Raw genomic sequence first — 202,245 nt, forward strand, 5'->3', positions numbered from 1 at the left:
GCTGCGGTCTGCCATATGTTTAACCAGAGAAAGCTGTGGTTTGTTTAGCTAGACCTGCATGAGCCACAAACAACACAACGCATACTACACAGCATATTTGGCTTATTTTGTGTAATTGCGCTGAATCAAGGTGAAATCCCTTATTAATTCAATTGTGATTCAAAGGGACTAAATGCTGCAGGTATGAAAGCGAGTCATGGACCTCTTTCTTCTGTTACAAATTCTTCCACCTACTGCTGCAGTTTGTGGTCTAAGGTATGAGCTAAGTGATTGATTGTCAGGTAGAAATCGCATTCTTTAAACAGTCAACATTACCCATCAATCATTGTCTGTCCAGCAGGGAAAGCACCACCTACGCTAAAGACATTCACTCACTATCTCTCTTTCCTCTCTCTCATGCAGAGACACAGACACACACACACACACACACACACACACACACACACACACACACACACACACACACACACCTCCCCCGTAGGTTTCCTGCTTTGAGGTATGCTGCTCACTGCTCAATCACACAAAAGTTTATCACACACACACACACATACATACACACATTTGCATACAGTGTTTTTTATGGACTAATAAAACACAGTCTTTGATGTGGAGGGAGTACAAAATAAAGCTGTGACAGGCTGTTAATAATAAGCCACAGTAAATTCAATCAAAGGGGCTCACACAGAACACAATCAGATGAAATAGGACAGATATGTGCTTGAACATGTTCTTCACATTTGTATCTTCTCCAGTCCGTCTCTCTTGCACTGGTATCATAGACAAAATTCAATATTTATATTGGCAGAAAACATTGATGAACATAGGGAATAGAAAAATGATTTAAAGTGCCGTGCGTGTGAGGACCTCCAGGTTTTATTATGGCACTATACTTTGCTATTGATTAAGTAACATTTATTTGAGCTACAGTGTAACATGCACTAAATCCTTGAGTGATATTACTCAGAGTAATGTGTCTGCTGTGATATAAAATCAATGCTCAAAGGGGGGAAAGAGCTGCTGGAGCTAATGGTGCCGTTTTTAATTTAAATGATAAATGGTCCAAAGTATTGTCTTAATTAAATTAATTTACTGCCTTTCACAACACTCACCTTTTTAATTACACTCTATGTTCCCCTTTGCAGCTATAGAAAAGATAGGCCACATAAATAGGGCAAAGGGATGCCAGGCATTTATCCATCCTAAATTATGTTTCACTGGAAGCAACAGCCATCTGTGTAAGGTGAATAAAAAACATCTGCCCTGCCTTGAAATCAATCTTCGTCAAAGGCAAGGAAGGATATTTGAGGAGAACCATGGCTGTCCAAAATAGCCCATAAACAGGACATGTACACTATTTGTAACCTTGCATTTGTGTGCGTGTCTATCTTGCTATATTCAGCAAGCTTTTAAATAATTAAAAGTGGTGAATGGGAAACAAATGGCTCTCGCATTTTACTGGGCTCTATCGTGACAAGAAAGCCAGCCATGGCTGTACTACTGTGTTTATAGATATGTGTGCTCATAATTGAGCATGCATAAATCCTGAACACATGACATTTATTCAGAGAATGAGGTTTGCACATAAGCCCTGTTGCTATCCAAGTCCAATGCAGGCCTCTTCACTTCCAATGAAAGCGCAGATCTTATCAAACCTTTCATCTTCCTTTGTGCCCGACACTGAACTTCTTATTGAAAAGTGGCACAACCATTGGTCAAGATGATTAAATCTCTGTTGTGTTTCTTTGATAAACCAAAATGCCAGCCTTGCTCTCATTGCCCTTTATTCAGTGGGCTTCTCTTTTGTGTTGCTCAAGCAGGCTTTCTTCTTGGACCCCTGGCTATCCCTTTATGGCCCCTATCAGCCTCACACACTTGCTAGTGCAATATTGACTTGGCCTGAGCCCTGATAACATCTCCATTTAATCCACAGCCACCTGGTCTGAGAGTGGGGTTTAGCAGATGAGGTAGAGAGGAAGTAGATGTTGCTTCTAGCAGCACGGTTTTCAGAGATTGTTTCAATTTTTATTTGTTAATCTACTTTACTGCTCTATACAACTGAGGTAATATTATACCCCATACCTGGTTGGCAATGGGCAAATCCAGAAGCCAGGGGGCCTGTCAGTCCTGACAGCAGCCATTATGGACCGACTCCTTTGAGAATGGGTGGAATAAAATATTAGAAACAGCTATAAAACCAATGCAGTCTCATATAACAGCACCACTAACTATGGCCACAACAGTTACAGATGAGATTAATCAACTCTTCTATGTCAACAAAACCTTTATCAGCTTTGCAAAGGTGGGAGGGTTATATTGGATTGAACAGGTTTATGTGATAAACTAGCCATTGAGTGTAGATTAGATTATGGCCTATGGAGATTATGTAGATGATGTCCTGTGTTGTGATGCCTCTTATGACCTTGTGGCCTTCTACCATGTGAATATACTGTAAATCCAGACCACTGGCACAATGCAATGCACGGATGAAGCTACTGCTGCAGAATCAAACAAGAAGAGAGATTTTAAAATGTGATGAATAATGCAACAAGCAAAAGAATGGGGGGGTGGATAAAGAATGGCATTTTGACCTTTAAACATAGAGTATTTGATATGAGTCAACATGGACTGATTCTAGATCTTTACTTTGCCAAACATATCTTCAATTTCCTGTGCTTGCGGACTTGGCAGTGAGCCAGCCATCTTAATATTGACAACACGGAGTTACCAGTTGATAAGGTACAACTATACAGTCTAATCCAATAGCACTGCAGCAAATTCTGCCTCTGCCTCACAATGGGAATTACCTCACAGTTCACAGTCGTAGCTTCTCAAATGGCACGTCTCCACACACACTACTGCTTTACCCACACCGAACTAGGTTAGCTGCAGCAACAACGTGCATTGTAGCGATGAAATATAATTTGTCCAGCTAATGACTGTGGCTGCCGCTAAGGAATTAAAATATTAAGCTGGGACACTCACCTGAAGTGTGTAATTTGTCTTGGCCTAAAATAATGTATACCTAACCCTTTGAGTCCTCCACAGCGTGCACACACAGCTCAGTTTTCCCTCAAGGTGTTTTGTTGCCAACTGGCACAGCAAACTCACTGGTGGTGATTCCACAGCTGTTACTCAGGAGCCAATTGATGGTGAGTGGCGAAGCTGGACTGCTGGGCCAACCAACTACACGTCATTTCCCCTCTTGCTCAGGAAGAAATGCACTGAACCGCTGGCTCATCTCCACCTGGAGCCATCCATGTTATCAGCAGTAAACAATAATAAAAACAATACTTTTTAATCTAGCCTGACTAAGGTGGCTGCATGGCATCATTTGTAACATTTTGTCCAGTTTGTCATTTCAACTGCCTGTAGTTGTAGTAACCACAGAAAAGCACATATCAGGAGTTATTGCTTAAATATATATTGTTGTACTACAGTAGTGTCAATCGCGTGACCCAATGAAGGAATTTGACAACAATGTGCACCTTGTCCATATTTCCTGACTTCTTCCCAGCACCTGTGTGTGCGTTATTGTAAGACTTTATCATATCTTAGTGAGCCATACTATCTGGACTGCTGTGTAGTTTTGACCATAAGCAGTGGAAGCCCCGTGGCATGTTAGATTAGGGTTCGTTTCATTTTCCTCGTAATTATGTGGAGATTTTAACTGAGCCAGCCATTCTTAATGAGGCCTTAGCCAATGCCTTAAAGCTTCCAATCTGAGCTCAGTCGCTTCCTCCTTGATAATCTATACACAACTGAACTTAATGATATTGCAGCAACCCCCCCAAAGAAAACCTTAAGTTACCTGAAACCTTACCTTACCTTTGCTCACCCAGTGGTTACAAAATTTAATTGCATTTGACATAGTCTCATTAGCAATGTGAGACTTAAATTTAACTTTAGCGTTAACTAAAATATAAAGGATGATTAAACTGTCATTTAATCTTTTTATTGTAATCATAACTGTAAAAGGATTTTCCATCAAGTTTTAAATTTCATATATAATGAATGCATGTGATGTATTGCAGACAGATCAATGCATGGATGCGCAGACTGTTAATGGACTGATTATTCTCCTTTAGAAGTTGTCAGGAATCATTCACAGCTCCCTGAATATTTTCCTTACAATTAAAAAGACAGCTGAGTGGTAGATGTTGATGTTGATGTTATAACATAAAGTAATTTGGTTTCTTACAGATCGCTCCATTGAATAACTTCTAACCCTCCACTTATCCTGTGTACGTCTGCGGGGGGCTGGAGCGTATCCCAGCATTCATTTGGGCAAGAGGTAGGGTCAGCCTTATACGGATAGTTTTCAATTCCCCTGATTTGAACCACATGGGTGTTTTAACTGGAATGCAAGTAGTTGCAGTACATTTCTTCTTTCTATCAGTGGGTTAATCTTAACAGCTTCCTAAACTTCATACATTCATGTGATGAATTTGTGATGCACTAAGCTCTGCCAACAATGAATCCCTCATAGTCACAATTATTATTGAGCTACTCGTTCTCTTCTTTTATCTGAAGCTCCTTTGCAGTGACTCAATGCCTTTAGGCTGATATTTCCTCTACACTGGCTCTCATCTATACTTCTGCAAGGTTGTCAAATAATAATAATAAGATGTTCAAAAATCACACCTATACTAATAACAATAATAGCATTATTGTACACACTCATTAGTACACGAACGCGATGCTAATGCATTCAAACACACAAGCCCACACAATTATCGAAGCCATTTCAAAGCAGGGTTGTGGTTGTGTGATGTCTGACTGGTTCTGTGTGCTTTGCTTTGAGTGTGTGGAATACACAGGGTTGACTCTGCTGAATTTCTTATGAATCTGGATACAGTCAATATTATTCATGGAAGATTCACGTCTAAAATTCAAAAAAGAACATTTGTGCAGGGGAAACCACCACATGACAGAAACTGTTGCCCCCTCACACCCCACCTGTTGCTGCTGTGAGGTTATTTCACCAGCAGGCGCCCCTCATGCTCACCCAAAGTCTTTGTTTAATTAACCTAATTTCAACACAACTGTCTGGAAAGTCTAGATTTAATAAGCATGATGCAAATTACCATCCAGGCTGCAAATTTCTGCACCGCCGCATGTTTTCAATTTAGCAGGAGTTTACTAAGACTGATGATCTAAATGAGCACAGCTGCAGCGACTTGACTTGAATGTACTGTTGGTATTTAAGGACAAACTCCCAGTGCGTCATGGTAGTAAATATGGACAAATAGTTTTTGTTTCGTTACCGTCTGCAAAAGCCTTGCACAACCCTAAATCTGGCCAATAGCTCTTTAACAAAGATAGATTTCTATCTTTTTAACTGGAAAGAAATGTCAACTGCACTCTTGTGTAAATGTCATGTTGCTCAGTTAATAATCATTTTGTATATTACCACACATACTGTCACCAATCCTTACATTTGTTTTGATCTAAATGACAATGTGACAATACGTAGAAGCTGAAATTAACTTAGAAATGCCTCGGAGAACAGTTGCCCCCCCAAGTGCTTAATTAATTATGGAGTTAGCTGGTGCAACAGGAGGTGTAGTAAGCAGCGAAGCAGCAAGAGCAATAGAAGACAGCTTTTCCACTGTCCCACAGCCCACTGCTCCCATTAGATAAAGCCACCGAGAAACAACACAGAGACAGCAGCACAAGCCATTATTCTTTCAATAAATGCAGTCGACTATGACACCGCTGTTTGTTCAAGGCTAGTAACAGATATCTTTGGAAAACAATTAGATGTAGTGATATGTGCAGCAGCAGTCCATGTTTACATGCACTCGCTACACTGATTATTCGTCCGCACTGGGATGGAGATAAAAATGCGTGTTAGATATATACTGTACATGGGTGGAATAAATAGGATTCCAAGGTTCGTCATATATTGTGTACTTGTGTAATTGTGTACTTGCCGTATAAAGAGATCTCACTAGCATTGTCTCCGTACATTATTAGTCAGAATGTTTGTTGTTTGAGCGAGTATAGCCTAGAGATGTTGTAGGCTCTAAGATCCAAAATTTTAACCCAAAGATTGCACTTACTATTTCAAGAAGTTGTTTCTGCTTCATATCTGTTCCAGATTTGTGTGTCTTAATAGATATTTTTGATATCAAGTTTTTTTAATTTAGATTTGTCGCATTAAAACCGAGCCTGAACTGAAAAATAAGTTGCTTGTCCACAAGTCATAGCTCTTCTGTAAAAGTTTGGCTGCACTGGAATCCACAGAAACACAGAACATGAGGTAGCATGTGAAGTTATGTCTTGCTGCTGTGGAAAGGTGCTGCATCAACCCCTCCCCCCACCCACTGTGCAAGCACTGCACTATTCCCCCTGTTAGGTCGTACGGTCTGTGTCGCCTGTGTGAGGCTACTGATCAAAGCTTCAGCAGAATGAAGCCCAACACAGCGGGGTCAGATCCTCTCTTCACAGCCGAAGCAAGGCTGAGAATGGAAGGAAGCACATTTGCAACAACAGTTACTGGCCAGTTGTTTACTGTATACAGTATGAAAACATTCAGGCAGGAAGAGGCTTTTGCTCGTATGGTTGTAAGTACATGAAATGACACTGATGGCACATCCTGATTGCACTTATGCTGTATGGATGTGCACAATTGCTGTGTATGATTGGAAATAGACTTAATTACAATATGTGGAATTGAAAATGCATTATTCTTAAGTGAAATATGTATGAACAGTTTTGACACGTAAACACTAAACTTGCATTAAAGCACATCAGTAAATATTACTGAATTGCTTAACCTCATTCTCCTGCCTATCTTGATTCCATTGTAAATCTTTGATGATAGATCCTGTGTTAGAATCTAATTACGTGTTGCGCGCACTGGCTTTGGTTAGGGAGTCCCAAAGCTTAATATTGAAATCACTTTGAGGCAGCAGATTGAATTTAACTCATGTAAAGACAATAAGAAGGGAAACTAATTAACATAGGCTCTAAATAGGACTCATATATATATATAAAAAAAAGAGTCATTGTATAGAACAGAATTACAGTATGTGTCTTGAGGTGGAGCCTGACAGCCTTATGAATCAATAAGGATAATTAAATTTTGGTTATAAGAGTTTTAGCATTGGATTGAAATGAGACAGCTCTTTTGAGAAGCTACTTTTATTTTAATTGATTGAGAGTCGTGGGACTATAGCCATTTAATTATTAGGGTGTTATGAAAAGCAGAGACGAATTCCAGGAAATGTGCATTTCATTTGCATCGCCTCCGTTTAGAAAGAGCATTTAAAAAAATTATCACCCTGTTGCTATGGAGTAAGATACCTCCCTACTATATTAACCATGAGAAAATCATAATCTATAAACCAATGTTTAGAACAAGTCATAAATGTGATTGGGCTGTCTCATTCTTGTCTTCTCAGGAAGCTTTTAACCCCGATGATTAGCCTCTGTCAGCTCCCTCAAGTCTTCCTGTCACACCTCTTTGGGCCTTTTATCGCCCATTTGTTGCTTTTCATTCTGGATGCGGGGAGAAAGATCATCATTAGCTCTTGTCTTATCTACTCTTTATTTTACCCTAGTGATGAGCCTTGTCGCTGGGATTTGGCTGATAATGATTTGTGCAGCCGTGTAGGCTTAATGGCTTCCCTTTATCTTCAAAGGCTTTGATTCCTCATTGTTGTTGCTTAACAGACAATTGAGGGGTAAAGGCCTTACTGGTAGTGGATTTCTGAGAGCATTTTTTAAGTACATGACTGAGGTGTTGCTGTAGAATTAATCAGTAAATGTTTCACACATTATGTTGTGATCTGCACATTTTGGAGAGGGTGCAGGCTCTCTCTATGGGAGCTGCTCCTCAGACTACACAGACATATACTCATTTTTATTTAAAAAGTGCTTTTCAGGTTTTTATAAGGCAATTTATGTATTAAGGAACAAAAACACATTTTCTCGGCAGATTATTGAATTTATTGTAGTTTTAGGGAGGGAGAGGATGGGTCACAGTCAAACAATGTCGTGGAGATGGAAGAAGGATGTAATGATGATGTGGTTGATATGTGGTTTGAAGGAGAGTTTGGAGTTTCCTCACTCACACTATGCTAGGCACCAGGGTAGGCGTGCTTAAATAACATGTAAAATCGTGTTGAGAAAATTCAGGCAACTGATCTTTATTGGGCCATTAAATGTGGTCCTAATGGCTCTTGCTGCACAATACATTCTGTGTGAAGGTGTTAATGGTGGACAACTAATGAGATTTACACACAAGCTGCTGCACCGCCATCACTTGTTTTGTTTTTTTAAATGGAAAGAAACACATTTCCTCATGACCTGTCTGCCTTTTTTGTCACAGATAACCATGCGAAATTCTGAACCATTGCTGCACATACCCGGCTTATCAATAAAGGCTACTTCAAAAAAGTACACCTGCATTTTGGAGTAGTAGTACTTCTTGAATGACTTGTAATTCCTAATGAGTGACTAAACAGACAAGCTTGTGCGGAACAAATTTGCTGAAATAATCAAGGCTCTTATTAGTAATTGTAGGCAACTTCATTTGCACTGAGCATACTTGGCAGGAGTTTGTCATGTCTAATAGACACTAATTGACTTTGACATTCTTGATCTATGATGACTGTGGCTCTTGTTTGTGTTACGTGTTGCAATTCTTCATGTTTCAATCCAACTAATTATATTTTCTCATTTCAGTGAGTTCTTGTTCTCAAAGATTGTAAGCCTTAGAAACTAACCATTTTCAGAGAATTTGTCTTAACTGTGGTTGTCTCTCATCATCATCTCTCTTCCATCTCTGTAGATGTGATGTGTGCACATGTGTGTGTCACACCGATGCAATTTATGTCACATTTGAAACTCAGCATGCAAATCAGCAAATGTTTCTAGGCAAACACAAAAAAGGCCACTAAGTGGTGTCTCTGAATATTATCCATAATAATAAAACATTTGGATGAAAAGAAATTTTTATCTGCATGTGTCAACCTCTGTATTATTATGCACTCTGCCTCGTAAATGTTCAGTTAAGGCTGTGAGTAAGGTGTGGGAAGCTTGAGCGTAGAGGCTGGAATACATTCCTGGTTTGGCTGGTGAAACCATACATCATAAAAGAGTCACTCAAGAAATCAGCAAGAAGGTTAGCATCTTCAAAAAAGAGCCCTGCGGTGACTAACAGCTGCACACTTATGCACACATGGAAAAATATTTTGATATGCAGCCTTACTCTCTATGTGTAGCGATGCCTGCGCAAGGGAGGTGAGAGAGAATCTAAAATACAAATGAGAGTCTAAAATAAAGGCAAAATGTGTTGTGCTGAATGAGAGCGGCTGCACCAAACTCCAGCTGTTTGATGTGCTTTTTGTTCTGTATGTGTGTGTTCACATGCATGGATTAACCATATTTTCATTCTGATTTCCAGATGACTGGACAGATGAATTGTGCAGTGACTGCAAAATCAGGTAAGTGTGATCTGATAATAATGCTGCTGCTGATGTTCTTGCCAACTCTCAATAGAAACGACCTGCACCAGGAAAGCTTTGCACTCCTAGAAATGCTTATGCACAATGCACATCTTTAGCCATCCTTCAATGAATTGGATTATATGTGTGAATGCAGTCATGCTGAAAATGTGTGTGCTTCACCTGAAATACCAGGCAGAATACCAGGTGGAATACAAAGCATTTAATACCAAGGTAGGCTAGAGAAAGTACTGTTCTAGGGTTCTCATAGGGCTAAAATGATGCCATTTTTTTGTTAATAGCTTACCAAACATGCAAATAAGAAAATATCATGGAAACAACTCTTATTAGGCAAGAAAACAGGAAACATGGTTGTGTTTTCAGTAAAAGAACATTTTATCTGCCTGTGCCAAGTTCTGCTGCACTGTATTTCATAAATGTTCTGTTAGGGCTGTGAGTGAGGTCTGGGAAGCTTTAGCATGGAGGCTACAATTCATTCTCAGGTTGGCTGGTCAAATCTGAGATCAGTCTGTCAGTCAAGAACTCAGCCTTGGGTTGGGGCTCACATAGGACTGGGCTGGAGACCCATAGTTTACAGTGCTTTACAAAACATTCAGTCCTCTCATCCTAGTTGAAAACAAAACCATTAAATGGATTAACATTTCTTATGAATGAAAATTAAGTTTTTGAATGGCGATCTGTGCTCTGCTGATGTGAATGCTGATGTGTAAATGTACAGTAGAATCAGAATTGTAACTGCCCTGTAATCCACATAGTCTCTCAACACAAGCCCTGCTGTGACTGGCAGCAGTGGCAAACAAGAAGAGGCAGTCTCGCCACATAGCTCGCTCTTTGATCCCCTCTTACTTCCTTCATCTTCTCTCCTACATTCCAGTCCAGTCGTCCGCCATCTCTCTCTCTCATTCATTTCTCCATTCCGCTTTCTCCCAATTATATCCGCTCTCCGTCCATCCATCCATATGTAAACCTTTGGACAACATTAACAGAAACTAAATAACTCCCTTTTATTGCACCCTCTTTTTATTTACAGTCGTAGCAAGACGTTTCCATGGCCATGCCGCTATGTTTTATTAATTGAAACCATTCAAAGGTCTTTCTTTATGCCTTATTTTGTAACGAGTAAGAAAGGTATTTTATTCTCTTCTATTTCTGCATCTTTGCCATTGCCAAGTGGAGTAACAACCCGAATGTGTCCAAATGGTCTATGTAGCACCATTTCACAGTTTGCCAAGCACCAATAAACTGCTGTTTTGGAGCAGGGTGAATCCCTGCACCAGGTGAAAGCAATCAGAAAGACCTTTACCTCTTCTGAAACCTCGTCTTTGTTATTAAACATATCCATAATGTTTGCTATGTGTGTCTATTGCATTGGCAGTAAACAGCTTGCACATGCGCCACATTGAGTCTCCCACTTGATTCAAAGTGTCCCTGGGGTGGAGAGCATTCATGGCACCATGGTGAAGGAAGACATTTAATGAAATCTGTTTTGATAGAGGTAGATATGAATAGGGTATCGGGCAATATTTGGGATATTTGTGTTCGATTTGTTTGTGACTCACCTTGGTTTGCTTGCGGAGAGCCCAGTGACTGTGTTTATGTTGTGTTTCTCACCACCCCCTCCATGGCTGAGAGATGATTGTGTCCCTCAGTCTCCTACTGAGCTGAACAGCTGTGAGATCCTGTTATCTTAAGTGGTTACCAGCTTAAGAAAAAAATTAACATCAGACAGAACCTAGAGGAGCCTCGTGGGTATGTAGACACAGGTAGTATAGATCGGTTTCTTATGGTCAGCGTCTTCTCCAGCGGTGGCTACTCAGGGGGTCCGCTAGAGTTAGAGTTTGGTGGTTTGAACAAAATTGTACGATATGAATGCAAGGGCACAACATATTCATGTTTATTATTTGCATGGTTTCATTTTTGCAACGATAACATTTAACCAAGCACAGATCCTGCAGCATCTATTCCTGCAGTATGACTCTATCATGTTAATACAAAAGGACCCTGCAGACCCCAGAGTTCACTGAGGAATAATTACTTTTCTGGTAGATGAGAAGTTGGTCAGATGCTTCAGCTTAATAATTGCTTTTCTGGTTAGTCTGGTGTCTATCACAACGAGGTGACAACACCTTGTCTGGTCTATGGATTTAAGGAGGAGCAGCAAAAAGCTCCTCAGAGTATTTTCTGTAATCAAGGCTTCCACACACACTTTAGTGTGTGTGTGTCAGTGTCTTATGAAGAATCCCGTAGCCACAAACTCTCATTTTATTGCAGATATCATATATCCAGCAACACTGTTTTTACTGTATTTTGTTCTTTTTGATAGACTTTTGTGAGGTTGGGACTGTTTGTAATGTTTTGTTGTTAATTGTAAATAAATCAATAAAGAGAATAAAGTAACACTTTTTATTAACACTCTTAACTTCTGCCTTGAAGTGTTCTGGACTGGACCAAACACAGGAGTGTGGTAAACATGTTAAAGCATTGTTTATCACTTTGTTGTTAGCGGGGATTGAGGGAGTTGGTTGCCATCAGGACCGCAAAATTTTATTTTGCCACGTCTGTAACAAAGCAGCATATTTACAACACTTACGATGACCTGTAAAATAAGTGCAGCCACAGCTGAGTTAATCCAAATGCGAGACAACTTACTTTGGGTCTGGAAAAGCAATTGTAAGTGTCTTATAGCAAACACACACTCGTTCATCATGAAGAACTGCAGTTAAGTGTTACAGGTTAAATGAAAAATAAAACCATTATTGCATCATCTACATATAAAATGATACAAAGGTATAGTGGCGTCACACTTTCAATGCTCTCTGTTGAATGTATACCTGATGGTGATGAATCTGTTTCAGCCAGTTTCCATACCTCTCCCATACTTTGTGCTCTTTCAGACAACACTGAAAATACATAGTGAACAAAAACTACTGAACTAATTCACACCTAAAAACAGTCGCAAATTCTCTCGCAAATACAAACCTGAAATTCTTCACACCTGACAAACTCAAAAACAAACAATTCTTAGGGTTCATTCTCAGGTGAACCGATCTGCTCCCTAACCAAAGACCAACAGTGGTCTTGCACGGTCACAAACTATTACCTAGTCATCTTTATCCAAACATTGCATTATTTATTACCATGTTTCATTCCTCAACTACCTTTCTTTCTTTCTCTGACATTTTAATCTAAAAGTTATCTGTGATTTGTAGGAGGTTGGCTTGCGATGTTGCTGTCCGGGAGAACGACCGTGTAAAAGCTGCAGCTGTATGATTCATGTGTCTGTAATGGCAAATACAAGACAAGATGAGCCGCTCTGTGCTTCTTCTGTGCTAATTAAAACGCAGCAGTTGAAGGAGCTGGCTTTGGAAAATTTGGTCTGACAGCTCTGGATTAAAACAACATTTCTGCTAGTGAGGTGACAGAACACCAGCGCTGCAATATTTCTACTAATGTTCACAGCCGCACACAGAACATTTATCATTCACTCTACCAGTGTACAGTAATTATCCCTGGTCACTACAGGCTGCATGCTCACAGGTACATTAGAAGAAAAATGATTGGCTCTGATGGAAATAACGAGGGGTGCAAGTAAGGAAGAGTGGCAAAAGATACTTAAATACACCCATTCAGTCATTACATAAAGTAATTCCTCTGCTGGAGCATTTATGTAAGTGATGCAGTCTATATCATATATATCATTAATTGTAATGGTGAGGGCAAGGGAACTTATTCTACACGCGCTCATACACAATTGAGCAGCAATGTACCGTATGTGCGGTATGTCCACCCCTCACTCTCCTTGCTCGCCCTGCTTTTGTACTAGGCTGTGCTGTGTTAAGCTGTATTGTCCTCTTGGAGCATCCTGAGTGCTCGTGTCAAAGAGGCAGCAGGCATTGCTTCAATCCTCTCAGCCATACAAATAATTGTGTTCCTGACTGATGTCCCATGCATTTTTCATACGGGTGCTTGAATGTGCAATGAGTAAAAAGTTTCCCCCTTTTTTCCACCTCCCCGCCCCCCGCCCACTCACCACCATGCTGTATCATTCCCCTGCTTGCACCCTCTGCCGTCCCCTCATGCTCATCCCTCCACATGCACATTTCCAGCCGCTGTCATTGAAATCAATGGGATTGATTCTCCTGGGGTTAATGGATTTTTCTGCCAAGGTGAGGAGGATGCACTTTAATCATGGCAGATCTTAAATATTTTATCAGGGGGGAGCCAAAGGTTCAGAGCTGGAGCTGACAGTGTACGGTGTGAAATCATAGGGGAGCAAGTTTCACTGTGCATCGCAGCACTCTGGCCTCACAACGGCAAAATGTTGCTCACTTTAGAACAACAGCAGAATGGAATACGAGAGTTTCCCTTTCTTTCTTTGAGAAAGAGAGCATAATGTGCTTTTCTGTTTACCAAACCACAGAGCGAGGTGCAGGGTGCTGCTCTGCACTTAATATTTTGTACAATACATCATCTGTAGAACCCGAACCTAAACAGGAATACTGATTATTAACTTTAATCAATACATCCCATGCTCTACAATTTTTAAACACTGAGAAAACACATTCATCAGTGAAGTCGTGCGAACTGGAAGCGTAATCGTTAACGCAACTCAGAGATCAATAGATACAGATGATGATACACTGCCAATCAGGAGGAAAACTGAGAGTTATTATGAGTAGGGTCACAATATGCTGTATCATACTGCATTGTTCAATACAATGCTCTTGATTCCATATGAACATAGCCCATAAACACAATCTACTGGCTGGCATTGCTGCGCTTTATGTGAGTATTGATGTGAACATTTTCTTCACTACTTAGGCCATAGCGCAGGGTGTGCAGTTTTCCACCGAGCATATCGATGGGACCCTGGACAGACACTGGTGCAGCCACTGCAGCCTTTATGAGCTGATATGAATAGAAAGATTTACAACAAGACATATTGAGAATACGTTGCTGTCGTTATGAACCTGAAAAATGTCCCACTTAGAAGCAATTCTGAATAAGTCAGCTTTCAAGTTCTCCAGTATACTGCAGTTTAGGCGGCTTTATCAAATGTAAAGGTGCATTCTTACTACAGCCTTTCTCTTGTGTTATTGTATGATGCATCATAATCATTAATAATATCAGGAATTCATTAGAAACCCAGGCCATCACTGATCTTAAGTGGGTGAGTGGGTGTACAGTAGACAGAAAGGAAAGGGACGGAAATAAAACTAGGACTTCTCTTCAATGGGGTCAAGAGGTCAATGAAGCACCTGTCGATGGATGTCGATGCAAATTTGGGATGAGAGAAAATACATAATGAAAAACAAGAGCGTTGGATAATCACTCAGGAGTTTGGCAACCCATCACTTGTGTCAGATGGAATTAGTGATCGTTAGAAATGGAAACTCAATGGAGACTTTCCTGAGTCAATGAGTCATTGCTCGTGTCAGTGAAGCTTTGTTTCCAGTAGACATAGAGAATAAATCAATGGCCAATTTGGAAAAACATACACATAAATCAACAAAAAATGTCCCTAACACAACTTTCAGCAATTAACTTTAAAAAGAATGAACTCTCTTGTCACCATTTGAATTGGAAATTATAAATATTCATGGACAAATCAAAGAATGCAACAAAACAAAAAATCTATTAAATCAAGCAGGTGGCCTGTATATCTATTTCCCATGTATATATCCCATAATAGTGGATTGGGGAGGCGATCAGGCAAAACTACTCTATAGGAAACTTTGAAAACTAACAAGCTGTCAGTCATGGAAAAAACTTCTTTCACCTGCTAATCCAAGCATAAAAAGGACTGTTTGTATTTAATTTGAAGGTTGCACTTAGATACACTGAGATACTGTAGACTGCCTTTCTTTATAAGATTGAACTCTCTTGAATTCTCTGTAGCTACGGGTTCCATATTTCATCTGCTGCAGCACCCCAGGGTGCTGTCTGGACTGACCAAAGATGCTGCAAGATTTATTCATTCTCCGTCAAGTTATGGAAATACCTGTCAAGTCTCATACTTCCCCCTTGAGATTCATGTTACTGCGGCAATTTCATGCCATCAAAGGAAGTAGACATATGTGTTAGAATCATTTTTCATTAATGGGGTGAAAAGATGTCAACATCGTAGAATTTTGCTGTAATGTGTATTTAATTTACCAATTAAACATTACGAGAGAGAGAGAGAGAGAGAGAGAGAGAGAGAGAGAGAGAGAGAGAGAGAGAGAGAGAGAGAGAGAGAGAGACAGAGAGTTTACGCAGTATACGTCCGCACTGACTTTTTACCTTTGAAATGAAGGAAATGTTTTTTTCATCTTTGGAGCTGCTTCATGTGAGCATGAAACCCTGAATAGAAATGGAAAGATTTCTTTTTTTAATAAAAGTACCTTTTGAAAAGTGAAACAAGGAGGGTAGCTATGTTCCCTTTGAGTTAATAATACAGATTAGGCTGTCAAAGGGATAACGGCACTGTGCAGCGGGTTTTATCCTTATCACTCTCCAGCATCCAGTTTACTATTTTATGGAAGAACTTTGTCCCACCCCCATCCCTCCAGCAGAATAGGTGAGCTGTGTGTGTGGAGCTGGTGATGTGTTTTTAATTCAACCACATTATCACATGACAGAATGTGAAAAGCAACATTTGTTTCAACCCAGTTTTCAGAATGCAGCAGCTATTCGTTTAACTCCAAAATCTGATTACAAAAGCTAAAAGGTGAGTAATTGAATGTAGCATCTCCTTTTAGTGGGTTACGACGTTCATCATCATCAAAGCCAAGAAATAATTAGGACATGCTTTCCACAGTCTGTGCATGTCCTAACAAGTGTCTATTATGTCTGACTATAACACACCATAATGAAAGCTGTTACATGTTCAGGCTTAATTGACGGTGGTAAAGTAGCCTCATCGTAATTGCTACACTTTTTACAAGGCAGACAGTTTGAAGAGTGAAACATCTGTACCATGACAGCAGAATGATTAAATTAGATAACGCCTCATACACAAAGTGAATGTGTCACAAAGCCAAGTTCAATGTAAATGATTCTCTATTCTAGATTCAATCATTACTTACTGAAAAATTATTTGAATTTCAAAACTGATTGTTAAGAGTCAAGAGTTAAGTCATGTCGCGCTAAAGGTTCAGGTAAAATGAATGAGTCCAGTTAGTATCACTCTGTTAAACCATGTTATGACAGATACTATATATAAAAGCACTTAACCTTGGTGTTGAGTGCTGTATCCAGCCACATGTTACATGCATGAGTAAATCCATTTACAATGACATAAACTACGTCCGTGACTCAAACTAAATGCATGCTGTCTTTGGCCAATTTCAATCTCATTACGGTTTGTGTATTTATTGCCTGAATCAGAGAATAACCCAAGACTGAACATCCGTGTAAATGTACTGACGGTGTCACCAGCTGCATCTTCACAGATTAAAAACTTGCGATTGTTAAGTAATCCCTCACAGATCATACCACCCTCTATACAGGCGCCCCAATCAATCAGTAGGATTCACCAGTGCAGCAACCGGGATAAAACCCTCTCTCTGGCTTCCCACTGTTAAAAACATCCCATTATGGTCACAGGAATCCATAACAGGACCAGCAGTGTGGGTAGCAGGATCAAACATGGGTCCCTGCAGGATTGGCAGAATTAAAGCACCAAATTTTAGTTTTGTTTGTTTATCATTTGTTTTCTCTCTCTGTTGCAGGTGTACATGAGCACCATCTTAGTATCCATAAATGAAAAACAAGTATCCAGTCCACAAGCAGCTGAGACCCCATGCTTGTACAGCAAAGCTAGAATTACTGTTGTTTCCCATTGAGGAAGTTGCTGCACTGATGGTACCTGTATTAAATCCAGGAAAAAATATGACTGTCTCACCACGGCGCAATACCCAGTGAGCCTCATTTAGGCACAGTAGCTCCAGTATCAGCAGGTACGCATGGACACACAGGCTTAATTAAGAAGAATGTGATGCCACACCGATGCACTTTAAGCCCATAAGGACAGAGCTGAGGCGACACAGACAAGCCCTCAGTGTCCGTGAGTAACCACAGAGGTTGAACTCAAGCATGTTGTGCGTTCCAGTACTGTTGAGGCGGACATAAAAATGTGGTGATGAACCGTACATGCCTGTGTTAGCCTGTGGTAAATGGCACGAATGGTTTTATTGGCTATCAAAGCAATTCATAGTAATGGGCAAACCATTGGGAGTCAACCAAACTCATTTCATAGTCAGCCTTTTGAGTCTTATGTAAAGAAAATTCCCTCTTACATTTCATACTCTGCTGACTCTTGAATTATTGCCTTAGGTTGTTGCTGTTTCTTCATTTGGAAAGAACAGCCAGATGGAGGAAAATGTTGCTATTTTGAGATCGTGTAGCCATGCAAAGCTATGCAGCGTCTTCTTGAATAGCGGTTATTTAAGCATTATGACATTATTGGTCATACATATGGAGAACACAGATGCTGTCAGTTGTAGTGCCTGCTGCTGAGGGAAAGATTTGTACATTGACTAATATAGCAGTTGAGATGATAGTGTCTTAATTTCAGAAAACAACACGGGTGAGGGAATGTGATTCACTCTAATATACGGCAGAGTTGATTCATCATTGCTGCAGCTGCGGAAACTTTGTCTGTTTTTTTAGCACCTGGGGGAAGCAGGAGTAAATTTGCGGTGCTCATTGAAAACAGTTTGATCATGCAGAGAAAGAGAGCGAGGAAGATTAGATCAGTTAATTGCTGCTTTTTTTATCATGATAGATCACACTGAAGACGCGGCAGCAGCAATATGCATTAAATCAAATAATACATATTTCACACCTCTTTTCATGCTCTCCCCCTCTCGCTCATTCATTAGTTTGCAGAATGAAAATCTCCCAGACTGACTTTTCATAATTCCACTAAGTCTTAACTCAACAATTATGCAGTAGGCCTCTATTTACAGCCATCGTTTAATTTGACGCACAAAAAACTAATGTCATGGAGCAAAGTGGGTGCAGTGCAATTAAAACTGCAAATAACAATCACACACAACCTGTGAATCTATTTAGCACATATTTGCCACATTTGAGCTGCAGTTGTGAGCGAATCCTGCTTCCCAGTGAAACAGCTTATCCTGAACCTGAACCACAGCAAACACAACACCTCATAACAATTTTCTGTACAACCCACCGCTCCACATGGTTTCTTTACACCTAGTTTGCACATATCTACACCAGACACACTGACACACGGATAATGTCCGCAATTGTTCGCCCGTCAGTAAAAAAATAAAAGCATGTGTTACCTGGTGAGTTTTGTCTGCTAGGTGCTGCTCCTTCTATATTCCTGACAGATATTAGTCCATTAGCTGCAGTGTATTCACACAAATGCACTTTGGCACGTGCACCCTCTATTGACCGGCTGCCGCTGTTGTGTATTGAATACGCAATGAATGATGATGAAAATTTGGATCACACTGAGACACTTCTGGGTTTGTTTGTCTGCATGTGTGTTCTCTTTTATCAATGTGGACAAGAGGATCCAAATACTGGCGTAAGCATCCCATCTGCCACCTGTACCATTAGCACATTTCAGTCCAGTCATCCAGTATGGGGGAAATCACCTCCATGAAGTAACAGTTTGGCACCCATTTAGGAAACTACAGCAGCCTCACGGTAAGGGGCGACCCCGCATACTGCTACTCTCTAGCTACCCATCAGCTTCCTCACTAATCTGAAAAGCGCTGTGTAATGCTTCCGTGGACGGGCTGCTGCTAAACAAATGCAAGGAGCAGTAGGAGCTGTGTATGCCTGCTGTCGATCCCTGACAGCGGGCTGCCGAATCAGGGGGCTACTCTCTCAGCTGCCTCCCTGCCCTACCCCCAGCAGCAGCCTGGATCAAGCCGAGAGCTGGCACCTCTCACGTGGATGTGTTGTGCATTTAAATGTAATTCTTTTTAAAAATTTTTATGTGAGGGAAAGCAGTGAGAGGAGATAGTAGAACTTCTTTAATTTTTGTTTATTTAAATTTGGCAGTCTTCCTCCTGGCCTGGTATGAGGCCCTTACAGGCAGATTACTTTTGTTGCAGCTTTGTCACTGTGCCTTAGATGCTGATGGCAATGATGAATTGGAATCGGTCCCTGTTCCTACCTGCAGTATCTGCACTGTATCTGTATCTCCCTCTGTATTCCCTCTGTCTCCTGCAGGAGGTCTGGCCTTTCCCCAATTTAGCTTGTTCCTTCGACGCACACTGACAAAATAACATTCATTATCTACAAATGAAATTAAGTTATGCTGTACTACAGATGCAGTCTGTAACTTTTTACAAGATGCATTTTATTGAATTAGTTGATATTAAATCCTTCCAGTGAAACAGAGAACATTTTACTGCTGGAATCCGATTGTTCTTCTCCTTCTTTTCTTCCATGCGCCAATAGTTTCGAAAGTGCCTCAACATCCGCTTCTGTGTTCCCCTGTTCAGTTGTTGTGGACATCTTCAGGAGCAAAGTTAACAAGCTTTTAAAACAATGACGTACGCTAGTGTAAATGTAAGGTACAAACGCTATTATGATACAGTCGTTGATGCTACAGCTAGCATTAGCCTAGCTTACTTTATTGGAACAATTTAGGGCCGTCATTGTCTGTATCAGTTTACTGTTCAGTCACAGTGCAAAGCAATCCAAAAACCTTCAATAGAACTTCTAAACCCTTTAAAGCAGCAATGTTAAAGCTTGGCTGTATTTTTGACTTTTATATCAATAGCTTTCCCCAGGATTCATTGAAAAACCTGGAAACAAAGCACTTGTGTTCCCATTGCTCCTGGCCTTATTACTCCACACCAAGGATTGGCCAAATGATGCAAGAAGGGTGTCAATGTAAATCTTGGAAGCTCTGCTATTGGATGAAACTGCTGTCGATCAATTCAGAGTAGGAGGATCAGAGTTAGATTCACTCAACGTGATTTGTCAGTTTGACCCTCTGTCCGCTGTATCCTTGCTGAAGATATTGCTTCCAGCTTAGATTACGTGACAGCGCCCCCAGCTTGTTGGTGATCGTCTCAGGACATTGCAAGCTTGAAAATGCTGGGGAGTTAATTAATGGAAGTTATGACTAAGAGAATGTTACGAATGTTACGATGTCACGTGAAGATTTGAAATGCGCCACTGGGCAGACAGCTGATGTCTGGGCTCTGGCTTGCTGCTCTGTGGTTGTGTGAAGCTAAAGGCTAGACAGCCTTCTGGGCTAGGTTGGCTAAGTGCGTTTCTGTTGTGAAATATCATGTTCACTTTTATGGCTGTCTTATGGAAGTTTGTTTGTGTGTTGTCATAGCATGAGAAAAAAGAGTGGTGGATTCTTGTATGTTCTTTTCCAAAAATTGAAGGCAGGTAGGATATTGAAACTTGTCTATGTCTGTGGCATCACTCTGCTGATTTAGAATGCAGTGTTTTATGCAGATGAGGGTAATTATGGTTTATTTGAAATTAATATTGATTTGGGACAGGAATGTCCCAGGCGAGTCTCAACATTACAGAACAGGGGGGCAGTATTTAAGCTTTGCAACGATTGGCAATCAAACCTCGTAAAAGCAGAGAGGACATAGGACTTTATTGTCACTGTCATGCATATTGTGTGAGCATGAAATACATATTCCAAAATATTCTGTCGTGTTTCGTCTGTGTGTAGCAGAGATTTTATTCTGATGAATTGTGTTCCTCTTCCTGTTTTGTTTTAGGGTATTTGTCATAATGGAAGGCCACATGCTGTACTGAGGTCTTCAAGCACCTGAACTTCAACTCCAGCAATAACTTAGATGTTTCTTTTTTTTTTCCATTTCTACCACATACTTGGCTATTTATGGAATAGCCAAGATTCTGAGAAAATAAATCCTCTGCAAATGTTCTCTGTATTCAGACCTGCTGCTGGGCTGGAGACTTTCCACAATCTGTAAACCAGCAAATCAATGAATCCTGCAGGCTTGTGTGAACTAAAACCACCATGTGCTCAGACCCTCAGACCCGCCCAATTAAGTTCACCTTGATTGGAAAAAACATAACAGATTAGGATCAATATACAGCAATGTTCCAATTTAGTATTTTATTTTATCTCTTTAGGTAAAATATTCAAATGTCTTCATAATTGTAGCATTTCAAGTGTATCAATTTCTATTATATTTCAGTTATTATATATATATATATTTCATATATTATATTTCTATTACTTGCTCCACTGCAGTGTGAGCAGGGCTTGTGACACTCAATGACAGCAAGAACCTGCATACCTGAAACAGTGTGAACTTAAGTATACTGTATTTAGAATCAGTTTGGGTCAAAATGCCAGAGCAAGGAGCTGGATTCCTCCCAACACTATATTTAAAAATAATAAATACACAATTTGTTTTTTTTACTATTTACACTTTTGTTTTTAGATTGTAAATTGTAAAAAAGATTGTAAGATTGTCTCGCATTTCTCCCCATCATATACTCTAGGTACCATATGAAGTACTTATGTATGTAATTGTACTACCTCTAAACCTGTACTACCTGCTGCCCCCACAACCAAATCCAAATTGTTATTGTACTGTGGATCCTCTTGAGTTATGGAATATTATGTGTCTTTTCAGTAGTTATTGTTGGTCTACATTATCTGTGTATCATCATAAGTCTTTTTTCTTGACCAGATTGCTTGTTGCGGACTGTAAACTGTAAGCTGATACTGTTAATGGTAAGGTGAAAGGCCTATTGCATTTATGAAAAGCAAAACAGCAAATTGGAAATATGATGATGCATAGTATTCATTCTAATTAGTTAGAATTACTAATTAAAATGGCAATGTTTAGTATGCACTGTAAAATGATAAGGGAAATGTAATTGTGCATAAAAATGTATTCCCTGGTATTTGTACATAATTTCTCCAGAATGTTCCACACACACAGCAGCAGCAGCTTTCACTCCATCTCATGTGTTCTCTGCTTGGAGACTCAATCCAGGCCTCTGTCGACAGCGTGTTTGTGGAAGCACCGTGTTGGACGCTCCATCAGAGCCCAAAGCGGACACAATGTTTGGTTGATGGATCAAAATGCTAATCTGCTTGGCTTGTGATAACGCAACCGTACATTACTGCAAATCTGTTTTGCATTGAAGAGGCTGAAAATTTCAAGGAGCAGGTGTGAAATGTAATTTGGAGCTGACATTGTAGGTTGTATAACATGAGTTATACTGCAGTGGTCCATTGTGGGGTTTGATAATGGCATTACTCAATGATTTATTGAGTAATGCCAATAATTCTCTTGATTCTTTTTTAATCCTGAATTCTGAGCTTCTATTCGACAACTGAATTCTTTGAACTCAATGGAATTTACTTCTTCAGTTCGTCAGGGAAGGATAGGTTGAATTTGAGGGTCAACTGTGAAATGTGAGAAGTCCCATTGTTTGGTTTGGTATTTTTAATTATTAATAATTATTATTATTGGAGGGGAATTTTATCATCATACTTTTTAAATCTATTCTTATTAAGAATCATAAGAAATCAGTATTTTTATAGTACTAATAGCAAGTGATTACCAGATTTGAGTCAACAAATAGAAGCAAAATTGTTCATTTCAAAATGTACACATCATGTTTGAACATTCCATTATTTTTCAGAAGCTGGCATCAGATGTTCTTGGAATTGTATAAGAAGTGTGTCATGACAAGAGCAGCTCTCATTTCTCTCAGGCTTTTCTCAACATCTGGATTTGGGGGGCAATTGAAGCAGCCCAATACAGAGCCTTTGCATCTGCTGCACTCTTCCAGAGAGTCTCTCGCCTCCTCTCTGGTCCAAACTGTGAGCCTGATGACTTTTCAGCCCGCTCTTCGTGTGCTGCTCTTACCCTGTGCGGCTTGGCCTAGATCTGCATTCATGGCTGCTTCCACTACCTCTGTTTGTCTGAGAGCACCCTGCCTGTCTGGATGCCAAAGTTTGAGCTCTGTGCTGCCTGAGAGACAGATGCTGACGTTCTTTGTGGTCTTAAAAGAAATCCTTCATCATAAAATACCTCTTAAAATTTCTGAATCCTTTCATTGTTCTCACTCAATCCTGTCTATTCAGATTCATTTAAATGAGTTCAGTCACAGATCACTTCCTTTGTTTTAGCAAATTTGCTTCTATCGGAAGTTGAGAAGAAGAATTGCCTTGACTCACAAAGTGAATTCAGCTGTGAGAAATTGTGAGCGTAGGTAAAACTCTTGTGATTCTTGTATGTGACTTTTAATATCAGAGATTCAAAGGAATAAAAGATTGGGCTTGAGCTCTGGAAGTCTATTTCTATATCATGTCCACTACAAAAAGGAAAAGAAATCATTGTACTTGAATGACACGGAGAACATGGGGGTTACCTCTATACTGAAGCTTTGTCACGGACAGACACCGTGTAACATGTCCACAGAGGAACAATTCTCTCATAACCCAATATCCAGACAATCAGCCTTAAGCAAAGAAATCACTCAGCAAGAATGATGCATGGGTGTCGGCACAGTAGTGTTTGTCTCGTTTTGGCAACCAGGTAACACAGACTCATAGTAGAAATTGCTAATCTGTGTGTCTCCTGTGCTTTCCCCATTACTGATCCTGTTGGGGAGATTTAGTGTGGAAAACCATTTTGTTTTCACTGTGTTGGAGGCAATGCCTGCAAAGCTGAAGTCCTATTTATCCTTTGTCAGACTATTATATGTGGAGAAAAGCCATTGCTGTTCAGCTTGTCCTGCAGCAACTATGCCATTATGGCTCATTTAGTGGAAGATAGTTCTAATCAAACCACCATTGACAGTTAGCAATTAGCCTAGATGCCAAGGAGGAGAAACGGCGGCAGATTCTAGTGACGGTGTGAAAGCAACATAAGCATACAGTATGCAAACAACATAAACCTGCATTGATCATGAATGGGTTACCTGCTAGTAAATACACATTTCACTTTATATTTCCATTTAGAAACAGTAATTGCGAGAGGCTTTGGTGGGGGAATGCAGCACTAATGTCAGTAAACATTCCAAAAGCTTTTCCAGAGAACGTAACAATTGTTAAACTTTTGAATCTAATTGAGACGGGATAATAAGACTAATAAGGCTGAATAAATTACTAAAGGTATGAGGAGGTAAAGGATCTGGCCCAACTAGAACAGTTTGGATTCTAGGTTCCTCTGAACAGACTGAACTTGTCATGAACTCTACCAGGGGGTTCAGGACCTGAGAACAAACTTGAGACCCCTACATACTTAATCAACTAATAGAAACATTTATAACCAAAACATTTTAAGTGATGTTCGTTTGAATGTTTGTGGTACAGCAGACACCATCCCTCTCTCTCTCTCTCTCTCTCTCTCTCTCTCTCTCTCTCTCTCTCTCTCTCTCTCTCTCTCTCTCTCTCTCTCTCTCTCTCTCTCTCTCTCTGCAACAATGAGATTTTGAAATGGGTTCGTTGAAAATGTCCTGTTTACTGCTTGACTACAGGAAAAACAACACATGCAGCATTTAAATTGAAGGGCAATGAGGTGTTTGTCCCTTGTGTTCATGGAATATAACTTTAAAACATTGAGGTTAAACCTGTTCAAGCTTTAAATCATAATTAATGCTTGCTTGCATAGGAGTGACAACAAGGCAGACTTAGACATTGCAGAAAAACATATTGTGATACTGCTCAAAACAAAAGCATAGACTAAAATGAAAATATATAAAATGAATAGTGGAAAGTGTGTGTGTGTGTGTGTGTGTGTGTGTGTGTGTGTGTGTGTGTGTGTGTGTGTATGTGTGTGTGTGTTTGTGTGTGTGTGTGTGTGTGTGTGTGTGTGTGTGTGAGAGAGAGTGTGAGAGAGAGTTGCCTTTGCACATTTAATGGGCTACAGCTGCTCGATCCGCTTCATTCAAATCACAAAAGTTCAACCGACCTTTTCCAACTTTTCAGGCTTCTCCGACACACTGGAAGTGAGCAGCATGGGTGTGAGTAGCAGGGCAGTATAACAGAATGCTATACCGGACATGACAACGCGTGATGAGAAATCAATAGTTGCATCTCCTCGCATCCTCCGAAAAGAGAGCGAGTGAAAAGGAAAGGGGGGTGCGATGGGTGTCACATCATTTTTAACGTGAAGAGAATCCATGTGGACCATGACAGTCATTGATTGTTGGTCCCATTCGCCCAGATGACACAGATGAATGCAGATAATGTATGGAGAGACACTCTGTGCTTTATTTTTCAATTACGACACTGTAAAGAGATATTTATTTGTTCATTGTACCCCCAATTACATCAGTGCTATAAGACATGCTAATTACTCTCATTTGTTCTAGTTCTATTAATAATTTTAACCTTTTAATTGATCGATTTGAACCAAGACGGTCATTCAGATTGCCAGTTGAGTATAATTAGTGATAATCGTTAAAATGTGACACTGTTAACATCCGTGTTGACATGTGCCATTGTGTCTAATGAGTGCATTGTCTGCTGAAAAGACTATTTGCAATGAGAAATTGAACCTGTTTCTAGAGCAAGATGGTTCCATAATTACCCAACTGAAAGTGAACAGCATTTGTGGCCACATATCGTTGAACTCATTGATTTACACGTGTTACTACTGGCTCCTCACCCAAGCAAAATCTTTTCTACATACTCTAATGTCTCAGATCTTTTCACACACAACCAATACTACTTCTTCCATTCTATATCTGTTTGTGCCACTTGCTGTTTCAGTGTTCAACACACTGGTGCGACAGAACTGAAACTTAAAAAAAACACAGACTAAATTTAACACAACAGTAATATGTGGTATTGATGTATGTAAGTACGTGGCATAAAAACAATGTGTAAGGAGGTTTTGGACACTAAATGAAGAGTGCATTGGCAGGTATGTTGCTCTGCTCTCCTTATATGTTAAAGCTATACGACTTGGAAGGCTCCTGCTGAGGCTTTTGCTGACCTGCAGCTGTGTATCACAAGTGGAGGCTACTTGCTTCCCAGTTTCAACTGTGAATCAAGCTATTGGTTCTCCTCAGTTAATACTGTGAAGGAGTGTATCACAAATTCTAATGGGCTTCTAGTGCTATCGGAATGGGTAAATGTGAGGATCTATTCACCTGGCTTTGGGGCCGAATAGCTAAAAAGGGCATGTTTATTTTCCTTTCCTCTCCTCAGTGTGCTTGTTCTATTCTCCCTCCCTAGTGCATTGTCTATTGATTTTTTCCAGCCCCCTCTATCAGTCAGGCTTTAATAAGACAACACATGTCGCCTTAAAAAGAAACGTATTAGAATGTTAATGCATCACTCCAAAGACCCTGGTGCCTCTCGGTGTTGCGTGTGCGTGTGTGTGAGCGTGCACGTGCTTGCCAATACACACAGATTTAAATTAAAGCAGAAGAAAGTAGTGTTCATCTTGATGGTTTCAGGGACTTAAAGGGGTTGGAGGAGGAAGAATATGGCAGTAAAGGGATGAAGGGAACAGGATAGAGAAAGTCGTAGAAAATGAAGAAGAAACCTTCCAGTGCAGAGTGGATTCATCTTCTGTCTTATTGCTCCTGCAGGGACCAATTTATCTTCATTTGGGTTTTTGGCACCAACCCCAATCCGGACCAACAGCCTAAAAAAAAAGCACATAATGTCAACATGGCTCACTAGCTTACACGACCAGTATCAAGGGTTCAAACAGCAGGACTGTTTAAAAACCTATTACCATTATCACCAGTGTCATTAACAAAGTGTACTAACAAAACACAAGGGATGTGCAGTGTACTTAATAAAATTTGGAATGTGTGATAAAGAATGTGGTTTTAAAATCCGACCTTTCCTGTCTTTGCAAATAAACCTCTATCTATTAAAAGTATACCTTCAAATTTGACCACTTTCATGTCAAAATATCGCAAATGTTTCTCATAAAATGGTATTTAAAGTCAATTAATTTTTCATTATCTATATGAGAACATTTATTTAAAGGTTCTCTCTCTTTACAGCAAGTGTCAGCCAAGTTACAGCCTAAAGCAAGTATCAGGTCTGATTTTGATGGAAACCCGACTCTTTAGAAAAGAGTTTGAATATTCTAAAACGATTTGGAAAATATTAGGCAGCAATTCAAAGCAGAATCTGGTGCTTTAATTATCTGAGTTGTCCTGGCTGCTATGTTGCTGTTCTGTGCTCATATGTGGAAAGTCAGACGAGAATAACGTTCTTGTCAAAGCAAGTTTAACATAGTAGTTGTAACAGAGCATATGTGGAATTTAACTGCTTAAAGGTCATTATCAGCTTTAGGGGTGGGGTAACGCGTCGACGTAAATTGACTACTCGATAACGTAAATACGTCGATTTGCATAACCGTGCGCCGACGCGTCCTAATGACGTAGGATGGCTGCGCCAGGTAGAAGCATGCACGCAACCAGGAAAAGCTGCGGCGAAACAAGCCGCTCCGGTCTTAAGCATCGCAGAGCGCGTTTTCAGGCGGCTCTTTGCCGGCTGACGTGTGGCTAGGCAAGCCGCAAGCGGGTCTTTGCCGGTCTTTGCCGGTCTTTGCCTGACGTGCGGAAACGCAAACTGACCTGCGTCTGATGTATTTTTGTTGTTGAATGCAGATTGCGCTCGATCACTTTTACTTGAATTGAATAAGCAATATGTTGGATTGTAAAACGGAGATTATCAGTCAGAAGGTGGCTAGTTTGTTACATTCGTTTGTTTTCAAGAGAAGATAATTGAAGAAAACATTGAAATATCAATGAGATAAGTTTGCTATTATTTTGGGGGAAATGATTGTTATATTGCGTATAAATATAATCTATAGATTAATCGACTAATCGAAAACAAATCTGTAGATTAATTGTGGAAAAAATAATTGTTAGCTGCAGCCGTAATCAGCTTTCATATTTTTATCAATATATTATCAGTCATTTCTCTTTCATTTTCAGTCCGATGTTACATCTCTGATGTATTTTCAAGACATTCTCTACCTCTCGGGTGTCAAGGAAGCTCCCACCGCGTCTTTATCGAGCTTCTTTTTTTCCCGCTTTGACCACGCTGTCCTCTCGATTCAGCAGGGTATAAATTAACATTGATTCTTGATACGGATCTTACTGTAGCATCGTGGCCTTGGTGGCCAAATAACGAACAATAACCTTCACAGTATGAGTGGGTGGAGAGGTGGTGAGGATAACGAATAAAGACAAAGAGGAAGCGAGGCTGAGTGGGAGAAGAACATTATTCTCCTAATGTGTCTCCACATTATACAGAGTTGCTGATAAGATATGTTTGGGATGATGTGCAATAGCCACGCATGTCCAATACTGCTGTTTTTCCTCTTAATGACTCACCATTACCTCCCTCAGTTTCTTCCCCTTAACCTGTTGATTGAACCCTTCAGTGGAGTTACCATACTGGGTTGCACTCAAGCATTATGTGGAAAATCCAGCTGTGCTCTCTCTCTCTCTCTCTCTCTCTCTCTCTCTCTCTCTCTCTCTCTCTCTGTCTCTCTCTCTCTCTCTCTCTCTCTCTCCATATGTAACTTCTATAATCACCGTACAATGCTGAATTCTCAGTGTGGAGCTCAGCAGTCAAGATGCTAGCTAATTGTTTTACTGGTAGAAAAGGAGAAGGGACAGCGTGGGGAGCTGGGGATGAGGAGGGAGCCAGATGTCAGAAATCACAGGGACCCCCGCTGCTGCCATGTCTGGATGCAGGAATGGCTGTGTGATAAAGAGAGAGCAAAGGAAAGAGAGAGAAAGCAGAGTTCTGTCTTTCAGGCTGTGTTGTGCTGTGCAGCCGGGTCTAGGTGCGCTACTGACAGCTCAAGATTGATGGATAGGACTGTGTATCGCACATAGCATCAATTCTGTCCTGCTTTCTATTTGATTCTGAGTCCCTCATCACTCCTCCCTCCCTCCCTCCCTGCCTCTCTCTCTCTCTCTCTCTCTCTCTGCCACCATACCAGGTCCCTCTCTTCTATATTAGTTTCCAAAAGGCATCTTTAATGCTGCCAGAGAGCACGCTGTGAGGCAGCAAGACAGCAAGGTTGGAGGATTGCTATCTCCGTGGCAGCAATTCCGATTGGTGTGTGATACGTGTGAACCGGGGAACTGGACTGGACTGTGGTGATCCGTGGGAGAGGAGGTGGAGGAACAGGAGGAGGGAGTACGGAGGGGCGAGCGAGACAGATGGAGGACGGCACCCAACACCTGGGACACTGCATGGTTGATATGAAGGAGCTGAGCGCCAACCCAGAAGGACTGACTGCTGCTGGTGAGCTGTCTGCGTTGTCTTTCTCTGTCTCTTAATCTGCCATTAGTTCTGATTTGTTTTCCCTTTTCAACTATTTCTCTCCATACTTGTCCTAATGATGTCTAGTTTTGTGTACTTCCCTTCTATTCATGTGTGTGAAAGAGAGGGAACATGGTGGGGCCAGCAGGGAGGGGGAAACACTCATTTCAAATGCATGTGTGGTTAATATTGTATTATCTGGATAATGCACACATCCCTGAGGGTCATAGTTTTGCAATACTTTGTAAAGAACATTAATTATGTATTACATTATCATGTTTACAGGTGTTTGTTGGAAATTAATTGAAATTTTAATGTCTGTGGCCAGGTCACGCAGGAGTTTTAGAGCAATAACACCAGGATTCTGCAGAATTAATCTGAGAGTGTAATTAGTGCCGCACTACATATTTCTAATTAAATCTTCAGTTTGTGGCGTCCTTGCATTTTGGTTGAAGGAATCTGCATTACCTTGATTTGAGTCATATGAAAACTAATTTGATGGTTGTGCAGAGAAAAGTTTAAAAATGCCTTTCAGACTTGTCTCGGTAATACATAGGGTTTGTTCATGCATGTGTGCACATGAACATGGATGCGTTTGTGTGTACATGGGTATTTTGACTGCAGTCATATTCCATACAGCCTCAAAGTGTTGTCACTAATGAGCATTGGCAGAGGCAAACTAGACGTCTCAGTGCCCATCACAACAGGAGAATGCTAATGAGTGTAGCCAAAGCATGCTCTTCAAGTTCAATAGCTTTGCTTACCTAAAGGACAGAAACTGCATGTAGCATTTGCATTGGCATGCAAGCTCAACACCCTCATCCTCCCCATGGGAAGCAGTAAATGGAGCCGCACAAAGAGGAATGAAGGTACACGATTCAATGCTTGTGCCTGTAAGCGCTCAGAAACACTCGCCAGTGTGCACGCAGACATACACACTGAAGGTATATATAATATATGCACAAGGACAACTACTGGCACACCATACACACTCGCAGTCACACACACATGCTTGCACGCTTACACATTTGGCCCAATGGTGAACCCCAGTTATTGGTTCCCTCCAGTCAACAGTTTGCTGGCGACATCTGACAGGTGTGGGAGTATAACGGTGAGACCCCTCTGTACCTCTGCTTTGTTTTCCCAAAGCGTCCGTAGAGACAAAAGCAAAGCACATAATTACCATGTTTGGCACGAAAGACAAGTTGACAACCCCACATTATCAGTCGCAAGGTGAGATAGTTTACCTCCTTCTTTTTGACAGGAGAAAAAAGTGGGAGCAAACTCCGGGCTGCTCGGTGCTGATTAGGTCGGGACTGAATTAGCATTTTACAAAGTCAATACCGTAAAGCGGGGAAATTATTGATGATTTGAAACAAAAAAATGTTTATAGGAGCATTTGTAAACAGTGCAGGTCAGATTTATGTGCCACATTGCTGAGGGATTCCGACCTCACTCACACAACTATAGCGAAGTAAGACACCTGACTCGCCCCGGTTAACCCTGTGCACCCTATATCTCATCCATGTGGCAGACGAGACTTCCTCAGCACACCCAGCTGATTCACAACACTTCATTAAATGCTGGCAACAAAACCATCTGTCCCCTCTCAATCTCCCAGGGCAGTAATGTGACAATAACTCACTCTCCCATTCAGTACCACTTTTCCTAATGGGTGTGTGCAAACATCAGTTTAGTTAGAAGTGTGTTTTTCTATGCTGGAGGATGATTGAATCACCGTAAAGGAAGCGTGGTGTTGTTTAGGGCGCTTTGAACGACGGGACATAGAGAAAGCAGTAAAAGGAATGAGACAGTGTGTTAAGTGTGGTGGCGGATAGTAGTTGTAGTAGAGAGACACGGCCAACTTAATCCCCAATATAATATCAACTCAAATGGTGAGCCAGAGACATAAGTGAATTATTAATGTCTTCTCATCATAGTCTGTGATGAATAATAGTCTGAAAATAAACAGGATTGTGTCTGAGGCTTGGGCTCTTACATGCAATATCTATTCATGAGGCGGATAAACAGGAATCATTAGGAACGCACACTATGTCCTGTGCAGGTTTTGTGTCAGAATAAGATTTTCTTCGGCCCCTTCCAGGAGAAGCGATGGGCAGCATTTTGGAGCTTTTCCACAATTATTTTTTGTGGAGTCAGGAATAAGTGGCAATCCCTTGTGAAATCTCTGGCTTCTCCTTCCTCCCCCCTTCCACGCCACTTCCACCCCCTCCCTACCCCACCGCGTCTCCTGGATACTACGAGTTAGTCAATGTACACTGGGTAAGGAGGCAGGGCAGCGAGAAGGGAAGAGGGTTAAATGATCATCTGCAAGACAGACAATTTAAGTCCCTGTACATTAATTAACTTTGTCATCCCAGAGAAATCACCTAGTCTGCTCGCTTCTTAATAAATGACCCTCCCCTCTTTCCCTTCAGCATGACTTTTCCCACCTGATACCACCCGCAGACGGAGGCTGGGGGAGGGAGATAGATTGGAGGTACAGTGGGGCTGCGCTGTTATTTCTAGAGCCAGATGAAACTGCAGTATTGCGGACGGGCACACCTCATTTGCTTTGGGCCCTGTGGGACTTATATCTGCATGTGCTGTCTGCCTGCCTGCCTGCCTGCCTGCCTTCCTGCCTGCAGCCTGCCGCCGTGCTGAGCTCATTACCATATTCATAATGCTAGCAGATATCGATTATAAAAACCACACCTGTGTCACTTTTGGCCACATACTTATCCACACGTTGGCGCTGCGTCACCAATGGCACTTCGTATGCTAAAGGAGATGTGATTGAGATGGACAGTACAGGTGGTTGACCTCTCCACCTTGTTAATGGGTAATTATTGTAATAAGACTTTCTGTATTTGTGTTCGTCAGCCTGTTTCTCCCAAGGGGATAATGACATGCCATGCTTGTAGACTTGAATACTGTCACAGTGTGCATAACAGGTGTTCTGTCCCCCAGGCTCAACCATACTTTGTCCAACTTTGCATTTACTGTATAAAATGCATAGTTTAGTTAGAGGTTGTTAAACAGGGAATAGTCAATTTTAGAATTTGTCCCAAACATGCAACCTGATTTATCCTACCTGTTTAAAGGCGCCGGCGTACTGAAACAGGCCTGTGAACTTGTCCTAGTACATTGCGTGCCACTCCCTGCTGAGTTGAGGTGGCGGTGGGTGACAGAGGCGTACAATCGACGGAGAGAGGAGCTGACAGTGGCTATACTTTATTTAGGGATATAAAAGAAGGCAAATGTACACAGAAAAGGAGACTCTGCATCCATCCTCAAAATCAAAGCGGGAAGGCAGATGGAGAATTTTCTCTGTTTATTTGAGGAGGCAGAGTTTAGATGTCTGCTCCAACAGCAGATGAAGCACACAACAACAGAGGGAATGAAGGAATGATTGAACCAAAACATGAAGTCGAGCTCTGACCGCCGCACCCTCGCCGATGATGCAACTAGTCAAATGCAATATATAGATCAGTTATGGCCAGAGGGAAGTAGAGAAGAAATAGAAAATGTAAAAGACAATCAGCTTTGCTCTGCGCAAACAACATCAAAATAGAATTGAATCAATGTATGTTGAGCCATGCAAGACATTTTTATGTCCTTAACGTTCTATTTGATACAAAGTACACAGGAGCCGATTGCCAGCTCATAGCAGACTCAGGCCAAGCTCAACACTTCAGCACTACTTATTTACTTGTGTTTTCAATGTTTTCAACTGCTCTCCAGTACAGATAAGAGCACAGATGGTGTCCTCCAAACTAACTAGGTATCTCAAGTGACGCTCCCTTATGAAAGCACAGCACCAGAGACAGAAACTGACAGTGTCTCAGGTGAGCTAACTAAAGGGCTCTCGGATGCCACCACCCAACATGCCAGCCAGGTTCATGAAAGTTTCATCAGCACTCACAGGGAAGCCTTAGTGGCAACAACACGAGGAGACAAGACCCCTGAGGAATGGGATCATGATGAGAGCTACATGAAACCCAGACAACAGACATTAAATTTAATACACACACATAATTGGCCTGGGTGTGTGTGTGTTTACATGCTCACGTGCGTCGGCATGTGTACTCCCTTAATTAGACATTTACTGTACTTGTGTGTGCGCGGCAGCTATTACACCAAGTTTGCACAAGTGTGTTTATTTAAATGTAGCCCAGCTTGACAAGTGATTACAGCTTGTGATAAATTCTCAAGAGGACACCGGGTAATGCTAATGATTTGCATGATTTACTATGTTTGTGGTTCATTAGCAATCTCTGTCTGTTGTATTAGTTTGCAATGAATGTAAACAAAAGAATACATTTAAAATAACGAAAAAAATCCACTTTGAACAAAACTCATATTATGCCTACAGGACAGTTAGACGTCAGGACAAATCTGTGGTGTTAGAGGAAAATCACTTTCTGCACCGTTACACCACCCATGGGGATTTATCATTGGTAAGGATGTTTTCTGGAGATTAAGCATTAGCATGCTATGGTAGGAAGCTCTTAACGATTTTGCTGTATTTAGGCCAATGTTTTGCCTTTGGAGAATCGCAGGTTTTGTTGTTTACCTCAGAGAATCTAATGGATCTTTTCAGTTGTAGCTTTACATTGTAGTGGGGTGGTGGTGGGGGTCTCTTTCAGATTTGTTACATCTGCGCACATTTGAGCGAGTTTGTTGTAATTACTGCTGTATGTATGTCTGTCTGTCCGGACATTTACTATAGATTTCTGTGGCGCTGATGTTGAAAATTTTGAACTATAAGTACTTTTTTTTATTCTATCTGCATCATTTCATACAGGCCACGTCCATTTTGAGCAGATTCCCTGTCAGTATAAATGTTTCCCAAACCTCCTGCAATTTAAGATCAAATCCAATTTCCCATGTAGAAATTCTTGGCCAAGCTGCATAAAAAATATCTTTGTTTCTTTATATTCTTTACCATTTTACCACCAAAAAGTGCTGGATGTCAGGAATAAATTACTCTGTTGTCACCAAATTTTGCACTCACACCTAATGTAAAAAAAGAAAGAAAAGAACCTGCAGTCGACCTGAATGGGGGCAATATGACAACAGCAGTGAATTTTTGCCCATAACTTCTGAACCGGACATTGTAGAATGTAAATTTATTGGAGAGATAATGAGGGTGTGACACACACTCAATCCTGCCCTCTATTCCTCGGGATCAGCAGGTGGAATTTGTCTGAAACTGTTCAATTACACAAGATTTACTGTATGTGTTGAAGGTCGGGTCCAAGTCGGACGGAAGATATAATCACGTCATACTAATGCAAAATGTAAAACAGACTCCACCAACTGATAGCTGAGAAATATAGCCGCCATTGTTTGCTGTCTGTATCGTGCATAAATATGTGCGCGAGTGGTCCATCTGTTGCTCATCCGTGTGTGTGTGTGTGTGTGTGTGTGTGTGTGTGTGTGTGTGTGTGTGTGTGTGTGTGTGTGTGTGTGTGTGTGTGTGTGTGTGTGTGTGTGTGTGTGTGTGTGTGTGTGGTTTCATTACGAGTGATGTTTGTGTGGGTGGGGGGGGCATCCACCATATAAGCCTCCAGCACTCCCCACCCCCATACCTGTGCCTTTGTTCTTAAAGCACTCAAGCAGAAGCATTCTTTTATTATACGAAAATAAAGACAAATGCAGCATTTCTCACAGTGCATTTCTACTTAATTAAATTTTTTCCTTGTCGTTTTTCCTTTTCTTCATTGAGCATCTGTAGATGTATCGTATAGAATTAGTCTGTATGCTATCACACGTCTTGTGATACAGGGATTTTGAGGCAGAGCTTTATGAGTAAAGCTGACGTGCCTTCAGTTAAAAGCTGTCATGGACGTAAAATAACTGGAGTAATTATATGTGTAACTTTTCATAAATAGAAGGAAATCCTTTTTAGGCTTTATGAAGGATTATTCTATTATTATAGAAAATGACTGCCTATTACCGAAAAGTTGTGTGGCCCAGTAAGCATCGAACATCCACGGCCCATTAGTGGGCTTGATGAGGCTTGGAGAGCCCAATTGTGGCCACACACCCTGGGAAGAGGAGAACCACTCAGAGGTTTAGGGCGCCTCCATCATCACTGTGGCATTTTCTATGGCTGTGTGTTGTATTAGGAAGGTGATGAGGGAGAAACAGTGCTCATGACAGATGATACAAGCAGGCAGCCCTTTGCTCATCATCAAGGCCTGGAGACAACAGATACTTAAGACTGCCATCTGAAAACTGTTGCGTTAATGAGCTGCTACATATTTAAGACCCACGTTGTATGTTGCTTTCTTTGATGCCAAAACACATGGAATTCACACAAGCTATTTTCTTTGCTTTAGTTCACTGCATTTTAGTCCCGGCACAGCATGAGTGTGGTGTGTGTTTGTGTTTGTGTTTGTGTGTGTGTGTGTGTGTGTGTGTGTGTGTGTGTGTGTGTGTGAGATCCAGAGTGCAGAGGTTGGGAATCGAGGAAGAAAATATGTGCCACTAAAATGCGAGCAAAATCAGAACAAAGTTTTTTATTTATATAAAGTGATTAATCCGCTTATTTGGCTGATCTTTCACATTTATTGAGCCAAATTCAGTCACCAGATTTTATACCGCCACACTGAAACTGCGTTTAATGAATGGCACCACTGACATGTAAATGAGGAAATGGGTGTAAAGATGCATAAAAAATCTTTTTATAATAATGTATTCACCTTAAAGCATTCTCCTAGATTGAGCACATTGTTTTTACGCCACTCAAAGTGTGTAATTAAGTTCCCATTGTCATATTTGTAAAAACAAAAGTAAAACAAATTCCCAAAGCATCTAATCAAGTGAAAATTCAAGAATTCCAATGCATTCTGAAATGTTCTGCTTCTTTCCCTTTATCCCCTCTTCCTCACTTATTTCTCAACTCTTCTTCCTCTCTTTCAGGCGTTTTTTGGACACACAAGCTTCCTCGTGTGGAGTTCAGCCTTGGTAAGTCCTGCTTTGGTTCTATTGTGCTCTTTTACTTAGCGGGGGAAATTCTACACATGAAGACGCCCACACATGACCTCCTTGCAAACACATTAAATAGATAAAACGTTCTACTGCACTAACTTGTTCACTTACAAAGCCGAAGAAGAACAAAAACAGGGTTAGTCCACAACACTTACCCAGCCCCTTGGGACGTTTCCTTCATCTAAATGTAACAACGGCAAGGAACAGGCACACAGAAAATGACTCTGGATTAGTACACATGTGCAGACATCCTTGATCTCTTCTTAGATATTAGTGACACATAAGTAAACCTCCTATTGACAGAGTTAACATCTGCAACCATGTCCTTGGAACTTGTAGACAAAATGGTAGAGGTCTTTTGAACTATTCCTCAAGATGGCCTCATTCTTTTTTTATGAGTCTAAGATACAGGAATGATTCTTTCCCAGACATTTTGCTGCCGCTCAGGTCAGCGTTCTTAGAGTCAAATTCCCCCCTGACGCAGAATCACAAATATTATCCCTCTTGCTTGAGACAGTTAAGATTGAATTTGACTCAAAAAGGTAGAAATAAGAAAGCAGAGACCAAACATATTTTGATACCGTCAAACACCAAAAATGGCTTGACTGTGCAGGTGGGCAGTAAACAGCATTTCTGGTTCCACATGATTCTTAACATGCTTGATATTTCTCTCGCAACAGCCAATAAACAGACTGTCAAGGGAAAATTACAGTAGGCCGTACAGAAATGTGATCACAGATGATTGATACAGAGATTGTGTGGGGCTCAATATGAGACTCATTATTGCATGCAAGGGTCTGACCAGAATTCTTAAGTAGGGCGGCAATATCAATTCTCCGAAGGTGTATTACCAACATATTTAGTTTTTTATATGCTGAAATGGTACGAAAATTGGCTTTTAACAGTCTGTTCTGAGGAAGGAATGGTTGTAGTATGATTGTTCCGTGCCCTCTTCAAAGCCCTTGCATGGATAAAAACCATTGCAAACATACTCAAGCATACACACTTGAGTGTATGTCTTCAAACGCAATATGTAGTGGATACAGATGATCCATATTCTGAGGAAAAAACATGCGGGATCATTTGCATTTAGATTTTAGCTTCATAGATGTATGTTCTCTTTGAGTTCAAATAGTCCTTGTAGCAGTTCTCAAATAGTAGAGTAGAAAACTATTAGAATGTAAATTCTCTGTCATGGCGACGAATACACCTGACACACAGAAATACTATGTAGGCCCATCTCTTAAAATGCAGTCTGCATGTGTTTAAATGGGCCGTTTTTTATATTTTGTAAAGAAAATGAAATTGGATTGAACGGTCTACTCCAACAATCAATGAATGACTCCATCTCCAATGTGTCTCCATTATCAAATACTCAAATATCTTAAACTGGATGTTAAAAGTGCTTTGTGGTCATTAAAAGAAGTGAGTGGATGCATGGATGGATAACAAGTTTTTACAGCAGCATTTATCTATATATTTATCTAGTGGAAGCAGCTGTTCTTTTATATCTATTATGTTTCCCTGTATATCACATTGTGTACATTGTGTTCCTTGTGGCACTTGGCACTTTGCTGCCTTTCATTGTATTTGCATTTAATTATTGCACTTGGATCTTCTTGTTTTACACATCATAGTTTCTGTATTTGTCACTGATTGTCTTTTTTGTTTATGTACCTAAACTGTAACCTTCTCATTTCCTAGAAGCGTCATTGCGTCATTGCGTCTTTTTAATTGCATATGTGACAAAATATTAAATGATAGTTAATGAATGTTCAAATGTCACTGTTAGTGAATTTGTGTGTGTGTGTGTGTGTGTGTGTGTGTGTGTGTGTGTGTGTGTGTGTGTGTGTGTGTGTGTGTGTGTGTGTGTGTGTGTGTGTGTGTGTGTGTGTGTGTGTGTGTGTGTGTATTGTCGTAATTGTCAACCATACCAATTGAATTTACAAGAAACTCATATTAAATTGTGTCTACTTTGTTGATGGTAGCTCTCTAAAGATACGTAAATGAGATGTGGGAGATGTGGAGATGAGAGATATGAGTGATGTCATCACGTGACTTGTATTACACTGAAGTAACCTGGATGTAACCTCTTGTACACAAAGTACAGTTAACACCTCTTCATACAGCAGATGTCCTGGCATAAATATGAATAGTGATATGTGTCCGCTATACACTCGCACACACACTGTCGCAGGAAGTTTGAGCACGCTGCAGTGAATTTGAATATGTCATGTATCTCTTCCCTAGTTTGGTGCAGTCAGAGTTTTTATTCTTCTTTTATCAGTTTCTCAGTGTAGTTGATGGCCGTGGCACATTGGTAGTGTGGTCGTGTCTGTGAAATAATTAGCCACACTTAAAAGACAGCTTTATACTGCTTCAAACCTGGCAGAGGTTTGTTCCTTTACAAAGAGCATACTGAGTAATAATTTAGATTTTAAAAAGTCTCTGAGCTGGAGCAGTAACAGAAAGTCATTTTGGAAAAGCGTACATTATTCAAAGCTAGAATTGCCTTTGAAAATAGAGTCTTTGCTGAAATACCCTGTAGTTCTCCTGGTGCGATGCCTGACAAAGTGACAGATGCATTCTGAAACAAATGCATTTCAAAAGCTCCCTTCACATTCGACACAGCAAATTAGGGACATTTTTAATAATCTCTTACTGATTAGACATCGTGCTTGTCAGGCGTCTCTCAGCGTCACATGAAAGACGTATTTATCACGACACGACATCCATTACTTTCTCTCCATTTTCCCCAGACCCAGTGACAAACAGGTGTGCGAAATGGCAGCACATGCAAATAACATTGTCACATTAATTGAAGCGTGGAGATAATTATCGTGATGAATAAGCATCTTCTGGAGATGAGCATATATTTGTCTCCTGTGGCAACTCCCAGGGCTCCCCTTTCGATTAAATGGAATTTAGATTCATTGGGAGGTCACACAGGCCCCATGCATTAAATCTCATTTCCAGTTAATTCATCGTGAAACAGCTTGGCATATTCTACTCAGACAAAATAAATACAGCACAGTAATTGAAGCCTCCAAGGATCGGCAAACATTATTATTTCAATTGCTCAATTGTTATGGTAATTTCAGGATCACTCTGTGTACTTTGGTAGTTGAGTTGCTTGACTAAAATGGCACGTCGTGTTATTGATGAATTAATTTTCCTCTGAGGCGTGCAATTCAGTAATAAGTGCACCGAAATCCCTGCATATATGCTGCTCTTTCAAGGTGCTCGCAATTCTGTCACTCTTTTCCAACTCCTTAACCCATTATTTGAATCTATCTCAGTTTAATGGCCCCCCACTCTTCGTTCCTCTGTGTGTGTCACTCCCTCATTATCTCTCCACTCACTCATGCTTCCTTCCTCAAACTCTAAATGTCTCTCAAAGGAACCCCCCTGTCCTTTCCTCTTTATTTCCCTTTCCTCCGAACCCCACCCAGAATCGTAATAGCTCTGACCTTAGAGGGTCAATCAAAGTGTCATATCCCTGTAAGGGAGCAAGCCGGGTGATGCATGACTGAGCACCCAGCCCTATTTCAATCACCAAGGAAGTGTCCTCTGGCCAGTCAAATATACTGTATGTCCCTCTGGAAACTAGAGGGGGCAGTCAGCAGCTTCCACACAGTTTCATAGTGGGTGGGTTTGTGTGCGAGTGCGTGCGTGCATGTGTGTGTAAAATGATCATGTCAAGAAGACTTACCCAATGTAATTAAAAGAATGAGAGAATCATAAAATGGAGAGGTGATGAAATGATGTAACAGACTGAAAGAAAAAACATGTCTGTGTCGGTGCTTGCATAGGCCCTGTTCATGCCGGTGTGCACAGGCTTACCTTACACGCTGAAAGTCACTCACACGCCGCTTTTGCATGAAGTTAACTGCACCCCGCTCCAGCCTTCCTGCTGCATAAGCGACAGTGCGGCTGCCTTTAATGTAAGTCCAAAAGATCTGGCACTCGGATGATGAAGAGCGAAAGGAAATGTGGAATTAGAATAGCTCCGAGGGGGATAATACATGCAAGAGCGTAGCTGCACTGCACAGCATTATATCTCTGTCATGGAGCATTTCCCTAAAACAACTGCTAGAATATTAGAGGCTCTGAATGTGGCAGGCTCCCATACTCTTACTGAATGTCAACGTCTTTGCTGCAGCGTGTGCGTGTGCTTTATGAAAAGTGTAAGATGTCTCATAGGGCAGACACAGTGATGTAGTCGCCTGAATAAAATCCACACCTTATGGGTTTATTTGTCTTTTACTTTGGTGCTGCGCAGCTGCTCTGTACTGTTCATGAGCTTCTCTGTTGTTGCTTGTATACTGAGATCACATACAGTCATGGATGTACTTTGGGATTGAGTGTTGGCACCTCTCAGCCCCATAGCAAAGACCTGGCGGACCAGCAAACTTAACGCTTCTCATGTGTAAGCAGCCAAATACCTCATTATGTTTAATTTATTCTCTTTCATTACTTCCCTGGTTTTGTGAGAAATTGAGATGAACATGTTTCTTGATTAGAATGTGGTACACTTAGGGTGCTGATGAATTTCCATCCTATTAAGCTTAAGTTAAGTTGAATTACAGTAATAAAATTAATGTTAAAATGATTCATTACTCATTCCTAAACTGCTGATGTGGATATACAGTTTGTGTCAAATGTGTCTTTGCGCAGTCACGATTCCTTAAAATACACAAATCTGCATTACCTAAACTCCTCAGCGCTGCTTTTTATTGGTTGCAGTATTAAGTTAGACTTGTAATGGCTGCTTGTGCCCAGGTCCATTTATCCAGCAAATTATTCCATTCATGATTTACTCTCCACTCCGCTGCTGTAGCCGTGCCCCCATTCCGAGACTCTTTTACCAAATCTGCAGAGAACTCCGACTACTATAAGTGTGTCAGCTCACAAATAGAAGCAGATTTGTTAATGCTTTCAGTGAAGACCCCTCATCACAAAAAGAGATGTTGTACTTTGAATACTTTGCACAAACCTAATGTCTAGACACACACTAGAGAGTTGCGGGAATTAGCAAATAGGATTTAGTCTAATACAATCCAAGGTCTACTTCAGAACTGATGTCACATGGTTTGAATGGATTAGTTGGGATGGAGATTTCCATGGGCCCTTCACAGCTTCACATCTCGCTTAGATCCTCTGTACAGTTTGTTTACCAGTTGGAAAAAAATCAGGCCCATGAAGTTTTTAAGCTGCATTATTATTTATTCTCTCAGACCTGTTCTATATCCACTGTTTGTTCAAGTTCAAACACAAGATCACAGAGTCTTCATCGTCAGATACAAAACAAAATAAGAACCGGGCATGAAGTTGGGACTTGCTCTCCTTCTGTACATACACACATTCATTCTGATACACAGTTGTATCATTTGCAAATAAAAAGTAAAACGTCAGCAGTAATAATAGTGAGGAAGTTTCTCATTAAGTAATTTGGAAGCTTTTAATAGACGGCCCTCTTCTTTCCCCGCGTGACATTTATATTTGCTTTATTTGCTCTATGCGATATTTGTGAAATTTATTTTATGTCCATCCACATTAACCCTTCATAGCTGCCATCTGGCTATCCAGCATGGCGTGCACCATTTTTCTGTTTCTCATTCTGTCTGTTTATCTCAAGAGACCTTCGAGTTGTTAAACGGAATGAAATAAAACACTCAATAAATTAAGTTTTTATTATTAGTTTTGTAATTTTTTGCTTTATTGGCCAGTTTACAGGGAAAGAGTTTGGAAAGGAGGGAGGATCACATGCAGTAACTGTCTCCACGCCGCGTTCAGGGCGCTTATGTGCTTTAGTCATCGGAGCAAAATCTTTACCTGAGGCGAAAGTCAAGCAGTCAGCCGATGGCTGTGAGCATTAACTCCCAGATTTAGTTCAATAAAAGATCAAATGTATATATAATATGTATGATTTAAGCTGAAAGTTTACTCGTATGGTCTCTATGTAGCATTGCTGTACATCTATTCCTCTTCTTGCATCTTTCATTCAGCTTGTGTGATGGTGATAAATGCTATTGCCTGGATACATCTGCCATGTTGATAGTAGTAAATAGAACTAAATGCACTGGCGATCCAATAAAAAGCACCGTGACTTAAAAGACTGCACCATCTTTTTATGGCCGGTAACAAAGAAAGTGAAGGGGGAAACCAATCCTGCTGCTAAAAACCCCGAGAGAAGCGTATATATACTCACTGATGCTCCAGAGTCCTAATATAAGCAAATAATGAACAAGCTGGAGAAATGCAAAGTGAGAAAGCGCCAATTGTTCATCAGGACACCACCTCGTCCATTATCCAATGATATGCAGCAACAAATGGGATGTTTTATTATCATTCTTGTAAAAGTTTTGGTTGTTTTAAGTTCATCCCATTGTTAGGTGAGTTAAGTTAATGTGCAAGATTTGTTTGTTATAGTTTGAGCATGCATTCACAGAACACAACGGAGATGAAACAGTTAAGAGCTAAGGGCACAATATTCCCTGAATCTGGTCTGAATTTATTGGATTTTATGTGAAGTTTTTATAAATAAAAGCTGGTGCTGTCAAGACGAATACGAAATTAACACACACCAAAAGTGTTGTGTTTCCGGTAGGATGTCAAATAAATACAGACAGAGACCTATTCAATTCAATAGTTAATGTGAAAAGTGAACATTTTCTCTTTCACCCTTGCATTCTTCAACGGTGAGACAAAAAAAACATATTTTTATCACAGCTTTGTTTGTGCTGCTGTTTGAAAGAATGTGAAGGTTGAGACATTCACCTTGACAGTGCAATCAGTATGCTAGAGCTGCAGTAAAATGCATTGTTCCGTCTTGATTTCACAACAGACGAACAACAGTGTGGTTGTGTGTGATTGTGTGCGCGGGCTATTGTGTATGTGTGTCTGTCCGTCTCACGAGGAAGGTCAAACTATTTGCGAAGATTCGTCTTCTACAGTTTCACGTCGGCTCTCTTCTGTGCGCCTGTAGACATTCTCCTGTGCGGCGTGGTGTCGTCTCCTCATCTCCCACATCAAAGGTTGTCAAAAAAAAAACTCTCCAAGCTAAAGAAAAAGGTCTACATGGCACACAGTGTTTGATGCCCCGATGGTCTTATCTTTTGTCAACTTCATTGTTGCTGTTCACTCTCTCGAAATACCTCCCACAGACCCTTTTCATCTCTAGTTGCTTTTTGCCAGCTTATAAAATAACAACTCATCAAGAAATGCAACTGCACATACCTGAAAAGAAATCATCTACCCTAGCTGGTTCTAAACAGCATTTTCCCACCTCGACTGTTATTAATCAGATGTTTTGCAGAGTAGAGTAACGTGTGAAACAGGCATTGCGAGCAGATCAATTGTTGCCTACTTGCCAGAATAGCGCAGGATCGATACAATGCCCCCCCTTGGACGGGACCCAAAGATGCCGCCGAGCTAAAATCTGCCATTATTGTCCTCAAGTGTTGTTCATTAGTGCTTAGAACCAGCACCATACGCCGTCCTTTAATGGATAAAGCCCTGATGTGAAACCAGACAAATCCAACATTGTGAATAATCTCACCAAAAGAAAGGATTTTTTTCCCCATTGCAAGGTTTTGTAGCTGTTAAAGAAACACTCACTCATGCTGAGAAGTTCTGCAGGCTTTGTGAGTCCAAAATCATAACTTTCGGCGAGTGTCATGCAGTGACTAACTTGGGTGAATCGAGCCTGTGCCGCCTTCTCTGCTGCGCAGGGGATTCAAACTTCAGTATTTTGTTCGTGCTGGGGTTGAAGAGAGGTTTTCCAAATCCTGCCCAAGCCTTCCTGCCAAGCTTGTTCATACTGACACACTCTCCGTGGATATTACACAAAACACTTTAGGACTCATTAAAGCCATTCTAAGTTTAGCTGTGACACGCAGTGCATTTTCTTGCTTTACAGCTTTACAGTCGCATTACAGCTTTCCAAGCTCTAAAACAGATCTAAATGTAAGTTCTTTCAATGCAGACTTAGCATTAATCTAATTTAATGTAGTGTAAATGTGGATTGTGCTAGAAAACTGTAATTAATTAGAATAAATATCAGCTGAGACGGTTTGTTCTGATTGACCACTAGTAGCGCTATAGAGCAACGCTTCAGTGAACAGGTCCACTTAAATAGTTTTTGTATTTCACACTCCATCAGCAACTCTGTCAGCCTGGGAAATGAGCTAATGCAAATGCGAAGCGGGACATATGGCAACAGAATACACAGAATACATTCATTCATTATTAATCTGTTTTTTGATATGCGGAATATTTGTTTTTTTAATATCCTTTGGGCAAGTCCAACTCCACATATTCATAGTCGGTGGCAGGAATGTGTTCTGCACCAGTAAACGCTACTAGCTGATGAAAACAATGCAGCATTATTTAAATGATAACAGGCATGAAAACACTGCAGCGTAACTTAAAGGAACACTTTGTTAGGCCCCTCCCTGTTTCTGAGGACTCATCAGTGACAGACTCAGCAGTTCAGTGTGTCGACCTGTTAACGCTTCAATCCATAATCAGGAAATGTCAGCTTCCTATAGAGGAATTGTGGGCTTTCCTGCCCTCGGAGGCCCGACAGGACAGTGTGAAGAGCTGAAAATGAGTCAAATGAGTAAAGCTGATGTGTTAGAGGCAAAAATAAAAATGTATGCATTTATTGTCGTAAAGTAGTAAAGTAAAGATTTGTGTTCCTTCTGTTCCTATGTTTATTCACCACGTGTCGAATATTTTGTAAGGATTAATCTCTTCCTTTTCTCATCACAATTTCTGCTTCTCACGCTTCTTCCCCCTCCCTGTTTCCCTCTTGTCTGGTAATCTCTCCATCCACCGCTCCTCTCTTCCCCCTCTGCAGCCTGCAGTGATCTGGTGGTCTCGGGCAGAGACAGGAAGCCCAATGCTTTGGTCCAGGTGGCTGTCATAGACCCCCACAAACAGCACCTCATCTCTCACACATCCACAGAGATAGTAGAGGTAAGGCACAACAACACACACACACACACACACACACACACACACACACACACACACACACACACACACACACACACACACACACACACACGTCTTCCCTCCCCCTATATGGCATTTGATATTTGTTGTTTTCCTGCTCTGGGTCACTGGGCTTCCATCCATGCCTGTCTTCTTTTTTTCTTCAACCTTTCTACCTGAATCAATGAGCTGGAACAGACAATGGACATTCACTTTCTGTTTCCTGTGACAGCTGAGTCATTGAATCTATACGTGTGTGTGTGTGTGTGTGTGTGTGTGTGTGTGTGTGTGTGTGTGTGTGTGTGTGTGTGTGTGTGTGTGTGTGTGTGTGTGTGTGTGTGTGTGTGTGTGTGTGTGTGTGTGTGTGTGTGCGTGCGTGCGTGCGTGCGTGCCTGCATAGCTTTCCCTTTAGTTTGTGTATGCTTGTTTGTGTATGCTTGTGTGTACAGTATGAGTGTTTAATTATGTGCAGGCTCAACAGTGAGAGTAAGTCTTTGTGCTCTTTGAACTCTTTAAATGCTTCTTTTATTACCACCACTGTGACAGTGTCATTGCCAAGGCAACAGCCACAAGTGTTTTTTGGGTGGCAACAGCTGCCCCCTATCCCAGTATGGAACACCCACTTACACACATGAACACACACCACAGACACATACACAGAGTCCCTTGAATATTTTCCCCACATGAGGGAAAATCTCATGAAATAAATAAAGTCTGGCTTATTTTCTTGCTAATACAGTACAGCTGAATTAGCATAACGGACTCATTCAGCACTCCGCATTTCAGCCCCTTTTCCTTCAGTTTTCTCAAGAGAGCAACAGTCTGTGTGTGTTTGTACGTGTGTGTGTGTGTGTGTGTGTGTGTGTGTGTGTGTGTGTGTGTGTGTGTGTGTGTGTGTGTGTGTGTGTGTGTGTGTGTGTGTGTGTGTGTGTGTGTGTGTGTGTGTGTGTGTGTGTGTGTGTGTGTGCGCGTGCGGAAACACAGGATGTGGTGGGATACTGTATGCTGGCTCAGCCAGCCGTGCAGATACTCTCAGTGCCGCTGGAGTTTTGATTTCATAGCCATAATGTTCAGGATTTGGAGCAGGATCTGAGGATATGGACTGCTTTCGGCTTCACAAAAACAGGGTACGTGCACATTCTGTGTGATTTTAAAAGAGGGATTTGCAGGCATTGACAATAAGAAGTGTTTCACATAATCTGATTTGTGTTTTCCATGCAAGATTTAAATAGTTGGTGGAGTCTAAGACTCTAAGACTTATCTGCTATTAAATAGCCACAACATATTTAATGTGTTGCATGAATGTAAATCATATTAATAAAACATGTATTATTTTTTGACTTAGAAATAGCAGCAACCTTCAGAAAGTATTTCTTTCTCATTACCTGCATCATCGCAGTTTATGAAACTGCACTTTGGGAAGAGCTCAACATTTCTGTGTTGCTTGTGGCTTTTTTTCAGTACATCAGTAACCAGTAGCTTATTGGTTACTACATTGTCTCTTTTAGAGTTGTCAGTGGCAACATGTACTGCAGCAGCTGTTCATTAACCTATCTGGCCAAAGGTGTGTGTGTGTGTGTGTGTGTGTGTGTGTGTGTGTGTGTGTGTGTGTGTGTGTGTGTGTGTGTGTGTGTGTGTGTGTGTGTGTGTGTGTGTGTGTGTGTGTGTGTGTGTGTGTGTGTGTGTGTGTGTGTGGTCTGAAAAGCCCCACTGTGTAGTCTGAACTTGAAGACAGCCTGGCTACCACTTGCGCTCTCCTGTTTGTCACATTCACAGGATGCCTGCTCTCAGCAGTTGGCACCGGCTTTGCTGGACACTGATTGGCGTTTCTGTGACTGTCTGGCCGCCTAAAAGCTTTGACAATAGCCCTATTCATGTGAAAGGTGTCTTATCTGGGCTCCATGGTATATGATATAAGGCTAAGATAAATGATGGATTATGCCAGCTGCTGCAGAGCTCTCTCTTCTCTGACAGGGGTTACTTATGGAGAATGTGAGAGCAGTGAAGTGCCTCAGTGGGATGTGTGTCTTGATTAGACTGTCACTGCTTAAGAAAAGTTATTTTTATTGTGATATATCAAATGAAATTAACATAAGAAGAAGTCATTTCTGCTTAACGCTACATGTGTTTGTTTCGGGAATCCCATTCTAAAAACATTCAGGCAGGATTGGCAGAACTCTCAAGGGGATTTGACTTCATGCCTAGCCGGGGCTTTTGATGTCATGCTAGTCGAGTGAAGTGCCCCTTGCTTGGAACAAGTCCAATAAGTCTAGTCTGTTTGCGTTTGTGCATGTAGGCAGACAGACCAGTATGCTCCTACCCTACCCTCCACCCCACCCTAACCACACACAAACACACACACCCTCTAATGGCCCAAATTGGCCAATCGACTTGAGTTTGCAACCCAAACTGACAAAAAGACAAGAGAGGGGCAGCTGTCTCCCATAGCATATGTTGACCACTCGTGTGACTGGCTTACTTCTCTGTGTAAATGGGGACAGACTTACCACTTTAGCTCATCTCAACCTGACAGTGTTGCCAAGAAGATTCAGCTGCGGCTGAGGCTGCCAAGCATGCTGGTAAGTCTGAATCAGTCCTATTCATTTTGCCAGCAAGTGAGGTGTAGTGGGTTAGTTGTGTGTGTGTGTGTGTGTGTGTGTGTGTGTGTGTGTGTGTGTGCTCATTCTTTTATATAATGGTCTGTCTGTCTTCTAGTTGGTGTACAGTTCTGATGTACATCCCTGTTTGCACTGAGGTCAAGGCAGATCATTGGTCCCACTGTGATTTCACTTAGTGTATACTGTAGAACAAGGCTATGTCTTAAGCATGTTACTATACACTCTACGGCGCTCTATAGCTGAGGGGTTGGAAAGCGCTGGGGATCAAAGATTGTGTTAGTGCTTTCTGGAGAGGCTGACACAAGAGGCTGCAGAGTTATTTTATTTGCTCTTTGTCAGCGCTTAGACAATCGCTGGAGGATCAAAGGGGTTAGTGGTGCAGCGAGGAGGAGAGGTTGTGTTCCGTACGCGTACGGTCACTGCTACATTTAATTCTGCTAGTCTTACCCTAGCTGCAGATAATCTGATTCAGCTGGTAGTTGCCACTGTTAGAGTGATCATTCAATACATTTACATGCACACATGAATCAGAACGTACAGCCATTAAATGTGTAAGTAAAGTGTGTGTAAGATGTATACATAGAGAGTAGGACAGCGGAGGAAATACATGCGAGGTGGTTTACATACCTGTGCAAATTGATTTACAGTCTCTTTTAAGAATATATATATATATATATATATTGCATTTAATTTTCAAACTTTTTACATGTATGCAAACATGTTGATTCTTCTCAGTCACAATTATCAGCATGTAACTTTGCTGCAGGGTTTTTGCGTGAAGGGTGTGACCGTAAAGGATTAACAAGCACGTCGGCCAGTCTGTCTGTATCAGTCTCATTACCACACCCAGGCCACTTGGTCCCAGGAGGCTGCGTTCCAGAGACGCCCATTCGAGACACGGGCACAGGAAGAGGATGTCTTGAATGTAAACACTTTGAGTTTTCTCACATTGGCAACACGAAATTGCAAACTAATTCATCTTACCTCTTGAATTGATTGCAGCGTATTTGTTTTATCTTTTAGCAATGAGGACAATGGCCCTGATTGGGAAACAATTTCTCCCCCCACGAGCGCTGCGACAGTTGGCTTTTAAATATAAATGCCATCGCGACAGCCTTGTTAAGGTAGAAAACGCTGCGTAATTAGAAAAATCTGTACCATTACAAGACCTGGCATTTGAAAGCTACAAAACTTTGGTCATTGGGTGCAGTGATCCCGAGGAAGGAATGAATGAGAGAATATTAAGTGAACGCCAAGCAGCCCTTTGGAATGTTTGACGTCCTCGCCCTGGTTTCTGTGACAGTTTTAATCCCACTGCCACCCAAACTCTGTGCCAAACCACCTGTCACCATTTGTTACCCCTGGCTCTTTGACTCATTTGGGAAGCTCAGTTTATGCCAAAGCTCCAGGTTGACCCACCAGGAAAAAGCACTATCTTTCCCTTCTTTGTACCCAAGAGAAGCAGCAGGGGAGGCCAGCCAGTGCCCAGCTGTTGGCTCATTCATCCACCTTCTCTGCCTCTGGCTTCCAACTTTTTTCCTGAACATCTGTGTTGCAGTTCAAATACAAATGGCGAGGATATTGCCGCACACACATGCTACACACGCTTTCACTCTCACACACACACACAAACACACCATCTCACGTTTTTTCCCCCTGGTTTTCTCTCTCTCTCTCTCTCTCTCTCTGACAGGCGAACAGAGACCCGCTGTTTCTGACGGGGGTAACCTTCCCTCCAGAGTATCCTGCTAGCCCAGAGACTCTAGTGAAGCTAACTGTATATGATGCAAAGGCCAAGAGCCAGGAATCAGTGAGTAAACAGCTTCTGCTTTGCACTGTGTGTGTGTGTGTGTGCGTGTGTGCATGTTTGTTGTATGTTCCCATGTTGAAAACCCAGAGTGAGAAAAGATCAAAGTATGGATATGAATTTTGAAAGTCAAACATGATGCTTTTCCCCCAGTAAAATGTTGGATCTGTGTAGTTCATCGAGCTGTAAACTGCTCAGGGGATGAACAAGAAAAGCTTGGAGAAATCCACAGCAGAATCTAAGTATGTATACATTGATCCGTGGGATTCCGAGGTGCCAAGATGTGTGTGGTCAATTGTAGGTGGCAGTGAATTACCACATGATCTTATTAATCATCCATGTGAATCAGTCTCAGCCCAGGATCTCTGCCCTGAGTTCTGAGGGAAAAGGGTGTGCAGCCTTCGATGAGCATCTGAGCATAGCAGCCAGGCACTTTGGCATTCATCCTTTGGGAATACCAGCAGGCACATCAGTGGGAATGGGAAAGAGAGCCAGACATAGAATCCTGAATGGGCTGAGCCCTCTGATTCAGACATTTTAGGCAGACTTTATAAGAGGCTCTCTGCACTGTGGGTGTGTGCTTGGTCTCAATCACACAGCCCACTCAACCCTGCATGCTAAGATCTTAATTTAGCATAACTTACCACCAGCTTTATGATGAGTAAGGTATCCATTATAGCACTGGTTAGTATTTTTTTCTTTGTAACATTAAGCGGCAAGATCATTCTCAATCTCAAGGCGGTTGATAATCTAAAGTATGCAGATGTAATCCACTCATCTGACACTGTCAAATGGCACATCACATTACAATAAAACTGTGTGAAATAGATAGCCATAGGTTATCTCTACTTATGTATAAAAGGGCAGACAGTGATGTTAATGCTTATTTGAGTTTGATCATATAACACACCTTCTGTCAGGACAATTGTGTCTGTATAGCAGCATTAACTTTTATGTCAAAATGAATTCTATTTTACTGCCTCGCAAGTCAGTCTTGAAATATAATCCCAGAAGAAAGGCAGTAGTGTATTCTAAGGTGTGTGCTGGATCTATAATATCCTGTAATGTACAGACGCTATCTATGCACTCACTCGAAATTGTGTTGGCCTTTTCTCAAAACACAAATTTAGACACATTTCAGAAGTAAGTAAGAAATTAAATATCTCTGTGTGTCTTTGATGATGTTCCTCACTAGCTCTAGTCAATGTGTCAAAGCTACACACTTACACACAGACACACACTACATTTGACCCTGGTTGGATTTTCGAGCTTAAAGCTGGAAGCTGAGCCAAACAGGACCGGCCCCACTGATACTTTCAGATTCTTCACTCGTACCTTTCATCTCCACTTTCCCCGCTGGCTCAGACCACAAAACATGATTTTTTAACCATTAGAAAAATGTACAAAAAATGGCTCGAATCTTGTCTTTTCTTAAGCATTTTGCGAAAATTTCCCTGCCTCTCATTAAACCCCATATAGTGGCCTTGCAATAGCCGCGGATCCTTCTTTCCTCTTTTTCCTCGGGCACCAGTGGCCTCACGCTGGGGTTAGCTTGCAGAGTTTCGGTTCCGCTCAGCTGGGCACACTGTTTGTCTGGGTCTCATTAGAGAGTCTTTAAGTGACACAGGCATGACCCTGAACACGAGCAGGCACATTGCATCAGCCCCCAGCAGCTTAAGTGGCAAATCGGGAATCGCTAAGCCAACCCCCAGTCATTTAATTTTGCATTTTTTGAGTAGGAGCATGAGGGCAGTTAGTTGTGCTTGTATGTATGTTTTACAAATTAGCAGTTTCGGGTTGTGTACCAGAAGTTGTGCTACTTGCTGATTTAATACAATAGCAGGCAAATGCACATGGTAAACCACGAGAAATAGCTTGGCAATTTGTGTCACGCTGTCTATTCACCAGAATAGTTTTGGAGAGAAAACATGAAGGGAACCAAACAGATACGACGAGGGGGAGGAAACTGGTGGAGCGAGGTTTATAGATGACTGTTTTAACATTCGAACGGGACCAGAATTTCATAGCAGTATGATTTCCCTCTGCCTTAAGCTTCCCAGTTAGATATTCTGAGATGACACTGGATGCATGGCCATGAATAATTGAGAACACGAACAGAGCTGAGAGAACGATAAGTGAGGGAGTGAAGCTGTGGAGGTGTGAGGAGGAGTATGACTGGGTTATCACTCAGGTGTAAGCGATCCCCCCTCAAGCCCGAGCACTCAAAGCAAGACAGGCTTTACTTTGTCACTGATGGCTTACCTGCAACTCTCCCATCAAAGACTCCCAGAAGCCGAACATTTACTTTCAGCTCCCATTTTGATTACTGAATCATAGATTTTTCTGCATTTAAAAGTAAAATCTTTGATCCAATGGTTCAACTCTCCAAATGCCACAAGACTGAAGCTGAAGCAGCCGAGTTGTTTGGAATGAATGTTTGGATGGATTGAGTTCATAATGCATCCATGGCATCACATGCATCATCTATTATACATTGCATTTATGAAACGTGCCATATATATTAAACAGAGACACATGATGATTTTCTTCATTTCAAAGCTATTACTTTGATCATGACACTGTGCAAAAAGCAATAAAAGTGGTGGCAATATGGTTGCATGTCATAATGCAGCAGCACTATCAAACCAGAAGCATTCCTCTCACAAATAGCTTTATAATGCATCCTTTCACCGAATCAACTTCACACCACGTTGTAAAGTTATTGCGTGTGTATTTTGATGGATAAGTAATGTATTTGCACTGCACATAATGACAGATAATGTTAATGTCACAATAACACATTTAAAAATTCAAATTGTAACATGTGAAGCTTTCCAGTTGGTTTGCGGTTCCCCCAGGACCACAACACGCCAAATTATGTCTGTGCTTTCAGCTCAAAATGATCTCTGTGTAAAATTCCTGTAAAATCTGAAAACTATATCTTATATTCAAGGAAATCATTATACATATTGATCGAAACAAAGATAAACAGACATACAGTCTAACTAATTCACTGCATCTTGTGGTCAAGAAGAAAATAATAAGATGTAGTTATAATAATATTTACAATATACACTAGAGAGGAGCACAGTAATATTCTGTCCATTAGAGAGCAGGTAGTAGTGCTTCTGTTTGGCATTAGTGTGAACAATGAGGTCAGACTATTGATGGTCCTTGGAGTGAATCTCAGTCGCCTGTCATTCTGCTCAAACTTAATCAGAAATCAAAGCTCAGAGGCAGAGTGAGGTGAGATAAGAGAGAGCCTGCAGCTAAAAGCATATGAAAGAGGTAAATAACATTATTTGTGTGCACTGGGGGCATCGTGTTTGTGCTCACTTACCTCTGTGAAGAGGTTTGAAGACACCCTGCTAATGACAGACCTGTGGTTGTTGTCAGTGCAAACCTATTACTGAGCGTTCTCGTGGTGTAAAGGAATAGGACAGCTGCCTCTGGAAGAGCTCTTCTCTCTAATCACAGCATCATTTATCCTGCCTCTGCTCACTGCAATCTAGAATGAAAGTGTAATGCACTTTTCAGTTTGCATTCCTGTTACTGGCCATGGTGAGGAATTTGGATTGGTCTCTCTGATATGCATTGTAGTGCGACAAACACAAGGCCTCATCTGACTAAAACAGGAAAATGGAGCTTGTCCAGACATTTCCATAAAGCCGCCGTAAAATGTATTCAGTCAAATAAAACACTAGCAGAGGGGTTTTTACTATAATGGCAATTTATTCCTCTGCCCATCATGAGCATGCTGATTGACATGTACACGCACACTCATACATGCATGCACACACACATTATCATCATCTGTGGTAAAAGGATAGCTTAAGAGGGCAGCGGAAAATAACCGATCAAAGTTCCATCAGAGATTTTGTGCCTATTTGCCACACACCCATACACACACACACACAGCGAGAAACTCTGATTGGGGTTGCAATGAGAAGCATTGGAAAAGGGATTTTTTCAAATTGAAACCACTTCAGATATCCGATACATTCTTCAAACATCTACCTGGAGAATAACAAGGGGAGGGTTAAGACACCACCTCACTGCTGTTTACAGTGCTGCACTAAGACTGTCCCTGAAGACAGGTACTCTCTGTAATTGAGGTCAGGGAGTCCCAGTCTTCAATTAAGTCCTCTTTTTAAGAGTGCACCACCACTGGGCTTCACTGTCTTAGTGATTATTACTGCCACGGTTTCCCACATTAATTTCAACTGAAGAATTCTTTCCGATCAACGATGTCTTCCATCAAAACCTTGGTTTAGTGATCGTTCTTTAACTTCCAAACATATTTCATTATGCCTTTTTGAATGCCTTTGATTATCTCTCAGCTGTTGCATATTGTATCTATGTCTATCATTGATATGATACAGGTTTGTCTGTAAGAGAATCACACAGATTAGTCCGTGCACCTGTCAAAGTCATCCCGCAACTATTGATTCGCTTACTTTGATCATGGATTCATATGCTCGAGAAATTTCATGTAAGATGTGTACTAGGTGATTGACAGCTTGCTCCTTCACTTGGACGTCGACGTGAATGTTTTTTAAGCCTGATTAGATGAACTCACCACTCGCTGAGCTCTGATTGGTTAAAATTTCCAGACTGCTTTGGAAAGAAAGGTCACCTTTCTCCAAAACTATCCATCAAAATCAGTGTCTACTTAGAGGTATGAAATTGACCCTGCTGTCGAAGAACAATGCTTGATTTTGTATCTACAATGCTCCAGTAATGAGCTTTGGGAGTTTGGAGACGAGGTGAATCAAGTTATCATCATCAATTATCATATTTTATCATTAATACTGACTGACTGAGAGGTAGCGTACAAGGTCATTTAAAGCTTAAAAATACTACTAAAAAATGTACTAAATTCACTAAAGCACTTTCCCAAACAAACTCCTTCTAGAATATCATTTTGTGTTGTCACTCCACAAGAGGTCACACATAGAAATGGAGGCTCAGCTTTATGACTATACAGGATGCACTTACCACCCTCCATTTCAGAAAACAGCTACGGTATAACCATTCATTCTGGAGAACACCTTGCATGCCCAGATGCTGCATTATATGATTGCTGCTTCTGAAAGTGTACAATGGATGGTGCAGGCTACAAGTACAGGTTGAAAGGACTGTACATTCTTTATAAATCCACCCACCAGCACCTATGGTGTTGTAACACATGAAGGATCTCATGCCAAAACTAAAAATAAGATTGGTATTGCGAGGATACTCCATATTCATCTGTTCTCGCTTGATATAGCTTGATATGAATTGTTTTGACATGGCAAAGAACCACGCAAGATCCCTATCATTCCACAGGCCATGTTAGACACGGGCTGATGTAGCATGGTTGGGATCACTGCCGGTTCCATTATTCTGGCTTCTCCCTGGTTTGAGGATTGTTTGACTGGCAGATATTAGCCACATCTCAGGAGGCGGTTTGAGCAGCGACTGTTCCACGGTGAATTGTCGCTCCAATTATGAACTGCTGAAGTATGGAGAATCCCGGCCTCAGTTAATCCTGCCCTGTCAATAATCATGATGTGTAAAAGGGGGTGACTTGACATATTTTTGGCATAGCCCATTGCTTTTAGCTGGATGAGTGTCAATGTGGTGGGAATTTTCTGTAAGTGTATGAGTTTACTGCCAGAGAGGGAGAAAGAGAGAGCATGGGGAGAAATAGACGCAGACAGACGGTGAGGGAAAGCTGGAGGACACACACATGCACATACGTATAACACACACACACACACATGCACAAACACACACACCCACACACACAGTAATACACATTTACAAGAACCAATCTCAAAAAGGTCTTAGTGGTGATTGGGTGGACAGCTGCGCGGCGATAACCTATGAGAGCAGCAGTCCTAAGATAAGGACTGTCTCTGGTCTGATGGCCACTTTGCTTCCCCCACTATCATTGCGCCAATGTCAGCCAATGTCACAAATGCTGAAAAGTACAAATTCAGGAGTGGCATCTCAGCTCTTAAAAGTAGTCATGAACTACTGACCCCTGTCTGTATGACCAACACCCTTACCCATCGCTCCTTCGCCTAGAACTGTTACTTTAGCACTAAGAAGTCTAAAATTCTATTCTACTGTTCTGCAGTTGTGTTTTGTCTAATGCTCTGATAGGTGCACAGCAAAGAGCTTAATGGTAGATAACATTTCTGTACTTTCCTGGAGAATCGTATAGTGACACGTCAATGTGTCATATAACTGCCACAAATATAATTAAAAAGGAAATATGGCTCTAACTTTGATCAATGGCAATGATGTTACTTCTGTGCCGATTGTACATTTTGACAGCTCTTTACTTTAGTTGATCAAACCCTACACTAAACACTGAACACAGCCACACGGTAACGCACTTGATTCGCTAGCTGTTTGAGGCAATAGGAAGCTTGTGAAATGTTTGGGAAAAGGTTGACATCTGTCATTCAAAGCTAAGCTGATTGAGCAGCATGGATGGTGAAAAAGTTTCAATTCTGTCGATGCCGACGGAACAGCGAGTGACAGCTTGAATTACCGTGAAATTTCAAAAATCCTACCTGACTGGAGTTTGAATGTGTGTGTGTTTGTGTGCTTTCTTAGGTTTTTGGTTACTGCAAATATCTGCAGAGACGTGCTGTATATCCAGTGTTGATGAAGTGATGTACTGTACATATGAGGAACACTTTTGCCACTTTCACTCTCTAACAGTCCAACCAGTCATAAATTATGCTCATTTATGTGCATATAATCCCCCACCCCACCCAGGCAGGCAACATAGAATGCATTTGATGGATTGCACAATTACACTTGTGTGAACTTCCAGTTACCCTCCCTAAACCCAGCAAGTGCATCACTTTTTAATCTACAAGCAGCACAATATGTCTTCAGAAATCTCTTTTCATAACACTTTTCTTCCGTGTTAAATTTTGTGACTTGCCAGTCTTGCTAATTATTCTCTTGATTACTGAGCCTCTGTTATTGTTTTTTATGCGGTTGTCATTACCCTGGCCAATGACTTCAGCTCTCTTATGCCTCATTACGAGCGATTGTGAGAGGATATGACAACCAGCAGGAGAGAAGGAAATAAACTCTTTCCTATTTTTGCCTTGCATCTTTCCACCTACTTGTAAAGCTCTCACTTTGACAGAAATTAAACGCGTGTTTGCTTCTAGTTGAGGATTTAATTTTAAGTGTTTGTACTCTAGCAGAACAGCCTGAGACAATATTGATCAGTAGAAACCTGTTCCATGGAAAGTTGTATTAAATAAATCAAAACAACTTTATAATCAAACTAGACTGATTTCAGGGGGGGAGGCGGTTGTTCTGTCTGGTTTGCTGGTGAGGACTGAAAATCAACCTCCTTATTAGAAACTGTGACAGCTTTTCATATTATGGATTTCAAATGGAATACTGTATATATTCGATGGCAGGCCTCCAAAACCTGAATGGGATTTGCACAGATAAATTTGACATTCTAATGAATTAAAGTGCTTCCTCAACATGAAGCGCTGTACAGATAGGGAGTGATTGCCCTCGCAGTTCTGAAAGCTCTCCTCTGTCTGCCTTTTCTTATTAAAAAGAAAATCCTGTTAACTTTCACAGACTTGTTAAAAGCGCTGGAGCCAGACAGTTGACAATTGAGGGGGAAATAAATGGTCCCCAACCCTGGAGAATAGAAAGTTTAAACACTAAAACATTTTTATTGACATCTGAGCTCTCACTCTGCCATGTCAGGTTAACACGACATATGTCTCGTACAGCATGTGAAAACCCCGATGGACAGGCTGTTAACAAGACAACATGTCATGCTGGAGTGTCGGACAGCGTTTGAGGCTGTTATCAAAGCTCTGCCTGAGCTGCTGAGGTGCTTTGTCACAGTCACCATATCACTTTTGATGGCCAAAAATGTGTCTCCCTCCTCTTTACTGTACTTAGAAAGGCACCAGATAATTACTTTGTTTCCCCACACAGTTTCTCAATGGGGTTAACATGGAATGACTCATCCTGCTGATGAATATTTACAATTTGAAATGAGGTGCACTCTAGGTTAACATGGAAAACACGTGAAAGCAGTTGTTGAAATGGAGCACGCTCATTAAAAGCAACCAGCTAAATCTAAGTGGAGGAGCTAATTACTTTTTAAAAAAGCTGCTGAGCACATACAGATGTCTGCTTCTGCTGCCATGAGGAGATGCCCTTTCTTTCCAGTGTAAAGCCACAACTTTACACAACTGAAGTGCACTAATAAACTATTTATAAGGAACTACTGCAAGGGAGGCTTACTGGGGACAAAAGAGACAGGGTATTTATTTATAGTTATAAAACTGATATAGCCTTGAGCTCGGCTACACATCAGGATCAAATTAAGTATGTTGTATTTCTAGTGCCTTGTCTATCACGCACTTATTATCCTAGACAACAAAAAAATCAAAGAGGAAAATGTCCCTTAAACAAAGGAAGGAAAGAACAAAACTGCTTGTGCTTTCTTTTTCGGAAGACCACTGGATAGAAAAATCCGCTTTACACTATTGGCGAGTTCTGTTTCACATAATCAACTTCTGTCCCTGTAAATCACAGTATGTTCCGTCAGCTTGCAGCAGACATGCATATTAATGAGTGGACGGGCAATTGCCTGGGAGTTCATGGAAGCCACTTGATGCTGAGATGCACCTATGAAGACCTGTCTCTTTGCTGTAACATCTCCCAAACCTTACCTTATACAATCGTACTCTAATCTCGTCAAGGTGGGATTTGTCTGGAACGATTTTGATTATTCATTTTCGAATTTAATCAAAGATCTCCTGTGGCAATCAACCAAAACCATTGCCATCCCCCACCTCCCTCTACCCAGCCTATCAGTAATTGTTAGCGTTACCTGCAATAGCAGATTATCAGCCAAATGAATTACAAATGAATTACTGGGTCACAGGTGAATTAGACGCTCGGCTGACTGTAATCTTTTTTCTGCCTGTGAAAGTAGCTTAGTGTAAGTTTTTCTTCTTTTTTTTTTAAAGTAAAGTGCTCCAGAAATCCCCCTTTCTGCCTGGCTTCCTGTGGGTTTCTGCAGTGTAATGGTTTCCTTTGAGAGACACTGGTGGAAAGTGCTGATGCTTGTTGGCAGGGCTGCTATTTTCCATGGCTAACCGAGCAACTGTAGCACTTGCCAGTCGAGTCTTCTGCAGAGTGTGTGTGTGTGTGTGACATGCATGTGTCAAGCCCCGGGCAAGTATTTCCTCAGCAGTTTGTGTGTGTGTATGTGTGTAAACATATAATCATGTATTTGTGGATGCATTTGCAGTAAATCTCTAAAGGTACTCAATTAAGATTTAGTATTTGCAGATCAACATTTCAGTTTTAGAAATTGGAGGATTTGTTTTTAAGCAACCACACACAGCTTTTTCATAGCAAAACCTCTGTCTGTCCAAGCATCTCTGAGTATATTTCCACTTGTAGAGCAATCTGCCATCACAGTTGGTTGATGGAGATAATGACCAGCGGTGGGTCATCATGGTCAGAAGTCCTTACTCGACAGATGGTGTACCTGCCTACGTGTCCAAATCCAGCACATTCTAACAGACAGCACACAGAGGGTAGCCTATAGTAGATACTTTAATAATCGTCATTAATCCTCAGTACAGCAGCTTACTTAAATTGGGAATTCAACCATTGTGCTAAAAACACACAAATGCAAAGCTGATGTCACATTTACAACAGCTCTCAAAAACACCACAAACGCCACACATGAGCTGGAACAGTGACAGACTAACAATGATGTTTTTTTTTAAGCACAGCAGGCAACATTCCCACTGCCTCATTCGGCCAATAGTCTCAAATAAATTAGCCTATTTTGACTTAGAAGATAATAGAAAAGAAGCAGATTACAGATTAACAGACCATTGAAAGGTTTTCTGCCCTGCTTTTTAACAGCAGAGCCTGTGATGAGGCTGGTGAAATCAATTTTGCGCAGGACGTTAACAAGCTCTCCTGGCTGCATTTTTAGCAGGTGATAATAGAAATACACAGAAAGCAATGTCAATGTTCGGAAGAAAAATCAGCTTTTTACTCCAAACACAAATTTCTTTGTGAAGAGATAGATTGAGGGAAAATACAATTTTGTCAAAGTGTCAACAAAGTATTGTACTCTTTTTTTAATGGGAGAAAGGTCTTAATATATGTTTTTGAAATTAATTGTATTTATCTTTTTTTTTACATCCTGGCCAATCAGAGTCCAAGGTCCCCCCCCCCCCACTTCTCGCATTATCCTGGAAGACTTAAAAGTATATGAGTGTGAAGCACAAGGCTTCGTGCTACTGCTTTGTTTTGTTCAGTTTGCTCAGGTGTTATTGTATGATAATCACAAAACATCTATGACCACTTCCCCTCTGCAGAGCTTAAGTGGGTGGAATCTCAGAAGCGTCTCATTTTTACCTCCCCAGTAATTACAAACACATTTATTTTGATCTTGAAAACAAAAAACATATCCATAAAAACAAAAATTTGGGAAGCTATTCATCTTCTATCTCACAAGCACCAAGGACATATTCAACTTTCACACACTCAAATTAAGTTCAAAAGGCTGTCTGGTTGGGTTGTTCCACATGAACTAACAAATATGTAATTTAGGGAACTAATTGATTCTGAGGAACAAAAATAACTACAGGCTTTTGCGCTTTAAACGCTGTATCCTGTACGTTGTTTGTTTACAGAGCCACAGCGGAACAAGCTGTCTAAAATTGTTTCTGTATAGATTCTATATGGAGCTTTAAGTTGTCCCGTGGGAAAGAAGGAGGCTGAGAGCTTGTTCTGGAACCGTCACCGTAAGAGCGAGCGTTTTACAGGAGCTCTCAAGCTACACAAGTCTCACATCCTATACAGAGAGAGAGAGAGAGAGAGAGAGAGAGAGAGAGAGAGAGAGAGAGAGAGAGAGAGAGAGAGAGAGAGAGAGAGAGAGAGAGAGAGAGAGAGAGAGAGAGAGAGAGAGAGAGAGAGAGAGAGAGAGAGAGAGAGAGAGAGAGAGAGAGAGAGAGAACTTTTTACACAATCAGGGAAATTAAGCAATAGGCTCTTATAATTGTTTAACAAAAGCATAAGACTTGTTGTATTTCTTTGAATTATCAAGACACCACATTGCTACAAATCTTTTGGCGGAATAGTGCTGAATTAACTGTCTGCCCACAAAAACCACTTGTCTGCTCGGGCTTGAAAGAATTGCGATGCACAATGCACACAATCGTTTCAAACTCTCACACAACAAGCAGTAAATGCTGCAAGGCATGTGCATTATCGCTCTAGGGCAGAACTCTTTTAGCTCAGGCGTGACCTGAAGGATCACTTTGTATACATTATACCTCACAGCTGAATCTTCCTAACAGTCGAGTCATTGAGTAGCAGACTCTCTCCATCGTACGGGGCATCAATCCCTGTCTGTCTGCCTGTCTTGGCTGTTAACCACCTCTGGGCTGCACCATTGATCTCTGTAATTGTCTCCCACTCTTCAAAGGGAGTTGAGAGTTGGTTTGATCCGAGCTGTTTACTTTCACAGCCCCTATAGCTCTGCTCTCTGCAGAAGAGAGCTATCAACCACTTCAGGCATGAGCTAGCATATTATGCTACCATTACTGTGTGTGTGTGTGTGTGTGTGTGTGTGTGTGTGTGTGTGTGTGTGTGTGTGTGTGTGTGTGTGTGTGTGTGTGTGTGTGTGTGTGTGTTTGTGTTTGAGAGCACGAGACAGAGAGGGGAATAATGCAGCATTGCCTGATAGTCTTATTGCCCTGAGGGTGAGCTACTGTTAACATCAGGGAACCGCAACCAGCTAATTCCCTGTCTCTCAAAACATTGCCGACACATGCCATCTCAAAACGTTTGTAAGTAAATAACTACACAGAGGCCCATCACTCTACTGTGTGCAAACCTACAGGCCTTGTTGAGCTATTATCTGCTTGAGAAATGCTTCCTAATGCAAACACCAAGAGATATCACTCATGCTAATGCCCCAACCAAGACAACAGCGACGTGACAAACAGGATGTAGAGCTTAGCAATGTGTTTAGTGGGAGATAAAATGATAAACTTTATTTTCTATTGCTGTGTTTTTGTTTTTGTGTTTCATGTTGAACCACGTATGTGTAGATAGAGGTTAGCACTGTTGAGCTGCGGGCTGGTCGATAGGGTAGCAGCAGCTAATGCGTGCCTGATAATAAACACTTGCATAAGAGTATTATTTGATGATATGTATCGATCCTCTCTGCTGACACAGAGAAAAGTCTATTAAAAAGCTACTCTATCAGGATGGCTTGAAGTTAGCCATCCAGTAATTTATATAGTAATCAGTGCATTTGAATAGGGCTATGCAATCTTTGGACCTGCTACCAAGTCATGTTTACAGACTGTGAGTGAAGGGAGCCTTGATTTTTATCACCTAGTCTGCAGTGAGGTTTGCTATTAAAGTTTATGGACCAAAGCTCAGAGTGAGGGGGGCTGCCTCAATCTCACCAAGGCCAGGCTGCATTTGGCACAACTCGAGTGTCTTTCTTCCTTTACCTGCAGCTGATAGGAGAATTCATTTCCTATGTTGGCGTCACGCCAGGTTGACCATTGTTATGGGCCCCGAGTGGTATTTCCAGGTTTGTCTTTGGTCGCATCGACGCCGAACAGAGCATCAGAGAGAAGCGGCCCAGACTCGTCAAAGTAAGAGAGAGCGAAGATGACGGGAGGGAGGTTTGGAAAATGACTAATAGAATGATAGGAAGGTCTTGGTGGCTGGGGGCACGCATTGACAAGCTGAAGAATGTGTGTTTGTGTGTCAACATGTGCGAACACTCTGCCTGCAGGACTGTTTTTTCGTGCTCCTCTGTGACAAAGACTCACAGATCCTCCGGCACCTTAAACTATTTGTCGAGGAAGCGGGGATTTGAACTTCTCCACCCTTATTGAAAAGCATTTTGGGCGTTTATCATATAAACATCTTCACAGGAGCAGCGATTCTAAATAAGGGTCTCTCAGGAGGAAACGGCGGCCAGTTTTCTGTGAGTATTTATTTACCTTTCAGACTGAAAAACATCCAGCCTCCTCTGACTTCTTACCCTCAAACAGAAAGCTTGCATTCTATGGCTCTGACACATTTTGCCTGGAAAATACTCCACAAAAAAAGAACATTTAACATTACAGGTCATGTTTCTCTGTTCAAAGCTAAGGTTTTTCAACTGCATCTGTGAGAGCAAGTTGTTTTCTTCTCACTCCCTCCATGCTCTTTTTGCATGGACGGTGTGTGTTTTTGTTGAATTGACTGTTTCGAGCACTTTCTGTTACAGAAAAAGAAATTTGAACAGTTACAATAAATATGCATTCTGGTTTGCTGCAGATGTACAATGGCACTGGAGATTAGCAAATACAATTCAGTGGAAAACCTCCAGCGCCAAAAATATGATGGCTTGATGTTCACTGCAGACACTCTCAAAGATGGCATTAGAGGCTGAGATAATGATTCAGTGCGTTTGTCATTGTAAAGTATTTTGGCACAACAAAGTGCATTCCTCAAGCCGTTAGCTAATTAAACAAGCAACTGCATTTAGCACTGACAAACAGTAGCTGCAGTTTTAATATCACTGGGATATTTAAGTTTTGTATGAGATCAAAGTACCTTTCCTCCAACTTTTTATGTATTCTGATGACATTTTTCCAGTTTTTAACTCAAAGGCCCAATAAGGATCAGCAGGTTGTGTGAGCACAGTAGTTACGTCATGGAAGACAATTCAGAGCCCACTTCCACAACTTTTCTACTATTTCCAATCCTAGGTGTGTAAAGGTTTTGCTTTTTTCTCTCATCAAACCCAGAAGGCATTGACATCTTCCACTTTAGTCACACCTTTTCCTTTTGTACCGACTGGAGTAACCACAGGTTAAAAAAAGGACTCAAATGCACGACTCACGGAAAGGAACTTGAATCTTTAGTTGCCAAAAAGTGTTTGGTAGACAGGTAGTCCGTCAGGGAAAAAGGCAACCAAAATCCAGCAAGGAGAAAAAGCAATGTCCAGGGAAACAAAGGACAGATTAAAACAAAACGGGAATACTAAACAGGAAAGGAAGATTGCTGGAACGCTGGCACAGAGAGAGGCTAAATACACCAGGGAGGAAAGCTTAATGGGGAACAGGTGAAGCTAATCAGGACAGGTGAAACTAATCAGGGCGGGGCAGACAATCACACAGATGGGAAACACATAAGAGCAGGAAGTAAAGTATCCGAAAGGAGAAGAGAGGCGAGTGTAGCGATGAATGAGCAACACCATAATGAAACATATGACGCCTTTCCATTCCAGTAGGTGCAGTCAGTGCCTGAGATAAGTTTTCCATTATTCCCAATGCAGCCACAAAAGTATCTCATATACTCTTTGATCCCTCAGTTTCTTTGCTTTCACAGGTCAAATAAGAACATCTCGGAAAATCAACAATAGGCCGTATAAAACTCACATCAGGATCTAATGTTCATCGTGTTTCTGGAAGTGAGGGGACATTAACCACTACCCACCCACAATTACCAATTAGTTGGCCTCATCATGTAAGACGGTGATATAATCAGAAACGGATGCAGAAGGGCGAAAAGGAAAGGAGAGGGGAAGGAGAGTGGGCGGGGGCTCGGTTAGATTTCATCCGTCTGCAGATTTTTCTTCAGATCAAAACGCCGGAGAATGAGGTCAAGGTAGAGAACATGAAAACATGTCAGGGGAGAACACAAGGACACCGTCGACAGCTAAGAATGAAATCATCAGCTCACCCAGGCAAGATACAGCCAGGTGCATTTCTCAGTGTCTTTGTCGCTCTGCGGCTGCATAGTTGTGGAAGGCTACTCATTGCCGGCAGATGCAATTTTTTTCACTATTAGTTTATATGGGAAAAAACATTCACTGTAGCACATAATATGTTTATTATATTTTGGAAATAAAAGGTGCAAGCAAGCACAAGCTCCATTCAGATTGATGTAATGTTCAATAATAGTTTGCCTGCATATGTGTTTTGCCGATACCTTCAATGAAGGATATGAAGTCCAATCCCTGTCAGTCTTAATGTGCCTGTTAAGCTTTTCAGGAACTCACAGTTTGAACGCTAAAAATCTGTCAAACATTCCAGGCTTCAAAGTACAAAACGCTCAAATGTCGGCAAACGCTTTTCCAGCTTTGATGTGGGATTTCCAGCGTGTGTCGTTATTCAAAATATATTTCTCTCTCCTGTAAGACTCGGATTGGAACAAAATCCTATTGTCCACAGAAATTAGAGTGGGGGTGCACACAAAACGGGCACAAAACACAGCAGTAATCAGCAAGCGCAAAGACAACAACAGAAAAAGAGCGGTCACAAACTAAAAATGTACAAAATGGATTTGGCAGAGGCACTGATAGAAATAGTGTGACACAGTCGGTGTAAGCGGCTGGTTGGCAGGAGTATGTTGCGTAATCTTTTGGCAGGTGTGTTTTTACTGTCTGTCTCCTTCCTCTAGGCACTCGGGTCCTCAATTCACCAACAGTTAAATCAAACGTTTCTACCCACACTCAGCAAATTCTACCTCTACCCACCCTCGTCTATTATGATCACCTTAACCTCCTTTGCTGAGCGCCTGCGTGTGTGCGTGTGTGTTTTGTTGTGATAATCCGTTTGTTTTCCATGCCTTTGCACTTGCATAACGTTTGTGTGTCTTAACCTGCTTCTTCAGCATGCGTCAGGGTGGTTGAGTGAATGTGTTTGTGTGTGGAACTCTGTGTGTGTGTGTGTGTGTGTGTGTGTGTGTGTGTCATTGTTTTTGCTCGTGTACCTGCTCCGGCTGATAAGGGGCCAATGTAGAACATGTCCTTTGTTCTGCTGGAATTACTCATTCCCCCGATTGAGCCTGGGTAAATTAAACCCTGTTTAATCCAGGGTTTGAGCCCGATACTTTAAACCTGAGCTTGGTGTCAGCTGGTGTCGCTGTGCGGGTTTGGTTGCGATTGTGTTGACGTCTCAGAACAGATTGATTTGCGTTAAGCGGCAGCTGCACGTGTCGACGGCAAATATTGGTTGAAACAGTATAATGTTGAAGTGTCTGATCATTCATGTCTGTCAACAAGCCTCTTATGGGACCCAGGAGTATCTTAATACGCGTCTAACTGCATTGCACACACACCGACACACACACACACGCACACACTCACGCTATACTCTGTGGCTGGAATTGATGTGAATTCAAGTAGCCATAATAAGTGTCTCTTTCCTGTTGGTCATCTTGAGTCATAAGCTGCACACGAGGTGTCACACACCACTCTGCCAACCCCCCCGCCCAACCTTCTCCTCCTTTGTTTTTCTCTGCACCTCTCTCTCTCCCTCTCTGCGTGTTTCCCTCTTGGGTTTTTACCCATTATTCGTCTGTCTACTCTTCTTTCTCTCTCTTCCTTTTTTGTGTGTTGTTCTTCCTCACATCCTCCTCCCTCTCCCCACTCTGCCGCTGCTGCTTGTATTTGTCTACTCCCTCTCTCTCTCCCTCCCTCCCTTCCTCTTCTGGCTCCCTCCTCCCCTTCTCTCTCGCTGGTCTTGCTTACCGTCAAGCCAGCCACAGCAGCAACAGCAGTAGTGCCAGTAGCTCACTTTAGCCAGCTCTCAGTCACAGAGGAGGCTGCAGTGTGTGCGCGCGTGTGTGTATGTGTGCGTGTGTGTGCATGCATGCGTGAGTGAGTTCTCTGCATGTCTGTGCGTTTGTATCAGGCAGAGTGCCCGCTGACCAAATACATGACTACATGGAGTTACTTTAACTGAGGACTAAAGGACGACATGAAGGAAAACCGACCTGGAGCTCTTTAAGCGGAAGAAGGCTTAACTCTCTCTCTCTCTCTCTCTATCTCTCTCTCTCTCTCTCTCTCTTCTTAACTCTATAACCCCTCTCTCACTGGCTCACACTTGCAGCTTCTAGGATTGCATGCACCATAACTGTAAGTGGACTTCTATGTGTGTGTGTGTGTGTGTGTGTGTGTGTGTGTGTGTGTGTGTGTGTACATACAGTATGTACAGTGTATGTGAGCTTACTCTGGTCTGTTGCTTTTGTTTTGTTTCTTCTCACTGCATCCATAATTTGCACACACATTTTCCCGCTGGTGCAAATGGCATGTCATGACATCTCTCGTGACTTAATTAGGCCAATTTGTAAAGCTCCATTTATAGTGCAGGAGCGGAGCAGTCATTTCCACACTGCTGACCTCCCTTTTTATGAATCTGCCCATATTCATATTATTTGCTAGATGTGTCCAAGTCAAGAGGCAATACAAAGTACAGCGCTGCCATTTATAAAAAATGTCATTCTTCCCTGTAGCATATGAATGAATGTGCTCTTCTCCAGGTGTTCTCTGCAGCTTGTTTGTGTGTGTGTGTGTGTGTGTGTGTGAGAGAGAGAGAGAGAGAGAGAGAGAGAGGGAGGGAGAGAGAAAGAAAGAGACAAAGAGGAGAGAGTTAGTGTGTATTTATGTGTGTGTGTCACCCAGGGCATGGGGAAAATCAATAGATCTACGGCTGGAGTTGGACCGTTTACCTCTGCCAAGTGATGGGCAGAAGCTGTGGCTCTCAAAGGTGCACACACACACAGACACCTGCAGTTGTTGTACAGTGTGTCAGCTCTGAATGACGCCCCAGATGTGATCCTTTTTGTGTTCTGGTCTGATTGATCCTGTGTGTGTGTGTGTGTGTGTGTGTGGGTGTGTGTGTGTGTGTGTGTGTGTGTGTGTGTGTGTGTGTGTGTGTGTGTGTGTGTGTGTGTGTGTGTGTGTGTGTCTTGCCCCAGTGTCACGGCAGCATAGTCAGGTGTGTCAGAGCTGAGCAGCTGTCACTTTTTCAAGCCAGTGAAGACGGGCATAGATCAGAAGTTTTTTTCCACTCTCGGAGCTCTCAACCGACGTACCGACACGGGAAAAGACAAGGGAATGAGTAAGAGCGGGGGGGGGGGGGGGGTAGATAGATAGATAGAAAAAAGAGAGAGCGAGTGCGTGCTAGAGGGAACAGAGCGAGACCATCATAATCAATCCTCCATGATCCTGGAAGAGCATCATTTGTCTTCTTCTTTTCTCACTCCACTCCTCCTCATGCCCCCATCTTTCTCTCATTTTCCGTGGTACGGCCGCTTTGATCTTGCGTAAGAAGTCGGTCTCCGGAGCTTCATTACTTTTAGAGCCTTCATTGTGAGGGGCCATAAAAAGATGCTAAGGAATGGATTTCTAAGACCATTTACCAGACGTTCCGTGCGGGCTTGCGAGAAATGGCTACATAGGGATATAATGTACCTCCACGCCGTGTGATGACGTCCTGTGCTTTCTGCCACATTGGCCCTGACATGTCAATGTCGGAAAATGTGACGTCGGCCCTCTCAAGTGGCGTCTGTTGGAAACCTTGCTGCTATTTAATTCATGAGCACGTAGACTACAGGCTGTGCCATGGGACACAACATGATGCTTGGGGTTGTGTGACTTCTTCCTTTTAGTGTAATCGTTGAAACTTTGGCTTCTTTATTAGCCCTCCTGACTTTCAGCAATGCACAGTGATGCCCCATGGTAGTTTAGTCATTTGAAAACAGTTTTGGAATATAATTTAAAAAAAACTTGAAAGCATTCAACCTTTTAATTTGAATTTTTACTTGAAGGCATGGTTCTTTACTTTTATTTGATTTTTGATTTGTGATTTCACAATTATCAGCATCAACTGTCGACTGTGATGACTAAAGCCTCACCAGAAAACACTTCTAATTTTCACAATTGTGTCATTTTATTTCTAACATTTATTTAATTAGGTATTTTTTAATTTGTTCTGTTTAGGAAATGTTTTTGTGATAGATGACAAACATTTTGGTCTTTGTAAACAGTCTCTCTCTCTCTCTCTGTCTGTCTCTGTCTGTGTGTGTGTGTGTGTTTATGAGTGGGTGAGGATAAGAGACTATAGGGAGTGTTTTTGTCTAACCATATGGAGATTCATACGTGGCAAGAAAAGACTTGCAGAGGAAATGATTGAGTGAAAAGGTCAGGCCACAGGATGCCCTTTTTGATCTGATACTGGGGGCTGCTGAGAGAGAAAAGGCAGAGCATTGATAGAAGGAAGGAGGAAGTGAGATTAGAAGTAAAAGTGTAGCCAAAAACACAAACAATGGAGAGAGAAGAAAGGTGAACAGAGAGTGCGTGTTAGTACAACGCACAAGAAAAATGAAGCAAAATAATTCCAGTGAGACTGATAATTATAATCATTATAGCCAGGAGGACACCCCTCATGTGGCTGGGCAGGCCTCAGGGTGCCAGCTCTCAGGGGTGCCCACTTAACCATACTGTTGCATATATATGAAGAATCGCCGTACTTCTGTGGAAGCGATCTTCTATTTTCCCTCAATAACTGAAACAAATGTCAATTCATTACATACAACAGGGAAGATCTTGTTTTCATCGTCAGAGGCACACTAAATCTTACCACAGCTATTTGAATAATAAGACAGGACAGGACACAAATCGTCATGTCTCTTTGTGTCATTTGGCTGTTCTTAAAGCCGTCAACATCCATTCATCTATTATGAAGCAAAAACAATCAGCTTTGGCACATGAAAGGACTACAAATGATGATAGCATCTCGCTATCATAGTGTTTAGAGAATGCAGGCTTCAGATGCTTTAATTAAGACGTTTTTCCCACGTGACAAAATGGGTAGAGGGGCCTTTGTACTCATTAATTACACACTGTGTTTTAGCTTTGTTCAGAGTAGCTGGTGTCCTTGGCACCGACTGAGCCTGTCCCTCCTGCAGCACGTGCTGGGTAGAAGGTTGGTGTGCCGGTGCAGGACTCTGTGTGTGAGTGAATGGTGTTTTGCATGGACCATGTGTGTGTGCATTTCCTGCAAATGCGGTTAATCTCTCTTCGTTATTGATGGGCTTGTCCTCTCTCTCTCTCTCTCTCTCTCTCTCTCTCTCTCTCTCTCTCTCTCTCTCTCTCTCTCTCTCTCTCTCTCTCTCTCTCTCTCTCTCTCTCTCTCTCTCTCTCTCTCTCTCTCTCTCTCTCTCTCTCTCTCTCTCTCTCTCTCTCTTTCCCCCCCGGCCTATAACCCAGTTCTTGCATGCTGCTGACACCCCCTGTTCACATCACACTTGCAGAGTGACCACGTGTTGTCAAACTTGGTCAGAAACGAAAAAGTGTGAACAAGCGCGGGAAGGAGAGAATGCTTCATATGTCTCGTCATCTTGCCTTGAGTCAGCGTGGCCGTACACTGCAGAGGAGACTTGTGCATGATAGGAGAACAAGAAAGAAAGAAACTGTTTGTGGATGATCTCCTCATGTGTATGTTTTCTTCTTGACTCCACAGAGCAGTTTCCTGGGTACTGCCACATTTTCTGTGGGCGATCTGCTAAAGGCTAAAGATGAACGTCTGACCTTGAGTATCAGGTGAGTGCCTGCTTCTCCAATATTGTCTCAATTTTCTCTCCATTTCCGTCTTTACAACCAGGGCTTCCACGATGTCCTTCACACCACAATAGACAACTTTAGCAGACCCTTGGAGAATTAGAATGCAGTATACAGTACTAACAGAGATTTGAGGTTTGGAATGTTGGCAAGAGGACCTTCTCTAATCTCCTTTCTTTAGTGTGCCTTGAGGAGTGAGTAAAAAGTGGATATAAGTAAACTGGAGCCTTTATTTCTATATCTGGTGAATCTAGTCTGTTCTGCTAAGCTGCTGTTGAAAAAGCATCACATCAGATTAAAAAGAAAACTTAAAAACCTAAAATTATAGAACAAATGATTGCAAATAAGAGACTAGATATGGTCGCTCTATAGGCCCATATTCTACAGGTCAACAAATGGCAATCATAGTTTGGCAGTTGGGGAATGCTTTTGGTGACATGTTTGGTGCTACACACACAGCAGCAGACCAGATCTTAATTTTCAGTCGGTGAGAATATCGCCTGCGAAACACCGCAGTGTAATTTGTGCATTAGTCGATAATGTGTGTCACACTGCTTTTAGAGGGAGGAGAAAGCTCTGACCTGTTCATTCATACCACTCTGATCGGTTGATTAGCAGCGCCGGCCGACCACCCACGCACACGATCACATTCTCAGCCATTTAAAAATCCATATTTCCGTTTCTACACAACAGATTTTACGATTTGCCCTGTTGCACAATCAGATCAGTTTATATCAGAGTGTGCCTGACTGGCCTGGTACAAGCAGCGACTCCCTGTTAGAGCAAAGGTGTGTTATCTCGGCTTGCTCCGCTGAAAATTGTTCTTGGCAAAAGACTCCTTGCGAGGGGCGGTGGGGATTGAAGACGGCCTCGCTCGCTGCTGTGGCAGACTAGTGTCGCCTCTGCGGCAACCTGACTGCAGCTCCAGCTCCTTCCTGGCATCTGCGGTGAGTGCGTCCCGCCAAAACTTCCCAGGCTCATGAAGTGCTTCCCTCAGCCGCACTGTGCTTTCACACCTGTTGCACATCGGACTAAGTCATTGTCTCTGTCGACAAGTATCACCTGCTACATATATCAAAGGAATTTCTCTTTGAGTGACCAAGGCCGTATTCAATCGAGCCATTCTACAAGCTAATTTGTTATGCGTCTTTATAGTCAACGACCAGAATGTTTCTCACTGACCTCTTCAACCGCTGTCAGTGCGTTATCAGTTGTGATTGAAAGAAGCATACAGGCATCATTTTGTCGCACATGTTGATCCAGATCTGTATGGTAGATAGAGTAAACATGCCGGCCCTGCTAGTACACACACCCTTCCCAATGTGTGTGTGTGTGTGTGTATTTTAGAGTACACTTCCAATCTGTTCAATGTGCTTTTGCAGGCTACAGTTAGAATAAAATCAGCTGTGTAAAAATGCCATATGGGCTTTTTTTTTCATCCATGTTCTGCAGGTGGCACAGCGGTCAGGATGAGCCGTGTGTTCCGTACCTGTTGACTGTATCTCCCTCTTTTTTTGTTATTGTGAGACAAAATGTCCCTTTTCCTTCCCATCCACAGTTGTGTCTGTAATATTCCCCTTTGGCCCCTCTTTATTTTCATTTTCTACTCTGTCCTGCAATGCTTTTCATTTCCTGCCTATAATCCCAGAGTGTGATTGTATCTTGCATAATTGACTGTGTGAGGTGCACTGAGAGTTTAGATTATGCAGGCCCCTTATTTTTTTTATTTCATTTTATTTTGTGTGTTGTGTCTGTGTGTATGTGCAATTGTTTGTCTTTTTAACAACAGCAGTGCAAAATTCAGTCATTTTATTCGCCTATAATCGTAAATCACCATTGTAGATCTGAGTCCATTTTTTTTGTAATATTTTCTTTATTCCTGCGGACATTCAGTCACAAACAGAATCATAAAAACGTTCCAAAATATTTACAGTGCAGCCACAATAAAACGTAATCTCCCAAAATAGCAGCAGTGACTTTGGCCTCAATCGTCGGTAGTTTCTGTGGCTAAACTGTTGTTTTCACCGCTGTTACTCTCTGCCTACACTCTCTGTGCTCAGGTGTTATTTGGGATGGTTCAAAAAGATCACAGGAAATGTGATAAGTAACAAATGACGGTAGAAGTTAAAAGGCAATTCAAGGTAAAAGCCGGTAGCTGAAATACAGTTTGATTGGAAGTTATCGGCAGTTAAAGATTTGCCACTGATGGTTGTTTCCTGTCTGAAGAAGCGCAATGATTCCGAACGGACACTCCCAGAAGGTGGGAGCGCTGCCGCCGGAGCTAGAGCGCGTAACACACACAGACACACAGAGGCGTGTGTGTCTGGATCCCATTCGCTGTTTGCCTGTTGGTTCACACATTGAAGAAACAGTCATTCTGGTTTGGTTCTGACCTGTGGATGAGCCTGTCATTCAGTTTAAACTAGAGAGGGACAGAGGGACAGAGAGACGCTACGCCCACGCCACCACTTTCATCGCAGGATACACGCTTCAGTCATGTTCATTCTAATCTCCCTTTCATCTCTAATCTCCCTTCCTCTAATCTCCCTTTAATTTAATTTCACCTATTAACCACATATTAATTTAATAAATATACAAATATCCACATACTTGTATTCAGTGTAATTACCCAAATATATGCTTACTGTGTATTCGCTGTGCATTAGTACTCACCTGACCTTAATCTGACCTTTCTCCATTAACTCCACCTTTCATCTGAAAACAAATCGATAGCGAAAGTTCTGACCTTAACCTCAACCAAACTGCCAAAGTTGAATCCAAATCCAATAAAAACCGAGTTATGGCTGTGACAAACGGCAGCGATTACAATGCGCCTGCCGCCTGCTGCCGTGGAGTGCGGGTGTAATTAGTTCTGCTGGACAAGCGGCTCGGATGCTGCGGCGCCGAACAGGAGTGGAGTTCATTCTGCTGTTAAGGGACAGATGCTTGAATTTAATACAATGTCCCAGTCTGCACTCAGTCGGCGGCCGCAGAGAGTCGGTTGATGTGAGCTGACTTCACTCAGCAGAGGGGAAATTGGGACTTTATCTCCAAAGAATGATTCCCCTCAGTGAAACTTAAAACTAACATGACTTTAACCAACTTCTTTCATGCACTCTGGATTTGCATTGGCACTTTGCATATCAATAGAAGAAATTGGTGTCTGACCAGTGCCAATGCGTGAAAGTGGAGTGCCTTTATTTTGGCCCCTCAGTAAAGTCCACTCTGCTCATTTCCTATGCCCTTGCATCTCCTCTCAAACTCTCTCAGGTCTTGGACTCACTTTCATGTGTGGCTACTTGGGATGTTTGTCACGGATTGTTTTTGTTTCCTGTGAAGCGTGGCCAGTTTGATTCGGGTCGCTTTTTTTGAAGGTTCAAGACAGAAGCGCGTTGAGTGAGTGGCAGTGGTTGATAGATTGACTCTGAGTCCGTGTGAAGATCTGTCTCTGTTGACAGCACCCGAAGCCATTGAAGTGATGATGAGGGTATCTTACCATTCCAAAACCCCAAACATTGTAAACTCTATAGTGTGTACTCGCCAGCAGGGTAATATTTTGTAACCCAGTGACCTGCCAATGTAACACACAAACACAAACTTACTTGCAACACCAGAAAGAAGAAGAAGAAGACGAAAGAGGGGTTGAGATTTGGGAGTTGTATCTTTGAAGGTTGCACATGAGTTGAGTTCACACAGAGCGGATGTTTGATTTAAGGGGAATTATTGAGTATTTGCTTGGTCATGACATAAAGGAACTCCAAGTTAGTCCACTGCAAATACCAGTGAGGGAGTCAGCGAGTAAAAATGTTGACATTGTTATTCAGGAATATTTAGTAAATTAAACACACACTTGTATCTTTAAATGTAACACACATGACATAACACATGAGTCAATGAATTTAACATGTTCCTTGAAAACATTGATCAGCACTCAAAGAAAACAAACTTGAAAGTCGTTGGTCTACGTTCATCTTGTCTGGCCTCTTTCTGTGTGATCTGGCAGAAAAGGTCATTTCTGTTTTAGAAAGCTGACATACTAAGGATGTGTACACCTGTATCTGCTCACGCCTGCCTGGCTGTATGTGGGAGCATCTAATAATAATGTGTACATGAGTCAGCGCAGTGTGTCCGCAGGCTTGTCTTGCCGGAGGTTATGCCTCTGAGAAGTCACCTAAAAACCTCACAGCTGGTGTGCTTGTTGTAACAGAGGAGCAGCATCATGGCCGGTGTGTTGCTGCGTCTGTGGCTTCACAATGCTCTGTGATGGGGAACATGGTTTATTATTAAATAATCACGTATGTATCAACGTTATACATGGAACCCTGCTCGTTTATTATGTATTCTAATACTGTATGTAAATGTAGATTTCACATGACTCACACAAGATAGTTGTAGAGAACTCATCACTCCTCTAAAGAGCTCGTCAGTGCTCAAGAAAACTGTGAATAAATGTTTTTATGATTTCAAAAAAATGTGATTGAGTTTACATTTTATTGGCGAAACAGTTAGTAGCTGTACAGGCCTGCTATGCTTACCTGCACACACTGCAGTAAATGTCCTTGTTGTGTGCTATATTGACTTGCATGTGTTGCTTATCCCGTGTGGCTGTTACACACAGAGAATGAATGATGCTGTGGCTCAGCTTTCCTAATCAATGTGCATCACATGGCCCAGAGGTGGTGTTTCAATAGCTGCTACACAACCATAATTGTGGTCTTAATTGTCTGTTGGTTATACCAATCTACATGTTTAAACGTGTCCTTTTGTGTTTGCCGTTGCATCATGCCCACTAATGATGTCGAGGTTCGACTTTGACTTTATTCATGAATTGCAATTTGTTCTGGATTTGGTTGCATCTCCTTTCAAATTCAACAGTGACATACATTTGCATGCATTTGGAGGTCGAATGCTTCTTCTCAGCATGCATCGTATTTTTTACTGAATAACTTCAGAAGGGTTGAACCTGTTTTCCACCATTTTAGACTATGGCTTGCTTCTCAGACGTGCAGATTCTAAATCTAGCATGGTTGAGGCAGGGACCGAAAACAAAAAAACACAGCCAGTGTGCTACAGTAGCTGCAGAGATGTTAGCGCTTCAGAGGTCTTTCAATAATGCATGTTATGTATACACAGGGGGGAAAAGATTATTATCTCCAAAAAGCAAGGTTAGCTTCCTTCACCCCACTGCAGCAGCAAACACTGCTGGAACAAGGAGACAGAGAAGTGTGTGTGGATTATATGAGGAAGAGCTCAAGAATATACCACGTAAGCATGCACACACACACACACTGGGGCTTGAAACACACCCTCCGAACGTGCAAATTCATATTTTTGTTTCACCCCACTGTCGTTCACTCATTCACCCTCTGACTCTCACGCATATTGTAGTTTCTTTGCCCTTAAAATTCTAAGAGGCTCTTTGTGTCCCAGTTCTGTAGTAGATTTGATTTTTGATATGAATTTGCACATTGGGGGGTGTGTGTGTGTGCATGTGTGTGCTGGAGAGATTTAACATGGTATTGTAAGGTCACATTATCACAGACCAGTAACACTGCTGCATGTTTCATAGTTTATTCATCCATTCCATTTCTATTTGCTCCCAACAGTAAGAGCTCAGCCATCTACTACCACAGAACCATTTGACCACCACAGAGCCGCACTATCCTCACCCTCATCTGTCCTGATTCTCACACTTATCCACAGACTGCCAGCTCTGTATCATCTGTGACTGATTTTTATCTTTCCACTATCTAAAAGCACACAGATCAACTATCACATCCTGTTTAACGTGAGGGAAAGTTTGTGGGTGTGTGTGGGTGTGTTTGGGTGTGTGTGTCTCCATTTGTTGTACTTTGTAGTCATTAACTGCAATATAATCAACAGGAATATGTAGCGTAATATGATTATGCAAATGTAAAAGCAGGATAACTAAAAGCCTGTATTTGTGAAAGCTTCCTTTATCGGTCTAGCAATAAATAAGCAAGCGTGCTGTATGTACACAAATGCTTAGAGGAGACTACAGTCCACATAACACTTCATTTATATGTATAGTTGATAGAACTTCTTTTTTTTTTAATCTGCAGTTTGCACATGGAGAGAAACAAGTGTAAGTGTGTGTCCACAACCAACATTGCATTTGATGCAGGTAGAAGTGGTTTGCACACGCATGCATTACACAGATGCTCGCCTATCCTATATATGCTAATACACACACACACACACACACACACTTCCCTACAGCCACACACACTGCATATGGGTGGAGAAGGGAGACTCAAATGGGCTGAAATAAATGCACATATGGCTTCCTCATTTTTCCCCTTTCAATACTAAAAATGCTTCTTCTTTTCTGCAGAGCTCTTCTGCATAATCTAAGAGATCCCCCAGGCATTAGGGCTCATGGGCAGGATATGAAAATAACTAACTCGGCCAAAGCTGCACCGTGGCATCAGAATACAACTCTGAGATAAAGTGAAAATAACGAAATATTTCTAAAACAAGCTGCTTTAATTACTTGGCATGAGGAATTACACTTCCGGCAAACCGAATGGGAACATCAGGCACAAGCCAAAACGTGGTACAGATCTGCTAACCTAACATCCATACTCAACAAGGCAATGGCTATTACACTGCGTAAATCATTCATCCGGCTTTTTTTTTTTTCTACATCTCATCTCTTTGCAAAATAACACATAAGAGATTGGAAAATGAGATATGGTGTAAGGAGCCAAAGCTGGAGGAGAAAAAAATTAATAAATCGGCCCAAATGTGGGGCTGAAGCGTGCTAGGGGCACAACTCATGCCAAGTCCTCGTCTAAGTGATGAGAGGATGATAATGAGGACAAAATGGAGGGAGGAAAAGGGGAAGGGAGAAGGTGTATGATTTCTCAAAGGCTTCTGTTTGCCTTTTCTGCCACCTTCTATTTTTTGCCTGCGATGAAATTGTGGTGTTCCATCATTCAAGCCCCCTGCTGGGGCCGTGTAACAGAGAGCAATGCAATCTCTCCTTTAGTTCCAACTCCAATATGTGCACCGCAGAAGGTGAGGTCATGCATAATATCCTGGCTGCTTCTTTGCCATTTAATATCACCCTCAATAATGCCATGCTTTGTCAATTCCTCAGCTTAAAATGGCTTTAAATATTAAAATATATATATTCCTTGCAAGGTACGTCCATGTCATCCAGATATAACAGGCTGAAAATAGCAAATAGGCTCATATAAAAATACATATTGTAGACAAAAGTGCTTCTTGTCCGTCTTTCCTACTTCAATGGTTCATTCCTCTGTTTGGGAATTAAACCAGAATGGATGAAAATGTATGAATCTAAGTTTAACACATGGAAAAATGATTCTGCATTGACTAATGACCTTGAACTTAATTGGCTTCCGCAGATTTATGATGTCACAAATTGTGCATATATGTGATGTGCCACTTCAGAAAAGTCTTTGAGCTTTTCATTTGCATAATGTGCATGTCACACCAGCATAAAGCACTCAAACCAGAAACATCAGTGCTCACACACTTTCTCTGTAAAATGTTTAAATTGGTTAACAGCCGTGTTCGCCAGAAGGCACTGAGTGCAGTATTTTCATTATATCCTTTAGAAGCGAGCATGTATGAAATACCTGTGGAAGTCACCTTCATAAATGGAGGCTCATGTGTGACTTGTTGGAAGATTCCTTTTTCATACAATATCGAAGTAGCCTTTTCTATGTAGGACACGACTCCTTTTAAGTTCTGTGGCAATGTCACTCTCTAAATATTTTTAATTTCGATTTTCATGTGACCTGTAAGAAAAGCTTCCTATTATTGAAGCAGAATCTGTATTTATGTTAATGTGCATTTCCACTAACCTCATAGAGTCACAAGCTCCTTGCAAAGCAAACCCAGCAAAGGGACTTGTGCGTGTTGGTCGTCAATCCAGGCTGTATGTCCACAGTGACGTACGTCCCCTATTAGCATTACAAGGAACTCATGTTGACTTTGAATATTAACCAGTTATATTATGTGTTGTGTATTGTGTTATGTTATGGGCGGAAGTACTGCATGCATTTCTAATAAGGCCACACAGGAAAGGGAAAAGCACGAATTGCAGCAGGTCACAGCTTTATTTCTTCTGACAAAGGCGAGCTTGGACATGCACCCCGCACATACACACGCATTCCGTACGCGTTAAAGCAGCTTGCACATGTGTTGGCAAATCCTCTATTGAATGACACCAATGGAAGTTCAGACTGAGGAAAACAGAGAGGAAGAGAGGGCAACAACTGCTGAGCACTAAAACAACATTTCCTGTCTAAAGTTGAAGTCCAGGGAAGGAAGAAGCACAGAATTGCATTTTACATCCCTGCATTGCTTCATGTTAGTCAAAGCTGATACTTTTAAAACAAAAAGAAAAACAGAGAGATACAGGTCGGTGCTGAACCCAAATCCCTGTGACTTTTTACACCTTGGGAGAGAGCCCATGCAGAATGCTAACTATCTGCTTTGTCGATACCAATGACCTGTATCAACGTCGCTCTTAAATCCTTTCCACTCTAGGAAGGAGGAGGGAGGAGTGTGCTGCCTGCTGGAAGCTGATTTGAAAGGCTAGTTGTGATAGCAAAGTTATGGCTGACCTTTCTTATCATCTGCTTATAAGTGACTTTGACTCCCTCGGGCAGACTTATTCTGTGAGCCGCCTGGTTGTTATGAGATGTTTAGGCTCCAATGAATCCGCCTGCTTCTGAGGATTAGGAGGAGGGTCCTTTTTGCAGAAAGGTAAAGACAACTTGTAATTTATTTCAGCTCCGTCCTTGTCATATTTGTTTGTCGCCGTGACAGTGGTGTTTATAGCACTTGAGCATGAGTGCTGCAGCCTTCACATTAAGATTATTTGTAAATTGAAAGAATTCTTGGAAGGGATTTTTGTCACGTTACCCCCTTTCACTATCCATGACTCCTTTTACGCCACACTGTCACCCGTCTCATTAATATGGCGTGGTGTGTGTCACATTTAATCCTAAACTGCACCTGCAGGTCAGTGAATTATTTTTTATGCAACAGACGCTTTTTCCTCACATCAGTATTTTAGAGATGCTTGTATTCACTGAGCTGCTGAACTCTAAGTCTCTTTCTAAATAACATTGAAGTTTACAGAAATCAACTGAGAAGCTGTTTTTAAGCATTTTCTTGGGATAGTGATCAACTCGCTCTTGGTTTAGTCATTGATTTCATCGTTATGTTACCTTGAACGCTACAACTTCATCTTGAATTTGACTTCTTTCTCTCCTCAAATAGAAAAAAAAAAACAACTGACAAGGTTATATGCAGAACAAACACACATAATGGAGTAGGGAGCAAGTGAAGAGACGTTAATGTGTTGATGATTATGTATGACCATTACAAAGGTGCAGCAGAGCTGAGGGTTATAGATTATTGAGGTAAATGCCACGACGAGTCTCTGCTGTGACTACTACTCATCAGTTTTCGTCTCTACTCCTTTACTCCCAGTCTCTCCATCGCTTTTTCTTCTCTCTATTCCCCCGTCCCCAGGAGGTCCCTATGGATTACGGGCCTCGCTGACTGCGTTAACCTACATCCCTACCTGCCTCTCCCAAGACACTCGCTCACCCGTGCCCATCGGTCTTAACTGTGTGCGTGTGTGCGTGTGTGCGTGTGTGCGTGTGTGGGTGAGATGCTATGGCCACTGGTGAAGGTATGTGTGTGTGTGCAGGTGTATGCACTCTGTCTTAACACCTAAAAGTCTCTGCAGAGCCACAGCGTTCCCACTGTAGCCCCATTCAATTCCCTCGCCGGGGAGAGTCAATGGAGCATGGAGCACCTATCATTTACTGCCTACCTATATGTCAACAAGCCAATACAATCACCACAAGCTACAGCACCTCTCACACTTCATCTGCTTCCCTGCAGTTTACAGAAACTCCCTCTTTCTCTTACATACACACACACACACACATCCAGTAGTTTGTATGCAGCATCCCCTTCAGTCCCCTAATGATAGCTGTATGGGGACACAGATAAAGGCTTGTTAGAGCTTCCTCCCCTGAGGTCCTTAATGAAACCTACTATTCCTTACGGCTTGCTCCTATTAGGTCTCCTAGGACCTTTACATAGATCACTCTGACACGATCCTATTGCAGCTTTTCAGGTAACAGTTTAGTAATGATGTAGCGAGGAACAATCACACAGCACATCGAGCGAGGGATTGCCCTCTTGCTCTCTGTCTACGTATCTCTGTCCATCTTCTTTCTCATTTTCTTAACACCGCTGTGTATAGTCTCAGCTGTCCTGCTATCATGTAAATGTCAAGGGCTTTGATGCCTTACCGTTGAGACTTTAGCTATCAAGGTCTTGTGGCCATGTTCTTAGTATTGCTTAGATGACTTGTTGTGTTGTGTATTTACCAAGCCAAAAAGTCCTGGTCCCGATCTGAAATAGCAATAAAATAATATAATAATAGTTTTGGTGATGCAAAAAGAAAGGATGAAAGTCAATACTCATCTCTTCACCCGTCACTGCAAACTAAAACATAAATTAGAAACCGTAGTGAATGAATGGATTCAGACACTGAGATAATGTTGTCAGCTTTATTATCTTTGCAGAAATGTTATTAGAACGTATAGAACTAACTCATTCATCAACCATACGTACTAACAAATGTGATCTCATCCTGAAGAATGGATCCACGACATTGCTGGGATTTGTTCAAAAATACTCCCAATGGAATAAGTTTGTAAGGTTGTGTGAAATTTGAAAGGGCTCGTAAACAATACGAACAAATCTGCGTTTGCGTTGGCTCAATCTCTTTGTCTTTAGTCGGTTAGACCACAGTACTCAGCTTTCTGTAGTTCTGTAGCAAAGGTCCAGCAGATGTGAGATTTCCTTTAACATTGTTAACATGTACCCTGTTGCAGATCTAATATAAGTACACTATATAGTTCTATATATAGCACAATAATGACTTTCTTTTTCTCTTAAGCTTCACCTTTGAAGTTCAACACAATTCAATCTCCTGCCAGCCGTATGTTTTCCTTTTCATTAATGTGGATCACTGACTTACTTTTATTGCTTGTGAATTCGTGTCACTAATGCACCATTATCATTTCATAAGCACTTCATAAAAAAAATACCTCTGCACAATGAAATGCCATGTGCTCTAGGCTTTAGGCTGCTTTAGCCTAAGCAGGACGCACTTTAACAATTTGCAGTCAATAAAACTTGCCATGTTGTATGTCTATTCTTATTGTATCCTACCTAATTTTGAATATAATTAAGTAACTAATGACATTTTCAAGAAGACTAAGAAGAAGGAAGCAGGAAAGAATGAAAGGACACTGCATTTAGCTTACTCTTGTGTAATTTAATTGCTGTAAAGGAAAGGAAAAAGAAGCACTTTCCTGTTTCTTCCACCTGATGTGTTTCACAAGCGTGATCCAGTTTCTGCAGGGATATACGACCACTCCAACCTTTGCATGACAGGTAGCGGTAAATCAGGCACAGAGTTGGAGACAAATGCCTGCATGTTTCCTCTCTGTTTTACACCCAAGCAACAGTGCCTGTTAAGCTTCACCGAACATTTTATCATTGGGGCAAAATTTACTACACAGCGAAACAACAACAATTCATACGGGGAAAACCTTAAATCTGCGCTCCTTTGTCTCGTAAGTTCCTGCTTGTCAGAATTAATTGTTATATATATACTTAAGTTTGGCTTCTTTTTCCAGAATAATTGCAGCACAAAAAACATCTGTTAGACGGAGATGAACGTCTGTTTTGGCACGTGGTGAGGAAAAGCTCTCAGAGTCCACCAACATGAACCAGTGCCAATTTTGCTCTGATGGTTGTGTTTTAACGCTGCATTTGAAATCACCGATTTATTGCCTTGAGCCGAGCAGAATGGAAGTTTGATGTGCGTCATTTGTTTAACTCATCCATATGCGATCATTATTCTTGGGACGTGTTTCTGTTTCAAAATGCGTCGTTAGTGATGCTGTGTTCAATACTCAGCCAAAGACTGAAGTGTGCTGCGCGGGACAGGTTGAGCTGAGCGTTGACCTCTGCTATATAAATGTTGATAATGCAGTATTCATTGAGTGAGCCATGATGGAGGTCATCGTCCGGCCATACGCTCTCACCTTCCCTCTCTCGTTCAGACGTAATTTCCCCCCACTTATTCACTTGTCATTGATCTGCACTTAGCTTTCCACTGACTCTATGCTGAATGTATGCCAGTCGTGACTTTGTGCACACAGCCGTGGATTAGAATGCATGCGCCATGTCATGTCTTTGATCCTCGCTGTGCGGTTCAGTCAGGACACGGGTGGTGAGGAAGCCAAGCATTGCAGTGTTGCTCTTCAAGGTGTTGCAATAATAATGAGAAAGCCTGTGTGAGGTGAGTGTGTACGCTTGTATGTGATCCCAGTATTTTACTCCTGTGATTTGAACCGTACAAAACTGCACTTTCTGCGCCCATTACATATGGAATTAACCTGTATGTCTTTTAATATGATTGAAATTAAAAATAATTCATTATTGCCTTGATAAAAGGAGTAATAGATTTCAATAACCTGTTTGACAGATGGTATCAAATATTCAATAATTGTGTTGTGAATTAGTAAAACCACCAATTATTTCTGTTTTCAAGTTTTTTTTTATTATTGTGCTTTGGGGTTTGAGATTGATAGTCAGACTAAATAAGCACTTTTGACATTTTTGTACAGTAAATGATTAATCAATAAATGATCAGAAAAAAAGTCAATGTTATTTTAACTATTTCTGCTAAATACTGCATGCTAGGTTTCTGCGTTGACTCATTTGCCATTGTGTGACAGCAATCGATGTCCTGCGCGCGTGTGTGTGTGTGTGTATCTGTGTGTGTGTGTGTGTGTGTGTGTGTGTATCTGTGTGTGTGTGTGTGTGTGTGTGTGTGTGTGTGTGTGTGTGTGTGTGTGTGTGTGTGTGTGTGGTTTTTCTTTGTGGGCCCGTGGTAACACTGAACAGAAGTTTCAGTTTCTGCTCTGACCTGAAACCACACCTCATTTCTAATGATGGCTGTTGGTTGTGTGTTTGTGGTATAATTATAACAATGATAGTCAATTAGAGGCATTTCTTATGACCTCTTTTCTCCAGGTTTTGTGACAGCCATATACTGTATTTGACTGAGAAGCAAGTCCAAACAGGACATAACCCTGATGACATCATAATGCTCACTTTCCCTTTCTGCAGTTGTTTTCACTTCCTGAATTGTGCTACACATAACCAGTAAATTGAATACTTGGTGGAGTCCCTCTTTAAGCGATGATTAATCAACACATTTAAACCAATATGATGTGTTATGATATAAAATAGCGTTATACAGGCAATAAGTTCACATTTTAGCAGAATAGATGAACCATAATGTGACATAAATACAGTTTCAGACGACTTTCTATAGCTATCGCTCATAGCTATGGCGGCATACTATTAAAACGTACAGTACACAATATGCTTCACATGGTGGAACATTACATTTGTCACGTAAACTCTCGGAAACATACTGTAGAGTATTTTGTCTATGTGCGCTTTCCAGATAAAGGGAAGTCACAAATATCCAAGAGAAATAGATGACCCTAGATCATGTAAAGATAGGAACAAACATAAGAGAGGGATTTCCTTAATCTTTTTCTATATCTATCCAATCATCTTACATCATACTTCATCCAACATGATTTATAGTATCTGTAACTCATTTTACTCCCTCCTGTCACATTTCTGGACATATTTTCCTCGCTGCATCAAACAGCTTATCTGAATCTCTTCCTAACATTTCTTCAGCACTAAGATAAAAATCAATGTACCCAGAAGACAGTTTTCGTCATGGAGAAACACAGCAGTTTATGTGTGCACTGGAACAAATGTGTTAAGACACACAAATCTTTTCTAAGTGTGTGCCACAACGCAACATGCCTCCGTTTCTGCATAACATATACGTAGATTATCGATGTAGATTTGTGATTTTACACTGGATGAACTTATATTTCTGTTATAGAGGTGAAACTGATGCATACGTATAGTCATAAATGATGTATTTCCTTGTTCTGCTTTCAAGATGAACATTAGACTCCCACATCTAACAAGATATGGTTAAAATATCATCAGACAAACCACATGTTCACTTGAGAGTATTTAACACATGACCTTTCAAGTGCTCTGATATTATCGGCAGCCACTTCCTCCACTAAATGATGAATAATTAATTGGGGAAAATGAGCTACTGTAGTAAGGCTTCAAAGCAACTCCAGTTCAATATCAAGAAAGGATTTTTACCACGCTGCTGTTGCAGCTTTGTGTTTAGCCTGAATTATACAACAAAGGCTAAAATACAGATAGAAAGTGTGTGAACAGTTCTTCTAGTCCTTGCCTGATTCTGGAGGGATGTATCAATAGAGCCTGTGGTGTTGAGATATTGACTGGGTCAGACCCCTCCATGAAAAATGTTCAATCACTGCTGAGTCACATGAGAATCTCATTCAGACGCTTCCACTGACTTTCCCCATTTGTACAGTCTCGTGTCTTAACATCTGTCCTCGCTGAGCACCATCCAACACTATATTTAGCCCAACCTTCCGCCTTTATTTAGGTCAAGAATCACAGCCTTCTCGTTGTCCGTTTTTGTTCGCCCACTCTTCGTCCTCATGCAGTCATCAGCGTAAATGTGTCCTGAAGGACCTTAAAACCATTTGCACATTCTCCGTAGCCGAAAATCCATATCAGAAAACAGAACACTTCTTCCAGGCCCGGCTGTGTATTTTTAGTTTCCTATGAAACTGTGGCCCCTTGTGAGAGGAAAAGCCAATGGTGTTTTTGCTCCATTTCTATGTCTGTCAGGTGTTTTCCTCTGTGAGGCCTCCCACAGAGGAAAGCGCCCGTTGGCCACACAGGTATAGCGGCTTTGAAGTATTTTTTATGAACTTTCCGTACCTACAGGCTGTTAATTTTAGACCTTTGAAAATTTGGTGCAATCGTTGCTTCTTTGCTCTCATGTTGTAAACCCTTCCCTCCCGACTTTTGATTCCCAAACGGCTGAAAGACCGTCTTTGCTGGCCTCCCTAGCTAATTCTTTGTCTTGTTCCATTTCACAGTCTTCAGCCTCCCAGAATTGTTTCTTGGCATCATCCCTGGCATCATTGCATGTAATTTGCAGTAGGTCCAACAGGGACTCTGTTGATCCTAGTTCCAGATCTTAGATCCTGTAATCCTGATCTTGGGTCATCTCAGCCCATTCTCTCCAGAGCTACAATGACCTCTACAATGTTGTATTTCCAATAAGACCTTTAAATGCAAATCCTTAGTCCTCCTAATTACCTATGTAGCGCCCACCATATTGCTGCACAGTCTGTCAGGCCACAGTGTAATCCCACACAAATGCTTCATTTTACCAAACCAAAAGAAAGCACAATTGCTCCGCAACTGTGTCTGCTTCCTTTTGTTAAATACATTTGGTTGTTAGGACTGTTGTTGTTGATGACATTAGTTAAGACACTGAGCCAAATTGTCACAGGGTACTGAGGGCCACTTAATTTGTCCAGCTGTGTTTTGGACAGCGAGGATATTAGGAAGTTTTCTTATTTGTGCAACAGATTTGCCATAAACCATGTAATGCCCATAACCAAATGTTCTGAAAATGTTTTTATAAAATGCTTGAAACACAATGTAAGGTCCGTAATATAGAGATGCTATATGGACTTGTCAATTACTGTTTCAACAATATACTGAATGTATACATGAAAAGCATTTCAGACCAACATGGTGCAAAAAGGATGCCAGGGTTGTATTGAATGTGACTGCAAACTCCATGATGCAGGATTCAAAAAGAAACTGCTCTCTGAAAAATGTAAAGCACTTCCACACTGACTAATTATTTGCAAAATTCACAGCTGTTACTTGAAGCACATTATTTTTGTCACTTTAACAAAGCTGTCTGATTAAGTGTTGTCCTAAAAGAGATCCCGGGCCAATTCGATTTACGGAAAGACGAGCTTGCAGGCAAAGAACAATCTGCAGGCTTGTTCCTCTGCCAGCTCAGACAGACGGAAAGAAGAAGATGAGGGGGGTTGAGAAAGGCAGAAAATGAAAGATGGCGGGAGACTGGCTGCTATTTTCATCCGCAGCACTTGACTGTACCATGCAATATTATGTGATCTCGGTAACCATAGATGACAAGAAAAGGTATGTCCCTGCAGATGTTTGATCTGGGACTTATTACCTCTGACCTTTCATGTTTCAATGAGCAAATGTTATACTGAAAACAGTTAGGAAATAACAGCAAATGTTGTAAAAGAGCTGCAGGATATAGTTCTAGAGCTTGTAGCAAATGATGTAACAGGCATGAAGGACAAATTGTGTAGGTTACAAATATATATTTTTTTAAACAGGCAGCTTTGAATCTCAACGAAATCTGTTATCCTAAAGCGATCCTAAACCTTTTCTATCCTCTGTTTAAATGGAGAGTTTCATTAGTGGATTGAGGCAGAGCAATCTAAAGAGTAGAGAGCCACTGTAACCCCTGTGGTTTGCCTTGGGAAGATGGCCGCTGAATGCGATGCATGTTAATCTCCATTTCCTTGATTATGTGCGGTGCTACTGTCGGTAGCCACTGTTTGCTCAAAGTCAGGGTGACTTTCTCTTACCGAAGCCTCGGCCCTCTGGTGCGGAGCGAGAGACACAGATGATGAGAAATGAGGGAAAACGAGGAGACGAGGCGAGAAGTAAATAGTGGGACAGGTGTCTAGCAAGGGACAGTGATTCGATTTATAAAACCAACCAATGTTATTTTCTCTGCCTGGGGACTGCTGGAAGACATTAAGCACTAACTCGAGCTCCCAGTATCCCTCTGCAGAGCCTCCTTTATTCCCACCTCCCTCTTTGCGATCCCAGTCTCCCTCTTCTGTATTCTCACTTTCCTCCCTTTCACTCCTCTTCATCTATTCTCCCCTCTCCTCTTCTCCCTCGGGTGTCATTAGACATTCTCCCTCATATGCGACTGAGATGGATTGGCCTTGAAAGAATGCTCTCTGCTTCTATCACCATCTTTGCCTTTTTCTCTTCGATGGGTGTTGTCCTGCTCCATCCCCTAACCCGCCCCGCCCCACCCATCTCTGCGGACTGCTGCCTGGCACGACGGCGTCTAATATTTTCCAGCTAGAGTGGAACTGAGCACATTAGGGATGGGTCTGTTAAGGTGATCAGATTGGCTCGTACGATGCCCGGGGATCATTATTCTTCATTTGAGAGTGTCTGTCTTTCTGCCAATACTATAGATTTTCTATCAGCTACTTAATCATGGCTCCATGATTGGGAAAGTGATTGGTGGGCCACCCTGATATGAAAACTCCAGTATCTATTTGGTGTCTGTCAGAGCACACGGCTTTGGTTATTAGGAGGCCATTTGAACAGTTATACTAAATGTTCCCTGAGTCCCCCTCCCCCAGCATGCCTGTACTGGAGCAGGCTGTTGCTTGTTCTGCATGCACAGTTTCTGCTATTTATTCTGAGAGAAATCACCCATACTGATTCCACTTTTTCTCAGTAACACCAACCTGTAGACCTGTAGAAATAAGATGATTATGTTTGTATTGTGTATATTTCTCACCTGTGTAGGAGCGGTTCAGCAGAATAGTTTTCCTTCAAAAGCTCAAATGAAATGAAGAGACTAATAGGTGTGTCCTCTCTTTCCTTTCTCTCTCTCTCTCTCTCTCTCTCTCTCTCTCACACTCTCTCTCTTTAGGTCACCCGATGGTGTGTGTGCAGCAGGAACAGTGGTGGTGAGTCATCTGAGGATGGGGGAGATGGAGGAGGTTGACGTGGACCACATCACCACTGACATACCAACGCAAAAGGTAAAACGACACTGTTGAGAGACGCAAACAAGTGTTCCCCAGGCTCCAGGTACCTGGTGCTAATGCTAATGCTAGGATTAGACTGGCACTGCTCAAGTCCTCCAATGAGATTAAATAAACTAACCCTCATGGGGGGTTAAGAGGATGTGTGCACCCTTGTGTGTGTCTGGTTGTGTCCGTGAGTACTGGTAATACAATGGTAAAGTCTCTAGCATGTACAGAAATTAACAGACAGACCAGGCCAAATGAGCATTCTGTGTTTGTTGTGGATTGTGTAACTAGTCTCATAACCTTCATTTGTGTGACAAAGTAGCATATGTTTTATGGATGTGGCAGCAATCCCACCCCCTTTGCACTCTAATCTTATACAATACATAGTGCTTAACTCGCCTCTGAAGTGACTCACATAATCAGGGAAGGAGAGGAAGAGGAAGAAAGAGTGTCCGTCTGGAGGATTTGACAGTAAGCCGAAGTCTGTGTCGTCCAAAAATGGGCTGCCGCCACACCAGGAGAGAGGTTGTATGTATCCTGATTTATCTTGATTCTCTGTAGATTCCTAATGGAGGCTGGGTGAGCGCTTTAATGAAGCACTTCTGATCTGTAAAGGCAAACTATTTGATTTTCTTGCACTGCTGAACAAGCTCGGTAGTCCTGCTGTTGATTTGCCTGTGTGTGTGTGCGTGTGCGCGTGCCTGTGCGTGTGCGTGTGTGTGTGTGTGTGTGTGACTCACTGTCATATAATTGACCAAGGGGTTCTACATGGCTGACTGACTCTCTGTTCTGCCCGCCCCTGTTGCTGGTGCAGGGAAGTTCCCTGCTAGGCTCCAGAGTGTCACTGACAATCTGAACATGTCCCCTTGATGAATGTGTTGTCCACCGTGTGTGTCCGTGTGTGTCCGTGTGTGTTGTTGTTGTAGCACAATTTCCCTTGTGTGTGTTCTTTCTGGTGAAGTAGATGAGGGTAAGAAAGTGGAAGGTATGTCAAACAGCAGGGAGAGCCACCTTAGAGACAGAAAACTGACTCGTGGGGAATTTCTGCATCATGCTTTAATTGTGGGCACGTCTGGCTCCCTGTGTGTGTATGTGTTTGTGTACGTGTGTGAGGGTTGGAGGCACCTTTTTGATCATTTTCCATCATCGCATGGGTGGCTGCATCTCATGAATATACCCATTGACCCCCAAAAACAGTCATCAGAAACAAGAAAAGGACCTTTGATCTGAACTCTTTACATATTTTAGTCATCAAAGACTCATCTGACACGTGCTGTCCACTGCCCTCAATTCAAATGGGACCTCTTCCACAGCTGGGGCCCTTGTCTCATCGTCATTAATTCTTATGACCAGGGACCTTCATTTTATACTTACTAAAATTTCCAGATGTCACCGTCTATTCTATTCAGCAGACCCATTTTTGAGTGTGTGTGTGTGTGTGTGTGTGTGTGTGTGTGTGCGAGCAAGAGTGTTGCTAGAGTGTGTGTCTAGGATCGGTGTCTGAGCTACGAGAGGTGATGGATTGTTCCTAGCATAGTCATTAAAGCCCTTTTTGGGGGACAGGTTTGGCTGTGCAGCGGTATTAAATGGTTCATCTGACAGTGCAGGGCTGACAGACATGGCGCCAGGGATTGTTCATTGTCATTTTTGCTTTGATGGGTTCCAGACCCAGTGAATCCAGGGGTACTGATAGTTGTATCAAAGACCTGGTGGAGACCATGGTGTTTTCATTTGCATATTTGCGCTTTACTGGCGTCAATGTGTAGCAATACAAATGTTAAAAGTTTATTTGAAGCATTACAACCTGACAATACCAAGATAACCAGGACCCCTTAGGCCTGTGTAAAATGTTTGTTCATTAGCCAATGTGTAAACATTTTATTCTCTTTGTGATTATGAAAACAAAAGGGTTTTGGGACATAAAAGAGCACGCCAAGCAGAGGAAGCTATTAATGTTTATGATTGTGGTCTTATCATCTCATTTGGTTTGTTGACCTGTTGTTGTTATGTACAAATAGCCTATGGCATTGTATTGTAATTTGATATTTACTATCAGAGCCGGTAACTGCCATGTGGTACGTCGATTAAGTGTGAAATGAAAGTGAAATAAATGAAATTACTAACAAACAACCCAATCAGTGATGTGTGGCGTATGATGCCACAGCAGGTGTTTTGTCTTTGACAGCTGATGGAAACACCTGCTGAGGGATCACTGATTGCAGTTTAGGCACCTGTGCAGTAACACACTTTTGTGCCCTGAGCGATTCAACATGGATTTGTTGTTATGAATGTAGTATTTTCATTATGCATACAGATGGATTCTTGGATACATGTCTTTGTTGGTGCAGGTTGTTTGAAATTAAATGGGATTGTTACAGTATTTGTGACGCTAAATGCACACAATGTAAACTGAAACCCAAATAGTACCTAGAAGCTGTTATGTATTGTCATCAGATTGAATTTACAAAAAATCTCTCTCTCCCCCTTGTCCTTCCTTTCCAGTGCCCCTTGGTTTGTGAGTCTGCCACCCATGCCTGTATCGACAGAGAAAATAGCCCCCTGACAGGGCCAGGTAGGTTTCACACCTTCTACACCTGTAATTTCATACATACATACATTGATAAATTACAATCAATAATTGCAGTCAATCAGAGGAAAAACATTTTTTGTCCCTCCACCCTCCAATTCAGTTGCTTTGTCTGCTGACAATGACTGTAGCTCTTTGTGCAGGAGCAAAACATTGAAACTTTACCAAGTAATGATTGCAAAAGAAGAAGAAGAATCATCCGAGCCCTTTTGTAATGCAGCATTGTGCTTCATTTAACAGTCCCCCTCACCCAAAAGTGCCTTAATGACTATATGCATCTAATTATCATTACTTTGCCCTTGAATAACCTATGCATTAATGAGATTTGAAGTCTCTCTGGGTTGTTCTATTTGATTAAAGGATTCATTTTTTCCTGTCTAAATTAAATGGGCGCTTAAGGTTTTCAGGTAGAGAAACATGGTAGGTGGTATCTCACATCGAGCTAAGCCATGTGGTTCTATGTGGACTAGCTGAAGACACGATGGCGACTGAAGAATAATTCAGTTGCAACCCAGAAAGCTTGCACACCCCTCGCCTCCTCTCGCTGGTAGAGAAAGAGGAAACGCACAGAGGGAAAATGAAAGACATATAGACAGAAAGGGAATCGACTTGACTTGAAAAGGTCACGGCTCCTGCTGTTTCGAGATTTCACAGCCCTTGTTCTTGGGAGACTTGAGGAAACTAGTTTCCAACTTTCCCTTTTTTCACCCCATGCATCCATTTGTTTCACGCATCCGCTGTATTTTCTCATTCTTCCAAGCCTCCCAACACCACCCGCAATCCCCAGCATCCCCTGCCTGTTGTCATGATGTCATTGCCACTTATTGCTTTGTTTGTGATTAGCTAGCGAGCTGCAGCCGTGTTTGCAGGTGCACATCTGCAGCCCGTCAAAACAATGCCCTCCCTGCAGACGCAGCCAGTTTGAGTAATGCAATTTAGTCCTCCACTTTTATTACCTTTCAAAATGAGCATGTAGAGAGCGAGGAGCGAGGGGAGCCCACGCACAGCACGTCTGGGCAAGTCATTTTCTTAAGAGGTGTCAGCGAGGGAGACAGAGGGCTCTGATTGGTGTTCAGATTAGTGTGGTGGTGGTGGGTCGGTTACGGGGTTAATCTCCTTCACTGACGGAGATGAAAGTCAGCAACTGTGTCTCCACAAACAAGGTTGTGCCTTTACCGCAGCCTCTCCCTTTGTCTGTGCTCTCACATTTATTTTTGTCATCTAATTCACTTGCTCCTATCTGATCCCCATGACAACAAAGTACAAACGTCTCATTTTATGCAAATGAAATTGTGAATACTCTCTGTGCTGTTTTACTGCTGAACATTTTAATGTGCTAAACAGTGATAGAAACACGTTTCATAAATGACTTGCAGTTAAATTGTCAGATTCAGCCCACAAAGTTATGTAAAATGATAAAGGAGTGCAACTAAGCCGCCTGACACCGCGTCAGAACTGTCACAACAGTTATGGCTTCATCTTTAAAAGTGGCCATTAAGTTTGAGTATTTGAATTAGGGGCTGGGAGACAGAGGACGGGTCTGTTAAACATTTATCTAGTGACGCAGCTAAATATCTTACACCCAGACAGACTTAGCTGATAGAGCGCTTTGAGCTAGTAGTTAGCTATGGAGTTAGCCATCTTGCGCCCTAACAGATTTTGTTGATGAACTGCATTTAGCTATTAGTCAACAATGGCAGCGTGCAGTTTGGACCTGAGAGCCTCATGTCACAATATGCAAATAGCAATAGTAATGGCAGTAACTCATCTCCAATGTAATCACTGTAGGTTGAGCTGATGGGGCTAACTTGGCTGCAGCTAAGCTACGTAAGTCAGTACTTAGGCAGTACTTAAAACAAGAATCGCAATACACATCAGATCAGAAACCAAATGTCATCGTAATATGGAATAAGGGGGAGCCCTGTCCGAATTTCAATATTGCCAGGTGCATTGTTTCCACATGTACAGTAAACCCTGCAGTAATGCTACATTATCTCATGCTAATTAGTGTTCAACTCGCTTAGCAACTTGCATTTTGTGATTTCCATCATTGCCCCAGATTCACCTTAAAGCTCAGATATTGAAGCCAGCTAGCCAGCACATTTCATGAAGATGTATATTCATCCTGTAAATCTCCTCTGCCCGGATTGAGCATTCCACACCACCATGCTGCTTCAAAGGGACATCGCCGAACTTTAACACTCTGCTGACTTTTGTATGAGGACAAATGACATGCCATGACCAGGATTAATGACTTGGACACTTCCGCGGACGACTTTGAAGAAAGGACGATCTGAGTTACAGTAGGATGCCGAGTGCCGCAGTGAAAAGTGGATGGACTTTGTACAGGAAGCTTTCTATGTACTTAGGAGCAGGCGTGAAAAAAGTGCTGGGCTCCCATTTTGGTGCTGAAGTGAAATCATTTTATTGGTGGCGTGCATGTCTGACTGGCCAGGGTGAGATTGTCACCGTTTCAGTTGAGGTGCTACAGCTCCGAACTCATTGAGCGACTTCCTTCTTAAGCGCACGACTGGAAACGAAAAAGAGTGGTAAACACTGTTCAAGGCACATAGCTTTGCACTCTGCTGCCAGCATGCAGATAAGAGCATTAGAGCTGTTTTCCTTTCCAGCTTTTCGATTGCCGCTATTAGCCAGCTCTCTGTAAAAAAAAAAAAAAAATGAAGAAGATGGGACTGAATTTGAATAGGTTTTAATGGGCGGATTGGATGCAGGAGTTACCAAGCAAAGATTCAAAATGACTCAGCTGTCTTTTCCCCATTGTTGTGCAATAAACAAGCAATTAAAATGGAAATGGATGCAGTAATATGTCATAGATTAACAGGACAAGGCCTCTGTATTTATGCTGCTTGGCTGCCAGTGAAGTTAAAAGAGAGAAGGAGGGCCTGTTTATAGGATGAGAAACACCTTATCTACAGCAGACACAATTATTGATTATGGAATTTCATTTGTGCTTCATACCTCACATTAAGAGTTTCTGACAGTGTTGTCCTTCAGTTTGCCAGTTGTCAAAGTTCGTTTAGAAGCTTTGAATTACCTGTTTGATATTTAGACAGTCAATTTTTTGTTGATGTTGATGTTGATGAGGAGGAGGAGGAGGATGAGGAGGAGGTGGGGGAGAAGATATGTTTTTATCTGTCAGACTGGTGCATTGTGCTTCTCTTCCCTCCGTCCATCGCTGAGCCCATCTGTTTTTTCTCTCTTCCTCTCAGTGTTCAAGAACCCAGTATGCAAGGTGTACAGATTTCAAACAATGGACTGCAAATGGATGCTAGTGCGCGAGCAAATGGAGGAGTGCACGTTGTCCTTCAGTATCCCTAAGCAGCTGCTCTCGCTGTATATACAGGAGGACATGAGCAGGTAAGCCAGTGAGGACAACAGTGTGTTGTTGATGGTGTGTGACACTGCATCGTCTGGAATCCCCAACCCTGTTTGCAGTTGTTTATTCCCTGTTTGTAGTCAGCCCTCTGCCAAAGTACAGTAAAAAGTTCAAAGTAGACTTTAATTAAGCAAGGTGATGCCTAATGAGCTCTACTGTAGGTACATTGCTCCTATAGCTTCTAGGCAACGCTCAACAACCCAGCTAGTGAAAGGATGTAAATTATTATTTATGTAAGTAACGTCTATATTTGGACAAGACTGAATTATTCAGGTCTGCTTAACACTTCAAAAGAAGCGTCTATGCCTAACAACAAACATTGTCTCTGTCAAACACACACACAAAAAAAGACACATACACTCTTTCATTTATAGTTATAGGAAAAGACCCTGGAATATCCCAACCACCATATTTAAGAAGAAGAAGAAGAACACCCTTATTATTATCCCAGCATTGAGAAATTACTCTTCCAATTACATGCTTTTTTACATTCCATGCACGTTTTATACATACATGCGTAAACATACATGTTTCACACAATGAAAATTCCACATATTCGAAAGTTTGCTCAAGGGCACTTCAGCTGCCAGTCCACGCTTTCTGGTCCACAGGGCACTCGAACCGGCCACCCTCTGGTTCCCAAGCCGAGTCCCCTATGGACTGAGACACTGCCGCCCCTTTATTTTTATAATGCATTCCGATGTGAATAAGTTATATTTAACACACTTACATGTCCATGCTAAATAAGCTCAAGGTCCTGTTAATTGCTGTGTGTGAATAAAGAGCAGTCAAGACAATGACAGAGGTTTTGTTTGTGTAGGTGTAAGGTATAGCTGAGGTTGTTTGCATTTGTCATTGTCCTTGTCCTTGAACACTGGGTGTTCCTTTATGTGATGATTTCAAATCACTACCATTATTCGCTCTGATTGCACAGTTTTCTTTTTTGTGCTTTGGTAGAGAGTGTGAGAATGTGCTGACACACACACACACACACACACACACACACACACACACACACACACACACACACACACACACACACACACACACACACGCTCTTAACGCCTAAACATTCCCAGGCCATGGTTCCCACATGCCCCCCTCTCATTATCTCTAAGCTTACTCTGGATACACACCGTTTTAATAGAAGGGGATGAAAAGATGATGATGATAAACAAGATGTTTAAAGAGGGAGAGGAAGATGATACTTTGCTGGTTAAATCTAATTTGAACTCAATTTGAAAGACAATTCTAGGTCGTTTGTTACATTCTTTGACGATGTAATGCAGTGTTTGAGCAGGAAGCAGGTAGGGGCCATACCCACCATATGGTTAGTGTATTAAGAAGCATGTGCAGCTTATCTACAGCTCGGTTGCTTAAGCACATCTTCTATAATCCTCTTTCATTGTTGCCCTTCTTTGTTTCGTACACAGGTGCTGTTAGCTTCATTATATGATTGAGTGTTGCAGTGGATTGGAGAGGTTGATGGTGGGTGACTCAGTTTGCGTCACCGTCTTATGACCATCTTTGATGTTTCTGAAGTTGCGTTTTAATCCTAACTCTGTGAAAACACACACACAATTTACTTCATTATGTGTGATGTGTGTGTGTAAGAATAATGAATGTCCTTCTTAGTAAGTGTCAGGGTGTGTGTGTCGGTCAAACATTCTAATTAATGACATCATGTTGTTTTCTTGTTAATAAAGCAGCACTTTGCTTGCATTTCATATAGGTGATATTCTGTCACCGGGCTTTATTGATTCCGGTGTTCCTTTCCATGCAGGATCAGTAGTAATGACTGAGCTTGCTTGGATGGAGCTCTTTTCAGGAGGAGCCCCATGTATTGTAAACGAAGTGCTTTGCTCTCCAGTCCTCTCACGCAGGCTTTATTGACCCTGCACACAATGTGATTAAATTGAACAGGCAGACTATAACGCACCGTGAAATAAAGCTGCCCACATGACAGATCTTTGCTCTTTGGGAACACAATCCTATACCTGCTCCCTGTCCCTTATTGTTTCATCTTCTGTTTTGCCTTAATGTGGCTAATATGTCACATTTTAGTCACAGTCAATGATAAAACCATGCAGAATAATGTATAAAGCGTGTAAATGTATAATTTTTCTTTATTAGAATTTTGACTTCTGACCATTCATTTTCTAGTTTTATTTTCCAAGTGTGCTTTTATGAAGACTTACTCTGTTCCTTAATCAGTACAATCTGTAACATTAACAATAACATGTAATATAAATAAATAAATAAATATCAATGAATTATTCTAATAAATGCAAACTGCATTTTCCAAGTCTTAACAATATTAAATGACAACATTCATTATCATCTAAAATCACTATGAGTTAAGGATAAGAAACTTTAGGATTTATTTTTCCTTACTTAATCAAAAACAACAGCAATGAAATAGTGTCTTTTGTGTTTTCAAGTGTTTCATGCCCTTGCATGCATATACTTAATCAGGCTACACACACTCAACTTTCCTCAATCATACCTTTGCCCTTTTCGAACAAAAGCAGTCTGAATATGGAGGTGATACCATATTCCTCTACACTTCTCTGCCTTATTTGCCGAGTAGATACATTAAGCACTTTACCCTGGGATCATAGACAGAGACCTCCAACCCAGACTTCCTGATACAAAATAACAGATCTCTCTGAAAACATCACTGTGATTTGACTCTCTTGCGCACAAATAACAGTGTTTGGCAGGGACTGACAGAGGGTACAGATTACTGTGAATGGTGGCAATCTGTTAAAGAGCTTTGCCACTATCTAGTATTATGTATGGCCTCCTATATAACCCAGAAAATCAGAAAACATTGCCCCTTGATTGGTTAAAATGGTCCATTTAAAGCATTAGGGGCCACTTTAACCTAAGTGGGTTTGCTGGAAACAATATATTTGATTGAAATCAGAGAGAAATGTGGAGTGGACCCTACTCAGACCCCACTAGCAGTGAAATCTATCTCAACACTGTCATCTTGACACCACTAGATCCTGGATATTATCATCCTGTTCAGCCCCAGGCTCACATTATCATGTGGCAAACGAAAAAGCGTAGATATTTTTCATTTTGGCAGTTTGTTCTTCTTTTGCACTGAGGTTAAGATGTTTTTTGTTTCATTTAAAAAAAGGATAAACATGTATTCATCTTTGAGCCGTCTTTATTGCATAATTAAGAATGCTTTCTATAAAATTGCACTCCCTGTGAATATGGTAAAAGCACGTGTAAGCCTGTGGTAAATGTTTCAAGCATGTACCTTCCTATGCCATAAACAGAATGCACTTACTTACAACCACCTGCAGAGCATCTTGTCAAAGTCACCCAGCATGCAGTGCCACTCTGCCTGAAGGTCGTTTCCAGGTGCAGGTTTGTGCACAACAAGAAAGATGTAAGACGTGACACTACAACTAGTCAGGACTGGAAACGTGTGCTATGTACTTGTAACATCATAGGTTTGACATACATAGAACCCTTGATCCTGTCTCTCGCTCTGTCGTTATTTCTTTATATAGACATACAAACTATATCCCCACCGGATACTTCCATACATCCCAAACCTGGAAAAACCCAAGAAATAGTCAGAGGCTGTTACCGTCAAATGCTTTGTTGTAGCACTTGCGCATCAAATTATGCTTCAAATCATGCGTGGTATAACAAGTCTAGCCAACTGGCATTTATGCATGCAGCCTCTCAGTCCGAGGCACATATACAAAATGTATGAGGTGTAATCACTGAAAATTGGCCTCGTTATCATGAAAGCAATGCATATGACTGTGTATTTGTTATCATGAATACTATATCGAACCCCTAATTTTTATAATATCTCCGCAATTTTCTTTTCAAAGGAAGCTGGATGGCTGGTTTCTGAATGATATCTGTCCATCTGATGTTAGCTTTCAGATGCAAATGATGAACAACTGAAAGAGGCCGTAGCAGGATATCAGCACCCCCACACTAACAGCACCACCAATCCTGCTCACACACACACACACACACACAAACAACACACACACACACACACACACACACACACACACACACACACACACACACACACACACACACACATATGGTCGCTGTAATTTCCTGAAGCAGGAGCAGGGATGATTTCACCCCAGCCACCTCTGCTTGGCTGCAGGCAAAGCTCGATGAGATGAAAAACAGGCCACTAATCCCGCCACTAAAACCAGTGCAGGCCGGATGGGTTTATTACATAAGCATAGGGAGAACACTGGTGTAAGGGAAGGATTTGATATTGCTGAGTGGTCAAATGGCCACCAGCCAATACCAGCTATTAGCCCGAAGCTATGTGTTCTCAGAGGAGAGCTAATGAGCGTTGATACCCATTCTGAAAAAATTAGGCAGTTTGACAGAGGAGCCTGGAGTAACAAGGACTCGACTCGGGTTACTGTTTTGTTTTTTTAAACCCCTTTGTTTACATCATTAGATCACAGATTGTATCTTTATTTAGTGGCTATGCTGCAGATAAAGCACCGTGCCTCAGCAAAAAACAGCATGCCAGCCTCTGGAAAACATACAAGTCCTGATAGATTTCTTTGTCCACAGGGTGCAGGAGCTGAGGGAACTGGGCGAGCTCTCTCCCCACTGGGACAACTTGCGGAAGGAGGTGATGACACGATACGGAGGAATCATCAACTCGTACCAGGAGACTTTGGCCGAACTGGACAAGATTACCGGTATGGCTGCACAAGCTCGTACTTCATGTACATCCCTGACTTTAAATTGCAACAACACAGCTACAGACACCCTTTTGTTGAGTCGTCCTTGTTCACTTATGATTCGTCCTGTTTTGTGATTCGGCACATGTAAATTACAGTCTTCCCCTTCTCATCACTGTTTGTCCTTGAATGTACAGACAAACGTTTTTAATCTGTTCACTGGGTCAGACTGAAGAACACTCACAAAGGAGGAGTGGCGAACAGCTACTGTTTGCAGATGGCAGTGCATAATTAATCACTTTTGGAATCAACAACAGTAACTCTTTGGCTTTTCAGAAATACAATTCAAATAAAAATTCAATGTTGGTGGTTTGCGGCTGTGGATGCAGCAGCCTACTCTCTCTGCGAGCGGTCAAGTTAATATATGGCCTTTCGCCATGGGCAAAAAGAAAGTAGAGAGTTACAGGGTGAATTATTGAAAGGTGTTCCTGAGTGCTAAATTTAGAAATGACCACAGCTGGACAGGCTTTCTGTTTAAAGCCAAACCAGTACAGCAGGCTTGAATCAGTTCAGTTCAAATCTGGGATCCAAGCTTTGTTCAAACTTTATGCCTAGTTCCTTCTGTGTATCTCGTCCGACTCGTGTCAGAAGATAAATATGTTTCTACGTTTCCCTGAATGTGGGAAGCAGCGCACGAATCCCTCCATCATAGAGAGGGGAAGGGGAGGCGTGTCTGTGTGTTGCTCAACTCAATGTGATTAATCATATAAACGGGGTAAGCATCACAAACTTTCACTTAAGGAGAGGGCAGGGGTTGCTAACAGGAGTTCTGTGTGTTTTTCGTCCTCTCCTAACAATTATAAACAGGCATATTAACAGCGCTTCAGCTTCAACTGCAGCTCTCTCCACGGAGCTCAAACAGAGTGTTGGAAAGAAAACAAACAGCTTGAGACAGAAATGTAGTCAGACCAAACTCCCACACCTTTGCCGCGGAAGTTCTGTCAAACACGCAGACAGACGCCTCGCCCACCCCCCTCAACTGGTGTGTCAGATATAGCATAGTGGAGGGAATGCATTCGGCTTGACTTGTGTCAATGGCAGCCTCGTTGATATGTCGTGTCATTTACCCTCTTGCTGTCTTATTAGTTTCCATAGCAACTCCAGTTTCATCCGCAGCAATTGAAACGGGTTGGTGAGCTGTTGCCATCGTCTCATTAAAGCAAGCCGACCTCTAACAATCCATCATATTAGGATATATTTGGCAAAAACCTTTAATCCGCCAGTTTAGAAAGGATGTGTTGCGTTTGTGACACTTGAAGAGAAGGAATCGCTGTAAAAAAGAAACATCCACATCTGCACACGTCCAGACATACCAGAGTATAAAGCAACAACAACTAATAAATGATGTTCCTCTGTCCTGACACGTTAAATTACTCTTAATGCAAATCGTAATGGACTAAAAAAACAACAACACCGATATGAAATGAGGTTACAGACTGACCCGAGCACCGTCAGTCTATTAGTTCCCTCACTTCTGTATATTAGCGCTCGGCGTTCATAAGAAAATGAAGGCCGGTGATTGATTTAACTCCAACTCCTCTCATCCACATAATGAGATATTTGTCTGTGTTGTTTTTTCCTGAGTGACCAGCTGATATGAGGTGACGGCTGCTGAGCCGCTCACTGGGAATTAAGGGAGGAATGTTTGTGTGTGTGCGCGATGGATAATGTGGTGCTGGTCATTATGGATCCTGACAAGTCCCTTCTGTGGCCCAGATGCTGCGGCACAGGAAGTAGCCCTCACACACCTCTGAGCTCTAATCCAGGCCCGCATTAACATCGCAGTCTGACAGACACGGCTAAACAAGGCGGGTGGGCAAGCTGCTGCACATTAATTATTGATCCCTAATATGATTAAAGAAAGGTGGCGCATATTCAACTCCTCCCACCGAGAACATGAGACGTGATCCACAAATGCGGCAGTGATTCCCCTCGGGGTAAATGCTGGTATTTTGGGGTCCCAAATGTTTTTCCCAAATCAGATTCCATTGGTTAGAGGCGCTAAGGAGACGTGATGTTTTCACAGAGCAGTCAATTTATGAATTCCTATCAGGATACAATGAGGATCTCAGCAAAGTAGACTAAAACATTGCTTTTTAAAATGAATACTTGGTCACTCAGTGTGGCTTCGAGTCTATACTTGTTTTAAATCAAACCGCCATATGCAGTTGTGAGTTGATACAGCATTGATTGTACTTATCATGCATAGATGGCATCATCACAGATTCTTCCTGTCTGTACATCTTGTACACAAATCCAAGGCTCTCTTGATCACTCCAGGCCAGACTGTACTCCCGCCTCTCTGTTACTGGATTGTGTGTGATGAAGATGCCACCGCCCACCATCTCCACTCAGACTGTTGTTGCTGTTGCCATGGGTCATGTCAGGTGTAAAGTAAGGCTTTGCATGTATGAGTTCAATGCTCACCTGCTGGCATTCCTTGGGGGGGACTCGGGTTCCTGTTTTTTTTTAATCGTTTTTAATGATGTGCTGACTTCAAAGATGCTCCAATCAGTGTGGCCCATTCATAAATTAATCACCCTCACTTTCATTGCTAACCACCCACTGAATTAACGGCCCAGGCGTAATCCCGTTAGTGCTGTGTGTTGGACCCCCCCAATAAAGCCGGCGCTTCTGTGCACAAAACTGTCCGTCACTGCTGAGCACCAGTGATGGGATAAGTGCAGCTTAAGACCCACAGCTAAATAGATAAAGGCAGTGTCATATATCTGTGTGTCTGGCAATGGAGCTGGTTATTGTGCAGATAGCAAAGACAGATGAACACGTTATCTCATGTTACCTTCTCTGGCTAATATCAGTATTGTAACCGTGCTCTCTGCTGTCTGTTGCTTCCAGGTTACATTCACCTCTGCAGTGTTGCATGATTGATGGCGTCAGTATATCATCATACCTTTTGTTATTTCCCTCATATGTACAGTGTAATATAGAGTGGTGTGTTGCTGAAAATTTCAACAAGTTAAATCCCATCGAAATGCATCCGCTCCTGAATTAGCGTGAAAGCTTAGTTTGAGATCCGTCCTTCATCTCTGTAATGCGTTGACATGCGTCAGAACATTTGCATGCTCTTTAAAAGTTTGAATCTGCTGATAAAGGCAATAAATCTGTTTTTTCAAATGTCATTTATGTTATAAATTGGGTTGACTCTGAGGTTACTCTGAGTTACAGTTCTGGATTGTTTCATTACAAATGATTGACTCAGGAGTGCAAACATCATAGTGGGAGGAAGTAATCTCTGCCAGCATTTTGACTCTCCTCACAATGTGTGTATAGAAATACATTGAGAAATTGGCAAATATATATAGCCATGCCAATCTAAAACAGATCTGTTTTATCAGGTGGAAGCCTTTGAAAAGACAGAACCTTTCACTCCGTGCTGCAGTAAGGAAGATTAGAAATGGATCAGCTCTGTTCTTTTGCTCGAGTTTTAGAATAGAACCTTTAATGACAATAAGAGCATGGAAATCTGCATAATACGTCCTCTAATGAGCACAATGTAATGTAATGCAATGGATAAAAATACATTTCTGCTGACCTATGAATGCAGTAGAGTAGCATTACATTTAAAAGGTGGTAAATACTTAAAACAGTGTGATGTAATACACATCCTGTAGTTACGATTGAAACATGATTTATGCAGAATCTTTCTGTTAGACAATATTCAGTTCTCCAATTTTCTCATGTCCGCTAACACAGCGTGTCTCCATCCTCCTCATCAATGGCTGCTACATACTGTATGGGCTGATTAAAATGAAAAGCCTGCCAACTCCCTGCACTCCAGAACCATGAAGATGGAATCCTTAACATACTTAAAGAGGTCGGCACTAAACAGACTTCTTCTACAGTAAAACCGTGTTTTTTTTCTCCCAGTGCTGGTTACAGATGTTGGTAATCGTGTTTCCCTCAGCGTGTGCTCGGGTGCCTGGGCAGGGGGTTCTAAAAGGATGTATTGGTTCCTTTACTTCGAAAGGCATGAAAGGAGTGCAGGGAAGTAAAGAAATGGGGGAAGAGGAGATGGTGGCCAGATGTTGGTCAGTCCTGCTCCCATTCAGGACCTCCTGTCACACAGCCAGCCCACCTGGGCAAACAGATGGGGATTTGATTTGGCTAATTCATCTAACCTAGAGTCAGGAGCTTGATTAGCCCGGTCCCCTGAGCTGTGCAGCTGACAGCGGGGTGACGGCTTTGCCACTGACTCAAACGTAAGCCTTTGGAGAAAGCTCGGCCTCACACAAACCGCTTTTAGCCGCACCAAGGAGGAGAATTTAAAGCTAACAGAGTCGTGTCTTTCACATTTGTGGGTGTGGAGTTTTTCAGTAAATGATCCTCTCGCAGGGCAGCGGCAGAGTAAACTGGCTGAAATCAAATGGACATCTCGCTGTGAGCAGAGCTGAAGGGCAGATGAGCTGTTAGCAGAAGGGCTCACCGCCTTTTAGTCACTACTACACAAACAGATTTGTTTTCCTGACAAGTTAAACATTTAAATATAAACGCCTTTCTGTCTGATTATTTAGAAAACACATTTTATTCAAGGGTCGGAAATGACGTTGTTTATATTTGCACTCTGATAAGTAGCAGCAGGTCTGGCTGAGGAGGCAGACATGATTGATGGTCACAGCTTGAGCATGTCGTGCCAAGTTGCTGTCAGTTGTAGCTGAGTTAAAAGTGTGTACTTCTTTTAATGACACACAGGTCAGCTTGTCCGGCTCAGCAGTTTCGTAATTTTAAACAGTAATGGAGGCACACTGGTCTCATTTTTGTCTCTGTGGTGGTTTATTCACAGGCCTGCAGACAAGCTGTCTTCTTTTCTTACTCTCCCTCTCATTAATTAGTTTGCAAGTACTTTGCTGTTCAGTATGATTCTCCGTTACATGGAAGCATTCCTCTATAAATCTGTTGTCATATTAATTTTTAATCGATTCACCGCAGGGATTTTGTCCGATTCTAAGAGTTTATCAGAATGACCTAAAATCTCCCACAGTGATCTCTCGTAATTCCATTATGTTACTGACTTTGTGTTGATTGATATGTCCTCAGTCGAGCGGACAACCTGTGAAGAGACACCGGTGCACTCCGCTGCCTTCCACACATGCGTAGTCGCATCTTTGAACCAGCAGCTGATCGTTATTACCGCTACATCACTGAAATTGCCTGCACTGCGGCTGTGCTCATTTACATCATCAGTGTTCGGAAATACCTGGAAAAACAGAAGCATTCTCAATCAACGCAGTATATAACATATATAGCAGCTACGTAATGAAGGAAACATTGTGTCAGAGTTGAGCTTAGTTCAAGCAGCATCATGAGCTGACAGAGTGGACACTTTAAGAGCCGCGTTTGTCCTTTATGTCTGCAACATGAAACGCTTATCAAACTGTCCTCTGCCTCGCTTTCACTCACACTCACACACATACACTCACACACACACACACACACACACACACACACAGACACACACACACACACACACACACACACACACACACACACACACAGTATAGCTGGCCTACAGTTCATTTGTGCTCAGCTTCGCTGTCACCGTTCAAGGTTATGCTAATTTTAGCAACACTTGTATCAGTGATGAATGAAAAGTTAATAACAGGTAATCAGTTTAGTTGAGACATTTTGGCGGTGCTATGTCTGACCTTATGTTAATTTTGCTGTCATGGATGCACTCTGTTAATGACACTCTTAAGCAATACAAAACTGAGTAATTACATGTAACATCATGATGAACAGAATGTACCTCTGCTTACATCTTAATTCAATGCACCAGCCACATTATTGAGCAGAAAATGCTGTAATTCCTTGATGCTGCCCACATCTTATTTACTCTAGTTGTTAATACACAAATGGAACAGCACATATTTTTCCTTAACAATTTCCTAATTACATTGTTTTGTGTAAAACGATCTATGTTAATGTTGTGATGAGTAACAGCCTTACTGAAACTGTACTGAAATCGGTGTGTGTGACGGAGAAAACTCTTGTCCCAATCAGACAAAAATGCAGATTACCCCTTTAAAAAGCTTAAATTAGTTCTAAAAATACAAAGTTCCACAATCCAAAAGAATGTTAGTACTATAATGTAATGACCACTACTCTAACTAGTGATCGCCATTCTTCCAAGAAAAGCGATGGCTCTCCTCAAGCACCCACGCATATTCACACATTTCCCGTTATTGTTACATTACATTATAATGAACCATGCCAGTGTGTGCTCTACGTAATTGATCAATCAATCTACTGTGCGCACCAATATGTATATGTAATCACTTCAGATATGACTTCTAACTGTAATGTTGTGTTCCGAAACACAAGATTAATTGCTCTGAAAGGTAACTCAAAGTATAAATGAGGATATAATGACAGGTTCTGGTATGAAACACTTTTGCTCTTGTGATTCATGCTACTGAATGTCTTTATTTTAAGTAAATCGCTCCTACATCTCAACGTTTATTGCACCTGTTGCATGACTGTTCTTAAAAGCTTACCTTCATCTCACAGAGGCGCCTCAGTGTGATTTATATATATATGGAGTGTCAGATTGTGATTTTTGAGTTCAACTGTAAACCACAAACTTCACTTCCCTTTAGATGTTCGGCATAAAATTTTAATTGGATATCTTGAACAAAGTCGGGGTCTTCAAAGGGCATAACATCCTGCGCTTAAAGGATTACACTGCACATTAGTGGGTGCTATAGATGGTTAAATGAAACAAGCTACTGTTGAGATTATGCTGATCTGTGATGGAATATGTCTGACAAAGACACAAGTTAAATGATTTGACACAGATACTTTAAAGTGGATACATATGCAGGCTTTAACCAATTTAGTTTGCCAATGTCCGCAAAGAATGGCTTGATGCTTGTGGTTTTAGATACTATTTGTGTAAAGCATGATACTGCAATACTTTTTGGGGTGAAATACCTGAGAGCACGCAAGTTTGATATTTAGGGTGTACTTTGTCTTTGGATATACTTAGGATGTACTTATTAGCTGACCACACCCTGGAGAGCACTTCAAGTAAAGACATTTTGTACTTTCATTACTCCCGTTTCACTTTGCAGAACATTTTGTCTGCACTCTCACAATGTATAATTGAGTTGACAGCTAAATGACTGCACAGCAGATTTAAAATAGGACTGTGTATTCACTTTTGTGACTCGATTGTTCAATCTTAAGTTATTTGTCTTTTTTTTTAATTGGAAAATCAAAGAGAGCATTTAAACAGCATTAGATATTTGCTCATCTGTTTCTGTGTCTTTACCCTTCATGACAATTAACACATTAACAAGGCCATAAAGACACAATGCCTTTTAAAGCAGTCATAGTCTACAGCAGATGGTGAGGGCTTTCCATGACACCAGAGGCTTTGAACGCAATCCGATTTTTACAGCGCTGACATATTTTTTGTCTCTTTTTATTCCAGGTCGTTCATTCAAGCCGAGCTGCTGCAAATCGCAGAAATCTCTGGAGTTCATCCCAATAAACCTGCACACCCAGAGAATGAGAGTGACGTGTCCCAGAAAAACAGGTAATACTTTATTGTCTTCTAATCTGGATCGCTCCAGACATTCTCAAGAATAACTTTGAACAAAAATGACCTGGATCTGTGTTTTGCTGGTGATGTAAAATACAGCCACCTAACAAAAATCACAAGTATTGCTGAAAGCTCAAAAGTCGTTATCATGTGACATTTTTCATCTGCCGTCGATAAAATGTGAAACTGATGTGGCTGTCACACACTGTCATCTTCCCATGGTGCACCATCTGTCAGGCAACTCAGAGGATCCAGACAGGGTTTTTTTAGATCATCACCCTGACCTCTCAGCCTTTGCCAGGCTGAAAAGGTGAACCTGACTTGAGAAGGATAGACCAAACGTTAATTAAGCCCTTTGCGTTTTTCCAGAGAGAGAGAGAATTGGCCCGGTCCTCCAGCAGTGCTCTCTGGCTGGCAGAGTGTCACGCGCGGGAACTGTCTGAGTGTGTCATTGTAACTAACTGCTGCCTCGCCAGCCCAGGATGGGCTTCGTTTCAAGTATACGCCACATGACTGATAGAAAGTACTCTGCAAACCTTGACATGTGCCGTATGCTTTCACTGAAGACATCAAGGGTGACAGATGAAATGAGGAAAATCAAGCCATCAAACAAACTTACCACCGTCTGGCTTTCCCAGTGAAAGAAAGTAGCGATAAACTGAGCTTTGGAGGAGTTTGTCGGCTGATTCATAGTAGGTGGCATAAATATCCTCTTGAGACACCAAACCCTGACGTAAATCCAGGTAAAGGTGATGAGAGGTACAAGCCTGATCCAAAAATGAACATAGGGGTTGCTTCACCAAGCGGGAGAGGAACCTGCTGCCACTCTTACACTGATTAAGGCTTCAAACACACAAATTCATCCATCAGTTTTCAGTTATGACTGCATATGTAGGTGCAATTTGTATATGTAGTTGCAAATCTGCGTATGTAGGCAAAATAATGAAGGAAAGCATGTCTACATTAACATTACAGATTCTAATTCTTATTTTAATTAATTTGAACACTCCATTGTTTATCTGATCGTGGATTTGGTGACGTCACATAGTCACAAAACTATGTTAACTTTAGTTAACTTAAAGTAATAAGTGGTATGATCAAAATCAAGTAAATGTTTAAAAACTCATATCAACCGCGGTTCACTGACTGTGTCACTGAATATTCTAGTCCTCTCCTTATTGTACACTCGCACATACACACCACCAGACATCCGCATTGTGCCAAGAAACTATTTATACAGAATGTAAATCAAACTGATGTCCCGTGCAGCCATCAGCTGTGCACTGATATAGGTTGGATTATGAAGGTGAATTTTTTCAGTAGAATGATAGCAATACACAGTGTTACCAGTTCTTTGGGTACATCTTTGCAATCTAATGCAATATACAACAGCCCTGCAATTCATCCTGTCTTTGTGGACCTTAAAATGCTCCATTTTTGTTTCTATGCGAGGTGAAGATCCAGCATTTCATAGCCAAGCATTTACTCTAAGTGAGAAGGGACAAATGTGGACATATGAGAGCACAAAGTCTTTCTTTAATGGAACACCACTATCTTCCAGACCACTGTCACCAACAATTCAGTAACTTGATTTTGAATTTGATGTCAGAAAATGTTGTACATTTTGTAATTGTACAAGCATGAATAATATCAGGCCCCCCACCCTCCCCCAGATTTACTTTAGCCTTTCTTGTCTTGCTTTTAATTTATTGTAATAACGTTGTTTGAGCGTCAATGACTATTAAAGTGCACAATTTGTCCCTTTATGAAAGGGAAAAACACTTGGAATCAATAATTGCAATCAGTCAGGTTTGGAAGTAGTTCCTCTGTGCAGCAGGTGCTCTCTTTCCAACCGAAGTCATTTCTCTTTTGTTGCGTTGAATTGCTAAAGTGATGCATTTCCTTTAGTTTGGCTCTGCAATCCACTCTGAGAAGCCAAACAATTCATTTTCATTTTGTCTACTGATCATCCAGCAATAAAGCCAACAAACAAGCCAATAAAAGCCACTTAAAACAATGTCCTTTTTTTTGTTGTTGTTGCTGAAAATGGCTGTCTTCTGTCTCCCAAAGTGACAACTACAACATATTCTCCAGGATAAAAATCTCAGCTTGTCAAAGCAGAGCTGAAAACGCCCTTCAGAACTCATTTAGACCAAGTAAAAAGATATGTAGTGATTGTTGAACTCATAGACCAGATGGGTTAAGTACGTATAGATCATAACATAACTCATCCGGAATGCCATAGTCGATATCTTCTCTAAGGACCTTACTGTCCTCTCAGAACTCAACTTGTTTGTCCTGTTGTTGTTTTATCGAGGACGGATGAGGTGAGACGAAGGAGCAGGAAGATCACCCACATACTGGTCATTGTGCTTGATGTTCTGAAACCAGCTACTGTATTTCCGTGAGCCTCTGCTGCGAAAGAACCAATTAAGGGGACTCGGATTCATGAAAACTCCAGGGGAACCTTGTGGCAAGGCACAGAGATAATTAATGGGTGGAAACAGTAGCAAAGCCCCGGCATCAAGCCCCGGTCCGGCGAGGTGTTGTTAGGGGACGGGAGGCACCTGTTGGTCACCTTTGTGTGGAAGCACTCGGAGCTGTGTTGCGTTGATTTATATGTGAACTCAAGCCATGCTGTGTTTGGTGGAGGAGTGCACAGATGTGATCTCTGGGGTCTTCATTAACTGACCTGGCACCAAATTCCCCCACCCTCCCATAATCCCTGACCCCCATCACCCCATCTCCCCTTTCCCCTTTGTTTTTCTGATGTAATTGTCAGCCTTTCCCATTATTCATTCAAAACGAGGCACGCTGTGAGCACCTCCGTGCCACCTGGACGTCTGTGAAGTGTTTATTTACTTTTGACAGGGGTGTGGGAATTGGAATTAAGTGTTTTGACATTGGCCGACCTTCTGCTTTAACATTGGACCAATGATACACTAATACCACAAGCCATGCCGTATGCCATATAAATCAACATTAAATATGAGTGCCTCATAGCACTGCCTAATAACTATACTTACATGTCTCTTTATTACTTTGACATGCATGAAAGCTGTGACTTTTTTGTGACATTGCTGCATAGGAGTCTATATTTTGCAATATTCATAATGAAATTATTGTAAGTTTATTCTAAATTGGAAGTCACACCGGCATTCATCCATTTTCCATTCCCGCTACCACTGTGAAATACGTCTTAATGTTGTAAAGAATTTTGACTTTGTTTTTTTTCCGTGTCTCCTCTCCATACAGACGCATTCTATGACATCATCACTGTAGGGGCTCCAGCAGCGCACTACCAGGGCTTCAAATGTGGCGGTCTGCAGCGTCTCCTGAGCAGATACGAAGCAGAGAAAAAGAGGTAGGAAGAACACACGGCCAACGCTTTGACGCACGACATGAGGAGACAGTTTTTAAGAGAGGCGGATGGGTGATTTAATACAAGACAAACACCAAGGTAGAAGCCGGCTCGTATTGACAAAATAATTTAACCTGGGCATAATTGGTTGTGACAGAGAAATTTGTCCCTGGCCTATGGATTTTCCAAGCTCAGTTACTTACAACCAAGCCACGCTTGGCTGTAAGTCACTGCTTCTGACAGCTCCTTTTGACTCCAGGCAACAGGCATGATGGAGAAGGTTTGTTGAGTCATAGGTTCCTCAGTCTGGTTCTTTTCTCTTGAAAGCATTTTTTTTTTTATTCCTGAAGTTATATGTTTGCTGTCAGTTGAAGCATTCTCTGAAAAAGCGCCTGGCTGGGCCGAAGCATCTGTAAAGAATGAGGGGTAATGTGTGAGGCTGACATTGTCACTGTAGGGCTGGCGAGGCGCAGAGTGAACTTTAACAATGACTGATGAGGAACGATCAGAATGAACCACTGTTAAATGAATCTGGAATTAGTGCTGGTACCATGAAAGTCATGATCTCTCCTAGATACTAACCTAAAAATCTATTTTTTTAAGACACACTCAGGTGGTTTATCAGCTATTATTAGACGTTTTGACCCATTTACAACTTGCATTGAAATGTAATCTTGGTATCCAGATCCATTATCCAGATAATGACATCATCTATTTCACCTTGTATTAAACCACGTTCTTACCTGTACTCTGCTTATACTGTTAGTCTCAGTAGGTGGTTGGTTCACTATTAAAGCTGGTGCTGCCTCCTTTCATCATTGACGAGCTTGCATCATTTTTCAGAACTTGTTTTGTTTGGGCTGTCACAGGTGCAGGTATCAATTTACAGCGAGTCGATTCAAAATATCTTTATTGACGCAGGACGAGGCAGGGTGACTTTTTCAACTCCTGGGCGGTGAATTCATTTCATGAATATGTCCCAGCTGTATAGATTGCATTTGCAGCTGGCTCGCTGTGACTGAGGTCTGATTACAATGCGAGCCACATCCATATGTTATCTGGCAGATCAGATTGCATTCTGACCACAATGCATTCTACATTGTCTTTACATTAGTGTTTTCCTTATCTGAATATCATATCTGGACATACAGATGACATTTTGGCCCTTTTTTACACCCTACCTGCTCTCAGGAGAAGTTATCTACTAAATGAGGTGGCATATGTATGTGGTCAGGCTCACATTGCGATTGGATCTCTGTCTCAAATATCTAGGTGGAAATGCTATGCAGACAGCGGGGACGCAGCCATTCATAACACCCAGCTCCTCTTCCCAGCTCCGCTCCGCCTCGCTCTCATTCATAAAGTTAACTGAGTGAGAGTTGGGACGAGACCCAAGCATAATATAATATAATATGTCTTTGTTGTTTCAAGACTGAATGATGCTCAACCATGGAGCAAGGAGGAAGGATGGGATTAAATATCGTGACAGCTGGAACTGCTGAGATCCGATTGCAATGCGGACAGCATCCAGATAACCAGGATGCATGTTCATGCAAGGTGGACATTCAAGTCCCGTGATCAGATCTAAGGAACTGGATAATGGGCCCGGATAGCAAGGACGGATGTTAATGCTGGGTGTAAATGGAGAAATTGAAACTAGCTCTCACAATTGTGCTTACGGAACTTAGTTGATCCCGAGTTTTGCACCACTAGCCACATAAGAGCTGAAGGTTGACTAAATGAATGAAACACACATGCACTCGCACACACACACGCGCACACACAGCCACACACACACACACACACATTCTTACTGACAAAATATCCTCGGGCAACAGAGTTAAATGACTTCCTCAAACCTGCGATCAGCGATGTTCTGTAAATGTTGCTGTCTTTGCCCTTCTGAAGCGAGATGGCGGCAGATGTCATCGGGGTTCAGTATGTGGTCACTTGAGTGATGCCAGGAGAAATGAAGGGTGATTTTTCCCAAAGCTCCCCACCGAGCGCAAAGTCATTACAGACCATGCCAGATCCAATTAGTTACACAGAGGTTGCAGCTCAACAAAGAGGGAAGAGAGGCGAGCTGGAGCAGGGGGGAGAAGTTTGCAGGAGTAAGTTTGCACCGGTAATAGCGGCAAGGAAACTGTTTCTTTAAGCTGAAATGCACAAGTGAATCCGGAGTGGGCCAGTTTTATCTGCTAGGGCGCGCTGTGATAAGGTTAGCATATTTTCAGAAGTGTGCTGAAGTGAAATCATTTACTTTGAGTGGGAGATTAGGCGTCTCCGGGGAGGCAGCTTTTTGTTTCTTATTTGACTTGGCTAATGACTCGCTGTAGCTTAAATTTTCCAATTTTCTGCCTGGCTAACTTACAACGGCCATCGCTGAGCCTCGTCCGTGTTTCACCTGGAATGAAGTCTCCTGACAGTCGTCGGAGATGAGGAGAAATGAAACTCTGCGCTGTTTCTCTGTGATTGCACCGAATGTGCACAGTTGCGGTTGTGAAAGTGCATATTTGCTTTAAATGATGGGTATTCATTATTTCATGGTTTAATTTGCTGTGAATTATGCACCAATTCAAAGGCAGAATAAACATTCAACCTGGAATGACCCGATGAGGTTTTATTTTATATTAATTATTGTGCAGGTCCAGGGAGTTGCTTTCTTCCTTGCTTCCCTGTGCACACTCACACAGACACACACACACACACACGCACACCATCTTTCTGCGAGTATGTGCTCCCCCGCCTCCCGTCTCTTTCTTCTCTTCCACCTCTTTTGTAATCACATTTGATTAAAAAGGGAACAATCGGCAAGATGTGAGATTGGGCCGTTCAGTGTGATATTAATTCATCAAAGAGAAAATGGAAAAGGATGGAGGAAAAAAGGAAAACCTGAGCACAGAGGTGTTACCAGGAGGGCAATAAAAGAGCTATTCGTCTTTGTTCCCTGGACACTGGAGAAGAGGGAGGGGGGTGCTTCCCAGATCCATTAAAAACCTGCACTGGCCAAACTTGGCAATGACTACAGTATGCAATGTAGTTTGTCTCTCAGGATGAGCCAGGATAGAGTTTAATCAATAGCTACACTTAGTATTCCTCCAGAAACCCTGTACATGTACACACAGGGCAAGACCATTTATCTTTCATTAATGCATGCAGTCTCACTTAAATGGCTGTTTTAAAAGTCACAGGATTTTATCCGTTTTTAATTGAACCCTGTAGACGCTGCTGTGGATTTGCTGAGGTGGTCTAATCTTTCATTAACAACTTCTTGTGAATTATTCAGCTGCTCTGCATAAACATGCAACACAATCTTAGCAGAGACAGTTTGGATGTAACACAGGCTCTCCCAGTGTGTCCTGCCCCTGGGCGTGGGTGTGTGCAGGCCTGTGTTTGCCTGTGATATGTAAGTCGGGCTGACACTGTGTGCAGTCTGCATGTCCTGCAGCATGTTCGACTGATCCTTTTGTGTGGGGTCAGGTGGTTGATGCCAAGGCCGAGCTGTGTCTTTAAATTCTGGTGACCGCGACGGACAGGAAACACTGCGCCAGGCACTGCAGTCAAGCAAAACTGTGGAATGACATATTTCTGGGATACAGAGAATAATTCAATCCTCAAAACACACACTTAATGGAGCTTCTTGGGGCTGACATTCAGATTTAATGTGACTGGCAGCATGTTGCCCAGCAAAAAACGCTGCCTCTCAGTGTCCCTGTGTGTGTTTGATGGGGCAATGGGCATTGGCAGGGGGACTACAGTGCTGACGGACAGCTTGTATTAACAAGTATTAACTTGTTCTGGAGTCAGTCTGCTCTGTGTGTGATCGAGAGAGGCACTGTAAGTAACCTTTCAGCAAATGTCATTCCAATGCAGGATTTGTAACGCTGCATTACAAACGATATCACTTCTAATTCTCGCAACTTGAGTGAGATCAGTGAGCACTCATGGATTCCACAGCAGATGTTGGTTAGAAATCACATCTCCCCAACACGTTTCAGCGACGGGGCGTTTCAGCGACGTGGCGTTTGGGCTGCGGATGTTGCAGTGGCTCGGTGTATGAACGGTGATTAGAGCTCCCTGTCTAAATGACGAAGGAGGGTTTGGCAGTCACCTGGGGTGCTGCGGGGCTCTGTGCTGACGTTGCTGCATTTTACTCCTGCTGGCTGTCAGCGGCAGGCCACAAGCTCTTCATTAATTTCCTCTCCGCTATTAATTAGCCATGCGTCGGAGATGCTGGCTTAATTAGACCACCGGGCCCACTGGTTTTCTCCCCCTCATTACTGTTATTACCAATTCCTATTGATCATTTAGGAAAACCAAATCGGTCTCTAGACCTGCTGCTAGTTTTAGTAATACCTGTTAATAGATGTGTTTATACTTTTGGCTATTCGTGGAGTCTTGCCCCACTTAAAAATCCCTGTCTGCAAGGGAAAGTTGGTCCTTGTATTTCTGGAGAAGAAAAGAAGATACTGGTAAATAAATCAAGTATTTTCAGAGCTAATGTGTGATTGTGCTGGTCACTCATAATGAGGCTTAATATATAATTAACATCTGCGACCGTGAAAGAAGGAGTCTGTCCAATTAAGCCTCTTCCTCTTGCCTCCGTTTGAAATAGTTCACTGGAAGACAATCTGTGGACACATATGAAAGTGCCACTCATGATGCTAATACGTCTCCAAGTGGCGTGGCCATTTTCCATTAACGCCTGATGTCACTGCTCCTCTTACATAAGAAATGCCGCGAAGGTGTCGGGAGAATATGTCCCCAGTTTGTTCAAATTGTGGGAAAACAAGAAAACTAACTCACTTTGTGCTGAGTATGTATGCAGATGTAAACTAATGAGTCTCCAAGGTCTGCGGACATGCTCGTGAATATTTATGAGGGAAGGCAAGGTTGAGTGTTAGCATCGCATGTGAACAAATGGTTCACATTCACAACCTGAATTAATATATATATGTACATTTATATACATGGGTTGGCCAGTGTTAAAGCAAAACAAAAGAGATGATTCATGTTTTTGCGCAAAGTTGAGAGAGAGAGAGAGAGAGAGAGAGAGAGAGAGCCCGTTCATATTATCACAGGCACAGTAGTAGTAAGAGCCCAGTGTGTTAAGTTCCCTTTCAAGGTCTTTCATCGTGTTTGCATTCGCAGAATTGGACTATTTCAACTTTGCTCAGTTTGCCATCTGGGTGGAGGCTTTTGGACTGACAGCAATGCTGATGAGGCAATTAAAGTTTGTTGCCTTAGCCAGCTGTAGAGGGGATCAATTCTGTCCTCAAGCATCAGGTGGCAGGTCCCAACATTCATTATTGCCTGCATAGGCTGCCTAATGGGATTGGATTTGTACTTATGAGTCAACAAGGCTGTTATTGAATCCCGGTGGCTGAGGCAACTGTCCTCGTCCAACACTCTCCTCTGCCCCTTCTCCAAAACGTCTGTTGTTGTTTTCCTGTAGAGTTTTTGCCCCTTTAGTCCTGCATAATGCAGTAAGCTGAGTGTAAGCTCATGGGGGATGAAAGGGTTTTTACAGACGTTCCTTTGTTGTAGTAGATAATTCAATTGCAGAGTCGTCATGTGTTTTAAATCCAAGTATTTGAAGGGAGTAGCGAAAAAGGGAATAACAGAAGTTCTAACGCTGACATGGTGTTGCTCCATACACACTGTTCACCCTGTGTTTCCTCTCACTTAGCGATTGCTTTGATTTGCTCTGAGCCAATGGGTGGTAGTCCTCCAGGGGCCTCATTAGCCGTTATGACAAGGTCAAGATTTAAAAGCATAGCCAGACAAAGATAATAGGCGCTTGCACCTAGCACGTCTTGTTTCTTAAGGCCTTGAGAGGTCCACACGTATTGATACATCAGGTAGTGTTGTTTCACATGGGGCTCCCTCGAAACATTTCTTCTTTCTTCCGTTGCAAACCAAATAAGTAGTGCTGCATGAATAATGTGTTGTACCAACCATCTCTTTCTCTCTATCTTCCTCTTCCTCATTCTCTTACTGTATGTCATTTACGCCCCAGGATCTGGCTCTGGGGTCTGGCCTACATAGAGGCACCCAGAGCTGACTCTAAACTAGCTGGGAGGGTTGCAAATGACTGCCTCTCTGCATGCTACATCAGATGGCAGGAAGTCAACGGAAACTCATTGAAAGTCACTGGAATTTACCCGAGGAGAATATTTGATTGGAGTGATTTGCCCTGAATCTAAGAACTGACAAATGGTGTTTTTGTCTGAGATTAAATAGCTCCCGAGAAATTAACGAGTGATTAATTATTCATAAAGTGAAAACAGGTTGACATTGGACTGCAGGTCCAATGTGACAGCTCAAGCTCAGAACCTGGAAAGTGCTGCTGCTCTGCATTTTGAAGGCACCGAATCGAGCTGCACATCATGAAATTCACTTTTCACAGTCAATAAAAAAACATGACTCTGCTGTGGGTATGTGTTTGAACTACACACTTTGAAGTGATGTTCAGCCGCACTACAACACACGATCCGAGTGTGAATATGAATAGGTGCTGTGGTTTGTCTCTGTCTTCCTCAGGTTAGAGATCCCTACAGACATTTTATTTAAATAATAAAATTGCAATGTCATCTGTCAAAGTAGAACTGATGCATTTCCTCTCCCCTCCTCTCCTCAACAGCTTCAGCACCACCTACCAGTGTATCTACTACTCCCCAGAGCACACAGCCAAAGCCCAGGAGGTGCTGAGTGCCATGAGCCTCCTCCAGCCGCTCATCACAACCTTAGTGGAGCAGCTCCTCCAGGCTGCCCAGGAGCACTCTTCCCCCGGGCTAAAGGAAGCACTCAAGAACCTATCTGACAAGGTGAGGCCACCCCAAGCAACGCCCAACGCACATGTCCCTTCTCTGTGAAATGATCTCTTTATTCCTCTTAGTCTGGAGCTGCTGAACATCACCAGTTTAGTTATTGGGCTTATCAGTAAATATTCCACTTCTGAGCCTGTAATTCACAGTGATTTAGCTGCGTTCTGGTGGGAATCGGGTGGAAGTTTGGCCTGAGCTGACAGCCACAGTCCAAATGTTCCATCTTGATCTTGGTCATTAGATGTAAGGAGGTAATTCTCTTGACTGGACTGAGCTGGTCGGGCCTGGACTCATGACATGACCCTGCTAGATTCATTCCAAACAGAGCTCGCGCAGCATATGGAGAATGTAGCAGCAATGCCAATACGGGCTGCAGAGTCTTTCAGCAATTCTGAAAATAACTTCAAAACCTTCAACCCAGCAGACGTGTTGACACGGACACACGCACAGACTAAATATACAACCTCAGGAAACATCCATAAGTCATTATAAAAATGCCAAACCAACAAAAGTGAATAGCAGCATGGAGGTTTATGGAGTCGCGGCGTTTTTATCAGTATAATTAATGAATTACATCTGGTGCTGTCAGATTGCAATCTGTTGTGGGAGAGATTGTTTTTGCCACAGTGGAATAGAGCCCAATCAGCCTGCTTAATTGGTACATTCGCTATGTCACCACTTCCTCTCATCCTTGATTAGACGCGCACACATTGGCCAAGTAAAACCCCTGGCCTGGTCAGCACAAGCAGGACTTCTCTCTGATTAAAATCTCAAACTGTGTGAGCATGTGTGGATGTGTGGCCCACGCGTGTGTGTGTGTGTGCGTGTGTGCGTGTGGGGGAATGTAAGGTGGGTGGGTGATTGAGGGCGTATCTGGTCTGTCTTCCTGTCTGTGTGTGATTGTTTGTGTTTTTAAAAACTGGTGCTCTTGTGAAATCATAGGCATTCTTCAAGGCCCTAAGCATCCAACCATGTCATATAAAATTATTTCACACACACACACAACTGAATTACTGTGTGTATTTCCTGCGCACATCCACCCTTATTTCATGGCTCAGACTTGCCTGCACATGCACACACACAAGCCCAGACATAAATACGCCAACAAACACGTTCCAAATATATCCACTGACAAACAAATCACACAGACACATATATGCTGTAAACATTGGCACATTTGTAAACATTTGAATCATCTATTTATGTCCATGTTAACACACACACTCACTCACACACTATGTCTGTGTAGCTCCGTAAGGTCAGAAGCCTTCATAGTGTAAGAGATGGAATAGGAAATGGGAAATGTGGTGGATGTCAGAACCTTCTTGAAAACTTCTTGATGCCTCTCACTTTTCCATTCCTGGCTCAGACTTCCTGACTCTAATCCTGTTTCAGTATTTAAATAATAGCAATATCCTTCCTTGGCCAAGTTTACGCCCGGACACCACGGATGCACTGTAGCTTCTCTGTATATATATGGTGATGATTCTGCTGATGTTAATAGCGAGAGCGGAAAAGCAGTTCCCCCCCAGCTCCTAGGAACACGTTAGGATGTTCTCGCAGCGGCGGTTTCGGGCATTGATCATCTATGCAAGTTTATGTGGGATTTGCCCATGGTCATGACCAGGTCATATTTGCAATACAGAGAAAGTGTACTCATTGGCACGTGTTGTTGGAATGTGGCCAGCTCTTATCCATCAGCCTGCCTTCACTCCTCAAGTGGAGGTACCTTGAGTGAAAAAGCTCTATTTTTAACAGTCAAACTCCCATCATTCTTCAGGGTAAAGGCTTTTGTGCTGAACAGATTCGTACAGTTTTCTGCTCTTTTAGATCAAACATTACTTCTTCTTTTCCCCCTCAGCTGGAGTCCACAGGGGCGTTTTCTGACTTCTGCACCGACAAGATCACATCAGAGCATATATGTGGAGAAAAAAAAAAAGTCTACCAACACAATCTCTCCTATGGGATTTTTAAGTTTCATACCTCTACAATAGGTAGGAGTGGGAGTTGCGAGGCTCAGGAGTAGTTTGTGCACGTGGAGGAACAGAGCTGCTTTGGTGTATCATCGGTGGGAAAATAAAAGCTTCGACACTTTCCTCTTTGGCCCAAAGGAACATGCTTATGAAATGTCCCTTTAAACACAATACTGTATATGCATATGGATCATACAGTGCAGTGTAACTAGCAAAGTATTTCAAGCGGATTTGGCTGTATTGATGGATTGATGCTTGATTTGTTTCCGTTTGGTTTAATCTGAAACGAAACCAAAAAAAAAAACGAAATTACTTTTTATGAGAAAGTAAAATAGGGCACCAGCAGGACAAGTTAATGTTGGAATTTATCTCAATATTCCAACAGCCGGAGGGGCACCGACTTACGCAAATACATCAGTCCTGTGACCTCACGGTTAAGAAGTGCAAATATGACCCAGATTGTGTTAAATACAGTGTGTGGCTTTGTTCACTCATCCCAGAGAAGATAATGAATAATACATGGTCTCAAAGATTGCAAATTAACATTGAGGTCAGATAAGCAGAGTTCAATTTGAATATGAATTTACATTTTGAATTCCCAGAGTTCAGCATTTTGCCCAGCGAAAATGAGTACGGTTCATGTTGTGTGTCTCTGCCATGATGTTTACTGTTTGTATACTATTGTGTGTATCACAGGGAAGCATTCAGCAGAAACACCGATCCTCAGGCAATTATTCCCGTCTTCTTATCCATAGATTCCAGCTGTCACATCACTGAGTCGCAGTAATGGAACTCATTTGGATCCATGCTGGGCAATTAAAATGGATATGAATTAAATTCCTTTGCAATCCCTTTCGCTTTCTCTCCTCAAACATTCATCAAATTAAATGTCCTTACATATTCCCCAATAAAGAAAAAAACCCCACCAGGCTTAGATGGAACAGTAAAAGTGTTGTTTATTGAATAACTGAAACGCACTACAGTGACATCATAGGGCGATGTAGGAATGCAAGATACGCAAAAGCAAGAGAGAGTCAACAGCTCTGTTCAACAGAGTTTGTACATTTGGCCAAACTAAGCCATATTTAACACTAAGGGGTAAAAAAACAGAAATCAGAGCTCACTAATGGGAGCAGATCGACAGCCTGAAGGCCTTCAGTTGTGCAGACTTGGGACTTTACTTCCCGGTTTGTTCTCTGCAGCATTCTTGTTGGCATGCTGTCGCTTGTTAAATGAAGACGAGCTGCCATTGTTCTTGTCCCAGACATTTCTGAACAACAGAGTGAGCAAAGAAACCGAACCAAGCGCAAAACTTAAGGAGCCGGCACCGGCGGTACGTGAACTCAGCACAACTTCGGGCAGTAACAACATGGCGCCAGGGTGCTGAAGGAGAGTGCCTCGCCAAGTCTCTTGTCATCGACTTGCCTGGCTCGTGTGTTGGGCGTTGGACTGCATTTTGCCGCGGTAATAGACTTGCTTATTTCGGCGCTAACTCAATTACTCTCGATGGCCCTTATCGCGTTGTTTGACGCAGTGGCGGCGGTGAGCGGAGAGGCTCCTCGCCGCTGCTCATCAACTTACAGTGGCAGGTGAATTCGAGATCAAAGGCGGCGCGCTCCTCGGAGGAACGGGCTGCGGGAGGAGTAATTGAATTGTTTGTTGTTTGTTGCTGTTTTTGTTTTGCTCACTGGCTGTGCTGCGGTAATGGAGAGCAGCGGCTTTACGGTGAAGGCGAGTGTTTCATTCACCCGGTAAATAGTAACCAGCTCCCGGACTCGTCGACCCTTGTTTTCTCTACTGGTGTGTCAGCCTCTCTCCGTCTGGTCTCACTTGCTTTCTCCCGCACTTTCCCAAACACTCAAAGTTTCATTTGTTGCCCCAATATGTCACAACAATCAGCCTCCGTGTCTCTTTCTCTTTGCAGACGGAACAATTTGTCCACATACTCAACGACGAATTGGTCAAGAGTGCCCTGCTTGCGCTGCACGCCGCTCGCCCCGGGTACGTGTCCAAGAGCCAGCAGCGCGCCGACATGCAGGCCGGCCAAGGCCAAGGCCAAGGCCAGCACGGCAGCGAGCACGCGCAAAGTCCCGCTCGGGGGCTTCCGGGACATAGTCCGTCCTCGGTGGTCAACGAGAGCGCCACCGTGTGCAACAACGTGGAAGCGTCGCAAATCTCGACCAGAGGAGACGGCGTGCCTTTGCCGCTAAAGCACCAGGACTCCATTCCGCACCACAAGGAGTATGACGAGGAGGAATGGGCAAGTGTGACCACATCATTGTTTAGCTTAGGATCTGTCTGTGAGATTGCGTGTCAAACATTCGTCTGCTTGCCTCCTCGCTGTCTCTGTGTCCAAGGACTTCAAAGATCCATAACAACAGAGTGTCGACGAGTTTATTACACTCCTCACATCCAGCCTGAAACTTTCTGGGGATTTTGTTAGCCTGACTCTTTAAGTCAGTTAATTGAAGTGTGTGTGTGTGTGTGTGTGTGTGTGTGTGTGTGTGTGTGTGTGTGTGTGTGTGTGTGTGTGTGTGTGTGTGTGTGTGTGTGTTGTGTGTTCATTTGTTTGCTTGCGTGTGTTAGTAGTGTGTGTAGCGGGAGAGCCTCACTGACAGCAGGAATTTGTCAGGATTTCCACAGAACGATACCTAATTATCTCTCCAAAGCTTCTTGGACCTTATACAAAATTCAACAAAGCCCAAACTCCTCTCCCAACACACACACACACACACACACGTTAACGCATCCATCCAGTGGGTAAAATAAGAGCTTTGGCAGATGATGGGGAAAGATGCAAAACATAAAAAATGGAAGGTAAACTCCATCATGATAAACCAGCAACCTCAGGCAAGTTTAGAGTGTAATAGAAACACCTTTCAGCACAGGTGGTTTATTGTTATTGTCCCTAGTTTTGTTGTCATCTCAGATATGCAAACAATCCAGAGCTCATCGATGTGCCGATCTGATGTGCTGATGTTGTTCATGGCTCCTTCAGGATAGGGTGTGGGCCAGCGTGGCCAAAAGTCTCAACTGCGTCATCGCCATGGTGGACAAACTGCGGGAAGAAGACAACAGCAAGCAAGAGACGGTCCCCGAGCGGCAGCTGGCCGATGTCATCACCTCCCACAACCCCGGTAAATCCTCCAAACATCTCTAATGACTTCCTTCGGCTTAACCGTTCCTTCCAGTTCCACACAAACGCCGCCGCCGTTTATGCTTATGTGTGAAGGCTGAAATGCTATGCAGCTTCATCTCAGCTGCTAATATACTGCAAAACTGAAAGCAATATATTGTCCGTCAATATATTGCATTTTTCTTTTTCTTTATCACAGTGATGTATATTGAGTTTTCCTTTAATTTCCTTCCCAGTATGGAGCTCAGTAAGAGTTTACATTCAGGCATCTTTTGATCAAAATCTTATTTCATTTTTTTCTCCCTGTGAGGAAAACTCTATTGAACATTACATCAGTAAATTCCAGCAAATATTCCCTCCACTGAAAGGAGCGAGAGAAAAATCGCAACAACTTTCCACCGCCACCCCCTGTTGTTCCCGCAACGGCAGAGGAGAGACTTTAATTGTTGGCAGGAGAAGGAGATGAGAGCTATGTTTGATATGCAGAGCCATTCACTGTTGACCGCAACCTTCCTCTACGTCCAATGCAATCCTGCCTCCAGCTTAGGCCCAGACAAGTGCCCGGCCTGACACAGCTGCCAACTGGCACGCAAAGCAGCAGCTTTAATCTGACCAGGAGACGAGGAGAGGCAGTGTGTGTGTTTGTGTGGGGGTTTGCGTGGCAGGTAGTCTAAGGGCGTACAGACGGTGTACAAACAGGCTGAAAGATAAGCCAGACCCCTGAGCGCCTTTATTAAGACACTGAACAGGCTCCGAGCAAGTGGCCGCCTGCTTGTCTAAATACAAACAGGGACGGGATAATGACAGAGAGGTTTTATCTGCTTGCTGGAATTGTTGAAGCCAAGACTTTTGATGGCAAGGCATTGTGGATGCATTGTGGGGGTTTGGATGTTTGGACAGGTGGGCTGTTGAAGAGATGACAGTTGGAGTTCTGTTTCTCCATTCTCTGTGCAGAGGCGGTATTTGCGGAACGAGATAAGACGTGATTTCTCTGACAAGGCAAGGGCAAGTCTGATACGTGCTATACATTCCGCGTGTGTGTACGTGCTTGTGTGTGCCTGCGTGCGTGTGAGCGTGTGAGCTTTTCCCAAGAACTTTTTGGTGTGATTCTCAGCAGAATGCATAGTGGGAAACCTAATTGTGGAGATTGCTGAGGTAACACTGCCCCCTGTTGGCCAGATGAATGTATGTTTGAAGAGCGAAATGCACTGATAACATTCTGCACAGTTGTTATCTTTTGGGTGGAGTTATTATAGGGGCTCACCCTTAAGGAAAAGATAAGTGCTTAGAATGAGATTTATAACTCTGATGAAATAATAGCAGAGCTCCTGCTATTTATTAAACCGCTTTATTGTTTGTTCCCCACATCATAAAAATCTTTCCCTGCTGAACCGGTTAAGTGAAACATTAGCTGTCATTTCCCGTGCAAGTGAAAGTGAATGCCTGACATAGTTTCCTCTTTAACTGGATTGTATGGTTCACACACCTCTGTATGCCCCGTCCCCATCCTTTGGTCCCCATCCCATTTCTCCCCCAGGTGACTGGAAGGGGCAGCTGTGCCCTCTGGTGACCAGGTTAAAGGAGTGTGTGATGGAGGTGGTGGAGCGGGCTAAGAGGGCCATGACCTTCGTGCTCCTACAGGAGGCAGCCTGCAGCATTCCACAGGGCTTCCTGCTGCAGCAGAGGAGAGACGTGGTCTTCAGTCAGGCGGTAGGTGGCCACACTGGAATATAAACAACTCCTCAGATGTCCTTCTGGGGACGTGGACGTCTCTCCAACTCTTGTCATTGTTAATTACAATATTACAAATATTATTTTGTTATTGTGCAGGTAACAGTTCACCACATTTGCTCAGTCGACTAAAGTAACAATGCTCACTAAAACTGCTGATGTCAACATATGTCCAATGGTACTGTGTGCCTAAAGGCAACTATGTAAGGTTTATGAAATGCCTTTTGTACACCAAAATGTCATGTACCAAAAATGATTTTCTCTGATCAGAGAATTATGAGTAGTTTGTGCCAAGAGCAATGAATGACTGATGTTGAACAGTTCACTTGTTAAATAGTGTGTGTGTGTGTGTGTGTGTGTGTGTGTGTGTGTGTGTGTGTGTGTGTGTGTGTGTGTGTGTGTGTGTGTGTGTGTGTGTGTGTGTGTGTGTGCGTGTGCCTGTACACTTGTGTGTGTACACGTGTGTACCTGCCCGTCTGTGTGTAGTTGGCAGCATTAGCCTGTGGTTTTGTCATGAGGCTGTACGCAGGAATGCAAGACAAAGCCTTCCTGAGGCAGCTCCACCTGGTTGGCTTGGTGGCCCAGTTTGAGAGCCTGCTCAGCACTTACAGTAAGTGAACACATAAATGCAAATTAATAACTGGAAACCTCTAAGCACTCTGTAGGCAACTATTTGTTTCCTTTCCTTTAGATGAGTCATTGTCAGGGTGTAACAGGGTGTTTTTTTGGCTGGATACTTTTATTACAGGCTTTTTATACCTGGCCTATGAGCCTGTTAATGGTTAAACTGCGCAGAATAGCAGAATATGAACAAACATCACCTCCAGTAACTACAGTAACAGTGTAAGTAAAGCTGACTTTCTCATGTTGGCGCTTTTTAAGGTGAAGAAATCGGAATGCTGGAGGACATGGAGATCGGAATCTCAGACCTGCAGAGAGTAACCTTCAAGATCACCGAGGCCAAGACAGATGACCTCAGTGACCTTCAGCCCTTAGTGTGTGGCCGAAGGTGAGAGATCGATCCAGTCTCCGTGTTTGTTTTTTGTTTTTTTTCACAATCCAATATAATAATGTGTATGTAGAGGAGGATGATACGGCACCGCATCACAGCCTGATACCAGTACCAGACGAAGATTTCAACTGCAATCCTATAAACTCTAGTTGTTTACTCTTTGTTTGGCAATCTTGCTATTGCGGCTCGTTGGCTCCTTGTGTGAATCTCCACGCCGACAAAGAAGCTTATTTCCAGAGCAGACAGTTTTCACAACAGGGCGATTCAGATCAATACCGAAGCGTTACTATTAACTTAAGGAGAGGAGACCAGCAGCACTATGTGCATTTATGTTCCGAGTCTTTATTGTAACAAAAAAATATATATCTTTGTTTTATTTTCTATATAAATGAGCCCTTTACAAGCATATATTTGTAATCGGTAAGATCTGCGCACACACACAGAAATGTTAAAACCATAATATGTGCGCATGTAATATGTGCACATAAACGATAACAAATAAAGTTTAAACACGTCGTGAAATGCGTACAGTACACGGATAAGTACATGTTATCTTGTTGTATTAATTATAATGCTGTAATGCTGTATTATAATTGCTGTTGTGAAAGTAAATGGAGGGAATCGAAAGAAGCAATAAATCAAGCCGCAGCCTGCAGGTTTAAGATCATGCAACAGGTCACTGTGACAGAGAATTTTACAGATTTACAGGTACTTGTGATTTATGAGGCCTTTGGGAGGAACAGGATATCCAGCGAGGCCACGGCGTGTTTCTGTACGGCCACATTATTGGGCAGTGGCTCTGTTGGTGAAATACACACGTCATAGCACATATTTTGTTTAGTCCTTTCTGTCAGAAACACTTTCTATCATACCTCCACCCCTAGTCTCTGTAATATAGAGACATTCACCATGAGGGCAGTGTGTTTGAGCTGTTGTGATAAGATAATACACACACTATTTATCTCAAACACACATAAGTTTACTCTCTCACACACACTCACACCATCACTCTGTCTTATCACTGCTTGCGCTGACTTATTTTTCGTCATAAAAATGTTTGGGGAAAAAAAACAACTTTTCCAAGCATATCAAATTCTGCGGCGCTGCAAATCCTATCACATTTCTGTTTACCAATTTCATGCCTTTCACCTTCCCTTTCTCTCTCTCTCTCTCTCTCTCTCTCTCTCTCTCTCTCTCTCTCTTGTTGGCCTACTCATTCAGAGACCACTTCACCGTTGAAGTGCCATTACCGCGACTGGTGTTTCAGACTTTGCCAGAGGAAATCAAGGAGGGCAAGCCCTTACAAGTGTTCCCGGTGCTGTTCAACGTGGGCATCAACGAGCAACAGACAATAGCAGAGAGGTACAGCCGCACACTCAAGCACTTCTCCTCTGCACGCATGCAAGCAAGCAAGCAACCGCAGCAGGCTCAGTGTCAGACAAAGCACTGCTGCTGTGCATGAGTGTTCACTGTCAATATAAGGTTTTACAGCTTTTCTGAGGTCCCGCTGTGTCCTAACTACCCTTCCTCTCTTTGTCACGCCGTCAGGTTTGGAGATATCTCCCTCCAAGAGAGAATAAACCAGAGGAACTTTGAAATGTTAGAAGCCTATTACAAATCACTAAGCGAGAAGGTTCCCCTTGAATGTAAGTGCTCAGAGTGATCCTCACTTCAGCAAATTGTCAGCACACTTCATTGTTGATCTATTGAAGGGTTAAATGTTGTTTGTGCCGGTGCTGCGGCAGGAACACACTCGGTCGCCCTCAGTCGCATAGAAATGCCAATTTTGTCCTTTCTCCTGTACAGGTCTACCGTGTTTTCAGACACAAACCGACTTAAAGGAATTACTTGAAACCCTGGGCCAGAATGTAGTAACGAAAAAGAGGAAGAACGTGGAGATACTGTGGATTGCAGGAGCGGTGAGCGATTTATGCTGTGTGTGTGTGTGTCGTTTTGCCGTGCCTTTCCACTCCTCAATGGTGCAGAGCGACTTAACTGAAAGCTGTAAATGAGTCACTGTTTCACATTTTGCAAAACCAGTGCAGTGTAATGTTTTTGACATGTTGATATCCCATGAGCTTTGATGGGAGCACTGAAGGGAAGATAAAGTAACTGAGCGTGATGGATTGATCGAAAGTTATATGGAAGCTGCAGCCTTTTCACTTGAAAGCCAATATTCCTTTGTTTGTGCATGTTAATGCCTTTTTTTATTTCAACGTTGCAGCACTGGCCTTCAGATTTATTAGTTGCTTGCCGTTTCCTTTTCCCTCGCAGATCTGCCGAAGGTTAAATGGCATCAGGTTCACCAGCTGTAAAAGTGCCAAAGATCGGACGTCCATGTCTGTCACCTTAGAGCAGTGTGCGCTCCTCCGCGACGAACACCAGCTCAACAAGGATTTCTTCATCCGAGCCTTGGACTGTATGCGGAGGTAAGACAAAGACGAGATGGCACATGGCGCTGGTATGGGTGCAAGTTATTGTTCTGGCCAGAATCCAAAAGAATTCTACTCTTGTAGCTAAGTGAAATCTCATTATCAAAGCCTGGTTAGAGTAAAAACCTGCACCCACTATAAATGTGACCTGCTCCTCCCAGCTTATCACCATTGGTGCTGCCATTGTGAATCTCCTCATTCTACCACGGTCATGCTCCTGCACACGGCCAAAGCCACTCATGCATGCAAACATCCATCAGCGATGAAGAGACAAACAGCGAAAGGTCTCCTTCACTGTGCGCTTCCTCTCATCCGACGGTGCTCTCATGTAAAATCTGTGGTGGAATATCGCCTGATGTGATGAGGGATCAACGCCGGAGAACAAAAGGCAGAAAAATAAGAGCGCTTCTGCCGCGGCGTCCCTCAGGCGTAGCGAAAGCGATCCGTCTGTGCGCGCTCGCTTCAGTCTGTGATGACTGACTGTTAAATGAACTTCTTAAAACAACATAAAGAGGCCCATTTGGTGCTGTGGAAATGAAACCAGGAAAAGTTACTATTCATTCACAGTTTAAGGGATGAATGGGGAAATGCAGCAACGGGCGTTGTCGCAAAACTACGTTCCTCATTCATTGACGTCAGATTTCCGCTTCTTTTGTCATTTGCATGTTGTCATCTCGCTCAGTCTCGATAGTAACCTGTTGTTGTCTTTGGCTCACTTGGGTTTGTGATCAGAACGTTTATGATCTAAGCCTACACAGTTGATTCAGTTCAAATCACTGTTGAGCTGATCTCACACTTTCTCGTTCTGGCCTCTCTCCCTTTCTGTCATCTTCCCTGCAGCGGGGCAAAGCTACGGACAGATTGTGCAACATATCTGTCCGTAGCTATTTGCAAGATACTGATAGACTGAACAAACTGGTTGATTGTTTGGCAGCTATGAGGTAATGCAGAATAATGTGTTTCCTGGTAAGACGGCCGTACTATGAATTAACCTTTCAATTCAAAACAATATCACAGTTGTAAAGCGTTGAAATCATAACAATGAAACGACAGAATCAAAAGAAGGGAACAATCTGTATCCCGTTTCATTTGTCTCCTGTACTTCTAATGGTGCAACAAGTTGAGTTAGCTGGTTCTCTCTGTCGTGTTGTAAAAGTGGAAGGAGCAAACGTTTGTACGAGACCAAAGGTGTCGATGATCAAATGGGAAGCGGTTGCCAGGGCGCTCGAGTGCTCTTGCCTGAACTCTCAAGCGATCGGTGTGAACGTGATGAATTGATACTGAAAAGGTGCTGGGGGAGAAAACAACACTAAAAACAAGTGTCACATTCCTCAAAATCCTGTTTAACCACCACGTGTGATGACAGGGCCTCTGCTTCAGATACTTTAGCTCAGCAAACACACGTCGGCTCGGATCAGATTGAACGGGAAAACCGATTCTAGGTAACATCTTTATCTGAAATGTTTGCATTGCAGTGCATGTCTCCTTGCTCCGCCCTCTCCTCGGACCACATGGCTCTCTGCACTTTTTCCGCCGAGTCTATTTCTCACATTTTTGCCTCGTGTCCATTAACCGCATCTCCATCTATCACCGCCTGCTGGTCTGTGGCTGCTTTTTGGAAGCAAACTACTGTACTAATGGCCGTGTCTAAGTGGGCTTTCTGGCTCTGGAGTGATTAGCTGATGCTCAGAGTCCCACTTAGGCAGCGTCTAACTGTGTACTAACACCACAGTGTTTTGATCTGTCTCTGTTCATGTGTTTCGCTTTGACGGGCGCCCCTGCAGTCGGCTGACCCAGGGAGACTTTGGGCAGTGGGACGACCCTGAGGCTGGCACCGTGGCAGAGAACAAACCAGCGTCACGACACTTTTACCCCATTGCCCTGCTGCTCGTTAGCTCCCACTTACTGGTTGTGTGGCTCATTTTAAGTCTTGTTTTTCTGCTTGCAAAATATCAATAAATTGCTGACAATGCTATCTAAACACCCTCCTTTTCTGTGTTTGCTGATTCTTCCTTTATGAATGGTGGTAGTGTGAATTGATTGGCTTTGCTGGGTTGGGCTAATTAGGGTGTGTGTGCTTTGATTCGCCTATTGACTTCAAGCTTTCACGTGCTAATCCCTTTGAAACAGTTGAGGATTGGGGGAAATTGATTTGATCAGACGGCGCTAAGTAGCATAAGTGGCAACTAATTCTTTAGTCGTTCCTATCTGACTATGAGCAGTTTGTAAAAAACTCTCCTTAATTTCCGTCAAGAACTAACTTTCCTAAGTAGATAAAGTAGCTGACGGAAGTTAAAACTGATGAGTCGACGCCAAGTGTGTTTTATTTCACACAATAACACTGCGGCACCAAACGGATATAAACTTACAGTATACATTTATAATTAGGAGTTCAGTTCTACGTTTCTATACTATAACAGTAGCTGCAAATGGGAATCCTTGAAATGAATGATCCAATGCAGCATCTCATTCTATCTAATCTAACATTCAGAGTCACAGGTTGATCTTGGTACATTTTGTGTTAAATTCCTGAATGCCCCTTGATTAGAATGCTCTTATCGTGATGAAACCACTGAAGATGCCTCACTGTGGACTAAACATTTGAATCCTTTCATGCTTTTCTTCAGCCAACAACGAAACTGGCTTTAAAAGAGTTAGCATATTTTGGCACCAAGCTATGCTATCAATCACTTCTAGGATCATTTTTCTTATTTCCTCCTTTGCGAAGTAAATCAAAGTGAAGAAGTAGGAATGGGGAAGTAGGACAGCATAGCTCAGATGTATCCTTTTACGTTCTGTGGCTGACCTTATCCTTCCCAAGGCCCAAGGCATTGTTTTTCAGGGCCCGATTTACAGCTTTAAGCAGAGTTGAATTGTGGCTCCTCCAGGGATGACCTCTTCCTCAAACTGGAAGTGCATGAATTACTTTGGTCCTGCGTGTTTGCATGGGTGGACATTAATCTCAGAGATACATTCTGCAAAAAAAGTGAGGTTGAAATTGTGTCGCTGGCAGAAACAGGGAAAGTGGGTTAAAACTATCACACAATATCCTTTAAATCATCAAACACATAGACTAAATTATATATCTGTATTATATAATATATTTATAATATGTGCTTTAAAAAAATGTCTTTAGTACTTGCATATATACTGAAATTGATCTGCACACTTAAGTTTGGATCAACTGAGTCGCTGAATGTTTTTGTAGGACAGAGAATATTGTTCTTGAACCATTTTTCACCTTACATTGATTTAAAGAAAGACACGAATCACACAAACTCTGTCATATAAAGGTTGGTTATGAAAGTGGTTGTCCGAGCCATGAAGTTACCACACTTGCTACGTGGTATTACATTGTGTATACCTCCAATATTATACTAACAGTACGTTCATATTTACACAGTAAGGAGGCGGACACAAATAGACACTTCTACCTACAACATCTAATGAAAGCCCCACAACGAATGGGGCCATGGTAAAGCTTATAATCAAGATTTGTTGACACTTGTACCTATGCCTCTGTTGCCATGGACACCCAGAGGCGTGTACTAGAATGCTGAGGTTCAGTTACTTTTCAAGGACAAATCAATTCCAGTTATCTATTTGCTGCAGGGCAACACTTGTTCACTGTCTCATGGCTAGAAACTGAACACTCTGGCTTCTTTCCCATAATGCATTATGCTCTCAAACAGAAACATAATCTTTGATATATGGCGGAAGCATTAGCAAGACTGCGTGACTTAATACTGTGTCAGCGCTGCCATGTCAAGCTATTAAACTTCAATAAATAAGAAAAAGGTGGCTGACAAATATATAAATGTCTTTTTGTCATAGACACTGGAGATTGGCAAATGATACCATTACAGCACCAAAGTGTTCTGGTAATAAATACAACAATAACGGTGCATTCTCATCTACAAAATTCCCAGAGGCTCTCTTTCATTACATTCTCAGATGGGAAGAAACAAATGAGGGCATGCTTCTCCAGTGCTCTGCTCCTCCACTCTCACGTTGACATGCAGCTTTTTCCCAGCCCATTATGAAGAGTGTTTTCCTGTTGAAGGAAGAAGATTATATCAGTGTAAAGAAGTCTTTGGGAACATACAAGCCCTGCCACCCCACCCAAACCCCCCAATAAGTCTGCAACTGAAGCTTTGGACCCATGTACATTACACAGAGGTGCACCTCTGCTCTATGCTGGCAGGAGCATTCATCAAATCGGTCGTTCTCTCCACTCGTCTTCCACTTCTTGCAAGTGCGTCAATCATCACTTTTGAACAAGCTGCTTTATAATTGGTCCATACAGTATCATATATACCTAACATAAGTATACAGTATATAATGTCTTTTAGTCCTTATCAGCCTGACCTCGAACTTATGCTGTATTGATTATTGGAGTCAGTGAAAGACCCAATCAGAGTTGCAATAGTGTTCAGTTGTGTTTGATTTGTTCCTTTGTGTCCATAATCACCCATGCATCAGAAAACATGTCTCATATTTACTTTTTGTTTTCCCTCCTCCTGTTCCTTTATTCCTCTATATCCCTCTATAATTGATCACCAGAGAAGGATGTCGGATTGAGAACGTACAAAAGAACATTAAATGCAGGAAATATGCCTTCAACATGTTGCAGCTGATGGCCTTTCCCAAGTGCTACAGACCACCGGAGGGGACTTACGGAAAAGTTGACTCGTGAGAACGAAACAGAAATAGATAGGAATGCTTATCCTAAGTGTAAACTGAGGTTTTGTTTGTTTTGCTTAAGTGGTTTGGAAGTTTACTTTGTGTGTTTATTTTGGGTATTTGTGCTAATTGGCACTTAAGCTGGATTTGCCAAGCATGCAACTTGTAAGATGAATGTACTTTCCATTTGTCATGACCTGTATAATAACTGTAAACATGTAAATGATATATTATAGTTTGGTAAATATGTATGTATGTATGTATGTATGTATGTATATTGTTATGCCTCAGGTGCTCAATGGAGAAATTCAGTCAGAAATTGGATAGCTGGTGATAACTTAACCACCTTTCATTGCATCATTACATATCTTACATGTACAGTATAAACAGGAAATCAGATTGTTATTGCTGGATGGAGCACATATACATCAGGACATTACCTACTCTTTACTATATTTAGCTGCTGGAGTGTATTTTTACCCATATAGACCAAACTGTCCGCAGGCGTATGAGAAACCAATTCCAGTGCTGATGTTGAACAGTTTCCACCACATTCTGTCTCATTGGTGCAACTGAGTTAGTATTTTTCCAGAATTGTATATCTCATGGTACAGCCTAGTGAAATCACCTGATGCGTCACTTGTGATTAGAATACGGAAGTGATTGGAACATCATCTGTAACAAATACATTATTTATTTTTGTAATCTAAAAGTATTATTTTATAACTTAGGGTTTGAGACCTTGCACTTTGATGCATGTTTAAAGTGTATTTGATGTCTTCTACACTGCATATTTACTATTGTTTATTTAAAATATAATAAAGTAATGAAATAAAAATGATGTCTGATGTGTGATATTGTTACATGGAAATTTAGATGATTTGACTGAATATTTTTAAGTATTCCATTTTAATTTGAATAATTTTGTACATATTCTTTACATATTTATTTTTGTAATTTCCCCTCATGTTTATGATAGAATATATTTCGGTGGAAAAGTGTTGGAATGCAACCAATAGGACAAACCTGGACTTCCCAAGAGAAAGTACCTCAAATCGCCTCTTTGTCAAAACATAAAAACACAAACATAAAAAAACAGACATTGACTCATATCTGATGAAATCTCGGTTCATGCACAATTGTGAGCTCACACAGGCGACTGCAGCACCGGATACAGTTTCTGGGTGTATTTTCCTGTTCAAAGAATTTAAGAGCAATTTGTCGCCGAGCATTGGTGGGTGGTGTCTGAACTTGAGGCCATGTGCATAGTTGGTGTGGACCATTTGAGCATTCAAGGTTCTGAATACTACAGCTCACTGTCCCAACTGTGGGGAGTGGCAGGACCCAGTGGTAATGAATGTTTATATTTCTGATATTTCATTGTCTTGCTTTTTATTTCACACAAAACAAACATCCTGTATCTTGAATATTTGGCAAGCAATAAACAAGGACTGCATATCTGAGACAGGAAAGTAGAAATTGCAGTTCAGTGAACTCTCATAATAGCTTCTGTATTCAGTAGTGTTTACCATGGAGATTGATAAAACTGTAGTAGTACACAGTACATGTTGCTATGCAACTCCAAAAGGAAGGCAGCGATGCACAGTGACTGTATCTAACCACAACAATAACATTTTTAAAAAAAGCCTGAGATTATAGTGTAGTTTACATTACACTTGACATCACATTCATCAGAGTAATACACATGATAGAATGCAATCATAAGACATCTGCCATAAAGCACAATGTCCTCTGGTTTGACAGAATATATTTACAAAACGCACCAAAGGCAAAAATACTTACAACATGTATACAGTTTATAAAAATAATTAGTATATTACTTATTTACATTGTCGTCACAAATCCAGGGACTGGTGCAAAAGGTCTTTTAGTCTGCTCAGGAATACGGTTGTGTTCTTACGAGCGTAGGCCTCACACGGTGGACAGTCGACCTAATAATTTCAAAGAAAACATTTTCACATATAAACAAAATGTTGTGGAGAAATAAAGTCAATTCAACATGTTCAACTCTCTGTGTGAAACATTTGCATTGGTGTGCCAAGGCTTTCGTGACAGCAAACCTGAGACTACTTACTGGATGAGAGCCATGTAAACAGGACTTACTGAGGCGTCTATAGGAGGCAGAGTTTCCTCAAAGTTCCATTTACAATCCACTACTTTATCCTCAACGTCCTCTTCAAAAAAGATCACCTCCAGCTCCAACATGTAACATCTGAGGGACATCATTCTGCAGCTCTACGACAGAAAGACATAAGATGGACGCTTAAACTCAGAGTCAGTGCAGTTAAAAACCTTCCTGTCATTGTTGGCATCCCAAACTGTGGACCTGTGAACTGGGAGAACTCAAGTCGAAACTGTTCCAGTGACAAAGTCAGATTTTAACACTGAGACTTTACTGTGAATAACAGGAAGTCCCTATTGTATTGTAGGGAGGCAGTGGCTCAGTGGGTAGAGCTGGTTCGAGCCCCTGCCGAGGTGCCCCTGAGCAAGGCACCGAACCCTCAATTGCTCCCCCCTCTGCGAAGGGTGGTAACTGTAATGTAAGTCGCTTTGGATAAAAGCGTCTGCCAAATGATCGTAATGTAAATGGTAAATGTAATGTAAATGTATTGTGTCATTTACTTGAGCAAATATTGATATTATCGTCAAATGTGTCATTCATTTGTTCCAAACACAGTTTCTCGTGCTGGATTAAATTATTAACCAGAGACAAACTTCTCCAACTCTACAATGGGAATTTCTGTTCAGTGCATATTTGTCTGCTGCCCTGTTTTGCCAAGACAGGTGAGGGCACACATCCAGCTCATTTAGTTAAAATCAAAACAGGAGAGACGGAGGGAGAGAAGAAGAGAGCAACGTGGAAAGTCTCTCCTCTCTCTCTCTCTCTTTCTCTCTCGCCACAACTCCATGGTAAACAAATGTGTGTCTAAATCTGAATATTTGTTTAAATGCACGTCCAAAATGCAAAATCAGCTCATCAACACAAGCTCACGTGAATAATAAAGCATTAATACACAACATTGTGAGAGACACTGCATGCCCACAATGCATTGCAAAACAAACTGCGTCACTGAATACCGACACAAACGTATAAAATGTTTGATGATGAAGATCAACTGGACCTATTTGTTCTCATTAAGGAGGATCACTGAACTGATTCTGAATCCATAAAGCTACATATTAGATATATTTTGTTGATGTTGATTTTGTTGAAAAGGTGATTCAACAGATTTTTTTTGTTTTCGCCTTAAAGGATTTTCCTGAAATGGTAGTGGACTTTGACTTTCCCAGAACTTTGGTAGCTACAGATTTGTATGGTTGCCTTTCAGATGGAATTATGGGAGTTGTTGTTCTTCGCCAACCTGTTGTTATTACTTACAAACGCAACACAAAACTAAGCGTTATCACTATAAGCATGCAATATAATTTACCATTTAAAATGAAAACCAAAACCTTGAAGTGTACTTATAACTTTCAACTTACAGCTTTAATGTCATCGGTTGATGGTGAATACAATAAAGCATCAGATCTCTGAGAAGGAGTACAAATAAAGAAAAAGAAAAACACAATTAGACAAATCAGTGTTCCCGTGAAAGTTCTCAAACACCTTTAAAAAAGAATTTCTGAGGTAATACCTTCTCTCACCTCAATGGTGTGTTTAATCCCATCCAAGCACGTCTGTAGGCTCGCTGTAATAGCCAGAGAAGCAGCACATGCAGATGTACTCAGGACGCTTTAAAGGAAGAAACAGCTCGTGTTGATAATGCATACAGATGTGTGTGAAACATGGCAGCTGCTGGTTCTGTTGTCATTTATCTATTAAATCTCTCATTGGGTCTCATTGTGTTGAGCCCTGCTGATTCCTTGCTGCATTATTGATTGATACAAGCTCTCCTTCAGTCATTCTATGGGTGATAGCCAATAATCAACTTCAAATGAACAAACACTGTATGCCTACCTCAGAATTAAGAAAGAAAGCCAGACCTGAGTTGTGTGGCTCCCTGGACAGATGTTATAGCACTGACGCAACCGGACGCCTTTCTGTAAATAAAGTGAATGGGAATGTTACAAACCACTGAGAGAAGAAATACGGCAATGGTATGAAATTTGTCCTTTTGACTTTTTTCGTTTAACTGTATCGATCTTGTGCAATGAGTGGGAAAACTCCTTCTTGGGATGTTTCTACCAGCATCATCCTGCAGTTTGAGTCCCTACATTCATCATTTAGGATGAGGTGTCAGATTCATTATCTATCAAACATCATGTAGCCTTATTCCTCCATCCTCCCTCCCTTGTCTGTAAAGTTGTGACTCACGTGTAGTGTGTCATATGTGTGACTCATTTTTGTAATATTCTCACTCAAACCGACTCAAATCATCTTCTCTTCCTAGACCAATGAGAATCCCTCAATCTATAAAGATGCATTCTGACATGGCTGCACTTTGTTCGGATCACAATAACACAACCACAACCTCCACATGTATCTTTGAGAATGAAGGCTCGAGAAAGGGAGAGAGAGAGTGAGAGAGAGAGAGATGGAAAGAGAGAGGGGGGGGAGAGGGAGAGAGGGAAAGATTGAGAGAGATGGAAAGAGAGAGCAGGAGGGAGAGCGAGAGAGGGAGAGAGGGAAAGAGAGAGAGAGTGAGGGAGACAGAGAGAGGGAGAGAGAGAGAGAGAATAAATACAACAGGTATTCCTCCCTGTATAGGCACTGACACACACACACACACACACACACCAACAATGTGATTTACTACTGTGCTCCGCTGTGCGACCTGTTGATTTACTGTTAACCTTTGCACAGCTGAGTGAGGAATTAATATTCGCCCGTAAATTGCATCTGGGTCTTGCATTAATGAACGACTCTATTCCGGTTTGCTCTATTTTTTGCCGAGCAGAGAGAGACGGCGAGCTTGTTTGTAGACGCAGACCAGATGTTTGGGATGATGCACGATGGCTTTCACAGAGGCGTGTAGCTCCTCTAACCATCCTTCGTCCCCTGATCTGCTTCTTTCCACTGTATTCAGAGGAGTTTTGCTCCTGGAACATTTACACTGGGAGGAATCAATGTGACTCCATTTGATTGATTGATTTCAGTTCAGGATCAAGTTGAGGATTTGGGATGTGAGCAGGTGGAGCGCATGGGCAATGGATTTGAGAGTTGTTTTCCAGTGTGGGTGGCTTTTTCACTGTGTATGTGCAGTCGCTTTAATACAAGTCGATTGATAAGTTCTGAGCCTGATGCTGATCGACAAGGGTTGCGATATTTTGCAATATTTTTTTGTTGTGGAATTAAAGACTTAATAAGGGTGTCTCTCTATCCAAATATCAAAAAGCCGGGGCCTTTCATCAAAGCAAGGAAGGGTGAAATCCCTCTTGCGCCAAGTTAGACGGATGCCAGGTTGTAAGGAGATCAACTAAGAATTCATTAGTCACCACTTGTGCGTACTGACATTTGAAATGACACACTCGTGCAGCCTATTTAATATAGCACAGTGTCACAAAGTTCAAAATGCATTCAATTGGGTCTGAAAAAGTTGATTTTGATTTCTATAGTGGTGTTTTGCATGATTTGGTATATATTTGTGACTGTTGCCGTATATAATCTATAGCATGCATATTCAAAATAAAGTGTGCATTTAATATTAGCTTGCATGAGATGCCTTAGTTGTGATTGTACAAATGAGTGAAAGTCAAATTTTGAGTGTTTTGCAAAAGTTAAATACAAGTGTCATGCATCAGGTGTTTAAAAAATGAGACTGGAGGTGGAGAGTTCATTTCAGGCAACTGAACTTGTTAGTAAAGGCTTTAAGACGTTTGACATCTCATCCGAAAGGCTTCTTCAGTTCATACTTCCCTTAGAGGTTTAGGCTAACTTCCCTTTTACGCATCCTGCAGCTTGGCCCTGGAGGGCGAGCCTTACGGTAAATGGACAGAGTGGTAAATCGAGGAGAGGGGCATTTTTAAGATGTTTTTTCCCTGATGTGAGGTTGAAGAATGTCAACACTATCTGCCGGTGTTGCCGGTGCAGACCTCTTGTACAAATGCTTAGTTGTTCAACTCTGGAGATGACAACAATGCTGTTATCATCGTCATTCCCATACTTCTCAAACCATGGCTGGGGACATAACCATCCATCAAGTGTTTAATCACTGACAGTGACATTCTGCTGGCACACTGTGAGTCCACTGAGCCACTTTGGGACAACAGAAAAATGGCTAACCAAGCACTTGTTTTCTTTCAGGTACACAATGACACCAGGGGTCGTGCAGAAATGGAGTCATGCAATGGCTGCCTGCACTTATATAGTAACTGATAACAGCCTGGTGAACAATACGTACTATAATAATAATAATAACTTTGATCAACATTTATATTTAACCCCCCTCAGATGTGTCACTGCGCTGTGTTGTGTCAGTGAGGTTTCCACAGAAGAAGAAGAAGTTACACTCCAGCTGCGTGGCTCGTGCGGTCATTTCGTGCTGATCTCTGCACTTTCATTCAACGCGTTTTTAGGAAGTCCGCACTTAGAAGGAGGAGCCTTCGGGCACAAAAAAAGGCGCCGAATGAAAGTGAAAGTCTCCAGTGTTCTGCTAAATGTGGTGTTTTAACAAAATAGATCACGAGTAGTGTGGGAGCTACGCTGATTGGTGTGATCCCCTTGGATCACCAATTAACCCTGCTGCTGTGACCTTTGCCACACTGATCTCTTCCCCAACCCTCCGCACAGTTCACCCCTGACCTGTGAGCGACCACAAACACGTCACGTCACGCACATTGATTTGAAGTTTCCACGCACAGAAAGTGAACTCACCGCTCGTCGTTTGTAGAGGCAAATCCTGACACGGATCTGAGGCATCGCCGTCACCAAGTCCGTCATCTGTGCCGAGGATCTCCCACCAACTGGTCACATGTTGGCATTTCACGCGTGATCAAACCTTTACGTCTCATTTGTCTGCGCGCAAAATTGATATTTAGTATGTGCGTGTAGTCCAGACTTGGCTGTGGAGTGCAGCTCGAACACGCCCAGCAGTCAACAACGAGATCACTCCCACCACGACGTCGTCACATTTTTACACAATAAGAATACGAGCAGGGAAGCGAACGCAGTCGGACTATTTCTTATTATGTCCCACAGTTAATACACCCAGACCACCAAACAGACCTGCGACTGATCAATACACGCTGAGTGATCGATGATTTATTATTGAATGGCAGCACAAAAACCTCTTCACAGGTGCAGATTTGTTACATTGATAGGTTTCGTTATCCAATAAACCCAATCGATTACTGGTAAAACTTCAACAAAGCTGCAGGAGTAACTTCCAAACAGAACTGTAACATTTCCGTGTCTATCATAACATCTGGTAGTTGATTTGCATCGTTACAACAAACACACAAAAATCTATCTTAAACCAAAAAATGAATTGATTGATAAAATATCAGTTTTACGTTTACGCCATGACACGTAACCTCCACGGGGGGGCGCTGTGGTGCGCTGCACTGCTCGGTGTCCCCATGTCAGCCTGTGGTTCCCTCCAGCTTCAGACCTGCCAGGGAATCTGCAGCTGCTGCTGCTTCTTCGCCCTCTTCCTCCTCTTCATCCTCCTCGTCATCATCATCGTCGTCATCCTCCTCGTCATCATCATAGTCGTCGTCGTCATCCTCTTGGTCTCGGCCTCCTGAAGCCAGGTTCTTCCAGTAGGACTCGTACCCAGACGCTCCATCGTCGTCGCACTCGTCGGCGCCACTTTGTCGGCCGAATTTAACGGAGCGAGCTGCGCACACACACACACACACACACACACACACACACACACACACACACACACACACACACACACACACACACACACACACACACACACACACACACACACACACACACACACACACACACACACACACACACACACACACACACACACACACACACACACACACACACACACACACACACACACACACACACAGTTTAGTTTGCGAAGTGCTTGAGGAGGGCAGTCAAAGCTTCCTGGACCTCCGGGACGCAGCGGAGCAAACTAACGGCGTGTGATGCGTGCAGGCTGAGGAGAGACTCACTGGACATGCTGAGGTCTTTCGTCTCCTGGGTCTCGTGGCCACACTTGGGACAGGGCGGCGCCTTGCCTTTCTCCTGTTTGAACACCTTACTCTTGGCGTGGTCGTCGCAGTAACAGGCCTGGGACAGAATTCGCAACACAATCACACACACAATAACACACACATTTTGCTTGTGCTTCCACTGAAATGCAAAGATTACTTAGGTGCGTTTGTACTCTGCACTTTCTCCTTTCATCTCACTGTGTTGTTGCCATGGCCACAGGGGGGCTTTCCCTCGGCTGGTTGATGATTCACTAGGTTTATGTTAGGTTGTCACTCTCTCCTCCTGTACGAGTCTGATGCCAGGCTGCCTCCAGACAAAGTGCTCACTAATGACTCATTCAGCACATTTCATTTCCTCATTCCTCTGGGGATACTGTCACCGGCTGAGAGTGTGTGTGTGTGTGTGTGTGTGTGTGTGTGTGTGTGTGTGTGTGTGTGTGTGTGTGTGTGTGTGTGTGTGTGTGTGTGTGTGTGTGTGTGTGTGTGTGTGTGTGTGTGTGTGTGTGTGTGTCCACAACAGCCGGCATGCAGGATCTCTTGGAGGGTCGGGAGGTTAAAGTGGGTCTAAATCTCATTCCTTTGCTTCAAAATCACTGAAATGTGACTAAACTATGTGAATGTTCTGCACCAAACCAGGGGGGGGGGGGGGGATTCTCATCTTATTAATCATGTGCGGGGATGTAAAGTGGACAAACTGAGCGTAATGGACGACACATGTTTCCTCCTCTCACCTTACAGCGCAGGCAGGAGTGTTGCCCCAGACGATTACAGGACACACCTAAAAATGAGCAATGAAAGAAAATAGTACAAATGTTACTCAAGTGGCAAATGCACGTGCCACACTCATGCAGACACACACACACACACTGTGACACACACCTTCATGCAAAAATCAGGTGAGTAACGTGAATGACTCACATTTGAAAGTTTCCGCCTGCAGGACCTGGCAGCTGGCCTGGTGCTCGAACTGATCATCCTCACACAGGAAGTTATGACAGAAGGAGCAGCGGAAGATTCGCCCTCCTGCACACAGAGGTCAAAGCACGGTGACCTTTGCTGTCAGACAAGACGGAGGGAGGGGGGGGGGTCCAGACCTGGATCTGGTACGGGCTCTTACCGTGATCCCAGACGACGCGGTCACACTCGATGCAGTCGGCGTCGATCAGAGGACACACGCACGCGTGGGTGCTCAGGCATTTCCTCCCGTGGCACACCCAGGCTTCACAGAAGTCACACACTGCCCCCTGGTGTTCAAGAAGAGGAACAACACGATGAAAGCCTCAACAGTGAATATCAACATGCATGACCCTGAGGACTCAAATGCTTCATTCATCTTTATGTGCAAATTGAACATTTTATATTATTGCTATTAAGTTCAACATTCACTACTAACAACAATCATTATATTATACTTAGTAGGAGGTAGTTATTCATGCACAACTCCTCACTTAGCATTACACCTTCACGTTTGTACACAACTTCCACTCAATCTGTCATCATATCAAGAACTTTCAGCTTATTTAAGAACTTGCTGCCCATTTCTGTATCTATTTGATCTCTATTGTATCTGTGTCTTCTCTCTTACCACCATGGCCATCCCAGTGGTGTGGACCCCGGGATGTTTGATGACGCAGTCCGATGACTTCATGCACTTAATTTTGCCTTCAAAAACACAATTTAAAAAAAACAAACGATTGTATTTAAATGTATTTTTTTCCACTAAGGTGAATCATTAGGGAAGCCACCGACTGACTCACCGCACTGAGCGCACACGGGAAGCTTCTGCACCGCCATGCAGAAGTAGCAGAAAGCTCGGTTCTTCTGTTTCCTGACAGTGAGGATGAAGAGGAGAGGAATAGGAACTCAAGGGACATTTGTACTTGGAACTACATATGGATTTAATTATTTAAAATAAAGCACTGACCTTTGACATTTGTCACATTCCTACAAAACAATGAATAATATTATGAAGTGGCAAAGTTTGAAGAAAATGTACAAACTCTGAATCTATTCAAACACAAGAGACTGACTGCTTGCTTGCCTGTGTGTTTGTTCCATGTGTGTGTGTGTGTGTGTGTGTGCGTGTGTTACCATGTTGCCGTTGCAGGGGTGTTTGGCCAGATCGACTAGGTCCCGGTTGGCTCGACTCTGCTTCTCTCGCTCTTTGCGGCTCTCTGCCTTTTTCCGAGCTCCTGTTTTCTTTTTAGGCATTTTTGTGGACCAAATTCCGGGTTTACTTCACGTTAGCTGCGAGCACAAATAGATAGAAACACGCGATTTACCAGAAAACAAGTTAGGAGTATGGGAGGAAACGAATACAAAGGTAATAATAACGGATAACAGCGTGTTAGTGGTGAACTTGTGCTTGAAAACGCGTAATGATCAGGTTTAGTGATAAAGCGTGACAGATAGCCAGCCAGCTATCGTGACACCCAACAGCACGGACACGTTTAAAGACCCCACGACATGTCACTAAACCAGCAACCTAAACATTATCATTTAACTGTGTAGCTGTAATATTTGCTGCCCCGGCGATGACCAGCAAACGCCATTTAAAAAGTTTTAAGTCTGTTTGAAAAAAATATTACCAGAATGAGCAACACGGCTGAGAAGTACGTTCACAAAATCCGTCCGGGTTGCGCACAGACACCAGAGACTCGACGGATCCCACCTTTGATTTCTTAGTTCCCTATTGAACATTTGTGTTTGTCATTAGCGCCAAATGGACGCTAGGTGACAGTGTTTCTGATCTGAGAATTATTCGATTAACGACGTGCAATTTGCAGCTCCAACAAGATAACACTTTATATAATAATAATTATTATTATCAATTTCCTTGCTCGTTGTAAATGAACAAATGAGAAACATTTTTCTCGTCAGTTTGAGTGATAATGCTACATTTTAGGACCTTAGAGTTGATTGGAGGAAAAATATTAGAGACACATTTGGACTGTTGAATCGGCACCTTCTAATGTAAACAAACCCTGCTCAGGTGTAGGTATGGTAATAAATGAACACAGAGTCCTTATTTCGCCCCTTACACCAGCTTTAGGCAACTACACTTTGATAATGCAAATAAAAAATTAAATAAAAACAATACAATGCTCAAACACGTCAAAAACGGTGTTTGATTAAACCACGGACACGCGCGGACTTGACTGTTAAGGCATCATCGCTTAGCCGCGCCCATAAATGTCACGTGTTCATAACCCGTAAACCAATCCCGAGCGCGCACGGAAAACAGCTGACGGTGAAACAACAACACACGCGCCGCCTTCTCCTGCAGGTGGTGGTGTGTGTAGTAGAAACTGCTCGTGCAGACATCAACTCTGTGGGCACCGCCGTGTATCAACCTGTGTGCGTCTGTGTGGTTGTTAAGTGTGTGTGTAACGCTTTCGGGCATTTGACGGAACGCCCCCCACACACACCAACACCACCAGCAGCCCCCTCCTTAGTTAAGGTGGACCCGCGAGTTTTCCACCTCCGGGTTTCACCGAGGAGAGACGGGGGGACAGGAGCTCTAGTCGTGCATCCCCAGACGGTCGCGCAATGGCAGCGTCTCTCGTCCGAGCTTGCCGCAGTCTGGCGCTCTCGACGTGGCTGCTGTCCTTCTGCTTCGTGCACTTGCTGTGTCTGGACTTCACGGTGGCGGAGAAGGAGGAATGGTACACCGCGTTCGTCAACATCACGTACCAGGACCCCGTCACCAAGCAAATCAGAACAGAGAAGACGGAGTGCGGTCGCTTCGGCGAGCACTCGCCCAAAAGGGAGGCTCGGGGAGTTGTGCTGTTACCGGTAGACAGACAAGCCTGCGACCCGAACGTCAGATTCCCCAGCAGGTCCCCCGGCACCCCCTGGATGACCCTGGTGGCTGCGGGAAACTGCACGTTTAAGGAGAAAATCCAAAACGCTGCAAGACAAAACGTTTCTACGGTTGTTATTTACAACATGGGTGCCAGTCATGCCAACGAGACGTACACAATGCCCCACCAAGGTAAAGGACTGCCTGAGCACACAGGCCTGTCGTTTAGTGTCCGTGTTGTCTGTCTGTGTACATGTTGTCAAAGCTTTCCTGTTTACGGGGTTTATGATGTCATAGTCATAGAAGACCAAGAGGATCGAAGCTTGACTTCCAAACAAAGTAGCAAAACTGGTCCCTGTCAGAATGTTACATGACATGAACCTGACATCTCTAATGAAACTCGACAGAAGTAGAGCGATCTAACAGTATGAACAACAGGGAGAGTTTTTATTATTGCAATTACCAAGAAGTGGAGATATTAAGTCTTTTGTTGACATTAAACCTCCAAACACGCTTAGAGATCAGTTGGAAGAATTTCTGAAGTTGTTCTCCTTTCATTGAGGTGCTGCCTAAAGTGCATTCTGCCTTCATGTAAGGATGACATACAGTGTTTTCCTTTGCATCAATATTTTATAAGCCTGTCTCTTGTTTATCTTATTTAAAGTCTCGTCTGCGAAATTACCACCGTGTAAACACAGATGTATTATACAGTACAGCCATAAAAAGTAGCACAAAATGGAATTTTACATATAACTTTAAATGCAGCCAAAGTCGAGTACTTGAGTCAATATTGCAATTGCTTCCTGTTTCTGTTTTTAACCCAGAAATATCTGTAATAAGTTGTCATTGCTGGAGCTGTTTACCAAAGACCCGGTTTGCGTCCCCATCTTAACCAGCAGCACTTCCCAAATCTGTTGCTCTGCTGCTGTGTGTATCTGCTGAATGTCATCATTTACCGGAGGATTTGTTTTACGCCTTGGCTGCAGTTTGTATCTGAGGCGCCTGTGTTTGCGGCCTCTTTCAGCCTCATCACTAATCCATTTAAATCTCCTTCTCACCCACTTACATGGAGCTCACCAGTACTGTGAGAAATGAGTCTGATTGCCATGCGTACAGTTGATTTCATTCAATTGAAACCTTCAATGTAACAGTTACACTTTGGTGCAGATGCTGACAGACAAAATGAGGAAGAATTACTTTAATTATCTACAACTGATCGGCGATTACTTACTTAGAACTACTACAACTACTACTTACTTACTATAAGACGCTGAACGATGTGTCAATATACGGTGTCACTGGATTGGAGGTGTTGCTGGTAACTGTGACAGAGAAATGCAAGATATTTGCTGAGCGTTGTCGGCCTCCAGATCTGACAACCCAAGTTTTGTTCTAATTGTCTTTGTTGACACTGAGGCATGAGTCAGAGAAGAAGCCTCAGTCCTACATGTACATGTGGTCCCTTTAAGCAAACACAGAGAAGTGAAAAACAGCACAGCAGTGGATTTGCACTCCAGCACCCTTTTTTTTAATACACGATCTGTTCAAATGGTTTGGAATATATCAAGTGTCACATTTCACTATCGTGTTCTTGTAATGAGGGTCACATTTCCTACCAGGGTTGGCCTGAGGCTGCAGAGGCTGATGCATAGATAATGAGACAAACGCTGCCTTGCTTTAACAGCATTGACCTCGCTAGTTAACCCTTTGGTGTTCCTGACAACATGTGTCCGTTTAGCCTTTTGATCAAATTGACAACTTGCAAACTAAACTCCTGATACCACGTGGATTTCTCTAGTAATCGTAACCCATCGTGTGCTGTGTAGACCCAGAATGCAGGCTCAGCTGTATAAAGACACGGTGCAAAGGGCCCAGTCCTTCTCACATGAATTGTCGGAGCTGCTGAGCCTGAATGCTGAACACGTCTAACACCACTGTACAGCTCCCCAGCTCGTATATCCTCAGTTTATTGTTCAAGCGTACTTCAGCTCCTCTTGCACATGACGCATTGTGACAGGTTTACCCTGACTACTTTGCCCTATTCTTCCCTTTTCTGTCCTCTTTCTGTCATTGTAGTGTCCCACCCTTTACTTTCTGTTCAACACACTTCCTTTGTTATTACTGTTTAGATCTAGGACTCTAGGACCAAAGCCAGCTATCAGGCCTGTTGGACCAGAGCACAGCCTTTTCCTCTTTTTTTTCTTTCCACATGAAGAGAATTTCCATTGGAAATGTGGTGTAAGCTTGTTTTCCATAAAGGTGGGGCAGACAAACACACCTGTGTCAGAGTAACTTGACCAAACAAATGGGACAAAACATGCGTTCAAACCTACAGCACGTCCCTCAGCAACACATTAACATGTTACAAGCTGGTGAGGCGTTGTTGAGCGAACGCTGTTTAGATTGGGTGACACCTCGACACAGACGCATGGGGAAGTAATAGAAAGAATTTGAATTCTATGCTAAGTCTCTGAAGCTTTTACTCAGATTTGTTTGACACTTGAAACAGTCCAAGCACCTTTTGTTTTCTTTAGGTGACCTAGTTGAAGTCCAGGCAGCAGGCTGATGTGCTATCGTGGAAAGAATCCCTCTGCTTGTTCCATCAAACCATCTCTCACAGAGGTTTAGGTCTATGTCAGAGTGTGTGTGTGTGTGTGTGTGTGTGTGTGTGTGTGTGTGTGTGTGTGTGTGTGTGTGTGTGTGTGTGTGTGTGTGTGTGTGTGTGTGTGTTTGTGTCTGGTGTATATCCTCCATCCTCTTCCTGTTTGCTCGTTACGCCTTTTTTAACTAGCAAACGGGAGCTTCTGTGCGACAGGAAAAAGATGAAAGGCGCTCTGCTATTTTAAGGCTTTTCCCTCCACCTGGAGCCATGATGCAAATATAAACTCAGACACTTAAAGAAACAAAAAAGGCAGGCAGGTGAGCGATAATGAGTGGGAGGGGAGGAGAAGAGTGAAGCAAAGAGTGCACGGACAAAAGGGGAAGGAGTGAATGGGTAGAAGTAACATGAGGCAGGGAACAATGGAGCACTTCTTTGTCCAGAGCCAACACAGCTGGGCCATAAAGTCCAGAGCTGCCAGAGCCACAAACCTCTCTGGGCTCTCTTTTAATTTGACCCCACCTGTATGTAAGTCTCTCTGGCTCTGGAGCACAAAAGCCTCTGTGAGCGAAAACCTTACATATGAGCAGGATCAGAGCTGGTTTTTTTTCTTTCTCGACTCTTGGAGAGCAAAGTGTGCGGAAAACATTTCTGAGCGTTGACACGGAGCACAGGGTGACACGCCCCCTGAAGAAGTGGAGGAGAACAGGATTCACTTCAGGATGCTAGAAGCCACTGCTGGTGTTAACGTTTTGTATGTAACACTCCACATGAGCAGGACTGTAAGACACACAGAGGGGCGTGTCTTGTGCATTAGGATTCCATATTGGACACTTTTGCAATCAGACTACTTTAGGATAATAAGAGTATTCCATTTTTTAGTTCCCAGTCCAATAAGCTCAATCTGGATGTGGGAGGCACACACTCACACACCTGTTTAACCTCATCTGCTCCTCACTGGCATGTTCATATTATTTACACCGGGCTCATGCTTATTTAGTCACGGTTCGGTCTGGAAAAATACAGAAATAATGACCTGTGGAGCCTCCGTCCGAGTCTGCCAGGGCCCAGGATTGATATGAGCCTCCAGTTTTAGAAGCAGCTATTTCTGTCCACGCCGACTGCGTCACAGTGAACTGAAGGAGGAGATGAGAGAGTTGAGGCTTAGGCAAATCTGAAAATGCTTTTTAAAATGTAATATCTGTTCCTTATTTCTATTGGCAATGAAGCAGAATAATACTTGATGTGATTTGTGCGTCTTGTAAGTTTCCCCCCGTGCCGTGTTTGGACTGGAGGTGACGCCGTGTTTATGTTACTTGTTTATCAAAGTAACTCCGGCAGAGCCAGAGCCATATGGTCACGCTTCATAAAACCATGAATGTGCAGCGCAGGACTATGCAGTTAAGGTTACGAGCATGCGAAAGAGGCTTACACACTGACCATCAGCGGGCTCACACATTGTTCCTGCGTCACTTTGGATCGGCCTTGGATGTTGAGCTGTAGCTATTTTTATATCCACCTGTTTTCAAACGTTAACGTCCCAAAGTTTCCCCAAACCAAAGCTAGAGTTAAAAGATGCGAGTGTAAGTATTTGTGTGTGTGTGTGTGTGTGTGTGTGTGTGTGTGTGTGTGTGTGTGTGTGTACACTCCGGTGATGTTTTGCTGTCCGTGGTATCTGCTCGCTGTCCACACACACACACAATCTTTAGTTTCTCCGTCTGTGTGTGTGTGTGTGTGTAGCAGCGGCTGCCTTCAGCACTCAAACACTCTACTTAATGTAGCAGGCACAAGATAAACCTTTGTGCTAAGTAATGAGACACTGGCCACGTGTGTGTGTGTGTGTGTGTGTGTGTGTGTGTGTGTGTGTGGCATAGAATCTCACACATGCACTGATTTTACTGTTTCATCCACGTAAATGATGCTTTTGCTCAAACTTTCCCCCCCCCCTTTCCCCCCCTGCAGCCGTATTCCTCAATTTGAACAAGTAAGAGGTGATTTGTGTGTGTGTGTCCCTTTTGCAAGCAATCTGTTACATAACGGGATTGGTGTGCACGGCATCAATAATACATCGCACCATTTCAACTCCCAACACCCCGACCTCCATGCTGTGTGTGGATGCTTTCATGATCTCAGCTCTGTGCCCCACAGCTGGAGGGTGTGTGACGGGCTGACGCATCATGGGGACTCAACTTGAATAGACTGTAGCTGTAGGGATTGATTGAGAGAAGAGAGCGAGGCATCATGGGAGACCACACTGACCTCAGCCGCGGACAAACCACCGATTCCTTTTCGATTGCTTTTTCGTCCCGCGTGTCGTTCTCTCATCGCAGACGTCTTCATTAAACTAGGCGTTGCGCAATGCTGACTCACCCACACCAGCATCTGATTCTAAGGGATTTAAGGGAAGTATTTAAGGCTGTGATATGTGTTCATTGTGTCAAAACCTTGTAAGTGTTTGTATCCTCCAACAACCAAGATCACACAGAATTAAATCTCCTTTTTATTTCTTAACTGCTGTGTCCAGGTACAGGTGACGTTGTGGCCATCATGATCCCAGAGAGTAAAGGTCGGCAGATTGCGTCCTTGCTGGAGAAAGACATCAAGGTGGTCATCCACATCACCATAGGAACCCGAAACCTGCAGAAGTATGTGAGCAGAACGTCGGTAGTGTTTGTCTCCATCTCCTTCATCGTTCTCATGATCATCTCCCTCGCCTGGCTTGTCTTCTACTATATCCAGAGGTTCCGCTACGCTAATGCACGAGACCGCAACCAGGTAGGACCGTGTGATCTGTTCAGTCACAGTATCGTCCCTAAAAGTGTCTTAAAAAAGGGACAGCCAGAGTGCAGCGCCGCTCTAGTTTCACTCTTGACATCCGCCCATGCTTCTTTTTTCCTTTTCTTTCCCCCCTTCTGCTGTCACTACTGTAAGGCTGCAGTCGCCAAAATTAGCGCAACAGCTGGAGGAACAGAAACATGGCAAAGCAGCGAACCATCAACCAAGATGGCAATCTGGCACTCAGAGCCGCGTAGTGCAAATACTCACTTATACTGGCCTCTCCTGACGCGCTTGTGACGTCCGTAACGTTGAGACGCATCACCACGCTGGTGATGATAGGAACTGCTGCCATGGCAACCATATCGCTGGCATTTTAACTTGGGCACAGCTTTGATTTTTATTTCAGCAAGAATTCTGCTGTGTTGAGCGATGAATGAGCTCCAAACTGGATATATTCAGGCCAAAACTCAGGGTCTCCTCTTTAGTTCTGCTCATGTAGCTCATTTATGTGTTTCTGCTTCCCCTTCCCCCAATTTTATGACTGTCACAGTGCAGGAAAATGACCTGAAACGCAAACCAAAAGGCACAAAGCGACTCATGTATTGAGTAAAAAGCACAGCCTGTTCATTATTTTCCATTAGCTCAGTAACTTGAAAGTTTTTTGGGGGGGGTTTTATCATGCTAATGTCTGCTAATGCTAATGCTAATTGTTGCTTACCACAGTGCCACAACAGCCGGCTTGCCTATCTTTGTAACATCTCCAAAGCAATATGGAAAAAAGTATCAAACCCCCTAAAGGCACCTGGGCCATTGCTCACTCTGTCACGGGTTCCAGTCAAGCGATAGATAAGAATTTAAAAAACAACTTGTCACGTTCCAGTTACGTCTGTTTGCACTCGTTTAACACTTTGCCTCACGTCTGTATCCTTCATCTCTTTTATTCTTAGTTTCACAGTGAATCCAAAGTAATTGGGCCCGTGTGCACTTTGTCTTCTGCGTCAGTCTGACACCTAACACCTACATTTCTTGGGGTCGCGTTTCAATACTGTTCTGTCGGCGGTGGTTTGCGTTCTCTTCTCAGATCTCTGCTCAGTCAGGAATGTGAAAATTGATTTGCAGCAGTGGAACTTGTTTCCTCCCAACAGCGTGGAACATGCTGGAACAACTTTTGAGGTGGTTTTGCTCCCTTTTTTGTTGGCGTGGGTGTGTAATTGAAACCAACGTATGTTCAATCAATGCAACGTGTTTTCTCTTCTAAAAAATTGTAAATGTGACTTGTATGTTGAGGATTTCTTTTCAAAAATGATCTTACAGAGGCGCTTAGGAGACGCTGCCAAGAAGGCCATCAGCAAGCTCCAAGTACGAACCGTTAAGAAAGGAGATAAGGTGAGCTTCAAATGAATGACATCATTAGAAATGTATATTCAGAACTTTGGCTTCAGCTGTCAGGACGCTTTTTCTTATTGATTTCGGTTGTTGGAACGAGTCGCTCAACCAGCGTTCAGCTTTCACGCAACACAAAGACTCTGTGTTGAAATCTGATTTAAGAGCGATTACAGCCTGGTTGACTCTCCTTTATGCGTTTACATGCAGTGCGTTCATATAGATGCCACACAGAAACAACAAGCACGAGTGCACAAACATAATAATGACAGTAAACATTGCTTGCTGAATGTTTTGTGAGTAAGAGACATGGTAACTGAATATGGTAGCGGTTACATTGAAGATTAAGACTATTACATCATTGTTTGCCCCCCTTTCTAACCAGCCTAACTGGTTTGCTTCCGAAGCTCCCAGATTAAACAAATGGGAGTTAGTGGAGAACAATGACGAGGCTCTAAAACCTCAAACAATAGAAACGTTATCTTAGTACATGAACGTGACAAATGTGATTTGTAAAGAGAAATCAAAGAGCACATTTGACAAGTTTGATTTGTGATTAGCTCCATAAAGACAACGTTAAGACACACTGTGACGTGATAAAGTAGAGAAAGCAGAGAAAATGCATACATTTCTGCCTTTTTGTTGTGTGTGTTTTAGGAAATGGAAGCAGACTTCGACAACTGTGCAGTGTGTATCGACGGGTATAAGCCCAATGACGTTGTGAGGATATTACCATGCGGGTAAAACTTCTTCTTTGCTTACCGAATGATAAAGAAGCTTCTGTTCTTATAAATGCTTTTTACAAAATGAAGCCTCTCAGTACCTCCATGATACTCCATCAGTCACAGCCTAGCAGTGATCAGTGTCTGTTGTGCTTTGTTTGGTTAGGCATGTCTTCCATAAACACTGTGTTGACCCGTGGCTACTAGACCATCGCACCTGTCCCATGTGTAAGATGAACATCCTCAAGGCCTTGGGAATCTCGGTAAGATCCTTATTTTGCTAATTTTTGGCTTCTTATCCCAATAAAATTTAAAGATTTATGTAACTGACCACTCAGCTTTTGATCATTTTGAGATACTTCAAGAGTAAAGTGTGTTTGTGTGTGTGTTTGTGTTTGTGTCCGTGTGCGTCCAGTTCTGTGCCGAATGCTCAGACGAGGTCCCGCCAGACTACCAGATGTCTGTAGGCGGCCCTCACACCGACCCCATCAGCGGCGCCAGCGGGATCACGGTGAACCAGAGCTTGGCGCTCGCGGATCCAGAAGAAAGAGCGATGAGCCTGCAGCGGCTGCAGCAGGAGGCGGACGCAGACGCAGCAGCAGCAGCTCAGGCAGGGGAGAGCCAACACACCTCCAGCAGTAAGTGCCGACAGGGACTCTCAGCACAAACAACTACCCTAAAACTCTTTGAATCCAGAAAAACTGAAGATCAGCAGGTTTCACTCTTACTGCAGGGTTGAATAATCGTTAAAAAAAAGACAAATTACATTACGAGCATTTGGCAGACGCTTTTATCCAAAGCGACTTACATTACATTACCACCCTACGCAGAGGGGGGAGCAATTGAGGGTTCGGTGCCTTGCTCAGGGGCACCTTGGCAGGGACTCGAACCGGCGACCCCCCAGTTCCCAAGCGGAAGCTCTACCCACTGAGCTACTGCCTCCCCAAATAAATCCATAAACATTCGAACTTCAGAATGAATAAGAGTTGGCGTTTCTGTCCTGGTCCATCTGTGTTTAGTGCCGGGCTCTGCCTGCTGCGTGCGGCCTGTACATGTTTGTGATACTGAGTTACGCTGGATTCGTCAAGCTGATGAAACTGGCGACACACCAAGAGGTTCACTTGTCACGCACATTTCATCCAAGCAAAATTAGCAACTGGCTTTCTTTGTTTTTGTTCTTTTTTTTAAACAAGCCGCATTCTTCGATCGTGGCGTCTTTCTACCACGTCAGCGGTGATTACTTTAGCCGAAAAACATGTGGACCAAGAGTCTGTATTGAGAGCAGAACAGATGAATGTTTCTGTCTTCACCAGATCAGACGGTGTTCCAGTTTTTATGTTTCTGTAAGTTCATTTATTCAGCAGCTCCACGTTCAGTCGTTCCCTAATTGGCATGACGCTGAGAGACGCAGGAGGGAGCCACGAGTTTCCCATTTCAGTCAGACATACTAAAGTATTCAGTTCACTATATAGCTGCATTTTTAAAAGTTTCTTCCAGTATTTTATGTCTAAATAGATCAAAAGTATCACATTTACAAGTGTGTGAAAAGGATATGAAAAGGTTTGTGGATGCACAACGTGAAGAGAAAAAGTCATGATGGAGGAACATGATGAAAATCTAAAGCTGATTAATCTGTGAATAGTTAAAAACAGACAGTGAAAATGTTTGCGTCTGGGTTGCTCCATTATTTATGCGTTGCCTTTTTAAAATACTCAAAATAAATACATTCTTTTTTCATATCAATAGAAAATATTTGTTTTTCTGAGTAGCTGTTGGACACTTGGGCTGCATCAGCGTCACATCGCAGCATGTGGAGGGTGCACCAGTGTAACCCACTCTGTGTGTGTGTATGTGTGTGTGTGTGTGTGTGTGTGTGTGTGTGTGTGTGTGTGTGTGTGCGTGTGTGTGCGCCAAGCTCCACATTCCTGCCACAGCTGCTGGAGCCAGGGACCAAACCAGCTCCAGTGTTCATGTCCAGAAACAAAATGTAACAACAGGAAGCCAAACAAATTAGTTTCCAGTGGCCCGAACCTAAAACCTAAAAGCTGCCAACATTGATCTCTGAACTTATCATTACGTATTTATGTTTCCTACCATTTGTTCACACTGCTTCCCATTTTGACTACTCGCATGTTGCTGTGTAGTTATCCTGCTCACAAGACATGAGCCTGCATAATATCAGACTAGCATTCATATAACGTCTTAGCAGAGGGGAAGGTTAAAGAATAGATGGAGTGTTTGTGCAACGTTTGCCAGAATTGTGCTGCTCAGCATGTTAAACTGGCTCCTCCAGCGCCTCAGTGTGTGTTTACAGGCACACACAGCAGAGACAGAGCAGACTCAAACACACACACACACACACACACACTGACATCTTTTCACACTGACTCTCGTGTATGTTTGCTGCATTTCTTAATGCAACTTGCAAACAAAAAGTAAGAACAATGTAGTCTGTAGTCTTTTGTCTCAGCTTTGTAAACTAAAGTAGCTTCTGTTGCGGAATGAACAATAAGCGATGAGGATGATTTAATGAATTCAATCTTTGTAAACAAGTGTGGCTTGCTGAATATTGTCCCTGTGGTAATGTTTTAGTTCAGAGGAAACTTGTATCAGTGAAGTAACGAATTCTCAAAATGGTTCTTTGTCCTTCAGGTGAGCACCGAGTGCCGCCGAGCAGCAATTCAGACACGTCTCTCATCATGGGCTTGGAGGTTGGCATGTCTGACGTCGACCTGTCCATGGTGCAAGAATGTGAGGAGATCAAGTCCTGAGGCGCCCGGTAAGGCAACAGCACAACAAACATAAGAGGATGAGAGCAGGAGGGGAGCGATCAGGGACCTTGGGAGGCTCGGCGTGTCTGCAGCTCTGCTCTCTTCTTCACCGGCTGGAAAACAGTTTTCCTCTGCATCTGTGGACCTTATTGCTTGCTCGCTGTTTTAGCATCTTGTTGGTTTCACTGCCAGTCAGTCAAAGCGTTCATAACGTGGAGCCCTCCATATAATCTCTTTCAGATCTGTACATTTAGCATGTGGTTTACACACTGACACACACACACACACACACACACACACACACACACACACACACACAGACACAGACACAGTGCTCACGGTTGCAGGAGATGAGCGTGATCTTGCTGTTAGACACACTTTGGGCCTGGGAGCAGCATGGCCGTCTTAACTCCCTATTTTAGCTTTAATTATTTATCTCTTTGTATGAGATCACTGCCAGTGTATTTCAGACTTTAATTTTGCTGATGTGATATGAATACAGAGCAAGTTTGGAGCCTATAGATGCAGATTGTTCTGAGTGTCAAACAGCTGGTGTGAATGTTCACCAGCAATCTTTCAACTTCAGACTTCAAAAACTTGAAGCTACGGTTTTTACACGAGTAATCATGCGGTTTCTGACGTGTAGGCATCAGGATGTGACTGCACACGTTTGCTGTAATGTCTGAATCCTTTTTATCCTCTTTTACTGTTTTGTGAGGGCTTCATTTTTCCAGTTGAATGTTTCTCTCCGCCTGTAACTTAACTTGTGTTGTGGACGGGAACATTAACCAAAAACAAGCTCCAGATTTCTATCCTCACAATTGACAATGGTTGCAGTTTCCAAGCGATGTCACCCGCTGGCCTTTGTAAACGGCTGCCGATTTGACCCAAGCTTCAGAATGCATGACCGCAACGACGGATCCCCGCTGGTACCGTGTGTACACATTGCATCTGGCACATACTGTCATCACTATGAAACTGTGGCAGTGTGTACACAGACACAACCGCCTTCTAACTGGGAAATGGAAAGAAATAAGAGGGGCTGTCAACAAATCTCAGTGCCAAACTTCTAAAGATGGATTTTTAAACGTTTATATTTGTCATCCAACCTGATTCAGCTGGTTGTAAAACAGGCAGACTGGATTAGCTGTTGACAAATGAGAAAAGGGATTAGAACAGGATTCACAGGAACTCCAAATTCTGCAGAATCTTTGCATGAAATCCCGACAAAACACAAGAAATAATAGAAAAGAAGCCTGTTTTTCATAGGCATTGTTTGCATTCCCCGACAAATGAGATGTTTGGGAAGTTTGGATCCTGGAGGCGCGAGCAGTTTAGTGGCACGAAAAGTTTATTTTTGTAAGGGAATGAAAAATGGGCAAATGTGTTTACAATGGCAGTGTAATTGAGAAATCCCCCCCTGTGGTGCCATGTGGATCGCATCTCCACCCGGTTCTGTTAATGGCTTCCAGCACGTCCACTTGTACGGCAGTGATGAGCAAGGAGAAGACTCGCACACTAACGAAGCACAGACCCACTGAAGCGCCAATGCAGCAGCCAACAGTGGAATTTAACTGGTGCTTTTCCCTCCCAGTCATTGTTTCCTTGATGTCACCACACAGCCACCTGGGACTCTGGGTTATGTAACACACACACACTAACACACATGTCCTACACTCCCATGTTTGGGTAGCAGACTGAACCATTCTAAAATATATATATATATAAGGAGGGCGCGATGTCTCATTGTTTGTCAGATGAGTTACGTTTTGTTTTATTTCTGGCTGCTGTCGCTTCATAGACGTCATTGCCAGCCCTTAAAAATAAGATGGAATATTTGGTTTTGATGGGAGTATTTCACTGTGATGCAGGAAAAACTGCATCTAATATTAATAGTTCTCACGTAACCTCAGATTAGAGGCAAATGTTGCTAAATCTGGTTTATGTTGGACACTTTTACATGAAACCTGCTTGGAGATTTTGATGGCGATGCCCAGTTTATGTCGGGCTGAACTGTGGGAACATATATATCTTCATGATTAAGATGGTCGTTGTTGTTTTGATAACTTCCCAGTATGGACAACCTCAAGCTCTGCATGGTTTGTTTAGTTAAAGGAGGATTCCAATTATTTTTACCAATCAAAGTCAGTTTGTTTGTCATGGAGCACCATCCAGCATGTGAAAACGAAATAACATCACATAAAGGTTTTGCATGTAGAGGTCTCTGCCTCTGTGTGCGTGCGTGCGTGCGTGTGTGTGTGAGTGGCAGATTCCTGGTGGGGTGGAGCTGCAGGGCCATCAGGGGAAACTGGAAGCAGCTGGTCACTGCTCCCAGGTTATAATCATAAACGCCCCAGGAAGACAGAGTTGGAGATTCCTGTTTCCATGTCTGTTTCGTTCAGTCTTTTCTTATCCTCCCACATTTACATTTTAATTTGATTTACTCTATAGCCCGCGTCCCTTGTAGCACCTTAATTACTGCCAGGCCTGGTCAGCAATGTTAATATCAGATGGAGCAGCCCAGGGAAGCACAGATTACTTACTGTAGACGGCGTGAGAGCAGCATAAAACACTACACACTCAACTAAACCTTTCTTACAACCTCTTCTACGTATGGCTTTTGTTTTAGTCTTTGACTTTGGCACCAGCAAGTCTTTATACATACAGGCATTTTCACATGTTGGAATCGTGCTCCTCATCACCAATAAAGTGGTTTGACGTGCAAATTGAGAGGAATGTCCCTTTAATGTGACTGTGTGCAGCCCGTCGTAGATGAAGATGCAGCCATCATCATCCAGCCTCATACTGAAGGATACACAGAAACACACTTCCACCTCCTATCGTCTCCTCCTTGCTCCCTTAATCCCACACTGAATTCATGCGTCTGCGATCTCACACTTACACACACACACACACACACACACACCCCGTCCCCCTCTGACCAATTTGTTTGGTTGGCGTAGCAACAAGGTAAAGCAAAGCACATAGATTTTCATGACCGGTCGTTTAATTCTGGTTGTACTGCCTGATGTAATGTATTGGTCTGAAGCCAGACTAAGGCCTTCTTTTTACAGAGCAGTTTAAAAATAAAAGGTTATTCCTCTGCATTCTGTGTGTTTACAGGGTTTTGTTCGGTTAAATGATTGGGATTCAAAGGGAATTAACCCCCCCCCCAGAAAACGGAGCACTTAATCTGATGACAGTCACTGTATGTATAATAATGTGAGGTGGGTTTGCTGCAGGGTTTGTTGCAAGGTTTGTTTCCTTCCTGGATTGCACTTTATCACTCCTGTGAATGGGCAATGGCTTTAGTGACAAAGTCTTTCCTGTACAGCTTTGAAGAAAGAGGGCTACAGTATTGAATATGGCACATGACTCGGCTGTTGCTTCATGTATAATGTGATATTTGATCTACAATGTTGTGTAGGTGGGGAAATGGAAATATATATATATATATATATATATATATATATATACTCAGCAAAAATTAACAGCAGTTGTTTTGTAACGTAAACAAATTGTACATAACAGTGTCACTGTCCTTTTCCTGTACCATGTTGCACGTGTGAGAATGTCTAAAATTGTGATATACAATAAATTTCAATCAGGTTTTTCCAACTTTGATAAAACTGTGTGTTTCACGTAAATTCAATAAAAAAGTCTGTTTTGATACATTAAGAATGATGGTAATGAGCATTATCAGAACGTACTGATGTAGGCTGTGAGGAGAGCGGCCATGCGTCTCCCCTCAGCTGTACGGAGGTTTGAAGTCGCACCATGGTTCATTAGTTTCCCACATATTACCACAACAACATTATGATGTATAGTGTGATCATCAAGACTGTTCAGAGAGCTGAACTGCAGCCATGAACAATCTCCCTCATTAAAGTGCTATTCTGAAGGGGCTATACTCTATCCAGCTCATCCTATACATAATCCTACACATTATTCCGATTTTCCTGTTTTACACAAGTTGTCCCTCCTTGGATCCCATTAAAGGCAGGACTTTGGTACGGTGCCTGGCGTCCCTTTGGGAGGTTTCACTGAGGAGGTGAACTCATTCCTCTTTATGGACTGTTGAAGTCAGCTAGTAAAATTGTTAATGTTATTTGGGTGAACATGAGCAGCCAATGACAACATCAGTTTTGGGCTCATTTTTATAGTTCCCATCGGTAGTAAACGAGAACCAACCCAAAAACTTTTAATATAATGCCTGGAAGTACATATGAGCAGTTAGTCAGATGTTACTAAAAATTGACTCTTAATTAACTCAAAATTTACTCTTCAAAGAAATTAAAATCAAAAGAGAATGAAACACAAATGTACCATCAGGGGGCGCTCTATGTGCAATCACTGGTAATAGTAACACAGATTGAGACCCACTGCACCAGACTACAAAGAACAACTTTACAGTCTGTTATATTACCAGTAGGTACCTGCAACACTGTTTATCTCCCCTATTACTGAATCTGGAACAAACGTTGTTGAATAGGAGAAGAAGACCTGATTCTGATTATTAAATCATTCAAATAAATGCTAAAGGTATATCGCCCTCTGCTGGATTGATATTACTATTGCTATTCCATCTTCTTGATGACTAAGTGCGGATTTATATTTGGCCAAAAGAGGGCTCTGTGGCAGCATGTGTGGAGATCTGATAATGTAAACAACGAGGATACAGTGCAACGCAACATCACACAAAACAAGAAGGAAACTTACACTCTATAAAGGCTGTATGATTTTCATGAAGTTCCTTTAAGCATGTTGACCTTAATTTGACAGTGTTATTCACCTGTACACGTCATTAGGTCCTGACTCAGGAATTGATTTGTATTGAAAATGTCATATAAATAGAGTTTACTTCACCCAGGATGCATGGATCCTGCTTTTCCTGTTATCATCACATATTACTTTTACTTTTAATTTCCAATGTCTTGCATGATTTACAATAATTCTGTCTTGGGATCTTTCCTTTACTGATTGTGGTGTTTTCAATCATCTGACAATGCATCATCTGACAATGCAAACCTGTGAGAAACCCCCAAAGAAATCAGCCACAGTTCTTCTTCTTTTCTTGAAAGGGGGAGAAGTGAAAAACAACATTTAAAAACAGGGATGTGATGCAGGGAACTAAAAGTAGTACACATTGTTTGACAAGTATTCAGTCACAGCACAGGAGGGCTGATACACACAGTACACATTCAAAGCCAGTTCACAAGGGGGGAATTACATGCAATGACTCAAAATCTGCCATTATATGAAGTGTTTATGCATAATGGTATCTGTTCTTTGATCCTGTTACATTTTCTCTATAGGGAAACTGAAACATTGAAGTCATATGAGGTGAGTTTTATTGATGTGGTGCAATCTTCAACAGATATTGAATTACAGCCCTGAACCTGTCTTATCCAATATCAAGTGTCAATGGTCAAGTGTGTTGACATGAAGCCTCTGGAGCCAAAAGACATTTTCAAGAGTTACTTTTCATTGAATTTGACTTTAATTTCACACTGATCTCAAGATCCTTGTTTTGTTTGTTTAGAGACTGAATGACTCAATCAAAAAATGGATCACATGACAATCAAATAGGCAGCAATTTGGATAGAATGTTTTCATTTTCGATCAAATTATACACTAGATTTGGGGGGAAATATCAAAAGAAAAAAAAAGGATTCTCACTCTTGCCTCTTCCTGCATCCTGTTTTGAACACTGACAGAGAGCAGGAAACCCAACCTACACACACATTTCACCACAGAAGGCAAGATTTCTAAAAAAAAAAAAAAAAAAAAAACCAATTGAGACTGTCAAAGATTTTGTTCGTTTGCTCAGTTCAAGATTTTTTCAAAATTTTGTAACAAATTGGCAGATGTTTTGCCAAACCTTTTACATGTCACACCAACGTCCAATTGAACCAGACATGTAATTGTACGCCATGTCAACCTACTTACTCACCACAGTCAACCCACACACACAATCTATTCATTTCTGAACCTCTGAATGTGAACAACAACAACAAACAAAACCAAGCTTCTGTAACGATACACTGCTCATTTCCGTCCCCGTAGTTCCAAAAGCAGCAGGGCGAAGGTTATACCCATGTAAATCTGAAACCTCTTCAGTTTGTGCGGTTTTGCAAGGGAAAGTTAATACACTTGAAACAAATGTCAGTTTCAGCTGCGCCAACCTATTAATAAGTGGTGCTCTCACTTAAAGGGCAGGGAACCCAACCAAACTTCCCTTTAGTGGTTGTTTTGTTCCATCTTCACAACTTGTATGTTACTGTGGTAATCAATCATATTTGTTTTGTTATTTCCATTGAACTTATCTATCATTATCATCATTATTTTACCATTTTACCATCATGATATAGTTTTCCTGGGATTGTAGGGCACAAACTATATTTGTTATGGCCTTTGAATCCATAGCAGTGATGTTATTGACATGGAATCTGTTAATCATCAAAGTTTCCACCTTTCCACAGTTTAAGACGCAACGAGCGGTTCTGATTGGTGAATGGTGACGTCGTCGCCTCTCCTGCGTACACTTTATATTGTTTCATTCAGAAAGACACACAATTACAACTTGCACACACAGCTTGTCATCAAATCAAACAAGTGATGTCACCAAACACAACAATGACGCCGTCCCAATGGATTGATTGATAAGTTGTGAGCCTGGCACGGGACGATTGCGTCCCAAGTCCTGCCAGGGTCGTTATCGGGGTCAGATAGGTCACAGATCGTTTCCCTGCTTCTCTCATTACTGCAGAGCGGATCTTTCCACTTCTTATTGAATCAATCAACGGCGCTATTCAGTGCGCGTGACCGGTTTACGCGTCAGCTGTTAGGAGTTAACGATACCGGGTTGCGTTACCGTAACAGCGAGAGTAATTGGGCAAATATAACGAGAGAGAGAGAGACCGAGAGACCGAGACCGAGACCGAGAGCGAGAGACCACCGCTCCATTCATGGTTTCTCCGAGTCTTCCTCACTCGCCCCCGCCTCTTTCTCCAGCGTGACGCGCTCGGTTTATTTTGCGCGACCGATACGGCAGCAGCGGCGACGGGAGAGTTTCTATAAGCGTGATATGCAAAGTAACAGACAAGTGGGAGGCAGTTAAGACAGATTACTGTCGATTGAACCGAGCGCGACGCGGTTACAGCTTCACCGGGGAGATAAAGGAACAACAGCGCGGTCGCACCTGCTGTGGATCTTCCTGCAACAAAGCCCCCGATTACCGGTGCGCTTCGACCGACAACCCGGTGATATACGTTCATCTCACTGAGACATATTTGGTCAATACCCGGTTGGTTCTGCATTGACGCGGTTTGTTTGCCCGCCAGGGTTCGGAATCGCTCCAGAGAAAATCAGGCCTCCGTCTTTGTCGTTTAAAAAAAAAAGAAAAGGGCTACACACAGGCCTTTTTTTTAATATTAACACGACCTCGTAATCTGCGCTCCTTGCTGGGAAACAACCGCACACCCCGGGGGATTCGATCAGTGCTCGACGTCCGCTGCCGGGGTGGGAGGAGGGAATCGAAAAGTGTGTTCGATGTCCCCTTAAAACGAGCCCGGACGCGAATTATGTGGGTCAATCCCGAAGATGTGTTGCTGGCGGGCGCTTTGTGGATAACGGAGAGAGCGAACCCCTATTTCATCCTCCAGAAACGGAAGGGCCACGGAGATGGAGGCGGAGGACTGGCGGGTGAGTCTGCTGGGGAATGGGGGGGGGAGAGAGATCGGTAACGATGAATGTTTGAGCCATGATCGACACGCCAGGTGAAACGCGTGGAGGAAACACATGGAGGAATAATAGGAGGATCACGTGTCCAATCAGCTGTCACAGATGGCCTCTTCATTCTCAATGTGTTCGAGACCCATTTTGACTCTACTAGTCTGGTTTACAGAAGGTTCACCTTTGGTCGCGTTTGCTGACCCAGACGAAAAAAAAATTCAAATCAATCACTTGGGATCAAAGTGCATATGCAGTGGTTCCTGCATGGATCAGCTGCTTTACTTCCAGGCTGGCGTCCTGTAGAAATTCGAGCTACTTGGCTGACTGGCAAACGATGAACAATAGCAGCCGTGGTACTGTGCAGTCCAGCTGCTAAAGGTTCTGATACTGAATGTCAACAACAGTGTTCACAGAGGAGCAACACAGTCTGTTGCTCGCTCATGCTGAATCATTCCTCTTCCTCTCTGTCTCTCTCTCTCTCTCTCTGTGTCTCTCTGTCTCTCTCCCTCCTCTCTCCTCTGTTCTGGTCCCATCCAAAATGGGTCAAGCAGCACCGGGCAGCTTGTTTAGACATGTGGGTTCATGCCCTGACCTGGATTCAGCCTGTCTCACTTTTGATCACAAAGACATAACTACACAACTGTAAATGCATCTACACACTTGTTCAGGTCTAACAGTGACGCTGTGTTGAACGTCTTTGAAGGAATAAAAGTCATGGTTTTATGAACTGCGTGCAAATCCATTTAACTGTTTAAATGAAGGGATTGTTGTGTTTTTGTGCATATCTGACTGTGTTTAAAGTGCAGCTGAACAATGAGGCATCAAGGATGACTTCAAGCTTTCTGTCTTGATTTTGATTTTAGTTTGGTGTGAACTGATATTGATCATTCATATCAGTAATGAGTTTGAGGTCAGTAGTGTGTATGCTCCCTGCTTAGACCTCCTCACTCTGTTCCTTTGTGGGTCAAATCTGATCACTGACACAAAGTAAGCATTGAGGCTTTGATAGGGTTGAAATTGTAAAAATTAATATCGATCATTTGACTCTTACAGAAAAACTAATATTACTTGTGCCGCCTGTTTTATTTCAGTCAGCATCTCCACTGAGGATGTGCTATGGCAACACAACGCATGCTAAGCGGCGCTAAGGGATGATGTCATTGTTATGTAAATGAAGAGCGGACTTGCATTATGTGCCAGTTGGCGCTCGGTGCCCGGCGACACTGGCACTGTGGAGCAGGAACAGGGAGCCCGACAGTTCTGCACAGGGCCTTTACCGCCGGGGTCAAGCGTGCGTCTTTCACCCGGCGCTTCAAGCTCCATTATTGGCTCAGCGATGACAAATGTGTGTGTGTTTGCCTTGACGGTGCACTGGTCCACTAGACGGCAACTCATGTTTCCAGTGCTGTGCGTGAGCTGCATGAGACGAGGTCGACGGCTGCAGAGTTTCTGTATAGTGCTTCAAGACGCTGAGGGATAATTAAGTTGGGGAAAGGCTGCGAAGGTTTCACATCCTGCCCTTCTTGACTTTTACACACACACCGTAAATGGAAGCTTGGTGTTGGCGGGGATTTATTTTCCGGCCCAGTGTGCTCGCTCGCACTCCAAGTCTTCTTATCAGTCCGACTTTGTAACCCCGCGTCGCTGATCTGAACGACCCTTACCACTGATTCACTCAGAGGAGGATTTGGCAAGCAGGGCGAGGAACATAAAGAGGTTTACTCAAAGGCTTTAAAAGCTTGTAGAGTGCAGGTTACTGTACAGGTGCTGGTAAATGCTGACCGCCGCAGATTAAACAATAACTCGATGTCAAAGATGCATGAAAGTGCTGCCGGTTGTAGTTTTAACCGTGTTTGTGAGAGCAGAGTTTGCTTAAATGAAGCAGAGGAGCAGCGGGACGGACACTTGACAGGAAGCCTGCTGTCCCCGTCCGTGGCCCTGAATGTTTTAATCCATTTCCAAACAGAATGAAAAGCCCTAAAAAGCCACATTCATCAGACTCAAAAATAAACTCTGAATTAGGCCATTGTGTCATTAGTTACACCAGTTGAAACAATGGTGGCGTTATGATGGAGTCTCTTCTTACAGGAGTCATGCTGCAGAACGCCATGTCCCACTGCAGCTACACGCTACTTAACGTCGATCTTATCTTCATCCTCTTTCTGCTCGCTGTTGTCATAGTTTTCTTCCGCTTTAGTGTGTGTGTGTGTGTGTGTGTGTGTGTGTGTGTGTGTGTGTGTGTGTGTGTGTGTGTGTGTGTGTGTGTGTGTGTGTGTGTGTGTGTGTGTGTGTGTGTGTGTGTGTGTGTGTGTGTGTGTGTGTGTGTGTGTGTGTGTGTGTGTGTGTGTGTGTGTGTGTGTGTGTGTGTGTGTGTGTGTGTGTGTGTGTGTGTGGAAACGCAGTCAAAATCTGCATAAAATGCAAATGATGACCCCCGGCTCGGTTCATATTTCTGCTATCTGAAACTGTATTGATTTTAAAGTCGGGAGAAGCTTATATAAATATTATATATGAGCTCAGTGGAAACACCCCCTCCTTTATAAAAAGGAGTTCATTTTTGAGCATGGCGGATGTAAATAAAATGGAACAGAAGCTGATTCTATCTCTTGCTGTTGTTTGGCTTGTCTGCTCAAAAACAGTAAAGCTCCAGGGCGGATGATTTGAAGGGGATCTGATCACTGGAGCACAAAGCATCACATGAGTCTTACGGTTCATTAAGAGCACTGCTGAGGACTTTGGAGGTTTCCGTCCTCCAAAGATAGATAAGATAAATACATTTATCACGGCTTATATTTATTTAAAGACTTCCTGTTTTCTGACTTTGTCACGGAGTCGTTGTGTTCTTTGTTTGTTTGTATATGTAGGTTAAGGAAATGACACCAAGGGCTGAGGGGGTCACCAGAAACCTGCAGTCACATGGACTCCATTGTGCTGCAGAGCCATGTGATGTTTGGGTTTTCCCATCTTACAGAAACAGCAAAACCTCCAGTTAACACCAGAATGAGAACAGCTGCGAAAGACAAACGAAGCAAAGTTCTCAACAAAATGGACATGAAAGAGATCCATCATCCTTTAATGCGCCTGTGTCTGGTAGGGAAAGTGGATGTCAGGTGGTCTTACACCCTTTGGTGGTCTCCTTTACTGTACGTAACACTTACTGTGCGTTTCCTGCGTTAAACCTCAGTGCACACAGTCATACAGGGAGTTCAGCCGCCATCCTATATTACAGGTTTTCACTGGTTTGTACCACAAGAAGCGCAAATACTGCATTTGTATATTAATTTGACGATATTGAATCATTGAGTGGAATCTGGTTTTGAGCCTTTTGGTAATGGGGTCGGACTTTGTGTTCATATGTCTTTGTTATTCTTACACTCGCATTGTTTGTTGCCTGCATAGGAACTGATGAGGAGGAAGCTGAACGGAATACAAGGTTTTGAGGAAGACGGAGAAGAGCGCAGCAAGGATAGAAATCTGGATCAGACAGATATACTTCTTCATATTCATTTCTCAGACTAGTTTCCTATGAAAATACTGTAACTTCCCTCGCTCGCTCGGTCGGACGCCACCTCCTCATCATCCTCACTGTGTGACTCATACTGTACTCTCCCCGAAGAGCTGTAGTGTCACCAGTGTGTATGTGTGTGTGATAGTTTCTTGATTAAGTCGCATCAAGGTTCCCGTTTTTGGGGAAGTGTATTTCGTGGCCTGATGGTGTCCAGGAAGTTCAAAGCCACAAGCAGGGGTTTTGTAGCGATCATCAGTTCAAGCTTGTGATTGTCATTATTAAGTTAGATCAGCGCTCTTCTTTATCAGGTGACTCCATCTTCTTTGAGAGGCTGATTGTGCTCTGTGCTGATGGACGTCTTCCTCTCCTCTGTTCTGCTTTAATGACTGGAGTGTGTGAAATGCAGCATGTCGGATATCGTTTGTCACACTCGCGATACGGCTCATATCGCGTAACGCACACTAGGAATCAAACAAAGCCTCTAACTCACATGGCTCTCATTGTTTTTCATGGAAGACATGAACAAAAAGAGTAAAGAAGAACAGTAAATAAAGCCTAAAGGGTATTTGTTCACATCCAGTCCAAACTACAATACCTCCTTTTCTCAAGCATAAGCCTGTGACATTAAATCATTTAGCTGCTTTATATTCTGCCTAGATAAGCACGATATACTCATCAGTATTGTGGGGCTTTTGGCAGGTTTGCTCGTGGGGACCCTGGATGTGGTCCTGGACTCCAGCGCTCGAGTGGCCCCCTACAGGATCCTCTACCAGACACCTGACTCTTTGGTTTACTGGATCATCGCTCATGGTATGTGACATTTAACCTCTACTTTGAACTCCAGGAGCGTGACCCTGCGTGGATAAGAGCTCGCCACAAAGTTCCTATTAACTCTGTGGATCCCCTATTATGGCTTTATACTAACTAACACACTCACACTCATCAGTAACACAGCTTAGGTGTTGTTTCAGGAAAGGACCCTCTGTGTTTGTTACCCCTCCCCCCATCTTATATGTAACACATCTCCCACATCCTGCCTTTTTCCATGTTAGTCTGTGGATGCTGCACATTACATCATGCCCCGGCGGCTTTAAAGGGCAGGATTACAGAGATGGGTCTCATGAGGGAGCCCTCGCATGTAGATTATGATTTCAAGCCATTTACTGGTTTTCAAAGTAGGGTGAGATCCAGACTGTGTATAAACACGTTTTTGGGTATTGGGGAGACAATCTGTGCTTGTAATTTACACTCGCAGTTGGATGCACTCGTTTGGCCCCTTCATTGATCTGGTACTATTGAATATAAAAACTCATCAGCTAGCAGTGATGATGTGTCTTGACGCAGCACATTCAGGTTAAAAACAACCAAACTGGGTCACAAAGCCCAGATGTGGCTTTTATAGCTTTATGTTCTCCTCTTGTTGTTTGCGTGCCACATTTTGCACTTGTTTGTAGTTTCTCCTTTATGAAAGATATGGTATGATTCGGACTTTTGCACGACCACGTGTCTAATTTTCTATGAACCGAATAAATGCAACTGTGCCCGTCTTTCGCTGCCTGAAATGGACGTCAGTAAGGGATCCTTCTGCCTTCCTGCTCCACCCCTCCCTGCTCCTCTGCCTTCTGCCCACAGGAGAGGGCAGGAGTCTGGCTAATGCAGCAGAACTGCGCCGACTGACTGACAGCCAGGCTGCAGCAGTGCTCAGCCATGGCGGCTCACTCACAGATGGCAGCCGCTTTCTCCCGTGGCACAAAGTGACATTTTAACGTATGCTGGCTGGTCACACTGTCCTGAACGTGGCTCCTCGGGTTTAGGGAGCTATTCTCAACTCGCCAAGCTGCTCTGCTGCTGATAATCCCATCTTTTCAAAATAGAACATTTATCTTTGGAATTTCTCAGAATAGAGCAGTTTTATATTGCCGCAGCTAAGATCCAGATTCTATGCCGCTCGTTTCAGAAACAGTCACACTCCTCACTAAGCATTACCCTGTTAACTAAACACACTCTGGCTCTGCCTCTCCTTGTGGTCTCTGCAGGAACCTCCCGTAAGGAGATCACAGAGCACTGGGAGTGGCTGGAACACAACCTGCTGCAGACTCTCTCCATCTTTGAGAATGAGAACGACATCACCACTTTTGTCAAAGGAAAAGTCCAGGTAACTTTGGATGTGGTCTAAAGGCTTCTACCTTCTGAAAAAATGTTGATTTAAGGTGAAATTAATGGCTTGTTTACTAATGATTGCACGGTGACAAGATGGATGATGTGAATTATCCCATTTTAAAGGGCCATTCATTGTACTATTTACATCAAAAGAACATATAATATTTGCAGTTATAAAAGTTAATCAAAGGATGTTTCACTACAATAACAAGTGCATAGTTGTAAATGTGAATCAGTTGTTGCCATATAGACGAAAAATATGACCTTTATTTTCAAATACACACAACTCTACTGGTTGTTCCGTCACAATTTGTGTTTTCCCACCGACTCGTCACGATCTCGCTCTCACCACAGGGAATCATAGCAGAGTTCAACAAGAACCACGACGTCAAAGAGGACGACGACACAGACAAGTTCAAAGAGGCCAGCGCCAAGTTCCGCCGGCTGTTCGGGATGCCTGACGAGGAGAAGCTGGTTAACTATTACTCCTGCAGCTACTGGAAGGGCAAGGTGCCGCGCCAGGGATGGCTCTATGTCAGCATCAACCACATCTGCTTCTACTCCTACCTGCTAGGAAAAGAAGGTCAGACATACTGCGCACACATCCCCTTTGTTTTTGAGCTCCCTCAGTCTTTATTGATGTTGTTGACATATCCGCCTTGATGGCGTCTCTCTTTGCCCTCAGCCAAACTGTTGGTGCGCTGGGCCGACATCACCCAGCTGGAGAAGAGCGCCACCCTCCTGCTGCCCGATGCAATCAAAGTGAGCACGCGCGGCGGCGAGCACGTCTTCTCTGTCTTCCTCAACATCAACGAGACCTTCAAGCTGGCGGAGCAGCTGGCCAACATCGCCATGCGCCAGCTTCTGGACAACAAAGGTTTCGAACAGGACCGCTCGCTGCCCAAGCTCAAGAAGAAATCGCCCAAGAAAGTGTCGGCACTCAAGAGGTGAGGACCGCACAAACGCTCATGCTCATCAATAATAAATGCTTTTTATGACATACGGTAGAATCAACATTGATGTGTTGTGGTAGATGTAATAGCTGGGAGTTGTTTGTGATCAGTACCCCAAGGACAGTGCGTTAAAAGAAACAATGATGCGCGTTTTGGTTTTATTGTTTTAAGTGCCCGCTAATTTCACTCCCAGCTATTTACATGATGAAAGAAAGGGCTTTCTGTGCTCGCACTGCTTTCTTTGCCTGGAGATGAAAGCATCTATTAAGTCCTTTTGGTTGCATAATAGTTGTTCATAACACTTGTACAGAGAGTTTCTTTTCGGCACGCTACCACTTTGCCTTTTATAATTTAAACACATGATGATGCAAAGACTGCGGCGCCACGAGCGTAGCCAGAATGGAGGCTGACGATGTGTCGGAGGAAAACACGATGTGCAAGAACTGAAGCTCAGCACAGGAGTTGGAACAATCGCTGCTTTAATTTCTTGTCAACTCAAACCTATGACTTATGTAACTAAAGAAAAGCATGACACTATTAACAACAATACATATAAATGCATACACATTCATATTAATGTGCAAGGTCACAAATAAATCCACATGACTGCACGCTGATGGCAAACTCATAACAAAAGGATCATTTCCCCCCCATGCAGAGCTGTAGGAGTATATTCACATGGTTATACTGTAAATGATAATATAATAAGACATAAACAATCTAATCTAATTGATATGCGTTGCAGGGACCTGGATGCGAGAGCTAAGAGCGAGCGTTACAGAGCTCTCTTCCGCCTGCCCAAAGATGAGAAACTGGATGGGCACACAGACTGTACCCTGTGGACGCCCTTTAACAAGATGCACATCCTGGGACAGATGTTTGTCTCCACCAACTACATCTGCTTCACCAGCAAGGAGGAGACCCTGTGCAGTCTCATCATCCCCTTACGCGAGGTGAGATGTCTCCGTCGTCTCCACCTGCTTTATTAACACCTTGAGAGATGGGAGCTTTTGCAATAATAGGCGTCATACGAACCACTCGCTGCAGAGGATTGTGGGTCGCTACTCGTCTGCTCCAGAACGATGCACAAAGAAACGGCTTTGGGATGTGAATAGTTCTCTGTGCCTTCTTTTTTTTTTTTTACATTCAGTTGCTGAAAGGCGCATTATGCAAACCCCAAATTGTCAAGTCGCGTGGTGGATTCTTCCATTAGAGATGTTATTTACGTGCTGTTGAACACAAAGCTGCTTATCCACGCTGCCTCACACTGCTCTTACATGACTAAATTGCCCCATTCTAACATTTCTCAGCTGCTCATTGCGGTTTGAATAATGTGGCACTGCTGGCTGTGACATTCTTCAGACCTCTGTGTGAACTTCATTTCATAAATCTTCTGGTAATTTTCTGTGCTGGCGTTCAGCTTGGGAAAAAAAGAAATTGCATAAAAGTCGTGTCAGCAATCTGTCCGAGTAGCAACAAGAACCGCACCCATAACTCTTCTCACACAGCAGAGGTCTGAATTTAATGCAGTCACATTAATGAATACGACACACGCAAGGTCACGGTCTAAATGTCTCAATATAAATGCACATCTTGTGCTGCCTCCTCAAGACGGCAGAGAAATTCAATTGAATTATCATTAATCCTGTACAAGGAAATGTGTCAGTTTAATACGTCTCCGCTGTGCGTGAGACAATTTCAAAAAAGAGATGTCTTCATACAACAGGTGGGTAACATGATTTAAAAACCCAGTAAAATAGAGATACTGCCAGCCAGTCAGTGCACTGATTCATAATCTATAATAATTTAGACAACCCTTTGGTGCAAAATAAAAGCCTCATTATGCAAACTTGTTTTGTAATGAATGAATTCATGTTTTATGTCCTCCATTGTCCAGGTGACCATTGTAGAGAAGGCAGACAGCTCCAATGTGCTGCCCAGCCCACTGTCCATCAGCACCAAGAACCGCATGACCTTCCTGTTCGCTAACCTCAAAGACAGAGACTTCCTGGTCCAGAGGATCTCTGACTTCCTGCAGCAGACCACCTCCAAGATCTACCTCGAGAAGGAGCTCACCAGCAGCCTCAACAGCTCGGATGATGAAGTATGAACCATTCGGCGCGTCTTCATTTCTCACTTTATTGTTTTTGAGGTGTAGATATGAAGTGGAGTGGACAGTGGTGGCGTTCCTTGAGATGCTCCTGGTGACTGATCAATTGCGTTGCGTTCCCCTCCAGGTGTACTCCCAGGGGTCCCTGCTCTCCAGCAGTCCACAGCATAGCCTGAGCTCAGAGGGCGAGCGTCAGTTCAACCTGAATGACAGCAGCGTGCCCACGGCCACGCAGGCCCTCATGACCATGTACCGCCGCCGCTCGCCCGAGGAGTTCAACCCCAAACTGGTGAGCGAGGTCAAGTGTGTCTCGAACCATTCAATATTACAAGCGTCTGATGTGATGACGCTTTCACATCAGTTTCATAATCACGACCTTCTCTACAGGATAGGCTGAGTGAATTCACCATCCCTGAAAAATGGATTGTGTCAACAAATAGAATATTTTTAACCAGCAACTCCTCCTTTGAGCTTATGTTGAATGTAAAATCTGAATCTGCAAAGTAACAAGTACCTACTACTATCAAAAATAAAACCATATCTATCTCTGAAATGTAATCATCTATAGTAGCTATTTTTTTTTATTTAATACACTCTATGACTTTCCATCCCTTGTTTACAACATGATGTAGGGTAATTTTCCTTTCGTCATGGAAATGTTGCTGTGTGTCCTCAGGCTAAGGAGTTCCTGAAGGAGCAGGCGTGGAAGAACCACTTTACCGAGTACGGACAGGGGGTGTGTATGTACCGCACGGAGAAGACAAAGGAGCTAGTCCTCAAGGGAATTCCTGAGAGCATGAGAGGGGATCTGTGGCTGCTCTTCTCTGGTGAGCAAACACCCGGGGAGGCCGAAAATAAACACACTGCACTATTCACACTTTAGAAGCAGGTGTGATTTGACAGCAGACTTCTGTAGTTGGAAATATATCAGATAAGTGGGTCCAAAGGTCTGGACTATGTGGAGACGTCCCATCTTACTCCATGCATTATGCCACGTACTCGGATACACACAAGCCCCGTCATGCAAAATCCTGCTCCCTGCACCTGAGCAGAGCTGCGGGTAAACAGCTCCTCCCTCCATCCCCAGTGACCCACATATTGCAGGCTTGGCCGTTGTCATAGCCAGAGTCACGCGTTTACCTGAGTCACACTTAACCTGTATTCCACGAGCTTGTTTACACTCCCATAGAGTACACAGTTTATTTATATATTCACTTGTGTCGCGACTTTTACTAAACGTGAGAAACCTGTTTGCAGTCATCCGTCCTGAGGTATGCAGCTTCCCAATGTAATCTGAGCTTTGAACACTTAACCTACTGTGTGGCAGCCATCCTCCCATACAATGATGAACACAAATATTGGGATAGGATCGAACTGTTTTATTTGTTAGTTCTCTGTATCCAGATCCAAACTGCACCGTGAATAAGCCTGGTTGTTTTCATAGAGATCATTAAGTCAAGCTGAACTCTCAATTTGTCCCCAGAGGGGCAGTTGCAGTCGTGCAGCAAGAAACGGCAACAGAAGATAAACACACAAACACATAAAAACAATGAGATGTTAAATATGATCATATCTAGATCTTGTGTAACATTTTCTCTTGGAGTGACAAGTGAAACAGCGGAGGTTATTCTTTTAAGAAATTGACACAAATTTGGAAAACACTGTTTGAAGATCCCGAGCTTCACCAAATCGTTTGCCGTGAAGTCACAAAGTGTAATTAAAATCAGCTCAGGGTGTTAAGGTGAATAATCCTGCTAGCAAACAGCTGCAGATGAACAGATTGTCTGAATGGAGGTAATGATGATGAAACAGGAGCGTGCATAAGACAAAACCCTGCATGTAACTACTGTGTGAACATGCTGTCGCTTCTGACGGCACGTTCACACAGATATTTCAGCTTTTCAGTTTGCTATCAAATAAAACGATGACAAAAAGATGAGCTGCTTTCACGATGGAGGGGGATGGTGGTTTGGTAGTTTTGGTACTATGAAATAGTTAATATCAACCTTATCATCACAAAAGAGATCTAAAAATCTACTAATAACTTGTGTGTGTGTGTGTGTGTGTGTGTGTGTGTGTGTGTGTGTGTGTGTGTGTGTGTGTGTGTGTGTGTGTGTGTGTGTGTGTGTGTGTGTGTGTGTGTGTGTGTGTGTGTGTGTGTGTGTGTGTGTGTGTGTGTGTGTGTGTGTGTGTGTGTGTGTGTGTGTGTGTGTGTAAAGGTGCAATCAACGAGATGGCCACCCATCCGGGATACTACGAAGACCTGGTGGAGAAGTCGATGGGCAAGTACAACCTGGCGACGGAGGAGATTGAGAGGGATCTGCACCGCTCGCTCCCTGAGCACCCAGCCTTTCAGAATGAGATGGGCATCGCTGCCCTCCGCAGGGTCCTCACCGCATATGCATTCAGAAACCCAAACATCGGCTACTGTCAGGTACACACACACATGAAGACACACCACGGACTGTTCAGCATCACGTGTTCAATATGTCACACAAAGTTTTTGGCCTTGTCTGCTTTATTCCCCCTCAAACCACAGGCCATGAATATCGTGACGTCTGTGTTGCTGCTTTACTCTAAAGAAGAGGAGGCTTTCTGGCTGCTGGTGGCTCTGTGTGAGCGGATGCTGCCCGACTACTACAACACCCGGGTCGTAGGTCAGTGTGTGTGCACCTGCTTGAATCCGTTTAGTGGTCGTCCGGTTTGCTTTTGCGCTCCCTTCATCCCCCTCTCTTCCGTAGGCGCGTTGGTTGACCAGGGGGTGTTCGAGGAGCTGGCCCACGAGTACGTTCCCCAGCTGTACGACTGCATGCAGGACCTCGGGGTCATCTCCACCATTTCCCTCTCGTGGTTCCTCACCCTCTTCCTGTCCGTCATGCCATTCGAGAGCGCGGTGGTGGTGGTGGACTGCTTCTTCTACGACGGCATCAAAGTCATCTTCCAGCTGGCGCTCTCTGTGCTGCACGCCAACATCCACCAGCTGCTCGGATGCAAGGACGACGGCGAAGCCATGACCGTGCTGGGCAGGTGAATACCATGATCTGACGTCTCCGCAATCAGTGACAGAACTATCCTACCTGTAAAACACAATGTTTTGATTCCATATGTTTCATTTGTGTGCATTGTAGGTACCTGGACAGTGTGACCAATAAGGACAGCACGCTCCCTCCCATCCCCCACCTGCACTCCTTACTGACAGACAACGGAGAACCCCATCCAGAGGTGGACATCTTCAAACTGGTCCGCAGCTCTTATGAGGTAATCATCTATGTATGTGTTAAAGCAGCTTTCATGTGACGACGGTCACTCAGAAAGGCTAATAGGTGGTGACTGCATTACATATTTAGTTTGACATCTGTCTCTCTCTCTCTCTCTCTCTCTTTCTCTCTGTCTCCCGCTCACGTTTTGCATCAGAAATTTGGCTCCATCCGTGCAGATGTGATCGAGCAGATGCGTTTCAAACAGAGACTGAGGGTCATCCAGACGATTGAGGACACAACTAAACGCAACGTGGTGAGGACGTCCTGCAAGAAAGCACCACACCATAGCTGTTGCTGTGTGTTTTCCCTTCACGCTCATGCTCTCTATTCTGGTTGAATGTAACCCTGTGGCGTTGCAGGTCAGGACGATTGTAACGGAGACGGCCTTCGTTATGGATGAACTGGAGGAGCTCTTCGTACTCTTCAAGGTGAGCAACGGTCTAAGTCAGTGGGCTGTTGTCTAAGCGCCTTTTCTCTCTCCGGCAGCACTTTTGTGTCCCTCCAGTTCCTTCCTGCTACCGCAGTAAAACTGAAGGGCAGGCAGGAACTGCAAGCATTGTTTTTTTATTCCTACAAATGATGAGTCACCCACTGCCTCGGCATTAAGCTACTACAAGATGTTGTTTTGCCCTCAGCACAATAGCAAAGATTAATCTTCCACCGCACTGATGGACACCCTGTTCATGATGATTCAGGTTATTGAAGCATGAAATTGTTTCCCAAACACCAGTTCACGGTGTAAATACACTTAACATGCTGTAGAAATGGAATGCAGTAATGATAATGACTATATTTAGTTTGTTAAGCCATATAATCTTCCCCCATCTAAATGGAGCCGTAGTTCTGCACTTACTTGTTAGATCCCTTTGTGACTGATCTGTTCCTCTGCAGGCGGAGCACCTGACCAGCTGCTACTGGGGCGGCAGCAGTAACCCCACAGAGCGCCACGACCCCAGCCTGCCGTATTTGGAGCAGTACCGCATCGACGTGGAGCAGTTCAAAGGCCTGTTCAACCTGCTGTTCCCCTGGGCCAACGGCACCCAGGCGAGCCCCCTGGCCATCCGCTTCTTCCGTCTCCTTGACCAGAACGGAGACGCCCTCATCAACTTTCGCGAATTCATCAGCGGCCTGAGTAAGTAATGAAAGAGTCACGATTTGCAGGCCATCGGAAGGCCAACACCCAATTGTTTTGCAGACACACGATGCTGTCATGCCACGCTCACGTCGGATGTTTTGTAGGTGTTTTGTGCCATGGAGACCTCACAGAGAAGCTCAAAGTCCTCTACAAGATGCACGTCTTACCCGGTGAGTCTGCATGGAATGTAGTGGCAGTCGGCAGATGTTGTGATGTTCAGAGATGGCTCACAAAAATGTGTTAACAAGAGGCGGACAGGAATGAATATTATCTCACCTCTGTGCGCAAATCGGTTCTTCAGGATTCTGTGATGTGTAAGATACTTCTGGTTTTAATACTGTATTTTACATTTAGTTTGAGATTGTGTCTGACGTAGTATAAACGTATGACAGTCCAGTGAACATTGTTAAAGCAAAATGAGCTGATTCAGCACTCGGAACAGAGTGCAAAACCAGCACTAAGCCTTCACTAAATCTGTTCTCCTTTTTCCAACATCATCACTTTGTCATTGTATCATTCATGAGAATTTGCATAAACTGAAATGGCAAAAAAAAGCAGCTAAATGAAACTCTAAATTTGATTTCCCTCCAGAAGTCACTCAAGAACAGGAAGAGCCAGATTCTGCCTTCGAGGCCACGCAGTACTTCTTTGAAGACATCACGCCAGAAACTTCCATCGGTGAGGATAGCGTTACATTTATTTACAGTATTTATTCATTGTTGTTTTCAGATATTGTCTTTATTAAGAACGGTGCTCTGGTATAAAAGCAACTGCTGTCTATAAGATAAGACGCCTCATTATAAGAAACCTCAACCTGGAGCCACTGTGACACCAATAGATAGATTGTCCTTTTTATGTGGTTAAATTATAATTATTAATGGCATTTTTCTTTGTCTTGTGCAATACCTTGTTTCATTTTTGAGATTTAGAGTCATTTGTTGTTTACCTGATGGCCCAGAAATGTTGTTTTATCGTATTTGCACAAGCATGACCTATATTTTTAATATCGGTGGGATTGACATAGCGGCAGGAATGCATTAGTAAATCTTCCACCGTCTTGTTGGCAGGTCACGACTCAAAGTGCAGAAGTGAGAAGGACGATGGATTTGTCCGAGTTACATTTAAGACTGAGAAAGGTAAGCAACATTTGCATCACATTTGCTATAAAAAAAAAAGATCTAATTGTGTAAGTGTGAAATGTGTTCATCTGTAAATCTCTCCTTTAGCAGGAAGGTGTGGGTTGCTTGGTCTTACTGTATTGAAGCATAATTGAGTTTGCATTTGTGATTAATTTTTAACAACGATTACAGTGAAGAAGCTCAACACCACTGATTACCGCCATTACCTGAAACTGTGGAACCAGGAGACCAAACCTAAACTTGAAAACACAAAAGACCTCCCCAAGCTCAACCAGGTTAGCTTCTATCTGCTGCACCCTAGTGTCAGTGAACATGTGCAGAGCCATCATTAACCCCGTTTGTGTCTGTCTCCCTCAGAGCCAATTCATTGAGCTTTGTAAGTCGCTCTACAGCATGTTCAGCGAGGATATTGCAGAGCAGCAGCTCTACCACGCCACCGCCACGGTCACCAGTCTGCTGCTGGAAATGGGAGAGGTGGGAAAGCTCTTCTGTTCTGGAAGAAAAGACCTTGACCAAGAGCTTAAATCTGAGCCGAGCCAACAAAGCGGCCACGCAGGTCCCGAAGAAATGTTTGAGCGAAGTGACCAAGGAGAAACATTTGACAACAAGCTCTGCTTTGAGGACGGCAAAGGGGACGAAGACTGTGAGCAGCTGCAAGACATCAAGCTGGAGGACTCTTCGCCCAAAGACACAGGAACGTCCTCCGCCATGCTGATATCTGACGATGAAACCAAAGATGACACGTCCATGTCATCGTATTCGGTTCTGAGCGCAGGTTCCCACGAGCTGGATGAGAAGCTGCAGTGCGAGGACATTGCAGACGACACGGTGCTGGTGCGCAGCGACAACGGGCCAGACGGCGTCGGAAGCAACAGGCCGCATGGTGCTGGACCCCATGAGAGAGCAGGGCTGCCCCACAGCACCAGCATCGATAAAGACTGGGCCATCACCTTCGAGCAGTTCCTGGCCTCCGTGCTCACCGAGCACGCCCTGGTGCAGTACTTTGAGAAGCCCGTGGAGGTAGCAGCTCGCATAACCAATGCCAAGAACGTGCGCAAAGTAGGGCGCCCCCTGCTGTCCACTAGTGACTATGAGATCTCACTATCTGGCTGAAGCCACAAAAGAGACTTCAAAGACTACGATAACGTGATTATCAACCAGTTATTGGTGTGAACATGTCTCACTGAGTTTTAGAAGAGAGTGCCTGTCTTTGGGAAATCAAACCCTAAATGTTTGTGTATAACAGATTGAATGAATGAATGTGACCAAAACTGCTCATAACAATGTATTTTACCAGATGTGAACAACCTTTATTGTAACAATCAATTTGGTTCCGTCCAAATAAGAGAGAACAGGAAATTATTATAACGGTTTTGCTCAGAAATCAGTGTGTACATGTAGTAGCTCTACTTTATAAGACATTATGCATAGGTGTCGATATTGTAATCTCTAGTACTCTTAGGATATGTAGAGGTAAACGTCCACGGATTCAATACATTTCCCAACTGGGATATTGATCGTCTATGTACTGTATGATCATCAATGATTGCTTCCTTACTTTACACTTCAATTTGCTGCTAATTTAGTTTTTTTTCAGTTTTTCAACTCATATTGGTATGGAGAAAAAAACAATGCTGTGAAAAGTTTAACAAATTACCTCACTGACTGGTCGTTTGCTATTTTATGAACTACCTGCCCTTCAAGCTCAATATTTTCCTTTGGTAGTACATCTCCCCCACACACACACACACACACACACACAGCTAACATGACTTTCAGGACAGTCGAGCCCCAAATTCCCAATAATTCCAGGTTTTTTTCATGACTGTTATGCCAACAATTGTCTGATGGTTGAGGAATTTAAAGGCAGTTGTGTGTGCCAAGAAATGATGTTACACTAAAAAAACAGTTTTACAGACCCTGCACACTTTGAAAAAAGCTGGTAAAGTTTTACAGCATCTATAGTTCACCAATATGTATTTTGCCTGCCTTTTGCATTGTTGTCTGCACTCCTGACTCACTTTGTTTTAACAAAAATGTTAATATCCGTCTTTGCCCTGTGCATTTTTTTTACTTTGTTTTTATGTTGTTGTAAATAATTTTCATTTTAAATATCCAGATGTTTACACACACTGGGTTCTGATGCATTGTGTACCACTTCATGGAATTAAAATTACAATTCTCTGCCGCACAGTATTGGGAGTGCTTCTTACTTTGATCAGTCACTGCCATCTGCTGGAGAAAAGAGGCAAGACACCGAGACAGTCGCTCCTTTCATATGCAAGTTTGTGTCTTTTACAATTAATTATCGTTAAGAATATAGAGAATCAACAATTATAGTAGCAGTAATAGTTATTCACTGTTCACTGCTCTGACACAGTATATTAAATGTCAATTACTTCCACAGCCCAGCCTGAGAGTAAATCAGGCATAAACTGATTTGGTGTCTATCCTGCAGGCACCCCTGTAGATAAGTGACAGTGAGTAGTGTGAATCTAGAGACACTGGAGGTGTTAATCTTTTCTCTCTCTGTCCCCGTCTCTTTCTCTCATTCTCATATTTTAGAACTGAAATCAGTCCTGTTCTTCATCACCTCGTAAGGTTTCGCCATATCCAGCACTTGCTTATGGCAATGTTATTTGTCTTCTAATAGTTATTGATTTCAATAATGGTATGGTGACGTCTTATTTGGCTGAATGGACAGTCTCTGTTCCTTGAAAACTGTTAAGTCATTCCCAAATTGCCAGATATTGTGTTTGAGACATTCTGGCATCTATGTGTTTGGCTGTAGATACATTAGTGACTCAGAAATACTGATTCAGACACTTAATACAATCACAGGTTCCTCCTATCAAGCAGAGTTTACTAGACCTACAATTGTAATGTAATTGCTAATGTATACATTACTGAGAAGATTATGGGACAAAATGAAGACTGTCTTGTTTATGTTAATGTTAATCCTGATATCTAAATGTAAGGGCTTTCGTGCTCTTTGAGATGGTCGGCTGCATCGATCGGTATAAGGGAACCCTGTTACGAAATGCTTACCAGTGCAACCAAACAGCTGAGGTCAAACATTGTGTGACGTAGGTTTCTTATCTGTGAACTTCAGTTACAAGTTCACGTCAAAAGTCTCCCACCTAAACTCTACCAGTATTTATTCAGTACTGTCCACGTCTGCACACGTGAGGAAAAAGACAGCCGAACCGTCTATGAAGGCATCAGCACAAATTTGACAACAAAACAAAGGTCAAAGGGTAGGATGGTGTTAGACTATGGATTTCTGAGGAGCCTATCAGTTTCAAGCACTTTCTTATTGTTCACACACCCTTTGTGTCATTAGCTGAGAACAAAGCCAAGCCCCAAAGTTCTGATAATAGTACTGTACTATGACAAGAGAACTTTAATATAATTGGAAATAAATACTTAACTTTGAGTCTGTGACAAGTACAACTATACAAATAATCTAGAACGTGAATTTTTTGAATGCATGAAAAATCTAAATCCATACTATGTTGTAGACATTTTGAAAAGATACCAAACATTTTATGACGAGACATACTGTAAGTTACAACCACAGACCAGAACAGAGAAATAGTTGTTTTTCTCAAAAGTGTCTGTCCTGTAGGGTAAATTGAACATTGACTTAGTTACAGAGAATGGACTTTGATTTGACCCGAGTTCCTGTACACAGAGTAACGCCTCCCTGTGGAAGTCATAAAGAAGCCAGACAGAAAATATATAAATGCAGAGCAAAAGATGCATCTCCCCTTTCTCAGGAGTGGGACGCTTTATGGATTATAGCCTGGTCTAATCTGATCATAATTAACAACTACAGATCGAAAGGACTCTACTACTTTAGACGATGTAAGTGTCACTGTTAGTTTGGAAATCATCAATCGAGCTGCACTTTGATTCTCAGCCCACAGTGATTGATAAAATATTTTTTATTAGTATTTTATGATCTTATGCATGTGTGTGTGTGTGTGTGTTTGTGTTTCCTTGTGTTTGTGCGACCCTGCCACCTCCAGTAGTAGGAAACATGGTGGGACTTAAACCCTCAGACGTTCCCCCTCCACTGGCGGTGAAGATGGCCAGTGCTGGAGCTGCAGCCTGCATAGCCGACCTGGTCACGTTCCCTCTGGACACAGCCAAAGTCAGGCTACAGGTACCGTCTCAGTCATGAAGAATCAAGTCTCGCAAACTCTATCTAACTCTGATGACTGCTTATTGTTATGCATCTAGTTAATTATTTTGTGACTTTACCTACTATAATTGGACCACACAACATTACATTACATTACGATCATTTGGCAGACGCTTTTATCCAAAGTGACTTACATTACAGTACCACCCTTCGCAGAGGGGGGAGCAATTGAGGGTTCGGTGCCTTGCTCAGGGGCACCTCGGCAGGGACTCGAACCGGCGACCCTCCGGTTCCCAAGCGGAAGCACTACCCACTGAGCCACACTTCACCACATCAGAAGCATCCAATCCGATGTCATTGCACTCTTTAGTCTGAAGAGTTTCTGTGTTCGTCTTGGACAGTTGGTTTTAGCTTTGTGTTCAATCTGTGACCCCCTAAGATTCAGGGAGAGAAGAAAGCAGCAGAAGCAGCCAAAGATATCCGCTACAGAGGGGTGTTTGGGACCATCAGCACCATGATCCGCACAGAGGGGCCCAGGTCTCTGTACAATGGGCTCGTCGCTGGGCTACAACGACAAGTGTGCTTCGCCTCCATCAGAATCGGCCTCTATGACAATGTCAAGAATTTCTACACTGGGGGCGCAGACAGTAAGAGGTTATGATTCTAGTCAACATTTGACCTACAAAGAGTTTCCTATTGAAAAGGCCATTTCTCATTTGCTCTGCCTCAAACCTCTTCCAGACGCGAGTATACTGATTCGTATTCTGGCTGGCTGCACAACGGGGGCCATGGCCGTGTCCTTTGCTCAGCCCACCGACGTGGTCAAGGTTCGATTCCAGGCCCAGATGAACCTGAATGGGGTAGCGCGGCGCTACAACGGCACCATGCAGGCGTATAAACACATCTTCCAGAATGAGGGCATGCGTGGACTCTGGAAAGGTGCAGTTTAGGAAGCAGATTCCCAATAAAGATATTCAAAGGTTCATACCATGAAGGTGCTACGTCATGGATTTACAAAGGCAAGAGTTAAGTCATTCATTATTCTTGTGTTTTCTGTTTCAATCCCATGGCTTCCCCAGGCACACTACCTAATATCACCAGAAATGCGTTGGTCAACTGTACAGAGTTGGTTACATATGATCTCATCAAGGAAGCACTTCTTAGACACAAGTTGATGTCAGGTGAGTTTCGCTGACACACACAAACACATACACACACACACACACACACAGGATCGACAACAAGCAGCAAGCTGATTGGACAGAATTCCACACACCCTCTCGCCCCTTTGACTTTTGTATCCATCCCCAGGCGATAGCAGAACACACATGCAGATACAGAACATAATGTATTGCCTCTGCTGCTTGCTGTAAATACAGTGGTTAATAATAGTATTATTTATCTCTGATTTATAATGCCCCATTCACACAGTTGCACAATCTGCCCACACCATTTCTGCAGCAGTTTGGCACAGAGCAATGTGTAGTGTAAGTGCACAGGTCTGTGTTCATCCCATCCTGCTCTTCCACAGACAACCTGCCGTGCCACTTTGTGTCTGCGTTTGGTGCTGGCTTTGTTACCACGGTGATTGCTTCACCGGTAGATGTGGTAAAAACAAGGTACATGAACTCACCACCTGGCCAGTACAAGAGTGCTATAAACTGTTCCTGGACCATGATGACTAAAGAGGGACCAACCGCTTTCTACAAAGGGTAAGCAACTTTTTCGTTCCTTTTTATAGGATTACAGCTTGAAAGCATGAAAACCTGGATCTTAGGAGCAAGCATTGGCAAATTAAGACCATCTACTTTACAAACCTGTAACTGCTGAATCTTTGTATTGCTTCTCCTAGATTTGTGCCCTCATTCCTGCGACTGGGCTCGTGGAATGTAGTGATGTTTGTGTCGTTTGAGCAAATCAAGAGGGCCATGATGGTCACCAAGAAGAGGATGGAGGACTCTAACTGAAGACGCTCTTTCTCCACGTTGGCTTGACTGAGAAGCTTGTTCCACGCTCAGAACAGAACGTCGATGAAGAAACAGAATGGGAGATTGATAATTCTGATTTATTCAACAATCTTCACACCCCCTGTGGGGAAGAACAAGAAAAAGGAACATTGGACAATCTACCTTGTATTTGAACATAAGTCAACGTGACTTACAGCATAAAGTGAAATGTGCATCTTTTGTATTTATGATTTGTCGTAATAAACCCGTTCCAAACACAAGAGGGAATGGCCGGTATCAACATGATGTTCTCCTTTAGGGAAGTTCCATTTTAGACCTGTACTTCTACAACTGCTAACAATAAATTACAGGCAGCTTAAACAATTGTGCTGTTTAAATGTTAAACACTGGTACCCTTCAACTAGAAAAGATGCGATATGTAAATCCTAAATCTATTTTTCTCTCCCGTGTCCCTTTCACAAACACACACATATCAAGGCATCAAAACGTCTCTTTATTAACTTCGAACAAGATGTGTTAGGGTATTACAAACCATCCTCAAAAATCAAATCACTGCAAGAAAACAAAGGATACTGGAAAAAAAGGAATGAAACGTGAGGCAGGCGACCATTTTGAGTTCTACTGCAATAATTAATGACAAGCACTGGGATTGAGCGCTGAAAATGGAGTTTATGTGTTCACATCAAGTAATTCAAAGTTTTGGACTCTGGATATAAATATCAAATTCCTGAGCAGGAACAATGTGTGCGCAAACAGTTACTGATTACATAAATACAAACAAGATTCTTGAAATGACGATGGTTAGCCACTTTTTTTCGAAGTTTAAACTCCTTAACCCTCATATTAATCACTACAGATGATTTTTTAGCAGTTTGAGGAAGAGCCGTTCACCGCTGGAATGATCACGTCTGAGGTATAGGGGTGGTTCGTAGGTTTGTGCTCTATAATAGAACCCTTGACTACCACCAGTGTGAGATCAACAACACACAAACAACGCAACCATGAGGATTTCATTATTCAAATTCTGGAGGAAGAGAAACCAACGGTTGATAGAATATCCTCCTCGGTTCCTTCTGTGTGATCAAACAATATTAAGGTGCCACAGAGTATTCGGGGTTGGTTTTTAGTTTTTAGGACAGACAGTCAATGTGAGGGACACATGTGGGTCCTGTAGCTGTGTCTTGATGTGGCTGTGGAACTTTTCTCTGTAGAAGTTAAACTGCATGATGCTCTCCGGTTCCTCTGCCACCCAGAATTTATCAAATTCGTACGCCAGGTAACCTAGGAGGGGAAACACACAGGGTTAAGGACTCTCGTCTGAATGTATGAGCCGATAAGATCTGATCATTTTGTTTTTGTACAGCGATGGAAAACCGTACAGGAGAGGGAACACACGTCTCTCGTACTCACAGTATAGCTGATGAAAGTGCTGCAGTTCAGGTTTCCCCAGCACTGTGTTATAAAAATGAGGTTTCAAAGCGCCGCTCTTCAAGAGACTGTAGGCCATCTCAGTCAAGTTGATTCCAACGATAGCGTATGAATACCTGAAAATATAAAGCAGTCGCAATACGTGCATGTGATGGAATGTACAAGGATTTCCTGACACAGTAGTGACAGAAACACAAGGATTTTGTATGACAGACTGTTCCACCTACCCCAGCTTGGGATGGTTTGCGTGAGACAACACATGACGAGCCTCCTCTGTGTAATGTTCACTGAAAAACCTGGAACACAGAGTAAAGCTTAAAGTTGTTCCTCACGTGTCCTGACATTAGTTGTTACTTCTTTTTAACACATTTCTCATCGTTATTGGGCGTAAGTGCTCACACAAGATTAATTAGGCCCAGCAGTCCCATTCCTCTGAAGTCAGTCTTGGGGTCGTCTCCTTGGAATCCGATTTCGCCCCACTGTTTGGTTATCCGAGAATCCAGTTTGACTGTTGGCATCAACAGGTCCCATAGCTGAAAGAACATACATACACCATTTTAAAGTTACGTTACATCGCTGCGAATGCAGAGACGGCGGCTGAGAGGTGCAAGTGGAATGTGAAATGACTTGAGTTTGAATTTGCAGTCGACCCTTTTTTATGATGTATGGATCCAGAAACAGGAACGCGTACCTTCAAAAGCATGGTCTCATGTTCCACGTTGTCAGAGTTGAAGACTTCCTTTCTCAAGTTTTCCACACTTACATACAGGCTTTTGTATCCTGTTATCTGCGCTAGACAGACGTGCAGACTTTCCTTGAACCTAAAATAGGAGGTAGATGAAACAGATGATTAGGTTCAAAATAAAAAGTTTGAACAAAGCGGTAGATTAAGAAGTTTCCTTACATGGGATCTTTCTGAGGTTTGATCTTCTTCTCTCTCATAATTTGATTCACACATTGCTCTAAATGATCCTCAGTGCTTAGCAACGCAGCTGTTAAAACCTACAGAAAACAAAAGCACACAAGAGTCAGAAAACACTAAGGAGGATCAACATGTTTGTCTACACAGAAAACGCATACCAAGCTAGAAACATGACCAACAAGTGACGTGATCACTTCATAAAGGATTTGGCATGTGCTGTGAAAGATAAAGACAGCCTGATTAGGTTTACAGGTTATTAAAGAGTTCACACACACACACACTGTAGTTGCACTGATAATGAATAGCGCAGGAGTTACGCAACAACGGTGTTTCTGTTACGATTGGCCCGCAGAGTTAAAAGATTACCTCGTCAACTCCTACAAAACTCATCATCTAGCCGCATTGCTCCTAAACCAACAACACAAATTATTGGAAATTAAAGTGGCCTATTGTCTGTGTATCAGGCTGAACTGTATGTTCAACTCCCTTGTCAGAAGCCTCCGGCTGTTATCAGACTGTTTGACAGGCTTATCAGCTCTTCTGTGACCTTTTGCTCCCTCCACCTCTGGGTACCGACCTTCTCAGAGCTGGTGGCCTATATAGCGTCTTGAGAACTTTTATTTTTTTTAAACCAGATTAATATTCACACAAATTGACAATTACAGTTCTAACTAAATGTGCTCTTAAACTGGCTTCTACTTCCTGTGTGCTGCAGTATTACTGTTGTCTTCAGATGTTTTATACATCAAGCCAAATCCTTGTAGTTTAGTCATTTAGGATGTGGTTTAAATCTAATATATACTGGAATAACATTGCATATGTTGGAATTTAGATAAACAGAGATGTCCATACCTCTGTATCCTTATTTCTCACTGCCCTTGGAGTTTGATCAGGAGCAATGGCGAGCGTCACAAACAGAACTAAACACTACAGCTGGAACGGTTGGGACAGCCAAAGATGACTTCGTATTCCATAAGACCCTAATTATTCTGAAATGTATAGTTTACTAAAGTATAAGTATGATGCCATTGCTGTAAATCTGTGAGCTTCGATGACATCAACTGCTTCAAGTTTGTTCCATGACATCATTACTGTTAACCCGGCGTTACCAGAAAAGTTTATTTAAGTGAGGCTTTGGAGCTTCTGGAAAGCAATTGGAAACATTGGGGCTGCACCGCTTTCTGACCGCACATAGGTGCATGGACTTTTATTATTCATTTTAAACATTTATAAAGAGGCCGCTCCGGTCTTGAGGTTACCTAGGATACAACACGTCAAGACAAGATGTGCCAGCAACAGTTATTATTACCACAGAAACCATATCTTACCTTATTCTTTGATGACTTGAGTGAGTATTCTATAATAGGCGACAACGAGCAGATTAATACACTTAAAATAATGGAGGCGAAAAAAATGATACGCAATGAAAAATCTAACCCAGACTTGAAATGATTTCAACCCACCTGCTTTTGTTGCCCTGGTTGCCCCGGGCCTCTGTCCGGAGCAGATTCTCTGCAGCTCACATGTGCCGGTTAGATGTCTGCAGATCCATTTTAACCAGTATCTGAGGTAGGATGTATAGAAATACTGCCAGATGTGGCCCAGCATTTTCTACCATGGAAACAAGGAACAAGTCATCAATTACTTAAAGGAGAAAAAAACTTGACTGTTTTAGATCGATAGATCTAGCAGCATTAAAGGTAACAGTAAAAAAAAAAACATTAGAAAATAATAACACAGAAGTAAAAGTGCAAAATTTAAATAAATGTGCAGATTCCCCACGTGAAGGTGATTTAATATGATTTGACATCCCTTTTAAAAAATAAAAATAAATAAAATAAAATAAATAAAATAAATAAAATAAATAAAATAAATAAAATAAATAAAATAAATAAATAAATAAAATGTAGAATAAAATACTATATGATTTGGTTTATATAAGTAAAGTATTAGTTTAAAAAAAAACAAATATAACAAGTAACGAAAACAAAGACGTTTGTGCTTAGCTAAATTTGTGGGATGATTTAATTTTACGCAGCCTTTGGATCAGTTAAATCGATTCTGTGCGTTTAGCCGAAAGCAAATGAATTGATAGTATATTGAAGTAGGATCAGATCATGTAGTTGTGTGGAGTAAAACGCACAAATGACAAACTTCGCACCGTTATGAGGCAAAGCTGAAGAAGGCACAGCCAAAACAATAGCACCGTGCTAGCATTTATGCTAACTTCAGACAAAAGCGAACAGTTGACTACTAGGTGCCTTTTGTAACGCTTGCTATGAGTCGATGTCATCTCTTTGGCATTGTTCAAATTTAAAAGTTAAGACTAAAACGTTTACATTACCTTAGATTTAACACAGCGGTCGCACTGATTTGAGTCAACTATGCTAACGTCATAACTGCCGGGTGACAGTTGAAGGCGCATACAACAGGTAGTCATCGTGTTTAACCTAGCTGGCTGTCTTAACTCAAAGTGAGTCGTTAACACAGATGTACGTGTTAATATTGATCAGAGAAGGAAGTTACCGTTGACTGACTGTTATCTTCAAGCAGACGCGGTTGTCAGACGGAAGATTATTCCAAAGTTGACTTAGCTACCTAGCAATTAGCTTCCGCTGTGTGGCTAAGTGCGCAGCGTTTCTCTTGACAACAGTCCGGCTGAGATGCGTTCATGTCCACACGTACGTTGCGAATTGGAACGATTTCCCCATCAACAGCGCTGTTATATTTGCATTTATAATAATCTACTCTTGCATTTTTTATAGGATGAAGTATTCATTGGAAACATTGGGGCTGCACCGCTTTCTGACCGCACATAGGTGCTTGGACTTTTATTTTATTTTAAACATTTATAAAGAGGCCGCTCCAGTCTTAATGTTACCTAGGATACGACACGTCAAGATGTGCCAGCAACAGTAATTACAACAGGAACCGTTTCTTACCTTATTCTTTGATTACTTGAGTGAGTATTCTATAATAGGCATCAATGAGAAGATTAATACACATAAAACAATGGAGGGAGAGGAAAAAAAGATGTGAAAAATGTAACCCAGACTTGAAATGATTTGAACCCACCTGGTGGGATGAAGTATCTGAAGTATCGAGAGTAGCGAGAATGTTTCGTATGTATAGTGAGAGTCTTGGTTCATTGAAATGGGGAGCGCTAGTTAACGTGATGTCCTTGAATACACCCCCACAACAGCCTTCTTTATGTTGCTGCAGCGCCATCTACTGCACATGCTGGTAAACTTCCGAGCCCCTCTACTGTCTATACTTTAAAAACTATATATGCGGAGATATACAGACATCGCAGTTCTGATTATATCAAAAGACAATAAAATTATCAACATTATCATTATCATCATCATCATCATCATCATCATCATGCATAATAGAAAAGTAAAGTAAAGTAAAAAGTAAAGTCTGTATTGTAGTCTACAGAAGTGTTGTCAGCTATCGATTTATTTTCCCATTATAACCACACGATGATGGCAAATCACCAATATAACTTAAATGTCAAAGAATAATAAGTGATAAAAAATAAATGATTTTCGAAATTTTCTTTGTGTGTCATACAATATTTGGTGTACAAACCCAATTTTCACTCAAAATAAAGATAATACGAGCATTACATGTATTCAAAATAAATAAATAAAAATATAATCAAATCATAATGCCTGGGTCTTTTTTGTTTGTTTTTATGTTTTTACGTTGTGCAAATTCCTTTAAACTGGCTCCACAAGCCAGAGACTCACCACCAACTGTAATTAAGGCAGGGTATGCCTCTTCAACTAATCAGTCCCTTTGGGCTTGTAAAGGCAGCATGTCTATCCCATATAATTATGGCACGAGGAGTCCCTGTCTCAGTCCGTGGCTATATTTGAAAATGAAATCCCCAAACCATTCACTTACATTAAAATAACAGTGTTGAGCTATTAGCCTATGGGTGATCTGGGAATTAGACTAATAAGACTGCCATCAGATGTTTCCCAGCACCATAAGTGACATGTTTTTCTCTTTAACATATGGGGGGGAAATCAAATTTGAATCCATAGAATATCATAGAGGAGCAGTGTTTGTCCTGCTGCTGGATAAAGATGATATTCACACAGCAGATCTACTCCACATCTGTACAGTATTTGTTTTCCCTGTTAGCGATGCATCCATCTGAAACGGTGAACTCGATTATGTTGGCAAAGATTAATGAAATAAAAATAAATCCTCCTAAATGCTTTTTCCTCCTTTACAATAGATTGAGACCCTGTATTTGTACTCATCTAATAGTGAGTAATTACAGCCCTGCTGTAATCCAGTGAAGTCTTTCAAAAATGAATTGGATTAAATCTCTCTCTCTCCCTCCCTCCCCCCTCTCTCTCCCTCCCTCTCCATCTCTCTTTCTCTCTCCCTTCCTCCCTCTTTTCTCTCTCCTTCTTTCGCTCCCTCTTGCTCTCTCCCTCCCTCTCCCCCCTCACTGTCTCTCTCCCCCCTCACTGTCTCTCTCCCCCCTCTCTGCCTCCCTCCCTCTCTCTGACTCCTTCCTTGGTGTATAATCCGATACATAATTTTAAAAATACAATAACGTTAAGGCTCGTGCATATTTATAAAGAAATAGTTACACATGTGTAACTTATCCATTTGCAGTGAAAAACTCCTCTCCTGGTGTTGCCTTCACCCTCCATCCTCATCCTCTCCCCCCCTGTTCACCCATTCATCTTGTTTCTCTGCACCACTATTGGAACGCCTCATCCTCAGCCTGCATGTCTTTGGGATGTAGCAAACCCTCACAGGGGGGGTGTAGGTCCATTTTGTGGGGAGCTCCACTTCTTGTGACAATGAAGCAATGCTTATAAGCATCGTCCTATACAGTCCGTACAACGGTGACTCATTGCGGTCAGTCAGTCAGTCAGTCAGTCAGTCAGTCAGTGCGCTTTGTTTCTGCTCTTTGCTATGGATGATCGATACCTCTGTATAGTAGAGACCCGTGTTCTGATAGAAGGCGTGGCTTGATGTCACCCACACTGGGCTGATTTTCCACAATCGTTGCCAGGTCTCTCAGCCTGATCGCGGCGCAGACACGGAGGCGCAAACGGCACCTCACGTTACGGGACCACAACGCGTCTCTCAAGGTAAGCAGCCTCCTTTCCATTCATGTCACTCCGACAGTCGTTTCATTCCCGTCAGATGTTGTATTCACCCGCAAGGTCAAACCAAAGCGGCAAATATCAGTGGCCTCTGCAATTAGGAGGGCGGGATAGGCTGGCAAATAGGTTGCAGCATGACATACATCCTTAACTGGCAAGGAAAAGGGTCGCCTGCATCACTTTCATACCTTTGTTGTCGCTCTGTATGCATTCATCATGTGCAGTCACTCCATCCTCACTTCTTATATGTAAACATGGTGCAGGCAAAGACGCTTTGGCATCAGGGTGTGTAATTCTTGAATGGTTATTTATTTATTCTTGCATGAAATGTTTGCACTTCCACAACAGGCAGCCAGAGGAAGAGGAGTCACACCTGTCATGTCAAACTGCACTATTCTGATTTGATTGCAAACTCATGCTTGATTCCGTTAAAGCAATTTCCAAGCTTGCAGAGTCCCTGGAGACAGAGGATAATCACGGACATAATGTGGACAAGAAGTATGACCCTTGTTTCTTAAATCATCCAGAAAGACGGGAAATGAAATCAATATTATGTTTATTGCTGTCATCCACCATACAGAAGCAATCTGTGTGTGACTTGTAATGGCGCTTGATGGTGTGAGTGAGAAAAGCAGAATAACTCAATAGACAAGTGAGAGTTTGAACACCGGAATCGGTTTGACAGAAGTGCACATTATGTAAAACCTAACTGAGCTCATTAGCGATGGCGATGAAATGAAAATGGATGGTGCTGCTTAGGACCACTGAATTATGCATTCATGACTGTCTGCATAGGTTGTTTTTTATTTTTTTTTATCTCTGATTCAAGTCTCGGTCACGTCAGGGCTTTTCATTTTCTCACTCTAAAGGCTCTGACATTCCAGCTGTCTGTCGGCTGCTGGCTCATTACTTGCTGGGTTTGGCCTAGATGCCTTTACACTTTGAGGAGGCAGCCTGAGATGGAGTCAGTCATCAGGCCTGCAGGATGAGCAGCATGCTGGGCTTGTAGGTCACTGCTGAGAGAATACCGCTTACACTAGACTGGAGAGGCTCTGGGATAACAATCTGCTGACTTTGAAACCTCTTCTGTTTACTTTTTAAACTACGAAACAGAAATATCCGACTAATAAAAAGTGTAGATAATTGGACGCTTTCCCACCCTCCTACAATTTACAGGGTTATGCTTGGAAATGGAGATGGAACTTAAAATCCCCCGTTTTTAATTTTCAAACATACACTATGTAGGAACATGTCAAACCACCGTCTACTTGCTGACAAAGCTGTAAACATTGCTTCACTTTTGACTCTTTACTATTTTTTTCATTTAATTTTGATGATTTTTGCATTGTTCCTGATTATTCCTTGTTATTCAACAAATGTTGTCCTGAAAACATGAAGTATGGTTGATAGGATTGCATGACTTGGTCTTGGAATGTAACTGATCCAAGGCAAAATTCTGTTAATTGATTGCTTCTGTCGTTAGCTCTTTACTCTATAAGAATTGTCCAAATGCATGTACGTTACAATAACTACTTTCATAATGATCATCCTGGCCTGTATGTGAGACTGGTCCTCATCTGTTTCAGCAGCAGGTTGAGCAGTGAGATATTTTAAACTGAAGCTGTTAGACCTAAATGTGGTGTAACACAAACTGCAAAAACTAAAGACTATTTCTATTTTTCCTCCCTTAGGTAACTGTTCAAAGTGACTGATAGCTTATTGTACATCTGTTTCCATCTTTGGATTACAACAATAATTACAGACTGAATCCAGCATGGGATCTAACCCAAAAAGGACTGTGACAGTCCAGATGGTTCCTCCGCTGGCTGCGGTGGATACCCAGGGCAACAAGGAGGCCAATGCCAACTGGGCTACAGAGCCGAATCTGAACCTGTCTCAGGTTTGTCCAAAATCAAGCCTCACGCTGACAGACCACAACCAGGATAACCTCTCTCTCACTGCTGCTCCTGCCAATACTGTCCCACATGCCCAGAAAGCTTCCACAGGAGGTGAACCAGTTAGTAGTGCTGCGTCAGACATACAAACACCTGGGAGCGAGAATGCATCAAGACTTGTTACAGGTGTGGATCAACCCATGCCAGATGTGTCCGTGACAGGCCAAGGTGTGGCTGGAGAGGACCAGAGGGACGCTAACGCTAATGTGAGACTGTTAAACCTGACTGAGGAAAAGAACATTGATGAGGCAGGTGTGTCGCCCACTGTGACGGCGTCAAATAACTGCAGAGTTAAAGGGCCAAGTGCACCACAAGAGGAGGGGGCGAAGCCTCCAGTGCCGAGCATCGGTACATCCTCCGCCAAAGAGTCATCACGAGGGGACAGCGATAACTGCGTGTCTCCTAATAACCAAGCGCTTAACAAAGGCTGTGAGTTAGAACATGCAGCAGTGCTGACACCACGACACCATAACACACAGGCTGTTTCTGCTACCGTGAAGGAGGACGCTGCTGTACCACAGACATCTAAAGGTACCTCACAAAGCTCTGTCAGCAGCTCTGCTCAGTCACAGTGCTCCCTGCAGGTCTTAAAGCCTTGCACCCTCGAGACAGTGTCACCAGCTTTACTTCCAACGGAAAATAAAATGCAAGACACACCCAAACCTACTACGGCTCCTCCAACAAACAGCAAAGATGCAGAACCCAGGCCTATAAATAATGATTCAGGTTCCACACTTCCAGACAAAGATTCACCAGCAGCAAAGAAACTACAGGTCTCCTTGGATAATCACCAGCCAGTGTCCCCCTTTCGGCCAGAGGCTGTCCAACACGTCCCTGCCACTGAGGGGGCCAGCCAGACTGACAGATGCAGCTTTGAGGAGACAGAGCAGCAGCAGAGGTCTGACTGCAGGCTCTACAGGGAGGCCTCAACCATGACAGCCTCCTTGCCGTCCACCCCGGCCAAGCAGTGTCACGACATGGAGGTTCAGGCAGTAGCTCACACATGCAGTAAGGCTGTCTCCACCAGTCCAAGTCTGCTGCCTTTCTCGTCTCACAGGCAGAGCACTGGCCTAGTCCCCAGGGAGGAGGTGCAGAGCCTGGCAGTGGTGGTTGACAGTGGTGTGGGGCTTCATCAGACAGCGCTCCCGCAGATCAGCCTACGTTCACTACCAACCAGGTCAGAGACACTCACTCTTGAGGCAGAGCTGTGCCCCAACCAAAATGCTGGAGTGATTCTTCACACAGAGGCCGTGTCCCAGCAGCAAGACACCAGGCTAGGGGCCAAGCCAAAAGAGCCCGGCTCAGCTAAGTGCAACACCCAACCAGTTTATCAAATCACTATCGAACACACCAACCAGAGGGAAGAAGTAGATCAAGTGAACCACCACCAAGGAGAGACAGTTAACTCCCAGAGTAAAACTGGACTTCACAAGTCCGTGACAGCAGTCACAGCTGAAACCGCCTCTTTCCAATCAGTATCGTCCTCGGAAACAACATCTGCTTGCAAATCACAATCTGCTGACAGAAACAATGCTGCTCTGTCCCAGGCTGCTGTTACAATCAAGCCCAGTCCGGCTGTGCCAGCATCAACAGCAACAAATACCACATCTAAATCAGGCCTGTCTATAAACAAGAGTGACAAAAGTGCAAAAGAACAGACCAGGAAGAAGCAGAATGAACAAAAGAGGAAAAAGGAAGGGGATGACCAGTCAGGGAAGCAGAAGTCTAAAAGTGTCCATGATGTTGTTTGGGATGAACAAGGGATGACCTGGGAGGTCTACGGGGCCTCTGTGGACCCAGAATCCCTTGGGTTTGCCATTCAGAGCCATTTGCAGTGTAAAATCAAGGAGCAGGAGCGGAAACTCATAGCTCGGACGTCCATCCGGAAGTCCATTTCTGGTGTTGACTCGCCACAACGTTGCAGGAAGAACAAAAGGAGGCAGCAGAACATTTTCAGGTCAATGTTGCAAAATGTCAGACGGCCCAACTGCTGTGCGCGTCCCCCTCCTTCCTCCGTCCTCGAGTAGTGCAGTGCAGAGGTAGCCAATGTCAGACTTCTCTCTCTTCCTTGAGGTCAAAATGTTTGTCCTCCCCCCCCCCCTCCTGTGATGCCAAGTGAAACATTAATGGGGCAGCAATCCCTGTAAGTATACTGGAATGTTGTAGTAAAAAGAGTTATTTGTGATGTTTGTGATCAAAGAAGACAAAGGTAGAAAATATACACTTAAAATGAACGACTCAAGAGTTATTTTCTAGAAATAGATATTATGAAAAGAGAGAAAACCTCTGACAGTTTTTAAAATTACAAATGCAATAATTGTGAAATGCATGTGTAGTAGTGAAAATAGCAATCATATGAGCTACAATGATCAAGTCCAGACTTAAAATGGTGTAGATGATTGGTTAGACCTATTACTTACTGTCAAAATATTTGTGCAAACCAACATCTCATTACATTTGGTGCATTTGTTTTGTTTATGAGGTGTTTTTCTGCGGCCCTATATTTATAAAATTGCTGTATCATTTTTTTGCAGATTTATTTTCAGCAAATAATTCTTTAAGTTGTGCAAAAAGGGACTGTATGCATACACTCACTCTGTTTAATCTCTGTTCTCTTGGTTTTCTATTAAAAAAAACAGATAAAAACAACGTTGATCTTTACATATTCTTTATCCCTGCATTAGATGGCGTGTCACCCTTATGATGAGCTTTTTAAAAAGAGATGAGGTGTTTGTTTTCAAGTTTATTTCCTAACAAATAGTGCTTAAATTACAGCCTCAATGATCTGGGACGTTGTCTTCGTCCAAATGTAAAATATAGAATCCATTACCATTGTCCATTGAAAAGGGGATGTGTCACCAGTGCAGTATGAGAGTGCTCTCATCAACAAGAGGGGACTTCAAAACAGAAATCTATTTATATTAAACCCAAACTATTTCTGGAAAGAACACGATGTAATCTATACAGGTTATGTGGTTTGATGATATGATGGTCTTCTTCTTCTGGTACTCTCTACTCTGCTGCTCTACCAAAGAGTATAGATGTATTTGTCGATCTGCAGTTACAAAAGCACAATGCATGGAAACTCAAACGTATGTTGAGATCGTAATCGCCTCAAATATCGATGTGATCAAACATGAATGAACAATAGAACAATTCCAAATTCAAAAGGAAGGGCTGCATTTCATATTCTTGTGGAACAGACATGTAGATCCTTTGAATAACTGCCAGTTTGAACATCTGTGTGTGCTATTGTTTCATGTTTCTGCCTGGACTGAAAGAACTTGTTGTACAGTGTTTAGACAGCAAGTCTGGCATTTGGCACGATGAATCAGGAAATGCATGGTGAAGCCATTTAAATAGGGAGGGAGATTGTTTTAAAACTGTCAAATACATAGAAGAGACACATAATTATAGAGCTAAATAAATCTGCTCCTCTGTTTTTCCCCTTGCCCTTCTGCACAAAGTGTAAGTGAAACATCGTTGTCGGTAACAACTCACAAAATGGGAATTGCAAAAAATCCTCTGCACAGTGAAAATGTCACTAACGAGCAGTTTTCAGATTGGATTATAATGCAGTCACAATTCACACACTCACATGGTAAACCTACTACCTCAACCCTGTGCTGTCTGCAAGGGAACAGCTGATAATGACACCTCCTGTCAAGTTATAGCCAAGCACCCGTTAGATAACTTTCCTAGAGCTGTTTATGTTTTTGATGTGTCTTCCAATTTAGGGAAATATAACCCACTAATTTGCTCAGCACAGCCAGCAATGAGAAAAGGTGTCCCAGTATAGCCGATTACTTGAATGGGAATCTCACCTTGCCTTAATATTGAATAGAAAGCTGATTATGTCACAAATGTGTAATTCGGTCTGGTATGGAGCTGGATTCGCTTCGAGGCCAGAGACGACTAGTTCCAACTGTATGTGACTCTGTGGACTTAGGAATCGTGAGTATGGTGAGTGTGTGGCAAGCTGCTGCCTGAAAGTAAACGTGTGAGGTGAAGGTAAACGCCGCAAAGGTTTGTGAGGTCAACAAAATGTATTTACCTACCAAAGTGAACTGTAGTAAATATAGCAAAATGTCTCCTTACATCAAAACCTCTTGTCTAATTTAAAGAAATTAGAATAAGAAATCTGAGCTGCGACAACTCCTGTCTTACAATATTTCTTATTATTTTCAACCAATTTAAATCATCGTGAAACAATGATGCGATTATTTAAATGTTCAATAGACTTTGCAGTAACAAAATTTAAACTGGGTTTCCATGAGACCTTAGTTTGATCGCTAACAGATCCTGATGGCTGTTGACTGTCTTCACAAGTCTGCTGTTATTGTCCTAACAAGCGTGTCACTTCATGTTAATGTGACGATGTGCACTGTGAACGATCATAACAACCCTAAAGGCCATTTCTAGGACTGTTCTTATAGTTAACCTGCATAGTTCAATCTTGAATCAGGTGACTAAATGTAGCAAGCTCACACTGATTTATCGCCAAACTCTGCAGCTCACTGGGTTGTTTTGCTTTTGTGTTATTCAGTATCTGCTTAATATGCAATTTTATAAGCTACAATAAGTTCCTAATGCGAGTTCAATTTACCACATACTGCTAACCCAAAATGTGATTAATGTGGCGTGATGTTGCACAGTCCCTGGTTTTATTGCAGCCAAAACATGAGAGGAGTTCAACCCTGATACATCCCTGCATGTTTGCCGTTCCCTGCTCCTACGTGTACTCTCTTGAGCAAGAGTGGGATTAGTGAGTTCGATTAGTAAAAAGCACCTGATTTAGCTAATTAGGTGTGGTTAGAGCAAAGAGGGATGGAACATAAGCAGGGCTGTGGCACTTCATAACCGCTGGTGCAGAGTGAAGACCACCTATGAAAAACTGACAAAATACAGAAGATCTTATGATTAATAATGGATCCTCCCTGTATGTATTGACTCTCTCTCAATGGCCTCTGACCATTGTTGTCGTTAATGTAGCCGGCCTTAATTTTGATTCTTTCATCTTAATTCTAATTAGCCGTGTTTCAATTTTTAATAAGCCCAGCTCGCTGTGTCGTTGTGACTGGTTCTTTTTACGGAAGTGCAGATTAGATTTGGCCACAGGCGGCGGTTAGCACAGGGGGAGATTTATTCCAGTGACAAGGAACATGGACACAAACCACCCACTGCCATAGTTACCAGAGTTCAGCATTCAACCTCACTCCATACCCTCCATGAATAGTTGAATAAACACAGGAATAAAGGGACAGTACAACTGCAGCCTATTTCCTTTGACGAATGGCCACTGTATGACACAAATGGAATTTCATCACTATAGAAACGTGGGTTCCATCTGGGGTCAGTGAAAGATCTAGAGTATAATGTTGATGCAGCTCTCTGAGGCACATACTGTACATATACCATGTCACCATTTAGTTTATTCCAAAGTCAAAGATGCACAGCAGAAATGACAGTGACAGTGACATAATGTATATTCACATGTTTTTATTCACATTCACATGTGATAAACCTGATTGAAACACTGACACATTAGCGATGTCAGTGTTTTTGCATTTCCCCCCTGTTTCCCCGCTGCATCACCACTTGTCCACTATATTTTGTTAATTCACATCAATGGCAGTATTACTAACTGCCTCATATCTGTAACGGACGTAGTATAGTATGAGGTTCCTGTTTTGTCATTAATGTTTCATTGTTATAGGAAACACAAGAGTGAAAATGCAACACTAATATCCAGTCTGAGAGTGTGAATCATCTTTCAAGTGTAACTGTTGAACAAGGAAACACCCTGGCTTAGTCAGGAGGTGATATTAGGCCTGATTGTCCATGAGAGGGAGCAGGAGCCCCCCTGTTACAGCTGCTGGGCCTCCCCTGACACACGCTGAACTGTGAAACTAATGGTGCAGGTGCTACAAGCATGCAGCTGCGCTTTAGGGGAACTGTGGTGCAATGCGCACAGGACTCACATGAGTCTGCACTGAGGGATTCCTTTTTATTATTAGATATCAAATGTTTATTGAATCTATATTACAATTAAAAATGATCATTTAATAGAAATCCATCTGTTTCATTTGAAGTATTTACATGTGATGATTGTCATAGATAAAGACATAGATTTTTGTAATTTGAATGTAATGGTGAAAATATACACCGTTATGTCAAATAGATTATAAACCACCAGTGAAAGAATGTATAAATGCCACGTGCATGAAGTATTTCACGTGCAAATCATTATTATTTTAACAGATTATCAATTGTGGAGCTCCAAAACGTGATTTGTCTGAAAGGCCGTACACATCTGCAGTTGGGTAATTTATCTTTGTGTCACAAAGGCTTGAGGGTGTACTTGAAAAAAATCTGATTATAGAGGATATGTATGGCAGAGTGGGAAAGATTAGATATTACCTCGGCCTCATTGTGTATTTTAGTCGATAGGCTATAAATATTTTCTCGTACCTTCTCCTTTGTTTTCTCTGAGGGTTGACCGGTGTTGTCACTTAATGTAAACGATTACCATGTGGAATTCAGCTGCACCATCCTTGCATTCTGAGAGTCATGAGGCTACAGACCTGCAGACGAGTTCCTCTCCTGCTTTAAGGACTCTGCTTGCAGTGACCCAGTTAGTTTCATGATCACAACATTGGCGTCCAGAATCAGCCTCATTTTTATTTATTATTAACTGTGTAGATATTGGACTGAATGAAGCAGATGCTCGACTGAAACACGCGTCTTTGGTGCGCAAATGAACATGGCACAGGCCAAAAAGATTAGGATCCCAGGGGGGTGTAAGGATGTAAACATCTTCTAACAGAATGGCAGAATGTGTCCTCCAGCACAGTGGTAAGATGCAGCAAGTATGTACTGATGTGTAAAATTCCAAACCATCACTTTAAGGGAAGCTGGTGATCTTGCACAGTTGATTAAACAGCTTGATAGTGGAAGCACTGTCTCAGACATCTCTGTCTGCCTCCATTATCAACATTTTATCTGTGCTATTACTACGCAATCTTCTTTCTTTCTTCCTTTTGATCTGTTTCTCTTTGTCCTTCCTCCTTCCACTCTGTCCACATTCGCCTTTCCAGCTTGAATTACTTTTTGTCCCCATTTCTCTTTTGATGATGATATCATAACAACATCATCAACAGTGAGATGTCTAAAGCCTCGCTTCTACACTGCAGAATCCACCACAATGAAAAAGTATTGACCACCCCACCCTCCTGTTTTTGAGCCCTCTTATTTATCCCACCATTGTATTAGCAAGGTGGCTGCAAGTGAAGCTCGTCCTCTTGATGGCCGCTCTATTCCCAGTGGAATATGTGGCCTACATTTGTTTGTGGTGCAGTGTAAGACGGTGTCTGCCCCTGTATCTCTCAATTCCAGTTTTCTACTGGTTACCTGCTTATTTTACGTCTGCTTTCTCTTCCAACATTGTTCTTTCAATCCAACTGAATGTATTTTCTTGTCGCGAATACACCCACACACACAATAATACACAAACGTACATGTGCCTCCAGTATTGTAAAGCCCATCATTGATTCCACACCACTCAACTCACAAGCAGATGGCCTTGTAACCCTGGTAAAAGAGCTATATACTGTATGTACAAAAGATGCAGGTTTAAAAGACCTGCACATACACACACACATACACAAAGGTCACCTTCCCTGGCTTCATTAGAGGCTGCTTTATTATAGCTGACAGATGTGCCCATAAATCATAGGTCCCCTGGTGCTGTTGGGAGATCCAAAACAAAGTGAACACTGATAAAGGTAATACACAGAGAGGAAGGGACAAAGGGACGGAGACAGAGAGAGAGGAAAGCATCATAATGATGAGGACACGCAGACATATGCATACTTCTCTCCCGTTGTTTTCAGTATCCTGGCTTAGGGATCATTTTGTCTGTCATCTTCCCAGCTCCATCATCGCCTTTTTGTCTAGAGAGAAAATGGAGATAAAGTTGTTATCTTGGGAAGAAATGAAGCATTAGAGAGACAGATTGCTGCCTCAGATTTTAATATGCGAAGTGAATCCATGAAACCCAATAGAGCTTCTTTACACAGAGATTCAGTCCAAGATGAATATCCTCCTTGCGAAACTCATTACCTCTGACCTCTGAGCTTTTGTTACCGCTTCACCTATATCGCTGCACTGACTGCCGCATTACAAATGACCTTGATCAGCTGGTTAGACCCTGAAATTAGTGTAGTAGCAAAAAAAACACTTTGGGCAGAAACAATGTTATTTAGCAGGGAAATCCCTCTTAATACGATCATAATCTCTGGTCAAGGTCTATTGCTCAATTGAATCTGTTGATTTCATGTCAAATTTGGTGTTGCTAATGAGGCGCCATCAATAGCATGTGGAATCACGAGGCTTACTATCATGAATTCTGTTGCTTGCAGCTGAAATAATCTGTAAAATTTGAGCCTTTAGATTAAAGACACTATAATTGAATTGCTTAATTATAATGCATCCAAAGACAATATTTCAAGCTTAATAGTGGGTCGTACTTACAGAACAGAATAGAAAAGTCTTTGTTTACTACCAGTAAGTATTGTCTGATCATTAAAGAGTTAAAATGCTGTGATTGTGGTCCCAGCTACGGAAAAAAAGTGTTGAAATCTTGACAAGCCGCTGTGAGCAAAGCTTGATCTTTGAAGTCTGCCTTCAATAATATGAAGGTTGATATCTGCAGTGGCATATTTCAGATGAGTGGTGATCAGGAAGAAGGTGTCTTTCCCTTTTTCATGAGTGATTGAGAGATAAAGAGACCTTTTACCTGCTAGATTTCAATCACTTTGAAAAATATGCTAATGACCATATTAGTTGAACGGCAAAGGTATCAATGCATATGAACGTGTCCATGTGATACAATGTGATTCATGGCTGCCACATTTGAGGGAGCTCAAGGTTCATCTGGGCTGTCAAAGTTCAGTTACAAAAGCCTCCTCCTTATTCAAATAAGTCGGTGACCTGGTAAAGCGCTCCCCAGACATTGTGAGGACCATGGACAAGGAGCAGCAAGGAAAAAGGGATCGGCAGAAAAGCATGACTACCTTGGAAAAGTTTCTGATAGTTCTTTTTGTGGCCATGACCGGTGTGTGCATCGGCCTGGTGGCCGTCTACCTCACTGAAAAAGATGATTCTTCAGCTAATGAAGGTGAGCACACATACATGATTATTTTCCATTCCATTAACACTAAAATGTGCCTTCACTAAAGTGGTTTCAAATCCATAGGAGTGAGCACAATTACACTGATACTGATTTGATTTCTATTATAGTTAAGTTGTTTTCTTACATTACATTTTCAATACAGTACATTATAATAATAATAGTAATATATAACGGCAAGCACCTACTTGCACCCTCTCGGACTGCAGCGGCAGAATCAGGGCTGCCGCTCTCTCTCGCTCTCTTTCTCTCTGCCTCCTGCTCTCTCTCATTCTCTCTCGGGACTCATGTTATTCATCTTTTGCTGTATTATTGAACTTTCCCCACCTGTATGTGGTTCCTATTACACACCTGGCCGTTCGAGGAGAGGGAATCCATCTTTGAATATCCTCTCCCTCTCCCTTTTTTCCTTCTAAATTAAGGTTTTTGGGAGTTTTTCTTGTCTTCCTACAGAGATCTGGGCTCGTTCTGAAACTGTCTGTTGTTCTGGGTCTGTAAAGCCCTTTGAGACATAGTAAGTGATATTGGGCTATACAAATACATTGGATTTGATTTGATTTGAGGTATGACAGTGTTTTATGTAGGTTTCCATGCTCCATTCTTGTCTACAGATACACTGAGTAGTGCAGACGCAAGTAGCAGCAGGGAAATAAGACTAGACAAGAGAGGGATTGAGATGAATGTGTGTGACAGAAATCTACCAGGATCCAAAATGAAAGCCTGTTCTGACCACTTTGTCATAGAGAGCATCAAAGAAAAGCATCTGCTGTGATCTGACCTGTGGTCCATTCTGACCTGTGGCAGCTGCTGCCATCAGTGGTGTTTAACTTAACTAGAAGATCATTCATTTTCATTTGATTGAGAGATTGATGAGGTAAATAATGTTGTGGATGTGGATTTTGAAGTTGGAGTGTTATTAAAATGGATGATCACCATATTTTAGAGTTTGGAGTTGAATTTTTCTCAGCCAATCAAAGTCTGTCCACTGTGTCTCCTGTGGGACTGCAGTTGTCAAATGTCTCCCTTCCAGTACCGGATAATCATTTAAGATTAATTCAGAATTTCTGGTGATTTCCTTTTCATACTTAACTACTCATCCAAAATATGGAGATGTACAAACTCTAACCCTAACTCTAACCCATAATATTGGTTATGATTGAAGCATGAATAAACAATAAGATCCAACACAATATACTGAGTTTAAACAGTGTATTGAACAAGACTATATATTTACAGGTTTAAAAACAATTACAGCTATATGGAAAGTCTTGGGCACAACAACAAAACAGCAATGCATGAAATGAAACACGAGTGTCCAGAGTTCATAGTCAATCTGAGGAATTCTCTTCTTCATTAGATTAGATCTTTCTCTCCTTAC

At 42.5% G+C, this 202,245-nt stretch overlaps 8 protein-coding genes across 17 annotated transcripts; 5 read left to right on the forward strand and 3 right to left on the reverse strand.

Annotated features, from left to right (window-relative positions):
- Nucleotides 1-29,389: 29,389 nt before the first annotated feature.
- Nucleotides 29,390-133,790, forward strand: inpp4b (inositol polyphosphate-4-phosphatase type II B). Of its 8 annotated transcripts, none has more exons than XM_076147813.1 (22): nucleotides 29,390-29,703; nucleotides 36,652-36,696; nucleotides 45,584-45,702; nucleotides 50,032-50,148; nucleotides 70,491-70,570; nucleotides 88,359-88,470; nucleotides 90,964-91,033; nucleotides 94,279-94,426; nucleotides 99,030-99,160; nucleotides 106,653-106,757; nucleotides 110,019-110,127; nucleotides 116,768-116,951; nucleotides 120,849-121,184; nucleotides 121,923-122,061; nucleotides 123,598-123,770; nucleotides 124,278-124,401; nucleotides 124,674-124,800; nucleotides 126,025-126,165; nucleotides 126,352-126,449; nucleotides 126,610-126,722; nucleotides 127,078-127,232; nucleotides 129,020-131,792. In XM_076147813.1, exons 1-22 carry the CDS (start codon nucleotides 29,619-29,621, stop codon nucleotides 129,192-129,194), a joined length of 2,886 nt encoding a protein of 961 aa, XP_076003928.1. In that variant the 5' UTR covers nucleotides 29,390-29,618; the 3' UTR covers nucleotides 129,195-131,792. The 8 variants fall into 8 exon arrangements, with proteins under 8 accessions (XP_076003928.1, XP_076003920.1, XP_076003921.1 ...); XM_076147805.1 differs by lacking the exon at nucleotides 129,020-131,792 and adding an exon at nucleotides 131,799-133,790 and having other exon boundaries at nucleotides 29,395-29,703; XM_076147806.1 differs by lacking the exons at nucleotides 29,390-29,703; nucleotides 36,652-36,696; nucleotides 45,584-45,702; nucleotides 129,020-131,792 and adding exons at nucleotides 46,778-46,847; nucleotides 131,799-133,790.
- On the reverse strand, nucleotides 132,407-138,969 carry il15 (interleukin 15). 2 transcript variants are annotated; one of them, XM_076147814.1, is made up of 6 exons: nucleotides 138,754-138,969; nucleotides 135,898-135,980; nucleotides 135,585-135,672; nucleotides 135,423-135,470; nucleotides 134,043-134,174; nucleotides 132,407-133,870 (listed from the first exon to the last, which is right to left on the reverse strand). In XM_076147814.1, the coding sequence occupies exons 1-6, from the start codon at nucleotides 138,817-138,819 to the stop codon at nucleotides 133,775-133,777; spliced, it is 513 nt and encodes a 170-aa protein (XP_076003929.1). In that variant the 5' UTR covers nucleotides 138,820-138,969; the 3' UTR covers nucleotides 132,407-133,774. The 2 variants fall into 2 exon arrangements, with proteins under 2 accessions (XP_076003929.1, XP_076003930.1); XM_076147815.1 differs by lacking the exon at nucleotides 135,423-135,470.
- A 155-nt stretch (nucleotides 138,970-139,124) lies between these two features.
- znf330 (zinc finger protein 330) lies at nucleotides 139,125-142,746 on the reverse strand. Its single transcript, XM_076148216.1, has 10 exons — nucleotides 142,652-142,746; nucleotides 142,155-142,310; nucleotides 141,988-142,007; nucleotides 141,821-141,891; nucleotides 141,649-141,725; nucleotides 141,181-141,307; nucleotides 140,982-141,086; nucleotides 140,795-140,841; nucleotides 140,022-140,139; nucleotides 139,125-139,717 (listed from the first exon to the last, which is right to left on the reverse strand). The coding sequence occupies exons 2-10, from the start codon at nucleotides 142,272-142,274 to the stop codon at nucleotides 139,461-139,463; spliced, it is 942 nt and encodes a 313-aa protein (XP_076004331.1). The 5' UTR covers nucleotides 142,275-142,310; nucleotides 142,652-142,746; the 3' UTR covers nucleotides 139,125-139,460.
- A 602-nt stretch (nucleotides 142,747-143,348) lies between these two features.
- Nucleotides 143,349-157,580, forward strand: rnf150a (ring finger protein 150a). Its single transcript, XM_076148021.1, has 7 exons — nucleotides 143,349-144,057; nucleotides 148,989-149,239; nucleotides 150,557-150,628; nucleotides 151,283-151,365; nucleotides 151,514-151,610; nucleotides 151,763-151,985; nucleotides 154,000-157,580. Exons 1-7 carry the CDS (start codon nucleotides 143,613-143,615, stop codon nucleotides 154,116-154,118), a joined length of 1,290 nt encoding a protein of 429 aa, XP_076004136.1. The 5' UTR covers nucleotides 143,349-143,612; the 3' UTR covers nucleotides 154,119-157,580.
- Nucleotides 157,581-161,107: 3,527 nt separating this feature from the next.
- Nucleotides 161,108-178,140, forward strand: tbc1d9 (TBC1 domain family, member 9 (with GRAM domain)). Of its 2 annotated transcripts, none has more exons than XM_076148016.1 (21): nucleotides 161,108-161,822; nucleotides 166,060-166,170; nucleotides 167,397-167,515; nucleotides 167,875-168,103; nucleotides 168,206-168,467; nucleotides 169,219-169,426; nucleotides 170,371-170,577; nucleotides 170,711-170,872; nucleotides 171,260-171,410; nucleotides 172,803-173,017; nucleotides 173,123-173,240; nucleotides 173,325-173,610; nucleotides 173,712-173,841; nucleotides 173,998-174,096; nucleotides 174,203-174,271; nucleotides 174,735-174,975; nucleotides 175,083-175,148; nucleotides 175,570-175,656; nucleotides 176,046-176,114; nucleotides 176,289-176,392; nucleotides 176,475-178,140. In XM_076148016.1, the coding sequence occupies exons 1-21, from the start codon at nucleotides 161,702-161,704 to the stop codon at nucleotides 177,228-177,230; spliced, it is 3,810 nt and encodes a 1,269-aa protein (XP_076004131.1). In that variant the 5' UTR covers nucleotides 161,108-161,701; the 3' UTR covers nucleotides 177,231-178,140. The 2 variants fall into 2 exon arrangements, with proteins under 2 accessions (XP_076004131.1, XP_076004132.1); XM_076148017.1 differs by having other exon boundaries at nucleotides 175,573-175,656.
- A 1,711-nt stretch (nucleotides 178,141-179,851) lies between these two features.
- On the forward strand, nucleotides 179,852-182,491 carry ucp1 (uncoupling protein 1). Its single transcript, XM_076147862.1, has 7 exons — nucleotides 179,852-179,984; nucleotides 180,149-180,285; nucleotides 180,704-180,911; nucleotides 181,006-181,203; nucleotides 181,344-181,445; nucleotides 181,796-181,976; nucleotides 182,117-182,491. Exons 2-7 carry the CDS (start codon nucleotides 180,160-180,162, stop codon nucleotides 182,229-182,231), a joined length of 930 nt encoding a protein of 309 aa, XP_076003977.1. The 5' UTR covers nucleotides 179,852-179,984; nucleotides 180,149-180,159; the 3' UTR covers nucleotides 182,232-182,491.
- A 212-nt stretch (nucleotides 182,492-182,703) lies between these two features.
- Nucleotides 182,704-187,047, reverse strand: elmod2 (ELMO/CED-12 domain containing 2). The gene is made up of 9 exons (XM_076147861.1): nucleotides 186,926-187,047; nucleotides 186,045-186,192; nucleotides 185,910-185,938; nucleotides 184,564-184,661; nucleotides 184,351-184,480; nucleotides 184,059-184,192; nucleotides 183,887-183,955; nucleotides 183,642-183,775; nucleotides 182,704-183,512 (listed from the first exon to the last, which is right to left on the reverse strand). The coding sequence occupies exons 1-9, from the start codon at nucleotides 187,019-187,021 to the stop codon at nucleotides 183,355-183,357; spliced, it is 996 nt and encodes a 331-aa protein (XP_076003976.1). The 5' UTR covers nucleotides 187,022-187,047; the 3' UTR covers nucleotides 182,704-183,354.
- A 4,449-nt stretch (nucleotides 187,048-191,496) lies between these two features.
- On the forward strand, nucleotides 191,497-193,704 carry gprin3b (GPRIN family member 3b). Its single transcript, XM_076148041.1, has one exon. It carries the CDS (start codon nucleotides 191,497-191,499, stop codon nucleotides 193,702-193,704), a length of 2,208 nt encoding a protein of 735 aa, XP_076004156.1.
- The last annotated feature ends 8,541 nt before the right edge of the window (nucleotides 193,705-202,245 follow it).

The sequence above is a fragment of the Genypterus blacodes genome, unplaced genomic scaffold (assembly GCF_046128005.1).
Source record: "Genypterus blacodes isolate CSIRO-AG114 ecotype Tasmania unplaced genomic scaffold, CSIRO-AGI_Gbla_v1 ptg000039l_1, whole genome shotgun sequence".
NCBI classification, from domain to species: Eukaryota; Metazoa; Chordata; class Actinopteri; order Ophidiiformes; family Ophidiidae; genus Genypterus; species Genypterus blacodes.

Excerpts from the sequence above, each read along its gene's own strand:
- znf330 (XM_076148216.1), bottom strand. The coding sequence starts at position 142,274 with ATGCCTAAAAAGAAAACAGGAGCTCGGAAAAAGGCAGAGAGCCGCAAA. Across the intron at positions 141,726-141,820 it reads TCCCGTGTGCGCTCAGTGCG|GCAAAATTAAGTGCATGAAG; the intron begins GTGAGTCAGTCG and ends GTGTTTTTGAAG. Across the intron at positions 141,308-141,648 it reads CCACTGGGATGGCCATGGTG|GGGGCAGTGTGTGACTTCTG; the intron begins GTAAGAGAGAAG and ends CTTGAACACCAG.
- ucp1 (XM_076147862.1), top strand. The coding sequence starts at position 180,160 with ATGGTGGGACTTAAACCCTCAGACGTTCCCCCTCCACTGGCGGTGAAG. Across the intron at positions 181,204-181,343 it reads CATGCGTGGACTCTGGAAAG|GCACACTACCTAATATCACC; the intron begins GTGCAGTTTAGG and ends TGGCTTCCCCAG. Across the intron at positions 181,977-182,116 it reads CCAACCGCTTTCTACAAAGG|ATTTGTGCCCTCATTCCTGC; the intron begins GTAAGCAACTTT and ends TGCTTCTCCTAG.
- gprin3b (XM_076148041.1), top strand. The coding sequence starts at position 191,497 with ATGGGATCTAACCCAAAAAGGACTGTGACAGTCCAGATGGTTCCTCCG.
- il15 (XM_076147814.1), bottom strand. The coding sequence starts at position 138,819 with ATGACGGACTTGGTGACGGCGATGCCTCAGATCCGTGTCAGGATTTGC. Across the intron at positions 135,981-138,753 it reads GCCTCTACAAACGACGAGCG|AAAGGCGTCCGGTTGCGTCA; the intron begins GTGAGTTCACTT and ends CTTTATTTACAG. Across the intron at positions 133,871-134,042 it reads TGCCTCCTATAGACGCCTCA|GTCGACTGTCCACCGTGTGA; the intron begins GTAAGTCCTGTT and ends TGAAATTATTAG.
- tbc1d9 (XM_076148016.1), top strand. The coding sequence starts at position 161,702 with ATGTGGGTCAATCCCGAAGATGTGTTGCTGGCGGGCGCTTTGTGGATA. Across the intron at positions 171,411-172,802 it reads TCTGTGGCTGCTCTTCTCTG|GTGCAATCAACGAGATGGCC; the intron begins GTGAGCAAACAC and ends GTGTGTGTAAAG. Across the intron at positions 174,272-174,734 it reads AGCTCTTCGTACTCTTCAAG|GCGGAGCACCTGACCAGCTG; the intron begins GTGAGCAACGGT and ends GTTCCTCTGCAG.
- rnf150a (XM_076148021.1), top strand. The coding sequence starts at position 143,613 with ATGGCAGCGTCTCTCGTCCGAGCTTGCCGCAGTCTGGCGCTCTCGACG. Across the intron at positions 151,366-151,513 it reads GTGAGGATATTACCATGCGG|GCATGTCTTCCATAAACACT; the intron begins GTAAAACTTCTT and ends TTGTTTGGTTAG. Across the intron at positions 151,611-151,762 it reads TCAAGGCCTTGGGAATCTCG|TTCTGTGCCGAATGCTCAGA; the intron begins GTAAGATCCTTA and ends GTGTGCGTCCAG.
- elmod2 (XM_076147861.1), bottom strand. The coding sequence starts at position 187,021 with ATGACTACCTGTTGTATGCGCCTTCAACTGTCACCCGGCAGTTATGAC. Across the intron at positions 185,939-186,044 it reads AACCAGGGCAACAAAAGCAG|AATACTCACTCAAGTCATCA; the intron begins GTGGGTTGAAAT and ends CGCCTATTATAG. Across the intron at positions 184,481-184,563 it reads AAACCTCAGAAAGATCCCAT|GTTCAAGGAAAGTCTGCACG; the intron begins GTAAGGAAACTT and ends CTCCTATTTTAG.
- inpp4b (XM_076147813.1), top strand. The coding sequence starts at position 29,619 with ATGGAGGACGGCACCCAACACCTGGGACACTGCATGGTTGATATGAAG. Across the intron at positions 116,952-120,848 it reads TCAAGAACCTATCTGACAAG|ACGGAACAATTTGTCCACAT; the intron begins GTGAGGCCACCC and ends TTCTCTTTGCAG. Across the intron at positions 124,402-124,673 it reads GAGCCTGCTCAGCACTTACA|GTGAAGAAATCGGAATGCTG; the intron begins GTAAGTGAACAC and ends GCGCTTTTTAAG.